The 281236-nt window shown below is 42.2% G+C and overlaps 12 protein-coding genes, 1 long non-coding RNA gene and 49 other non-coding genes across 76 annotated transcripts; 37 read left to right on the forward strand and 25 right to left on the reverse strand.

Annotated features, from left to right (window-relative positions):
- Positions 1-1165: 1165 nt before the first annotated feature.
- LOC109196979 (uncharacterized) lies at positions 1166-4720 on the reverse strand. Of its 4 annotated transcripts, XM_019351754.2 has the most exons (3): positions 2120-4720; positions 1835-1878; positions 1166-1411 (listed from the first exon to the last, which is right to left on the reverse strand). In XM_019351754.2, the coding sequence occupies exon 1, from the start codon at positions 4716-4718 to the stop codon at positions 2124-2126; it is 2595 nt and encodes an 864-aa protein (XP_019207299.2). In that variant the 5' UTR covers positions 4719-4720; the 3' UTR covers positions 1166-1411; positions 1835-1878; positions 2120-2123. The 4 variants fall into 4 exon arrangements, 2 of the variants coding, with proteins under 2 accessions (XP_019207299.2, XP_019207298.2); XR_002058315.2 differs by having other exon boundaries at positions 1166-1704; positions 1835-4720; XM_019351753.2 differs by having other exon boundaries at positions 1166-1878.
- Positions 4721-10315: 5595 nt separating this feature from the next.
- On the forward strand, positions 10316-13191 carry LOC100709281 (gamma-glutamylaminecyclotransferase B). The gene is made up of 2 exons (XM_025903243.1): positions 10316-10464; positions 11871-13191. The coding sequence occupies exon 2, from the start codon at positions 11895-11897 to the stop codon at positions 12360-12362; it is 468 nt and encodes a 155-aa protein (XP_025759028.1). The 5' UTR covers positions 10316-10464; positions 11871-11894; the 3' UTR covers positions 12363-13191.
- A 9364-nt stretch (positions 13192-22555) lies between these two features.
- Positions 22556-27218, forward strand: LOC106096423 (gamma-glutamylaminecyclotransferase B). 2 transcript variants are annotated; one of them, XM_005460760.4, is made up of 2 exons: positions 22556-22655; positions 25336-27218. In XM_005460760.4, the coding sequence occupies exon 2, from the start codon at positions 25360-25362 to the stop codon at positions 25831-25833; it is 474 nt and encodes a 157-aa protein (XP_005460817.1). In that variant the 5' UTR covers positions 22556-22655; positions 25336-25359; the 3' UTR covers positions 25834-27218. The 2 variants fall into 2 exon arrangements, with proteins under 2 accessions (XP_005460817.1, XP_005460819.1); XM_005460762.4 differs by lacking the exon at positions 22556-22655 and adding an exon at positions 24295-24417.
- Positions 27219-30427: 3209 nt separating this feature from the next.
- On the forward strand, positions 30428-33168 carry LOC100708742 (gamma-glutamylaminecyclotransferase). Of its 2 annotated transcripts, none has more exons than XM_019351757.2 (2): positions 30428-30560; positions 31304-33168. In XM_019351757.2, the coding sequence occupies exon 2, from the start codon at positions 31328-31330 to the stop codon at positions 31787-31789; it is 462 nt and encodes a 153-aa protein (XP_019207302.1). In that variant the 5' UTR covers positions 30428-30560; positions 31304-31327; the 3' UTR covers positions 31790-33168. The 2 variants fall into 2 exon arrangements, with proteins under 2 accessions (XP_019207302.1, XP_019207303.1); XM_019351758.2 differs by lacking the exon at positions 30428-30560 and adding an exon at positions 30680-30973.
- Positions 33169-43813: 10645 nt separating this feature from the next.
- On the reverse strand, positions 43814-51838 carry LOC102077687 (cell surface A33 antigen). 2 transcript variants are annotated; one of them, XM_019351762.2, is made up of 3 exons: positions 51610-51838; positions 44380-44718; positions 43814-44221 (listed from the first exon to the last, which is right to left on the reverse strand). In XM_019351762.2, exons 1-3 carry the CDS (start codon positions 51647-51649, stop codon positions 44082-44084), a joined length of 519 nt encoding a protein of 172 aa, XP_019207307.1. In that variant the 5' UTR covers positions 51650-51838; the 3' UTR covers positions 43814-44081. The 2 variants fall into 2 exon arrangements, with proteins under 2 accessions (XP_019207307.1, XP_005460821.1); XM_005460764.4 differs by lacking the exon at positions 51610-51838 and adding an exon at positions 46040-46347.
- LOC100705894 (gamma-glutamylaminecyclotransferase) lies at positions 50266-53960 on the forward strand. 3 transcript variants are annotated; one of them, XM_025903242.1, is made up of 2 exons: positions 50266-50289; positions 52140-53960. In XM_025903242.1, the coding sequence occupies exon 2, from the start codon at positions 52140-52142 to the stop codon at positions 52632-52634; it is 495 nt and encodes a 164-aa protein (XP_025759027.1). In that variant the 5' UTR covers positions 50266-50289; the 3' UTR covers positions 52635-53960. The 3 variants fall into 3 exon arrangements, with proteins under 3 accessions (XP_025759027.1, XP_005460822.1, XP_019207308.1); XM_005460765.4 differs by lacking the exon at positions 50266-50289 and adding an exon at positions 51273-51392; XM_019351763.2 differs by lacking the exon at positions 50266-50289 and adding an exon at positions 51431-51534.
- Positions 53961-54208: 248 nt separating this feature from the next.
- LOC100708472 (FERM, ARHGEF and pleckstrin domain-containing protein 1) lies at positions 54209-125709 on the reverse strand. 4 transcript variants are annotated; one of them, XM_013264576.3, is made up of 28 exons: positions 125445-125709; positions 115475-115702; positions 87392-87496; positions 84959-85001; positions 84675-84753; positions 82305-82402; positions 80630-80744; positions 78021-78168; positions 77000-77095; positions 76744-76907; positions 76574-76642; positions 76372-76447; positions 74594-74828; positions 67785-67993; positions 65473-65562; positions 63594-63727; positions 61974-62055; positions 61798-61859; positions 61534-61709; positions 61323-61453; positions 61136-61204; positions 60959-61048; positions 60238-60320; positions 59711-59823; positions 58623-58783; positions 57744-57851; positions 56243-56394; positions 54209-54886 (listed from the first exon to the last, which is right to left on the reverse strand). In XM_013264576.3, the coding sequence occupies exons 2-28, from the start codon at positions 115646-115648 to the stop codon at positions 54811-54813; spliced, it is 3138 nt and encodes a 1045-aa protein (XP_013120030.1). In that variant the 5' UTR covers positions 115649-115702; positions 125445-125709; the 3' UTR covers positions 54209-54810. The 4 variants fall into 4 exon arrangements, with proteins under 4 accessions (XP_013120030.1, XP_013120032.1, XP_013120031.1 ...); XM_013264578.3 differs by having other exon boundaries at positions 74618-74828; positions 76744-76910; XM_013264577.3 differs by having other exon boundaries at positions 65473-65559; positions 76744-76910.
- Positions 125710-126739: 1030 nt separating this feature from the next.
- LOC109196774 (uncharacterized) lies at positions 126740-128243 on the reverse strand. The gene is made up of 3 exons (XM_019351168.2): positions 128066-128243; positions 127698-127980; positions 126740-127606 (listed from the first exon to the last, which is right to left on the reverse strand). The coding sequence occupies exons 1-3, from the start codon at positions 128155-128157 to the stop codon at positions 126959-126961; spliced, it is 1023 nt and encodes a 340-aa protein (XP_019206713.1). The 5' UTR covers positions 128158-128243; the 3' UTR covers positions 126740-126958.
- Positions 128244-128839: 596 nt separating this feature from the next.
- Positions 128840-128913, reverse strand: trnai-aau (transfer RNA isoleucine (anticodon AAU)). The gene has a single exon. It is a non-coding gene; the product is annotated as a tRNA-Ile (tRNA).
- A 94-nt stretch (positions 128914-129007) lies between these two features.
- LOC100705628 (N-chimaerin) lies at positions 129008-154315 on the forward strand. 3 transcript variants are annotated; one of them, XM_003455987.5, is made up of 15 exons: positions 129008-129265; positions 129605-129696; positions 133868-133906; positions 134024-134079; positions 138411-138442; positions 138598-138711; positions 143426-143552; positions 144928-145089; positions 149808-149885; positions 150573-150657; positions 151079-151252; positions 151879-151956; positions 152040-152177; positions 153124-153229; positions 153349-154315. In XM_003455987.5, exons 2-15 carry the CDS (start codon positions 129678-129680, stop codon positions 153518-153520), a joined length of 1380 nt encoding a protein of 459 aa, XP_003456035.1. In that variant the 5' UTR covers positions 129008-129265; positions 129605-129677; the 3' UTR covers positions 153521-154315. The 3 variants fall into 3 exon arrangements, with proteins under 3 accessions (XP_003456035.1, XP_013120035.1, XP_005460816.1); XM_013264581.3 differs by lacking the exon at positions 129008-129265 and adding an exon at positions 129276-129467; XM_005460759.4 differs by lacking the exon at positions 129008-129265 and adding an exon at positions 129276-129453.
- Positions 154316-158032: 3717 nt separating this feature from the next.
- Positions 158033-158105, forward strand: trnam-cau (transfer RNA methionine (anticodon CAU)). Its single transcript has one exon. It is a non-coding gene; the product is annotated as a tRNA-Met (tRNA).
- A 225-nt stretch (positions 158106-158330) lies between these two features.
- Positions 158331-158403, forward strand: trnak-cuu (transfer RNA lysine (anticodon CUU)). Its single transcript has one exon. It is a non-coding gene; the product is annotated as a tRNA-Lys (tRNA).
- Positions 158404-158587: 184 nt separating this feature from the next.
- Positions 158588-158658, forward strand: trnag-gcc (transfer RNA glycine (anticodon GCC)). The gene has a single exon. It is a non-coding gene; the product is annotated as a tRNA-Gly (tRNA).
- A 1717-nt stretch (positions 158659-160375) lies between these two features.
- Positions 160376-160446, forward strand: trnag-gcc (transfer RNA glycine (anticodon GCC)). The gene has a single exon. It is a non-coding gene; the product is annotated as a tRNA-Gly (tRNA).
- A 260-nt stretch (positions 160447-160706) lies between these two features.
- On the reverse strand, positions 160707-160778 carry trnad-guc (transfer RNA aspartic acid (anticodon GUC)). Its single transcript has one exon. It is a non-coding gene; the product is annotated as a tRNA-Asp (tRNA).
- A 712-nt stretch (positions 160779-161490) lies between these two features.
- Positions 161491-161561, forward strand: trnag-gcc (transfer RNA glycine (anticodon GCC)). The gene has a single exon. It is a non-coding gene; the product is annotated as a tRNA-Gly (tRNA).
- Positions 161562-161821: 260 nt separating this feature from the next.
- On the reverse strand, positions 161822-161893 carry trnad-guc (transfer RNA aspartic acid (anticodon GUC)). Its single transcript has one exon. It is a non-coding gene; the product is annotated as a tRNA-Asp (tRNA).
- A 720-nt stretch (positions 161894-162613) lies between these two features.
- Positions 162614-162684, forward strand: trnag-gcc (transfer RNA glycine (anticodon GCC)). Its single transcript has one exon. It is a non-coding gene; the product is annotated as a tRNA-Gly (tRNA).
- Positions 162685-162944: 260 nt separating this feature from the next.
- Positions 162945-163016, reverse strand: trnad-guc (transfer RNA aspartic acid (anticodon GUC)). The gene has a single exon. It is a non-coding gene; the product is annotated as a tRNA-Asp (tRNA).
- Positions 163017-165109: 2093 nt separating this feature from the next.
- On the reverse strand, positions 165110-172363 carry LOC109196985 (uncharacterized). The gene is made up of 2 exons (XM_019351773.2): positions 172227-172363; positions 165110-166093 (listed from the first exon to the last, which is right to left on the reverse strand). Exons 1-2 carry the CDS (start codon positions 172345-172347, stop codon positions 165417-165419), a joined length of 798 nt encoding a protein of 265 aa, XP_019207318.1. The 5' UTR covers positions 172348-172363; the 3' UTR covers positions 165110-165416.
- On the reverse strand, positions 166088-171509 carry LOC106097707 (uncharacterized). The gene is made up of 9 exons (XM_019351772.2): positions 171435-171509; positions 170018-170693; positions 169860-169931; positions 169707-169766; positions 169120-169188; positions 168938-169015; positions 168675-168743; positions 167484-168573; positions 166088-167348 (listed from the first exon to the last, which is right to left on the reverse strand). The coding sequence occupies exons 2-9, from the start codon at positions 170691-170693 to the stop codon at positions 166259-166261; spliced, it is 3204 nt and encodes a 1067-aa protein (XP_019207317.1). The 5' UTR covers positions 171435-171509; the 3' UTR covers positions 166088-166258.
- trnad-guc (transfer RNA aspartic acid (anticodon GUC)) lies at positions 171967-172038 on the reverse strand. Its single transcript has one exon. It is a non-coding gene; the product is annotated as a tRNA-Asp (tRNA).
- Positions 172364-174589: 2226 nt separating the features above from the next.
- trnam-cau (transfer RNA methionine (anticodon CAU)) lies at positions 174590-174662 on the forward strand. Its single transcript has one exon. It is a non-coding gene; the product is annotated as a tRNA-Met (tRNA).
- Positions 174663-175856: 1194 nt separating this feature from the next.
- On the reverse strand, positions 175857-175928 carry trnae-cuc (transfer RNA glutamic acid (anticodon CUC)). Its single transcript has one exon. It is a non-coding gene; the product is annotated as a tRNA-Glu (tRNA).
- A 122-nt stretch (positions 175929-176050) lies between these two features.
- trnag-gcc (transfer RNA glycine (anticodon GCC)) lies at positions 176051-176121 on the forward strand. Its single transcript has one exon. It is a non-coding gene; the product is annotated as a tRNA-Gly (tRNA).
- Positions 176122-178080: 1959 nt separating this feature from the next.
- trnae-cuc (transfer RNA glutamic acid (anticodon CUC)) lies at positions 178081-178152 on the reverse strand. The gene has a single exon. It is a non-coding gene; the product is annotated as a tRNA-Glu (tRNA).
- Positions 178153-178274: 122 nt separating this feature from the next.
- Positions 178275-178345, forward strand: trnag-gcc (transfer RNA glycine (anticodon GCC)). Its single transcript has one exon. It is a non-coding gene; the product is annotated as a tRNA-Gly (tRNA).
- A 1959-nt stretch (positions 178346-180304) lies between these two features.
- On the reverse strand, positions 180305-180376 carry trnae-cuc (transfer RNA glutamic acid (anticodon CUC)). Its single transcript has one exon. It is a non-coding gene; the product is annotated as a tRNA-Glu (tRNA).
- Positions 180377-180498: 122 nt separating this feature from the next.
- On the forward strand, positions 180499-180569 carry trnag-gcc (transfer RNA glycine (anticodon GCC)). The gene has a single exon. It is a non-coding gene; the product is annotated as a tRNA-Gly (tRNA).
- Positions 180570-181261: 692 nt separating this feature from the next.
- On the forward strand, positions 181262-181334 carry trnam-cau (transfer RNA methionine (anticodon CAU)). The gene has a single exon. It is a non-coding gene; the product is annotated as a tRNA-Met (tRNA).
- A 1193-nt stretch (positions 181335-182527) lies between these two features.
- trnae-cuc (transfer RNA glutamic acid (anticodon CUC)) lies at positions 182528-182599 on the reverse strand. Its single transcript has one exon. It is a non-coding gene; the product is annotated as a tRNA-Glu (tRNA).
- A 122-nt stretch (positions 182600-182721) lies between these two features.
- On the forward strand, positions 182722-182792 carry trnag-gcc (transfer RNA glycine (anticodon GCC)). The gene has a single exon. It is a non-coding gene; the product is annotated as a tRNA-Gly (tRNA).
- A 692-nt stretch (positions 182793-183484) lies between these two features.
- trnam-cau (transfer RNA methionine (anticodon CAU)) lies at positions 183485-183557 on the forward strand. Its single transcript has one exon. It is a non-coding gene; the product is annotated as a tRNA-Met (tRNA).
- A 1194-nt stretch (positions 183558-184751) lies between these two features.
- On the reverse strand, positions 184752-184823 carry trnae-cuc (transfer RNA glutamic acid (anticodon CUC)). The gene has a single exon. It is a non-coding gene; the product is annotated as a tRNA-Glu (tRNA).
- A 121-nt stretch (positions 184824-184944) lies between these two features.
- On the forward strand, positions 184945-185015 carry trnag-gcc (transfer RNA glycine (anticodon GCC)). The gene has a single exon. It is a non-coding gene; the product is annotated as a tRNA-Gly (tRNA).
- Positions 185016-185707: 692 nt separating this feature from the next.
- Positions 185708-185780, forward strand: trnam-cau (transfer RNA methionine (anticodon CAU)). The gene has a single exon. It is a non-coding gene; the product is annotated as a tRNA-Met (tRNA).
- Positions 185781-186972: 1192 nt separating this feature from the next.
- trnae-cuc (transfer RNA glutamic acid (anticodon CUC)) lies at positions 186973-187044 on the reverse strand. The gene has a single exon. It is a non-coding gene; the product is annotated as a tRNA-Glu (tRNA).
- A 121-nt stretch (positions 187045-187165) lies between these two features.
- Positions 187166-187235, forward strand: trnag-gcc (transfer RNA glycine (anticodon GCC)). The gene has a single exon. It is a non-coding gene; the product is annotated as a tRNA-Gly (tRNA).
- Positions 187236-187925: 690 nt separating this feature from the next.
- trnam-cau (transfer RNA methionine (anticodon CAU)) lies at positions 187926-187998 on the forward strand. Its single transcript has one exon. It is a non-coding gene; the product is annotated as a tRNA-Met (tRNA).
- A 1193-nt stretch (positions 187999-189191) lies between these two features.
- On the reverse strand, positions 189192-189263 carry trnae-cuc (transfer RNA glutamic acid (anticodon CUC)). The gene has a single exon. It is a non-coding gene; the product is annotated as a tRNA-Glu (tRNA).
- Positions 189264-189385: 122 nt separating this feature from the next.
- trnag-gcc (transfer RNA glycine (anticodon GCC)) lies at positions 189386-189456 on the forward strand. The gene has a single exon. It is a non-coding gene; the product is annotated as a tRNA-Gly (tRNA).
- A 692-nt stretch (positions 189457-190148) lies between these two features.
- Positions 190149-190221, forward strand: trnam-cau (transfer RNA methionine (anticodon CAU)). Its single transcript has one exon. It is a non-coding gene; the product is annotated as a tRNA-Met (tRNA).
- Positions 190222-192619: 2398 nt separating this feature from the next.
- On the forward strand, positions 192620-192690 carry trnag-gcc (transfer RNA glycine (anticodon GCC)). Its single transcript has one exon. It is a non-coding gene; the product is annotated as a tRNA-Gly (tRNA).
- A 1648-nt stretch (positions 192691-194338) lies between these two features.
- trnae-cuc (transfer RNA glutamic acid (anticodon CUC)) lies at positions 194339-194410 on the reverse strand. The gene has a single exon. It is a non-coding gene; the product is annotated as a tRNA-Glu (tRNA).
- Positions 194411-194531: 121 nt separating this feature from the next.
- trnag-gcc (transfer RNA glycine (anticodon GCC)) lies at positions 194532-194602 on the forward strand. Its single transcript has one exon. It is a non-coding gene; the product is annotated as a tRNA-Gly (tRNA).
- A 692-nt stretch (positions 194603-195294) lies between these two features.
- trnam-cau (transfer RNA methionine (anticodon CAU)) lies at positions 195295-195367 on the forward strand. Its single transcript has one exon. It is a non-coding gene; the product is annotated as a tRNA-Met (tRNA).
- Positions 195368-200250: 4883 nt separating this feature from the next.
- Positions 200251-200322, reverse strand: trnae-cuc (transfer RNA glutamic acid (anticodon CUC)). Its single transcript has one exon. It is a non-coding gene; the product is annotated as a tRNA-Glu (tRNA).
- Positions 200323-200443: 121 nt separating this feature from the next.
- trnag-gcc (transfer RNA glycine (anticodon GCC)) lies at positions 200444-200514 on the forward strand. Its single transcript has one exon. It is a non-coding gene; the product is annotated as a tRNA-Gly (tRNA).
- Positions 200515-201206: 692 nt separating this feature from the next.
- trnam-cau (transfer RNA methionine (anticodon CAU)) lies at positions 201207-201279 on the forward strand. Its single transcript has one exon. It is a non-coding gene; the product is annotated as a tRNA-Met (tRNA).
- Positions 201280-202471: 1192 nt separating this feature from the next.
- On the reverse strand, positions 202472-202543 carry trnae-cuc (transfer RNA glutamic acid (anticodon CUC)). The gene has a single exon. It is a non-coding gene; the product is annotated as a tRNA-Glu (tRNA).
- Positions 202544-202665: 122 nt separating this feature from the next.
- On the forward strand, positions 202666-202736 carry trnag-gcc (transfer RNA glycine (anticodon GCC)). Its single transcript has one exon. It is a non-coding gene; the product is annotated as a tRNA-Gly (tRNA).
- Positions 202737-203425: 689 nt separating this feature from the next.
- On the forward strand, positions 203426-203498 carry trnam-cau (transfer RNA methionine (anticodon CAU)). The gene has a single exon. It is a non-coding gene; the product is annotated as a tRNA-Met (tRNA).
- Positions 203499-204691: 1193 nt separating this feature from the next.
- Positions 204692-204763, reverse strand: trnae-cuc (transfer RNA glutamic acid (anticodon CUC)). The gene has a single exon. It is a non-coding gene; the product is annotated as a tRNA-Glu (tRNA).
- A 122-nt stretch (positions 204764-204885) lies between these two features.
- On the forward strand, positions 204886-204956 carry trnag-gcc (transfer RNA glycine (anticodon GCC)). The gene has a single exon. It is a non-coding gene; the product is annotated as a tRNA-Gly (tRNA).
- Positions 204957-205648: 692 nt separating this feature from the next.
- On the forward strand, positions 205649-205721 carry trnam-cau (transfer RNA methionine (anticodon CAU)). The gene has a single exon. It is a non-coding gene; the product is annotated as a tRNA-Met (tRNA).
- Positions 205722-206913: 1192 nt separating this feature from the next.
- On the reverse strand, positions 206914-206985 carry trnae-cuc (transfer RNA glutamic acid (anticodon CUC)). Its single transcript has one exon. It is a non-coding gene; the product is annotated as a tRNA-Glu (tRNA).
- A 122-nt stretch (positions 206986-207107) lies between these two features.
- trnag-gcc (transfer RNA glycine (anticodon GCC)) lies at positions 207108-207178 on the forward strand. Its single transcript has one exon. It is a non-coding gene; the product is annotated as a tRNA-Gly (tRNA).
- Positions 207179-207867: 689 nt separating this feature from the next.
- trnam-cau (transfer RNA methionine (anticodon CAU)) lies at positions 207868-207940 on the forward strand. The gene has a single exon. It is a non-coding gene; the product is annotated as a tRNA-Met (tRNA).
- Positions 207941-212830: 4890 nt separating this feature from the next.
- Positions 212831-212902, reverse strand: trnae-cuc (transfer RNA glutamic acid (anticodon CUC)). The gene has a single exon. It is a non-coding gene; the product is annotated as a tRNA-Glu (tRNA).
- A 122-nt stretch (positions 212903-213024) lies between these two features.
- trnag-gcc (transfer RNA glycine (anticodon GCC)) lies at positions 213025-213095 on the forward strand. The gene has a single exon. It is a non-coding gene; the product is annotated as a tRNA-Gly (tRNA).
- A 3090-nt stretch (positions 213096-216185) lies between these two features.
- LOC106098338 (uncharacterized) lies at positions 216186-221674 on the reverse strand. The gene is made up of 3 exons (XR_003216326.1): positions 219542-221674; positions 217667-217754; positions 216186-217504 (listed from the first exon to the last, which is right to left on the reverse strand). It is a non-coding gene; the product is annotated as an uncharacterized LOC106098338 (long non-coding RNA).
- A 10819-nt stretch (positions 221675-232493) lies between these two features.
- On the forward strand, positions 232494-261361 carry LOC100701007 (TSC22 domain family protein 1). 2 transcript variants are annotated; one of them, XM_005452369.3, is made up of 3 exons: positions 232494-235307; positions 257527-257578; positions 259365-261361. In XM_005452369.3, exons 1-3 carry the CDS (start codon positions 233251-233253, stop codon positions 259611-259613), a joined length of 2358 nt encoding a protein of 785 aa, XP_005452426.1. In that variant the 5' UTR covers positions 232494-233250; the 3' UTR covers positions 259614-261361. The 2 variants fall into 2 exon arrangements, with proteins under 2 accessions (XP_005452426.1, XP_019207373.1); XM_019351828.2 differs by lacking the exon at positions 232494-235307 and adding an exon at positions 257013-257339.
- The last annotated feature ends 19875 nt before the right edge of the window (positions 261362-281236 follow it).

The following is a 281236-nucleotide window of genomic DNA, read 5'->3' on the forward strand; positions in this document are numbered from 1 at the left end:
AAGTATTCCCACAAAGGTCAGTGTTTTGTAGTAGTTAATACGTCATTTTTCTTAACATAATCGGTGATATAGGTTACAAGCAAGTCTGGCGCTGAACAGAAATTGTCGCGCTATGCTCCTTTATTTATTGTGCATAAATAGTGAATTGTCCTGACAGAATATTGCGTTTCGCTTCTGTTTTTACCACGGTACATTGACAAAAACATATACTTTTATTTACAGGATAAAACAGTTGTTTTGTATCACTAATTGTCCAGTGCGATTACAACATACAATATTATTGTCACTGCTACATTTCTGTAATGCGTACCAGAAATTATTTCCACTACTAATTAATTACCGTTGAGCTCAAAGGTTATATTAATAAACGGTTAACGAATGTGTATTTATGACGACGATTTGTGAGACTGGTAAACTTACCTTTGTTTGTACCATGGTCTTTCATTCTACACGGTGCATTTCAAGGTCCTGTACCCATCCGTCGGTAAACTGTACCTGGACTTGTTGCAGTGACCTGAAGTTACTAAAAACTTCATGAGTGTATGCACTCACTCCAAGAACCGTATAATTATAAATCTGAGCGTGGTGAAAGTTGGGCAGCACGCTAACGTCTTTTGTCCACTCTGTGTGCTTGTAAGGGTCTAATCCTTTCACTCCTTTGATTTTTTCCTCGTAACTTTTCTTTGCCTTTTCGTCGAGTCTGTCTTTGTACGGACCGGCATTGTTCTCCTTAGTTTTGTACATTCCTTTTTTGTGCAGCAAAGAAAAACCAAGAAGGTATTGGAACCGGAGAATGAACGTTTTGCGGTGCTGCAAATGCTTGCACTTGATGCGGTACTTAGATTGTTTTGCCAGTTCCCGGCATGCAATGCGTGAAAGTCATGTGATCTGTCAATCGCTATAGGAAAAACCATAAAGCCTTTGCATGAAAACAACTGCTTTGATGTACACTGCCTTGTTGGTATATATGTATCAATCTAATAAACCTCAACCTACACCATCCTCCCTATTCTGGATTTTAAACAGTACATAGCGGAAACAAAAAGACAAAAAGACTACAACACATAGTAGAAATCTTAAATTAAGACCAAGAACACTAGAGGTGAGACATGACCATTAATTAATAATATTATTAATTAAAATTAATAAATGACAGATTTAGTGATATTTTCATAAACTATTTATTTACCAAAACAATACAAAACAGCATGGTAGCACAATATATTTTTTAAACACAGCAACCTTTAAATATGAAAGTAGACGGAGAAAGAAAGGCGAGAAAGAAGAATAAGAATAACACTTAATTGAGTTTTTGATGGCATTTTACATACAGTACTAATACAGTACAGAACATATGGCAAAATACTGGCATCATATACAGTACTTACTTCTGAAGAAATTATATGGGACCCTGAAAAACAGGACACAAATGAAAGGACAAAGAACAGTGAATGGCAATTGATGGACTTACGTTGATGAACTTAAAAAGTTGAATGGTCTCAAGAACCTCTTAAACAAACAAACAATGTATGATTAGACCCTGACAAACAGGACAGAAAGGAATAAAGATTAGATGAATATTAAAATCTATAAAGGACAGATTATGATTGAATTGTAACTCCAAAGACTATTCACTCATCAATAAAAGGTCACCTACAACACTTCCACAGCAGCAACACTGAACATATCTTAAGGCATGGAAACCTTTAAGAAGTGAAAGGACAAACAGTGAAGGTTGAGAAAGAATTGCACTTAATAGATTTTTTCAGACGATGACAGTACTGGTATGCTTACTTTAGAAAAATGGTTGAATCATATTCCATATAGTACTTACTTAAAATGAACACACTTCAGTCCTCCTTAAATGACTGACAGCATCTGAAATGAAACAATGACAGATTAAGACTGTAAGAATATATGTTTATAAATGCCTAATACTCCAATCTCATATTTATTCTATCTATTAAGATGGACAAATTCTAAGCATTTACCAAGCACTTGACTTGTTTGAAGTGAAGGTAGATACTAAACATATTCATTTGGGCAATAACAATAAAGCTGAATTTAATATTAACAATACATAATTAGGAATGTTTTGCTCATTTTTATTTCACCTCACCAGGTTACAAAAGGAGCTTTCTCAGCAGGTCACTCTTCTCAGCTACCCTGTCAATGACCATGTCAGAGTCCAATGACATGAGAATGTCCTTTTCAGTGGCCATCAGCATAAACATCTCCAGCTTGTTTGCAGACAGGCTGCTTCGGAGTCTGCTTTTAATGAACTTGAGTGTAGAGAATGTTCTTTCACAGGCAACCTGAGTGAGGGAGAGGGTCAGCAGGTACTTGTATGCCAGCCCAAGGAGACGATAGGCATCAGACAGCATGTTGAACCGCCTGAGTATTTGATAGCAGCACAGTGGGCAATTTTTGCAAGAACCACAGCTTTTGGTCACAATTTCACTTTCTTCGTCCCATTCTTCAGATCTGTCCTTTGCTGTTCTGGTCATGTAGTCATCTACATGTGAGGTCCTAAGCCTTTCCCACTGTTCAGCAAAACGTTTCAGTTCTGACTGAAGGTTATTAACTGTAGCCCTGCTGTCAAATTTAAGTAGACGGGTGCTGAGGTTTTGAAATGCATTACTTGGTAGAGAAACTGTTCTGACCTGGCTAAACCTCCTGGGATCCAACCATGCCAAATCGGCAAGAAGAGGGCCATGTATGACAAATCGTCTGTGGATTGCTTCAATAACTGTGTCCAGGATGACATTGTGCACTTTCACCTCATATGATTTCTCAGCATTGACTTGCAACTCATCTTCAGGTATCTCTCCGGCCATGCCTTTTCTCTTTTTGGCTCTCTTTTCAGGTAGTTCAGCTTCCACTTCCATGTCTGTGTTGTTCTCCCTCTCCTCTAGTTTTTGATTTGTCTGTTTCACAAATGTGTCTGCAGCTGTCTTCACAGTTGGAAAGTCCCTGGCGATACTTTTGAGGCCATCTTGTGTGGCAGTCACCATATGATGTGCAGAGAGAATGTCCATCCCCTTTGACTGGAGGTACTTCGACAGAGGAGTTGTTTGCTCAAACACTCTAAGAAATATCTGTGCTGTTAACACAGTTTCATGCTTCAAGAGACACTCTTTAAAGCCTCGTGCTTTGGCACGAACAGCTGGCTTTTCTTTTTCCCTCTTTTCAATGGCTTCCAGCGTCAGCACTACATCAACGAAGAGGCCATCATCTGGTTTTCCAAAATGTCCAAAGATTTTTTGGAGGGCATCATGCTTGGCCCACCACCGTGTCTCACCTATTGGACTGAGGCGTCTGTGTCTTGTCTCTTGGGTTTGTTTCTCCCACAGATTAACCCTGTGATAGGACTCCTTGATGAACACAGCTATGTCATTAAGTAAATTAAAGAGTGATCCACTTTCAATGACACTTTGTGTTGTGTCAGCAATCACAAGATTAAGTATGTGTGCATAGCACCACACATGCACATGAGTTGGAGACTGGGCAGTCATAAGTGCTGAAAAGCCTTTGTACTGGCCCTGCATATTTGAAGCACCATCTGTTGCATTCCCAATGCACATGGCCTTGTCTAGATTCAGATGCTCTAAAACTCCGGAAAGCAAGTTTACAAAGTACTGCCCCGTGGATGCTTCGCACCTCACTATGGAGACAAGCCTCTCCTGCACAGCCTCAGTAACATACCTGATGATTACTGAACACTGATCATAACCTGTGATGTCTTGGGTTGTGTCTAGCTGAACAGAAAACATCCCAGCTTTCTGGACATCACTGGCAATGCTCTCTTGAAGGAGATGGCCAAGTGCATCAATCACTGAGTTGACAGTTGTTTTGGAGAGTAGGGTGATGAGAGATCCTCTACCTCTTGATCCACTGGTCTGATGCAACTTCTTGCTTTTTTCAATGCAGTCATTCAAATGTTCTCCAAGGCACATATCATACTTGCCTAATAACACAATCAGTTCCAGAAAGTTACCATGATCGATGGTGTTATCACCTAAAGTGTATGCAGCCTCATTCTCTACATGCCTATAGCTGAGTCCCCTCTTCCCAAGTACTTTGATCACATCCACTATACGCTCTAAAACTTGCCGTCTCTTTTTCACTTGTGCTCTGTGAGCTGACAACTGACTGCCACCAAACAAGCTCCTGATGTTGCCTTTTGAGCACCTTAAGAAAAAAGCTTCAGCACAGGTCTGGTGTGTAGTGCTCTTTTCATGCTCCTCTGTGCGCAGATGTATATGTCGCCAGTCACTCATGCCTGTTATAAATGTGCTGGTGTCAGTCCGCCTTGCAAATGCCAGACACACAAAGCAGAACAATAAATGGCGTTCTTTGCAATAAGTAAGCCACTTCCTGTTGGTGCCATCTTTACAGCTGAACACCCTCATCACAACTGCACTTGTACTGTTCTGCTGTGGGTGGTAATCTAAGAAGGCCTGTAATATGGCAGGTTCAGGGCGAGCAAAGTAATCGATGCCCTGGCTCTCTCTCTCCTGCTCTTTTATTTCTCTCTCTTGCTCCATCTCTCTCTCCTGCTCTTCTGTATGTCCCTGCTGCTCCGTCTCTTTCTCTTGCTCCATCTCTCTCTGCTGCTCTTCTGTATGTCCCTGCTGCTCCGTCTCTTTCTCTTGCTCCATCTCTCTCTCCTGCTCTTCTGTATGTCCCTGCTGCTCCGTCTCTTTCTCTTGCTCCATCTCTCTCTGCTGCTCTTTTATTTCTCTCTCTTGCTCCATCTCTCTCTCCTGCTCTTCCATCTCTCTCTCTTGCTCCATCTCTCTCTCCTGCTCTTCCATCTCTCTCTCTTGCTCCATCTCTCTCTCCTGCTCTTCCATCTCTCTCTCTTGCTCCATCTCTCTCTCCTGGTCTTTTATTTCTCTCTCTTGCTCCATCTCTCTCTCCTGCTCTTCTGTCTCCTCTGTCACAGACTTCTCCACTTTTGATGATAAATCAGCCTGGTGCAACATGTAACGATTGGCACAATTTGTTAAGATTTTGAGGGGTTTGACAAACTAACCTTAAGCATAAAATAAAATTTACTATCAGTAATATCACATTACCCGCCCAGCAGTATATAAACTCCGTTATGCTAGCTAGTACGCAGTACAAGTTATTCTAAGCGACTGTAAAAAGTCAGCACAACGAAAACAAACTACAACTAAACTTGGTTTATATCTGACACAGATAGACAGCAGGTCATAACTTCTTACCTGAAGTTCAGTTCCTCTGCCACTGGGACCGGCGGCCGTCTCAGGTCTCTCCTCCTCTTGCCTCCCCTTCCCTCATCCACCTGCTGGCCTCCACCACTTGCTGATGTTGCTAAATCTGTGGAAGCTCTGCCATAGCTACCACCAAACAATTCAGTTATTTTTACACATTTGGCAGCGTCTGCCTGAAGGGCTTGTTTCCTTTTGGCCCTAATTTTTTCTGCACCTCCTTTCCTTTTTTTGTTCTCCATTTTCTTTAGTTCGTCTATAAGATTGCTAAACAAGGGGGAGGGTGCATCCGACCTCCTCGGCTGTAATTGGTCCAGCCCAGAGTCAATCATGACCAATTGGCCAATCCAACACCTTTCATTATATATACCCTTCCTAAAAAAATTTAAATAAATAAATATATCCATCGGCCCATAAAAACAAAAAATCGCCAGCGGCCCACCGGGCAAATGCCCGGTATGCCCGATGGCCAGTCCAGCTATGAATAACACTACTTATTATCATTATCATCATTATTATTAGCAGCTATAAGTATGAGGACTGCAAAAGCAGTTGGTCCTGGTGGCATACCTGTGGAGGTATGGAGACGTGTAGGAGGTGGGCAGTGGACTTTTTGACCAGATTGTTTAACACACTCTTGGAGAGTGAGAGAATGCCTGAGGACTGGAGGAGAAGTGCACTGGTACTGATTTTGATATGCAGACCTGTACCACATACAGAGGGATAAAGCTGACGAGCCATACCATGAAGATATCAGAAAGAGCTGCTGAAGCTAGGTTAAGAAGAAAGGTGATGAGTGAGTGGCAGTATGACTTGATGTTGAGAAGAACCACTACAGATGTTATATTTGATGGATCTTCTAACTTGGTTTTAAGTTTAACAACCATTATAGATGCTGAGCTGTCCTAATGTCTACAACTCTAACCGTGTTAGAACAAATGTCTGGACCTGGATTCATCACAGTCCCTCCAATCAACCAGATTCTACATTTCTACATCAGCAAATATGTATTAAAAATCACGTTTCACCATAAACACACAAGCTTAAAGGTGTGAAACAGCAGAAAATTAATTAAGCAGTCTGTATCTGTCATAAAATATCAGATGTCTTCCTAATACTTCTTCTAATATCATCCTACCTCCCTCTACTGGCTCCCTTTATTAGTTTTTTGATATCATCCACCTGAGCTTTCTCCCCCCATAATATTGTTTCATAACAGCAGAATGGACTCTCTTGAGCTGAGAGAGAAAAGGAGACAAAGACAAACCGAGACACGGCGAGACGTATTTTTAAAGACAAATTATTTCCTATTGCTCCATCAGTTACCAATTCCCTTCATTCTGCCAAAGCACAAAGTTTATTAGATTTTTCCAGCTCGCCCGGGCTGAGTTGGCGGGCTGTTTTGCTGTTAGACTGAATGTCAAGTGTCTTTTAAGGCAAAGATGGATTGCACTTTATTTATTCCGGGGCTGGGTTATTTGCCCCAGTTCATCTCGGCAAGTACTCGCTGGTGACTCCGCAGTCGGAGGAGTGAGACACAATGAGGAAAGCACGTCTTTTAGAGAGCCTGTCTGAGGAAACATCACCTCCCTCCCTCCCTCCATCCCTCCCTCTCCTCCGAGACAACTTCAGCTTAATTTTTATGAGATGTGTCTGCTGCTCTCATAAAGCCACAGTAATCATTTTTATTTGTTTACTGGGATCCAGTGCAGCTCCAGACAAAGAGCTTTGAAATGGAAAAACCAGGCAGCGACTGGTGAAAATTTCAGTTCAAGTTGCATGTAAAGTGTATTTTCAATATATTAAAGCAAATAAGAAAAGCATTTTAAAAAATACATTGTATGTTATGCAGTACATCTTCCCAAAGAATTCCTAAAATAATGCTGTGTCAGTAAGAATAAGTTCAAAAGCACAGAGCATATATTTGGTGTTTATTTAGATAAAAGATGCCAAACTTATTAAGTGAGCCAAACCAGCGAAACTTCCCTTTCTGTCAGTGTAAAGATGTTTGAATACATATTTAATCCAAATTAATACAAGAAACAAAGAGTGCAATTTCAACAGCATCCCTCAGTTTTTCTATATGAGTATTCTACATTTTATATGAAATGTTGCTGTAGTAAATGAAATTAATTTGCCAGAATGAATTAATAAATGTGTAAATAGCTCATTGCCCCGACGCCCCTGTAATTAAAAAAACTGAAAGTTTTCATTAATTCACAGAAATGTTTTATTAATTCATTCATTTTTACCATTGACCCGGTGTAAAAAATATATTTCTTTAGTCAATAGTGGAAACAAATGTCATTTAAAATGATTTAGCTGTTTATCTGTTACTTAATTACTGTGGTGTAATATGAAGGGCAGTGGTAATTGGGGGGGGGGGCTATGTTGATAGGAAAAGCTGTAAAACTTGTGAAAATACAGTTAACAGTTCAAAATCTATGTCCTTCATATATTCCAAAGACATCTAGTGCGCCAGATTGGAGCCCCCCACCTCTTCTACACTTTGAATGAACCCAGTTTTTTATTCAAAGTAATATATTTGCAAAAAAAAAAGGAAGGCATAAAAATCTGGCATTTTTTTAATATAAGTTCCTTTCCCTGCCTGGTTTTAAATGTAAAAATTGTTTAATATATAAGATCTGTTTTGTTAAATGTTAAATAAGATTGTAGATTTTCTGTGTATTTATTTTTATGAATGCAAGATTGGGCTCAGATGAATCGGGTTTTAAACAATATGCTGTTCATTGCTGTAGTTTGACCAGATGTCTGGGACTGCAAAGCATTTTTATCCACCCTTCCCTCTTCCCACACACTGAGGCAATGTCCTGCAATTTGATTGGCTGCGGTTTACAATGGTGAACGCTGCCTGAGAAAAGTCTTGCTTGAAGAGATGTGCTGATCCATGCGTGCATGTTTCCTGAAATCCAAAGACAGGAGTACAACAGTTGTTGTAACAGATACTGAAGCAGAAAACATGAATTGTATACAGACTATAACACCAGCACCATAAAAACAAACTTCACCTTCCATTTATGCTTATAGTAGTTTGGTGGGTTGCAAATGTATTTCATTTATAAATGATCAAAGTTTCTTCCTTCAGCACATTATGCCCCACAGAGATATATGTTATGTTTTAAAATGAACCTGAAAATATTATTCATGTTTTATATGGACAGAGATGGAAAGAGTACCTTCGGCTCATTGCATTTGAGTTGACCTAAACCTCCACTGACTGACTGTCATTCATAAAACTTTTTAAACTTTCACCCACTTTTCTAGAATTGAGTCTTAAAAATGCTAAAACAAAATAATATAAAAATGTCAGTAAATAATTAATCTGACATGGTTTAAATAATTAAAATTAATCAATCAATTAATCATTAATTATATATAGATGTATAAATAAATCTATTAATTATGTAAATGTGTTATTAATTAATTAAAATGAAAATATATAATTAAATAATTGCATCAGAATATTTTTTTAAAAACTTAAACCGTATAAGTCTTTATACAAAACTATTTATTTCACTATTTAATTTATTATTTCCTGGTTCTTGTGCTTCAGTGCACCATGAAATAAAAAAAACAGTCATTGCAACTTGTCAACAGTTGCTAACATCTGGTTACTCTGGCAGACTGATTTCGGGTAATGGATTGATCCAGTGGACATGGGGTTGGCAGGTTTCCCAGAATGCATTTGGAATGAAATCCCATCAGCAGTTTCCTCCACCACTGCGAAAGTGCCCTCAAACTGTAAGTAAAGTTTTGGAACATGATTTTTCTCTGTCACCCAATGCATTTTTAAGTTGTTTTTCTAAGGTAAAAATGTAATGGCATAATCTGAATGAAAATGAATATCTGGTTGGTTTATTGAGAGTCTATTTGCAAAAATAATTAAATTTTTTCATAGCTGTCAGGACCTGTTAGCGCAACAGACAGCTTCCCTCACTCTCTGTCAGCTGACCGGGTGATCAGAGCTCATGATACCCCTTCCTGACCCTCACCTCTCAGTGAAGGTTAAACACAGGTGATAGGTGATATCTAACAGGTGATGTTTGATTTATTTTAGTTTTGTATTCTTTCCCAAGCAAATCAGTTAAGCTGAGATTAATATTCAACTTCATAACTGGGTAGTTTTAGTAAACCTTACAGGAATGCTCTCAGTATATATTGAATTGAATCATTTACACTTCTTTATTTCCTAATGTGCACAGGTCATACTTTTTGTTGAGAACAGCTTGTTTTCAATTAAAACTAACATTAAAAAATGTTTAATACAGGCAGGAAAGTGAGAACATTTTCACTGGGAGCAGAACCATCTGGACCAGCAGGTTGTTCATGCTGTTCATGGATATCCTGACGAGTGATGTCAAGCCTGCTCCAGAAATTATTCAGTTGTTTGTTTCTTAATATTTATTCAACTGTATTCAAAACACCAGATGTCTGCTATAAGTTTTGGAAGTCTGGAGTTTAAAAAAAAAAGAAAAGAAAGAAAGAAACATCTGAGCTGTGTGTTTTTTCTGTAGGTAGCAGTGGGAGTTACTTGTATAATGTTTTGCAGTTGAATAATCTGTAATATTTAATTTGAAATAACGATGTACAGTTGTTTAACACCTTTTTCCAAATCAGTTCAGTGTTTATCCCCTTTCAAAATAATTTTATATCCTTTTATGCCTTTCCCAACTTTGATGGGTGAGTTTGACAAACAAAATTAATTTGTGATGCACTGCAGCACAAGAACAATGAAAATAATAAACTAAATGTGAAATAATAAAATATGTATTTAAATAAAATCCACCCATAAATTATCTTCCACTAATCCAAATCAGGGTCATGGATAGGGGGGCTGAAACCCATCTCAGCTGCCCAGAAGGGGGAAAGAGGTAGGTTACAGGTTGCCAGTTTACAGCAGGGCTAATTAATGACAAAGTTTATTAATTGTGCCATTAATAAATTACTTATTTCCAAGATAATTAATGATACATTTCGTTAAATGTATAATGGTTTGTTTGTTTAATTCGGACTAAAGTATAGTATAAAAGCCTTTTCTCTGCCTCCTTTCCCATGAGGCCCTTTTTTTCTTTGGCACTTTAGCGCCCTCTGTTGTTTCCGCCATTATTTGAAGTGCTTCCTGTATGCGGCATCCTTGGCACTTCCTCAAACTGTCACGGTGGCTGATTTTTTTTAGAAAGGAATAACTACTTACTGTTCATTCAAGGTGGGTTTGTGCTTCTTTACAGTAGTTTTCTGACTCAGAGCCAAGCAGAAAAACGTGTCACTTCACAGCGTGTGTTTTAAAACTGCACTTCCGGTAACGGTATTTTGTAACAACTTGAAGTGACAGGGTGCATTGAGGTGTGATTAATTCTGTTCCACATGTGTGGACCTGACCGAAGTGGATGAATTATAGAGTCTGATAGCAGCAGGACAGCGAGGTTGAAGGAACCTGTTGCTGAAACTGCTCTTCAGATTGTCCAGTGTGTTATGGAGGGGGCGGGAGTCATGATGTCCATGATTGCCAGCAGTCTTGTCAGCATTCAGTCACTGATCACCTCCTCCAGGGTGGCGAGCTTCATGCCAACAATAGACCACAGAGCCTTCCTGATCAATTTGTTGAGTCTCTTTGCGTCCATTGCTTTGGTGGTTGCACCCCAGCACACCGCAGCAAAGGAGATGGTAAAACATACAGAGCAGCCTCCTACATACATTGAAGGATCTGAGCCGGCTCAGACCCTTTTTGTAGGCAGCGTCCGTGTTGGCAGACCACTCTAGCTTGTGATCCAGTTGGACTCCCAGATACTTACAGAATGTGACTATTTTGATCTCAGTCCCACCAATGCATAACCTTTATAACATGAGAGGTCAGTGCTACAGGCCTGTAGTCATTTACTGCCACTGGATGATTCTTCTTAGGCACTGGGACCAGGCATGATGTTTTCTATAGCACTGGGACTCTCTGGAGGTGCAGGCTCAGTTTGTATATGTGATGGAGTACTCCACACAGCTGACTAACACAAGTCTTCAACACTCTGGACTCGGGTCCCACTGCTTTCCCCTGTCTGAGTCTCTCCAGCTCTCTTCTCACCTGAGTAGGTCTGATATGCAGGTTGGTCTGGCTAATGGGGGGTTAGGTGGTCTTTGGGGCTGTAATGCATTGCCAAGGGGGATGCTGGTAATGGGCTTGGCTGGTGTGGAGTACAGGGGCTGGTGGGTGGTAGAGGGGAGTGTGGAGGTTTCACAGGAGCATAGATCAGTGAGGCAGCCGCAGGTGGGCAGTTGGGGGTGCTGATGTTTGAGAACCTCCACACCTTTCTTCTGGAGAGGTGTGGAGGTGTTGTAGGACGTATTTTATTATAGTAATGTTTAATCTGTGCATGCAATGTTAATCTGATGATTGTTTTCCTAATTAATGCGTGTAAGGAGTGCAAATTCCCCAAAAAGTGTTACATAGATTTGGCTTTCCTTTTATTTTATTTTGAAGGTCTGATAATTTTAAATTAGATCAAATATACACCTTTGCACAAGTGACTGATATAATACAGAGTAATAGTTAAAATTGGACAAACATATTTGCTAGTAATACCTGCTGCTCACAGAGGTGTTTCTCCCTTCTTTACACCACAGGTGCGTCTTTGGTCCTCTGTCCTCATGACTCGGGTCTTCGTTTACGGCACTCTGAAGAAGGGGCAGCCCAACAACTACCGCATGTTCGACAGCAACAATGGAAAGGCCGAGTACCTCGGCTCGGCATTCACCATCCAGAAATACCCGCTAATGATCACCACCGAGTACAACATCCCTTTCCTGCTCAACATCCCTGGCCAGGGTCACCGAGTGCACGGAGAGATCTACAAAGTGGATGACCAGATGCTGAAATTCTTGGACACCTTTAAAAGCGTCCCAACTATATACCAGCGGACGGTGGTCCAGCTGGAGGTGAAGGAGTGGGTGGGGAGGATGGAAGGTGAGGAGAAGCTGTCACCGGGGAGGATCACGGAGATGTTTGTGTACACCACCACAACGTACAAGCCGGACTGGCCCTTGCTGCCGTGCTACGAGAGCTATGACTCAGAGGGAGATCACGGGCTCAAATATAGTTATGAAGAATCGCTATAAAGAGTTATAACGGCACTGATCGCTGAGAAGAGTGGGACTGATCTCACCATGCTGAAGCAACTGACAAAGTTGCTTTTATTTTAATAATTTATCTTATTGCTGTGCACCTAAAACAATGCTCTGCAAACCTTTGTCAAAAAAATGAAGCTGTACTGTCAGATTTTTCAGCCGAATATATAGTCCCTGCATAGCTGTCAGAAATAGCCCATCCATGCACTCGCCTGAGTTTTTTGGGGGGGTTGGGGGGCAAGTGCCTTGAACCTGCATTCCTTTGAATGGCCAGCCTGTGCTTTCAAAAATGTGTTTGCATAGAAGTCTGTGAGGAAATGACCCAGCTGCTTACTTGATTTATGACCTCACCAAAGAGTTTCCTGATGAATGTGTGGTCTCAATGCCATTAAATAAGACTTTTATTTAATGGCATCTAGGTTAAGAAAGGCTTAGAGCAGGTGTGTCAAACATGAGGCCCAGGGACCAGATTCAGCCCGGCAAAGGCTTCCAATTTGGCCCGCTGGGTGGCTTTGGAAACTTTTACGGTTTTTCACACTGAGAAAGATCTCAGATTCCTTTTAATTCTTTTCATTTACTACAATATAAAATGGACTTGCACTGTAAATGTGCAGTTAAACGAGTTTACACTGACAGAAAGGCCAGTTTTACTGGTCCAGCCCACTTAAGATCAAAGCAGATTGTATGTGGCCCATGATGTAAAATGAGTTTGACACCTCTGTCTTAGAGCATTTATATTACACAGATATGAACTCTGATGTGTTTAGTCGTTACATTCCACTTGTCTTTGATTACCTCTGAAATAAAAATTCATTCCTGATTTCTTTTGTATGATCTGTGCTGTGTTTGTTCCCTCCAGGGGATAAACTTTTATTCTGCTTTGTCATAAGGAGAATAAATATCCTGCAAACTACTTACAGGGATTTAGACATATGTATTTATCTTCTTTATTACAAGAGTCATGTATTCGTGATACAACCTCTAATCCAGCAGGTGTCGCTAAAATACAGGCTGTGTTTTTGTATCAGCAAACCAGCAAAGCAAGAGATGCGGCCCCTGAAGTCTGCCGAGGGCCGTCAACTCACTGGCCGCACTACTGATGGCCACTACTAATGTTAGTGCACACAGATGCAGAAATAGTATGGAAGAAATTTCTTCCATAAAATAGAGATAAAGACTGACACTGATGAAGAAAATTTCTCAAAAGCTTCAGGCCTAAAACTGAACTTAGACAAATGTGAGATCTTACCTTTAAAAGACTGTACTATATCTAACATTTTCAATATCCCTGTAAAAAATCCAATGTCAAATATTTGGGTATGTATGTAACTTAAAACAGAACTGAGTTAGAAAACCTTAATATTTGGAAGAAAATGCAAAATTGTAGAACTCATTGAAATAACTGGGCACAGAGAGACTTATTGATTCTGGGTAGAATATTTCTCACCAAGATGGAAAGTATTTCCAGTCTAATATACTCTGCATATACATTAACTGTACCTAAATCAGCAATCAAATCTATTAACCAGCTAAACTTTGATTTTATATGGAAGCAAAAACACCCTCAATATTAGGCAAGGTAATTGAGTCAAATAATGTGAAGCTGGAGGATTGCAAGCTATTGAATTTGACAGTTTAAATGGCACCCTAAAAATAAACTTTGGTTTCATATTCCAAACAAAATATTTTCAGATCTAGGCGAAATTAATCTTTTACTTGGATGTGATTTTGACATAAAAAAATAAAAAACCTTTCTTCCTTTCACCAGCAAGTTTTATTATACTGGAAATTAATATACAAAAATAATTATAGCCCACACAATACTCCCCTGTGGAACTATCGTTACATAAAAGTTAGAAACAAATCAATCTTTGTGCAAAAATGGTAAGAAAAAGGCATTCATAAATGTCGATTTCTTTAATTACTTATGTCTATTTTGTTTTCATTATCTGTTTGTTCTGGTATTATGCCTGTCACTACCCGATCCGTACCGGAAACCCGATCGGTACCCCGCATGCGAGTATCTGTTAAGATGTTAAGAATAATAAGTGTCTCTTAAAATGTTTCCGATAATGAAACATTTAATATAATGTAGACAAAAACAAAAAAATAAAAAGATAGTGACGGATCGGGACTCCCCGATACTTACTGCGCATGTGCAAAGTCGGACCGTACAAATCGGGTCTACCCGATCCGTACCGCGCATGTGCAGGGGTTTTCTTCTTCTGTTCGTTTAATGGCAGTTTACTCCCCAGTGTTCGAGGATACCGCCACCTGCTGACCGAGCGAACGACCCTATTGTAAACTGAATTAGCGTCATTACAAACGTGTGTTAAATTTGATTTAGTGATAGTCGAGTGTGTTTATGATTGTCTGTGTGGAGAGGATTGATTGGAATAGTGATGATGATGTCCGCTATCACTGTCAATTGTCACTAAACACTTCATCTGGCTGATGAATCTTCACGTGACACATTACAAAGTCTGTATTATTAACTCTGTAATTTGGCACCATTCTTCTTATTTTACGGCGCTGTTGTTCAATCGGGGGACGCTCGATAAGGAGAAAAGCATGAATTTGTTTGTAAATGGATTATCCACTGTTTAAATGTCCCGGTAGTCGAAAAGGAGGCACAGCTGTTGAGAAATGCTAGGAGCTAACTGGGCGCTAACCGTATCATTCAAATATTTATTTTTTTATTTATTTTTTTTAACAGAACTTTATTTAACAAACAAAGAGTATACAACATACAAACAGATGAAGTATACAAAAGAACAGAACATGAACATACAAAACCAGGGGTAAAAAGAAAAAGGTAATAATTATATGAATACACGCAAAAATTCACAGATATATATTGTTTTGAGAGCCTTTTTGTTGGTGGAGTCTGATATTGATTTTATGTACATTTCCACATCCTTAACAAAATGACAGAAATATGGTGTTTTGTTAGTAAACTTACATTTATGGATAAAAAATTTAGCTAAAAGTACTAACAAATTAATTATAAAAAAGCATTTATCATTCTTCTTGGGGAACTTAAAGAAACAGAATAAAACATTTTCCCATCGTAAAGAAAACTCCCTTAAAATATGGACAATAACAAACCCGCTGAATTCCTTCCAGAATCTCTGTGTAAAAGAGCAGTACCAAAAAAGATGTGTCACAGTTTCTGGATGATCCCCACAGAAAGTGCAATTAGTATTTATGTCTCTTTTAAATTTTATCATGTAGTGGCTGGCTGGATAACATTTATGTAGAATTTTAAATGAGACTTCCTTCACCTTATTTACAATCAAGTATTTATGAGGGATCATCCAGACTGTCTTCCACTTGATATCTGGAACATATCGGTTCCAGTAAGATATTACATATGGGAGAGAGACGACATCTTCTTGGAATAAACTACGTATTCTCTTATTGCTATTACCAAGTTCTTGTGAAAAGCAGATTTTTCCTATTGGTGACTCAGCTGGATCAGGGAGAGTGACTGAGGTAGATATTGAGCTATCAGTGTTTTTATATAACATTAAAGTCCCTGAGGGTATGGCACCAAGCAGGGCTGGACTGGGACAAAAAATCGGCCCGGGCATTTTGACTAGAGACCGGCCCACCAGGATAGAGATTGAAAATGTGACGTCATTCAGGGGTAAAACCGCAAAGGATTCTGGGAACTTGAGGCAAGAGGTACTAGCGCACGCAGGCATTCAATTGAACTCAGTTACACAGCGATAAAAAGAAACACAAAAAATGGCAAGAAGCTGTTGTATTATTAACTGCAATAGCCGGTCGCATGACAGCCATTCGAAGCCGACGGGTAAAGAGATCGTTTTTTAGATCTTACTTTTATCGGATTACGTCGTTGAAGAGAAATTTTTTAAGCCATGTTTCCGAAGTAAGAGCCGATAGTCTGGATACACCAAATATAACGTCCCAGAACACTCCAGCTCACATGTTAGTCTGCTCCAAGTATTCCCACAAAGGTCAGTGTTTTGTAGTAGTTAATACGTCATTTTTCTTAACATAATCGGTGATATAGGTTACAAGCAAGTCTGGCGCTGAACAGAAATTGTCGCGCTATGCTCCTTTATTTATTGTGCATAAATAGTGAATTGTCCTGACAGAATATTGCGTTTCGCTTCTGTTTTTACCACGGTACATTGACAAAAACATATACTTTTATTTACAGGATAAAACAGTTGTTTTGTATCACTAATTGTCCAGTGCGATTACAACATACAATATTATTGTCACTGCTACATTTCTGTAATGCGTACCAGAAATTATTTCCACTACTAATTAATTACCGTTGAGCTCAAAGGTTATATTAATAAACGGTTAACGAATGTGTATTTATGACGACGATTTGTGAGACTGGTAAACTTACCTTTGTTTGTACCATGGTCTTTCATTCTACACGGTGCATTTCAAGGTCCTGTACCCATCCGTCGGTAAACTGTACCTGGACTTGTTGCAGTGACCTGAAGTTACTAAAAACTTCATGAGTGTATGCACTCACTCCAAGAACCGTATAATTATAAATCTGAGCGTGGTGAAAGTTGGGCAGCACGCTAACGTCTTTTGTCCACTCTGTGTGCTTGTAAGGGTCTAATCCTTTCACTCCTTTGATTTTTTCCTCGTAACTTTTCTTTGCCTTTTCGTCGAGTCTGTCTTTGTACGGACCGGCATTGTTCTCCTTAGTTTTGTACATTCCTTTTTTGTGCAGCAAAGAAAAACCAAGAAGGTATTGGAACCGGAGAATGAACGTTTTGCGGTGCTGCAAATGCTTGCACTTGATGCGGTACTTAGATTGTTTTGCCAGTTCCCGGCATGCAATGCGTGAAAGTCATGTGATCTGTCAATCGCTATAGGAAAAACCATAAAGCCTTTGCATGAAAACAACTGCTTTGATGTACACTGCCTTGTTGGTATATATGTATCAATCTAATAAACCTCAACCTACACCATCCTCCCTATTCTGGATTTTAAACAGTACATAGCGGAAACAAAAAGACAAAAAGACTACAACACATAGTAGAAATCTTAAATTAAGACCAAGAACACTAGAGGTGAGACATGACCATTAATTAATAATATTATTAATTAAAATTAATAAATGACAGATTTAGTGATATTTTCATAAACTATTTATTTACCAAAACAATACAAAACAGCATGGTAGCACAATATATTTTTTAAACACAGCAACCTTTAAATATGAAAGTAGACGGAGAAAGAAAGGCGAGAAAGAAGAATAAGAATAACACTTAATTGAGTTTTTGATGGCATTTTACATACAGTACTAATACAGTACAGAACATATGGCAAAATACTGGCATCATATACAGTACTTACTTCTGAAGAAATTATATGGGACCCTGAAAAACAGGACACAAATGAAAGGACAAAGAACAGTGAATGGCAATTGATGGACTTACGTTGATGAACTTAAAAAGTTGAATGGTCTCAAGAACCTCTTAAACAAACAAACAATGTATGATTAGACCCTGACAAACAGGACAGAAAGGAATAAAGATTAGATGAATATTAAAATCTATAAAGGACAGATTATGATTGAATTGTAACTCCAAAGACTATTCACTCATCAATAAAAGGTCACCTACAACACTTCCACAGCAGCAACACTGAACATATCTTAAGGCATGGAAACCTTTAAGAAGTGAAAGGACAAACAGTGAAGGTTGAGAAAGAATTGCACTTAATAGATTTTTTCAGACGATGACAGTACTGGTATGCTTACTTTAGAAAAATGGTTGAATCATATTCCATATAGTACTTACTTAAAATGAACACACTTCAGTCCTCCTTAAATGACTGACAGCATCTGAAATGAAACAATGACAGATTAAGACTGTAAGAATATATGTTTATAAATGCCTAATACTCCAATCTCATATTTATTCTATCTATTAAGATGGACAAATTCTAAGCATTTACCAAGCACTTGACTTGTTTGAAGTGAAGGTAGATACTAAACATATTCATTTGGGCAATAACAATAAAGCTGAATTTAATATTAACAATACATAATTAGGAATGTTTTGCTCATTTTTATTTCACCTCACCAGGTTACAAAAGGAGCTTTCTCAGCAGGTCACTCTTCTCAGCTACCCTGTCAATGACCATGTCAGAGTCCAATGACATGAGAATGTCCTTTTCAGTGGCCATCAGCATAAACATCTCCAGCTTGTTTGCAGACAGGCTGCTTCGGAGTCTGCTTTTAATGAACTTGAGTGTAGAGAATGTTCTTTCACAGGCAACCTGAGTGAGGGAGAGGGTCAGCAGGTACTTGTATGCCAGCCCAAGGAGACGATAGGCATCAGACAGCATGTTGAACCGCCTGAGTATTTGATAGCAGCACAGTGGGCAATTTTTGCAAGAACCACAGCTTTTGGTCACAATTTCACTTTCTTCGTCCCATTCTTCAGATCTGTCCTTTGCTGTTCTGGTCATGTAGTCATCTACATGTGAGGTCCTAAGCCTTTCCCACTGTTCAGCAAAACGTTTCAGTTCTGACTGAAGGTTATTAACTGTAGCCCTGCTGTCAAATTTAAGTAGACGGGTGCTGAGGTTTTGAAATGCATTACTTGGTAGAGAAACTGTTCTGACCTGGCTAAACCTCCTGGGATCCAACCATGCCAAATCGGCAAGAAGAGGGCCATGTATGACAAATCGTCTGTGGATTGCTTCAATAACTGTGTCCAGGATGACATTGTGCACTTTCACCTCATATGATTTCTCAGCATTGACTTGCAACTCATCTTCAGGTATCTCTCCGGCCATGCCTTTTCTCTTTTGGCTCTCTTTTCAGGTAGTTCAGCTTCCACTTCCATGTCTGTGTTGTTCTCCCTCTCCTCTAGTTTTTGATTTGTCTGTTTCACAAATGTGTCTGCAGCTGTCTTCACAGTTGGAAAGTCCCTGGCGATACTTTTGAGGCCATCTTGTGTGGCAGTCACCATATGATGTGCAGAGAGAATGTCCATCCCCTTTGACTGGAGGTACTTCGACAGAGGAGTTGTTTGCTCAAACACTCTAAGAAATATCTGTGCTGTTAACACAGTTTCATGCTTCAAGAGACACTCTTTAAAGCCTCGTGCTTTGGCACGAACAGCTGGCTTTTCTTTTTCCCTCTTTTCAATGGCTTCCAGCGTCAGCACTACATCAACGAAGAGGCCATCATCTGGTTTTCCAAAATGTCCAAAGATTTTTTGGAGGGCATCATGCTTGGCCCACCACCGTGTCTCACCTATTGGACTGAGGCGTCTGTGTCTTGTCTCTTGGGTTTGTTTCTCCCACAGATTAACCCTGTGATAGGACTCCTTGATGAACACAGCTATGTCATTAAGTAAATTAAAGAGTGATCCACTTTCAATGACACTTTGTGTTGTGTCAGCAATCACAAGATTAAGTATGTGTGCATAGCACCACACATGCACATGAGTTGGAGACTGGGCAGTCATAAGTGCTGAAAAGCCTTTGTACTGGCCCTGCATATTTGAAGCACCATCTGTTGCATTCCCAATGCACATGGCCTTGTCTAGATTCAGATGCTCTAAAACTCCGGAAAGCAAGTTTACAAAGTACTGCCCGTGGATGCTTCGCACCTCACTATGGAGACAAGCCTCTCCTGCACAGCCTCAGTAACATACCTGATGATTACTGAACACTGATCATAACCTGTGATGTCTTGGGTTGTGTCTAGCTGAACAGAAAACATCCCAGCTTTCTGGACATCACTGGCAATGCTCTCTTGAAGGAGATGGCCAAGTGCATCAATCACTGAGTTGACAGTTGTTTTGGAGAGTAGGGTGATGAGAGATCCTCTACCTCTTGATCCACTGGTCTGATGCAACTTCTTGCTTTTTTCAATGCAGTCATTCAAATGTTCTCCAAGGCACATATCATACTTGCCTAATAACACAATCAGTTCCAGAAAGTTACCATGATCGATGGTGTTATCACCTAAAGTGTATGCAGCCTCATTCTCTACATGCCTATAGCTGAGTCCCCTCTTCCCAAGTACTTTGATCACATCCACTATACGCTCTAAAACTTGCCGTCTCTTTTTCACTTGTGCTCTGTGAGCTGACAACTGACTGCCACCAAACAAGCTCCTGATGTTGCCTTTTGAGCACCTTAAGAAAAAAGCTTCAGCACAGGTCTGGTGTGTAGTGCTCTTTTCATGCTCCTCTGTGCGCAGATGTATATGTCGCCAGTCACTCATGCCTGTTATAAATGTGCTGGTGTCAGTCCGCCTTGCAAATGCCAGACACACAAAGCAGAACAATAAATGGCGTTCTTTGCAATAAGTAAGCCACTTCCTGTTGGTGCCATCTTTACAGCTGAACACCCTCATCACAACTGCACTTGTACTGTTCTGCTGTGGGTGGTAATCTAAGAAGGCCTGTAATATGGCAGGTTCAGGGCGAGCAAAGTAATCGATGCCCTGGCTCTCTCTCTCCTGCTCTTTTATTTCTCTCTCTTGCTCCATCTCTCTCTCCTGCTCTTCTGTATGTCCCTGCTGCTCCGTCTCTTTCTCTTGCTCCATCTCTCTCTGCTGCTCTTCTGTATGTCCCTGCTGCTCCGTCTCTTTCTCTTGCTCCATCTCTCTCTCCTGCTCTTCTGTATGTCCCTGCTGCTCCGTCTCTTTCTCTTGCTCCATCTCTCTCTGCTGCTCTTTTATTTCTCTCTCTTGCTCCATCTCTCTCTCCTGCTCTTCCATCTCTCTCTCTTGCTCCATCTCTCTCTCCTGCTCTTCCATCTCTCTCTCTTGCTCCATCTCTCTCTCCTGCTCTTCCATCTCTCTCTCTTGCTCCATCTCTCTCTCCTGGTCTTTTATTTCTCTCTCTTGCTCCATCTCTCTCTCCTGCTCTTCTGTCTCCTCTGTCACAGACTTCTCCACTTTTGATGATAAATCAGCCTGGTGCAACATGTAACGATTGGCACAATTTGTTAAGATTTTGAGGGGTTTGACAAACTAACCTTAAGCATAAAATAAAATTTACTATCAGTAATATCACATTACCCGCCCAGCAGTATATAAACTCCGTTATGCTAGCTAGTACGCAGTACAAGTTATTCTAAGCGACTGTAAAAAGTCAGCACAACGAAAACAAACTACAACTAAACTTGGTTTATATCTGACACAGATAGACAGCAGGTCATAACTTCTTACCTGAAGTTCAGTTCCTCTGCCACTGGGACCGGCGGCCGTCTCAGGTCTCTCCTCCTCTTGCCTCCCCCTTCCCTCATCCACCTGCTGGCCTCCACCACTTGCTGATGTTGCTAAATCTGTGGAAGCTCTGCCATAGCTACCACCAAACAATTCAGTTATTTTTACACATTTGGCAGCGTCTGCCTGAAGGGCTTGTTTCCTTTTGGCCCTAATTTTTTCTGCACCTCCTTTCCTTTTTTTGTTCTCCATTTTCTTTAGTTCGTCTATAAGATTGCTAAACAAGGGGGAGGGTGCATCCGACCTCCTCGGCTGTAATTGGTCCAGCCCAGAGTCAATCATGACCAATTGGCCAATCCAACACCTTTCATTATATATACCCTTCCTAAAAAAATTTAAATAAATAAATATATCCATCGGCCCATAAAAACAAAAAATCGCCAGCGGCCCACCGGGCAAATGCCCGGTATGCCCGATGGCCAGTCCAGCTATGGCACCAAGCACCATTGAGAATTCCTGAACACTGATAGGAAAATTATAGAGTGCAATAAAATCGTTGTAAGTAAGTAGTTGTCCCTCTTTATTAACCAGCTGAGCCACCAATAGGATCCCATTTTGGACCCAAGTTTCCAGGAACGTATCATTCAAATATATTGAATGTCGCAATGTTGGCAAAGAGAGGAAGTGACGTAACAGTCGCGCATGCGGGGTACCGATCGGGTTTCCGGTACGGATCGGGTAGCGACAATGCCATTATGGAAAAGGCTTTGCGAATGTTGCCATATTTGTTGTACTTGTTACATTTGTTTAATTAACAATAAAAAACGAAAAAATAAAACTTTTTTTTTCTTTGGCACTTTGGCGCCCTCTGTTGTGGTTCCGCTTTTATTTGGATTGCTTCCACGCGTGCGCAATCCTTTTCCTATGATACAGATTGTAAGCTCACTACTCCGGCACAGTAGGAGGCGCTAATGCTCCTTTAAGTTGGTTGCCAACCGCCGTTAAATAGAAAGAAGAAGAAGAAGAAGAAGCGCTTGTCATGGTGGCACGGTGGTTTTTACAGTAGAAGAGCTACTTGCTGCTTATTCAAGGTGGGTTTCTGTTCTTCTGTTCTTAAAAAAAGGAACCTCGATTATAATGATTATGCGAACTATAGGCCGATCTCCAAGCTTCCGTTCCTGCCCAGAATTCTTGAGAAGATAGTTTTGCTTCAACTCCAGGCGTACCTGGATGAGAATAACATTAATGATAAATTCCAATCGGCCTTCAAACCACATCATAGCACCGAGACAGCGCTGCTCCGAGTCTTTAATGACCTTCTACTAATGGCTGATAATGGACGCTCCGCGGTCCTAGTGCTATTGGATTTATCCTCGGCATTCGACATGGTTGATCATAACATCCTATTGGCGAGACTTGAGCATACTGTAGGCATCAAGGGTGTTGCCCTGGATTGGTTTAAATCATACTTCTCCAATCGGCTCTCCTCGGTTCACCTGGGCACTTGCTCTTCCTCCGCTGTACCTGTCTGCTGTGGTGTCCCTCAGGGATCTGTGTTAGGCCCTACTCTGTTCTCATTGTACATGCTTCCTTTAAGTGCTATCTTTGAGAAATATCACATCGCTTTTCATTGTTATCCTGATAACATTCAGATCTACTTTGAGTTAAATGATGACCTAGCTTTGTCCTTGAATTGTTTTCGAGAGTGCATGTGCGAGGTCAAGCAATGGCTCCTGGCAAATACTCTTATCCTTAATGATAAGAAAACTGAAATTGTGGTCTTTGGCAGTAACGTTCTTCGTGCCCAACTTCGTGATGCTTTTGGTTTTTTCACTAGTTCCTTTTCTGACACTGCTAGGAATCTGGGCGTGTTACTTGACAGCTCGTTTAAACTTGATAAACAAGTGTCTGCTGTTGTTAGATCCAGTTTTTACCAACTCCGCCTTATTTCTAAGGCCAGGCAGTATATCCCGCATAAAGACCTGGAAAAGCTCATTCATGCCTTTGTGACTTCGAGGCTGGATTATTGCAATTCACTCTATTTTGGTCTCCACTCTGCCCTCCTTCATAGATTACAGACAGTCCAAAATGCTGCAGCACGCATTCTAACCAAAACTAGGAAGTTTGCCCACATCACTCCCGTCCTAGCTGATTTGCACTGGCTGCCTGTGAAATACCGCATCCAATTTAAAATTCTGCTGATTACTTTTAAAATCACTAATAACACAGCACCGAGCTATCTTAAGGAACTCCTTAACTCATATGTTCCTGCTAGGGCTCTAAGATCATCTTCACAGTTACTGTTGGTGCAGCCTAGATCTCGGCTGAAGTCTAGAGGTGACCGAGCGTTTGCCCTGGCTGCACCAGAGTTGTGGAACAACCTTCCGATTGGCATCCGGGCGTCTGACTCTATTCAATCTTTTAAATCACGGCTTAAAACGTATTTGTTTAATCTTGCCTTTTCTACCGGTTAATGCTGGCCTTGTTTGCATAGATTTATCCTATTAATTTTCCTATTATGCTTTTATTTGTGCTGTGTATGTCATATCGCCATTGTGTATTGGTGGCATTTTCCTGTGAACATAATTTTACATTTTTACATTTTTATGACCCTGATTATACTTGTGTTATTTCTTTGTTTTATGTTAAGCACTTTGGCATACCGTTGGTTTTTAAATGTGCTCTATAAATAAAGATTGTTGTTGTTGTTGTTGTTGTTTGCGCTTCTTTATGGTGGTTTTATGACAGAGATAAGCAGTAAAAATGTGTGTCACTTCACAGCGTGTGTTTTAAAACTGGACTTCCGGTATCGGTATTTTTCTGACAGCTCGAGCAGGTTTGAGGAACTCTAAGGTAGCCTAGCCTATGCTCTTTCATTACACAGTGATGACGTGGTTGTTTGGTAACAGTAACTGATGTTTAACTTACCCATAAGCATAACATGGTGTAAACAGCGTTTTTCACTCATATGCTGTCATTGAATGACCTCTCCCAGCTCACAGTCACAGCATGACAGGCATGTGTGCAGATCCAGTCTGACAGTTGGTGTTGTAGGAAGTGTTTTATTATAGTAATGTGTAATCTGTGCATGTAGGGATGGGTATCGTTTAGGTTTTATCCGATACCGGTGCCAAATCGGTACTTTTGAAACGGTGCCAGTGCTTAAAGAATGGAGAACACAAACTTTGTCCAAAAACCTCTCATGTTTAGCTGTTTTCCACTTTTTCTTTGGTCATTTTAGCCTTTTTGGCCAGGGTAAAGGGAGTATCTGCCATCAAACAAGAAGACAGCCGCATGTAACTACGACGGTGTTGGCTAGTTCACCTTACATGCATTAATTTAATAACGTGGTTAGCCTACTCAACGTAAATTACACACGAACAACATTAAGCTACTCACCCAGAGAAGAACGGCTGCTGCTGCCATCATCATCCGTCATCATTTCTGCTACACTGGCAGGGCTAGGGGCCAGGACTCTCCTCTTCGGGTTCTTGACGGATGTTGCTAACTCCGGGTTCGATAACAGGCACCACACCCGCAGTAGATGTGTGTAAGGAGTACAAATTCCCAAACAGTGTTACCTAGATTTGAGTTTGATTTTCTTTTATTTTGAAGGTCTGATCATTTTAAATTAGATCAAATATGCACCTCTGCACAAGTGACTGATATGATACAGAGTAATAGTTCAAATTGGATAAATATGTTTTTGCCGGTAATACCCGCTGGGAATTTGCTGCTCACAGAGATGTTTCTCCCTTCTTTACACCGCAGGTGCGTCTTTGGCCCTCTGTCCTCATGACTCGGGTCTTCGTTTACGGTACTCTGAAGAAGGGGCAGCCCAACTACTACCGCATGATCGACAGCAACAATGGAAAGGCTGAGTACCTGGGTTCGGCGTTCACCATCCAGAAATACCCGCTAGTGATCGCCACCGAGTACAACATCCCTTTCCTGCTCAACATCCCCGGCCAGGGTCACCGAGTGCACGGGGAGATCTACAAAGTGGATGACCAGATGCTGAAATTCCTGGACGACTTTGAAAGCGTCCCAACATTGTACCAGCGGACGGTGGTCCAGCTGGAGGTGAAGGAGTGGGTGGGGAAGATGGAAGGAGAGGAGAAGCTGTCACCGGGTAGCATCACGGAGGTGTTTGTGTACATCACCACCACCACAATGTACAAGCCAGACTGGCCCTTGCTGCCATGCTACGAGAGCTACGACTCAGAGGGAGATCACGGGCTCAAGTATAATAAGGAAGAAGAGCTATAAAGGACTGATCTCACTGTGCTGACACAACTGACAAATGGACCTCTACGTGGTGTTAGCAGAATGGGTGGAGAAGCTCTCAGGAAAACAACACCTGGACATGGGTGCTGTTTCCTGTCGTGTGTGGAATTGAAAAAAATCACAAGAGAAATACATTTTAATAGCAGATAGGGAGGCGTGCAATCAAAGTAAGGATAGTGTAAAGAAGGAAAAGGGCACTCTGTGCCACTGAAAGTTACACATTAATAATGTTGTTTACAAATTTGTTTTTATTTTTATGATTTATAATCATCTGGGAAGCAATATGATCAAACTGGAAATCTTTAACGCTAAATATTTTGGTTGGATGTCTGCTATGACACTACCGGTTTAAACGCTAAACACATGCACTTTTAATAATGCAAAGATACAGCACGTACTGTAGTCTTATATGCAAATCCTTTCACATGTTGTGAAATGCTGCACTGTAAACATTGGTACTGGTCATCTAGTTTCTCACTAATGTGAAAATATTAATAGAAAAGCTGATCTGCAGTTCAGGAATTGTACATGTAAATATAAGCTGTAGGGCCCGAGTTCTCTGAACCACGTCACTCATATGTCAGCAGCTAGCTTCCTCTTACAGGGTAAAAGCATCGTTTTAGAAACAGACAAATCTCCATGTCCCTGAGAAAATCATTCCAGCCTGCTGCTGTGCACCTAGAAGAATGCTCTGCAAACTTGTCTCAGAAAAATGAAGATGCACTGTCAGATCAGCCTCAAAACACTGACTTTTTACAGTTTACTACCGTTAACTTTCAGGTGAAGCTAATGTGCAAGTGCCTTGAACCTGCATTCTTTTGTATGGCCAGCCTGTGCTTCATAAAAAAGTGATTGCATAGAAGTCTGTGAGGAAATGACCCAGCTGCTTACTTGATTTATGACCTCACCAAAGAATTTCCTGATGAGTGTGTGGTCTCAAAGAAAGTCTTATTTAATGGCATCTAGGTTAAGAAAGGCTTAGAAGAAGGTTGTCAAACATGAGGCCCAGGGACCAGATTCAGCCCGGCAAAGGCTTCCAATTTGGCCCGCTGGGTGGCTTTGGAAACTTTTACGGTTTTTCACACTGAGAAAGATCTCAGATTCCTTTTAATTCTTTTCATTTACTACAATATAAAATGGACTTGCACTGTAAATGTGCAGTTAAACGAGTTTACACTGACAGAAAGGCCAGTTTTACTGGTCCAGCCCACTTAAGATCAAAGCAGATTGTATGGGCCCATGATGTAAAATGAGTTTGACACCTCTGTCTTAGAGCATTTATATTACACAGATATGAACTCTGATGTGTTTAGTCGTTACATTCCACTTGTCTTTGATTACTTCCGAAATAAAAATTCATTCCTGATTTCTTTTGTATGATCTGTGCTGTTCGTCCCCTCCAGGGGATAAACTTTTATTCTGCTTTGTCATAAGCAGAATAAAAACCCAGCAAATAACTTACACGGATTTTTACATATGTATTTATCTTCTTTATTACAAGAGTCATTATTTAATTTCTTTCTGATTTGTGAGGCTCAACACATTTGCAGCTGTTGCAGTGACTCTCTCATCCAGCAGCTGTCGCTAAAAGAGAAGCTTAGCAAACTAGCAAAGCAAGAGATGCGGGCCCCTGAAGTCTGCTGAGGGGCCTCATCAACTCACTGGCCACACTACTGATGGCCTCTACCAATGTTAGTCCACACAGATGCAGAAATAAAGATAAAGATTGACACCAATGGATAAAGAAAAAAACAGATATGAGCAAAGAAGAAGACAACACAGTGGTAAACAAGTGCGACGCAAGCAGTTGGACTTCAAAGTCAGAGGTGTGAAGGAAAAATGGAGAATGTGGCAGGAGAAGAAAGACGAGCACAAACGCGGTAGTGGTAGCTCCGCAGCTATGCTAAAGTCCACCATGGACACAGTGGTGTAATGCCAGCAGACGTACACGGGCTGAAACCTATATCAGCTGCTCGGCTAGGGCAAGAGGCAGGTTACAGATCGCCAGTCTACAGCAGGGCTAATTAAAGACAAAGTTAATTAATCAATACATATAATTAATTTTTCATTAATAATCTTATTTCCAAGATAATTAATGAAAAACGTTGATGTTTAATGATGTATTTAATGTTTAATGATTTATTTGGGGGGTTTTTTTGCTTAATTTTGACTTCAGTATAGTATAAAACCCTTTTTCTAGGTCCTTTCCCTATGGGCAGAAATCTGTGCCATCAGAAACTGAATTTGAATAAGTTAAATTTGAATTTGAATTACTCGGATTGAATCTGAATTGTAACTTGAATGAAAGCTTTTGAAAACTGAATTTGAATTAGTCTAATTTGAAATTGAATTTATGGTTTGAAAATGAATTGATTTGCTTTGAAACTCCATTTTATCCTTTAAAAATTCAGCTCTCGAATAATTTCAGATTCACTTCTCACCATTCAGTTTCAGTTCTACAATTCAATTTCAGTTCCAAAATTCAGTTTTTTGGGACTTACATCCGGTTCCGGTTCAAGCGCAGATTAATAGAACTACAGACTGATAGCGTTACTGACGGAATCTACAGCGTCTTGAGCTGAATTAAGACTTCAGAAGTCATTCGTCATGTCGAATGACCAGCGGATAAACTCTCAGGTTGGTAATAAATGTATTACATGTATAAGAACAAGCGTCATGTTAACAAATGATAGCCGTACAGTAACCTTTATGCTTATTGTAGCTGCTAGCTAAAAACGCTAATTTAGCCTAGTTTGCCCTGGATTTAGCTTTGACAAACAAATATGATCGACTGTTTCTAGTAGAATTCCAAAGTTGTCATCTTGTACCCTGTCAGAGCCCTGTATGCTTGCAGAGACCCCTACAGTAAGGAAACATGCAAAACGCTGTCCAAACCTTTGTATTTGAGCTTTATTTATGTGTTACACAGCATCCCAACTCTTTAGCGAACTTAATAACTTTAGCTAAAGTGAATAGTTAGTCTAATTCATTAGTGCAGCATTACTGGATCACCTCTGTTTGAAGTGATATAATATGATATACAACTATCACTGAAACAGCAAACTTTGTAAACAAACAACACTTCTCATTCTCTAAACGTTTGGCCACAGCTGTAGATTACACTATCAGTGCTTGTTCACTCTTGACAATAATTACATTTCTAAATTCTCTTTGTGCATTTACAGGTAAACAATATCTAATATTTTATCTAAATGACTGCTTTGTCTTTGAAAAGGTGAAGAGCCTGAGGCCGGTGACACTCCAGTTCTACTCTAAGTACATCCTTACGGTGGCTCACAGGACAAGGCGACATTCCTGTCCTGCCAGAAGAGAAGAGAAACTTCAGAGTCTTCATGAAGTTCAACCACACCTGTCATATGGAATATGACAGGGTTCTCAAACTCCAGTCCTCGAAGGCCGGTGTCATGCAACTTTTCCATGCCCTCGAGGACTGGAGTTTGAGACCCCTGCTGTATGGTGTTCATGCAGTTTTCTACCCCACAGTTACAGCATGTCTGACTGCCTGTTCAGCATATGCAAAAATATATGAGTTTAAGCATGTGATGACTAAGGCCTTCCATTATGGTGTTTGTCATCACATGTCACAGACATCTGGATGATCATTTGGAATAAACAAAAAAACAAAAAACTTGTTACTTCATCTTTTATCTTTATTATTATTATTGTTCTTATTTTACATTTTTCATTGTTAGGCATTGGGTTTATTTGTAGTAGTCCTTTCCAGCTTCTCTCCCTCTTCCATGTTACTGTGTCAGCTTGTCAGCATCTATTTGGGGTTAGGAGTGGAACAGGAAGTAAGGAACAGAAAGTGCCATTTAAACCAGGAGAGGTTCTTATATTTCAGAAGAAGGGATTAATTCAAAAGAAATGACCTCAATGCCATATTTTATTTAGGAACCCTAGAGAGCACTTTGCAAAATAACACATTCTTATAATTTCACCCTCAGATGAGCCAAGCTACGACTGTCAGGGAAGGTGATGTAGGTACAGAGCATGTGAGAGTGGTTAAGTTGATGTCTCTTGTCTAGATGAAGGCACAGGAGGGATCAATGGCACGGCGTAGAGATTCAGTATCTTCAGTCTTCAGTGGACACTCCATTTCTGGCACAAAACACCTGTAAAAGATGGTCGATTTAGGAGGTGACCCGACAACTTCAGCCTGTCAAACATAGCAATGGAGCAGCATGTTTAAAAAAAAAAAAATCTAATTAAGCATGCACTCAGTACCCTAAGAATTATTATGATAGTTAAACACAGTGATAGTTGTATATCATATTATATTACTTCAAACAGAGGTGATCCAGTAAAGCTGCACTAATGGTGAGAAGTGAATCTGAAATTATTCGAGAGCTGAATTTTTAAAGGATAAAATGCAGTTTCAAAGCAAATCAATTCATTTTCAAACCATAAATTCAATTTCAAATTAGACTAATTCAAATTCAGTTTTCAAAAGCTTTCATTCAAGTTACAATTCAGATTCAATCCGAGTAATTCAAATTCAAATTTAACTTATTCAAATTCAGTTTCTGATGGCACAGATTTCTGCCCATACTTTCCCACGATGCCCTTTTTTCTTTATCACTTTAGCGCCCTCTGTTGTTTCCGCCTTTATTTGGATTGCTTCCACGCATGCGCCATCCAGAGACAGTGACGGCTTTTTCCAGTAGAAGAGCTACTGCTTATTCAAGGTAGGTCTGCACTTCTTTATGGTAGCTTCCTGACTGAGAGCCCAGCGGAAAAAAAAAAACGTGTGTCACTTCATAGCGTGTGTATTAAAACTACTTCCGGTATCGATATTGTTCTTACAGCTCGAGCAGGTTTGAGGAACTCTAAGGTAGCCAAGCTTATGCTTTTTCATTACACAGTGATGACGTGGTTGCCTGATAATTGTAACTGACTGTTAACATACCCATAAGCATAACATGGTGTAAACAGCGTTTTTCCCTCATATACTGTCATTGAATGACCTCTCCCAGCTCACCAAAGTATATGTCCGATTATCTCTAAGCCTGTTAATCATTGAGCACGTACTGTACTTTATATTAATAACCAATCCAAAGAGATCCAGTCAGGTCCAAGTTCACAAGTCACAGCATGACAGGTATGTGTGCAGATCCAGTCTGACAGTTGGTGTGTAGGAAGTGTTTTATTATAGTCATGTTTAATCTGTGCATGTAATGTTAATCTGCTGATTGTTTTCCTAATTAATGCGTGTAAGGAGTGCAAATTCCCAAACAGTGTTACCTAGATCTGAGTTTGACTTTGTTTTATTTTGAAGGTCAGATCGTATTAAATTAGATCAAATATGCACTTCTGCACAAGTGACTGATATAATACAGAGTAATAGTTAAAATTGTATAAATATATTTTTGCCAGTAATACTTGCTGGGAATTTGCTCACAGAGATGTTTCTCCCTTCTTTACACCACAGGTGCGTCTTTGGTCCTCTGTCCTCATGACTCGGGTCTTCGTTTACGGCACTCTGAAGAAGGGGCAGCCCAACAACTACCGCATGTTCGACAGCAACAATGGAAAGGCCGAGTACCTGGGTTCGGCATTCACCATCCAGAAATACCCGCTAGTGATCACCACCGAGTACAACATCCCTTTCCTGCTCAACATCCCCGGCCAGGGTCACCGAGTGCACGGAGAGATCTACAAAGTGGATGACCAGATGCTGAAATTCCTGGACGACTTTGAAAGCGTCCCAACTATGTACCAGCGGACGGTGGTCCAGCTGGAAGTGAAGGAGTGGGTGGGGAAGATGGAAGGAGAGGAGACGCTGTCACCGGGGAGCATCACAGAGATGTTTGTGTACACCACAATGACGTACCAGCCAGACTGGCCCTTGCTGCCGTGCTACGAGAGCTACGACTCAGAGGGAGATCACGGGCTCAAGTATAATTATAAAGAATAGCTATAAAGAGGGACTGATCTCACTGTGCTGACACAACTGACAAAATGGACCTCTGTGTGGTGTTAGCAGAATGGGTGAAGAAGCTATCAGGAAAACAACACCTGGACATGGGTGCTGTTTCCTGTCGTGTGTGGAATTGAAAGAAATCACAAGAGAAATACATTTTAATAGCAGATAGGGAGGCGTGCAATCAAAGTAAGGATAGCGTCGAGAAGGAAAAGGGGACATTGTGCCACTAAGAGTTGCAGATTATTAACGTTGCTTACAAATTTGTTTTTATTTTTATGATTTATAATCATCTGGGAAGCAATATGATCAAACTGGAAATCTTTAACGCTAAATATTTTGGTTGGATGTCTGCTATGACACTACCGGTTTAAACGCTAAACACATGCACTTTTAATAATGCAAAGATACAGCACGTACTGTAGTCTTATATGCAAATCCTTTCATATGTTGTGAATTGCTGCACTGTAAACATGGGTGCTTACCATCTAGTTTCTCACTAATGTGAAAATATTAATAGAAAAGCTGATCTGCAGTTCAGTATTTGCACATCTATAGTAAATGTAAGCTGTAGGGGCAGCGTTCTCTGAACCACGTGCACCCATTTGTCAGCAGCTAGCTTCCTCTTACAGGGTAAAAGCATCGTTTTAGAAACAGACAAACCTCCATGTCCCTGAGAAAATCACTCCAGCCTGCTGCTGTGCACCTAGAAGAATGCTCTCCAAACCTTTCTCAGAAAAATGAAGATGTACTGTCAGATCAGCCTCATAACACTGACTTTTTACAGTTTACTACCGTTAACATTCCAGGTGAAGCTAATGTGCAAGTGCCTTGAACCTGCATTCTTTTGTATGGCCAGCCTGTGGTTCATAAAAATGTGTTTGCATAGAAGTCTGGAAGGAAATGACCCAGCTGCTTACTTGATATATAACCTCACCAAAGACTTTCCTGATGAGTGTGTAGTCTCAAAGAAATTCTTATTTAATGGCATCTAGGTTAAAAAAGGTTTAGAAGAAGGTTGTCAAACATGAGGCCCAAGGGCCAGATTCAGCCCGGCTGGTGGGCTTTGGAAACTTATAGCTTTTCACACTGAGAAAGATCTCAGATTCCTTTTAATTCTTTTCATTTACTACAATATAAAAACCTACTTGCACTGTAAATGTGCAGTTAAACGAGTTTACACTGACAGAAAGGCCAGTTTTACTGGTCCAGCCCACTTAAGATCAAAGCAGATTGTATGTGGCCCATGATGTAAAATGAGTTTGACACCTCTGTCTTAGAGCATTTATATTACACAGATATGAACTCTGATGTGTTTAATCGTTACATTCCACTTGTCTTTGATTACCTCTGAAATAAAAATTCATTCCTGATTTCTTTTGTATGATCTGTGCTGTGTTCGTCCCCTCCAGGGGATAAACTTTTATTCTGCTTTGTCATAAGCAGAATAAATATCCTGCAAACTACTTACAGGGATTTTTAAATATGTATTTATCTTCTTTATTACCAAAGTCATTTATTAATTTCTTTCTGATTTGTAAGGCTCAACACATTTGCAGCTGTTGCAGAGCCTCCCTAATCCAGCAGCTGTCGCTAAAAGAGAAACTGTGCTAGTTTGCTGGTACAAAAACAAAGCAAGAGATGTGGCACCTGAAGTCTGCTGAGGGGCCTCATCAACTCAGTGGCCACACTACTGATGGCCTCTACTAATGTTAGTCCACACAGATACAGAAATAGACATAAAGATTGACACCAATGGAGAAAGATAAAAACAGATATGAGCAGAAAGAAAAGACACAAAGGATATTGGGGCAATGGTTCTTTGAGCAAAGAAGAAGACAACACAGTGGTAAACAAGTGCGACGCAAGCAGTTGGACTCCAAAGTCAGAGGTGTGAAGGAAAAATGGAGAATGTGGCAGGAGAAGAAAGACGAGCAGGAACACGGTAGTGGTACCTCCACAGCTATGCTAAAGTCCACCATGGACACAGTGGTGTTGTAATGCCAGGAGACGTGCACGGCTAGGGCAAGAGGCAGGTTACAGATCGCCAGTCTACAGCAGGGCTAATTAATGACAAAGTTAATTAATCAATACATATAATTAATTTTTCATTAATAATCTTATTTCCAAGATAGTTAATGAAAAATATTGATGTTTAATGATGTATTTAATGTTTAGTGGTTTATTTGTTGTTGTTTTTTGCTTAATTTTGACTTCAGTATAGTATAAAACCCAGGGGCGATTCTAGGATCAGAGCTTTGGGGGTGCTGAGCACCCAGAGAGCTGCCCAGCCAGGCAAGATAAACTTTACTTGTCACGATGAGACTTCTTCCCCATCTCTGTGAGTCCCTGCATCCTTAAATGTCTCCAGTTGTCCCGAGTTCCCTCTGACTGTCTCCTTGGTGCATTTAGACCCCTGTTCCTCCCTGTCCTCGTCCTCTGTTGTTTTCGTCTCCGCTATCAGTCATCATAATTTTATCCTCTCTGTGCAAGTCTGCAAATTTCTTTATTAAATCATAAGATTCTTAAATTCATCAAGTCTCTCTGTGCCTGTTCCTCGTCACAAAACATGACATCACTGTTTTGTACATTTTAACACAATTTAATCCCCACATTTGTGAAAGAAAAGCAAAACACTTTTTTAAAGTCTGTAACAAAACCATCAAATCTGATAAAGGTTATTTAAATGCTGCAAAAGAAGAATGGATTGGAATTTTTTTTAAAAATACATATCCTAACCTTAATTACTGGGGAGAATAATGAATGATGCTCATGGTGAGTAAGAAGTAAACTGAGCGCATTTTTTGCACAGAGATTCACTTTTAATGTGTATGTATAATATAATACAGATACATAGAAAATACACTCCAAAAATAGACGAGTCCTTGAAATGTACAAAATATTATTAAAAAATTAGAAAAATGGAGACACCTTGGCCTCTGGTACAATGTATACAATGTATGAAAAGATCTTTACTGCAGATACTACTGTGGCTCTGCAGATTTTTCTTTCTTTTAACCTATGTCGCCTCACCTTGAGGTTGGCAAATCTGTCTATCACATTTTGGTGGTCAAGTCTCTCAAGCATCTCTTTCTCAACTGACATCACAGCCAGGTGCTGGAGTCTGCTTTGACCCATGGTCCTTCTCAGCCAGGTATAGAGCTGACTCAAGACACTAAAAGACCTTTCACAGCTACAGCTGCTAACTGGGTTTGTTAGGGCAACCTGAACAACAGCTTTCAGTGTGGGGAAGATCTGATTATCCAGAAGATTGTACAATGTTAACATATCTGGAACGGCACCAGCCTCACTCTTGAGCTTCAAAAAGTTTTTGGCAACTGTGACTTCCTCTGACTGAAGTTCAATATGGTAATGCAGTGCCAGGGCTGACAACCCAGTTTGTTTTGCAGATTCTGTATAGCAGCTTTAATATAGGGAGGACACAACTTCCAGATTTTATGAGTAAAATTAGTTTGTTTGTTTTTTTCTTTGTCAGTTTAACAGTTTCTGTTGTGCCTGTCACTGTTCCCTGTCTGTTTTCTTACCTGGTTCTTCCTGACCTTGTACTTTCTCCTCAGGTTCTCCTCTTTCCTCTCTCCCTCTTTGGACTGACAATCATACACAAATAGATTTTTAAATCTAATTGAATACAAAATACTATAAAGATCACTAATAAAAAAGTCCTCTCTCAGTGTACTTTCAACCAAAAGGCAAATGACCAAACCACATGTACATCTAATAAAGGATATAAATATTGAAACACTGAACCAACATTATCCTTTATTAATCTTACACGTTTACCTGGATCACACACACACACACACACACACACACACACACACACACACACACACACACACACACACACACACACACACACACACACACCAGGAGTTATAAGGTTAATGGGCACATGCATAATATCGGCACATGCACATAGGACAAAATAACCAGTTTCTCTCATTGCATTTCAAACAGGACAGTGGTAACAACAGTAGCTACGGACAATGTTAAGTTTTAGATTTTAAATAGGTTATATACATTTCAATGGGAGCAACAGGACGGTCAAATGTCAATGATTTTTCTACAGAGCAGGACGGATTGTAGCAAACATAGTCGGGAAACACGTTTTCAACACTGCAGGTTACCTGGTGTAATGTTTTTCAGCCTATAAGAAACATGGTCTGACTGCTACCTAACTATATATATCTATCTATACTTTTGTTGTTAAAATGTTCCATCTCAATTAAGTACTGTATGCTTTTTATGTTTTTAGTAGTGTGTCCCACAAACAGAAAATATTACAAAATATTGTAAAAAAAAAAAAAAGAAAGAAAGAAAGAAATCTTTGGGGGTGCTTTGATTCAAAATGGGCTAAAATAGCCCCTGCTCTGAATGCTCAGTGTCACCTCTGAGAAGTTGAAACAGAGAATCAGATCAGCTGGAAAAAAAACGGAAACATTTCAAACAGACTGAAGTTCAACTGGAGCCTGATATTGAATCTGGTTACATTGTTTTAGGTAGATCAAAAAAACAACAACAGCAGCAACAACAATAACAGCAACTGAGAGACCAACTTTCAGTCCAACAGATCCATCCTTCTTGCCTTTAGCCTCCTTCCCTCCATCCTCTGTGTGTCCTCCTGTCTGACCTGCAGGTGAGAAACAGGTGTGAGGTGTCAGCTGTCAGGTAGGTGATGAGTGAAGAACAGAACAGAATCCATTTCCTCTTCAAACTGCTGTCAGACATTATCTACTGCACTCTGATCACATCACTCAGACCAGCTGCTTTCTACAAAGTCTCATCAACAACATCTTTAGAAACAAACATCAACAACCAGGAAGCAGCTTCACCTCTGATCACACACACACTCTACTCTACTCACTCACCTGGAGGATCAACTCTCAGGCTGATGATGTTGATGGAGTGAGTCTTCAGATTAGCTCTCTTCCCACGATTTGTTCCCCTCATGAAGAAACAACACTTGTACGTTCCAGTGTCATTAATCGTCACACTCTTCAGAATCAGAGACACGTCTCCATCCTTCATCTGTCTGTCCTGCAGATCCACCCGGTTCTTAAAAGATGGATGCTGGTTGTCTAACATAGACTGCTTATCCTGATATAAAAAGATATTATCTGTCCCCAGGTCAGCTCTGTTCCACTCTACAGCTATGATGTTGTTGTTTGGAGCTCGACATGGCAGAGTGACTTTCTCTCCAGACTCAGCTGTGATGTTTTTCAGGTCTGAAAAAGGAAACACAGAGCAGAGAGAATAAAATGGCCAAAGTGTTTCAGATAAAACAAACTTTAATATTAGACAGATAATAGATCACAGACACGCTGAACTCTACTGACTCACCTAGAGGATCAGCGACAATCAGGTAGATGCTGCTGATGAGCATCCATGATTGTGTTTCATCTATGAGGATGCGGCACTCGTATGTTCCAGTGTCATTAATCGTCACATTCTTCAGAATCAAAGACACGTCTCCATCCTTCATCTGTCTGTCCTGCAGATCCACCCGGTTCTTAAAAGATGGATGCTGGTCGTCTGGATCAAAATAGTCCTTCCTAAATGTAAAGATATACTCTGGCTCCAGGTCAGCTCTGCTCCACTCTCCAACTCTAATGTCCTTTTTTGGAACTCGACATATCAGAGTGACGTCCTGTCCAGTCTCAGCTGTGATGGTGTTCTGGTCTGAAAGAGGAAATACCACAGAGCAGAGAGGTTAAAGCCCGAAGTGTTTCAGATCAAACAAACTTCGAAATTAGAAAACAATAACTCAAGTAAATACAAAGTGAAGTTTTTCAGTGATCTGTCTGTGGAGGTTCTCACTAATCCAAGTCATTGCAGTCTAAGGAACTGGGAAAGAAAAGTGTCTGGACTTCTTTAAGTTTCTTGAAGACGTTTCATCCCTCATCTGAAAGTCCCAGCTCTACTGGGAGTGTCCCTAAGAGGGTCATGGACCCCCTATTGATCCTCTGCCTAATCACATGAGCCACAGTGAGAAAATGGGTGTGGATCACTGTCAGCCAAGGTTTCAGGTGAGCCCATGTGAGACCTTGCCCCACTATATCATGTGATTTACCAACCCATTCTCACTCCCGAGGCGTAACATCCTTACGATTTGTCACAAAGGTGACCATGTACGTTCTTATGCTACGCACCGAGTTATGGGTAAAATCCAGTAGAATGACAATCCCGCGGTAAAACACGTCATGCATTCCAGCCCTAACCATATCCCTAACCTTAACCAACACTTTAATGACGTTAAATAGTGTTTTCCAAAATAATTTGAGGAAAATAAACAAACATGTGTGGATTGATTACACATGGTTCTGATTTTGTCCGATCTCGTCATTTAGGAACGTGAACGTGTCCTTTGTCCTCTAGATGCAGATGGACTGCAGAGTCTTGTCCCGTGGAGGTGGCTCTTGTGCGCTTGTGAAGTGGCTGTTTGGTCTCTCCAATGTAGAGGTCTGGGCATTCCTCACTGCACTGTACAGCATACACCACATTGTTAAGTTGTTTAGGAGTTTTGTCTTTCGGGTGAACCAGTTTCTGTCTGAGTGTGTTGCTGGGTCTGAAGTACACTGGGATGTCATGCTTGGAGAAAACTCTCCTGAGTTTCTCTGATACACCGGCTACATAGGGGATGACAATGTTGTTGCGTCTGTCTTTCTTATCCGGCCTCGCTGGTGTCTGATCTTCTTTTCTGTGCATCTTTGCTGACTTTATAAACGCCCAATTAGGATAGCCGCATGTTTTAAGTGCTTCCTTTACATGTGTGTGTTCCTTCTTTTTCCCTTGAAGAGTGAAGGATCACTCTTCATTTGTTGGTTGTAGAGGACTCCCCCACTTCAGTGAAGTTGTTTCCGGCGGGACAAAGGCATCGTATCCCAAGACATCCAGGAGATTGGAGAAAAGAGCCAGCAGCCATCAGTTAGTTTTCCTTCTACAACTCGAGGTGCCAAAATCCTCTCTAAGTTATCCAGGCTGCATTTGTACCTATTGTAGTCCAGGATTGCTTTTTGCTTCCATGCGTCCTTTATTCCCCATCACTGACTGCTGGTCCATGTGTGTTGCTGTCAAAAGAAGCACATTCCTCCGTTGCTTTGGCATGTGGGATGTTGCCGTGGTAGTTCTGGTGAAGCCATAGACGGAAAACAAAATCTTCCTCTGTTGCAACTGGAGGAGCTGGGGAGGAAGCTCTGGGTTGTTTCCCCTGTGCCAGTTTTCATCTGAGGAGTTCCTCTGCCAAGGTGACCAAAGTAAAGACGTTGTCCTCAGAGCTCCTCCGTCAGTTGGAGTCTGAACCCCATGCCATTTTTTACTTCCTGAGAACTTCCAGTGTTGTCATCCAACATGCTATGTATTGGTTTATTCTGGTGTAGGCTCACATCTCCACTTCATCTATAATCCTCCAGTCCTCACACCTTCGCCTCCCGTGCAGGTTTGTAAGGGTGCACAGCAGCTAAAAGATCTCCTTTGTTATAAAAAAGTCAAAAGTAGATCTCAGGCTGCTAATGCAGGGAACTGCATACAGGGTGAGACCTGGTTTGATACCAGTGGGTACTGGATTGTAGAGCAGTCTCTCTTCAGTAGTGGGACCCACATGGTTTTCCTTTCATGAGGGATCCACTCAGTCACCGGCTCCTCTGTCTCAGAAAATGCTCCTATGTTCTTTTCCATCAGCTGCTCGGCCTCCACCTGCATGCCCCCCAACCCCAATCCTCCCCCAAAGAAGAGGATTCAGGCACTGGCTAGTACTCTTCATCAGTGGTGATGCGGTCAGCCTCTTTGGAGATTGTCCCCTCATCTTCTGGAGAGGAAGTTTCTTCATCTTGGGCAGATGTCTTTTCTTCAAGGGCAGAGGACTGCTTGCTGTCCTTGCTCTCTGACCAGATCATATAGACAGTGCTTGAAGCAGTGATGACCTTCTTGCCATATTGCCAGAATAAATGATCTGGAAGCTGTTAGGCTTACTTACAGCAGTAGCTCTGTCTGCACCTGCATAAACTCCAGGACACGTTTACAAACAGTGTTTGTTGTTGTTTGCGCTGCAGCTGCAGGTTTGAACTCTGCAAAACGTCCTGTGATTGTTTTTGTATTTTTGTTTTTGTTTTTGTTTCTAGAGTTAATATTTTGGGTATGGTCTCTTTTTATGAAAAATACAAGAGTAAAAGTGCTTTTAACATGTGCTTCAAAGCTAAGTTTGACTGGGAACCTCGAAGCTCAATAGCCTGCATCCACAGAAATTCACTGCAGCCTGTATAATGTTTGATGTAGAGATGGCACGATACCACTTTTTTATGTCCGATACCGATACCGATATCATAAATTTGGATATCTGCCGATACCGATATGAATCCGATATAGTGTGTTTTTTAATCAATAAAACTGTTTTTTTAATATCTTGCTGCATTTTGTATAAGTTCATACTCAAGTTTAAATAAACAACAACACTAAAGCTATTCTGTTATACCTGTATGTAAAAAAATACACTGCACCCAAAATATTTCATAGTTCAGGAACACTGATCAATCTAATAAACTTAATCCTCCCTATTCTGGTATTTTAAAGAGTACTTAGCAGAAATATTAAGCAACCTAACTAATAGGGTTGCAAACTCCCAGCAAAAAAAAATAGGGAACCACCCCCCACCCTCATGATGCTTAATCGATGTAATCAACTTTAATTTGATGCAGGGTGAAAAAAAAATGCACAGAAATAAATTATTTTTCAAGAATAATTAAATAGATTCAACATCTTTCTTCAACAGAATTGCAGAATTCACAGATGGTACCTTCTCAAAGAAAAAAGTACTATAGCTTACTAGGGTATATTAGACTTAACAGTTACTATACACAGTAATGGACTTCTATACATTTTAAATCAGATTAAAACTTTGGGTGTAAGATTCAGATAATTATTTATTAAAAGCTAGGCATTTTAAATGAGAATAAGAAAGAAAAGTATGTCTTTGTGCCCCCTTTTCCCTGTTCATGCCCTATCGGCCCCCCTGGCTACACTTTGCTAGATCCGCCCCTGCACAGTTACCAGCCGTCAGCTACGTAGAAAAGGATCCTGGTGTAGAAAGTAATATTAAATAAATTCTAACAACAGCTTATCAAGCTTAAACGTGCTGCTGTTGTTCAGCCGCTGGTTTCCTCTTTCTGGTGCAAAGTGGACCAAAAACAAAGAAGAGAGACGGACTCGCGACAGAAAAGCCGATCAGCTGATCGTTAAGCAGTTTCACGATTGAAGTAGCCGCAGGAAGGTGAGGGAGAGAGAGAGTCAGTCGCTCCATATATCGGTTGTTAAGCTTAACATGGGAACGCTTTACAAACATTCAGAGATGAACTTACACACTTGCTTTACTTCTCTCTGGGATAACTTCCTCGGAGATGAAATGCTGGTTTGGTAGCAAGGCTACAAATACACACAGCTGCTCTATAACGTGATGCATACTGCTCCTACGTGCTACGGTTATGAGGCGAGTTACACCGTGTCGCAAGTTTTGTGAGGTGTTTTTTTGATATTTAATGGATCGGATTACATTTTTTATTTCTCGCCGATATCCGATCCAGTAATTTAGGTCAGTATCGGACCGATACCGATACGTAATATCGGATCGGTCCATCTCTAGTTTGATGCGTCATTATTTATTCCAGTCTATCTTGCAAATACATGTTTGTGCTGCAATGTCATGCACAAACACAAACTATTAGATCCTTAAGATCAAACCTATGTCAAAATTGTTTCATTACTTTGGTCCATTGGAGTGTGGTAGGCCATCAAAGGCCGCTACTACAAACTCAGAATATTACATGAAATTGCTTGCTTGGCCAAAAATGGGTAAAAAAAAATTTGGTAAAAAAACATTAAAAACTACAATTTTCATGTGTTGAGTTTAGAATGAAAGCAATTTTAACTAAATCGCATGATATATTACTGTTAATAACAAGGAATCAAAAAAGGTGGTTATAATGGGTTTCAATTGGCCAAAAATGGCCACGATAGAGTCAAGAGGAACAATTTGGTGTATAGTGAATATTATTGATATTATTAAGGAGCTGATGTTGAAAATAAAAAATCTGAAAAAAATACACACCTTTGGGAAGTTTCATTCCATTTCCATTTCCATTAACAGAACAAAAATGGTTGAAAAAAAAACTCTTTTTTTTTTGAAAAAAAAAGTGAAGTGGCCACAAATGGCCAGGATAGAGCCCAGATTAAGGACTTTCTCCATTAGAAGCAATGCATTATCAGGGCTTGTAGCATCTAGTCCTTTTACTGAATTACCTCTGACATCAACTGCTGCTCACTGGATATTTCCTCTTTTTCACTCTCTGTGAACTCTGCCACAGATGGCTGTGTGGGAAAATCAGAGTAGATCAGCAGTTTGTGAAACACTCAGGCCAGCCTGTCTGCCAACAACAACCAATCAAAGTTTAGATGCATTTCAATCACTTCAATCACTAAGGTCTGTGTTCTTTTACTTAATGACTTCTGGGTGTGAAAATATTCATTTGGAGACATTTTAACTTTATATCTTTATGAAATGATGGTGATACAAAATTCATATCTTAATTTTTCCTCCATGGACAGATCCAAGCAGTCTTGGCTCCAGACAGGTGGAAAGTCTGTCAACTATTTGGAGTCATGATGGAGTAATGTTTTACCTACCAGGGTAGTGAGTCAGTCACGTGACTGAAAACAGTGGCTAGAGCAGGGAGCGATACCAGAGTTCACCGTGAACAGGAAAAGTTCAAATCCCAATAAATAAAACATGCACAGACAGTGACAGCAGTCACACTTTTTATTGTTTTTAATACTTCAGCTCTTTGTGTGCGAACTCTGCTCTCCTTTACCAACAACAGCTCAAGCAGTGGTGGCCCACAGGCCGGTCCTCCCCTTCTGGTAACAGAGCTCACTGCAGGCAGACGGACAGACCCTGGAGTGGAGCAGATACTCGCTGTCCTTGGTGCTGAAACATCTGAGCTTCACCAATGAACCCACAGACAAAGTAAGTAATAGTCCAGTCATCATCCTCTCAGAGTGCAGATGGCCTTGACTCTAAGTTACTCACTCACAGCTCAGTGCTCTGAGGATGAGGTCAGCATTCAGCCTACAAATATGTACAGTACACACATTTTAAATAGAAATAAGTCCTGTTTCACATCCATCAGTCATAAAATCATTGTACAATCCACACTGATGTCTATATCACAGCCGAATGTGGGCCACAAAACAAAATGCACGTGTGGATTGGATGTGTTGTTACTTACACCTGGTGACAATTTTACATAAGCAGCAGCTTGATAAATATATCTAAATAGAAATTATTTAATATTTTACCCGCTGTACGATTTTACAACACAGCAATGACGCTATCAGAACACTTTCTCACAATTGTTATAATTATTATTCTTTATACTGAGGCAATCATCATTATCCTCTCAATGATAAATTCAAAATCTATTAAAAAAAAAAAGCAGCAAGAAATACACAGGAGGAGTCAACAGCGCTGATCAGGCCAATCACAGCAGCAGGCTGTGTCAACTCCATGTGTAGATACCTCAGGAGTTGGTCACGGCATAGATTTCCCACTGAAGCATAAACTGGGAATGAGAAGTGAACCATCTTAATATTACAGTAAAACCAGGGTTAACCCTGAAGTTACCTGGATGAGACTAAATCCTGCTCCACAGTGCAGACCTCTGATCACTGATGATGGAGGAGAAGAAAAACAAATCAGGCTGAATGTAAAACATTTGCTTTGTACGACTGAGGGAACATGTGCTGATTTTCAGGCTTTGTCACCACTGGGTGATGGCACTGGTGCCTCACAGCAACAAGGTCCTGGGTTTGAATCCACCACGAATTTTACACCAAACAACATGTTTGTCATGTATATATGTTACAAGGCAAGTTTAAAAATTGTGTTTTGTGACTTTCTTGCAATGTGCTTGGTGCATAAATAAAGTATTAATCTTAGTATATCACTAAAAACTTTATTTACATAGCACTTCTCATACAGTAAGGAAGTCATTCAAAGAGCTGTACACATTAAATGCATAAAGAAAATACACACATCAACTTCATTACACCCTCTCATCACCCCTCCATTCCCACTCCCACACCTAGACATTAGACACTCACTCATCATACAGAAACACAGGAGATGAAAAAGAAACTGGTCTGTCTACTACACCTCAGGCTGATGCACTTTGGTTTGATACAGTCTGTCATCTGTCGCTTTAGTTTCTTGTTGTTGTCATCAAAGGGGATCACAATAATGGTGAAATATTTTAAAGAACACAACAATGATTACAACAAGGCACAAAACAGAAGCTATCAGTCGACCATGATGACGTCTACCAACTCCATCTCCATCCTCTGTGGCTCCTCCTGGTGGAGCTGCAGGAGAGAAACAGGTGTGAGGTGTCAGCTGATCACATCACTCAGAGCAGCTGCTTTCTACAAGGTCTCATCAACAACATCTTTAGAAACAAACATCAACAACCAGGAAGCAGCTTCACCTCTGATCACACACACACTCAACTCTACTCACTCACCTGGAGGATCAACAACACTCAGGAAGATGATGCTGATGGGATTCGATGAGTGTGTTTTGTCCAAAGGAACACGACACTTGTATGTTCCAGTGTCATTAATCGTCACATTCATGAGAACCAAAGACACATCTCCATCCTTCATCTGTCTGTCCTGCAGATCCACCCGGTTCTTAAATGATTGATGCTGGTGATCAGAAACAGACAGATCATCCCGGTAAAATAGCACATATTCATCTCCCAGGTCAGCTCTGCTCCACTCTACAAGATCATTCTTGATGTTTGGAGCTCGACATGTCAGAGTGACGTTCTGTCCAGACTCAGCTGTGATGTTTTCCTGATCTGAAACAGGAAACAACACAGAGCAGAGAGGTTAAAGGTCAAAGTACAACTATTCACTTGTACAGCAGCCAGTCATGGTTTCAGCCTGTTGTGTTGGAGATCTTCCTAGACCATGGCATGAACTCCTAGAAAACTTAAAATTCAGCCAAACAAATCTGAAATTTAAGGTTGTGAGCAACAAACAAAAAACAAAACAAAAAAAAATGACAGACAGACAGAGCCCAAAAAACAGCTGTAATCCTGTGTGGGCATCACACAGGATCATTACAGTGACAGTGTTTTCTTCTTTTCACAATAAAAGTTTTTTATATAACTGCGGTACATGAAATGGTTTAAACATATAAGTCAAGCAATTTATAACAGATTTTGATTTGGGAGCTCTGTAGTTTTTATTGACTACTAAATACAATTAATTATTTATATATTTGATAAGTTATTATTAATATTACACCTTAACATTATACAGTGTATGTCTAAAGACGTTTACTACTTATGGACATACAGCATGGCTTTAATTCAAGCCTTCTGCATGAAAACAACATACACAAACTCACACAAGAAGGAATCCGCTTCAACAGTTATTTTAAATGAGACCTGTTTGTAGAACCAAGCAGGAAGATATTAAGTTTTTTTTTATATAACACAGATAGCACGTAAACATATTTTACAGATGTTTGGTAACCGTTTTTCAGTCACTTTAGTCCAATGCAATCAAAAAAGCAAAAAAAAAAACAAAAACCCACTAATACAGGAAGTATGTGGTTTTTTTCTTTTAGACTAAGGGGGGGGCTTGCTCCCGGGAGAGTTTGGTTGTGACAGCCTTACGTTTATCCGCTTCTTCTTTTGTCGGATTCTTTCGTTTAAGAATGTTTTGTTTTATCTCAGTCATTAGACAGATGGTAGAAACACCTTCTGAACACAAACGCTGCGTTATTAGAAAGTTTAACGAGGATATCCAGGCGACGTTATAGAAGAAGAAGGATCGTGTTTGGTTTCGGAGAGAAGCATCATGAACACGGGTAGTGCAGTCTCTCCTCTGACCTTGAAATGGGATGGGAGTTTTTAAGTCCCTGACCGGGCTAACCATGTCCACCATGTACATGTCAACCATGTCCTGAAACACAGGAGGGGGGCCTGAACACGACTGGTCTTAATGCTGGAAAAAGTTCACAGTGATAGCGGGAAGCTGACTGAGTTTGCACAAAGTAGAGGATATTGGCTAATATCGTAACCGTGATGTGAAGGTGTGTTGTTATAATAAGTGTTGTTACAGAATAACGCGGTATGAAGAAAAAAAAATCAGGTTCATGCTTTAACTCACCTGCAGACATGATCGAGAAAATAAAGGAGACCAACAGAGTCCAGCAGGTTGATGTTACATCCATTATTTGTAGTTTTAGGGTCCTGATTAGATCAGAGTGATACAAAAGTTGGTGTAAAAAGTTTCCGACCGGTCGTGAATGGTTGCTGGAAAATAATCGCTAATACTCCGGTTATACAGGGCAGCAGATTTATGAGAGACCCGCTGACAAGCACCGAAAACCGTGTGTTCCCCACCGGGTGGCAAAAGCCCTGCGGTACCTCAGTGAGCATGAGTAGGGGATGGACCTCAACGTCAGTGTCGGGATTCTCGGCGTGTGTCGTAGGGGCGGGCAAGAGGGGGCGTTACCCCTGAAACAAACGTCCTGCCCCCTTAAGTCAAACATGATAGGTTTCATGTCTCGTTTGCTCTTTTCCTCCGTGCTCCGTTTGTGCGCATCCACTCTCCCCCCGGCTAAACATCCAATCGCTGTTAGTACGCAAATGACCCGGTGTCAGGTTTCTCAGTAGGCAGGGCAGAACAAAATTAAGCAGCTAATTTCAGTCGTCAAAATCATAGCGATTGTAACGAATTATTTTAATGTTCTTCATTGTATTTGTTAGGAACATTTTTGTAATTTTCCTTTAATTGCGGGACTTTGTTTTGAAACTTGCTGGAGCGGAAGTAAAGCACGGGTGTAGCGTGGGTTTTGCCGCACCCCCCCCCAACTCAAGTTTATAAAGAACCCATGGCAAAGTATTGTGGTTAAGTTAAATCCAATTTATTAACCTATCCTATCTAACTTACGGTGGCCCTGAGAGGCCAAACGGACTGCAACTTCAGAAAACACTTGCAAAAAGAAAAACACTTGCAAAAAGAAAAATGCTGCAAAAAGAAAAACGCTGCAAAAAGAAAAACACTTGCAAAAAGAAAAATGCTGCAAAAAGAAAAATGCTGCAAAAAGAAAAACACTTGCAAAAAGAAAAATGCTGCAAAAAGAAAAATGCTGCAAAAAGAAAAACGCTGCAAAAAGAAAAACACTTGCAAAAAGAAAAATGCTGCAAAAAGAAAAATGCTGCAAAAAGAAAAACACTTGCAAAAAGAAAAATGCTGCAAAAAGAAAAATGCTGCAAAAAGAAAAACGCTGCAAAAAGAAAAATGCTGCAAAAAGAAAAACGCTGCAAAAAGAAAAACACTTGCAAAAAGAAAAATGCTGCAAAAAGAAAAACGCTGCAAAAAGAAAAACGCTGCAAAAAGAAAAACACTTGCAAAAAGAAAAATGCTGCAAAAAGAAAAATGCTGCAAAAAGAAAAATGCTGCAAAAAGAAAAACGCTGCAAAAAGAAAAATGCTGCAAAAAGAAAAACGCTGCAAAAAGAAAAACACTTGCAAAAAGAAAAATGCTGCAAAAAGAAAAACGCTGCAAAAAGAAAAACGCTGCAAAAGCACACAAAGCACAACGGAAATAGGAAAAAAGACAACGGAAATGTTTCTGGGGAGACAATACCCGGACGGACCAGTTGCACGAACCAAAACATGCTAACAAGTGCACTGGGAGACACTTCAAAGAAGTGGAGCGGCCAAAGAGTAAACTTTCAAAAGTAAGTTCTGAATATTATGTCACTTATTTATGTGCAAATGTTTAATAATGAGGAACATTAAAACATTACTGTTGGCCACATGCCGGCAAAGTTATGTGACATTAGCGATGTTTGTACTTTCAGCATTTACTTTGTTTTAAAGCCTTTACTTTATACGCCGTTAGATAGTCGACCTTAATCTTACAGAGAATCTGATGATTTTATGGATAATTAAAGTCAGTCATATATCCACAAACACAACAAGCTGAAAGTCAGTGATGCTGCTCGGTTTGCAGTCCTGAATATCACGGCACAAGCAGGATTCACTGCACTGTTAATGTTAGCTATGTTATATTGCTGCCTCTGTTCGGTGGTGTCGAGCCAAACGGACTTTAACGTGTGTTTGAACGAGCTGACCGTTCACTCGTTAAGTTGAAAGAAAGATGCTTTAATCACAGGAGTCACACATGTGTCCACTGGACCATCTGGGAACTCTTCTTGTTTAGCACTCATAATAACACAAACACTAAATCCTCCTTCTCTTGTGCTGTTTTGTAGCAGTGTGTACACCTGAGACTGTCACCTGTCTGTCTGTCCTGCACTCTGTCTCTGTTTCTTTCTCTCTGATTGTGGAATAAAAGTATGAACATGTATTTATAAGTTACACTTGTGTTTGAATCCTGCAGCTTATCACACATTTGATTTCCATGTGCGACAACTGCAAGTGTCCAGAGTGAGGACAGACTGAGGGACCCACTGCTGCACATCATCTGTGAGGCTTTGCACCCCTGATGATCCACCTGGACAAACTCAGCAGTGTGTGAGGAAGAGGAGGAGGAAGAGCCAGCAGCAGCTGACAGATGGAGAGAATAGACAGACTGTTCCCTGTTTGTGAAGGACTGCTAGAAAAGTTTAAAATAACTAATTGTCTGTCCTGAATCAGTCTTATTAGGTAATGTTCAAATAATTTTATCATCCCAGTGTTTTCAGTGTGGGAGAAAGTACTCAGGGCCTTCAAGTTACACACTATGAAAGGCAGCAACAAGTTTAATATTCAGAAACCTAAAGTATGTATCAGCAGCAGAATGGAGCTAAAAATAAATGTTTGTTTCAGTTCTACGAAGCTTTGAGTATTTTGGATTAGTAGTACTGCTGTGTTTGTTGCATCATATTGCTGTAATTGTTTATATGCTTTATATATTCTGAGGTAAGTTGATCTATAGTGTTACATCATATTCTATAAGGATGTTATGTGTTTGTAGACTTTCTGCCCAGTTTGACCCATTTAGCAGAAGTCAGCCTGTTTAAGGCTCTGATATCTATTCTGTATGACTTAAAGCAGTTATGACATGGTCTGATTTTCTCACCCAATAAAGGGATATTTAATGTATCAGTCTACTCTTCATTCTATCAGACACAGTTATCACAGCTCGTACATTTGCTTCTTCCACACATATATAAGCATTGAGCCAAATTTAGTAATGCCAACATATTAAAAAAAACAATATTTGTCTCTTATATATAATACATCTATATATACACTGTCAAAGATGCTTGTCTTTGAGTGAAGATTTAAGGTGATAGGAAATATAAATAAATGCAACTTGAATCTTTACTGAAGCTCAGTGTTTGGCACAGAGTTCATGTTCACTGCTGTAATAACTAATAATGATTAATAAAATATTGGCCATATTATATTTACATTACCAAAGTGAGATGACTTTAGTCTCATGAACAACATGAGCTAATTGTTATTTACTAGCTAATCTTAAATGACTGTTCAGTACAGAAATGAAGCCCAAAAATCATCAGCCTCAGATACTTATCAAATCACACAAAGCTCATGTAGAAACAAATGTACAAAATATGTTCTCCTTCATTTCTGTCAAACAAAGCTGTATGAAACGTTTCCAGCTGTTAGTATCATGGTTGCTAGGCAACCTGGGCAGCGCGACGGAGGCTAGACCGTCCCATCTCACAAGCCTACAAGCCGGCCTCAGCGGTCTTTGAGTGCGGCCCTTAAGGACCGTTAAGGCTGCGTACTTTAAGGCTGCAGACCCTGAATTGGGAAACAGTCCCTGAATTGGGATACAGCCATACATACATGTTTTGGTTCGTGCAACTGGTCCGTCTGGTTATTGTCTCCCCAGAAACATTTCCGTTGTCTTTTTTCCTATTTCCGTTGTGCTTTGTGTGCTTTTGCAGCGTTTTTCTTTTTGCAGCATTTTTCTTTTTGCAGCGTTTTTCTTTTTGCAAGTGTTTTTCTTTTTGCAAGTGTTTTCTGAAGTTGCAGTCCGTTTGGCCTCTCAGGGCCACCGTACTAACTGGATCAAGGGCGTCGATTTGGCATGGACGGAAGGGACATGTCCCCACCAATATCCAGCGATTATTGAATTGTCCCCACCAATAATTTGATCTCTTCGAGTAAAGAAATACAAACCCGATAGAAAGAAAAAAAAAGATCTGTCAACGTCTCATTCGCCCAGCGGTGCAGAAAGAGTTAAATTACGCTCTCTACTGGAGTCCTACCTCATGTGACAAATATGGCCAATGTGATTGGCTGTGCCTTTCAGGGAGCTCTGTTTAGTTTTAGCAGCGACAAGCCTGCGCTGCGAGGACCTGCAAGGAGGAGAGGAGGATGGCAGCAAAAAGGAAGAACCTGGATATAACAAAGTATTTTTCAAAGAAACCTGTAAGTCACTTAAAGTCAAGTTCACTCATAAAATGTGTCCGTCATAATAACGTTACAGGCAATACCAGGCCATACATGCCAAGCCTCCCGATTTTTCCGGGAGAATCCCGAATTTCAGTGCCCCTCCCGAAAATCTCCCGGAGCCACCATTCTCCCCAATTTCTCCCGATTTTCCACCCGGACAACAAAATTGAAAAACCATATCCTAGATTGGCCCAGCCAATTCCAGTTTCCAACAATGGCTACTACTACTGCAGCTATAGTATTAATATTACTCTTATTACTCTTTCTGGGTCGCAAAATAAACTTTTAACATATTTTCAGGCGAGAATGTAGTTGTGTAAACTTCAAATAACTTAAACATGTTATTGTTTGGCCTTTTTCAGTGTTTTATTTGTTCGTGAGTAAATCGGTTTGGCTGAGATTAAAGTTATTAGATTAGATTAGATTAGATTAAATAAAACTTTATTAATCCCTCGGGAGGGTTCCTCTGGGGTTTTCACACAGCTGAATAAATGTCAAACAGAAAACTGATTAAAGAGAAGTGTGAGATGGTCGAGAATCTACGCAAGCGTCCGGTTATATTTTATTTTATTTAGACAGCAAGGAGCAGACAGCAGAGGTGACGTAATTATGAAGGCTAGACCCCCCAATTTCACAGTCGCTCATTTCCGGTCTACCCGGCTTTCGGAGGACCCGGCCCACTTAGACCGCGAAGGCCGGGTCCTCGGGTGGACGCAGCCTCTGAATTTGGACACCCCACATTTAACTTATTTTTTTCCGATAAGTAAACACTGTAAAAACCCCTTTGAATGTCTCCCTAATTCTGAGGTCTCAAGGTTGGCAAGTATGTGCTAGGCTTTGGCCCACATCAGTCTAAAACTGTATGTAACCATGAAAAAAGTGTTGTCATGTCCACCAGGACAGTATAGTATAGACAGTATAGTATAACCCTTTTTCTAGGTCCTTTCCCACGATGCCCTTTTTTCTTTATCACTTTAGCGCCCTCTGTTGTTTCCGCCTTTATTTGGATTGCTTCCACGCATGCGCCATCCAGAGACAGTGACGGCTTTTTTCAGTAGTAGAGCTACTGCTTATTCAAGGTAGGTTTGCGCTTCTTTGTGTTAGTTTTATGACTGGGAGATAAGCAGAAAACCGTGTGTCACTTCACAGCGTGTGTATTAAAACTGTACTTCCGGTATCGATATTGTTCTTGCAGCTCGAGCAGGTTTGAGGAACTCTAAGGTAGCCTAGCTTATGCTTTTTCATTACACAGTGATGACGTGGTTGCCTGATAATTGTAACTGACTGTTAACTTACCCATAAGCATAACATGGTGTAAACAGCGTTTTTCCCTCATATACTGTCATTGAATGACTTCTCCCAGCTCACCAAAGTATCTGTCCGATTATCTCTAAGCCTGTTAATCATTAAGCACGTACTGTACTTTATATTAATAATCAATCCAAAGAGATCCAGTCAGGTCAGGCTCCAAGTTCACAAGTCACAGCATGACAGGTATGTGTGCAGATCCAGTCTGACAGTTGGTGTGTAGGAAGTGTTTTATTATAGTCACGTTTAATCTGTAATGCATGTAATGTTAATCTGCTGATTTTTTCCTAATTAATGCGTGTAAGGAGTGCAGATTCCCAAACAGTGTTACCTAGATTTGAGTTTGACTTTGTTTTATTTTGAAGGTCTGGTCATTTTAAATTAGATCAAATATGCACCTCTGCACAAGTGACTGATATAATACAGAGTAATAGTTAAAATTGTATAAATATATTTTTGCCAGTAATACTTGCTGGGAATTTGCTCACAGAGATGTTTCTCCCTTCTTTACACCACAGATGCGTCTTTGGTCCTCTGGCCTCATGACTCGGGTCTTTGTTTACGGCACTCTGAAGAAGGGGCAGCCCAACAACTACCGCATGTTTGACAGCAACAATGGAAAGGCCGAGTACCTGGGTTCGGCGTTCACCATTCAGAAATACCCACTAGTGATCACCACCGAGTACAACATCCCTTTCCTTCTCGACATCCCTGGCCAGGGTCACCGAGTGCACGGGGAGATCTACAAAGTGGATGACCAGATGCTGAAATTCCTGGACGACTTTGAAAGCGTCCCAACTATGTACCAGCGGACGGTGGTCCAGCTGGAGGTGAAGGAGTGGGTGGGGAAGATGGAAGGAGAGGAGATGCTGTCACCGGGTAGCATCACGGAAGTGTTTGTGTACACCACCACGACGTACAAGCCAGACTGGCCCTCACTGCCGTGCTACGAGAGCTATGACGCAGAGGGAGATCACGGTCTCAAATATAAGCGTAGAGAAGAGCGGGACTGATCTCACCGTGCTGATGCAACTGACAAATGGACCTCTACCTGGTATTAGCAGAATAGGTGGAGAAGCTCTCGGGAAAACAACACCTGGACATGGGTGCTGTTTCCTGTCGTGTGTGGAATTGAAAGAAATCACAAGACAAATACATTTTAATAGCAGATAGCCAGGCGTACAATCAAAATAAGGATAGTGTAGAGAAGGAAAAGGGCACACTGTGCCACTGAAAGTTGCACATTAATAATGTTGTTTACAAATTTGTTTTTATTTTTATGATTTATAATCATCTGGGAAGCATTATGATCAAACTGGAAAGCTTTTTTTTGGCGTTTTGCTGTAACATGAATTATATCTTTAACGCTAAATATTTTGGTTGGATGTCTGCTATGACACTACCGGTTTAAACGCTAAACACATGCACTTTTAATAATGCAAAGATACAGCACGTACTGTAGTCTTATATGCAAATCCTTTCACATGTTGTGAATTGCTGCACTGTAAACATGGGTACTGGCCACCTAGTTTCTCACTAATGTGAAAATATTAATAGAAAAGCGGATCTGCAGTTCAATAATTGCACATGTATAGTAAATATAAGCTGTAGGGGCAGCGTTCTCTGAACCACGTGCACCCATTTGTCAGCTTCCTCTTTCAATGTAAAAGCATCATTTTAGAAACAGACAAACCTCCATGTCCCTGAGAAAATCACTCCAGCCTGATGCTGTGCACTACCGTTAACTTCCAGGTGAAGCTAATGTACAAGTCCCTTGAACCTGCATTCTTTTGTATGGCCAGCCTGTGTGCTTCATAAAAAAGTGATTGCATAGAAGTCTGGGAGGAAATGACTGATGAATGTGTGATGTCATTGCCATTAAACAAAACGCATTGTGGCATTTGATACCCCTGCTCTTATCAGTGCTATCAAACAGAAGGTCCAGGAGCCAGATTCAGCCTAGCAAAGGCTTCCAATTTGACCCACTGTGGGGGGGGGGGCTTTGGAAATTTTTACAGCTTTTCACACTGATAAAGATCTCAGATTTTTAAAATTTCTTTTCATTTACTACAGTAGAAAAAATGATTTGCACTATAAATGTGTAGTTAAATGTGTTTATACTGACAGAAAGGAGATTTTCACTGAGTTTGACACCCTAGGCTTGGAGCATTTATAGTAGTACACAGATATGAACTCTGATTTTACACTAATCTGCAGACAATGTGTTTAATATTTACATTCCGCACATCTTTGTTCACCTCGAAAATAAAAATTCACCCTGATATTTTTTTTATGATCTTCCATGTGCTGTGTTCATCCCCTCTAGGGGATAAACTCAAAAAGAGAGAAAAAAAAAAGAAATTTTCATTTATGTTTCATTTTGTTCCATAAGAACACAATCTATTCATCTTTATTTTAAAATAGTAAAATCCATAAAACTTGAAGAATACTGAAGAGAAGGTAATTGGCAATCAACCAGCGAAATCTCTGTTGGCTTTGGAAGAAGGTTTCAGGTGTTTTGAAACAAGACAAAGGAAAAAAAGAATTAAGGATATTTCACAGTGTCAAAAGTACTGTACAAAAAGGATGACTTAATAAAAAAAAAAACATTGCAGGATTTCTTATTGTGTCCAACCTTACATTACATTTAAGTCATCAAATTACATACAGACAGATTGTCATACAATTAAAAACACAATTCTTGTGTCAACATGCACACAGCTTTCTACATAAAGTTTATTTCAGATCTTAAGACACTTTTCATCCATTTTCAGAAATATAAAATATTATAAAGCACCAGCCAAAAATCAGTGAACCAGAGGAGCGCACGGAGAGAGTGAGGCCAAAGTGATTCAGATCCTTCGCCCGTGCTCGGGTTTGCCTTTTCTCTCGCTTTGGTGGAAGAAAAAAATAACACAATGTGGTGCTGCCAGGTTGACAAGGACAAATGGAAAAATTACACATAGAATTACATCGTGGATGACTGCAGATAGTTTTTGCTAATCAGACACTAATGGTGTGGAAAGTGTGTTAATAATAAGGTGAAGAGAGAAGACCTCTGAGTGGAGTCTGTGTAAGGAGTCAGAGGTAATAATTAGTGTCTGCGTGTGCAGCTGGAAGAGTCTTTCCTGGTGTTTGTGCAGTCGAGATCTTCACTCAAGAGAGTATGAGGTGGAGGTGGAGGAATCCTCAGTAAAGGTCTTTCCTGGTGCTCGGCAGTGATCGGCTGGTAGAGCAGGTTGCGCTCCGGATGACCTCCATCCACCTGGTGGGGAAAAAAGGATTTATATCAGTAGATTCAAACATTGATTGAAATATATCAAACATTACAGAAGTTCTGTTTGAATAATCCGCCCATCCGTTTACTCCACCTTATCTAATTTAGGGCCGTGGGAGGGGTTTAAGCATATCCCAGCTATCATAGGGCAAGAGGCGGGGTGAAACCTGGGAAGGTTGCTAGTTGGTTACAGGGCTAAGGAGACTGTTTGAATAGTGTTGCTGTTAATATTCACTTTTTAAAATACTTAACGCTTTCCTTTGTTGGGTTTAGTCACAAAAAGTTCTGTTTAAATAATTTAAATATATAATGCAATACAACTTGGTAAATTGAACTAGACAGAAATTGACTTTTTACATTTAAAATCAAACAATTTATCTGAATTTCAGAAGAGGGCCCAGACTATAAGTGATCTCTTTCCTGTAGTTTGTAATTGTTTTTTCTAAACCTGTCTATTGGACCCACACATAGCATGTAATAATAATAATAATAATAATAATAATGATAATAATAATAATAATAATAATAATAATAATAATAATAATAATAATAATAATGATAACAATAATAATAATAATGCATTGGATTTATATAGCGCTTTTCAAGGCACCCAAAGCGCTTTACAATGACATTATTCATTCACGCTCACATTCACACACTGGTGGAGGCAAGCTACGGTTGTAGCCACAGCTGCCCTGGGCAGACTGACAGAAGCGAGGCTGCCATATCGCGCCATCGGCCCCTCTGGCCGTAGGAATGTCTGTCAGCTGTTCAAGTGTCAGATTAAATTTTAAGCCTTTATTTACAAGTGCTCTTTAAATGAGTGTCACTCTCTTAACTTTTGTGCTAGAAAATCTAAACGTTTCAGAAAGAAGAGAAGACGAGCTTTATATTTATACCATGATATTCAGTGTATCACACTAGCACCAAGGTACTAGGGTGATCACAAGGTACTGCGCTCTGAACACATATAGTAAATGCGTTTCCAAATATTATTCATAATATTCCTAAAAAAAAATTTTTTTTGATTTGGATTTTCCAGGCTTTTAGATGACGCCTGAGACCACTGCATACCCATATGAGTTGCCACTCACAGCTTAGCCACATCCTAAGGCATATTTTGCTTTATTTTCTATTTTACTGTAAAAACGGTGACAATTTAAAAAGTCAGCATCAAGCTGTGGAGTCGTTCTGGACATTAAAAAGATTTAAGGAATTTATCAAACGTCGTAAAAGACAGATGTAGCTTCAGAGAGTTGGATTAAAAAAAATAAAAGGATGGTTTAAGTTGAAGCACATTGTAACTAATTGCATTTCTGCATTTGTCTATTACTGTACACCCACCTCTCAAAGGTGTACTCGCTCTCTGATCTGAAGTAGTAGACGTGAGACTTGAAGTGGAGTTTGAAGACGTAATCCTTGTGGATGTTTTCTGACTCCGATGGGACGGTGACAGAGTAGCCCAGCAGAGGGAGGCTCGCCAGAGGGTAGTCATCCTGCAGATGAGTCAGAAGAGGGAAACATCTGTTAATACAATGTCTACCATTACACTGATCAGAGTAACCAAAACTACATTCTGTGGCTGCGACTGCACAAATTCAATCTAATTCAATCAGTGTTGGGGAGTAACGGAATACATGTACCGCCGTTACGTATTTAAAATACAAAATATGAGTAACTGTATTCCGTTACAGTTACCATTTAAAAAGGTAGCATTCAGAATACAGTTACTTTGTTGAAATGAATGGATTACACGGCGGTATTTTCCTGTTTCTGTCCCCTCTCTATTTTTGGTTTCCACGCCCGTGGAAACCCAAACAAAACACGCATTATGAGGCTCTCATGTCTGTGTCTCAATCTCGCGGCCCATGTCACCTCTACTTGCAGCCCGCATAATGACGTGAAGAAATATTTTAAAAAAATTATTCACAAAAATTATTTAATATGAAGGCAATAGGCAGAATGTTACAGGCATAGCCCTAAAGAATGTAGCCTCATGGGCAGTGTAGTCCGTGCTGCAGGGAGAATGGACTACCATACCCGTTATGTGTCTGTGAGCGCAAGGGAGGGAGAAAAAAAGTCGAAAAGTACGAGTTGTCACCGAGCAGAAACGGGAGATGGAAGCATGTAAATATAATAATAACCACTGCAGCCAAAAAGAGTGTCTGATGAGCCCAGTTGTAAGTTATTAAGACTCGATTGTACACTGTGTTCGTGTTTTCCTCCGAAACAATAAGTTACGTTGGAGCAGCCTTTCAACGCCTCTCTCTGTCTCTCACTAGCAAAGTTGACCCAGACAACAAAGTAAAGCTAGTTTTCGGCTACGAGCCCGACACGGAACCCGACGTATTAGCCAGAGGTCCCTTTACGGTTTTACGCCTTTACGATTCGGAGCCGCGGACCTGTTTTATATACACGCGGAATAGTTTTCTATACGAGATCGCTGCAAAAAGTGCAGCCTTACCTAATGTCCACCCTACTGTTACTCATTTTATATTAAGATTTAAACATCTAGTTGGTATTGGTATGGCGAATAACCTTCAGTAAAAGTAATAAACACACAGTAATAGTACATTCATGTAGTTGTAAAAAGCATGATAATATAAGTAATCCAAAGTATTCAGAATACGTTACTCTTATTGAGTAATGTAATGGAATACGTTACAAAATACATTTTGGGGCATGTATTCTGTAATCTGTAGTGGAATACATTTTAAAAGTAACCTTCCCAACACTGAATTCAATACATTTTAAAGACACTATCAGCTTCCCACTTTTAATTATCAAGTCAAACCACATCTGCGTATTTGCCCTGTAACTACCAGTGTTTTCCTTCTCGTCTTACCTGGTGTGACTTGTAGAAAAACAGACTGAAGTTGGTGAAAACCACCCAGAGTTTCTGCCAGCCGTTGCTGTTCTTAAACTTCCTTAGCAGGTTACCTGAGAGCTGGTTCTGTGAGGGCGACAGAAGAAAGGAGAGAGCAAAAAGCAAATGGATAAAACATTCAATGATAACTCAATGATGCAACACAGTGTTAGTCTAACTGGATGTTAAAACGGAGGAGATTATGGGAAAGAGAAAGCCATCAGGTCCTGTCAACGTAATATACTCATGTTGAAATTTAGTGTGAGCGTCAGTAGGTAATGTGCAAAAAATGCATAAATATTTGCGAATCTTAGGAAAAAACTAATGTTTTACTCATTTGTCATAAGCAGAATAAATATCCTGCAAACTACTTACGCTGATTTAGATATGTATTTATCTTATTTATTATAATAGTCATTTATTAATTGTTTTCTGATTTGTAAAGCTGAACACATTTGCAGCTGTTGCAGTACCTCTCTAATCCAGCAGGTGTCGCTAAAAGACAGGCTGTGTTTTCTGTACCAGCAAACCAGCAAAGCAAGAGATGCGGGCCCCTGAAGTCTGCTGAGGGGCCTCATCAACTCACTGGCCGCACTACTGATGGCCTCTACCAATGTTAGTGCACACAGATGCAGAAATAGAGATAAAGACTGACACCAATGGAGAAAGACAAAAACACAGATATGAGCAGAAAGAAAAGACACAAAGGACATTGGGGCAATGGTTCTTTGAGCACAAAGAAGAAGAAGACAGAACAGCGGTAAACAAGTGGGACACAAACAGGCAGCTGGACTCCAAAGACAGAGGTGGGAAGGAAAAACAGGGAATGTGGCAGGAGAAGACGGGCATTAGTGGTACCTCCACAGCTATGCTAAAGTCCACCATGGAGACGCTGGTGTTGCGATGCCAGCAGACATGCACGGTGGTGTTACCGCGATGACCCTGGCGCTCCAGGGATGAGCGCGAGCCGCCGAGCTCGTCCTCAGACTCCTGCTCGCCTCCTCCGTCCTCTGAGAGCTCTGCAAAAAACAGGCAGGTGAAAACGAGGCCGGTTAGCGGGAGAGAACTTCAGTCTGAACAGATGCATTATGAGTTCTTCATTCATTCATGCTCCATGCAATTATAAGCCATCAAATTATGTTTACAAAGTGAAAACATCTGTTAGAGAAACCACGCCCGGATTGGACTTTACCACAAATATACTAATTTGTGTACAAGTCAGGGTCACAGAGGGGTCGGAGCGTATCCCAGCTAAGACACAGAGCCAGACAATCATTCACACTCTCGTTCTTATCTATGGATAGATTAGAATAACCTTTTAACCTAACATGCATGTCTATGGGCTTTGGTGGTGGACTCAAAAAAATGAGAACAAAGCCCTTTTATTGTGGGAATCTTTCAGGATCAAAGCAATTTCAATAAAGTTTCGTTTTTTAAAAAAAAGGAAAAGAGAAAAAGAAAGAAGCCCTCTTTTGTTGTCACTTGTAAGGCAATACTCTTTAACTGCTCGAGTTAAAAATGAGCATGGCAGGTGGACTCCAATGACAAACAATGCAGGGTGTCAAACCAAAAAGGTCAACGGGAGGAGGCCTTATTGAATAGCTTGACGACTACGACAGGATGAGAAAAGACAGGGATAGCTCGGGTCTGCACCTACATATATCAGGTAACATTAAAAATATGATGAAGTGACCACCTGGACCTGAGTATATTTATGGGGTGCTGAAAGCTGTGGAGGAGGACTGCGCTGTAGTGTCTAACAGGTGAGGGTTGATGTATTTCCATTAGAAAAAGGCCTCATAAAGAAGTGTAGACATGTGGTTAATGATTGATCTTATTGATTTTCTGGTACCCACAGTCCTGACAGATGTGATGATGATGTGGTGTTTGGGCAGGGAGAAGAATCAATTTAATGGTTAGCGTTAAACCAACAGTAGATGACTTACTGTTGTCAGAGAGGCTGGTAGAGAGCAGGTCATTGTTTAAGCCGCTACTCTGCTCTGCCAGGTCGATGGCCATCCTGATGTCCTCCACCCAGCGCTCCATCTCTGACGCACAGCTGGACACAGCAGGAAGTAGACATGTTAAAATAAACAAGTGAAAGGGCCTCTCTAACTTCAGCAGCTGAGCAGACTGGATTAGAAAAAAAAGGCAGAAAATGAGAAGCCTTCATAAAGGGAAATGCATATCATTAAGTCTGCTTCACATGATACTGCCACTTTACAGCCAGATAAAACTTTTTAATCAGTGACTGAGTAAGTGACTGGAAACTAGGTCACGCAGTCCAGTTTAATTTGAGGATAAGCAAACTTTAACGAGGCTGCCCTCTATTAATTTAATACAGACCAGCTGTTTTTCCTCTTTCATTCACAATGCACGGTTTGTATTTTTTTCCCCTTTTATTCCTGTCTGCAGTTTCTTTGCTTTATTTTCAGATATCTACAAGCATCTTTGCATGTGTGTTAATGAATACCTGGCTGCCACCACCACAGACTGCCGCTGCCCGAACAAAGTGAACGAATGAGGGACTCCCCACTCCTCCTCGCTTTCTCTGATCTGTGGGAATAACATAATGTCATCAGCTTATTAATAAACACGTTTGCTTCTTTTGTGAATAAAACTTGCTTAACTCTGTAATTTTTCTGTTTACCTAACTACTGCTTTAGTACTTTGGCATTTTCAAAGGTTTCTATGAAATATTAGTTCCTCAGTCACTTAGCAGATGTAATCAGTCACACAATAATAATGATGTATTCTCTGTAGAAAAATTCAGTGGATGCAAAATTATGTTTAAGCACATTTAATGTGACAGAGTAAAAGTGAATAAATAAAAAAGCACCAACTAAAATATTTCATATAGAAAGAAAAGGGATGAATGGCTTGTATTTATAATATGATATTCATTTATCTTTTTGACCTCAAAAACAACACACACTCTACTAATTATACTTGACTGTAGGGAGCACTTCTGTAGTTACTCATTTATAAAATTATATAATTCAGTGACAATAATTATTTCTTAAGCAGAAGGCTCAAGAAAGTGCTTTTGCTCAAATAACATGTATCTTTTTAAAGATATGAACAAATTGTAACCCTAAAATGTAACCATTTTGAGCCAGATGTAAAACAAAACAATCTGAAAAACCTTTTGTAAGGAAAAGAAACTGCTTTGTGTGTGTGTTTTGATTATGTACCGTCATGCCATAGAGAGGCAGCTGGCCATGAACCTTAAACTGGTTGGATGGGGTCATGCCTCGACTGGTGTACACCAAACAATCACTAAACTGGAAAGAAAAAAAGAGTGAAGAGCTTTGTTTAGAGGTTTTATAAATGCTTTGTTTTTTTTAGTATAAACCAGCATAAAGTCTCACCAGGAAGAACATCCTCTGCTGAAGGCCCTTTCCAGAGAGTTTGCTGAGGCAACCGAGCCTGATGAACTCCTGTAAGTGAAGCAGAATCACACCGACAATGTGACGACAGGACAGCAGAGCGAGGAAGTAAAAACTCTACAAATGTCCAGGATGAATCTAGACCAGCTGAATTATTAAAGAGTCGCACCCTTCCGGGGCTCATGAGGTCTTCGACGCCGGTCAGGTCCTTCTTCAGTTCTATAAGCTTCTGGAAGTTCTCCATCTTCATCATGATTCCCTGAAGCTGCAGCACCATCTCCGAGATGTCCGCCAGGGCAGCTGGAGGAGACAGATTTATTTTCATATATAGAAAGAAAATACACAGATGGGCGGAAAGGGTAGGTGTGGGGACAGTGTACCTCTACAGTCCCTGAAGTCATCATGTGTGGGCGGGTAGTGCTTGCAGAGCCTCTCCAGGATAAGTTTGTAGTGCAGCAGGCGGTGAAGAGGCCTGAGGAGGAAGATGTTGAGGGGCAGGTAGCAAACCCGTTGCTGCTCGAAGTCTCGACATAAAGTCTCCACCTTCCGGCTGGACCTGATAGTCACAGGGATGAAGTTTCTCTTTAGGACATCCTGTTATGATTTGAACAACTTGTCTGCATGCTCACTGTTTTGCCACCCACCGACAGGCCCGCTCCAGTTCCACCAGGCACTCTGAATGTTTCTGGAGATGAATCGTCAACTGCTGCAGATGCGGAAAGAGATGAAACCAAGATAAGAGACAGAAATTAAAAGATAAATATTAAAATGCACCTTATTTTATGAAATAAATGGTCTAGAGTCAAGTATGGAGATTTACCCTGAGACCCTGAATGTTCTTGAGTAAAACGTCACCAATTCGCTGATAGTCTCCTTTAATGTGGGCGTTAGATCGGCCCTCCCTGAAGAGAGATTAAGACGTGTGTTAATGTGCAGGAGCACAGATTCACCAGTAGGTGTCAGCTCAAAACATCTTACACAAGACTGGAAAAGTCTTCATTCAACTCCCACAGACCCATTCATCTCACCAGTGTGTGTAAGTGTGTGTGAGTGTGTGTGTGTGTGTGTCTTCCTGCCTGTCATTACAGAGATAACACAAAGCAGATTCCAACTGCAGGCAAAGTGAGGAATTTCAGGTATTTGCACGAGCACATTAGACTTTTTCATGCCACATTATGTCAAGTGAGGGAAAAAATTACCAACAAAGCCATTTAGCCATCTCAGATTAAGGAAAATGAAAATGTAATCAGTTCAATTAATTCCTTGTGTTACTAAAAAATCTAGGCTGAATATGACTATGAAACATGACTAGAACTGCTTGGAAACAAAGCAGCACACAGAGAAGAACTACAGTAGAAGGGATTCGTTTTTTCCTGATCCTAAATCAGCACCAAGACTAATCTGGTGTTAAAATGCTTCCCAGTTTTGTTGGACTTGTTTTGATTACATGCACTAATCCTGCTTAATTGCACTGTGGAAAATGTTCTATACATTTGAATTAAACATAGAAATAGGAAGGATGTAATTTGTGACCGTTTTAGTTTGTAACATTTTTCTATTTTCATCCTTTTTCCTCTGTTAAAAATGGGGCCTATTATTCTTTACCTTATATAATGTTGTATACATACTGTTGTGATGGATGAATACTCATATTAAATATTTAAGACTTTTAAATAAGGATTACTAAACCCTATGAGCCCAATGCTCTGTTTGAGACAGCTTTTTCTACTCTTGGATGTAGATGATGTCATACAGAGCCAAGACTGAAGCTGTGTTCACACCGGAGATGGTTCGCTTGTTTTGCATCATTTTGAAGCTGAAGGCCAGTTACTTGATGACATTGCAGGCTCTGGTTGCCTTCACGATAAGATTCATATGTCATTTAATAGTCTTCTTCACTCTGATTGGTAGTGGCTTCAGTCACTCACGTAGAAGTTGAGAACGTTAGTTTCGGGTCTCGCCTGCTTCCCGTCACCAGCAGTTATTAAACATGTAGTCATTTGAAATAATAGAAACTCATTCGCTTTCTGTGGTCACCACATCACTGCGAATCAGTTCCAGTGTGGATGCGCTGTCTGTTAGCACAGAAGCCCCACCCACCTCCTCTGTTCTGTCTAAGAGGGGCAGCCAATCATATGAAAGTAGGGGTAGAGGAATTAAAACACCTTCTTTCAGTCAGAGCCAGCCCCAGGTTAAGATAAATACAGATTATTTTGAACCGTGGATCATGCAAAGATACTTTGCCAGAGTAGGCTGAATAAAATTATAGAGCTGAAAATGAAAATAACAAATACAACTTTAATTCAAGCCCTTTTTTTTTGTTTAAACATAATAAACGTACAGTAAAAATAAATTATTTTAAATCTCATCTGTGAATTTCAGAAAAACAAAAACAAAAAAAACAAAACACTTTTCTGAATGGAAACAGATGGACACTGACCACTGCGCCAACCGCTGCTCTGTCTCTTTGAGGAATCCCTGATGAAACTTGTACACCGGATCGTAGTTGGCAGAGATCAGGCTCCTAACCGAGTCTGGGAAAGCCTCGTCTTTCCCCACGGCGCTCTGGAAGGACTAGAAAATTGACAAACAATGTGGACATGTGGAAAAAGAAAAAAACGCAGATCACATTTTATCTTTTATTATATATATATATATACACATTTTTTTTTAAATTGTATTTCCATATCAGATACTTCAGCACATAATGATTGCCTTTTCTGCTCCTCACAAGTGAACAAAACATTCAGAAGGAATAAAAATAATGAGAATGTAACTCCTACTCATCCACAACTCCCCCAGATTACTGGCAGAGATTGGAAGGGACACATCCAGTATGAGGTCCCACACATTACTGGTAGGATCCAGGATGAGGGATTGGACATGACAACAGAAATCCATCAGACACACACAAATGTGCTCAGAGCCTTGTGGCCCCATGTGAGCGCACCACGACCCCTGACACAGAGGTGTTATACTCCCCGCCGTAGTAAATCACACAGGATCTGAGAGCTCGAGCAGGCAGGAGGCAGTCCAGCAGTTTCACAGACGGACTGGCCCGGAGAGAGCATGAGTGACACGAGATAAAAAAGGAAAGAAAAGAAAAGAAAAGAAAAGGAGAATGGGTGGGTGTGGGATCCCAGGCGTGAGCTGTACCAGCCAAGGAAAATGTTTAAGAGGTTTTAAAAAAGCACCCGCACACGCCTTCTTTCCACATCAAAGAGGGTGGAAACTACTAATGTGAAGAAAAACAGCTGAGAAAGGAAAAAGTAGGAACAAGGCGTTTTCCACTCCACAGTGAGGTCAGAGGTCACCGTCAGTGTCTCAGTATTAAGGAGACAGGTCTTTAGCAAGCAGGTGCTGAACCTGTGTTTCTGCATTGGTGGTCTTTACTCATTCTACCCCCGCCTATCACATTTCCTTTTTTTTTTTTTAAAGCAGTTGCGACAGACAGTAAAAGTGAGTCATATAAAAGCAAAGACTGAGTCTGACCCACATTAAGCTGCACTTTCATCCCAGACGCTGTTTTTATAAATGCAGAGTGGGGTTTTTTTCTGTGTTGACTTCAGCGGTTTTACTTGTAAACCAAAAGAGCCCGAAGCTAATTAGTCTGTCCGAGCTGTGTAACAGCAAAAAGATACAAGTCTGCTCACTTAAAAGGAAGAGAGTTGTAGCACATGCACTGCACTGAATGCATTTTCATCCCTGTCCTGCAAGAGAAAAGTGCTCATAAACCACAGATGCTGAACCTCAGCCTTCGGCTGGAGGCCAAACTAAAGGCACATAAAAGCCTTCTTCTGGGATGGGAATAAAAAAAGAGAAGTAAGACTGGAACTGTGTGCTGGAACTAATGTAATATTAATGTTGCATTACTGAGAACAAACACTGGGAGATTTGTGAGTTTGGTTCAGACTTGAGCCTTTACTTTCCCTTTTGGGCCTCTTTTTCTAATATGTAACTGTAAAAAACACCAACGCTTGCATCTCAAATTCAGCACGTTGTGCGGTGCAAACCAACCCTGACTCACTGTTCCAGCACATGAGCTTTTAAAAAGATTAATTTTGGTACACTGTCCCAAAATTAGGCTTTTAAACCACCAGTTTTGAGTCATTATTCCGGTACTAAGGCTCTAAAGAAACCAACCTTGACTCACGGTATGCTTTAGGATAAAGATTAGACTCGACCACACTGGCTCTTGGTCCTGCCACTTTCAGTCTAATCCAGATGGTAATGGCCTTACAGTGTGAAGGGAAGAGATAACAGATTGGACACAAGAGACTGGACAATACACGGAGACAAAGAGGCACCACTATCTTTACCTCTGTGATAACCTGCAGGTCTTTGAGGTAGGTCCGCTCTGTGGTCAATAGTTCCTTGGCTATAAAGTAAGCCTTGTCTGTGGGAAACTTCTAGACAGAAACAAAAAGAAGCAAATCAATCAATCAAATCAAATCCATCAATCTGTTTATATATATATATGTTTATCTCATCTTCTACAGAAAGCAGTCTACACATTTTATGTTGCGAAAGACCAGCGGTTCAGTTCTTGTTATTAATTTGGATTAATTCCCCCAATTAATAATTTCTTTGTTTCACCAAATTACAGTAACGTCAGTAAAGTCTTCAGCCAACCTTATTTCTTTGCATTTTGCTCGAAAAATTGGAAATAGCTGCATTGATTAATTGAAATATGTGGAAATAAAATATAGAGGTTAAAAACAGAGTTTGTGTAAATTTGGACTGGAGGCCAATCCATGACTGATAGTGTCCATTGTTTCTTTTTCTAACAAACTGTGCTTTAACTGCATTGATGTTGTCATTGGGATCATTGTCATGATGACAAATTAATCTGTTGGTGGATTAAAGCCTGATGGTACTTTTCTGTTTTCATAATTCATCAGTTTAGACAAGATCTCCAACACCACTGACTGAAATGCAGCATCAAACCATGACAGACCTTCCACCATGTTTAGAGATTCAGGCCCCGGGGGCCACTTGCCACCCACGTCACCCCTACTTGCGGCCTGTATAGTGACATGAGGAAATATAATGCAATTTGGCCCTTGAAATTACTTTTTGTTAGGGAGGATTTGTTTGTTGTTGAGTGCAATGTTAAAATAAGTTCTTTCAAAAGCAAAAAAAAGTTTTAATATGAGGAAAGATTTAATATGAAGGAAATATGAGCAGGAAGTACAAACAGGTTGAGGGATTGGCTGTATTAGTTCAGTGAGGGAGTTATTTTTAAAGAAAACATTTTTCACTAGCAGTCAAAAACTAATGTGTACACTTATGTCTGCATTTTTTTTTTTTTTTTTTTTAAATACGAACAAAAGCATAGCAGAAGTGCTGCCACATGTCTGGTCAGAAAGAGAGGACCAATTTGTTTATTTGGTAGTTCAATGAAAGACTTCTGTTAGTTAAGAGTGAGAAAAAAAAAATTTGCGTTCACGTTTGCAGTTTTGTATTGTTATACAATATTTGAAATGTAAAACAACCCCAAACTAAACACTACATTTTTGGAAATATTAGTGGGTGTTTTCTTGTTTGTTTGGGGGGGGTTTGTATTGCTTGAACACTGAAGTGGCCCTCCAATGAGATGACAGTGCTAGCAGTGGCCCACAGCTCATTTAAGTTTGAGATCCCTGCTGTGGACACTCACTGTTGTATCTCTAATGACCTCCTCCATACATACCGACAATTATTGAATGAAAACTTTCACATCTGGATTTGTCACTCCATCGGACCTGATGTCACTGATTTTCACTCCAGTTCTTCTGTAATGTGGAATACCTCAGCACCCCTACCCCCCCAACCCTTTCTTTCCTTAAGATTGGCTTCTTGACAGCTAGTCTTTCACTGAGACCATTTCTGATGAGGTTTCAGTGAACAGTCGATGAATCAACCTTAGGGTCCAGATGCATCTCTCAGGTCCTGAGTCAGGTCTTTGCTTTAGTTTTCCTGTTTCTTAAGGACAAGACTTTCAGATATAGTTCATCTGCAACATAGGAGGGGTTTGTCTTGTTTTGTTTTTTTCAGGTATGCCACTTCCTATTTTGTCCACTACTTGTCCAGTTTCCTCATATCTCCATGTGTATATGCAAGAAATAAGAACAAGTTATGTGTTTTTGTGACAGGCTGTACCAAAAAAAACTGGTTCTTTGTTACTTTGTGGCTCTTTTGCTATCTATTTTGTGTAAACACAACACAGGTTCATAACTTGACTTGACCATATTAATGCTTCAGTGATTCATAGGTCAGTGTTATGTGGTTTAACAAACAAATCATTCCTGTGAAAATGGTCAGGTGAAAGAACTGGATTGAAATGAGTGAAAAAGTAGACAAGACTTTTGAAAGGACTTCAGAAACCCTGGAAAACTATTGCTCAAGCACACTTACAAAAATTACAAGAATCTCTGGCTGCTTGAATCAAAATATAAAGAAAAGAGGTGTGGCTAAAGGCTTCTGCACATTTGTGTAAGTCACAGCATTGTTTTTTTCCAAGAACTGAAAGAAAGACTTGGGTGTTCACAACTTCTTAGTCCAGACTAAATTCCTTTGAAGTCCTTCTGGGGGCCAATTCAGTGATTCCAAGAAATTTCCCCATCCCCCTTCTCACTCTCTGCATGCCCACCTTCCTCCTCGCCTCGTCTTCCTCATCATTGCGAACATATCCCGCTTCGGTAAGGAGCGGGCTAGTAAGTGGGGATAACGGCTGGACTTCAGGACTCTGTTCAGCACCCAGGACCCCAGTGCTTCCCATTCTCTGCCCATTCACAGAGCCGTTCCCATTAACTGCTACGTGAGGACCTCCCAGCGGAGAGTTCTCTGAACCTGGACTTCCTGAGGGGCGAGAATAAAAGAAGAATATGGAAAGGGGGGGAGAAGCGGGGGTTAGGAATAGAACAAAGAGTAAGAGAAGATGGCAAGAGAAGATAAGGGACAGTGTTAAATTTGATACAAAGAGAAATTCAGCTTCTACAATGAAATGCACTGCCAACTTGTATTTGTATTTCTTATCATTTAATAGAACATTTAATCATGAAAAAAATTATTTATTCTGCCAGACACAGCAGTGAATCAAAAGGTTTCCAGGTTCAGTGCACTGTGCACCTAAAAACATATTTAACAAGAAGAAGAATTGTTCAATAATATTGTCTCTGAATATTGTCTCCAAATAACTCAATTAAACATAAACAAGATGATTGGCAATGAATTTCAACAGTGGAAAATTCTGCACAATCAGTTGTAAAGCATGGTCTAAATGAGCACCTCTCATTTAGATCATACTTTAGGACTAAATGCAACATGACCAAATGCTACAGTCCACTCACTCTATTCTATTTGCATTCACTTATATGAATGTGAATATGATTAAAGCATAGCTAGAAGGGATGGAGAGAAGAAAAACAGACTGTTAGTAAGGAGCCAACCTTTAATAAAGGTTATATTGGCATTATATAGGTAAATTAAGGGGAAGAATGATGTTGTGCATAGTGGAGGGCTTTGAGCATTTTTGCATATTTAATAGTTCATCAGCAAGCTATCTTTTGCCTCAATTTGCCTAAATAAACACCAGAAGGACAGTACAAGACTGATCAGTGCCATTAAATTTACAACCATTTATGATTTAAAAAAAGATGACCTAAACTATGAGATGCTGGAAGCAGTAAAAGTTAGCCACTTTAACTTTTGACTAAAAATTAAAAAATTAAATAAAAAAAAAAAAGAAGGGTCAATCACTTGGTATTCAATGCCACAGAACATATGTAATGTGCAGTTTTGATGACGCCTTAAATTGAGCTGTCGTATAACAGGTCTGATTTGTAGTTCAAATCTGCTTCTGGCAGCTCTTTATGAAAATGATGGAAAGGGTAAAAAGATAAGTCTACTTCTCACTAATTAGAGAAACACTACAGATGTTAACTACATGGTAACTACACGGTACTAAGTCGTGACTCGTGACTGTATACTTGCCCAGGTGCAAAGTTTCCACAGAGTCCACTTCTATACACCAAGCTGGATCATGGATAAAACCATGGCAACCAATGAGTGCAAGTCTTTTTGTGGGGGGGGGGGATGCTATAAAAACACTTACCACCATACAGAAGACCACTAAGAAACTACCACACAAAACGAACAGAAGCTACAAAACAATAAACGGAGACAAGTGGAATCAAGTGCAACACTGAACAAGACAAACAGGATATGCTACAGACTAACTACCACAACACAAAACACTGGTGGGATCCATGTGCCGAGCAGGCAGAGGGTATATAGGTGGGTGTGTGAGGGGCACGGCAGTTCAGCACCTGTTTGCTCTAAAGAAATTCTCGAGTCCCTTTTCTTCTGACAAATGTCATCATTTTTTTGTTTATTGACACTAGTGCACACAATCAGTTACAGTGTTAAAAAGAGAGATTAAAGGGAGGGCTCAGAGAAGTCACCAAAAAAAGATTCAGAAGGTGCTTAGTGATGAAAATAAAAAAGGACAGGTGTGGAGGAATACAAAGTGTTACAGCAGAGACAGAAAAAACAGTGAGTCAATGCAGCTTTAGGCCATTCAAAATCAGCGTGTTAATTGTAAAGATGCTTATGCAGCTCTTTGACTAGAATGGATGCATGTTCAGTATTTATAATTTCAAAGCATGCTACAGTCATTAAAATGAACAAATAAATACAGAACATGCAAACCCCAACTGCCACCAAGGTCTCCACTTTAACTTTAAAAGAACAGCAAACAAGTGGTTTACACCTTTTAAAGAAATCATGTAAAAAGAATAAGATTAAAGGATCAAGTGAAACAGTAATACCCCTTGTATACCATTTTAATAATCTAAATTTAAGAAACACTTTGAAAAATATGGTTGCTTTCTTGCTCAGACTTAAATAAGAAGACTGAAACCTCTTATGTCTTTAAATATGAACTCAGTTAGCTTAATTAGCAACAAGTCAGAAAATCTCTACAGAACAGCAACCTGTCGTCTTAACAATTAACTTTTATACTTACTAAATAAATGAGATCAAAAGGAGTTATTTTCTAAACTTTACAGTTGCTAACAAGTGGATTTTGTCACTTTTAAACAGAGATACAGGGTATGTTTTTTGTTTTTTTGCTAAGCTAAGCTAACTTGCCACTGGCTGTAGCTTCATATTTTTAACATATAGAAATCTTTAGCTTTCAGAAAGACATCAAATATTTTCCAAAAGTTTCAAACTATTTCGTGATGCAACCTGATATCATCACAGTGTGTATACATATATGTATATAAATAATCGCCAAAAAAAGCTACAAGGTAGTTTACCTTTCATCTTAAATTAATCAATCAAATTAACCAAATTTGGCTGCAATTAATTCCATAAATAAACAAAATATCAATCAGTCTTTTACTGCATCTACTTTATATTAAAACTACAAAAACAAGCCTCAGTGGAAGTGACTGGCTTCAAGTGCTACTTGTTGACAGGCAGCGAGACTAAAGGCAAGTTGGACTCAACCCCAGTATTCCAGTGTATGCATGTGAATAACTTCTGACAATACTCTGACTTTCATACCTTAAAAAATAAAATGCCAATATCTCTCAAAGATATCTTTATTTTTGCACTTGCATTATGCTTTAAGCTGAACTTTACTTGTGTCTGTCTACCTTCGCCCTCTCATTCCCCGTTAAAAGAGCACTGGAGTTGAGTCAGCCTTGTTTTGTCCTCATGCTTGGTGAGGAAACCACAATGAGTACGAATGGTTTCTAAATATTTGAAAACGACACAGTGCAGTTGAGAAATCATGAGCGAGGAGTAGCAACAACAACAACAACAAAAAAAGGGCTATAAATTGCAGTAAGAAGAATCTGAGTCTAAAAACCTGCAAAGCTATAGGGTTGTTGTTAGCACCCTCACACATCTGGAACCAGTTTGAGCCCCATGACAGAAACACAGTGTGACAGAGTGAGCAAAAACAGAGTTGAGTGACAGAAAGCAGCAACATCCTTCACCTGGTTAACATGCATTTACAGTACAGAAAGTGAAATGGTGAGAAAACAGTGCTGAAAGACTTTTTTTTTCAACCCCTCGAAATAACAACAACAAAAAAAGAAGCGAGAACATGCTTAAAAACAAACATTTACAAAGAGTGAATCATGAACATTCGATTCAGGTAGAGGCAGCAGGAAACAAAAGGTCATTCAACCTCGGAAGCTGATAAAATCTTGACGACATTCAGTCCAAATTAAGCCACCTTGTAACTTGAACCCCCGATATCAGTATTTAGTTCATGAGTCAGCAAAACAGTTCAGCTTCCTGAAACTGCTACTGATCTACTGCTCATTAACAGTACTGTTTGTGTTTGTTGTGCTACAATTTAGGTGCAAAAAGACTGTAATATGCAAAAAGAACCAAACCAGAATGAGAATGAGCAAGCTAAGACGCTGATATAATACCATTTAATGCAATTTTGCTTACTCAATCCATCTGGATGACAGTGCTGACATATGACATCTAAGCAAAAGCTCCTTAAAATTACTCTTTTAAGTAATTTCACCTGATACTCAACAGGTTGGCCTATTTTTGTACTGATTTAGACATTTAAACATTTCCTGCATGTCTCAAGAGAAGGCCTCACTTTAATTCACTTGAGTTTGATCCAATTCAGCGTGCTGTAGTGGAGCAGCCAATGACAGAGATGGAGATGGGAAGCCTTCACCAGCAGAAAACAGCATCCAGAGAAGTGAAAGATAACAGGGTTACCTCTGTTTGCGGTTGCAGCGCATGCCTGGGGCCAAGCCGAGCAAAGCAGGACGAGGATGGCGGTCGGTGTGTTTGATTACCGCTGATTGTGTGCATATAAACCATGACAGAAAGAGAAAGCATAACCATAGAAAGAAATAAAGACTGAAAAAAATCCCCCAAAACCCATCACCAGCCAGCTGAAGTAGCATAAGTGTCGAAATGTAGAGACAAATGGAGCTTCAGCTAGAAAACACAGATATAAAAGATTAGGGTTTCCCTAAAATTGATGCAAACCTACTTGAATTGGTCTAAATACAAAAAGTCATGACCGCAAATATCCAGAATACCATGCAGATCACCCGCGACAGACAGACAAATGGACTGAATGCATAAAAAAGTGCTCAAAAGACAGGAACATCAGCAGTCGGCCACGTTCCTCCTCTGGCAGATCCCAGTAACTCACACAGAAAACACACTTTTCCCAAAGTGTAGCACTCCAAGTACAATTCAATCTACTAACTACACCAAATACACTGTACAGTTAAAGGGGATCAGACCAACTGTACAGCAGTCTCCCCTCCTAGCGCTCTATCAAATCCATTTATGAACTCCAGCTATTACCTCAAAGTCCATCTATTGCACCAGACAGTCTGATTTAGAGAAAAAGCTACACTATAACTACAAAATGAGTGTATAATGCCACAGAAAGGCAGAAAATCTGCTGAGCTTGATAGCTTTTAGAAAGAGCAATCAAGTATCACATTTACTACCTAAAAGAAATAAACTCTTCACACACACTTCTACACCTTAATGTCCCACAAATAAGAAAAGTATGTCTTAATTCTCAACAATGTGGTAAATGCTAACAAGTAAAGTGTGAAGTGAACAAGAATTTTTGAAAACGTCAAGGTTTTCCTCTGACTTTCTATGAAACATTTCCTTCTGCACATTCAACTACAGTGAATATAGACATTTCTGAGTTATGGCACGTTGTGAGGAAGTTTTTACCAAATGTATGCTCATTATTTTACCTTTCTTTTTATACAAAGAGCTGGCTGGCTTACAAAAGTGTCAGCTAGCAGCTTACTAAGAAATTTGCATACATAATTTAAAAAAGGGAGTTTAGAAACAACAGATGTTATTAAAGATTCAATTTGCCATTAGAAAACACACACCTTGTCCTATGTTTACGCTCCGGAAAATACGTTAGACCCTGTGCGGAAAGCGTGCTTGATTATAAAAGGTGTGAAGCATCGCAATCAACCATAGTGTATTCCTTCTATTTTGGTGCTCGTCAGTGTAGCGGGAAGACAAAGTTGTGTCTCTAAGAAGAAAAAGCCAACTTTAAAAATCTGTAACACACTAAATTAACACGTCGTGTTTTTAATTAAAGGACTGAGGTCCTTTAATTAAAGTCCTCCTTTTGCCCACTCATGCTCACTCAACAGCTAAAAACCCGACCGCCTATGTCTTCCTCATTAAAGCGGTAACACCCTCCCTCTTCCTCCTCACCGTCGCCGCCCTCCTCCAACTGCAAACTCCCAAAAGAGAACTTGCTGTGAGAGAGTGGGGATGTGCCGTTTGAATTGACCGAAATCATGGAGCGGACTGCGGCCGGGTTGCCGTACATTAAGGGCTGGCTGTACGCGCTGCTGCCCGTGTCTGACTCTGTGTCGCTGGTGTCAGTGCCGCTGCTAGTAGACCCGTCGATCATTTGGACCGGCTGGTTTAGATTGTTGTATTTGTTATTAGACGGGCTGCTGCCGGGTTTTCCCTGACGCCCGAACATCCGCTGCACCGTATTTGACCGTGGCTGACCCGCAACCAGGAGGTTCCCGTTATTGCCGTTAGTCATCATCATTCTACGCTCCAGTGGGGCAGAGCCAGGAGTTTTGGCGTGCAGCCCAGAGCGATCGCGGTGGTTGATGGGTGTCGATGTCAGCTGGCTGAGAATAAACGGGTCCGTGTCAGAGCGGTTCCTCATATTGTTGTTGTTGTAGTACGGTTTGGCCAGATTTGGCGGAGTGCGGTTTGAGGCGATCGGGGAGTAGCTGCCATAGTGGTTTTGTGGATGGGATGATGGCGGGACCGTGGGAGTCTCACCAGGGAGCACTCCGGGACGTTTACTGAAATAATGCCCGCCGTCATCCCACCGCGAAGCTGAACGTGGCTGACTGTGACCGTTTGTCATCTCGGAGTGACTGAGTGAGTTTGTGCGGTGATGGAAGCTGCTGATCACCGGGCTGGAGCACTGACTGCGTGTCCCGGTTCCTAATGGACGACCCAACACTGCACCTCGCTTGTCTCGCCCCTGAAAGATCTCATCTAACAGCGTGCTGTGGAGCGGGAGACGCCCATTTGTCAAAATGTCCTCATCTGTTAGCGCGTGACTCACATTAAACTTGTTAGACACAGGAGACTGATTTACAGTGTTCCTGTTACCCTGCATGCTTTGCTGCTGCTGCTGCTTCCCCACCATACCCTGCTGCATCAGCCCCTGGTGATTGGTGTGATAGAACCCATTAACAGCCCCAAACAGCCTCCCAGCTTGCCCCCCATTTCGACCAGGACTACCCAAGTGCCTACTATAAGCACAAGGCTCATCCTCATTGCTGTCATTTGCATTGCTGTGACCCCGGGTAGCCCTGTTGTTCTTTGTCACATCACATTCACTGTCTATGTCGCTGCAGTCTATGTAAGGAATAGAAGAGCTGCTGCCTTTGTTTGCCCTGCAGGATGGACCTGGGTTGAGGAGCTGCTGGTCCAGTACTGATCCCGCGACGTGGTGGTTCTGTCGGGGCTGAGTCGGGTCTGAGCCAGGCGCTGCCGTCAGGCCGTGAAGACCGTTGGTGGGCGGCGTGACCGCCTGTGGCTCCTCCGAACCATTAGGTACAGCCAGATGGCTCAATCTGTCTGAGTCAGGCTGGTCTGCTAACGGGATTGACGTGGCACTCTGCAAATAACAAGAAGGGAGAAAAGACAGAGCATGGGGAGAAGATGGAATGAAAGGTTAAAAGGGGGGAATAATATAGGATAAAACTCTTATTTATTTGGGCTCTATTACAGGGACAGCCTTAGAGCAAGCACTCCGTTACACATTTTCACTCCCTGGAACGACATGGGACAACATGAGCTTTGTAATCACAGCTCCAGATTTAAACAAAGATGCTGAGGAGTGATTTAAAAAAAAAAAGAAAAAAAAAAAAAGCTTGTTAATTATCGTGTGGTTGTGTTTGGGTGTTTTCTAATGCAGTTCCAAGTAAAGGTAAACATATTTCTCCCTCTGGTTTTCTACTGTACATTCCCTCACACTATTTTGGTAGTTGACATTTCTGAGTCCATACATTTACACTATGATTATTATTCTTTATACTGAGGCAATGACTGTTATTCTCTCACTGATTAATTCAAAACACTTGTGGGTTGAGTTAAACTGACATGTAGTTAGATTTCTCAGGAGGTGCCCATCAGGTTATGGCATAGACTGAAGGATAATTCAGACAAGACAAGCCTGAGCATGTCTAAGAGCGAGAGCCAATGTCAGCCCCCAAATGCTGATTTAGTACCTAAATAGGGAACTACTTCAACAACCTCTCACAAAGCACAGTACTTTGAAAAATATGCAAGAAAACTATTCCCGCTGAAAGTGGAAAAGAAACTCATATTGCTCATTGAGGCAAACACAGCAGGATATGCTAGCAGCATGAGGTGCGAACGTAATGTCAACAAATAACTCCAAGCGCCCACGGATTTTACTGCGGGGGTTATGTAGTGGAAAAGCAGGGCTTTAAGCAGCTGATTAAAAAGCTTGGCCAAAGATACAACATCCCAGGCAGAAAATAAAATATTTGTCAGTTTAATTATGTGACAGTATTGTACAGTTCCTGAAGAGTTACAAGGTTCAGTTACTTTAGTTATTGTTAAACTAAAGCGGTAAGCAGTTATTTTATACTTTTTATAACGAACTGCTACTTTCTCATCAGTAACAACCAGCTCCAAACACAACCACAACTCCAAGACCAAGCAAGCTAAAGTTAGCCCACTAGCTGCTACACTGGGAAATAGGTTTGTTACCAGGTAAAGCAATGTTAGCCACAGGAAGCATGTGTCTATTGTTCAGCTTTGTTTCCCAAAGACTTTCTGATCTTACACTAAAGTAAAAATACCAGGACTGCCAAAATTTAAAAAAAAAAACTTAATCAATCACTTCTTTGTCAAAGTCTAGAAATGGCAATAAAAATGCAAACATCTTTTTCAAGTAATGCAACACAGACTAACTGCCTCAACTACACTTGCCTAATTTTGCCCTCCCATCTCAGGCGAAACATACTCGAGATATTGTGCATGCAATAGCACAATATAACAGTGCAGTGTAGTTTTGTATGTGCTGTTTTGGCTCATGCTTATTTGCATAAACACTAACCTGCTAATGGTTGTGGGTGTCATTAATAATGGGTTTTTAGATGGTAGGCAGAAAAGTTTCAAGCTTGCATTACCTCTTTTGGCACGTGTGATCTTGTGGAGGCAGATTGAGGGGACATGCTGCTGTTGGACAGCATCTTACTGTGCTTCCTGAAAAAAAAAAAGAGCAGGGAAACAGATGAGATTATACGACTAATCAGCAATCCGAGAAATCTGATTACATTTAACTTCAGTAGCTTGGCTCAGTCTTGGTAAAACAAAGGAGGAACACTACACCTTTCAAATGGAACTTTCTTGGGCTCGGAGTCTTTAACATAATCAATGATTTGCTTCTGGGTTCGACCACTGCAGGTAGAGGACACGGAGAGAAGACCAGTTGATATGAAACGAAAATATTTTAAAAAGAGGAGTTCACTTTCAGTCTCTTTTTTCTTTCCCCCTCTTACCTGAACCGGAATGAGGATCCTCGGGTGAAGAGGATGGGCTTGGGTTTTGGTTTGGGCTCCTCAAAGAGTCTGAAGAAGGCATGGTACTCGACACAGATCTTCCAGAAAACCTTACAGCAGTCCCTGCTGGCCATGGCAAACTCCAGCGTGTCATGGTGGGCATTCTGCTGGGAGGATACAGCGACAAACATAAGCACAGAAAGCAGAAAGAGAAAAGGCGAGGCAAGAAAAGAAAGGAAACGTTGCATGAACTTACAGTGGGGTCGGCTCTAAGCTTGATTAGGAACCTTTTACGTTTGAAGCTGAGTTTACGGATCTTGGACCAGTTGAAAGAGTTAATTTTTGTGTTCCCCTGAATACAGAAAAATCAGAATCAGTTAAGACAGCACAAGCAAAAAAGAAAAACCAAAAACTACCAGGCGGTACATTCCTTCCCGGATGAGTTGGGTGGAGGCTTACCACAAAACGTCAGGAACCAATTAACCGATTTGTCATATCAGCTAAATTTTAAAAGATCTCAGCACTCTTTGAAGATGTGCAGAAAAATCAGGGCAGTGAAACAGTGCAGACTGGACTTAATTGGGGTCAGCCTGGTCAAAAGAGAGTGCATCCACTGTTCTATGGCATGTTTTGTGTGTTATGTTTGAGAGTGTCAGGTCAGAGCACCATTAAAAAAAATCAAACGCTGCCTGAACTGCAGCCGAGCAGCAGCAACCATCAGTTAATTGCTGTGCCAAATATCTCGGTGTTGTGAGTGGAGAAAACCTTCCACCTTGAGTTGAGGATACTATGATAGTCTAAGACTCGCTTCCTTCTTTCTTCTATGAAATATCTAAAGAATTTACACCTCATACCAAATTTGTCAGCCTTGTTAATGTCTGTTGAATGTCCGTTGGGGCGATTGTGGCTCTAGAGTTGGGAGTTCGCCTTGTAATCGGAAGGTTGCCGGTTTGAGCCCCGGCTTGGACAGTCTCGACCGTTGTGTCCTTGGGCAAGACACTTCACCCGTGGCCTACTGGTGGTGGTCAGAGGGCCCGGTGGCGCCAGTGTCGGGCAGCCTCGCCTCTGTCAGTGCGCCCCAGGGTGGCTGTGGCTACAATGTAGCTTGCCATCACCAGTGTGTGAATGGGTGGATGACTGGATATGTAAAGCGCTTTGGGGACTAGTAAAGCGCTATATAAATACAGGCCATTTACCATTCACCTAGAAAATATCAATTTTTAGCCAAATGCCCCCCCCAAAAACCTTTTATGGCCCCTACTTATTAAAGGTTTTACCTGGAAAACCAGCACCCCACTGTTTGCCACAGCCAGGCTGAGTTTAGTACCCTCGCGGTCCTTCGCCGGGTGTAAGCGAACACCGTACATCTCTAACCGCCGTGCGATTTCAAGCAGCTGATAGTCCGACTCTGCCGGCGTCTGCCCGCTGTGGAGGAGAGAGATGTGTCAAACTATCAGCGATCAATCAGCAGCTCATTTAAGTCATTCGTCTTAGTAAGTGTTCTAGACTTGCTGTCAGCGTGTAAGAAAATCAATTCCTCTAACCAAGAGGTAATGAGTCACTGCTTAAACTGTGCATCTCAGGGGCTAAACAAGCATCTATTCTGGGTATACTGAGAATTTTAAAACATGGGTCAGCCTTAAAATATACTGCGGCACGCACAGCGGGGAGGAAGAAATCAGCCACAAAAGACACACAAAGTTTGGTTCCTCACAAAATCTGAAAATAGCTTCCTGTTTCCTGTATAAGCGGCTGAATTGGCCATTTCCTTCCTGTGTCGGCTAAGGGGAGGGAGAAGGATTGAAGGGAGGCAAGGCAGAGAGGAGGGGAGGGTGAGGGGTGCACAGTGTGACGGTGACTGATGATCAACAAGTTTGTTTTTCAGCTCTTATCGGTGGTTAAGCGAGGGTTTTGCATGTCCAGAAAAGAAGGGAAAACATTTCTCATTTATTTATTTGCGGCCAGCGGCACGGAAATGAAATACATGATGTGTGTGTGTGTGTGTGTGTGTGTGTGTGTGTGTGTGTGTGTGTGTGTGTGTGTGTGTGTGGTCCCAGGGGCACAGTAGGAGTGCCAAGTGGTATGTTTGCAGATAGCCAGCTCTGCAGGGGAGAGATTTAGAAGTGTGTGAATGTGAGTGTGTGCTGGCTGTTGTGGTTAGAAGATAAACCTCTCTGCAGGAGGGAGACTTATGGGTTGGGTATAATTGTGAAATGGGTGTGTGTTTGGGGGGGTGTATATTTGAATAAACAGATAAATATCTTTGCATTGCAGACTGGAATTATGCGAGCCTGGTGTGTGTTTATATGTGACAAACATATCTCTCCTGACACCTCTGAGCTTGCCACCTAGAAGCTGATCTGTACCTCAGCTCAGTATTGTTTTCTAAGCAAGGATAATCTTGCTGTTTGCAGGTAAACAGTGCTGCTTTGGTACTGTTAGAATGACCTGAATTGTTAATACCCTCTTGACATTCATGCTAACATACTGTGAAACCGGTGGAGTTTATGTTTGTGATTACTAAAGGCTTCCTCCCCCCATGAATCATGTATACACAGACCTGTTTTCACTTAATCCACCAAAGCTGATCAGATTTTAAAGCCTTTATATTAATTTCAGATAATGCAACTATGTTGGAAGTCAATCATGATCCGATGGGAAAGGGAAACGTGAAGAGAGGAAGAAATATTAAGGATCATGATAACTGTTATTTTTTAGAATTTTGTAACTCAAGTAGTTTGATCTTCTAGTAAAATGATTGATTCATAAGGAGACTTGATTGTTTTTTAGATGACCTAAAGGCAAACCTGAAAATTAACCGGCTCAGAAACAGGTTATGTTCCAGATAAGAGCTCATCAGGTATGACATCACTGCCTACTGACTAATCAATTCTCTGGAAAACAGCATCACTTCCTGGAAAATCTCTCAGAGCTGTGAAAGGACAGTAGGAGGGTCTAAGGTTTTTCCATAGTGTCTGATGTGTTTGTGTTTTCCTGATGCAACTTTATTTTATTTTAACTTACAATAATTTTAGTGTCGCATGTGTGTTAATATCCGATCCTAAGACAGGCCATGTATTTGTAGTAGTGGACACTATATCAACTCAGCGTGCAGTCTATACACATATAGTTGAATTTGCTTTTTAATATTGTATTTAACTTTGGTTGCTCTCAGACACTGCCAATGCACTTTCATGTGACCGGCTTAAATGGCGAACCCCTGTGTTATCTGCTTATCCATCTGATAACCACTTCTGTGTGACTGCTTAACCTGATTGCTGATAAGTGAAGACGTATTACAGGAAGATACCCTGGGCATGCTGAACTTGCAGGGCCCCGTCTGAGCCTCATGCTCTCTCTCCTGACTTAGATACTACTCTTAGCAGTTGACTCCAATCAGCAATCAGGCAAGAGTACTTCAGATGAAGTAGAGGAGCATATTTGGGGTTCATACTCTTCTTTTTGAGTTACTCTTTAGTTGTTTTGGCCCACATTTCTTTGTTTTTGATGGTGACAGCAGGTGTTCTGCCTGCTTTAGTTTTATTGATAATAACTTTTTTTTTCTTAGTCTCCTTTTTTAACTTGGGCACTTTTATTGTTACTGCCCCACATCTCAGGTCGACAAAGTATAGAGTAAGAGAGCATGGAGGCTATGAAGTAAGTAAGACATGGTAGAGCAGCCAGGTGTGTACACGACTTCCACATGGGATTGGGGTTTGAATGCCATTCAAGTTACTGGGAGGGGCTGAAAACTATCATTGGTTGCCATTTTTTGACACTGTGGAGATTAAACCCATGCGGATTCCCACAGCATAGAGAAAACCCTGAATTCACTGAAACCCACATCCAATACGTGATCCATGTGTGGACACACGAGATAACTCACACATGCTCACGGTGGCAGTCTATGATCTCATCTCTAATGGCGTCCTGGTCGGGCAGATACTTATTGTGAAGGAGGTGCTGCCAGCTCTGGGTCTCATCGAAGTCTCCGATCTCAGCTGGTGGAGGGAAAAGAAAATGGATATTTGTTTAAAATGAGGACGAGGAGCTGAAAATAAAGATGCAGAGTGTTGAGGAAAAAAGAGTTAAAAGGTCTTTTCCTCATCCACACACCAACCTCGGCCACTCTGTTATAGATGAAGTGTGCTGATGCATGCGTCCCCATCTGTTTTATGCCAGCAGTAATAACCCCCACATACTGTACCGCCCGCAGGTACACATACAGGCTGAGCACTGACAGTTGCTATGACAACTGAGCAATATCCTTCAGTATACGGCGCTGTACCTTAGCAGCATCTGAAAGACGGAGTCAAGATCCTATATCCTCCATTTAAAGAGCTGAGTTACAATTATTGTGACGAATCCAGACAGTAAAGTGCATCCTGTACACGGCCACATGCTCACACTTCATTCAACTATAACGCTTACAATTATAAATGAGAGGTGATTGAGCTTATAATGCTATGGTGGTTCCCGTTAGTATTACTGTAAGTATTGAAGGGGGCACTTTTGTATTTATGTTCTTTGTCATTTACTTGGTATAAACCACAGTAAGTGGTGCTGAAATGACCCCCACAGGGAATATCTGTAATGAATCTGTTGATTTACAGTCAGTCATCTACATAAGCAAAGCATTTACATTATAATAGAACCTTCTCAGAGGCCAAAGATCTTTTCAGACAAGGAAAATTTAATAACTGTTAAAAGCTATCTGCATATGAATATGCAGTGTCTGCAGGCAACTGACCCATCAGATCTAAGCAAGCAAGAGGGGCCATATCTGGTGAAATGCAGTCAGCTACTGTCTGATGATGAGCAGCAAGTCTTGAATTGCGTATCCACTGACAGATGACAGCGAAAGCCCCAAAATATCAGCAGTCGTCGCGGAGGCACCAAAGGATAGATGACAACTTCAGAGACGGTGAAGAATCCAACATCCCTCAACATGACAGGCATTTACCGGGTGGCACAATCGCCTTTAGCCTGGCATTTGTCATGTGATGAACGAAAGGAAGCTGTGAGTAAAAAGAGTGCTCTTTCCTGCCTTGAAAGGCTCCATCACTTCCACCCACTTTGCTGCTGAAGCATTAATGAATAACCCAAGTAACCAGTGTGTGGCAATCCAATAATAGAGGATCATTTTTCCTCTTATATTACAGATTTCTGCCTTCTTATTCGGTCCGACAGCTCTCAGGCATAAAATTATGTTCAGGCTCAAGTTTAATTTATTCCTGTTTAATTTGCATACATGCTTTTTGCAAAGCGTGGATTTTAATTTCTTCTTTTTTTTCCCTCTACACGGATGCAAATTAAAAATTAAAGTTATACGAATCAATACAGCTGCTGTGATTATTAATGATTACCCTTAATTGTGAAGGCAAAAAGGAACCCGCTCAACAACATCTGCATATTTTAATTCATTCTTTTCCAGTCACTGACTGCTGTTATGATTTGATGACATTCACAGCATGTCAAAATCATCCAAAAAGGAACTCGTTTGTGTGCTTCAGCACCTTCCAAGCATCAGATTCTTGAATACCTTTTGTGTTAAAACTTACACTGAATAATGTGGGAGACCATGAGAGCGGCGCTCGTGTCGTTGCAGATAAGACGACCACAGGCCAGGTCGCGTTTAATCTGTAGAGCAAACAGATACCTGGAGGAAAAGCAAAAAAAAAAAAAAAAAAAAAAAAAAAAAAAAAGAAGAGATTAAGGGGATGGAGGGAAAGGAAGATGAAAAACAGAAGTTGGAATGGGAGGGGTTACAGGAGTTAATGCACACTCCATAAACACAGCAGCTTACAATGTTAGAGACAATCTCATAACCATTAAAGTGATGGCATTTAGAGAGAAACCCTGTGTATGCCCGCTGCTTTGCATCTACTGCCTTCAAACTGACCCTAATTGTGGTGCTTTGTTAATCATTATACAGGCGGCTACTTACACCACGATGAGAGCTTAATGAGAGTCACAGACACAAGCATGTGCACCCGTGCATGCACATGCTGCCGGGCTTTGACGTCACATTTTAATTAAGAAAGTCCAACGACAGTGGGTGGATTCTGATTCACTTTAAGTGACAATGACAGTCAAAGCTATCTGACATGGCTCCATCCAAGACAATTTTTTAATAAAAGGAAAAAAGCCTGTAGGCAACATCACCCTGTAAGAGCACGCCAGGATTCATTGTAAACGGCATCACCGGAAAAAGTATTCGAGATCCGCATGTTCATCCGTGAAGAGGATATCCAGAATCCAACATTTAAACCTGATTCACTGCCTTTCTATTCACTGTATGTGGGCAAACAGTTGACTGCATTCAGAGTGCATCCATGTGAGAGTGTGATCAATGATCTGCGGCACGTTTTAATGTGAAATCCAATTCAACTGTTTTGCTGCATGATTACCTTGCTAGTAATGAGGCTTTCAGTGCAGAATGTTATTACACAAGAAAGCTGCACTTATTTAGACTGAAAAACATCAGGTCAATACAGCGGCCTTGACCATACTGGAGTAGCACTGTTATTGGGGGCAGATCCCATTTATGATTTCGATTCAATTTTATTCTCCCCCCTGAAGAGAGACGGTACATAATTGGATCGCTTGTGATGGTAGGTACTAGTAACTATTCGATCAGTAAAAACTTTATACTACCCACAATTTTTCCATGGATTGTCTTCAAACTTCACAAGAATACACAAGGCTTCAGGGGTCATGATTACCCAGGTTAACTAAGCATTGGACCTTGACCTTTTTGTTAGCACCCAAGGTCAAAGCTTTTGTCTTTGTTGATACGCTCTCTCGAGTGCTCTGGTTTATACAGCACCAGAAGACAATAAATGTCACACAATCGGTTGGGGGTGAAGGTTCAGTAATCAGCAGCTAATAGGAGGTTAACAGCTTGATATACACACAAGGAAGCCTTTCTTCCATCTGTGCTTACATTACTCATCAAAGGAAACACTGACAGCGGCAACACTGTGGGAGCCAAACAAAAGGGGAAAAGAAACAACTATGTGTCTACTTCATGTTCGTCCACTGACACAATCAGAGATGATATGAGGTCAGTGGACTAATCTCTCCTATTTTTATCTACAGTGAGCTGGTCACAGGAATCAATTGTAAGATGTAGGATTTCACTACAGTGGGTATAACTTTATTTCTACAGATAACTTTAGTGCTTCCTGATTTGCCATCATCTCAAATTAAGCCCAGCTGGGTGGCTGTAGGAGTGTCAGCACCATGGGAAAAATGTGGAAGGTCAGATAATTGTCCTATTTATGTTTTAGCCAAGTGACCAAGAATTTCTGCTGTAGCGTGTGTCCTAAATCAGCTCCGACAAACAGAAACAGTCCAGAAGGGTCCCGCTAGGCTCTGTCAGACTAAACTAAACAAGAAGGCGGACTTGATGGTCTGCAGATAACGCTACACTTTCTAAACAAGTATGTTAAAAGGACAGAGGGAATAGGTGGGAATCAGGACAAAAAAAGAGATCGGTTTTCCAGATAAAATGCATCTTCCAGGGTTAAACTATGAATAAAAGGCCAGAAGTGGTCAGAGCATTCATCTTCTTTGACTTCCTTTCAGCTGGCTTGGAATACCAGAAGGTTTATTGAGCCTTGTTCCCAGATGACAAAAATATGTTTGGGTCCAGAAAAGACAAAACGGCTTATTTGATGTCAGGCATATAAATGTGTTATAAATGCTAAGGGTCTGACCAAAAATAACAACAGGCAGACAACAAGAAGAATACAAGACTTCTGCTTCATGTTTGAATGCAGCTGTAAATCGTAAATTGTCCTTAAAAATTCCTGGTGAAGGACTGAAATCACAGCGACCAGACAGGAAACCAAATGCAGAACAGCATGTCTTTTAATTTGGGAGCTTCTTCTTCAGATAGGTGTGGTTTCTGTGCAGGGAAGACCTACCGAGTCAGCTCCTCCATGAGCTGCGTGTGGTCAGGAGGGAAGAACTTCACCACAAAACGAAGGATGGTGTTTTTAGGTCCTGGAGGAGGGAAATAACGGGATGTGGTTAGAAAGAACGAGACAGAGTGGAGAGATGCAGAAAGGCTGCAGAGGAAATATCCGTTTACTACTATTAGTGGGAGTGTCTAATGTCTGAGTTAGAAAGAGTTTGGATTTGTGTTTAAGTTTGAAGCACAGAGGCTTTTGAAGGATGAAAGAAGAGATGGGATCTGAGAGTGACTTACGTCTGATCTGCTTCAGTGTCGGCTTCAAAAGATCCAGCCACACCTGCGGGCATCAGGGAACAGCTTTACTTTCATTACAGTGTCTTAAAGACGGATACCTGATTTTCATCTCTAGCTACAAAAATGATTCATTTTCAACTAACGTGCATGTTTGTTCCAGCTGTGAGAAAAGAGATCATTTCACTGGAAATATTAAAGACTCTTTTAGTAAAACCTGAGGTCCTACGTGTAGCAGACATCACCTGATAAGTTCTAGCCTTTAAACTCCTGTATCTGTTATTTTATCTCATTTATTTTCCTTCAAGCGGTTCAGTTCAGGTTTCATGGGTCCACAGTTCATAATAATTCCCAAATCTGCTGGACACTTACTAAAAAGAGAGCTATTTTCAGCTATAATTTGTTAATAGAAGGAAAAGCAGAATTTCTTTCAAAGTAAATATGTTAAAACTCTATTATGTCAATTATGTATTAAAATAACATATATTCATTCTTCTCCTGTTTAAAAAAAAAAACTGAACTGCACATTTGCTTTGGACATTTTTTAATGTGCATTTACTAAATGACTGGTCCATGCCCATGCTACAGTAGTGTTTGGTCTGTGACTTTATTGTTAGGTGGCTGCCAGGCAACATGACATGTCATCATATATCATACATAATTCAAGGTTTGTGGATATAATTGAGATGTTGCTGATATGATATGATGCTTTTGCAAGGCAAATACTCCTGAATCAGTGCTACAAATGGGCAATCTTAGCAAAACATTGTCACTGAAGCATGATGCTAGGCAACATGATTCAGTTTTTGTGGATATAAGTTACATGTCATTGTTGTGAAATTAAAATAACGTGATGCTTATACAAGGTGTTACAGGTGCCTAAATGCTACAAACGGGTCATCTTGACCTGCTCATAGGTGGTTACCAGGCAACAAGATTACGTTCTTATGTTATGATATAGATAAGAACCTTCAGGGGTCTAAGATGTACCTGTGTGCCAGTTTTGGATGCTCAACTCCCGATGGTGTAGGAGGAGCTCACAGATACTGGGTGAAACCAGTCTTTTATATTTCTATAACAAATGCCAAGAGAAAGGAAAGTGAAAATACCTAAAAAGTTCTTATTCAGGGTTTAGCAGTAGCTGAAGCTCAGAACTTCGTTGTGTCCTTGGGCAAGACACTTTACCCTAACGCCTACTGGTGTTGGCCAGAGGGGCCGATGGCGCGATATGGCAGCCTCGCCTCTGTCAGTCTGCCCCAGGGCAGCTGTGGCTACAACTGTAGCTTGCCTCCACCAGTGTGTGAATGTGAGAGTGAATGAATAGTGGCATTGTAAAGCGCTTTGGGTGCCTTGAAAAGCGCTATATGAAATCCAATCCATTATTATTATTATTCACTGTATTAGCACAAAAGATACCATTGAATATGATGGCAGTGTTGTGATGGCTGTGGATGGATGTGAGCAGATTCAGTGTGAATGTCTTTGATATATAGCGATGTTTCGATTCGGGCGATCTGCTTGACGGACAGCCTCATATGTCATGTGCATGTGGGTCTGCTTTCTGAGTATTTGTCTTGACAAAGTTGTAATCATTTCTTCAGCATTACATCATTTGTTCCACTGATCCACTTCAAAACAACAGCTCTCATGCCTGAGGCACTGGTAAGCACAGCGACTGCCTGTGTTTAAATACATTAAAGAGCTTGTGTTCATGTGTTTCAACAGAATGGATCGGTCCATCTCTGAGTTACAGACTTACTGTTGTCCTGCAGCCAAATTCTCCTTTATTACAAGTTTTTTTTTATTTAATTAATTGCATTAATAGAAAGTGAAGTAAACAAAAGAATTAAAACTATAGACAGCCCCAGTAACATACAGCAAGTCTACAAAACATTATACAGCCAGCTGCTGCTTTTTGGAGCATAGAAAACCTAAATCCAGGCTCATTTATATCTGAAACACTTCTCACACAAGAGTGGTTACAAAAAAATTTATATTTTATTTATTTGTGAAGTTTCTCTCCCTTGCTCTCTGTTTCCCATATTCCCATGTCCTCAGCCTACCCCCCCACACACTCAACAGTGTGATAAAGCTTTCCCAAGTGTTTGTTAATATAAAAATGAAGAGCATGACTTTCTTCCACATTTGTCTTTGACAAACCAAAGAGTGCCAAGAGGGAGAAACAGAATGAGAAGTTTGTTGCAGAGTTTCCCTAAGGCACCTCAAACACCTCCATTATATGTGACTGAACACAACCTCAACCACACACGCTGTGTACCCATGTGATTAAAGCTAAAGTTAGCTTGTGGCAAGTGAGAAGGGAGTTTTAATTTGAGAGATTTTCCTGGTTAGCAAAGATAAAAAATGGTTTTAAACAACAGAAATTAGTTAAAAGTACTTAAAAACACTCCGTGGTGCAATATATGTGCATCTTACTGTCATCTTCCGCTGGTCCTGGTACTCTAGTCCAAAATAGTCTCCCTCAACCAGGTTGAGATGGGCACAAACCAGGTCAAACAGCACTTTGCCCGGTGAACGTTGCTAGAAGAGAAAAAAATAGATCAAAATAAAGGAAACTGAAGAACACAGCTGGCCAGAAGAGGAAAGTAAGGTGCATACATCAGGTGAGTGCTGATAATGGAATTGATTTTTCAACTTCAAAGTGCCTTAATGTCAGAAGTCTCCACATTTGTCTTTTATCTTTCAATAGAATACCTCAAAAGATTGTGAGTGGTTTTCTAAAACTTCTCTTCTCACCAACAAACAGCTGACCTTTAACCTGATGTGAAGCCTCAGGCTGATGTCTAATGAACAGCTTGAGGTCGGAGATCAGCCAGAAGCATTGAGAAATAAGAATAATGCCTCAGGAGAAGTGTGCAAGTTAGTAGCAACACAACACCATCAGTTTTGCTCGGTTTAATGATGAACTGGCAGAGCAGGGAAAGCACGGTTCAATTGGTTTGCTTCATCAGTAGTATAAGCCTCATGAATCTGAGATTCACTGGATTCCACCAAAAAACATGAGAGCCAAACGTGGGGCTAAAATAGACACGCACGGAAACCCAAAATTAGCCCAGAGTCATTTTCTCTATGCAGTTCACTACCCTGCCATTCTGCATAGCTGTTGAAAAGTTACAGCGTACTATTATGCATTCTTAGGTTGCTCTAGTTAGGTTAATATGCAGTTAGAAAGGCACACATTCCTTACTTTGACAGGCACACACAACCAATGACACATATATATCTAAATCATGAGAGCTGCACTTTAAGTCAACACTTCATGCTTCAAATCATAGAGCGTAGATGCTCTTAAGATCGGGAGAAGGTGGTGTGTGTGTGTGTGTGGGTGTGTGTGTGTGTGTGTAATGTCCATTTCTCTCTGCAATGATGGTTTGATCATTTTCCTATCACCAGCAACAAATATTCCCAAGAAAATTAAAAGAAAAAAAAAAAAAAGGGAAGGGCAAGAAGAAAAATCCAAAAATAAAAGAGTAAAATTCAGAAATGGGCTCAAAGAAACGAACAAAAAACAAAAACAAAAATCAAATCAAAGCTGAAAATTTATATCCAACACACTTTGAAAGTTTACTTAATTTCCTTCCATTAATTCAATTCAGCTTTATTTATAGAGCAAAAAATTACAAAAACAGTCGCCTCAAGGAGCTTTCTAATGTAAGGGACAGACCCTACAATAATACAAAGAAAACCCCGACAATCAAATGACCGTCAATGAGCACTTGGAGAAAACGGGAAGGAAAAACTCCCTTTTCACAGGAAGAAACCTCCAGCAGAACCAGGCTCCAGGAGGGGCTGCCATCTGCCACGACCATTATTAAGTGCTGAGCGCCTACATCATTTTGCAGTTAAAACATCATCCTGCAGCAACAACATCACAGTTTGTGGAGGTATTTCTATTCTTCTGTTTCAAATCTTTGAGATTCTGTCTCATTAATGTGAATTAATTTGTTGCAACAGTTTGACCACTAACAGTTACTTGCTGTATTATTGCAACCAGATTGAATGTTATTTCCGACTTAACCCAATTCAAGTGCAAACTGATTTCAAACTGACTCTTTTTGCTGTTTTTCTACCAACTCGATGTACCAAAGTAGCTTTGAGGAAGGCAACTCCCTGAGCGATCGCAGTGTTACCGTAGCATAATGCATCAGACTTATTTAAATATGGTCGATATACTGTCACTTATAAGAAACCCATTAGACACAAATACAGTTTGCAGACTTGTATCCCAAAGAGTCACGCCTTTAAAATTTAAAATCTGATTCCAATTTGGCTTTGATCTCGTATTACGCCTGTGCTGCTCTCTGTAGTACCCTCAAAACACTTGTAAACTCATCTTCTACAAGGACATTTAAGCTTTTATACATGACTTCCTTCTAAATACTGAATTGAGGGCGAGTGGGGGCTGAGTAATTAATACAATTTAGTTTGTTATGATTTTTGCTTCAAGTAATAACGGAAACAAGATAATACAGCTAAAAGGATGACTCTGCTGCATTCATTCAGCGGTTATGCAATGTTTTGTTTCTTTACAGCAGTGCACTTTTGTCCCTCTCTGAAAGCTGAAACTCCCTCACAGTTTAGTTCAGACTGAGCCAAGATGTTCCGGGAAAAAAACCAAAGCCTATGACCAGCAGATTTATTTTAGGGCCCTAAAGCTCTAATCGTTGTAGGTGAACCAGTGGAAACCCTAGTCGTGCTCCCTGTGGCTCCTGTGGAGGTCATGTGAGGAAAGTGAGCCCGCTGCCACCTGGGCCTCCATCTGTGCCCTGCAGGTGCATTTGCGAGGTGAGCTTCAAGGTCAAAAACACTCCAATACCACCACCACCCATCTACATATTTGGTTTTTGGTTGGTTGGAGTTTGGTCTAAAATTAAAACTAAAGTTGACTAATGACTAATCATCTAAAAATGAGCATGACCTCAATAATAAACAAAATAATCAGGATTAACATTTTTGGCACAATCAGTTTGTTGTTGTGGTGTTTTTGACCATTTAAAGGCTTTTATTTATTTCAAGCATTTTTTTTCTTAGTGTTGTACTCTTTGGAGCTCCGTACAGATAATGTGCGCTTACACGGAGGACAAAGTATTAGAAGTAATAATCTGCCTGACACAGCAGAGGCTTTGTACTTTAAAAGTACATATAAACACATATATTATGCTGTAGGTGGAAAGGAAAATATAGAGGAGTCAGAGCTCTGAAGGTCAATATGCGAGCCAAGTCTGTCACCATCTGGCTACCGCATGTGTCCAACCGGTCTGTGGGGACACACCCACATACTGTAGTTACCACTGAACATGTCGGTTCCACACATGGACACCGTCTGCTGCTAGATATTGAGGACTCGTAGTGAATGTATGTATGTTTTCACAGAGAGAGTGACAGATGTCACAGCTCATGGATTTCTGGAGTTGGGACAGGATTCAGGCATGTTCAGTGGTAATCTTGGTTTTAAAGTGGGGGTGGGGGGTGGACAACTCTGAAGAGAAAAATCCACCCTCCTCTTTCTTTCTTCTCAACTTGTAGCCAGATATATGTTTCCGTTCTTCACTCCTATGATTGATCTTAACCACTCAGCATTGCCTGTTTGGTTTGTCTGCAGCAGCATTTGTGAAACAGCTATTTGCTTTTACTTTGACCATTTTCTCTTTCTTCTCTTGTGTTGTTTTCTCTAATGCACTCCATTAACTAAAAACTTCCATGGAATCTCCTGCACAAAATTTCAAAAATATGGGGTCCAGTTTTCTGCAGTGCAGAGCAATATTGGGTTTGGAAGAGACGCAGGAGTTTTATTATGAGATCCGAGAAACACTCAGCACAGTGAACCACATACTGGTGAGTATGGAGTTGGAGATGTAGACTTAACCAAGGGTTTTGAACCTTTTGAAACAGGGTGCAGCCTCTCCTCTTAGGGCAAAACTATCTAAGTGAAATCAAGACTAAATTCCAAGTATGTTTTGGAAAGAAGCAATTTCCTCCAATATCAGCAAACTCCTCTCCAATAACTATTGTAAGCCAGTGTACATGCACTGGGGAGACACCCCATATCTTATTCATGTAATGCAACACACTGGAATGCAGATGGGAATGTCACTGATCGAGCAGAGGTGAAATGATTTTATATCAATACCAGTTATAATAACAGGGCTCACATGTCTCTTCTTACATATCTTCAGTTTCAACAAAGCAGCGAGTTTCATTAACCAGTTTGTGTTCAGTTTTCTGTCAAAACAGTTAGCCGGCACTCAAAAGAAATCCCAAATGTAACTTAAACGGTGAAGAAAAGAGGAGCTGGAATTAAGAGGTGATAGCTAAAGTGCTGGGAATCGAGGAAAGCAGGATGCCAAACCCGATAGGCGCGGTCAGACTCAGCTCTTTTTGGGCACTGAAGCAAACCTCTAAAAACAACATGCAGTAGCTGGCAAACTTCACTAAACCTGGTCCACAGAGTACTGAAAGAAGCCGGTTTCAGACTTCAAAGTTGTGTGCAGAAGGGGGAAACGTTGAGAGCTCTGTTAAATCCAGTTTCAATATAAGGTTATCAAGAATTTCTTGTCTTGTTTACTGTAGATTTTCATGGTGTTTCACTTTCATTCACTTGTTTCAGATGTAGGAAGCAAAAGAGGGAAGTGGGATAAAGCAAAACAAAACTCTGAGGGAACCAACTGTCAGTGTGAAGCCTGACAAAAGGCACTGCTGCATTTTGATGAGATCAAATGATCAAAAGACGAATATAGCCACTGATTTGATGACTGCAGCCATCTTGGCTTTTCTGAAACTGGATGTGACCACCATATTTGTACACAAGGGGAGTTTCAAAGTTTGCAAAACTAGCCAACTTTGATAACAAGGTGCATCTGTACTTCACTGTGTTTATGTTTCTCATGTGACTCAAGAGTTTTTCGCCACATTGAACATAGCACCACCACCGGTTGCTATGGAAAAATTGTCTAAAAAGTGTATTCCCTGACTCATCGGTAGTGGCTCTTGGAGGAGGTTTCTGGCCATCGCTGGGTCAAACAGATTTCAAAGAAGGTGCTGCACCAAAATTCTTCTAATTATCACTATGGTTGCTAGTGGATTGTCACAGTTGCCTACAGTTTTTCATGTCTGTCTACAAAAGCTCACTAACTACTACCCAAGTTAAAGTAAAACATGAAAACTACAAAGGTGGACACGGTTTGCCTTCAAAGTAAAAGTTATGCCTTTTGAGACATTGGCTACAGCGTCCGTCACTAGCATTCAAATTATGACCACAGCAATACTCTAACAACCAAAGCGACCACATGGAGGTTTTTGCCAAATGGCTGGTGAATACACATTTTTCTCAAGTGATGGGTGGTTCCCAGCAGGTCTGTAGGCCTGTGTGACGGAGGCTTTAGCAATCATTTTCCTTACAGTTGCCAGCGGCCTCCAGGAACCACTCACAGCAGGTTGGAACATTAATTTTTCCCTCATTTAGGTGGTTGCCATTGACTGGAGCCTTTTACACGTAATCCTTCCCTGTCCCCATGATTGTTACATGTCCAAAATGGTGTATAGGTTATAGTCATGTGGTTAGTGGTCACATGTCTACAAAACCTCAATATTAAATTGGATGTTAATTTTGGCTAGCAAACCCAAACAGACTTAAAACAAAATAAACGCATCCACAGAGAAACCGAACTTGGATTGGGCTTTAGTACAACCAGACACTGAACGTGACAAAAAATTATGTTAGCCAGTGTGGTTACTGCGTTACTGCATACAATTTTAACAGGTAAGTTAAAAACAAAACACAAAAAACAGAATCCCAGAGGAGTCCCAAATTCTTTTGCACCAGGCTGTAAACATGTTTATTTCTGCTCTAAAGCTGAGACTTTAAAAATTTTAGTCCGTAAGGCTTGACTTTTCCAAGAGGTCTAAAAGTGCGCTGCTTTTTTCAAAGCAAATTTCTTTTTAAAAATAATAACCATAAATACAGGAAAAGGAGACACTCTAGATTAAACAGTCAAAACACCATAAAAGCCTCAGCTGGTGTTAAATGATAAATTCTAGCATTACATCCCATTTTAGTATTAAAATTTTACTCTTAGTTCTTGGAATTACTAAAATAATCCAAGTTCTTTAAAGAGGCTTCAACTCTAGAAAGTGGTACTTAAAAATTGAACAGTATAGCCAGTTCTCATGACCTCCTCTGATCTTGGCAACAGTCTCAGCAGAGGAAATGGTCATCCAGCTGAGGCCAAACATACAGCAAGAGAAGAGAAATAGGCTTTGTGTCATACAAAGCAATGGACTGAGATAGTGAGGATGATAATGACAGAGGACCTCAAGGCAAATCAAGTTCATAGTTTGTTTCTTTTATAATTTTTTTTTTTTTTTTGGTCGGGGTCTAAAAATAAGTATGTTGGAATCATCCAACTGAAGAGAGCAGACTGGCCACTGCAACGCTCAGACTGAGATCCTTTCACTTCAAATCACAATCAGTTCATTCAGCTTCTCCCATCAATGGGGCGTTCTCTGTCGGCCAGAAGCACACAAAGAAGCACATTTTTATCATACTTTATGCTGGGCTATAATTTTGCTCTGATCCATCAGATAATCAGATACAGAATGATGTAAACCCAGAAATATGTGATGCATTAATGAATATAAACATCTTCCAACTCCAGCCACCAAAAATCAACCTGTGGAGGCCAGTGTCATGTTGCTTAAGCTGTTTTTTGGGGGGGGGGTTTCTCAGCTGTCTTGTAGGGCCATACATCAACATGGCTTTTCTCATTTAAGATAATTAGAGGTCTAGCAGCGCGCTCCACCAACCTAACTGCCCATCCACCAGTAAACTGTGCTGGAATTTAGCTTCAAGTCTGAGGGGTATAATTCAACCATCCAAGCAAAAAAAAAAAAAAAAAAAATGCTTAAGTCTCAAGAAGTCATTACAATAACTCCATAATGTTTGCTACGCACCTTCTTGCTGTGTCAAAATGTAGCTAATGAGGTAAAAAAAAATAAATAAAAAAAAAATTTCTTTTTTAATTATGTGAAGCCAAAAAAAAAAAAAAAAAAAAAAAGGAAAGAAAGAAAGAAAGAAAGAAAGAAAGAAAGAAAAAGATTTTCCATCAAGTGCGTGTCACGAGAAAAGGTCAATGAAACACAGAGGCCTGTCTGCAGCTGTGTGCCGACTGCTTCCTCTTTCTGTTTACCTTTCTTTAGATGACTCAGGCTCTTTTTTGTGCAGCAAACTACACACAAATTATAGAGCCGCCCCTTAAGAAAAATAAAAAATAAAAGATGTGTGTTAGGGGGTTGCATGTCACACCCGAGCATAAAAATATCCATTATGGTCTGCTTGCAGGTTGAATGGGGTGAATCCCATTCAGTGAAGGAGTATAAACAAGGCTGGAGTCAGCAAGAAGTACCTGAAACCCAAAGCCAGGAACTTAAAACTTGCTAGTTTGAACTTTAAAAAAAGTTGCTTGGACTTGGAACTTATTTCTGTGTCTTTTGGATTTCCTCTGGAGTCGCTCCAGCGCTTGTCTAGTGTCCAGACTTCAGTCAGGCTCTCTGCCTATCAGGAACACTTGCCAATAAGATGTCAGAAGGCCTGTCTGTGCGCCTTCCAGCCAAAAAGACACCCTCACTGTTACCCAGCAAAGTCATCAGCCAGCTAAAACGCACTTCCTCTCCCACTCCCTCGCTGCATTTAAACCAAGACTCCTCTCATGCCACAAGGTCAGAGTCTGGCTAAACTGGGCTGTGGTATATCAAAGTAATTGCTCTCTTTTCTCCTATCCAGTCGTCCTTTAGCCCTTCGAGGCCAATAGCTGAGAAAACCTCTATATATTTCACCAGATTTTTTTTCTGTGCAATCTTTATTCTCCTTTTACTTTTACTGTCTCTCCTTGGTTCTTTGTGTTAGAGGTTAAAACTTAATGGGAAAGCATAAATTATTGTTCCTTGGAGCAAGTCAAAGAACAAAGAACGGATGCAGATCACTAAATTAGCCAAGCAAACAACCAACCAAACCCCAAACAACTCAGTAATTTAGTAACTCCAGCCAGTTACTAATAACCAAGGGCTTAAAACATGACTTTAGCTAACTGTCCAATGCATATCTCTCTCCCCGATCCTCTCAAATCTAAAGTTAGCCTTTCATTTACGATAAAGAAAGTCTACGAGACATTAAACCAGCTGATTTTATTATTTATCGTCCAGTTTTCCCTTCACTCTCTCTTTCAGCTTTTTTTTCCCCAAAATACCCTGCACCTCAACTGCACCTCACGGCCAAGGCAAATATTCTCACCATCTGCCATGGCGTGCTGAGGGTTTACAGAGACTCCCACAGCGCCACGAATGCAAATGACCTATGAAACCTAGAAAAAAAGAAAGAAAGAAAAAGGTATGGACACAGGCTTTGTTTGGCTGTGATAAATTGTAATGTCTGCAGAACAACTGCTTTACTTAGAAGGTTTAAATTTACACTTGCCAAGGGAATTTATACCATTTTATAACTCATCAGGCTTTCCGGAAATTAAAAATGAAGATTTCCCATTATCCAGGTCATAATTGCACATATGCACGAAACTAATGAAAAAGTCTCGAGGCAAACTGTCATAAATTACAGGAATGTTTGAAAGTTCCTCTTCTATGTAGTCTTAGTCTGGTCTAAAGCATTCTGACTAATGTTAACAGGGATGAAAACCAGATGGGTGAGAGTGATGATAAGAGCTTTGCAGGGGGAAAGACCAGGACGAAAAAAAAGAAAAGGAAAAAAAAAAAAAAAAAAAAAAACAACAAAACACACCTCAAAGCTGTTCAGTTTCTTCCTTCAGTCCCCCTCTATGAATTACCAGCAGGGATCTATCTCGCTATGTGCTTTTAAAGGTAAAAGAGAAAAACTGTGCTCGTACTCCTGTGAAATTTACTGTAAAAGCAGCTTTTTTAGGGAAAAAAAAGAAAATGATAGAGGAAAGGAAAAAAAGGACAAATCCCATAGAGAGTGCCAGAGAATTACCTGAACCTCAACTAACACTCCTTTCTGGCTCCGAGTGCAAATACCATGCAGATATTTGAGCAATGATCGGTGTATGTTTTTTATTTTTCTTCATGGTAAGTGTTATCATGAAACTCCAGAGGCTTCGTACCAGAGAGCGTGCTGCTCACTGCATGTCAGTGGACCAAAAAGAAAGAAAGAAACGACAGAGAACAGAGCTCGAGTTACAGCAACATGCAGCACAGCACATGCACAGAAATTACTCCAACGCTCAAGGGAAGTTTGAATCCAAAAGTGTTTATTTGCACACTGTTTTTCTCTACCAGTATGCATGCGAGCATTTTGTCCAACCCACCCCCGACCAGCTATTGGGACCATTACAAATGAGACTGGATTTGTTCCCCAAGGCTCCAGATAATGTAATGTTTAGTAGCCTGTGCACATTTTGGGAAGGGACAAAGAACAGGGTTCCAATAATTCTGGTTACATGAGTTGTCATACTGCCCACCACCCTTTTTGTGTCTATTTACTTTGCACAATACACCAACATATTGGGTATTCTTTACTACAACTCAAAGAATAAAAGGTGTGTGTTTATGACAAGTTGCTGTCATTGATGCAATCTGATAGTGACCAAAGCAATGACAAGGAGGCTTTGGGAGCAACCAGTTTCCACCTGTGACAGTCAGCAACTTGAACCGCTGTCATACCAGTCAGGGGATACATATTTTTGCTTAACGATCAGAGGTTGGTCACACAGGAAGTTCTGGGACCATCGGGAGACTTGAATCAAGAACCTGATGCTCTGAGGCTTGGTGCTTACCATTAAGCAGGAATAACAATTGAAGATGCAAGGGAGGAGGTGTAAAAGAAAGTGATATATGCTGTGTTTTTCTAGTCTTCCTGAGCATTTCCTTCTTGCACTGAGAAGCACAAATTGATTAGGTCATCTGTGGTATGATAAGGCTGATCCAACCTTGCAAAGTTAAACGATGTAGTTCCTTCACAAAAACCACAGTTTTTTTTTTTCTTTCGTAGAGTTTTCTCTTGTAAATTTAGCATATTCAATTTATTTTTAAGCTTAGAAATTCTGATTTTTTTCCCTCAGAATGTTCCTGGAACCATAATTACTTATTTTATCTTCAGTGACACCGATGTGTAATATAGCGCACAGGCTTGGTAGTCAATTTTTAACACAATGCACTAAAGCTCTTGCTACACTGCTATGCATAAAGTAAACCTCCCTTTTAGCTACACCTGGAAGGTAGGGCTGCCACAAACGATTATTTTGATAGTCGACTAGTCACCGATTATTTTTGCGATTAGTCGACTAATCAGATCATGCATCGATTGGACGTAAAACTTACAGCTTGAAAATATGTTAAACGTTTATTTTGTGACCCAGAAAGAATAATAAGAGTAATATTAAAAGTAACTAGCTGCCGCCATTGTTGACAACTGCGCTGGGCCGCACTATGAATTCTGGGACACAGCTTCTTCTTCTTCGGGGTTTAACGGCAGCTGGCATCCTTTACATGCACTGCTGCCATCTTCTGTTTCAGTCCGTTATTACACTTTTAAATCCTACTACTTATTCCTGCGTCTTTTGTGATCTTACAAAGCTTCAAACGACGCGTCGACTATTAAATCAGTCGTCGACGATTTTGATAGTCGACGTAATCGTGACTAGTCGACTAATCGTGGCAGCTCTACTGGAAGGTACTCAGTCTAATTTGTCTGTTGCATGGCAGGTATCAGCATTTGGTTTCCACAGATATCTTATTTCACATCCAGTTGTGCACAGTTTTTGCCCACAGCACATGATCACTACAGACAGAAAAGGTCTTTTAGCATTTCTGCTAAATGGATATCAGCCTACTACAAGGCTGAGGAATGTCAGTTTCAAGCCAGTGACAATTTCCCCTGAAGAGGGGGAAAAAAAGAGAAAACAATGAACAGCAGAACAGCTGGGAGAGGCTTCCTCCCTCCTTGACTGTCCACCAATCCCATTCTCTCATTCAGATTAGGTTAAATAGCTTAACCTACTGGAAAGATGTCACAGCCAGTTCTTCAGCATGGCCAGAAGGGAAAGGACTGTGGTTCCATGCACAGACACACACACACACAGGCTTAGCTGGCCTGCTGAATAAACAGCATGTTGCTGAATACCTGCCCGCATTGTCACTAGTAACAGTAAGGTACTGCAGGAAATCAAACTGGCACCAACCCTGATGAGGGGTTGATGAAAATGCCTACAGGGCTACTAGGAAGACATGGCTTTGTCTCTTTATGCACTATTAATGTTTATGTTTATGTGTGTGTGTGTGTGTGTGTGTGTGTGTGTGTGTGTGCGTGCGTGCGTGCGTGCGTGCGTGCGTGCGTGCGTGCGTGTGTGTGTGTGTGTGTGTGTGTGTGTGTTTTGAGGCTCACAACACACTTGAGGCAGACAATTAAATTGAACAGCAGTGGGGAATAACATGCACAATGCTGTACCATTAAAAAAAAGCAATTAGTTTCTTGTGTAGTATGGCAGTTGGTTCATTTGTGTTACACCTCGTGCAATAATGAGGTCTTTAAATCTTGCAATGGGGCTGCTTCCTAAAATCCTCCGGAGCACCATACAGAAACTTAATGATAACATAGAAACAAGCTAACTAACATTACTGTCTTTTATTCAAAGAGTCCCATAGTCATAACACAATTTAACTGGAAAGAGCAGTTATGATACAGATATTGGACTGGAAAATGATGCTATTGCAAATGTGTATTAGTCAGTCCTGATACACTCCAATTTTAGAGCAGAAGTAAGCAGGTTTACAGCCTGTGTCCCTCATACAAGAAATTTGATATAACTAGCCTGTTATATGAGTGGTTGTGGCGAGGTGAATAGACCTCTCGACCATGGTTGTGTTGTTATGCAAAGTGTTCTAACAGACAACCCAAGAAGCATAAAGTCTTATTTTTTTGGTAAGTGCAAATCATTCAATGGAAATTAGCACTTCTGTGTCTGAGGGTATTGTTCTCAGAGTGAAATGGGCAGAGTCCACTACTGGGTTGGGAACGACTTGCTGCCCCCAGTGGAGGAGTTTAAGTATGTTGCTGTCTTGTTCACATGTGAGGGGAGAGTGAAACACCTGTAGTAATGCGGACATTTTTCCCCACAACAAACCAGAACAGAGTTGAGTGTAAAAGTGAAGATGTTGATTTACTAGTTGGTCTACTTTGCCACCATCAGCTGTGGCTACCAGCTCAGTCATTTGGGAGGGGCTCAGAGTAAACCTGCTGGTCCTCTACACTGAAAGGAGCTAATGGAGACGTTATGATATTTTAGCAAAGAAACTCAGAGATATAGAGATATACAAAGGGAGATGTTGCAACTGTTGCAAAGTGAAAACTTTGTGGAAAAAAACAAAAAACAAAACAAAACAAAAAAACCACTTTTGACCTCCTACGTGAGGTGTTTCAGACTGGGAGGAGGCCCTGGGTAGACTGAAGAATAGCTGGAGAGATCAAATCTTTTGCCTGGCTTGGGAACACTTCAGTCATCCCAGAAGTGGTGGATGAGGCGGATGGGTAGAGGCAGGTCTGAACGTCTCTTCTTAGATTGTTTGCCTTATGATCTGGACCCAGATACGTGGCAAAAAAAAAAAGAAAAAAAAAAAAAGGTTGCATGGATGGAATTTTTCTCCATTTATCTGTGAGGTCTGTGGGTGTACATTGCTAACCAAGCTAGCTTATATTACCTGAGAAATTTGCATTCCACCTACCAGTCCAAAATATGGTCACCTTCTAGCTCCCAAAACCCCACGTGGAAATAACCAAAACACAAGACCTCAGAACAATAGATGATGGTGAATATGGCAATTTTGTGAAACAGAGAGTCTGAGTATGTATACAATTTTCAGTTCATCACACACATAGGAAAAAACAAAAAACAAAAAACAGACCATAATCCCGGGTAGACCTCACAGGATAAAAAAAAATTATTGCTGAAAAATCTGCCCAACCTTTCAATCTATGGATCTACTGCTAAAAGAACTAAAATAGGCATTTTTGCATACTTGTAATGGTGGCCATCTTTCAGTGTGCACATAAATTAAAGCTTGAAAACAAAAGGGTACATTTTTCTTCCTGTTAACATCAATGGTAGCTTCAAAACTCAAAGCTTGATTACCCCAGAAGACAAAGTTAAAAAGCAGAGATGGCAAAAATAAATTAATGCTATTATTTTTTTATTAAGGCAAAAGCATCATTACAACTGGGGTTGTTGAGCTCTCTGGGATCTTCACCCAGTGTGTGTGTGTGTGTGTGTGTGTGTGTGTGTGTGTGTGTGTGTGTGTGTGTGTTTGCATGCATATATAGCTAAAAAAGTTGATTTACAAGGAACAAAAGGGTGTGGAAACCCACTAGAATAATTAACGGAGGCCTGTGGTAAATACATTTGTGCAGTGGTATGAGCATCCACACTGCAAACACTATTAAAGCACAGCAATATTACAAAATGTCCACGAATATAATAAAAATCCCCAAAAAGCTCACTAAATCCATTTGAAAGCAAAGGAAAAAAAGCACTTTAATCAAACAAATCCATCACAGTCAAAGCCAATGAGATGAATCGCCCAGGGATACAAAGTTTGATATTTCCAGCTACAGGTGTAAAAAAAAAAAAAACAAGAAAGAAAGAAAGAAAGAAAGAAAGAGAGAAAAAAAGCAGTGCTTTCATAATTTTGTGTTTAAATACAACAGACGTTGCACAAAAAGTAGCACAAATGATGAGACTTCAACATGACAAAATGGCTTGGCAGAGAGCAGTGACAGAAAAGGCGAGCAAGGATGGCATGAGGTAAAAACCACAACTACGTTTTTCCTCTCTGATCCCCACATTTCAAGCCACATTCCTCTCAGAGTTTCTCAGAGAAAACAAACGTCTCGAGGCTCGGGGACCCAGCAGGGGAGACGCAATTGAATTCCTCAAAGGCTTCTGGAAAATGTCCCAACAGAGACGAGGAGGGTGCGAGGAAAGAGATTAAGCAACCCTTCACAACACTTTAAGACATCCCAGTGCAGCACACACACACACACACACACACACACACACACACACACCTTCTTAATAATGTCCAAGGACTCAGGACTGGAAGTTACAGGGTCTGGTCCAGGTCTGTGACAGAGATTGAGAGAGGCAGGTCTGTGGCCTTAGAAAGGTTTAATGAGGAGCCATGGTTAACACTTAGCAAGGGGGGAGAAGTCTCATTTAGGATATTGAAGCTGACACTGAAGAGTTTTAGCTGCAGGCCAAACTCTCGGCATGCCAGGATGTAATATTGAGGAATCACTTAGCTCCAGCACACATTTCACTCTGCAAACAGAGAAGTTATCTATAAAAAACACGAGTCGGTTTTAGCTCCCTTATTATGGACAACTGGCCACAAGATCTGCTTTCTGGGGTCTTGTTTTATTCTTTGATATACAGAACCTCCTCCCCCAACACCATGTACCTTACTGGTGACTTTTTAATGACCTACACCAAGGGGACACCTCAACTCAAGTTAACTATTCCCCTCAATCATTGAGTGATGATTTACAGCAGCATAGACGGCCAGAACAAGAAGCCCCATAGTCTAATAAGTCTACACATATAAACCTGTCTAGCTTGTTCAGTTCAGTTACATCTGACTTTTTTTTCCTCTTTTTTTTAATTTCTTTTTTTTTTTTTTGCTGTGCTTCATCATGTGAGGTTGTACTTTTCCTGTGATCGGGAGGGAGAGAGAGAGAGAGAGAGAGAGAGAGCGAGAGAGATAAAAAAGGAGTCAGGCCTCACGGTGCAGCTTTTGATTAGGAAAAACAGGACTGGTGGCTGATTAAATCGGAGCCTGAAGCAAACTCCTGTGTCCAACAACAACACGTGTCACCCATAACACCTTCTAGGATCTCATCCAGAGTCATTTTTCCATATAAAACAAAAGGTCCACAAATCAGTTTTGGCATCCCTCCAGCCAGCCAGCTGCTGGCGATAATCCTACCAGTGTTTTCTTTTTCTAGCAGCTGGTGTTACCATGCCAAACTGGAGCTATTTTTACAGCATCTTGAGCATCACAAATGCCACGACTCCCGTCAAATACAGGATATAATTCATCTCCCATTTTGCAACATAAAATGACCAGACGAACTTGTAAAAACAGCAGTGAAAACTTCACCACAAGCCCACCTCAGTGGCTATGGCAGGCTGCTCCAAACAACCCAGGAAAACTACTAAATTGGTGGTTTTGTACAGCACAGTGAAGCAGGGGGGCACAGTGATTACCCTAAATGGGGCCCAGCTCTTCCATCACTGGCTTTACTAGGTGCATCATGGGGGGGACTTCATTTACTCCAATTACCAAAAAAAAGGGGATATCGTTTGCAGCCAAGCAGTGCAGGACAGTGTTTGCTCATTCAGAGGCTGTCGGCGTAATGCGAAAGGCTTCTGTGGGAGACGGATGTGGGGCTGTATTCTTCTTTCTCTCTCCCAGCGCTGCAGTCTCTCACAGTGAGTGCAGCACCACGTCTCCTTTCCGTCCCCCAGTGGGGCCCTGTTTACTTCCCTTCTACCCCCATCCCGCTGTCTTTCAGAAACAAGCTCTCAGTGATTGTCTCTGCACCAGAAAGAGTCTATACCGCTCACACACTTGTTTCCTCCTTCATTGCTCAAGGGCAGCTTTGTCTGTGGGCCCCTCTTTGAACTCAGCAGTTTTAAATGCTTCCACGTGGCTCCACGCGCACAAGGCCACCTTAATAGCAACATAACACAATGCATGGTTCTACCAAAGCTACTGCTCAAGTCGGAAGCTGAATGTGTGGAAAGCAGAGGGAGAACTGTCGACATACAATCTTATCACCTTTTTACATCTGTAAAAAGATGAATCATCACCGATCCTCTCTCTGCATATGCTCTGCTAGCTGGTTAAACCCTGGGGACAGCTAAAGAAAGAAAGAAGAAGCTGAAAGGAAAGTCAGTCCACAGTCAGAAGTCCCTTTTTGAGATCTCTGACCACAGGAATGAGACAGTGAATGCCAGCCATTACATAATACAGCACAGTTCCTCGGTTGGAGACTCGTGCTAGCATGCTGCATCCATATTTTCCCCCAGCTTGGGTCACTTCATGCGGGTTGCAGAAAAGACTCATGCATTTGTATTAGATTCACACTTTATATGTATCCTAACCTTCTGCTAAGCCCTGCTATGCTTAGCTACTTCTCCCATAATTAAAACTACGCTTTTTGTTTGTATTTTCCAATGACACCTCGATAGATGCACAGTTTTAAATAATCAGTAACTCATTAAACTTCATATTTCTAATTTCAATCTACCAGTGTTGAACTGTTCAATATATCAATTGCAGCCAACTGCAGAGCTACTATGTTCAAGTTAAGCTCACTGATTTCCTGATACTCTATAGTATCAGCCTGAAAATTTTAGAAATGCCTATTATGATTAAGTGTAAACTATTTTCTAAATAATTTGGGTGAAGATCATATGAACCATTTTCCGCTACAATTACCCATATACCATCAGAGCACTGGATGTAGAAAAAAAAGTCACAGCATGTTAATATTTCAAGATAACAATAGTTTAACTCCTTAAAAATGAGCACTTGGTAAAATTTTTAATTAAAAATATATTACAAATTAACCTAAATTACAAAATGAATGTGAAGAAACTCTTGTTGTAGATGTCTATGTATTTGGTTGATTAATTTAGAATCACTGTCCTGGTACATGACCCAGTTTGGGCCGATTTTTAGGTGTTGGACTAATGGCCTCACATTTGCTTCTAGAATACTTTAGTATACAGAGGAGTTCATGGCCAACTCAATGGCTACAAGGTGCCCAGTGTCTGTGGTTGCCAAACAAGCCCAAATCATCACCCCTCCACCACCACCACAGATCCTGTCAAGTTCTTTGTGGAGAGAAAAGGCATTCTCTTGGTAACACTTCCAAAAAAGACATACTTTTCAGTCTATTTCTAATTGCGCTATAATGAAATTTAACATTTAACACGCTATCTGAGGCTTACACAATCTCAGAAGTTAGCATGCTATCAAGCTAACATCTGCCTTTACCCTCATATAATACTACTTGGTACCTAGAGATGGGATTGTGAGTCATGGCAGTGTCAGCTCAATATGAGAAGAAGTACTGCCCAGGGATATTTTACTTGTGTGCACTCTTTGATTCTGCCCTCTTATCAAACAAGATGAAACAAGCCTGCAGGCTACAGGTTTCTTTTTTAGCCTCAGTATAGACTCCCTCTCTTGCCACACCTTCACATTTTGATGATGGAGGCCAGACTGGCGCACCTTATCAGGCATGTTAGATTGCTAATGATATTGCAGGCAAGTACCATTTGAGACATTATTGACATAGATATGTGTACATCATGATGCAAGTTGCTTCAGTAGCTTTCACAGACACTACCATAACATTTTCATATTGCCCCGTCAAAATCTGATTGCATTTATTTCAGTTTTTGGAAACTAGACGATGCTGAGAAAGAGTGCGGTCGGTGGTCAATTTCAGGACTACACATCACACATAACGCTAATCCATATACCACTGTGGTCATGATATTATTTAATCAAATTCATTTCTTGCTCCCATCTGTGCCATAGTCATTAAAAGGAGGATATCACAACCCCAAATCTAATCAAATATTTACTGTTAATCTTAGGCGACTGAACCACAGGGTGGGTGGTTGCATGCACACGTGCGCACATGCCCGTAAAGTCAAATAGTAAGTCCATAAAACATGGTTTAGGGTGGCCGAGGGAACCAGTATCATTATAGCATTATAGATTTAATATGTTACAATGGTAGATTAGGCAAGGACTAGTAACACACACACACACACGCGCACACACTCCCATGCACACGTTTCTGCCTATAATGATGAATGAGACCTGCCAAAGGTACAGTTATTTCTGTAAGTGCTCCAAAAAAGACAGAAAGAAATAGATTATTCAGAAGAGAAGAGAAGAGAAGAGAAGAGAAGAGAAGAGCCGTCTTTAACCATTACCTTACTTTGGTTTCACCCACACATTTAAACTACTGCCAGAAGATCTCCCAACTTTAAAAGACACAAGTAGAGTTTGGCTCCAAACTCCAAAACCCATTTTCTCATCTCTTATCACTCTCTCCCTCTCTCTAAATGAATTTTAGCAGAGTTAAAATGTGCTTTGGGGTAAAACAGTGCAGAAGAGGACATACAAATGCAGACAAATAAAAAAACAAAACAAAAACATGCTGCTGGGCAACCCAGAGTTTAAAAATATCTGGCACTGCACAATATTTTAACTGTCTGGTTTTCTGAATAGTAATGTACTAATGGAAGGCTACATTAAAACTAATTTCCTCTTCTTAGGGCCAAATAGCCAAGGTCTGCATGCTGGAAGTGCAACAATGAGGCAGTCATTCCTCTGTTATTGAGGAGGGAAGAACCACAATCAATCCACAAAGATGTTCTTAGCTGAGTAGCAAGATCAGGATTTTTAAGCTTTTTGGCCACATGATACCAAAGCAGTGTCCTTAAAGTGGACCTGTTACAATAGTGGATGTCATCTGAGCTCAGGCCTCAGACTGCTCTAAACACTTGGTTACAGTTTTTTCTACTCTTGTACATGTATGATGTCAAAAAAAAAAGAAGAGGATATCCTTAATATGGTCAACTAAAGCACAGAAGCCCCACCCACATGCTGGTCAGTCCTTCTGTTACTCAGTGGCAGCCAATCAGAAGAAACTTTCTTTCAGACAGTGGATGAACTGAGGAGCTGCACCAAGGTCCAGCACAAGATGAATAAGGATCATTTAAACTGAATGATGCAAAATGACTCCACTAGAGTCCAATAATAAAATAATGGAGCTGGAAATCAGCATAATAGGCCCCCTTTAAAATGATTATGATACATGCATCCACACCAGTGACAGGGAAAACTCAACTTGCCACAGTGTCACTGTCATTTTAAGTAATTCTCTTGTTCCTTCTGCCTTTTAAGATCTGTCCTTTTATACTGGTTCCTTTCACATGACTTTTTCACTTCCAAGACAGTGGACACTGACAAAACAAAGGCCCATCCATTTGAACTGTCAGCAGCTTCACACTGGAGCTAAGGAGTCTGTGTGTGTGTGTTCCTGCATAATTTGGCGGGGGACTTGTAGCTCATTTATCACAGGCCTTGGGGGACTGCTAGTCTATCAAATGATGTGGTCTATAAAGCGCTTCCATCATCCTAATCCTCATAACCATCCCCCCCCAGAGTCCTGTATCTTTCCCCAGCTCTCTTTTTAGACAAAAAACAAACACTCACATAAGGTCAGGAGCTGATGCAGATCATAAAGCCGCAATCCAATCATGCAACAAAAACCTTTATAGACAGCTTATTGCGACAGAGCACGCTCAAAATACTCCTCCATCCTCTCATTCATGCCATCGTTAATAAAGAAATCTAAAGTCTGGTTTAATGTGGCTATACTGGAAAGACTTACAGGGATTAAGTTCAAGCAAGCATCATGCTAGACAAGACAACACAGGCAAACAGAAACCACTAATCAACAGATGAGAGGAATAATGCAAACTCCCTATTAAATCGTCTGAGATGGACTCAAATGGGATGTAAGAGTGAAAGCTCCAGGAGGCCACATGTGGCTCCATATGTGTAGGTCTTACCCACCTGAGGGATTATAAAGGCATCATCTGAGCCAATGATATTTCTTAGTGAGGGTGGGTCCACAGGGGACCCACCTGCGAATAAGCTAGACCTCATATTTACATAATGCAGAGAGCTCAAGTGTGAAAGCACTGCAGATGTCTGGCAAATAAAGGGACCAGCTGCAGGTGCCATCATGGAGGACCCCAAGGGAGTAAGATATGTCCAAACTGTAGCTAAATGTCCAAAACAATAGGCTGAAAAAAAAAGAAAAGCATACTATATACACAACTGTGATGAGCACTTTCTGCCATTTTCACAGAATACAACAGTTTTTTCTTTAGTATTTTGGGAGCCTCATCTTACTCACACATCTAATAAAAATTATATAATTTTTTCCCCACACATTTTAGTAGCTATTCTGCCTCTCAACACTCCTGAGAGGCGCCCTTCAATATAGTCAGGCTTTCTTTGTGCAAGCTGGCTAGAGAAAACATCATTTATCCATTTTTTTCAACACTTGTCCAAACAGAATCACAGGCGAGCAAACTTATTCAAGAAGTTAAAAGATGAGGTGCCGACCTACAGGGAGTGCAGAATTATTAGGCAAATGAGTATTTTGTCCACATCATCCTCTTCATGCATGTTGTCTTACTCCAAGCTGTATAGGCTCGAAAGCCTACTACCAATTAAGCATATTAGGTGATGTGCATCTCTGTAATGAGAAGGGGTGTGGTCTAATGACATCAACACCCTATATCAGGTGTGCATAATTATTAGGCAACTTCCTTTCCTTTGGCAAAATGGCTCAAAAGAAGGACTTGACAGGCTCAGAAAAGTCAAAAATAGTGAGATATCTTGCAGAGGGATGCAGCAGTCTTAAAATTGCAAAGCTTCTGAAGCGTGATCATCGAACAATCAAGCGTTTCATTCAAAATAGTCAACAGGGTCGCAAGAAGCGTGTGGAAAAACCAAGGCGCAAAATAACTGCCCATGAACTGAGAAAAGTCAAGCGTGCAGCTGCCAAGATGCCACTTGCCACCAGTTTGGCCATATTTCAGAGCTGCAACATCACTGGAGTGCCCAAAAGCACAAGGTGTGCAATACTCAGAGACATGGCCAAGGTAAGAAAGGCTGAAAGACGACCACCACTGAACAAGACACACAAGCTGAAACGTCAAGACTGGGCCAAGAAATATCTCAAGACTGATTTTTCTAAGGTTTTATGGACTGATGAAATGAGAGTGAGTCTTGATGGGCCGGATGGATGGGCCCGTGGCTGGATTGGTAAAGGGCAGAGAGCTCCAGTCCGACTCAGACACCAGCAAGGTGGAGGTGGAGTACTGGTTTGGGCTGGTATCATCAAAGATGAGCTTGTGGGGCCTTTTCGGGTTGAGGATGGAGTCAAGCTCAACTCCCAGTCCTACTGCCAGTTTCTGGAAGACACCTTCTTCAAGCAGTGGTACAGGAAGAAGTCTGCATCCTTCAAGAAAAACATGATTTTCATGCAGGACAATGCTCCATCACACGCGTCCAAGTACTCCACAGCGTGGCTGGCAAGAAAGGGTATAAAAAAAGAAAAACTAATGACATGGCCTCCTTGTTCACCTGATCTGAACCCCATTGAGAACCTGTGGTCCATCATCAAATGTGAGATTTACAAGGAGGGAAAACAGTACACCTCTCTGAACAGTGTCTGGGAGGCTGTGGTTGCTGCTGCACGCAATGTTGATGGTGAACAGATCAAAACACTGACAGAATCCATGGATGGCAGGCTTTTGAGTGTCCTTGCAAAGAAAGGTGGCTATATTGGTCGCTGATTTGTTTTTGTTTTGTTTTTGAATGTCAGAAATGTATATTTGTGAATGTGGAGATGTTATATTGGTTTCACTGGTAAAAATAAATAATTGAAATGGGTATATATTTGTTTTTTGTTAAGTTGCCTAATAATTATGCACAGTAATAGTCACCTGCACACACAGATATCCCCCTAAAATAGCTAAAACTAAAAGCAAACTAAAAACTACTTCCAAAAACATTCAGCTTTGATATTATTGTGTTTTTTGGGTTCATTGAGAACATGGTTGTTGTTCAATAATAAAATTATTCCTCAAAAATACAACTTGCCTAATAATTCTACACTCCCTGTAGAGACAGAACAAGACTGACCCACCTAACATACCAATCAGTGGTCAGCAACTTTCTTTATTAACCCAGGTTTTCTTCACATGTCTCTTTGTGAGGTCACATAAAAGTCACAAACCATCTACGTTAGAAGATCTGGTCATAAAGTGTTAGGGTTACAAATATGACAGGAAAAGGATACTAGTCTTTTAAATCTATAAGTAAATGTGCCTACTTCACCACTCTGAACATGGTTTATATCTAACGTGACAGCTGACATTAGAGCCCTTAAATGTGATTTTAAGAAAACTGGACTCAAACCGACCCCTACTAAAAGAAGATGTGGAAATCCTTTTAGCATTACTAAACAATTTTATTGATAAATACCAATAATCTGTAATCTGTGACTCAGGAGAATTTTTCAGGAAAAAAAAAAAGCACCTTTTAACAGTTGGTGTTAATCTTTAACTCTGAAAAAAACCTGTTCAGGTTAAGCCTGCTGTACCAGTTCCTACGGAATTCGAAAAGCATCAATGCAAACTTTGGCTTAAGGCTCACCATGCCTCACTTACCCCTTTAATCTTCCATTACAGTGCACACCCAAGTTTCCCTGAACCTGGCTGTTTATAGTGAACAGAGATATAAATTCAATCTATGAGGCTAAACTGGCCTTTGTGGTTTTTGGAAACTGGTACGTGAGGAAGAACAGAGAATTTGTTGGGGATTATTTTGAGCTATGGATTAATAACAGTGTTCCAGTGGTCATTTCAATCAGCAGGGTGCTGTAGGTGGGACTGAAATGTAAAGAAAAAAAAAAATGAAAAAAAAAAAATGAAAATAATGTGTTTTTCAGACAACAATAGAGTCCTGTGGTGCACAGGAATAGGACGGGCTGCAAGAAAAAGCTCATTAGTAAGATAAATGCATTGCTTCTTTCTTTTTCTTCTTTAAAATTAATTAATTTTCTCCCTCCAAAGGAAGGGAGTATGTTATCCGCTATGTTTGTTTGTGTGTTTGTTAGCAGTCTAGCATCCACATTTTTCAAGATATAATTTTTAAATTTTGTGTGATGGTAGAAACCAGTAACAGCTCGAACTGTTTTAATTTAGGTGAAAATCAGGTCACACCAAATGTGAAAAATCAGTGAAAACATCCAATTATCCACATTTTTTTTTTTTTTTTTTAATGTATTGTCTTCAGACTTTAAAACAACTTACTAACCTTTGGGGGACATGAGTACTTAGGTTGGCTAAGCATTTGACCTAGACCTTCACTGTTAGCACCCAAGGTCAAAGCTGACCTTATTTAAAAAAAAAAAAAGAAAACCACACAAAATAATGAGTAATATACAGGTCTTATTGATTATCGTTGCTATTGCAGCTTTTGGTATGTAGGTTATTTTGCTTCCCCTTAATAACGGATACTATGGCCTGTTGAGAATGTGAAACAGTTTTACTTGTGAGTCAAACGGTAAAGTCTGTTAATGCCATGCAAGAAAACAATCAGAAGAGTAGGTCAAAAGTTTAAACCTTTGTGCATGCTTGAAATTGTCTGAGTTGAAAGCTATACTGTTAGTTTATGCTCCATTCAGCATGTATGCAAACAAAAACACAGACACACACACGCACGCATATCCTGTCTACCTTTAATTATTAACCAGCTGGGCGTGACCTCTACCACTACCTCCATCTCTGCCTCTTTTACACATTAATAATGAAGACTGAGTGTGTCTGTGCCTCTGTGTGTGTGTGTGTGTGTGTAACCTCAGTGGTCACTAATGCAGTGTGTGCCTACGTCATGTCATGTCATGATGTTTTATTAATGTGATGTACGCTCAAATAATATACATTTTCAAAGATCAGCTCAAAGAAAAAGGATGATAGATATAAATAATAAAATGTTAACTATCAGTAAACAAAGTGCTGAACGTACGAGATGATCTGCCCAGTCTGTCCTGTGATTTCATGAGAAGTTTTTAATGAAATTTCGTCTCTTTGCCTCTGAAAACAACAGAGTGCAGTTAAAAACTCTGCAGGGTCTTCTTTGGATCTAATGGATTCCACGTTACCTCTCTCACGGGAAATCTGAGAGAGAGTCTGTTCATGGTCCTGACTGAAAGCCTGAGGATACAGCGGACTTCATGAACACCAGAAATATCATAGGAATCACAGACAGTTGAGCATGAAAGACGGAGAGGCTCATATTAAGAACCTGGATCTGATCTCAGAAATGTGTGTTTATAAAATAAAGATGTCACAGCAGTACATTTTCAGTGGGGTTTTTTTGTTGACCCCTGCTGTACAGACACTATAAATCTTCCCCATGACTGAAGTCCTGAATTTATTTTCCATGACAAACCAATTTAATGAGGCGCCTATTTGTCCTGGTCTGTAGAACAAAATTCTGGGGTCAGCTTCACAAAAAGATCTGGCCTGTGGGATTAAACCAGTCTTAATTTTGTTCTTATATTACTCGGGTAATGAACAGTATGCGGGTTAGACTTTAGATTAAAGCTAAAAGAATGATGCATCTTACAAAAAGGCTAACTCAAGCCTAAGACTGATGTTATGGTAAGAATCAACAAAGGAGAAAAACTCTGAATTTGTGGTTTGCCACATGGCAAAATCACTCAGAGGGGAAGTTGTCCTTGGATGCTGCATGAAATATACAGCAGTGAGGTCATCATCAGCCATTCTTTCTTGCTTGCCTTGACTGCAATAACAAGAAACGGCATCAAAACTCTGATACATATTTGCGCTTTGTTGAGATTTTATACAAACGGAACGTTTCCTACACTGCTTACAATGTCTACTATAAGTGAAACATCCTTGCAACCGGTCATGTATTCCCTCATAATTCTCTGTGCCACACAATTTGTATAGATTACAAGATAGTTAATGACTAAACTCCTTTGATGTAACTGGATGAATTAGGCATTTATCTTAGTGGAAGTGAAACCAGCTAGGGAACAAAGGGTCGACACAGCCAAATGCCTCGAGTCACCTTCATGTAACAGATCCCTGTTAAATGAATAATTTGTGCTCTACTGTTTTAACTAATGCAAAAAGCTACTGCTAATATTGATCAAAACATGTGCAAAGCTTCTCAATATGTGCAGCTTCAAACTGAAGAAAGTGGTAGGCCCATACAGTTAGCCTTGCAATTAGTAGCTAGCCAAGACTGCTAAAAATATAATCATTATTGTGGTTCTTGTAAATGCACATTTTATGATAATCTTGAGACTGCACATTAACCAAATCCATATTATCATTTCTTCAGGAAGACTGATTATAGAGTGTGACTGCAATCAGCGCAGCTGTGATGCTACTCTGCTACATGTTCTGTAGATAGTGCTTTTTATATTGTAAAAATAGTACTGGAGCAACTGATTATGCCATTTGAAGCCCAGAAAACAGAAGCACTATGTCCTCTAAACACAACCTTTTAGCTGAAACTTGTCTAAATGAAAACACTGCACAGGATCTATGTTAATTTAGTATGCAAAAATCAGATTTGCTTTGAGTGCAGGTTTGGCATTTCAGTCTGGAGAAGACTTGTTTAAACAGGCTGAATTAATGTGCACTCCTAACAAACTATCCCTTGATTTTGGAGAAATCTCTTCATTTCCTTGTAATTGGTCTCAAAAGTGGTTTAAAACAAAGAACAAATTCAAGAAATCAACCCCAAGAAGCTTTAAGAAGCTTTTTTAGTGAATTTATTGCCCCTCTCCTGCAGCAGCCTGAGGTTTGCTGATAACAAGGTGGTTAATGAGCTACCCTTCTACTTTACCTCCACTGCAGTGAGAAAATGCCCTGTCGAGTGCCAATGCTAGTGAAAGCTGCAGGCTTATCTCCTGATTCACACATTAGACTGCACCTACTGCACAAATACACTGGAGGCTATTGTAACAGGAAAAGACAGATTAGGTGAGTCAGGCTCAATACACAATGTCTCCATTATTTCACCAAATTTGTAAGAAGCACTGAAAACAACTGTCATTAATTTGGTTGGTTCACTTTCCATGTTCCATGTTTCTCTGCTCTGTTCTTCCCTCCTTCTATTTCCCCTTTTATTGCCTTCACTGTCATTTCTCCTGGTCTACATTTGGCTTTTAAAACAGCAATGAAAAATAAAAATAAATAAATACATAAAAAAATATTACTATTTTAGTTTCATGCTGCTGTTTTCATCTGATACTTCTGCTCTCCTGTGGTGTAAAGAGTGAAGCTGAAACAGGTTCCAGAGAGATAGACCAACTCATATGTGTGTGAGAGGCTGTGAAAGGAGTTGAGGACAGAAATAGATAGAGAAAAGAGCTCCCTGATATGAAGAGGGCTGCTGCTTTGTGGAGAACATCAGTTTGTGGAGACGTCAATTTAGTAGTATTCACACGCAGATGACATCGCCTCACAGACACCAGATCCCAGGCCACTGTCAAACTGTCCAATCATCCACTCAAACACATCCTGAGACACTTTCACTCCAACAACCGCATGCATTCTTGGCCATTTCACAAGGACCAATTACAGCCCCACAGACCAGCAGCTCTGAATGTTTGAGAAGCCAGCTGAGACAGTGATTCTTTCTGGATTCTCTCTTGATTATCATCACAAAGACTCCCTAAATCTGAAGCTGAAAATACAGCAGCTTTTTTTTCTAAACACATGCAAATCACCAAGGAAAGCTTGAAACCAAACTCTGTGTCAGCCTGCAGCAGACATTAATTCTGAAATTCGAGGATACGCCCACCCTGAGATGACATACCACAGTACCACAGCAGCAGCAATGTCATTAAAACTGCTGTCTGTGCCTCTCACAGGACGCCTTTCAAAAAAAGCATTAGGAAGCCAGGGAGCACCAGTAGATGCACATGACATACTCGTGCTAACAAGGAGATTCAAAACACATGCAAATATTTATGAAGCAGGGTGAATACTGGCTACAGTAATATACAGTTATGTATGTTTATGATGGAGTGAATGACAGAAGAGGGAGGGTTAAGCCTAAATAAAAGCAAAGAAGAAGAAGTAAATGAAAACGTAGGAACACGGGACAAATGCAGGACTGCCTACTACATATACACATGCCATAACAGCACTCTTTTTAGAAAAAGGGGAGCAGGCTTGGAGTTTTTAAAAACAGAAGCTGCTGGGAAGCAGTCAAAAAAATAGAATAAAGTCTGCCTCTGTCTGAAAAGCCGAATCAGGAGTCTGTAGGTGTGGTGTGCTCCGACAGGAAGCTGGCTTCTGTCCCACTTCCTGTGTATCACCAGGAAGTGGAGATTGAAGATAAGACTCAAGGTGGATGGAACAAAATGAACCATCCCCGTGGAGCAAAAACTGGTGATGAATTCCATGAGGACTGTGGAAAAATAGTTTGATATTCCACCCTCCTTTTCAGATTGCATCAGTTAATAAAGTGACAGTTTAGCAAGAGGGTGAAAATAAATGACAAACACATGCTTAGATGAAGAGAAAATGGAGAGAGGCTTAAAGAAACAAACCAATATCTTATCTGAACATTGAAGGCAATAATGTCACTCTGCAAATGCTTCCTTTGCGGGATGCCAAAAATCCATTCTGTTAGTGTCAAACAGGTTTTAGCAGAACACATAGGTGTGCTCAATAACAGCCTTCTTAAATACGAGAGGTTATTTATGCATAAACAAATATTAGGAATGCCCCAACTGCGAAATTCTCAGAGAGATAATAATAAAGATCATTTGTTTTTGTTCGCATAGAACAAAGAAAACTTAAAATCTAAAGTCTTTCATCTCCTTATATCAGTATATTTGAACACAGACAGAACAACCTTTTTTGAGCACAACAGATTATCAGCCACTGCCATCAGTAAAGTTTATCCTTGACAAGAGGTCAATGTCAGTCCAGAAGGCCGATGAAAACCAATGTCCATACATAATAATGGATATAATTATATTGTTTTAGGTTTTATTTGTACAAAAAAAAAAAAAAAAAAAAAAAAAAAAAAATCTTGAAATGCCTTTTAAAAGACTTTGAAAGTCATTGTGCACATTCTGAACAGAAGCACAGGTTTATTCTTTGAGGCTTTTGTGCTAACCGAGAGCAGCAATGGTTTTATAACAGGCTCTCAGGTAATAAATAAACTAGAGGGGCGCTTTGGAAGCACATCCTCCACCAAGTACAGAGCAGCACAGACAGTTACACAGTTATCGTGAACTGCAATTGTGAAACGCCGGCGGATCGCCAACCAATAGGACCAATACAACTGATCGTCGCCTACTCCAGTATGTCAGTGAAGTATCCCTCATTGTGATATTGAACCCAGACTTGCTCTCGATTCATCCATCCATGAGTGAATGTTGCTTGTAGTAAAAAGTGTATTGAGTGCTCAGATAAGTCCCAGTCTATTTACCAAATGAAATGAAAACATGTAAATATTTTACAAAAGCAAAACAAAAAAACAATAAACAAAAAAAACAACAAATATGGAAATTTGGTGGGTTAATGGAAAGAAACTAAACTCATGCACTGCTTATTTGCAATAACAACACACAAGGAGGTTCTACCAAGCTGAACACCTGTTTTACTCCCATCACAACCACTGCTGTGGATATTTTCATGGACACTAAGATGTGTGCAAACCTCACACATCCACTCTTCACTTCCCATATGTTTATTTTAAATCCCACTGGATCACTAAAGTATCCCTGCAATAATCCAACATTATGTTACTCACCGATATCTGGAAGACTTCCTGTGTGTCATCAAGCATCTGCACCCTTATGGAGACTTGGCGTCCTGGAGGCTGGGCAGGAGGGCGCAGACCTGGCTCTAGGGTGGACACCCCAAAGCTTTCAGGAGCGCCCAGCCTCTGCCCGGCTGTGGACGACCTGTCGGCTGGTTCGACCATGATGACAGACCTTACAGTAACAGGCTATCGAGCTGCAGGGACCTCTGTTCACGTCTAGTGGAGAAAGAAAAGAGAATTTTCTGAAAATGTGGGATTGGAGTTTGTCTCTTTGTATGCTTTGGGCCCTCACTATAAACAGCACAGTTGCATCACATCCTGTGTGTTAGTAAATCTGCATGCACAATTTCCTTAAAAGGCATTCTGATACTGCTTTTATAGGAATTCTAAATGCCTTTTGTGGGTGTCTGAAGGACTAAAAACGTCATTAGCATTTTAAGAAACACAGGCCAAACTGCATGAATGCAAACCTGAGAGATCTCTTGAATAACTGGAGGTGAAGGACAGCTTGAAACATGAAAATAAAGGCCCTGTGCACCTTATTTTAAAAAACAAAAAAACAAAAAAACAAGGGAGTAAGAGGTTCTTTTGCGGCATTTTGCTTGGAGAGAAACTCCAAAGTTTAATTACTTCAAGAAATGTGTGAAATGTCTACCCATATTTATCCAATCTTTGCTTTAAATTGGTCTTGCAGAATGTACAAACCACAAGACATTTAATCTGAGTTCTGTAGTGATGAGATTTATTTACTTATTTATTTATTGGCTATAGTGATGAAATGAGTGCATACACAGCATAAACTTCAGACAGACATGTCTCACACCTAGCTAGACACTCATGTATCCCAGCTGCAGATCATGAAGGTGGGATTTCCTATGAGCTATTCACAGAGCTCTGTTTAAGGCCAGTTCAGACTTGAATAAAGCATCACAAGTAGGGCAGATGAGATACGGTCTGAGAACGCACAAAGACACTCAATCTGTGCCCCCCACCCCCTCCCCCTTTGCTTTCATTCAATTACACAACACCCCCACCTCCATCCCACACTTGATAAACCTCAACCTCAGACAGTAAATAACCCCTCAGGACTGCTGGTGATATCACAGCCGAGGAATGTTTTAGAAGACAGTCAGGGTGGGGGGCAAAAGGACGAGGGTAACACACTGCTGCGCTGCCCTGACACACTAACACACAGGATCAATTATCCAGTGTTTCCAGCAATGCTCAGTAGACTTTGAGGTTTGTGTCTGAAGAAAAATTAAATATTAAAAAAAAAAAGAGAGAGAGAGAGCGAGCGATATCATGTACAGAGGCATTTCTTGTCAATAAATCATGACATCAATGTCTACTTCTAACCCAGTAGCAAACATCATTTAGAAAACACAGCTTCTTGTCCAAGGCCAACATAATTGATCATTATTATCACACAACAGATGTAGTGTGACTGTAAACTATGAGTCATCCGCTAAGCTGCAGTGGAAAAAAAAAAAAAAAAAAAATCTGTCGTTCCCTTTTCACCAACAACTCTGCATCCGGATAAACAGATTGTTGTAAATATTTGGGTGGTGCAGCTAGCAGGGAGACTCCACCATGGCAAACATCCACCCAGACTATGTGAGCTTCATTCACCACTTACAATGCCGGGCCCATAATTCAGGAGCAAATACAGTGTGTCATAGGGTTGATGGGAGCTGTCCTGTTCCAAAGACTCCTATAAATGTGCCTGAAAAATACAGCTTCCCTTTGCCCAAATCTGGAGAATCAAACTGATGTATAATTTGTGGTCTTACGAGGACAGGACACTGTGGTGAAGCCACTGTGACGAGTATCTAGTTTGGGGATAAAGTACAGGTTGAGTGAATTTTTTGAGCCAGATGTTAAAATATTTGGGCAAGCAAGGTATGAAGACAAAATACTTGAATGTTATTCACAAAAGCACAGTCATAGTTTTTATAATAAACCACAATAAAAATGCTACAAAAAGGCACCAGCATCACAGATGTGGTTGAGAAGTCCAGGTAAGTGAATCCAGTTAGTCTAACAACACCAGTTGCAGCTGTCTGTAATGGTATTATAACCCTTTTCCACTATTACGTACTTGGCTCGGCTTGATTAGCCTTTTAGGGTTTTCTATTAGGTGGTGGTACCTGGGACCAGGTCCGTTTTTAGCACCTACTTGGCCAGGGTTCCAAGCGATCTGAAATGCTCTAAAAATGTGACGTCAACAGCCTGCAGACTGAGTCTGACAAAAAGCCATACACTGAGCAGCAGGTATAACATCGATGTCCTACATTGTTGTGTTGTGTTTGTGTCACATACACTGACTGAAATGGACTTTCAGCCATATTCTATAATGACCCCATCCATGCACATTAGGGTGTACTCAATCATAACTGAAAACGACTGAAACCAAGTACAGTCAGTTTGAATAAGTACTAGTGGAAAAGGGCTATTATTGTTCCTGTCAGTCAAAGCAGAAAGGCCCCAAACTTTGAGCTTTAACAGCTGAGTTATAAGAAAACTTAGACATCGCACAGATGTAACAAAGGGATAAGTTGGTTGTAGAGGGCTGTATTAGTTGCTGTATGCTGTAAAGCCGGTATTTTAAAATGTGACCCTATGGGGATTGACCCACTTTTGGCAACGGCCTCAAGTGGCCACTAGAGGAACAACAGTTAGTGGCACTTCCTACTTTGGCTGCCACATCTTCACATTTTGAACTGTTGGTCAAAATAAAGCAACTTCGACATCTGTCTTATTTCTTTCATGATCATTCACAGCTTATCAAACCTTTATTTCAAAACTGACCCCAGAACAGTTGACCTGATTTTTCCCCACAGAAACAACCAGGCTAATAACACCACACTGCACTAGAAGAAAAAAAAAACAGCACCATCCTTAGTAATCCCTTCACATGCACACACAGGTTACTGCTTCTCTACACCTCAGTCACAAAACCTGAAACTGGAGACGTACCAAGGAAGTGACCTGACAATAAAAAGGGATCTGACATTCAAGTTACTCATTACACCAGTGGGAACACTCCTTTGTTTCTGTCAACCACTTCTGCAATGAAATGAAAGTGCCATGCAGTTGTTTACTGGTAGCTGTAACGGCTGGAAGAACTGAGACAGTGACCAACGCCTTCCCTTAAGCTATAGTAAAACTTACATACCACTGTCCTGCTTGACAAAACAATGTTACATATTTTAAAACCACAAACTTAAACCTCCCTGTGTTACCCAAGTCAAACACCAGTTTTATAGCTCTAATAATTCACTGACAATGACGTATCAATTGCCCAGCTCATATTCTGCAGGCAGCAGAGCTGATTTGTTGCCTGCATGTCTTCAGTCTTTCAAGAAAAGCTCACGTAACGAATCTACTGGGCACTAAAATAAAAATAATACAGCTTCTTCCATGCTGATTTCAATGACTTCACCGTCATAAAAGAAATCGGAACCTTGATAATAACACAGTACGTGTTAAACTGAGGATCAAATTCACCACCAACAAAATCTAGAAAGAGGGAATTTGGAAGCTGGGATTTCTTCATCTCCTCTTTAGAGCCTGGGAGAATTATACATGGAGTTTTGTTGTGCAAGAGAGGAATACAGAGCAAGCTGCTCATGCAGGCACAAAGGAAGCTACTGTGGGAGCTTCCAGCAGTGGGGCTTTAACTCAGGGGGACCTAGGCCTCTCAACCAGGCTTTGAACTGGCTGAAAGTTTCCCAAGAGTTTGCCAGAGGGAAGCCAAGCTGAGAGAATCGGATGTGATTGCAAGTGCATGAGAGACAGCCTTATGTCATACAGAGAGAAAGGTTACCAATTTGAATCTGATCGTTTTCATACAAAGGATTACCAACTCTGACCCTAATCTGTTAAAAAAAAAAATGAGATAATGCTTTGTCATTTTTTAAGTGAGAAGTCTGACATTACATAATCTGTGTAAGCTTGCACAATGGGAAATGTCAGTCGGCTGTGAAACAGGTCTGGCAATCAGCAGTTTGGTTAAAATTTCAACGCCAAATAAGATGCAAGAAGCTGGAAGTCTGTGCACAGACTGATGAGTGTGCTGGTTTAAAAAAAAAAAAAAAGCTAAATTATTGAGAAAATTCAATTCAATTTTATTTATATAGCGCCAAATCACAACAAAAGTCGCCTCAAGGCGCTTTATATTGTATAGTAGATTGTACAATAATAAATACAGAGAAAAACCCATCATATGACCCCCTATGAGCAAGCACTTTGGCGACAGTGGGAAGGAAAAACTCCCTTTTAACAGGAAGAAACCTCCAGCAGAACCAGGCTCAGGGAGGGGCGGGGCCATCTGCTGCGACTGGTTGGGGTGAGAGAAGGAAAACAGGATGAAAGACATGCTGTGGAAGAGAGACAGAGATTAATAACAGATATGATTCGATGCAGAGAGGTCTATTAACACATAGTGAGTGAGAAAGGTGACTGGAAAGGAAAAACTCAATGCATCATGGGAATCCCCGGCAGCCTACGTCTATTGCAGCATAACTAAGGGAGGATTCAGGGTCACCTGGTCCAGCCCTAACTATATGCTTTACCAAAAAGGAAAGTTTTAAGCCTAATCTTGAAAGTAGAGATAGTGTCTGTCTCCCGAATCCAAACTGGAAGCTAGTTCCACAGAAGAGGGGCCTGAAAACTGAAGGCTCTCCCTCCCATTCTACTTTTAAATACTGTAGGAACAGCAAGTAGGCCTGCAGAGCGAGGGCGAAGTGCTCTAATAGGGTGATATGGTACTACAAGGTCATTAAGATAAGATGGGGCCTGATTATTTAAGACCTTGTATGTGAGGAGCAAGATTTTGAATTCAATTCTGGATTTAACAGGAAGCCAATGAAGGGAAGCCAAAACAGGAGAAATATGATCTCTCTTTCTAGTCCCTGTCAGGGCTCTTGCTGCAGCATTTTGGATTAGCTGAAGACTTTTCAGCGAGTTTTTAGGACATCCTGATAATAAAGAATCACAGTAGTCCAGCCTGGAAGTAATAAATGCATGAACTAGTTTTTCAGCGTCACTCTGAGACAGGATATTTCTAATTTTAGAGATGTTGCGCAAATGGAAGAAAGCAGTCTTACATATTTGTATAATATGTGCGCTGAAGGACATGTCCTGGTCAAAAATGACTCTAAGGTTCCTCACAGCGTTACTGGAGGCCAAGGTAATGCCATCCAGAGTAAGAATCTGCTTAGATACCATATTTCTAAGATTTTCAGGGCCGAGTACAATAACCTCAGTTTTATCTGAATTAAGAAGCAGAAAGTTAGCGGCCATCCAGCTCTTTATGTCTTTAAGACATTCCTGCAGGTTAACTAATTGATGTGTGTTATCTGGCTTCATGGATAGATAGAGCTGCGTGTCATCTGCATAGCAGTGAAAATTTATGCTATGTCTTCTAATGATGCTGCCTAGGGGAAGCATGTATAATGTAAACAGAATTGGTCCTAGCACCGAACCCTGTGGAACACCATAATTGATCTTAGTGTGTGAAGAGGACTCTCCATTTACATGTACAAATTGGAGTCTATTAGATAGATATGATACAAACCACTGCAGTGCAGTACCTGTAACACCTACAGCATGTTCTAATCGCTCTAATAGGATATTATGATCAACAGTATCAAACGCAGCACTAAGGTCTAGCAGGACAAGCACAGAGATGAGTCCACTGTCAGAGGCCATAAGAAGATCATTTGTAACCTTCACTAAAGCTGTTTCTGTGCTGTGATGAGCTCTGAAACCTGACTGAAACTCTTCAAATAAGAAAAGGAGCAGCAGAAACTGTGCTGTGAAAAAGGATCAGTGGCCACAAGATGAAACTAACTTAAAGGGATGTGATGGGCATACTGTGTGACATAATGGGTTTCACAGCTGCACTGCTAGGCTAATGAAGGGAACTTTGCAGTCATATTTCCATCAGTTTCCGTAATTAAACAGCACTGTGTCAAGGCCACTGTAGAGAGAAAGTAACACGGTAGAGCTGGGGTAATATTCTCAGAAAAACTCTGAATAATACAAACATTTACAAATAGTCAGAAAAATTGTGTTTTTGTCAAGGACCCACTTGCCTCACCTCATAAGGTTGGATCAGCATAGTCATAACACAATCATTTTATCATAATGTCATTTATAAAAATTTAGAATATGCCGGAAAAAAAACTGTTACACATTCCTTGAGATGTCTGTGGAAATCGTTAAATGTCTTTGTTTGACAAACAGTCCCAAACCTGAAAATATTAATGTAAGTACTGCCCACACAAATTTAAAAGATTAAATAGCACATAATCTCTCGCCTCAGTTACTTTATCCTATCACAGATATATCAGGATATTACAGATATCCTGCTAGTGGCATATAACACATATGTCCAATACCAGAGATAGCAAGAGAGCGATATGGCCCTCAAAGATCCATAAAAAAGGATTTTTAAAACCTTAGTTGGGGGATAATGTCAGCAAACAAAACTACACAAGTAGTTTTGATGTTCTGTGGTAACTTAAATGAAAGCTCATTTAGATAGTGCTTCAAAGTAACCGCCAAAATAATGGCCCAGAGGCGTTAATAAGATGCCCACGTACCAGACTTGCTCATAGAAGGACTTTGCCAAGCCCTGCTGATATGAACTCTTTTTTTTATGATGTGGAAAAAACTACTAGGGGTAATTTTGTGTCGTCATATAGTTTGTTCACTAACAAACATGCCGCAAAATGGCTCTAACCCCACTGCCAGCACTGTCTGCAGCACACCACCTCACCAGCATTCAGCCTGCTACAGTGCAGTCCTGGGATCCCTTTCACAGGTGATTTAGCCCCACTCTAACCTTGAATCATATGACCTGAATAGCAGACATGATGGTAGGGTGGGACTAATGCTGAGTCCCAGATCAAGTCGGAAGTCAAAATTTCTGAGTTCCCAGTTTAATCTGGAATGCCCCCTTAACTTGAATTTCCTACTCAGAAAGTCAAAGCAACCCCAACAATCAAGAATGAACAATACAAGATGGCAGCAGTTAATGTACAAGCAGTAAAACTGTAAAATTTTTAATCTGGACTGCCACCGTTGTATATTCATGACTCGCTAAACAAGCCATATGCAAAGCACTGAGTAGGCTCTATCCGTGCGTGTGCCACAGCTGTGTTTTTAAGTTACAACAAACAAATATGCTGTATCGCTAGTCATACATGAATGGCTCTACAATGCTAAAAACAAAAACAAATCCTGATTTTCTTGCTTTTCTGACTTTACTATTGGAACACACTAGCTAGGGAGTGAAGTCATTCTAGACTTCCAACTTCCAAGGTTATTGGAACATAGCTAAAATCTCCAAAATTCTTATTTAGACTGTAACCCATTCCAAAGCGGTTCATTTATGGTGTGAATGTGATCAGACCGCAATCAGAATTAAATACCAGGTATACGTTGTAAGTTTGAGCTACAGAAAAATTTCCCATAGCCACGTATGCTTTGCATTCTGGGATGCAGTAAGGTACTATAGAAGTGCAAAGGTATGTATAGGCTAGCAACTAGCAGTCAAATGAAAACTTAAATTCTACAGGTTCTCCAATAGGCCACAACACAGGACCCTTTTCCTGCATTTACTTTTGTTGCTCCCCTCTCTGGACACATCTGGCCAATAACATTCTCATCTGGTTTGTAGGGATGCATTTTAGTTCACTTGGATTTTTCTCTGTGTAAAAAGAAGTCAAATCACAGGGAAAAACTACAAGTTTGCAAACTCATCAACTGATTTGAATCAGAGTAAAAGAACCATTTGATGTGAAAACTAGGGGTTACATACCAGGGACTCTCCATAGGTTGTTATAGAACTAAAGAAGCGTCTTTCTTTCAAGAGGCTTCTTTACTTTGGTATGTGAACATGAAAACATGTTCACATACCAAAAGAACTCTATTTGCCTTCTTTCCAAGTACTTGAGACTAAAGCTCTAGTGGTGAATATTTTTGAATTATGTCCTACTTAGCTGTTCTCATACCACTGTACCAGGGGTTTACTTGGATCAGAAGAGGTGAAGTAATAACCTCCAACTTCAATGTTAAAATGATCGAATTTACAGAATTACAAGCAACATAAATCTTTCACAAAAACTGTAAGGGTGATATTGTTAAAAATGAGTTATCCATCTAGGATACTAGAGTTAAGAGTGACAGGTGCCCATGAAACCAAACTGGAGTCACTGATCACTGATACTTCTCCATCATGTCTGGAGCTCTTTTTTTTTAATGACTGACAAATATTTGACAAATGACATGGCTTTTTGTGTGTTACCGCCAGTTCATGAAGTCTGCGCATCAGTGTTGGTTAGATCTGATGCTTAACAGATATCGTGTCTGTATTACATGCCCTTAAAATCTACAGATGCATCTTGATAACAAAGCTATTTAGAGCTAGCTGTTAATTCAGTTCCAAAAAGCTCCAAATAACTAGCATTGGGAACATTGTTGAGGCTTAAAAAGCAGTGCCTGATGTTATGTTGCTATGTCCATCTTTTGGTGACTACACATGCACGCAACTATCAGTCAGTAGGTCAGTCAGAGGGTGCATACCGAGCATTGCTTTGTGCAGAAAAAAATCCCTGTGTGCTCTGGTGAGGGCATCCTGAGTAGCGACATATGGTGGGAAGGTGTGGAAACAGCTAAGCAAGTGGATCTTGCTTCCAGATTATGTCCCATATATTTACACCCACCCCACCCCCAACCCCCAAAACTCACACAATAAAACTAATACAAAAGGCTCCACACCAATTGAATACAATCAAACATGCACTCAGCCAATGAACACTAAAGGGGACCCATTACCTGACAGTGTTGTTTGTTGTGTACATTTTCACTCTGTGTATTCTACATGAGTCGAGTGAAAAATGACACCCAAGCCGACAAGCATTGGCAAGGGTGAGATCAAGGCTATGTCACAGCGAGCCCGCTACACCTGCGCTCCTTGACAGATCAGTGGCTGGGCTTGACTCCACCAAGGTGACACCATCCACCTGCTGAGCCATTAAGCTGCTCTACTGCCCTCAGGGGAGCTTGTAGTGTGTGGGTGTGTGTGGGCAAGAAATGGAGTGCAACATCAACACCACGTGGCAATCAAAACCATGTCATACTGATCGCAAAACCAAATAGGCAGCATTTCCACCTGAGCACCCAACCATTGTTGATCATGGGTGCTGACCCTGTGACCTCACGCTGAAAGACGGAGGGGATCCAAGAAGAGTATGTGTCTCTCAGAAATCAATAAAGGGAGGGGATTTGTTTGCCAGCTGATTGTGACACCTCAAAGGTGCACACTGTGAAAGGGGGGGGGGGGGTGTCTCTGAGAACACCAAAGATCAAGGAGCAGCTTTGTTAGGCGCACACACACAACAGCACAGAGTACAGTTGGCAAAGAGAGAGCCCTACAATGTGGGTTAGCAGAGTAATCCTTTAGCCCAGGGCAAAGATGTCAGTAGGCCAAGGCAACCTGCTCACAGTCCAGGGACTGAGCTGGTGTGTGCATGTGTGTGTGGCATTATTAATACAAAATACTGGAATTACTAATAAAGTGGAAAATATTCAAGATTAAAGTGTCAAAACTATAATAATCTTGAAGTTTATGTAGCAGTAATCACAGGAGCATATCCTTGTCTATCTTTAAGCTTACAGTAACAGAAGCTCTGCTGGACCTCCTAAAGCTCAGCCGATTAGGAAAACGAACAGACTGGTGGCTGCAATCGAAGCGAGCTTAGACTTAAGATATCGGACTCATCGCGCTTAACGCGCTGTTGCATTTTAAAAAAAAGCCACGACTCCTATTCCTAGAAACTGGTCTACATAATGCAGTAAAGCTGTCTGAATCTGCACCTACTGTGCGAGGAATACGAGAAACACTGCGTTTAAGCTCGCTTCACAATCCGGATGGCACGGTTTCCTTACCCCCCCCTCTTCCTCCAGGATCCACTGAATGTGCGTCCGTGAGAGCTTTTTATGTCCAACGCAGATGGTAAAATCCACGCTGTAAGTTTTGAACGCGGTGGTCCTCTTGCTCGCAGCTGAACCGCTCCCTCTCAGGTGGGACGTGGTTTGTCCGCGGCAGCCATTCAGACAAATGTGGGAAGCCGCGCACTGAGCTTTCTACTGGAACAATAAAGAGCAACACACACCGCCTCCAGCGCTCCGTGCGCCCCGGCACTGGTGGTGGTGGTGTCAGGGAAAGAAAGTGCAACTTGGGCGGCTCAGCAGCGCCATCGCACGGCCTGAGGAGGGTGTTGGCCATTGGTTTGTTTCTCACAATGAGCACTTTACAGCCTATTTAACTTAGTAGAGATTCAAATTATTCAGGTATAATGCCCCAGAAAGCAGACTATATCAGAATTATGAACAATAATGGCTATTTTATAGATATAATAGGAGTAAAGTAAACGTTGCTTAGATTAAAACGTTTGAATTTAGTATCAATATTGATGATAATACAAAATTACAGTGCATTATAAAGATAAAGTAATGTAGCCCTTATACATGCATGTTTGTGATTACATTTTTATTCTTATGTTTTGCTGCTAACACGTTTGGATGTTTACCTGAAAGTGTTACTAATATTACTTATTATTTATTTACTTTATTATTATATTTTTTTTTAGATAATTATTCCTTGTAATTAAGTATTTTGTGTTTATACAACGGCATATTAGCGCCAACGAAGGTAGGAAATAAATAGGAGGGGGAAAGAAAAAAACACACACACATTAAAGTGGCAAATTTATGAGAAAAGGGTAAAATCTTCAAGATCAAAGTACAAAATTTTTAATAAAAAGAGGAAATTACAGAATTACACCACTACTAGTAAGGACTACAGCACAATGGACAACTTCGTATCAATTTTTCACTTTAATCTGAGAATTTTTTACAACTTAATGTCGAAATTTTTGAGTTTTTTCTACCATTTCACATAATAGTGATGGTTTACGTTCCTTGTCCTTTTTTTATTAGGTTGAAAAAAATTATTTGTTATAATTACAGTTTTTTCTGATTGCTTAAGCACATTTTTTGTAACTATTGGCTATTTTTGCAAAACTCTACACACAAATAAGAAAACCTGTCACCCAATTATCAAAACATTGTAGTTCTCTTGCAAAAGCGAACACAGCTAGATTAACTCTTCACACCTTCGTAAAAATGGTGTTTTCGTATCAAACAGTACACACAAGCCATCATCTACTAAGCACACAATGCGCCAACTGCACACTGATGGTATGAATACAAAACACATCTGGCTTTTGCATTCTCTGAGTACAGATGTCAATTTGAGGTCACACTTTTGTCATAGTGTCATGTAAACATACAAGGATCCAAACTTCAAGTATTGGTGTTTATTCACACTCATCAAAACCAAGACAAAGTCAGAACACAAAATAGGAATTTCACAAAAAAAAGGAAAAAAAAAAAAGACAATCAGCCTACATCATGTCGTCTTTCTGGGTCCGGCCACAAAATTTCGTCCACATCGCATGCCATATCCTCCAGTCCAAGGCACCGGGGAAAATATCTCCTTGAATGCCGTATCCAGGCCTGACATGATGCCTGGTCAATATCTCCACATGCCTCCTCCATTGCCTGTAAAAGGGCTACCTGTTGATGAGGATGACGGTCGTACACTTTCCAGCGCCAGGCAGAGAAGAACTCCTCAATGGGATTTAAGAATGGAGAGTATGGAGGGAGGTTGAGTGCCATGAAGGATGGGTGGTCTGTAAACCAGTTGCGGACCAAAGCAGCCCTATGGAAACTAACATTGTCCCATATGATGACATATCGGGTCTGCTCTGGTCTCTGAACAGTGAGCATGTCATGCAAGGTGTCCAGGAATGCAATAATGTGTGCAGTGTTGTATGGGCCTATGGTTGCATGATGGTGAACAACACCATTTTGGCTTATAGCTGCACACATGGTTATGTTACCACCACGTTGTCCTGGGACATTGATGATGGCACGGTGTCCAATAATGTTCCTGCCACGTCTCCTGGTTTTACTGAGGTTAAAACCGGCCTCATCCACAAAAAGTAGCTCATGTCCCATTGCATCTGCTTCTAGTTCCATCACTCTCTGGACAAGACAAAACAAATGCAACACATCAGGCCCATGCACAGCACTACAGTATGCACTTCCAAATTCAGAACCAATGACACTAGCTTACCTGCACATAGTCATATCGCAGTTGCTTTACACGTTCTGTGTTTCTCTCGAAAGGAACTCTGTAAATTTGCTTCATTCTTATTCTGTGGCGCGCAAGTACACGACTTAGTGCAGAAATGCTTGCACTGTGTATATTTTGAAAGATGGTGTCATTATCAATTATGCGCTGCTGTATTTCGCGCAGTCTTATTGCATTATTGGCAATCACCATGTTCACTATATGGGTCTCTTGCTCTGGAGTGAACATGCTTCCTCTGCCCCCAACATCTGGACGTCTAGCAATTCTGTAAAGTAACAATTTCAGTATTTTTGCATGTATGGTACTGTTGTGTTTCTCATTAGAGTATGGCAGTGCTACAAAGTACTTACCGATTCTCATTTCGAAATGTCCTAATGATGCCTGCCACAGTGTAGCGGCTCAGTTTAGGCTGAACCCGTTGGCCAGCTTCCCTCAGGGTCATCCCATGGTTGATGACATGGTCCACTATTGTAGCTCTGATGTCATCAGTTATTCTGTTTCTTACTCTTCTTACCCTTCCTCTTTCCCCTCCTCGTCCTCTTCTTGCTCCTCCACGTCCTCTTCCTCCAACTTCTTCACCTCCACGTCCTCTTCCTCCAACTTCTTCACCTCCACGTCCTCTCCCTCAGCCTCCTCTGATTTTCACTCTTCTCACTCTTGCTGCTCCTTCCATTGTACTCCACATAGACAGCTTACCTGTTTATAGTGCTTAGGCTGATTGCAAAGTGGACTAATTATCTAAAACAGTTTTCACATGTGAAAGTGTGCCAGACAGTTGGCAAAATAGTGTTAATGATAGCCATACATGTGTATAATTTTGCTAGGAGTGTGTTGGAAATTTGGTAATTGAGTGTAAGCAGTGAGTTGTGTTTACAGTTCTGCAAAAAGAGTGTTGTGCAGTGAATTGTGCCTACAGTTTTGCAAAGTGTGTGTTACAAAATGGCAAACTGAGTGCAAAGCAGTGTTTGTGCTTTTAGTTTTGCAAACTCAGTGAGTGGTTTTGCTATAAGTATTAATAGTTTTAGAAATTGTGCTATAAGAATCACAGTTAGGGTTTAAGCATTCAGAAAAAAACTGTAAAATCAAATGGGTTTTTTCGAAAAACAAAAACAAAAAGACTGAACTGGCCCGTACGGGGATCGAACCCGCGACCTTGGCGTTATTAGCACCACGCTCTAACCAACTGAGCTAACCGGCCACGACACTGACGGGCAGAACAAATGTTTTTATACTTGTACTATATGTACTGCTCACGAAAGCTGTATAAACTGGTTGAACAAGCTCACCGACATTCTTGTGGTCGGTTTTCTCTTTCACCTTTTGCACTTGTCGCATTCCACGACAACCGATAAAAGCAAATACTAATTCTACGAGGCGAAAAGAAAACCTCAGCCTCACGTCTTTCTTTGCTACGAAGCAGCATCAGCAAGGTCTGTTACCATAGTTACGAGAGAGCGAGAGAGCCACAGAGAGAGAGAAAGCGAGAGGGAGAGAGGGTGAGACTGATCACGTGACCCAGCAAGATGGCGTCTATAATGTAGAATGGGGATGTGAGTACCACGTCTTATTGGCTAACCTTTAGGCTACTAAAACCAGCGCATGTTCTCACATTGTTGGGAGCCGTATTTGTTGCACTTTTATTTTACTACGAAGCAAATGCTTTTTCTTCACAGTGTAACTTTAAAAGAAAAGGGTCCACCAGCGCCGCCCTATCCTCCAGGACAGCCTACCAACTAAAGTGAATCCGCTAACGTTAGCTTTCTTATATATCGTGGTTATCAGTTATTGTGGCTGATTACTCAGCTGGTTTTACTCTGACCCTGGTAGCTCACCTCCAGCTGCGGCTGCACTCTCTCACCTTGTTCCGCTTGTGTCCTCTTCTCTTTCAGGATTTAAACTGAGAGGGTGGAAATTTGGATCTGCTGCCTAATTGTTCATCATCATTATTATCTTAGAATCAAGATGGCTCTAAATGTCTTTGGTAAGCAGCATCTCACAGTACACGATTGTCACCGGAATGTCTTATGGATTTATGAGTGGTGTGTTAATTTGTTTATGATTAACTTCCAATCTATTGTTTAAAACTGTTGTTTAAAAATGAAAAGAGGCCAGTCGTCGTATTCACAGAAGTTTCAAATAGTAGACATGATTTAATGAAGAAAAATCCAGATCCTTTAAATAAGGAAAACTAGTATTGCATTATTGCTGATGTGCTCCTGGTACCGGTAATAAACAGTCTAGATGTGAAGGCTAGCTCTAAATATAGATAGTATATTAATGATATCATAGCCAAAAGTGGCTCAGTTTGTAGTTATAATTCTTTATAGCGTCTCTCATGGACTCCAGGACACTTTGTTTTTAATTATGGTTTTTTTGTTTGTTTGTTTGTTTACTTTTTTTTAACAAGCTGTACTGTCTACCAGCTTTTGCAATCAAAAGTATGATCTGAATGCATTGTTGTGCAAAATATATTTTGCTTTTCCAAGACAAGCTCTGTAAATTCTCTATAGGCTTCTCATGTTCGTCTTTCTCGTTTTCTTTTTTTCTTTTTATTTATTCATTTTTATTATGACTCACAGAATATATGCAATATAAATATGTCAAATCTGACAGGCAGCAAAAAAAAAAGAAAGGGGGAGAAAATAGGAGAAGATATAATAAAAGGACAGGACACAAGAAGAAAAGCGCAATGGGTCGCCACCTGCTGCACCTGTAAGAACAATGGTTTGTTAATACAGATCCTGTACTTAGCAAAATAGCAATGCATCAGTGTAGATATGTATTCCCATTATAAGTAAAATTTCCTTCAAAAGTAAAAGTCATTGTTCAGTGGTTTTATATATATATTTATAACTGCAATATATATATATATATTTTATCATTATTGCTGATGTGCCCCTGTTAGCTGTAATAAACAGCCAAGCTCTCAGTGTTGTAGCTAGCTCTACATATTGATAGTATTTTAATGATATGATATATAATATCATAGCCATCAGTGGTTTCACTTTATTTTATTTTATTTTTCGTTCCTTTCAGGACATCACACACTCTGCTAACAGCCCCGTATTTGAAATGTGACTTTGTTAAGAGGTCATAAGCCTTTAATCTTTAGCAACCCATTGTATTTTAAAGTTTGCTTTTTTAATGTAAATATATGAGACAATTTACTGTAACCCTTATTTTCTGAGTGTAGCAAAGGGCCAAGTGTTTCATACGTGTGTAATGAAAAAGGAAAAGTACCCATTTGTTGTTGCAGATGCTGGGAGTGTGAACAGTCTGTGTGTTTTGTCTGGGTTCTTGTTAGTTTGTGTATCTTTGAGCCTGTGTTGCCTCAAGAAATGGAGGGTGAGACGATTGCCCGGGGAGGATTTGGAGTTATTTTGAAGACAGGATACCGAGACGACAAGTGTTGAATAGATAAGGCTTGTAGAGTGGCCTCTGTACACAAGGACAGGAAGCGGACTGTTAGTTTTACCCATGCAAAGAAGACGGAATACATTTCTGAATTTGCCAGATGCTGACAAAAATATATTTTCGAGACCTGGGTTAAAGAGGACCTTTTGTGCTGATTTCCAGTTTTATATTTCTGGTCTTGGATTCACTAAAGTAGCTTTGCATGGTCTACTGTTTAAAATAAGCTTTATTTATCTTATAATTTGCCTTCACACAGGCCCTGAACAGCTATCTAAAACTCTCCACTTTCTGCTGATTGGCTTTGTTCAAAAACAGCAGGTATCTCCTCTCGCTGACATCACACATCAGCCGAAAAACTCAAACACTGTGTTCAGAGCAGTCCAAAGCCTGAGTCTTTGGCTCACAGGGATTACTGTGCACATACTGACCTCATAATTTAAACTCTGTAGCAGCTGTAACTGTATATATGTGACACAAAATAGGGGTCCACTTTAAGTATTTTAATTTAGTTTTTCAGATGTTCAGTGTAGGATTTCTTAATTATTTTCACATACTATATTTTTTATATGTTTGTTTCCACTCTTTTTGTACATAAAATCTGATTGACTGTTCAAAGCAGTATGTGGAATATTACCTGCTATACTGCAGAAGTTCTTTGATATAAGACAGTTTTGCTGAGCAAATGAGAAAACTACTTTTCTCTGAGTGCTTTGAAACAAAGCTAACTAAGTTAAGCATTACTAACTATGGAATCATCAAAAGCAAGATTTAGATAGCACTGTGAAAATGACAATTTATAAATCACATCTCACATTTCACAGCATGAGTCAGATGAGCTGTATCTTTAATGATTTGTATACAATGGCCAGTAGCTCAGTTGAAAATTACTATGCTTATTTTGTTTGTCTTGCTTTTGAGTTGTCTGTATGTTTTTGTGCTTGTGTGTAAATGTATAGTTACATTTACATGTATGCATATAGGCATTCTGCTACTGTAAATAACCTTATAAAATATTTATTTGTAGAAAGTGTAGGTTCGTAAGATTTTCTTCTTCCTGCATCTCTTTGTTCGCCTTGGTGTATGTGAGGATGTTTTTATAGGCTAACTCAAGCCAGACACAAGGACAGGACTGAAAATGAGTGAAGAAGCAGCCAGTGTCCAAAGGAAAACTTTGAAAAAGCTTCAGAAATCCTGGAGAACCAGATGAAAAGATGAGGAGTAACTCAAAACTTTTGCTCAGTGCTGTGAATACGCACAAAATGCCAAACTCAGAGCAGAATAAGATATAAACAAAGCAAATAGAAACTGCAGTATAATGAAGTATCAAAAAGCAAGACATCATTCATTGCGACTACGTGACTGATTCTTCTCTAAAAACCTGTTTTATGCTTTACGGCAGCGGTCCCCAACCTTTTTTGCGCCACGGACCGGTTTATGCCCGACAATATTTTCACGGACCGGCAATGAGGTGTCGCGGATGAATACAACAAAATAAAACTAGTGCCGGTACCGAAAAAAAGAAGATTTATTCATAACACACGTGAAAAGACCCAGGAAAACCGAGTTAACGATAAAAACGATAACAAAATAACGTTGAAAACCGATAAAAACCCTGAAAACCATACATTTCACACCTGAGCCTCAACTCTCGCGGCCCGGTACCAAACGACTCACGGACCGGTACCGGTCCGAGGCCCGGGGGTTGGGGACCGCTGCTTTACGGCACTTAAAGGAACAAACAAACAGCATGTCGTAGTGACTGATGACGCCTTTGTCATGCTTATGTAACAAGACTCACTTTGTCCCAGTACAAGTGGAAGTGTTAAATCTCATTTCTGTTGGGAATTGAGGTCATTGCAGCAACAACACATGCAATAGATGTAAAGTGCAGAATTTAAATGTGTACCTTGGGATTTTACAGGCGCCACAATGGGTGTCTTTGAGTAGAAATGCTCAGCAGCTCCTCAAGAGTTCACCCAGACTCCAAACCAGCGCCTGGGGCCAAAAGTGTTTCGGTTTTAATCACATTCGCTAATACTACTGTCAGTGTTGTTTATGGTCTGTTACAACCGAATAAAACTACAGGGGAACGCTGCCACAATGTTGATATCCATTTACAATTAATTTCACACGGGTCGGCCTGAGGAAGGGAGGGGGGCTGACAGTAAAAGCTAGTGTGAGTGTAACAAAGATAAACACTGCACAGCTCATTTAAAAGCAACCACGGCATAAATGAATCTTTCACAGCATTTTATGCTCCACGGAGTAGATTTATTCATTAAGCCACTTAGTCACCATTTATGCTCTGTGTGGTTTCTGCTGTGGAAAAAGACTTAATCCATCAATCTGATGTCCCAAGGTAATTGCATACAGACTAGAAAATAAAGCAGTCATGCTGTCAGTGTTGGAGTGTAGATTTCTGTGTTTGTTTGGCTTGTTTGCTTCAGCAGTTTCAAGGCTTAGCTTTGAAATTCATGTGAGTGCCCTAAAATCGTAATGCTCTTCCCTGATGTGATTGTAAAACATTTTATTTTTGTCTGTACGTTAGGCTTCCCCTTTCTTTATGCTGGTCTAATGTCAAAGAGATGATGAATTGATCAATATATCCGCATTCTGATGCAGTCGTATGTTTAATGGATTAAAATTAAAATTTAGACAGCTGTTGCGTCACTGTCATGTTTTCTCCACATGGGGGTGCTGCTTCAAAGGAATTAAATGAGAGCTTTCTGTGTCCTCAGATCATGATGAATACAGGCCACCAGTGTGGAAATCCTACTGTAAGTATCAATATACCTTTTGTTTTTTGTTTTTTTCAAACATTCCTAAATATTTTGTCCTCTTTGTTTTCAATGATTGTTTCATGATTTTATAACATGGCCTGTTTTCTGTCACAGTGTATCAGCTCCAGCAGGAGGCACCTCACCCACGCAGAGTCACCTGCACCTCTGAGGTGAGAGCACATGTCCTAATTATCAGCCAGCACATTCTAGCACGTCTCATATTTTGAAATCCGCTTTTTATCTGTGTGATGTTGCAGTGAAAAAACATTAATAGATCTACTAGATAGACACGAGGCTTTGCTCAAGTTCTTATCCTCATTGAACTAGTCTTCAAATGCAAAAATAGTTTCTCTTCTCTAACATGTTTTCCACGGTCAGCTCAACAAGACTGTCACACTTGGACCAAAGTTGTCAATTTTATTGCATTTTTCACTTGCAGTATTTTGTGGTGATGTTTCTCAATCCCTTTATCTGGATAAACCTTTGCTTCTTTAAAAGTTAAAGTTTATGCAAGTGAGATTTTGAATGTTAATATAGCAGCAGAAAATCTAGTCAATCTAGTCAAAGTCAGTGTATGCTACAATGTGAGTGTTGGATATAGGTTGCTCTAGTTGTAGTGGTGTTCTTCATGCAGCTGATGGGATAGCACTTAACTAAAACAGGCTTCCGATAAATGACATACTACATGGACTTAATTATGGGCCCAGCCTTTGGCTCTTAGGACACCTGGGGGGGAATTTAGCAATGAGCTGGGCTGCAGTCCACTGGAAGCAGCTGAGCTCCAACGCGACATCTAGTGGTTCTGCATGTATATAGCATGTGAAGCGGGTGATGAAGTCTACATGTGTACTTGTTGTACTTGCTCTTACTTCAGAAAACTGCTTCTTTCCATGATTTGGTAAGAATCCTCTGTTCTGTTAAAAGTTTTAGAGAGTATGGGCATGTGCCATAATGGATTTTTCAAGTGAAATCTACTGAAATCGTGCAAAGGACTTCAGCTATAAGTTTGAGACCCCTTTACCCTGAATCTCTAGCATCAGCATAGTTTCTGTTCTTGGTTTTTCATGACAGTTGAGTGTGATAATAACCAACAACAGAAACCTTATTGGTGTAGATCAAGTCTGGAGTAAGCATGTTTGTCTCCTCGATGAGACTGCTGACTCGGCTTGTACCAAGGCTGATTGTTTTTTCTGCCGCACTTCACCTCTCCGTTGTTTTCAGGGGCGACATTTGTCAAGCTGTCTTTAATCTAAAGATGTTAGCCGGCACTATATCATGCCCTTATTATGTTTAGCTTTGGTATTATTAAGGCAATCTAACAGGATTTTTCACACTCTGTCCCTGCTGTACTCAAAGCTGTTCTGCTTCGTTAGCAGAGGAACAGGCATAACAGGATAGATGGGAGAGATCAGAAATGATGTTGTGCTAAAGGTCACACGCTACACTAATCCAGAGCTACACAAAGGACGTGAAAAAACCTCTTAGCGTCATGTTCCAGCTGATCCTCATCCTCTGAAAATGCAGGCTTGGTGCTTCATTTGTTAAAGTAGTAAGGAAATATCCAGTTATTCCCACAAACGAATTCACTTGTAACAGCTTTATTTAATTATTACAGCAAACTGAAGTGTTTATGTCTTAGTTAGTGGTGGAGTAGTTTATTGAGAAGAGGTTTTGTCCTAGCCCAGGGCACGCAGGTGGTTTGGCATGATGCTGATGTCCACTAAATGCCACGCAGCAGCACATCTGCTCAGTATGGCTTGGAGAAATCCAAGGGGGATTAATAAAGATGGATTGGGGGGTTGTACATCTGGTTTTTGTGTGTAAAGACAGTCATCTTAGGGTATGATGGGAGGATGGTAGGCTGTTTGTGTGTGTGTGTGTATGCAAAATGAGCAGCTGTTGTCTTTGATGCCCTGGCCTTGGTTTGGTAGTCACTGCTGACCTAGTTGAAGCAAGCAGACTGGCAGCAAGCAGAACCCCCCCCCCCCGCCACCAGCAGCCCCACTTTGTCTCCTGGGAGTGATTTAATGATGCACCAATAAGCACTTATCTTCTGCTGGTACTTTTGGTACAATTTGTGGCGCATAAGAGTGGTGCAAAGGAGACGAGAGTGTGTGTGTCCTTTAGCTGGAGGACCGGAGGTTACGCTGTGTTACTGCTATGGCAATAACATTTTTTAAAGTAGTGCAATCAAACAATCAAATTACACAACATTAAAAAAACAAACACAGCCTGCAGTGCATTCAAGTGACTTGGTGTTGAAAAAATTTGTGGGTTTATTGATTTGACTTTGCTCCTCTCTGGAGGAAAAAGGTCATATAATAATCACAAACATTTACTAGTCACATGTTTCTGAAATATAGTATCAGAAATGTAATATGTGGATAGGCTGAACAGTTCAAAGATTTTCAATAAATCTGTGATCACGGTTTAAAATTTTCTGGCATGGTTCAGCGAATTCAGACTTTCTAGAAAGTTGGTTCACATAATAGTTTAAAATGTACTCATCTGTGCAATAACTGATATTTTTAACATTCAGTATTGATTTCATGTTAAAGCTGGTTTCCTCTTGATATTAACTGAAGGGTTGAGTTAGCAGTTATTTCAGATGATGATGACGATGATGTTTGGTCTTGCTGATCTTTTATCACTTCTTTTCCATGAAACATAGTTACTCTTGGTTTTTTGCTCTTGTATTATTGTATTGTCAGTCCCCTACACTCATATTCTGAGTGTGAGGAAGGTAATTATTTTTGCCATAAATTAAAAATATTATAAGGTGATTTGACCACATAAATTGTGAAGAGAAATGTCATATTGTGACCATAAAGTATAATTCTGCTGTAATATTTAAGCTTTTCTTTCTTAAAGGTTATCTATTGTGGTAATTTCCATCTCCATATTTTTATTGTTGGAATCTTAAATTGGGCCTTGGTGACCCTCAATTAACATTTTTCTGAAATGAGCTGTTTTAGGACCCTTCCTTCTCCCTTTGGGCCAGCTTTGTTCTGATTGGTTGCCCCTTTTAAACAGAAGGTTGGTGGGTGTGACTTCTGTGCTCACAGGCAAATATGTGTGCCTGTGCTGACCATATTAGTCCTATCCTCTTTTTAGTGATACCACACAGATATCCAAGAGAAAAGTGTATAGCAAAGTCTGAAGCCTGAACCTTTGCTCACAGAGTGGTCTACATACAATTTGCAAATACATACCTTTAGCTACAGTTAGTGACATCATTACTACCTTGGTTCAGTTTGCCTATTAGCAGAATTACTCAAAATGTTCTGGTGAGATTTGCATGAAGAGTTTTAACAGAGGGGAGCCTTAGCCCAGCTCGAAGTAGAGCCGACCAATAAATGGTTTTTAAGACTGATACTGACACCGACACCAATATTTAGTGAAAAGTCTGATATTTTGGCTGAATTTTTTTTTTTAAAGTTTCCTTTCAGGCACACACAACAAACATATTTCCCTAACATTTGTTATTTATTTTTTATTTATTTTTGCCTGACTCTGTTCACATCAGCTAGTTTTTGTGTTTGTGGTGTTCCAAAAATGTCAGTAAGTTGTAGAGTGCCCTCTGGTGGACAAACTATGCAGTATCTTTATTTAGCTTTTTTTTATTGTTCTCTGTAAATGCTGGTACCGACATATATTCAGATCCACTTTTTTTAAAATTTCATGTGTTTGCTTCCACGCTCTGTCTGACACATTGTGAAAAAAATCTTTCCATTTCACTCTGTGTCCTTTTATTTCATCATTTCATTCAAAAACTTTGAAAAGACTGAAGATAAGCTTCTTTTTGTTTCTTTTCCCCCCAAGCTTGCACTCAACAGTATGTCCATTGCATGCATGGTTTACTGACAGGCCTCAGAGCAGATTTGGACGCTGTCCATAGGTGCACGTGCATGGCAGACATCAGAGATCGCATGTCTCCTCTCTCCTCAACAGCTAGACTAATTCTGCCCCTCCCCCTCGGGATTTTACCAGCTTGGCCACTTTTGCATTAGAGTCAGTAGGCATTTAGTTTGTGCTCCAGTTTTCCAATTTCTTCTAAAAATAAAAGCTTGTTTCCATCATGACTCCATGTACAAGAGCTCGATTTCCGTTCCCTGATTGCTCCTTATCTGCATCTTATGGTGTTTGAGTTTCTTTTTCCCACACACACACACAGAGCATTTAACTTAATATTCACCATTGTTTGTTAGGCCCTTGCTGATTTATTGGCTCAACAGCAGTTTTGCTGAAAATAACACGATGTTCAGCTTTTTATCTGACTCATGCAATATTCTTGATGCCCACACACTCACGAACTCTCACTCACACACACACACACACACGCTGAGTGTTAAGTGAGGCTTACATTCAAATGCTGAAAATGTTACATGCTCTTTGAGCAAGAGCACACAACTTGTGTAATGTTAAAGCATTTTACACTCTGTATTGTGAGATTATTTTAACGTTTTGTTTATTTAACAATCACCATTTCTCTCCCCTACAGGTGGAAAACCGACCTAAATACTATGGCAGAGAGTAAGTTGGCGTTCTCTGTATTAGTAGATTGTGTTAAGCGCTTTGTGTCATTACATTACAAACAATGAGGATTCTTTTCAATTGGTATGTGGATTTTCTTCATTAGATTCTTCAGTTTATCAAATAAGCTTACATTTTGCTATTTTTGCATCCAGGTTCCATGGGATGATCTCAAGAGAAGAGGCTGACCAGTTACTGAGTCAGGCAGAGGGCAGCTACCTCATCAGAGAGAGTCAGAGGCAGCCGGGCACTTACACACTGGCTCTAAGGTATGCTAGTTTGAGGCAGTGTTGCCAACTCCTCAGTAAGGAAAATCGCTATTGGCTGTCCTAAAAGTCGCTAGAAGTCGCTAAATGACGTCATCACCTAATTTGCATAATTGGTCATGCTAATATAATTGTAACCTATGTTGTTGGAGAGAGAAATAACATTGTGGAAGAGACATAAAGTGAGTAAAAAACGTCCTAAATGCATTTAGAGTTTATTTAGAACTACAAATTAAATTTTTTTTAGCAATTATTGGTTTTTTTAATGTCACAATTCCAACCCTGCTCCTTTACCCGGGCTTGGACCGGCAAAAGTGATCCGAAATAGGCACTCTGGTGGAGTTACTTTGTGTGTTTGTGTTTATAAGTAGTTTTAAACCTTGTGATCCACAAAACAGCATAAGAGTAAAAGAGTAAAAGAAGAACTGACTGTGTTACAGCACCCGCTGCTTGTTGAGAGTAAAAGCGATACGCGCTTTCACGTCTTTTTTTAGCGACTTTTTTAAGAAAAAAAGTCGCTAGGGGGTCTGAAAACTCGCTAAATATAGCGACAAAGTCGCTAAGTTGGCAACACTGGTTTGAGGAGACAGCGAGAACAAACGTGAGCTTAGTGGCAACACTACAATTTTCCAAAAAAACAAGAAGAGCATTCTGGAGTAATTGCATTGAATTTGGTCTTTAAGTGATGACGTGATGAATCCTGCTTCCGGACCCAAACTACTCAGCGTTTATTAAGGCTGTTGTGTTTTTAACATGTTTTAATCCTTTGCATCTTGTTCTATTTAATCTACAAGCCCCTAAAAACAGTCAGTGATCACTGTCGGCCTCTTTCGGTTTTTATTACTGCTATTCATTTTAAAGCTCAGTTTTTAAAACCTTACGATGTAACTACAGCCCAGGCAATGCAGCAGTATATTAGTGACTAACCTCTCATTGTGGATGGATTATCTCACTTGTTCTCCTGACTGAAGTTTGGTCCTTTTACAACATCCTGCCAAGCAATTGCATTTGTCCCTAACCATCGGGAACCCTCACATTAACTTCTATCGAGTGGAAAAAAGTTAGTGTTCGTCCTCCAGCTTCACTGTTTATATTATGCTAACATAGGTGTGTCGGTAGCGATCACGTAGCACATCATTAGCTAGCACATACCAGCTAGCCCAATTTCAGTAACCCTGCAAAAGTCATTGCTGTTTAGTTTTCTGTCTCCATTTATGTTGGAAGTGATAGCAGAGCGGTACGTTTTAATTTTCTCTCAGTCAGAACATGCTATTTTATATTTAGATGGAAACTAGCAAGCTAACTCCCTGGTTAACGTCTAACTCCGTTAAATTTCATAAATTCTATTTTTGTGGATGCCTGGATGTTAAACTTAATTGTTACACCTGGTAGAGCAGCCACACTGATCATTTTATTACAGATGAAAGAATTTAAACAGTTTTTCAACTCTCAGTGATGCCGCAGTGATTGTTTGACTCAGGGACCTGCAACGTAGTTTGGGCCCAGACACAGCTAATGACGTCAGACTTAAAAACCGGATAGAATTGAATAGCAAGGTAACAGCTAAAAGTAGAAATCTGACAGAAACAATGACTGTATAGGAAACATGGCTGCAGCTTTTGGTTCTGAAAGGTTTAAACTAGTGCTCTCAATAGATTACAAAAAAAATTAACTAATTAATCGCTCAATTTTCTGTAATTAATCGCAATTACTTGATCAATAGCCTGGTTGCAATTACATTTTTTCAACTTTATATTTAAGCTTGTAACTGACATTTATGCAATATAATGAAGTAAGTGCTGAATAAACACAAAGAATGTATGCTTAAATTCAAAGAGAATTTGAATAGTTTTCTTCAGCATACACTAATATATAATATATATTAGTGCTGTCAAACAATTAAAATGTTTAATCTGATTCATCATAGGGTTACTGTGGATTAATTTTGTTTAATCATGATTGAATAAAAATGAATGATATTTAACATAATTGCATTTCATTTTGCATGAGCAAACAGACTCGAGAAAAAAGGGAAAATATACGCACTTAACATGTTTATTGAACATCTTAAACATTCATGTTAACAAAAAACCAAAGCTATGTAAAGTGCGTGTTCTCAACGATATTAATAGGTCTGCAGTTTGTTGCAATCCACTTGGCAACTGTGTCAGTCAACATTTCCGAGGTAGACTTACTGAGTCCCCGATGCTTCGTGAGTGGTTTGTCGCAAGCTGGGTGACGCGTTAGCCAAAGTGCTAGCAGCATCCCAGACTAACGTATGCTTCATGTCAATGTGATATTTTAAACTGGAAGTGCTTCGGTGAAAAGAAAATTCCTTCTTGCACAACGTGCATAATAATTTATGTCAGTCGACTCTTGCGTCTTGTTATTTTTTTAATACTCAAATTTCCCATCGAGAGGGCCAATGTGCATTTATCATCTTCCATATTGAGTTGATTGGTCCAGCTGCCCGTCACTACCAGATCAACTGCCCATTTGTGCATGTGCGAAGGTAACTCTACTTTGACAAACTGCCCGAAATGCATTGACAGAAACATTTCAGGGATTTTGAGTCATTCTGCACTCCAGATGCGTTAATTGCGTTAAAATTTTTAATCGCATTGACTGTGATGGCGGATTAATTTGCGTTAACGCGTTAAATTTGACAGCACGAGTTTAAACTAATGTGAAGGTGCTTTAAACCTGCAGTTTCTTTGATGATCAGCAGGATATAGTCCATGAGAAAACAACCCTACTTCTCTCTTGATCTGTGATGTCAGTAATCAACTTCCTGATAGTTTATGGGCTCCGTGATGGGTTTCATGCCTTCTTTAATTTAACATGATGGTCATGCTGAAAAATATGATCCTGCTTAGGGTACAAAACACCACATCAGAAAGTGGCTTTAAGGCATGGCTACCATATAAGCATCCCTTAGTGTCTCAACCAGATCAGCTCCTCACATCTCAGGCCCGGTTTTACAATACCAGGGAATTGTCTGATTGACAGTTGACTGTACAGCTGAAGGGGTCACAATAGCCTGTAATTGAAAGCACAAAAGTTTAAGCACATTTCTGTATACACCCAAAAGGAATGTTTTGCATTTAAAAATTAAAAAAAAATATTCTCACGATATGGGAGGGAATCCCAGCTTCCTCCCACCATTCAAGAAATGCTGGCCCTGAATTGGATAATAGAAGAGAATGGATGGATGGAGTATAAAATGAACCATAAAGGAGATATTTTATGGTTCATGGTTTAATTTTATGGACTGCATGTGAGCACAGTTGCATTGCTTGAAAAAAAACCCCTCTCTGTTGGCAAAGGGACACAATTGCAGTGCAATACATAAAGCATAGCTCTAGTACCAACCAGAATCTCTACATGATCAAATTTACTGAAAGTAAAAGCTGTAACCTCAAAACTTCCATCATTTGACTGCCTTAGCTCTATGTTTATACAAAGTTAGGCTACTAGCTATTAGCCATCTGCAGTTCTTGGGTAGCCATACACAATATTTATAGCTATAAAATATCAACGATAGAAGTAGAGTATTATGATCAAATATTTACATTTTGATATATATGTTGTGACAGTGTTTTCAAGGCCTTTCCCCCTTATCTGCCTCATTGTCTGTCTGGTCTTTAGCCGAATATGGCTCAGAACTGAACAAATCACAACAGATATCCCCTATTCCCATCTCAAAGCATAGTATCAACTATATTGATACAGTATCCAGTGCCAGAGCGAGAAGAAATACAGCCACAGAATATGATATTAACTTGAAGACTACCAAGGCTACACCTCTCTGTCTGTACAAGCACACATTTGTGTGACAGTGCATGCTGCTTTTTAAAGCTTGTCTAATTGTGTTCAGGTGCTGTAAGGTGTGAGGGTTTATCTCTGCAGTCAACCTTTAAACAGCTCAGAGGAGCTCAACTTTACATGCACATGTTTCCTCACAGCAAGGCTTGTGAAAGAGTGAGAGTAAGCCTGTTAACAGTAAGCCTTGTTTCTTGTTTTCTGTCAGTTTACCCCGCTGCCCACACTTCACTGTTGGTTTTACTTGACTGTGAGCTATCATTTTCTCAGAGTAGGTGTCACACTTTTAAATGGGTGCATGGCTTAATTTGAATTTAGTTTTGGGTCAGTTCGGTCTATTCATAGCCGTGTCATTTTTTTTCCACCTGAGCAACTGTTCTCAGTCATTTACTGTCCCTCCTTACCCCTGTGGTTATAATTACCTTCCATAAATACCATTTCATAAACTTGAGTCCCAGTCTGGGTGGTAGAAAAAGGAAAGGTTGGATTTTGGGTTAATGATTTAACAGTGCTGCTTTAATCTCATTGTGATCTGCTGAGGAAGAAATAACAGCACAAGTGTGGTGGCCCAGTTCAAAGTCTGTGTGTCGATTAGAGTTTGTGCCACTCTTTTCTGGCTCTGTTTTAGCAGAAAGCAAAGCTACAGGATTTTAAATTGGAGAGAGTGACAACATGTTTTGCAGATAACCTCAGTTTTTGACCCTTGACTTACAAAGACTGGCAGATACAATGTTATTGCTATCTTATAGGCCCTCTATTATCAAAATTTGTCAAGGTTTGAGTCAGACCCTGAGGATGCATTCATTGAAAAAGAAAATTAAAGGAAAAGATTTAACATAAATCTTGACTTTCAAAATACAGAAGGACAGAATTTGCTAATTTCTTTTCTCTGCAGGTTTGGGAACCAGACGAGAAACTTCCGTCTCTACCATGACGGGAAACACTTTGTTGGGGAGAAGAGGTTTGAGTCCATCCATGACCTCGTCACGGATGGCCTCATCACACTCTACATCGAGACAAAGGTGCATTTTTGCATTGATCTGTCCTTCCTCCTTCTTTCCTTATTTATAGCAGTACTGTTCAGCAGAGAGACACAAAAGCCTGTGATGCCTCAGTATGAATTATGGATGGGTATTTGTCAGAATGGCAACATTTCTCAAGAAAGTTTTACTGTCTTTAACAGGTGTAAATCAGTCAGTTTGAAACACATTTATTCACTTTCATGATCACGTAAACACTTAAATTCCTTAAAACGTCACAAACACAGAAGGAAAATTGAAATGCCTTGATGCATGCTCAATCATCCTGGTAAAGAAATCCCAGAAAGCTGATTCTGTGCATCTGGATGTATTGTGAGTGGGAGAAACATGTCAATATTCATTCAACTGTCGTATTCAGTCTCAACTGAACAACCTTGACCAACCCAACCTTATAAACGGTATATTTGCATAATGACCCAAATTAGCAACTAGTAAACACTGACTAACAATGGGCCGTCAGGTCAGTTTTATGATCATTGATACATTGATATGCAGATTGTAATGACCATCACATTGACAGTTAAATCAAACAACCTCTAGCTAAGCAGATGGTACAGTCCAGAAAAGCTGTCTCATTAGGCCGCGAGTCTGCAGTCTGTTTCCAACTAGAGACCAGTGGCCAGTCTTTCAGTGATGAAGTTGTACACATCCTGGACCAGGGAGAAACGTTGGTTTGAGCGGGGAGTCAAGGAGGCCGTTTCCGTGAAAAGGTAAAGGTCATCTCCGAATCGAGGAGGGGGGCTAAAAGTATATCTTTCATCATCTTAAAATGCTGTGATTGCAGCCATTCCCCAACTCTCTGTGAATGATACTCATGGTCATTGATCAGTGATCATGAAAATTTGCATATCAACGATCATGAAACTGATCTGACGGCCCATTGTTAGTTAGCGGCGCTAGTTTCCGTCATTGTGCAAATGTACTTTTTATAAGGTTGAGGAAACCTGCAGTCAGCATGAAGGAATTCTACCTCCAGATGAACAGAATTCAAATCTCTTTCAGAAGACAGAAGTCCCATTATGTATTATTTGCTTATTTCAACTATAAAAAAGTGTCTCAGGATACAAAACATTGCTGGATAATGAAGAACATTATTAGTTATAGTTGTGGGCCAGCTAAAGAAAAATTAACTGTAAAAATGTAAGGTTTTAGGGGACACAGAAACACTGAACTTGCCATAAACTACCTAAACATAAGTTCGAGGAAGTCTATAAATCTAAAAATGGGGCCAAATCTATAGGTGAGAGGCAAGACTTTATTCCCTGGAAGCCAAAAAATTGTCTGTTGCCTCCAGAGATAGAAAGACAAGGCAACAGGTTCCCAGATTGAATTTACAGGGATTTAATTATCTTCTCAGGCAGCAGAGTACATCGCTAAGATGACCATAAACCCTATCTATGAGCATGTGGGCTACACCACTCTGAACCAGGAGCCCACCCTGAAAAAACACCTGCCTCACAGCCAGGAGGAACCCGACGGACCGACTCCAGCCAAAGATGACCACAACACAGAGGAAAGGGTGAGGACAATCAGTGATCTAGATATCGTATATCCTATGAGCGGCCGAGGGTGATGTCATTTATCTGCTGTAAGATGCACTGAGTTTGACTTCATAATTATTGTTCAGACTTGTCCAAAACCTTTGAATAGATCATTCAGAGGATCTATACTTTAGAGCTTTAGAGGGTGAATAATAAGAATGATAAACCTTAGTCTGTAATCACAACAAATACAAGTCAATATTTTCCAGGCTTATCACTTCCTACAAGAAATGTGGAAATGTGGGTTTTTAAGAAGGAAACTGTGTAGACACTCTGGAAGATGCTTCTTAAAAACATGTGTTCCTGGCAACTGACCTGAAGGCCTTGGCGGGGGGATTGAATAAGAAATGTTGGCTGAAGTTTACAGTCACTGAGATGAGTCCTAGTTTTTTTCTTTTTAATCAGAGGAGTGGCAAAGGATGAGGACATTGGAGTCCACACTGTGAAGCCCAGACATGTGGGATAACTAAAAGTTGGAAAAAAAAAGGAGAAATAATGCATAATGTATACATGACTGTATGTACCCTATCTCCTTGTTAACGGGTCGTCCAATCTGAACTAAACTTTTCACAAACATGGTCATAAATGCAGTGATTATCATTTATTCACCAAAATTTATATTTGTGACAGAATTTTGTTTCACTTACCTCTAAATACTGAATTAAGACTTTTGAAAAGTATCACAGACCTGGGTTTCAGATAATACGACTTAATTAATTACTGTTAATTACACTAAAGCGCTGCATTAATGTAAATCTGTTACTTTAGGCTGGTCCAAGCAATGCAACAATCCTCTAGTACATGGATGTCAAACATAAGGCACAGTGGCCAAATTCGGCCCTGGAAAAGACTTCAGTCCGACCTGCCTGACAGCTTTGGAAAATGTCAAGGAAGGCATAAATTTTGGATGTGTAAATGTATTTTAATAAGTTGTACAGCTTTTTCCTGTTGATAAAGACCTTTTCAGATGAGAGGTAAAATGTTGCCTTCTTTCAAAGGTCCTTAGAAGCGTCTAGTGGAGAAATATTCTGTAAAAGTTTACCTTTTCTAAGAGGCATAGTTAACCCAGAAACTAGTTTTAAGCTAATCAAAAATAATCAGTTTCACCAACTCTAAAAGGAGAAAAAGTTACTGAAGTTCAAAATGTTTAAGAATTTTCAAGGTAAAAGTTGGCACTACTCAGTCTTTTTATAATGATTGTAGCTTACGTGTGTATACATGTCTATATGAATCCCATCACCTCTTTATCAGGTTCAGCCAATGTGAACTTTGATGGATAATCGTCACACAGATTGCGATTATTAACATCGATATGTGTTTAAAAAAAAGTTGTAAATCCCAATTCTTTGGCTGTGCAGTGTTACGTTATCCATTTGTGTCCGTTTAAAGTAGCATGTTCAGCGTACGTCACCTGAATGCAACATAATGGTCGCCAAAATTTGTATCTGCAACAGAATTTTGTTCAAGACTTTGAAAAAGTGCAGCACACCACCGATAGGGCGTTTTTCCTAGCTATTTAATCATTTCTGGTAACAGTGTATACAACATGGTAATAAAAATTTCTACATTTCTGTTTCAGTTTAACAAGTGAAAGTTCAGTTCATAGAGGTTATAACATTCATAATATCTAATGTGAGCATATATACCACCACAGTATCTCCATAATGTAGTAAAAAAGTGTAAAGGAATGATAAACACATGTATCTAAAAAGATTAGGTCTTTAAATGTTAAGAGACCATGTAGAGAATTCAAATGAGCAGAGGAAAGTTGGTGTAAATGCAGCAGCAGGATAGAAGGATGAGAGTTGAGGAACATGGAGAAAGAAGGTGAAGAAAAAGAAGGAGGAGGCGGAGGATGGATGCAGAGGAGAGATGGCCTCCAGCCAAGGGCTCTGCAGTAAAATTACATAACAGCGGTTTGCCTGCAGAAACCTGCTATCTCCCAAAAGCTACTAAGTATACAGGAATCAAGTTTGTTGTCGGCTCATTAATTTTCATTCAGATGTGAAGTAATTAGAGTGTTAAAGCAGGGACTGAGGGGAAACTTTTTTCCTGTAGGTGGAGTTTTTTCCTTTTTCTTTTTTTTTTTAAATAGGAAGATGCAAGGTTTCTTGGATGCTAATGACTGAGCAACTTCTAATGCAAATTTCAGTTCTGCAACTGTGAGTTTGTGCTGATGAGTACATGCAGTTGCATTCACGCTTATACTACAAAACCCCCAAGACCCCTGCATACACACACAAACACACATACACACAATAATATAGTCCAGTTTCCACACACACACACACACACTAACACCCACAGTGCAGTATGTTTATCTGCTAAACCACTGCTCTGCCTCATGAGGCCTTATGTGACCTGCAGTGCATGACCACCTGCACTGCACCTCATACATCACTGTGTGTGTGTGTGTGTGTGTGTGTGTGTGTGTGTGTGTGTGTGTGTGTGTGTGTGTGTGTGTGTGTGTGTGTGTGTGTGTGTGTGTGTGTGTGTGTGTGTGTGTGTGTGTGTGTGATGGGGGTGGTCCTGTGTACGTGTGTGCCTTCATAATTGGGTGGATTTGCAGACAAAGCAGTATGCCAGTGACATTGAGACCAGAGGCAGCTCTCTGTGGGGACAACAAACACGGGAAGGAAATTCATATTTCACATGTTCATGCAGCTGATCACCGTTAGTTACGGGGGTTAAACTCCGTTTTACTGTGCCTTTGAGGGCAATTCAGACATGCGTTTTTAAACATTAATTGTTAAAGCCTTGTTATCAGACTGAAATCACTGGACAGTGAGGTGAAATGTGGTGGAAAAATAAGATTGTACTTTTTGGTCTACCTGAGAAAATGATAGAAAAACTCAGTGATATCTGGTGATTTTTAGCTCTGCAGATTTTATCTACAGTTGTTATGCTTCTTCATTTTCTGTCTTTTTTTTTCTTTTTCTTTTTTCTTTTTTTCTTTTTTTTTTTTTAGCCCTTTTTGCATCTCACTGTGATCAAGGTGCTCTTTTGTGAGCCAACCTGCACCCCGCCGCATTTAGCACAGTGACAACAGTCATTAAATATCCATGATCAGTCATACATATTCACTGCGTTGTGTGTATAAGCCGAGGATTAATGAAGTTGGATGTGTGGCAGCTTGTTTTAATTGGATTTGTGATGAAAAAATCCACACGTTTCTTTGGTTATATCTATCAGTGGGACCATAGAAAACACACAGCTTGTAAATCTTACATATTCTTTGCCCAAAAACAAGTCAAAAAAGAGAAAACATCCCCCCTCCCAGAGGCAGTACTTAATGGGGACGTCTTCCAAAGTGCACTTTAGTCCAGACTAAACTGCTCTTACATAATGTTCCTTATGTGGCATGAGACAATGGATGCAACCCAAGAGCAACACGAGGACACGAGGTTTGTGTTTATCTGTTACCGCCGGGTGTATAAGGCAGATACAGCAGCTCCTAGTTGTCATAAATACTGGAAGCTTTAGAGGAAAAGCAGCAAGCTGCTGCAGGTGGAATGACAAAGGAAAATGGAGGGGAAACAAAGAGGAAGAAAAAGTGTGAAGGAATGAATGAAACAACATATTGTTTCTCAGCTCATTCTCCCTCCTTTTCGCTGTCTCTCCCGGGACAATCGAGGTGGCAGAATTGGTGACGAACAACAAGAAAATGCAGCATCCTGATTGGCTCCTTCCCCTCTCATTGTGACCTGTTAAATTCATCCATTGCTGCACCGTAGCTCAGCTTACTCCCCCCACCTTCCTCCTCCTCCTCCTCTTCTGGCTCTCTCCGCCTCCCTCCCTCCCAAGCGCTGTTTCTGCCTGGTGTAGAGGATGGGGAAAGCGGATTAAGACACACACACACACACACACACACACACACACATATACAGAGCCATGTGGGTTGATGCGCTCACCTACACGGGAGCGAGACACAGGAATTCTGTCGCATCAGGATTTCACAAACACCTTCCAAGGAGTGGAGATTTACTGAGTTTTATTCACTGAAGTTTTCAGGACAGATTTCTTGTTGCCTGGCTGGCTTTTTCTGTTTATTTGTTTGTTTGTTTGTTTTGTTTTTTTTAATGAACTGGAATCGCACCATTTAACCTCATCAGTATGCAGCGCTAATCTGATTGGTTGATCTTTGTGGTTCTAAGACAGCAGGATTGGTCCCATGCTGGCTCCTCGGTTTGGGTTGTTGTTGTCAGATGGAGCTGTGAGATGATTTGAGGGTAGTTGTTTTGCTATTTTTTTTACTTTATTAATTATTCTGGGATTTTTTTCTTATATTATTTATGGTTTTATTTTTTATTTTTAAAGCAACCTTTAAGAATAATTGCATTTTTTGGCAGGCTGTTTGGCTTATTGTTTTAATCAGTGGGATTTGGACTTTGTTTTCTTTTATATTATTTTTTTCCTTTTCTCTGTTGATCCCACAATGCCGAGCCAAGAGTCGTATGTTGTTAAGAGGGGTAAAAAGAAGTCACGCAGGCGAGGCGAGAAGGAAATAAGTCAGAAGGGCTCTTTGTTTACTGCTGCGCTCGCCTTGAATGCCAGCGCTGGTTCAATTCCCTCCTTGCCACTCTCCGCGGGCTCCTCGGACCCCGGTGCTGGAGCCAACCGGGCAACAGCCCCCTCCAAGCCCACCTCCCCTGCTTCCACTTTCTGGCATCCAATCCGATCTTTTGCCCTTTCACAGCTCACATCACTGGTGCGGCGGGCCACCCTGAGGGAGAGCGACTTGGCGCCCAAGTATGAGAAGGTCCACAACTTCAAGGTGAGACGCTCTTTTGCTCCCCCAATCCTATTTATGTGTGTGAGTGTGCCGCCAGGATCGCTGATTCAGCTCGTGGGGACTTATTCAAATTCACCTCAGAAAGCTCAGTGTTAAGAAACACACACGCGCGCGCACACACACACACACACACACACACACACACACACACACACATTCTTCATGTTTTCAGCCTTTGTTTACTTTTACATTCCTGTATAATGATTTTGTGTATTATTAGTGAGGGGCACAACAGAGCCACAGTATCCTGACCTCAAGAGAAATGTGGACAGACACACACACAGAAACACAAAGAGTACTGCAATGTGATGGAGGTTATTAGCATTTCATTATACAGAGCCAATTTGCGCAATAAATGAGCAGATTAAAACTCTGCTCTCACTATAATTTGTCTCTGAGCACCCTTTCAGCACTCCTATTGTGTCTCCATCAGTCTTTTGTCAGTCTCTAATAAAGGTTACTGCTGGTATTCAGGTATTACTTGACCCAGTCTGGATCATATGAATAATTTTCCCACCTTTTTCTCTCAAATATACAATTATTGGCTATTTTGACTGATGTGTTTCACTTTTTTTTTCTCTGACCCAATCTGCTGCTGTTTAATAATTATTGTAGCAAATATAACATTTAAACACATCAGTTTGTCTTTTTTTATGCCTATTTAACCAGGTTCATACATTCAGGGGTCCCCACTGGTGTGAGTACTGTGCCAACTTCATGTGGGGTCTCATTGCTCAGGGAGTGAAATGTGCAGGTAAGTCACAAACAAACAAACAAGCATTCCTTCTTGCCATAAAGTAATTTTCCTCTACCAATCATGATTCAGTTTCCGCTTCTTTCACTCGTACTTTCTGTCTTAAAGCATGACTCAAAAGTGGAAGAGCAGGCTAAAGTTAATCACTTTCACTGTTGTTGACTCATCTGCGCTGTTTCATGGATTTTAAAATGTTAAAAGACTGGTTTGGGTGCCAAAGAACAAGCTGTCAGTGTGATCACTACTGCGTGTGTGGGTGATTGAACTGGGCCTCTGCAACGCCTACATTTTAGAGCAACTTTCACCATGCAGTCTCGCAATGACTCTTAAGGATGATCACAAGTAAAATTAAAAAAAAAAATAAAACAGAGATGTCTAAAAATGGACATAAAGTGACGTAAAACAAAATTTTCTCTGTCAGATTGTGGGTTGAACGTCCATAAGCAGTGCTCCAAAGTCGTACCCAACGACTGCCAGCCGGACCTTCGGCACGTCAAGAAGGTGTACAGCTGTGACCTGACAACCCTGGTCAAAGCCCACAACACCAAGAGGCCCATGGTGGTCGACATGTGTATACAGGAAATTGAGGCCAGAGGTGAGAGAAAGAGAGCGTGTATGTGTGACTCAGAGATTATATAACAGAAAAAGGCTTTTAAGTATTGTTTGCAACAAGGTTAAGAGAAGTGGGGGGAGGAAAGGAGAACACCCACGAGGCTGGCGTTCATACGCAAGATGCGATTGCCTTTGTGTGTGTCAGCCCACCCACTCAATGCTAAAAAGATGTATGCAGGCAGCTTCATCTGTGAATGTAGGTGTGTGTGTGCATGTGTGGAGAGTGACAGTTTTCCCCTCAAGAGAGCTGCCACAGACAGCATTTTATTGACGACTTGAATGAAACTAATACGTGAAATCAATAAAGACTTGAAATGATTGAACTTGACTGGAGTGAGAGAGACAGTCGAAGTCTTCACCCCACGCTTTATTTCTTCCTTCTGCCTTCACATATGTTGTGTTTGTGTGTGTTTAATAATCATTTTTGCATCCGTTTCAGTTGTATTTGCTAATAGCAGGAAAGAAACATAAATTTTATCATTTCTTTAAGACATAAATAGAAAGCATTCTCATCTGAGAGGCTGTACACTGAATTTTTTTAGTTGGTTATGTAGAATTTAAGCTTATCGTAGTCATCAAATTAATATTAGTATGATTTAAACCTTCCAGGTCTTCAGTCAGAAGGTTTATACAGAATATCAGGCTTCAGCGAGCTGATTGAAGACGTCAAACTGGCCTTTGATAGAGGTAAGTGTCACCCCCCAGTGTTCCATAAGCAGGTTCTCTTACCAAATAAATGAAATGTCATGCGCACGATTGTTCCTCCACAGATGGAGAGAAAGCAGACATATCCTCAAATGCTTACGAGGACATCAACATCATCACCGGAGCCCTCAAACTGTACTTCAGAGAGCTGCCCATACCCCTCATCACATATGATGCCTACCCACGCTTCATAGAAGCTGCAAGTAGGTCTTAACGTTCAGCCTTTTAACCACAATTTACCTTAAAACTCAAAGATGACTTGCTCCCAACAAAATATAGGGAAATAAGCAACAAAATCATTGAATACCCCTGGTCAACATCAGTTAAAATTGTATGGTTACAATTTTAACCGATGTTAGCCAAATGAAGGCGGTTTAGACACGCCAGTATTCACTCTCATGAGACTTCTAAGCTTCCTATTGGAGAAATTTAGGTTTCTGAAATAATTGTAAAAGTTTAAACATATTCAATAAAACCTTAGTTAGAACTCCTGAAAACAGACTGTTAAATAGAAGATGGACGTAGCCACCATTGGTTGGTAAAGTTTATGGAACTATGCCATCTTGGTTTTTGGGGAGGTGACAATGTACGTAGGTATGGTTGGTTTGCTTATACTTCACCCAAAGAGTATGTATTACCCTCCTTAACAGAAGTCTATGTCTGTTCGGGCTGTTTCTTAAACAGAAATTACTTTAAAGGTACCTAAATTAAACCACACTTGTATGAAAAATGCTGGCTAAAAATACTTTCATCACAGACCTGATATTTATTATTTAATATTTTTATTTTTAAGGCCAAAATCTCTATATAGTGGGCCCCAAAATTTAAAAAAAATTGTAAATTACACAGACTCGGAAGTCATAGCTTGCTTTATTTTTTATTTTAGATCAAATGTGGTAAATTACCATAGAATTTTATTAAAACAACACTTAAAACTTGTGACAAAGGTCATAAACTCATTTGGAAAATATTGTTAAATCAAATGAGACTTGAGGTCTTTTGTTTTTTCTTTTTTTTTTTTCGAAGACTTCCACATAATTAGACTTCTTTTTGGCCCTCTAGTGGCTATTCAAAATATTGACCTGGAGGCTAAACCCCATCATTTGTATAGATGCACTATCTCAATATTTTTATGTGTGTGTGTTGCAGAAATAACAGACCCAGAGAAACGACTGGAGGCCCTCCATGAGGCCTTGAAGCTGCTGCCACCAGCTCACTGCGAGACGCTGCGATACCTCATGGGTCACCTCAAGAGGTCAGACACACACACAAGCAGTTGTTTTACTTTGATACATACTTATTTCTTTGGTATCTCCATTATTATTTGACTGTTGTTTTTAGATATTGTATAAACTGGTCTCTTTCTTCATTCAGAGTGACACAATACGAGAAGGAGAATCTCATGACTAGCGAGAATTTAGGCATCGTCTTCGGCCCGACGCTTATGAGGGCGCCCGAGCTGGACGCCATGACGGCACTCAACGATATCCGATATCAGAGACTTGTGGTGGAAAGTCTCATTACCAATGAAGATGTGTTGTTCTGAGGTGCAAGAGGAGATGAAAAGAGAGACTGGGGATGACACTTGAATGCTTTTAACGATAAAAAGGTGGCTTCTAATGAGAAAATGAAGGAGAAACATGCAAGATACTTGTGTCTCACTAGAGAGGATTAAAAAATACACTACCTGCTTTTGTGATGGTTGAATAAATGGAGAAATGAAGGAAGTCTCTGTCTTCATGGAAGCAATTTAACAAAAACTATCGTGAGACACAGCGGCTTTGAGTGCAGAAGTGGATGGAAGGACACAGCATTTCCCTACATTTTAATGAAAATAGGAGCAAAACATCAAGTCAACGAGCCCTACTTTGTCTCTGTGAGTTGGCATTAGAAACATACCCTTTATCAGAGAGAGAATTAACAATGTGTGGTAGAAACACTGCACCATCTATCTTTACGTTCTTGTAATTTCTTCCTACAAGGATGCCTTGACATTTTGGATTGTGGAAAAACATGACTGTATTGAAAATGTTAGCTTGGTTAGTGTTTATCATTGAAACTCCTGGTAAGTCTTGGTAAGTTTTCTTGTTTTCTTAGTGTCAAGGTGTCCCATTTGATCCTCTTGAAGAGAAGAAGCAGCAGCACTGGCTTCCTAACAGTAGACAGCCGGATGGATGAATGAATGAATGAGTGGAAAAAGTGTATCTCTCACGTTTGGCGCATACTCATTCCTCCAAATGGAACTAAAGTGATTTGGACCTATGGCCTTTCTTTTTTCTTTCCTCTTCTTTTGCTTTGCTTTTGCCCCGTCGCTAAATTATAACCACACAGCAACCTCAAACCGCCTTCGTCTTGTTTTTTTTGTTTTTTTTCTCATTGGTGTGATGATGTGTAATTGCACCCGGCGATGAAGCGGGCGGAGCTGCAAATTAACAATCCTTCATTCTCTCACTTCTCCACTTGCCGCACGTTGAAAACCTGACAGGAAATGGCACTTAAAATTCTGCGAGAGTCTATTTAAAGGAATCGCTTTTCCAGTTCCTGGAAGAGCATCTTTCCAAGTGAAAATGTTGCTTCTGACAGAACTTGTAAACACAGAGCAAGAAATACTGTGCCAGACCATCTGTCAGACATGAACACACAGTGTTTACCAGTAGTTGTCAGGCAGCTTTAGCCGTCATACTTCGCTGTAGTGGCAGATGCCGAGGGGAGGGGCACCCTCGTTTGACTTGAAACGCAAATACGTGAGGCCAGTACTTTCTGATGTTTTTGCTTTGGTTTGTCATTTGTTTAAAGCGGTGCTGTAATTAAGCAGTGTTTGGTTATGAAGGAAATTTTTGCAATGAAAATACTAATTGAAATTCATCATCACTCGCCCGACTGCAATTCAACAAAATGAAGCACACTGATAATTTCAAGGCCCATCTCTGTTATTGGCCTGAGTGGGATAATTGGGCAAGTTTTAATATCAAATCGAATCCCAATTGCTTCACATCGGTGCTTTGCCTCTCCTTCTGTAAACATGTTTGGAAATCATGCATCTGTCACTTGTGTTGATGGCACTTAATCTAACTGTGAAACTGGAGGAAGTGATGATAATTACAAGCCCGAAGGCCAGTCTGTATTTCATATCTTAGCGTCTGCCTTCTGCAGTGAAGATGAGATTTTTCCCTGACTAGAGCAGGTGACAGATTACAGAGGTTTTTGAGTTTGCTGTAATGTTTTGATGCCATGAAAGCAGTGTCCATGATAGAAATCATCTGTATTTGCCATGCTTTTTTATTTGTTGTTAAACTAGTGCCATTTGAAAGGGTGGAGGTGTAAAATGAAGGCTTTCTGCATGTACCCCCTCCTCCTACAACTCACCTTTACTCATTTCTACCCCCATTTTTGTCGGGGGGTTCACTGAGTAGTGAAGACCCACCCGGCTTGATGACCTTTTTGGCTTTTTTTTTTTGTTTGGTTTCCTTTTTTGTAAAGCAAGGACATTTGCTGGGTGTAAGTCAAATTGATGTAACATAAAAATAACATCAGCATTTTTCTAATGGATTATGTTTTCATGTTATCTGTTTTCTTTATTTACATTGTCTAACCATAGACTAACTCTTATCAGACTAACCTGATGAAAACTTGTGACCCTTCAGTGATCTGTGACGACTGCTTTTTTTTTTAGCATCATGATTAAAATGTGTTGGGGGGGGGGTTTGGTTTTGTTTTTTGTTTTTTTTATTGTCATTGCTGTAAAGTATTTTCTATATGGTTTATGCATGGTGAAGTTAAATTATTAAATATGACTTAAAGTTGGTGGTCTGAATTTTGTGTTTTAATCCATTTGAGTATGGATGTGTCCAAGAAGAGCTGCTGAAGTTCAAACTGAGCACCAGAATGGGGAAGAAAGGTGATTTAAGGCCAAGTTGGTCTGTGTTTCACAAACTGCTCATCTACTGTGATCTTCCCACACAACCGGTGGTTTGAAAAAGAGAAAATATCCAGGGATTAGCAGTTCTCTGGGTAATGACAGATGATAGCGGTCATAGGAGAATGGCTAGACTGGTTTGAGCTGATAGAAAGAAAATAGTCAAGTAACCACTTATTAATTTCATTTGATTTAATGGGGACAGTGCAGTTTGACATGGTAATGATACAGAGCATGAAACTGCTGCACAGAGATTTTATAGCTTTTTTTATTTTTTTCATTTTCAATCCTTATCCATAGTTCGGCTTTTACAGCCACAATGCACATTTTACAGCACTGAACTACATAAAGCTACACATGTAGTATAAGTACAAAACTACAAAAGATGTGTATAACTAAGGAAAAATATGGAAATACAAGAAGAATTAATTCATTGAAATAATTTCTAAAACTACTAATTGTGTAATTAATTAAATCAAGTGCAGCTCTGACTTACTTTTAACAAACATTTGACAACAAAGGTTGTTTGTAATAATGTAATAATTATTATACCACATTCTGTAACAATGCTGTTGAATTAATGTAACAAATCCCTTTATACAGAATTCCTGATGACTTTTTGAATTTCCCTAGAACATAACCAGTTTGCTGTATCTGTGTTCATGTATGAGCAGTGACAAGACCTGGGAACAAAACCTCCCTCTTAAGTTTAATATTTCTTTTAGTATAATTTTAATTTTCAAAAATCAATAAATGTTTATTAACATTTATTAACACTGAGACCATATTGTATATTGTGGCTAAACAACAATCTCTGTCAACCTTTCAATAAAAAGGGATTTGAAAAATTTTCTAAAATATTTTAAAGCCTTTTTTAGATTTTTTAGTTTTTGCTCCATAATTTTCTAAATTAAATTATGCATGGTGGTTTTAGACGTCAGTGTTTTAAAAAATAAATGAATCAATAAAAAAAAAATAGTAAAAAGGTGAAATAACTAAGTTTGTAAGGTAAAATAATGGACTTTGATACAGTAGTTACTTCTCTCTTTTTTTTAAGCGCCATGCAGCAAAACTTCATGTTCGGCACGCCTTGTACTTTTTCACACCACGTGCTCATGACTTAGCTCGAGCGTCCTCCATTTGCTGCTCCAACGCTGGTCGTGATGCGGGCTTTTACTCGGACACACCATAGCAAGACTACCACTCTATAACCACATGAATTTCGGTTTAAGGCTTGCCTCGAGAAGCATAAAAACTAGTTATTTTTCTATTTATATTGTTAAAGCAAACCTCAGTGGAAATAGAGTCTGGAGAGGAGTTTGCTAGCGGGTGACTGCACGGACTTCGGATATGTGGACGGAATTGTCGAGGAAAAAAGCGCAGACGATGTTAACTACACAACACAAGGTGAGCCACTGTAGGACTAGAATGAGGACGTTTGTATTGTTTTTTTGTGTGAATTTTCTCTAAGTTTAAAATAACGTGTTTTTGTGCAGATATTGTTAGGTTGAGGTGGCGACTAGCGAACAACTAGCGGTAATACTAGCCTACCCTACTACCTGCTCATTAGCATCAGCATGACGCCTAAACAACAGTTACTTGGTTATTAACACCAGTGCGAATTAGCTTCTTTTTAAGCTGCTGAATATGACCGTTTTAATAAACATATGTGAAAGAGTTTTGTTTGGTGTGCTAGCAGGTTTAACATTTTTTAAGTTTGAAGGTAGTTGCCAACTTTTTAACTGTCACTGTGGTGTGCCAGAAGCACAGTGCACAGTCAGCTGGGTATAGGGTAAATATGCACTGCATGTTCATATTTTTATAATAAAAATGCACTAAAACGTTGGTATGCAGTTTAATCAGTGGTTAATCTAAAACAAAGAAAAATATGGCAAATAATAATTTGCCATAACACCCCTTTGGAAAATAAAAAGAACTACACCTGCCAATACAATACAATACAACTTTATTTATATGAGACTTTGCACTCTGTCTTTGCACAGCATGTAGTCTGGATGAATATGCGCTGTTATTATTTTTAACTGTAAGCCTTTTCTGTTTTCTTTGTGTTTCCCACGCATGTGCCATACTATCTTTAGCTCCGCGGTGTGTAAAAAACCTTCTTGTTAACCGTAGTGGCAAGCCTCGTTGGCGCAGTAGGCAGCGCGTCAGTCTCATAATCTGAAGGTCGTGAGTTCGAGCCTCACACGGGGCAGAATATTTTGTTTTTGGTACGTCCATATGAACAGAATCGGCTTTAAGGCACTTTGAGTGCAGTTTAGAAATATGTTTTGGATAGTTATAAATGAACTGTCTGCTACAGCTACTGTTGAAAATACCAATGTTAGTTATAGTCCTTCTTTTCCTGTAAAACTAGCCTATGCTTACTAAGAAGACGTGTGATTTTTGAAAAAGTAAGGGTTGAGGCTTAGACATATAAGCCCGGCTAGCTCAGTCGGTAGAGCATGAGACTCTTAATCTCAGGGTCGTGGGTTCGAGCCCCACGTTGGGCGTTAACCTTTTCTTCCTTTGCCCTCGCTCCCTCTTTGTCTCCTTTTGTAATTTTGATGTCCAGTTCTTGGACCCTTGAAAGTTTACATTACATTTTCAGTGGGAAACCAGTGAAACATTTAAACCATGAGTGACATCGTTGATGTATGAATGTTAATTCAGCAAGTAGATGGGGTACAGCTGTGAGCATTGGTGGTTCAGTGGTAGAATTCTCGCCTGCCACGCGGGAGGCCCGGGTTCGATTCCCGGCCAATGCAGCAACAATTTTAATTTTTTTAGTCGATATATTAATTTGTGTGTTCCCTGTGTTCTTTGAGTACGCGGAAGCATTTGCTTTTATTTTTTATGTTGCTTGTATTTTGGCTTAACTGTCAATATTATTGACCTAATTATACTTGTTTGTTTGAAGTCTGTTTGAAGTCCTATGGTAGAATCGGGCATGGTGGGTGGTGTTGGGGGATGTCTTGCGTCAAATCACAACACCAATTATGTTAAGGCATCAATAAAAGAGACAAAAATACTTATCAGCCCTACATTTTCAAATCAGTAACCTTTTCAACTTACTGCTGGGTTTTAGGCTACGTTCACACTGCAGGCAAAAGCGCATCAAATCCGATTTTTTTGACCCTATGCGACCCATATCCGATCATGGTATGACAGTGTGAACGGCACAAATCCGATATTTTCAAATCCGATCTGGGTCACTTTCGTATGTGGTACTGAATCCGATACATATCCGATGTTTTAGAAAGCGACTGCTGTTTGAACGGTCATGTCGCATTAAATCCATCTTTTACGTCACTGACACAAGACAGACGCCAATTATCAGCGCCAGAGAAGCGCCCGAGAAGACATTGCAAACGCTTCCTGGCCATCCAGTGTAGATGTCAGTGAAACTGTTGGGAAGACAACGTGAACATTTTATTTGTACTGTATAATCTGCAGATTCTGACAGAAATCTGCAACTATCCTTTGAAGCACCGCTCCTCTCTAAAACAGCAATAAGGGTAATTATTAGGTTATTTACATTATTTTGTAAATAACAAAATAACTTAAAGCAAAAATTTGGAAACGTAAAGTCCGAAGTCAAACAATATTGTTTGGTCTGGGTCTAAACAGAGCGCGTTGTGTGTGACATCTTTTTTTAGCGCATGCAGGCCACTATGAGCGTTCACACTAGAGCGCATTTCCTGTCCCATTTTATTTGTAGTGTGAACAAGCAGACAAAAAAAAAAAATCGGATTTGATCAAAAAATCGGAATTGAGCATTAAGACCTGCAGTGTGAACGTAGCCTTAGATATCAACAATTTCTTCTTTCAAAGTTTTGCCTCCCATGACACTGGATACTGTACCTCCTGTGAAAGATAAGGCTTCACATCAAAAGTATTTGAATCCGTGGTATAATTCTCAAACACGTAGCCTAAAGCATCTCTTTGCTGAGTGTTGAAGGGAAGATTTTCTTTAGCATAGTCACTAAGCGACTGACAGAATATCTTCTGAAGAACTCTTACATTGATAACTCAGTCCAGAAAGGAGGGATCCCAAAGGTTCCAGGGTGCCTGGAGCACACAGACATGGTCACACAGCTCATTAGGGAAGCCAGCGGGGACCTGGCGGTACTATGGCTTGACCTCGCAAATGCCTGCGGATCTATACCCCATAAGCTCTGGTAGAACAGGCACTTGAACCGGTATTACATCCCTGAAAAATTCAGGAATCTTATCCTGGACAGGCGGGGATACTAGCCACTATACTAACGATGAGATGTCTCTGTCAGCTCTTGGGATATGGGATTTGTTTGTTTCAGAAGAGGGGCAAGTTTTAGGAGTAACAGCGGCAAGAGAGAGAGTAATGTGAGAGAATTGTGACATTTAGCGTGTTTGGAGTGTGTAGCGTTGTCGGTAGTTTTGTGTGTCAGAACAATGGGCCGACTGCTGAATGTGACAGAATGTCACAGATCACGGCATATGTGAGCATTGGTGGTTCAGTGGTAGAATTCTCGCCTGCCACGCGGGAGGCCCGGGTTCGATTCCCGGCCAATGCAGCCAATTTATTTCTTTTTTTAAAAAATTTGCCAGTTGATAAAGTGATTTGGGTGGTTGACTACTTTAGAGTGCCTACCTTTGATATCGCTTAAGTACATGGCCTGCTCAAAAAATGGTTGGTAATCTCAACTATACATGTTTGAAGTCCTGTGGTAGGATGGGGCACAGGGGAGGAGACCTGGGGGAGAATATGTTGAGAAGGCTTATATGTCGTGTGCAAGAAAGTAAATCAAAACAAATGGGGTTAAAAAGTTACAAACTCCCCGTCGGGGAATCGAACCCCGGTCTCCCGCGTGACAGGCGGGGATACTCACCACTATACTAACGAGGAGCTGATATTCAATGGTTAGTCAGGGCTTATAAACACTACTCCAACAGAGGTTGATCATCTTCTTAAAAGTTTTGCCTCCCATGACACTGGATACTGTACCTCCTGTGAAAGATAAGGCTTCACATCAAAAGTATTTGAATCCGTGGTATAATTCTCAAACACGTAGCCTAAAGCATCTCTTTGCTGAGTGTTGAAGGGAAGATTTTCTTTAGCATAGTCACTAAGCGACTGACAGAATATCTTCTGAAGAACTCTTACATTGATAACTCAGTCCAGAAAGGAGGGATCCCAAAGGTTCCAGGAGCACACAGACATGGTCACACAGCTCATTAGGGAAGCCAGCGGGGACCTGGCGGTACTATGGCTTGACCTCGCAAATGCCTGCGGATCTATACCCCATAAGCTCTGGTAGAACAGGCACTTGAACCGGTATTACATCCCTGAAAAATTCAGGAATCTTATCCTGGACAGGCGGGGATACTAGCCACTATACTAACGATGAGATGTCTCTGTCAGCTCTTGGGATATGGGATTTGTTTGTTTCAGAAGAGGGGCAAGTTTTAGGAGTAACAGCGGCAAGAGAGAGAGTAATGTGAGAGAATTGTGACATTTAGCGTGTTTGGAGTGTGTAGCGTTGTCGGTAGTTTTGTGTGTCAGAACAATGGGCCGACTGCTGAATGTGACAGAATGTCACAGATCACGGCATATGTGAGCATTGGTGGTTCAGTGGTAGAATTCTCGCCTGCCACGCGGGAGGCCCGGGTTCGATTCCCGGCCAATGCAGCCAATTTATTTCTTTTTTTAAAAAATTTGCCAGTTGATAAAGTGATTTGGGTTGTTGACTACTTTAGAGTGCCTACCTTTGATATCGCTTAAGTTCATGGCCTGCTCAAAAAATGGTTGGTAATCTCAACTATACATGTTTGAAGTCCTGTGGTAGGATGGGGGACAGGGGAGGAGACCTGGGGGAGAATATGTTGAGAAGGCTTATATGTCGTGTGCAAGAAAGTAAATCAAAACAAATGGGGTTAAAAAGTTACAAACTCCCCGTCGGGGAATCGAACCCCGGTCTCCCGCGTGACAGGCGGGGATACTCACCACTATACTAACGAGGAGCTGATATTCAATGGTTATTCAGGGCTTATAAACACTACTCCAACAGAGGTTGATCATCTTCTTAAAAGTTTTGCCTCCCATGACACTGGATACTGTACCTCCTGTGAAAGATAAGGCTTCACATCAAAAGTATTTGAATCCGTGGTATAATTCTCAAACACGTAGCCTAAAGCATCTCTTTGCTGAGTGTTGAAGGGAAGATTTTCTTTAGCATAGTCACTAAGCGACTGACAGAATATCTTCTGAAGAACTCTTACATTGATAACTCAGTCCAGAAAGGAGGGATCCCAAAGGTTCCAGGGTGCCTGGAGCACACAGACATGGTCACACAGCTCATTAGGGAAGCCAGCGGGGACCTGGCGGTACTATGGCTTGACCTCGCAAATGCCTGCGGATCTATACCCCATAAGCTCTGGTAGAACAGGCACTTGAACCGGTATTACATCCCTGAAAAATTCAGGAATCTTATCCTGGACAGGCGGGGATACTAGCCACTATACTAACGATGAGATGTCTCTGTCAGCTCTTGGGATATGGGATTTGTTTGTTTCAGAAGAGGGGCAAGTTTTAGGAGTAACAGCGGCAAGAGAGAGAGTAATGTGAGAGAATTGTGACATTTAGCGTGTTTGGAGTGTGTAGCGTTGTCGGTAGTTTTGTGTGTCAGAACAATGGGCCGACTGCTGAATGTGACAGAATGTCACAGATCACGGCATATGTGAGCATTGGTGGTTCAGTGGTAGAATTCTCGCCTGCCACGCGGGAGGCCCGGGTTCGATTCCCGGCCAATGCAGCCAATTTATTTCTTTTTTTAAAAAATTTGCCAGTTGATAAAGTGATTTGGGTGGTTGACTACTTTAGAGTGCCTACCTTTGATATCGCTTAAGTACATGGCCTGCTCAAAAAATGGTTGGTAATCTCAACTATACATGTTTGAAGTCCTGTGGTAGGATGGGGCACAGGGGAGGAGACCTGGGGGAGAATATGTTGAGAAGGCTTATATGTCGTGTGCAAGAAAGTAAATCAAAACAAATGGGGTTAAAAAGTTACAAACTCCCCGTCGGGGAATCGAACCCCGGTCTCCCGCGTGACAGGCGGGGATACTCACCACTATACTAACGAGGAGCTGATATTCAATGGTTAGTCAGGGCTTATAAACACTACTCCAACAGAGGTTGATCATCTTCTTAAAAGTTTTGCCTCCCATGACACTGGATACTGTACCTCCTGTGAAAGATAAGGCTTCACATCAAAAGTATTTGAATCCGTGGTATAATTCTCAAACACGTAGCCTAAAGCATCTCTTTGCTGAGTGTTGAAGGGAAGATTTTCTTTAGCATAGTCACTAAGCGACTGACAGAATATCTTCTGAAGAACTCTTACATTGATAACTCAGTCCAGAAAGGAGGGATCCCAAAGGTTCCAGGGTGCCTGGAGCACACAGACATGGTCACACAGCTCATTAGGGAAGCCAGCGGGGACCTGGCGGTACTATGGCTTGACCTCGCAAATGCCTGCGGATCTATACCCCATAAGCTCTGGTAGAACAGGCACTTGAACCGGTATTACATCCCTGAAAAATTCAGGAATCTTATCCTGGACAGGCGGGGATACTAGCCACTATACTAACGATGAGATGTCTCTGTCAGCTCTTGGGATATGGGATTTGTTTGTTTCAGAAGAGGGGCAAGTTTTAGGAGTAACAGCGGCAAGAGAGAGAGTAATGTGAGAGAATTGTGACATTTAGCGTGTTTGGAGTGTGTAGCGTTGTCGGTAGTTTTGTGTGTCAGAACAATGGGCCGACTGCTGAATGTGACAGAATGTCACAGATCACGGCATATGTGAGCATTGGTGGTTCAGTGGTAGAATTCTCGCCTGCCACGCGGGGGCCCATCGCGTATAGGTGTAACGGAGAAACAGCCAATCAAATCGCAGCTTTTCAGGCATTGGAAAAAAAGGATTTTTTTCACGCTGAACCATCTGAGCGCGGGTTCGAGTCCTGGTTGGGACAAAGGTTGTGTTACATTATCAAAAGTTTAACACCATTTTCAATTTACTTATTTTGGATAACATTTATTTTTCACTTTGCTTTTTCTTATTATTTGATTATCATTCTATTTATATCATAGTGTTTTGGCCTGTGGAGTATTATGTACCTATACTGTGTAAAGGAATATCTTTTATTTATATTTATGTATTATTCACATTATTTTATTGTACAATGCTTTGGTGCCACGGGATTTTAGCATGCCTCAATGTCTCACACATTCATGCTGCTAACAGAAGGTATCTCAGGAAGCTGGAAGCAGGCATTCACACGGGAAAAGTTCATCTTTTGTCTTCTCCACTGTAAGAGGAAGCAAGGGAGTGTGAACTTTTCTCTGGGGGAAGACCAAAGGTGTGAAAACAGCTGTGTACTGCCTTTTGGTTCTGTAGAAGGTGTTTATACCCAAGGCTCTGTTGGGTTTATTTAATGGAAAACTTTCACAACTGTAGTACATAAATAAGTACATAACTCAAAATAAACTGTATCATCACAAACCAGACATACTCTTCAGTTATGCAGACATCCAACTTTTAATACAAAGATTAAAGTTTAAACTATAATTCAGATACATTCTGTTGGCATAGAAAATTAAGCTTATGCATAATTTCAATAAGGAAGGTGTGTAATAAGTCATTTGTCTGCTTCCTGGTGGCTGACAGTTTGTATCTATTCCTTCTCCAGCAAACTCAGTACTTACATCATTACTTTATTCCAGTTATGCTCTTGCCTGCCTTCACCGAGCATGCCAGCCTCCACTCTGCATGCTTTAAATCTGTTGCTTTTCTGCTTCTGCCATTCTGCGTTTCAGATCCTCAGCCATGCAGCCCGCCTCCTCTCATTTCTCCTCCTCACCGTGGTCACTCAGAACCCTGTCCCAGCCTCCATCTTCATCACTACCAGCTTTTTGACTCTGGGGTGTGGCTTGTGTAAAATCCTGTCACTGCTGAGATTTCTTCTGCTATGATGGGTCATTGGAGTCTAACTGCCTAACAGTTACATTTATTTCTGTATCTCAATAAATCATGTTCTGTTTTTCCACATGATCTCTCCTTATTGAACTGCTTTTGTAGATAAGCTTCAAGCCAGAAAGCAACAATACCTAAACCAAAAATATTATCATCAGAAGTGAGAAAGTGTCTGGACTATCTCCAGCTGTGTTGCATGTATTAAAGATAACTTCAGACACTGTCTGGTTGTCATGTCTGAAACAGGCTGTACAGTCACACAGATAAAAGACAGCAGTCATGTTTCTAATATTACAAATCAACCAGAAAGATTATAAAGATAAAAGCTGTGAGACCCCACTAGAGAACGGATGGCTTGTTATCATTACATGAAGTGATTTAGAAATAATATGTAGGCAGAACACAATTTATTTACATTTTTATATTTACAATCAGTTTTTATTTATATAAACAAAATAAACATTACAAAACTAGAACTAAACTATATTATGTACAATATCAACAGTTTCTCCCCTATTTCCTTTTTTCTTCCACCCATCTTTGTCTCTCTGCCTCGTAGAAAGGAGACTCCTGAAACTCCTTCCAGGTCATCTCCTTGGCCATGCCCTTGTCCCTGTACAGAGAATGCACTTTTGAAGGGCAGTAGATATATTTCCCTGCCACTCCAGGGAAGCCTGTGTGAACATGTGGGCTATTTGGTCCCTGTTTCAGGTCCATGTGGCAGAACCTGCAGAGGCGGCCTGTTTGTTGCGTTTCTGGCCTTTTCCTCTTTTTCTCCATCCTTTCCTCTGACTTCTTCCTGGTAGCATCCAGTTCCCTTTGGAAAAAGTCTGTCTGGGCAAAATCCTCAAAGGGCATTTTAGGGTCAGTGATTCCCTCAGCAGCATAAGTTTGATGCACCTTGTTGGAACAATAGAAATAGCGCACAGGCCCTCTCTGGTAAAAATAATGGACGGTGGATCCATCTGTCTCATGTTGAGACTTGGGCTGTCCACAGGCAAGACAAGTCTTTGTCTGCCTTTTTTTCCCCTCAGGCTGCTGCTGCTGTGGCTGCTGCTGTTGCCTTTCTAAAATGCCCTCCACAATCTTCTCTATTGACACTTGTGTCAGTGGTGTAGACAGGGCAGGGGGAGGCGGGTTAAAGACGGCAGGCTCTATGGTGACTACAGGGACACTAGTGGTTTCACTGCCTTCAGTTAAAGAGTGAACAGAACAACAAAACCAAGCACCAGACCAGGGCGGGCGGACGGGGTCCAGGAAGGAGGGTCCGAAACAAAAAACAAGGAGCACAAGAGTCCAGATTAAACCAAAAACACAAGAACACAGGTCAACACAAAACAAGACTATTCATGAGTTCACAGTGAAGTCTGGGGGTCGACCCGGAAGAAGGGTCCCGCTGCTGGAACCTGAAGTTGGGCAGCCACAGGTTTTGGAACAGAGGATGGGGGCTGAAGGGCAGCCGGTTCATCTTTTCTCAGAGTTTTGTGTTTGTCCCAGTTCAGAGGGACTGGACGGCAGCCTGGCTCTCTGTATTCAAGCCCAAATCGCTCTCCAGTGTCTCTGTCAGAGAGGTGAAATGCAGGGTACTTCTCCTGACCAGTCACTCTTCTGGAGGCTGCATTCAACTCCACCACTAGAGCCGGATCAAAAACAGAAGGGAGAATGACACCTGGCTGCTTAAGGTCCACCAGTCTTTGGTAGTTCCATCGTGCCAACCCTGTCATGCCCTGGGCCTGGAATAGTTCAGTGGAAACGTGAGTCCCGGTGATCCACTGGGCCTGGTGGAAATGATAACCCTCCTGCTGTGAAGTGCCTCGGACAGGAATCCAGATGGGGACCTTGGCACCTTCACCAGGGACATGGTTAAGCTGAAGAGTCCCACCGTACCTAAACATTACACCCTCTGAGAGTTCAGGGTCACTTAGGCAGCCACGCAGAATGTGCACTCTCTGAATGCGCCACGTCTTCAGCATGGATGGCTTGAAGAGTGGGACGTTGTTGGGGTCTGTGGCCAGGTGAAAATGGTTCAGGACCTTTTCCACTCTGTTCAGCAGCTCAGTGGGTTGTGGTATTTGGATCCTGCAGTGCTCCCTTATGTGTTGCTTTGTGGGATTAGCAGGATGGATGCCACAGAACTTATAAGCATCCTGGAGCCTCTTCAGGTCCGCCTGATCAACTACTGAGAATGCAGCAGAGAGAAGCTGGCAGAAAGTGCTGAACAGAGGATGATGCTCAGAGGTACACTCCCGCGAAAATCGCCTCAGGCAGTGGAACAGATCCAGTTTTACAATAATGTTCTTATTGTAGTGGGTTTGAGAGGCACAGCTGTTTGCCACTGGTCCAGATGTGGCCGCAGCAACAACAGCAGGAGTGGTTTTCCAGGCATCCCACAATAGATTTTCCCCAGGGATGCAGTCTGGGATCTTAAATGGAGCACAGCAATCCCTAAATGTAAGAAATACAAATACATGTAAGTATATGGAATATTATGTGTGTGCATCAAATTGATCTTATAAAGAAAAACTCAGTTTTTCCAGACAGAAAAGCAGTTTGAATGACAACGATGATTATGGTTTTTACCTGTCCACCCAGTGGTAGCCGGCCTTTTCCACTCCTGCATCACTGTACCTCTTGGCCATTCCCTGGTACATGGGCTCCAAGGACCTTTCTGTCTCAGACTGAACCATGACCCACGAAACAATCAGCCAGTTTTCATTCATTATGGAATAACTGGACATGACCCCAGATGCCAGCGTGACTTTTCGTGCCACCTTCCTGGTGTGGTCAGACCTGAAAATGTGGCCAAAAGTGCCCTGGAGGAGTTTGGATATGGCTGGATGTTGACGTCGGAATTCGTCGAGCAGGCAGTCAGTCAGGTAATGGCTGGACACAGAGACGCCACACCAGGCATGTGGGTCTTCATAAGACCTGAACTCCTGTGGCTTATTTTCCTTCCTCAGAAACTGCCCAATGGTCCTCTGTCCATGAGCTCCTGCCTCAGAATCCCAGACCGATTCTGTGGCATGGAGGTACGCCAGGTGAGCTCGCTCGTACTTGAGGTGCATAAGTTCATTTATTTGGTTTGCCATGTCTGCTGGAGATTTGCCAGTCCTCCTGAGCTCATCCATAACAGACTTGCAGATGGCCTTTTTGTATGTGAGAAAAGCAGGGAGAAGGTTGGTAAACCTTTTGGGCAGTTTCTCCAGCCATCGTGGATTGTCAGCAAACCAGTTCCTGCGACAAGCCCTGCAGCAGAGTTGTGAGGACAGGATGTAATACTGACCGCTGGTGCCAACAATTACTCGTGGCCTGCCCACACCAGCAGAGACCACTTGTGAACGAAAGCAACCATGGAGACATGGCAAGATATAATTGTTTCTTAACCTGACCATGATAGCACTCTCAGGTTTCCAAATAAAGAAGGGGTGGAGCTGGAAGAAATTTGGGGATGGAAGGTCAGCCACTGTATCTATGAGCTCAGGCTGTGGAGGGAGACGCCAGAGTGAAATTGCGTTCCCTGCGTGACGCACTGGTCGAGACCCAGGCCACAGTCCAAGGTCCTGAAGCTCAGTCTTCATCCACAGCTTCTGGTGCGGAGAACAATTCCAGCTGCTGAGGTCGTGCTCATAACCAGCCACTGGAACTGGAACAGCTGGTTGAGCTGAAGGAGCTAGGATTGAAACATAAATATTTGACAAAACAGTGTTACTCTTACATTGTTTCTGTTGGAATACACAGAAAAAAAAGAAAAGACATGCTGTATACGCTCACCATCTTCACTGCTGTCTTCAAAAGTCAGCACTTTGCGCACAGATGTGGAAGGCGCATCTGTACTGGGTCCTGAAACAAATGAATGCAGTCATTCTGTAATTCATTTCTGCAAATTATGAGCAAGATGACAAAATGTAACGTGAGCGTGAATAATTTGCTATCATTAATGATCTGTGCATTAAGCAGATGTTTAACTGAACATCAACCGTAAATGAAAATAGAGAGGGACCAGGATTTGACTCAGGCCCTGCTGTTTGACTGACCTGTGGTCTCCTTTAATAGAAATGCCAGCTCCTGTGGGAGGGGCACAGGTGACTTCCTCTTCACACCTGAGGCTGCACCTACAGGTATAGTAATAGAAAAGAGTAATGGAAACATTTTTTTTACTCTAGACACAATAAACTGAACATTTAATTATATGAAAAACATTATAGTTGTTTTGTACCATCGGCTGATGATGCCTGAGGTTCAGCAGTTGTACTGGACGGTGGTATGGACAGTGCAGCAGATGGAACTACAACAGGAAAATGTGTCAGCAACTTCATAATTTACACTGTATGTGAGTGTTGTTGTTAGTAGGAACTCACACATCCATACTCTTACTTCTCCTGTTTCTCATTGCAAAACAAATGTAATTTATTCATATGCAAGAGAAATGACAAACCAAATCATTTTAGCCTCTTCACATCGAAGCAGGAGGAGCGGTATAAGTCAGTGAACAACATGCATTCGGGTGTTAGTAACTACTGCTACTTAATTTGTTTTTAAAACATTCATAGAGAACAAGAACACATACTCACCCTTTGTGGTTGGTATCAATTCATGATGGCAGGTATCAATTCATTGTCCTTAGGACAGTTAGCATAATGCCAGCATACAACTATACTATTAGAGGAACATCGCCAGAACGTGGCCAGAACACACAAAAACAAGAACAAGACAATATATAAAAGTTCAAGTTCAGGCTCAGCTTTGGAGAGCAATTCATGGAAAACTATTGTACTCCAGTTCTGAAACCTTTCATTTGAAAACCTGTGTTTGCTCCTGAAGATCCTCTGGGTGTGGACCCTTCTGCTGCTGCTGGCACAGTGACTAGTTATGCAGAGACAGAGGACAGAGGCATATGAGATGTAAACAGACTTAGCCATTATCAAGTCTGACGTTTAGTAATAACGCAGTACTTACAGCTCTGCATGTGTAGTTTTGCAGGTGAGATGCTCAGCATTGCGTCCTCCAGGTCTTTATCCTCATCCATCCCTATAATGCAGGCAACAATTAGATAAATATATACTGAACTTATTTCACATCAACAACATTATTAAAATATTATTAAAACAACTTACCCAGGGGTTTAGTTGGAGCGTTTGTGGAAGCAGATGCAGACTGCTGCTTCTTCCGCTGGTACTGCTGCAGCTCATGCATTGCTGTTCCTTGACTGCAGCTCTTCCTCATGATAAAGTCTGCATAGCCATCTCCTCTGCTGTCCCAAATCTCTTTCCATGTGCTCTTGGCTCGTGAGCCAAAGCCAACCAGCTGATCATCCTCAGAGGCTTCTGCAGCAACACTCACTCTGCTGGCCTTGTAGTCCAGAAGAGTTTTTATCTCTGTAAAGCTGAGGGCATACTGTACAAATGAATGCAAGCTCTCCTTGCCATGCCCTGCTTCCACAGAGGTCCCTGCAGCCTCTTGCTTCTGGAGATCTTTGATCAGGTACGTGGTGTACCCGACATCATTCTCCAGAAGCCACCGGAAAGATTTCCCTTTATACTTTCCAAACTGCAGGATGCACTCTCCCTGCACTTCCTTCATGTCAGACGCATCCCCTCCTCTCTGATAGACGACAGTGAGAGCATTCTGACGTACAAGGTCCTCCCTCATAGGTGCAGACTTGTCCTGCAGTTTGGGGTCATTTTTAATCCGTCGAGCTTCTTTTGACGGGTCCTGGAGAAGGTATCCAAGTGGCCCCTTGCGGAACACCACAGAGATTTTCCCTGGATATGGCGCAACTTTCTTGTGCATCTTGAAATGCAGTGAAAAAATAAACAATTATATTAAACTAAATTGATTCCAAACAGAAACAAAGACATTTCAGGCTATAATCTTGCTGCACATTGTGGCTGGGTTTAACAGCAGGATGCAGGAGAACAATAAAGAGACAAAATCTGAATCAACATTTGCGATATAAGTGTTTTTTCTCCAGGCATTACAAACTGTTCTGTCTGTAAATAAAAACCTTTCATGGTTGAATGCAAAATTTGTGCCAACTGCTGGTACATAAGAACTGCAGGCAGATTATCGACATACCTATTTAAGCTATCCTGTTCATTCTTACACTAGTGGGCATTGCTCATGTTAGTGAGATATCAAGACTGTCGTATAGATAAGAGTACTGACCATTACAACATGAAGGCAATACAAATTTTTAAAAAATGCAGCTTCAGTCATTTAGCATGTCATCTCATAACAAGCCATTTATCAATTATTTAATTATACCACATTATAGTAGTGTCAGTGTCACAGCAGTCAGAAACCTACCAAGTTTATTTAACAGTAAAACATGCCAATGGAACACGCAATTTATTTAAGGAGCAGGTTCATTCATGATTTACCGTGCCACTTTACAACAGCGGATAAACTCCCACCATCTTTAAACGAGCGATGGATGCTTCGTAAATGCAATCGCAACACGTCTATTACCTGTAATATACACCTGTAAATTTATTCTGTGGGTTTACTCTTATTTCAAACGACATTTCTTACCTTTGATCAATGAGCGAGGATCGTTGAGATGTGATGCGAGCGGTGCGTTACTTGTTTTGTCTCCCGATATTTAAAAGTGGAGATTTTTAAAAAATTGCCGCCGCATCTCAAGCTCACAACAGCGCCGGAAGACCGTAGTGGCCAAAAACATATTACATCCGTAGTGGTTTAGCACTACCATAGAGAATGAATGGGAAACGGTTTAGGCCGTTTAGCTAAACAATCCCAGGCTCCCGCGCGGGAGGCCCGGGTTCGATTCCCGGCCAATGCAGCCAATTTATTTCTTTTTTTTTAAAATTTTGCCAGTTGATAAAGTGATTTGGGTGGTTGACTACTTTAGAGTGCCTACCTTTGATATCGCTTAAGTACATGGCCTGCTCAAAAAATGGTTGGTAATCTCAACTATACATGTTTGAAGTCCTGTGGTAGGATGGGGCACAGGGGAGGAGACCTGGGGGAGAATATGTGGAGAAGGCTTATATGTCATGTGCAAGAAAGTAAATCAAAACAAATGGGGTTAAAAAGTTGCAAACTCCCCGTCGGGGAATCGAACCCCGGTCTCCCGCGTGACAGGCGGGGATACTCACCACTATACTAACGAGGAGCTGATGTTCAATGGTTAGTCAGGGCTTATAAACACTACTCCAACAGAGGTCGATCATTGCCTTTCTAAGACACAATCTTCAATCTTCTCTATTGACACTTGTGTCAGTGGTGTAGACAGGGCAGGAGGAGGCGGGTTAAAGACGGCAGGCTCTATGGTGACTACAGGGACACTAGTTGTTTCACTGCCTTCAGTTAAAGAGTGCCACAGCTGCTGAGTCTCCAGTTTTTCTGGGCTTATGTTCAAAGATGAATTGGTGTTAAGAACTTTTCCCAAGATTTCTGGGAAACAATAGTAATAGTTACTCATATATCATGTAATGAACTAATAATAATAATAATAATAACGTACATATTGATAATAATAATAATAATAATAATAATAATAGTAATTACATGGAATTATTTAACAATACCGTTATGTTAACTTACCCATGACTGTTGTAGGTTGCTGGGTGTCTTCTGATGCTAACTCCTGCTTTAAAAGTGTACCAGAGAAAGGGTGGGTGACAGGTGGTGCTGGTGCGGTGTCACGGCGAGTGAGACCGCACCAGCACCATGAGAAACATGAGAGCATGAGAGCACAAAACCTACGAACTAAACCCTAAATGAGAATAACCAAAACATAGATTCATAATCATCATCATAAGAAAAGAATCCAGAATGCCAAAACACACCAAAACATAACAACTCAAAATACTGGGTCCAACGGACCCAGAACCGTGACAGTACCCCCCCTCCAAGGGGTGGCTCCCGACAGCCCCAAACAAAAAAACAGAACAACAAAACCAAGCACCAGACCAGGGCGGGCGGACGGGGTCCAGGAAGGAGGGTCCGAAACAAAAAACAAGGAGCACAAGAGTCCAGATTAAACCAAAAACACAAGAACACAGGTCAACACAAAACAAGACTATTCATGAGTTCACAGTGAAGTCTGGGGGTCGACCCGGAAGAAGGGTCCCGCTGCTGGAACCTGAAGTTGGGCAGCCACAGGTTTTGGAACAGAGGATGGGGGCTGAAGGGCAGCCGGTTCATCTTTTCTCAGAGTTTTGTGTTTGTCCCAGTTCAGAGGGACTGGACGGCAGCCTGGCTCTCTGTATTCAAGCCCAAAGTGCTCTCCAGTGTCTCTGTCAGAGAGGTGAAGTGCAGGGTACTTCTCCTGACCAGTCACTCTTCTGGAGGCTGCATTCAACTCCACCACTAGAGCTGGATCAAAAACAGAAGGGAGAATGACATCTGGCTGCTTAAGGTCCACCAGTCTTTGGTAGTTCCATCGTGCCACCCCTGTCATGCCCTGGGCCTGGAATAGTTCAGTGGAAACGTGAGTCCCGGTGATCCACTGGGCCTGGTGGAAATGATAACCCTCCTGCTGTGAAGTGCCTCGGACAGGAATCCAGATGGGGACCTTGGCACCTTCACCAGGGACATGGTTAAGCTGAAGAGTCCCACCGTACCTAAACATTACACCCTCTGAGAGTTCAGGGTCACTTAGGCAGCCACGCAGAATGTGCACTCTCTGAATGCGCCACGTCTTCAGCATGGATGGCTTGAAGAGTGGGACGTTGTTAGGGTCTGTGGCCAGGTGAAAATGGTTCAGGACCTTTTCCACTCTGTTCAGCAGCTCAGTGGGTTGTGGTATTTGGATCCTGCAGTGCTCCCTTATGTGTTGCTTTGTGGGATTTGCAGGATGCCACAGAACTTATAAGCATCCTGGAGCCTCTTCAGGTCCGCCTGATCAACCACTGAGAATGCAGCAGAGAGAAGCTGGCAGAAAGTGCTGAACAGAGGATGATGCTCAGAGGTACACTCCCGCGAAAATCTCCTCAGGCAGTGGAACAGATCCAGTTTTACAATAATGTTCTTATTGTAGTGGGTTTGAGAGGCACAGCTGTTTGCCACTGGTCCAGATGTGGCCGCAGCAACAACAGCAGGAGTGGTTTTCCAGGCATCCCACAATACATTTTCCCCAGGGATGCAGTCTGGGATCTTAAATGGAGCACAGCAATCCCTAAATGTAAGAAATACAAATACATGTAAGTATATGGAATATTATGTGTATCCATCAAATTGATCTTAAAAAGAAAAACTCAGTTTGGTCGAGACCCAGGCCACAGTCCAAGGTCCTGAAACTCAGTCTTCATCCACAGCTTCTGGTGCGGAGAACAATTTCAGCTGCTGAGGTCGTGCTCATAACCAGCCAGTGGAACTGGAACAGCTGGCTGAGTTGAAGGAGCTAGGATTGAAACATAAATATTTGACAAAACAGTGTTACTCTTACATTGTTTCTGTTAGAATACACAGAAAAAAAATAGAAGACACGCTGTATACGCTCACCATCTTCACTGCTGTCTTCAAAAGTCAGCACTTTGCGCACAGATGTGGAAACCGCATCTGTACTGGGTCCTGAAACAAATGAATGCAGTCATTCTGTAATTCATTTTTGCAAATTATGAGCAAGATGACAAACTGTAATGTGAGTGTGAATAATTTGCTATCATTAATTTCTTTTCTGCGCGGCTTCGAGGAATCGTCCATTTTCTGGGTGACTCTCAGCCTCGTTGGCGCAGTAGGCAGCGCGTCAGTCTCATAATCTGAAGGTCGTGAGTTCGAGCCTCACACGAGGCACGTGTTTTGGTACAGAGTTGGTCCATCCATTTTCTACTGCTTCTGCCCATTTCGAGGACGCTGGAGCCTAAGAACCATCCGTTTGTAGTGGATTTTCAGCCTCCTTTGATGCAACATCTAGAACATGGATCAATCCAAATCATTCTGCCGGTGGAAAGCCTTCCCATCTTTTTGATTTCAAGACTCGCGCGTGGCAGGCGATCCTCCCCTATGGATGCGTGCCGGCCCTCTGGAACCACTTCATCCAACTTTCACCACAATTCCTCTTTCTTTTCTCAGGTCCAAATTGCGGGGCACCACACGTTGGCTCCCAAATGACTCCTACCTGTCATTTCTTCTTGGACACTTTGTCCAGGTAGGTAGGTAGGGTTAGGAATGTCTTTGCATTGGAAGCGGATGAGCAAGGGCTGATAATTGGTTATCAGCAGCTCCCGAGCTGAGTCTCTGGAGGTCGCCTGGAGTTCCTTTGCCAACACGGTCCATTGAGAGAGATCATTTGAAGTCATTCTTGCCTGACTGGTAAGTTGGAACAAGAAGTCTGCGCAAACCAAACTTGGGTTGGACATCGTATCTGCATTAAGTCAAGATGTTGTTGAGAGGAGACTTTGGAGAGTGCCGCGAATTCGGCGGGACAATCGGAAGACGTGTAAGGGTTGGTGGCTCAGCAGTAGAACTGTCGCCTGCCACCCGTGAATCTCGAAATCAGAAGGTAGTGACTCTTAGCCTCACGCAAGAGTCACAGCGATCTGCTTTGATGCACGGTACGTGACAGAGTTTGTCCATCCATTGTAAGGATCTTGAGAGGAGACTTTGGAGAGTGGCGCGAATTCGGTGGGACAATTGGTAGACGTGCAAGGGTTGTTGGCTCAGCGGTAGAATTCTCGCCTGCCATGCGTAAGTCTCGAAAACTGAAGGTGGTGAGCTCTATCCTCACGCGAGGCATGTTTTGGTGTGCAGTTCGGCCACCCAATTTAGGATCTCCTGTCACACACTTCACCTGCAAGACGGCAACCCATCCTGGGCTTGAAGAAGTGGCAACTCTGCTTCATTTGTTGACGGCTTCTAAGAACGGTCCATTTTTTGGGGAGATGGGCCTTGAGCCTCGCTTGATACACAGTACGTGGCAAAGGCAGCCCATCCGTTGTCTACCGCTTGTCCCATTTGGGTAAGCCGGAGCTGGGTCAAAAACACAGTTTCCCTGACCGGGAATCGAACCCGGGCCGCGGCGGTGAGAGCGCCGAATCCTGCCCACTAGACCACCAGGGAGCTGCGACAGAGTTTCCTTGATGAGTGATTCCTGGCTGTATTGGGCCACATTTACCGTTGGGCCTCGAGAGGAGCGTTTGGGCAATGGCGCGAATTCGGTGGGAAAAATGGCACACCTGTGAGCATTGGTGGTTCAGTGGTAGAATTCTCGCCTGCCACGCGGGAGGCCCGGGTTCGATTCCCGGCCAATGCACACTTCCTTCATGCGTGGGGCCTTGAGAGGCATTAAGTTTGTTTCTCGGTCGCTGCCAGACGGCGTCAAGATTTCCGCAAGATCACATGACGGGCTCTTGCTTGTGGGTGCATCTAGCAGCGTCCCAGAGTTTAGAGGTGGGTTAACGAGATCAGATGTCTGTGTAGGTTCTCGGTCACGGTAGTCTTGAGGTCCTGCAAAGAAGGAAGGTGACTGGATTCCTTTTGTGGTGCGTGAAGACTTTTCAATCCTCATCCAAGAGGCTTCTTCAGGCCTGCAGCGATTGATGGAGCCTGTCAGGTATTTAATCCCTGCTGGGGTTGTCCACTTGAGGGTTGTTGACCCACTGTTATTCATATTAGTCATCACTTAAGCCCAGGTGTGAAACGCAGGTCTTTACCGTCACAGGAACCAAGGCGTGACAGCAGGCAGGGTCGGACCGTTAGAAAGCTTTACCCAAACAACTGCATGGCCCTACCCTAGGAGAGCCACCTCAACAGGACAAGACTCAGCACTGCGTTTGCGCGGTATGTGACAGAATGGGTCCATCCGTTTTTAGGATCTCCTGTGGCACTCTTCACCTCCAAGACCCGTTCAGGGCTTAAATACCTGGGGACTCGCCTTTGTTTGTCCAAGGTGAATTTCTTTTCTGCGCGGCTTCGAGGAATCGTCCAGTTTCTGGGTGACTCTCAGCCTCGTTGGCGCAGTAGGCAGCGCGTCAGTCTCATAATCTGAAGGTCGTGAGTTTGAGCCTCACACGAGGCACGTGTTTTGGTACAGAGTTGGTCCATCCATTTTCTACTGCTTCTACCCATTTCGAGGACGCTGGAGCCTAAGAACCATCCGTTTGTAGTGGATTTTCAGCCTCCTTTGATGCAACATCTAGAACATGGATCAATCCAAATCATTCTGCCGGTGGAAAGCCTTCCCATCTTTTTGATTTCAAGACTCGCGCGTGGCAGGCGATCCTCCCCTATGGATGCGTGCCGGCCCTCTGGAACCACTTCATCCAACTTTCACCACAATTCCTCTTTCTTTTCTCAGGTCCAAATTGCGGGGCACCACACGTTGGCTCCCAAATGACTCCTACCTGTCATTTCTTCTTGGACACTTTGTCCAGGTAGGTAGGTAGGGTTAGGAATGTCTTTGCATTGGAAGCGGATGAGCAAGGGCTGATAATTGGTTATCAGCAGCTCCCGAGCTGAGTCTCTGGAGGTCGCCTGGAGTTCCTTTGCCAACACGGTCCATTGAGAGAGATCATTTGAAGTCATTCTTGCCTGACTGGTAAGTTGGAACAAGAAGTCTGCGCAAACCAAACTTGGGTTGGACATCGTATCTGCATTAAGTCAAGATGTTGTTGAGAGGAGACTTTGGAGAGTGCCGCGAATTCGGCGGGACAATCGGAAGACGTGTAAGGGTTGGTGGCTCAGCAGTAGAACTGTCGCCTGCCACCCGTGAATCTCGAAATCAGAAGGTAGTGACTCTTAGCCTCACGCAAGAGTCACAGCGATCTGCTTTGATGCACGGTACGTGACAGAGTTTGTCCATCCATTGTAAGGATCTTGAGAGGAGACTTTGGAGAGTGGCGCGAATTCGGTGGGACAATTGGTAGACGTGCAAGGGTTGTTGGCTCAGCGGTAGAATTCTCGCCTGCCATGCGTAAGTCTCGAAAACTGAAGGTGGTGAGCTCTATCCTCACGCGAGGCATGTTTTGGTGTGCAGTTCGGCCACCCAATTTAGGATCTCCTGTCACACACTTCACCTGCAAGACGGCAACCCATCCTGGGCTTGAAGAACTGGCAACTCTGCTTCATTTGTTGACGGCTTCTAAGAACGGTCCATTTTTTGGGGAGATGGGCCTTGAGCCTCGCTTGATACACAGTACGTGGCAAAGGCAGCCCATCCGTTGTCTACCGCTTGTCCCATTTGGGTAAGCCGGAGCTGGGTCAAAAACACAGTTTCCCTGACTGGGAATCGAACCCGGGCCGCGGCGGTGAGAGCACCGAATCCTGCCCACTAGACCACCAGGGAGCTGCGACAGAGTTGCCTTGATGAGTGATTCCTGGCTGTATTGGGCCACATTTACCGTTGGGCCTCGAGAGGAGCGTTTGGGCAATGGCGCGAATTCGGTGGGAAAAATGGCACACATGTGAGCATTGGTGGTTCAGTGGTAGAATTCTCGCCTGCCACGCGGGAGGCCCGGGTTCGATTCCCGGCCAATGCACACTTCCTTCATGCGTGGGGCCTTGAGAGGCATTAAGTTTGTTTCTCGGTCGCTGCCAGACGGCGTCAAGATTTCCGCAAGATCACATGACGGGCTCTTGCTTGTGGGTGCATCTAGCAGCGTCCCAGAGTTTAGAGGTGGGTTAACGAGATCAGATGTCTGTGTAGGTTCTCGGTCACGGTAGTCTTGAGGTCCTGCAAAGAAGGAAGGTGACTGGATTCCTTTTGTGGTGCGTGAAGACTTTTCAATCCTCATCCAAGAGGCTTCTTCAGGCCTGCAGCGATTGATGGAGCCTGTCAGGTATTTAATCCATGCTGGGGTTGTCCACTTGAGGGTTGTTGACCCACTGTTATTCATATTAGTCATCACTTAAGCCCAGGTGTGAAACGCAGGTCTTTACCGTCACAGGAACCAAGGCGTGACAGCAGGCAGGGTCGGACCGTTAGAAAGCTTTACCCAAACAACTGCATGGCCCTACCCTAGGAGAGCCACCTCAACAGGACAAGACTCAGCACTGCGTTTGCGCGGTATGTGACAGAATGGGTCCATCCGTTTTTAGGATCTCCTGTGGCACTCTTCACCTCCAAGACCCGTTCAGGGCTTAAATACCTGGGGACTCGCCTTTGTTTGTCCAAGGTGAATTTCTTTTCTGCGCGGCTTCGAGGAATCGTCCAGTTTCTGGGTGACTCTCAGCCTCGTTGGCGCAGTAGGCAGCGCGTCAGTCTCATAATCTGAAGGTCGTGAGTTTGAGCCTCACACGAGGCACGTGTTTTGGTACAGAGTTGGTCCATCCATTTTCTACTGCTTCTACCCATTTCGAGGACGCTGGAGCCTAAGAACCATCCGTTTGTAGTGGATTTTCAGCCTCCTTTGATGCAACATCTAGAACATGGATCAATCCAAATCATTCTGCCGGTGGAAAGCCTTCCCATCTTTTTGATTTCAAGACTCGCGCGTGGCAGGCGATCCTCCCCTATGGATGCGTGCCGGCCCTCTGGAACCACTTCATCCAACTTTCACCACAATTCCTCTTTCTTTTCTCAGGTCCAAATTGCGGGGCACCACACGTTGGCTCCCAAATGACTCCTACCTGTCATTTCTTCTTGGACACTTTGTCCAGGTAGGTAGGTAGGGTTAGGAATGTCTTTGCATTGGAAGCGGATGAGCAAGGGCTGATAATTGGTTATCAGCAGCTCCCGAGCTGAGTCTCTGGAGGTCGCCTGGAGTTCCTTTGCCAACACGGTCCATTGAGAGAGATCATTTGAAGTCATTCTTGCCTGACTGGTAAGTTGGAACAAGAAGTCTGCGCAAACCAAACTTGGGTTGGACATCGTATCTGCATTAAGTCAAGATGTTGTTGAGAGGAGACTTTGGAGAGTGCCGCGAATTCGGCGGGACAATCGGAAGACGTGTAAGGGTTGGTGGCTCAGCAGTAGAACTGTCGCCTGCCACCCGTGAATCTCGAAATCAGAAGGTAGTGACTCTTAGCCTCACGCAAGAGTCACAGCGATCTGCTTTGATGCACGGTACGTGACAGAGTTTGTCCATCCATTGTAAGGATCTTGAGAGGAGACTTTGGAGAGTGGCGCGAATTCGGTGGGACAATTGGTAGACGTGCAAGGGTTGTTGGCTCAGCGGTAGAATTCTCGCCTGCCATGCGTAAGTCTCGAAAACTGAAGGTGGTGAGCTCTATCCTCACGCGAGGCATGTTTTGGTGTGCAGTTCGGCCACCCAATTTAGGATCTCCTGTCACACACTTCACCTGCAAGACGGCAACCCATCCTGGGCTTGAAGAAGTGGCAACTCTGCTTCATTTGTTGACGGCTTCTAAGAACGGTCCATTTTTTGGGGAGATGGGCCTTGAGCCTCGCTTGATACACAGTACGTGGCAAAGGCAGCCCATCCGTTGTCTACCGCTTGTCCCATTCGGGTAAGCCGGAGCTGGGTCAAAAACACAGTTTCCCTGACCGGGAATCGAACCCGGGCCGCGGCGGTGAGAGCGCCGAATCCTGACCACTAGACCACCAGGGAGCTGCGACAGAGTTTCCTTGATGAGTGATTCCTGGCTGTATTGGGCCACATTTACCGTTGGGCCTCGAGAGGAGCGTTTGGGCAATGGCGCGAATTCGGTGGGAAAAATGGCACACATGTGAGCATTGGTGGTTCAGTGGTAGAATTCTCGCCTGCCACGCGGGAGGCCTGTGTTCGATTCCCGGCCAATGCACACTTCCTTTATGCGTGGGGCCTTGAGAGGCATTAAGTTTGTTTCTCGGTCGCTGCCAGACGGCGTCAAGATTTCCGCAAGATCACATGACGGGCTCTTGCTTGTGGGTGCATCTAGCAGCGTCCCAGAGTTTAGAGGTGGGTTAACGAGATCAGATGTCTGTGTAGGTTCTCGGTCACGGTAGTCTTGAGGTCCTGCAAAGAAGGAAGGTGACTGGATTCCTTTTGTGGTGCGTGAAGACTTTTCAATCCTCATCCAAGAGGCTTCTTCAGGCCTGCAGCGATTGATGGAGCCTGTCAGGTATTTAATCCCTGCTGGGGTTGTCCACTTGAGGGTTGTTGACCCACTGTTATTCATATTAGTCATCACTTAAGCCCAGGTGTGAAACGCAGGTCTTTACCGTCACAGGAACCAAGGCGTGACAGCAGGCAGGGTCGGACCGTTAGAAAGCTTTACCCAAACAACTGCATGGCCCTACCCTAGGAGAGCCACCTCAACAGGACAAGACTCAGCACTGCGTTTGCGCGGTATGTGACAGAATGGGTCCATCCGTTTTTAGGATCTCCTGTGGCACTCTTCACCTCCAAGACCCGTTCAGGGCTTAAATACCTGGGGACTCGCCTTTGTTTGTCCAAGGTGAATTTCTTTTCTGCGCGGCTTCGAGGAATCGTCCAGTTTCTGGGTGACTCTCAGCCTCGTTGGCGCAGTAGGCAGCGCGTCAGTCTCATAATCTGAAGGTCGTGAGTTCGAGCCTCACACGAGGCACGTGTTTTGGTACAGAGTTGGTCCATCCATTTTCTACTGCTTCTACCCATTTCGAGGACGCTGGAGCCTAAGAACCATCCGTTTGTAGTGGATTTTCAGCCTCCTTTGATGCAACATCTAGAACATGGATCAATCCAAATCATTCTGCCGGTGGAAAGCCTTCCCATCTTTTTGATTTCAAGACTCGCGCGTGGCAGGCGATCCTCCCCTATGGATGCGTGCCGGCCCTCTGGAACCACTTCATCCAACTTTCACCACAATTCCTCTTTCTTTTCTCAGGTCCAAATTGCGGGGCACCACACGTTGGCTCCCAAATGACTCCTACCTGTCATTTCTTCTTGGACACTTTGTCCAGGTAGGTAGGTAGGGTTAGGAATGTCTTTGCATTGGAAGCGGATGAGCAAGGGCTGATAATTGGTTATCAGCAGCTCCCGAGCTGAGTCTCTGGAGGTCGCCTGGAGTTCCTTTGCCAACACGGTCCATTGAGAGAGATCATTTGAAGTCATTCTTGCCTGACTGGTAAGTTGGAACAAGAAGTCTGCGCAAACCAAACTTGGGTTGGACATCGTATCTGCATTAAGTCAAGATGTTGTTGAGAGGAGACTTTGGAGAGTGCCGCGAATTCGGCGGGACAATCGGAAGACGTGTAAGGGTTGGTGGCTCAGCAGTAGAACTGTCGCCTGCCACCCGTGAATCTCGAAATCAGAAGGTAGTGACTCTTAGCCTCACGCAAGAGTCACAGCGATCTGCTTTGATGCACGGTACGTGACAGAGTTTGTCCATCCATTGTAAGGATCTTGAGAGGAGACTTTGGAGAGTGGCGCGAATTCGGTGGGACAATTGGTAGACGTGCAAGGGTTGTTGGCTCAGCGGTAGAATTCTCGCCTGCCATGCGTAAGTCTCGAAAACTGAAGGTGGTGAGCTCTATCCTCACGCGAGGCATGTTTTGGTGTGCAGTTCGGCCACCCAATTTAGGATCTCCTGTCACACACTTCACCTGCAAGACGGCAACCCATCCTGGGCTTGAAGAAGTGGCAACTCTGCTTCATTTGTTGACGGCTTCTAAGAACGGTCCATTTTTGGGGAGATGGGCCTTGAGCCTCGCTTGATACACAGTACGTGGCAAAGGCAGCCCATCCGTTGTCTACCGCTTGTCCCATTCGGGTAAGCCGGAGCTGGGTCAAAAACACAGTTTCCCTGACCGGGAATCGAACCCGGGCCGCGGCGGTGAGAGCGCCGAATCCTGACCACTAGACCACCAGGGAGCTGCGACAGAGTTTCCTTGATGAGTGATTCCTGGCTGTATTGGGCCACATTTACCGTTGGGCCTCGAGAGGAGCGTTTGGGCAATGGCGCGAATTCGGTGGGAAAAATGGCACACCTGTGAGCATTGGTGGTTCAGTGGTAGAATTCTCGCCTGCCACGCGGGAGGCCCGGGTTCGATTCCCGGCCAATGCACACTTCCTTTATGCGTGGGGCCTTGAGAGGCATTAAGTTTGTTTCTCGGTCGCTGCCAGACGGCGTCAAGATTTCCGCAAGATCACATGACGGGCTCTTGCTTGTGGGTGCATCTAGCAGCGTCCCAGAGTTTAGAGGTGGGTTAACGAGATCAGATCTCTGTGTAGGTTCTCGGTCACGGTAGTCTTGAGGTCCTGCAAAGAAGGAAGGTGACTGGATTCCTTTTGTGGTGCGTGAAGACTTTTCAATCCTCATCCAAGAGGCTTCTTCAGGCCTGCAGCGATTGATGGAGCCTGTCAGGTATTTAATCCCTGCTGGGGTTGTCCACTTGAGGGTTGTTGACCCACTGTTATTCATATTAGTCATCACTTAAGCCCAGGTGTGAAACGCAGGTCTTTACCGTCACAGGAACCAAGGCGTGACAGCAGGCAGGGTCGGACCGTTAGAAAGCTTTACCCAAACAACTGCATGGCCCTACCCTAGGAGAGCCACCTCAACAGGACAAGACTCAGCACTGCGTTTGCGCGGTATGTGACAGAATGGGTCCATCCGTTTTTAGGATCTCCTGTGGCACTCTTCACCTCCAAGACCCGTTCAGGGCTTAAATACCTGGGGACTCGCCTTTGTTTGTCCAAGGTGAATTTCTTTTCTGCGCGGCTTCGAGGAATCGTCCATTTTCTGGATGACTCTCAGCCTCGTTGGCGCAGTAGGCAGCGCGTCAGTCTCATAATCTGAAGGTCGTGAGTTCGAGCCTCACACGAGGCACGTGTTTTGGTACAGAGTTGGTCCATCCATTTTCTACTGCTTCTACCCATTTCGAGGACGCTGGAGCCTAAGAACCATCCGTTTGTAGTGGATTTTCAGCCTCCGTTGATGCAACATCTAGAACATGGATCAATCCAAATCATTCTGCCGGTGGAAAGCCTTCCCATCTTTTTGATTTCAAGACTCGCGCGTGGCAGGCGATCCTCCCCTATGGATGCGTGCCGGCCCTCTGGAACCACTTCATCCAACTTTCACCACAATTCCTCTTTCTTTTCTCAGGTCCAAATTGCGGGGCACCACACGTTGGCTCCCAAATGACTCCTACCTGTCATTTCTTCTTGGACACTTTGTCCAGGTAGGTAGGTAGGGTTAGGAATGTCTTTGCATTGGAAGCGGATGAGCAAGGGCTGATAATTGGTTATCAGCAGCTCCCGAGCTGAGTCTCTGGAGGTCGCCTGGAGTTCCTTTGCCAACACGGTCCATTGAGAGAGATCATTTGAAGTCATTCTTGCCTGACTGGTAAGTTGGAACAAGAAGTCTGCGCAAACCAAACTTGGGTTGGACATCGTATCTGCATTAAGTCAAGATGTTGTTGAGAGGAGACTTTGGAGAGTGCCGCGAATTCGGCGGGACAATCGGAAGACGTGTAAGGGTTGGTGGCTCAGCAGTAGAACTGTCGCCTGCCACCCGTGAATCTCGAAATCAGAAGGTAGTGACTCTTAGCCTCACGCAAGAGTCACAGCGATCTGCTTTGATGCACGGTACGTGACAGAGTTTGTCCATCCATTGTAAGGATCTTGAGAGGAGACTTTGGAGAGTGGCGCGAATTCGGTGGGACAATTGGTAGACGTGCAAGGGTTGTTGGCTCAGCGGTAGAATTCTCGCCTGCCATGCGTAAGTCTCGAAAACTGAAGGTGGTGAGCTCTATCCTCACGCGAGGCATGTTTTGGTGTGCAGTTCGGCCACCCAATTTAGGATCTCCTGTCACACACTTCACCTGCAAGACGGCAACCCATCCTGGGCTTGAAGAAGTGGCAACTCTGCTTCATTTGTTGACGGCTTCTAAGAACGGTCCATTTTTTGGGGAGATGGGCCTTGAGCCTCGCTTGATACACAGTACGTGGCAAAGGCAGCCCATCCGTTGTCTACCGCTTGTCCCATTCGGGTAAGCCGGAGCTGGGTCAAAAACACAGTTTCCCTGACCGGGAATCGAACCCGGGCCGCGGCGGTGAGAGCGCCGAATCCTGACCACTAGACCACCAGGGAGCTGCGACAGAGTTTCCTTGATGAGTGATTCCTGGCTGTATTGGGCCACATTTACCGTTGGGCCTCGAGAGGAGCGTTTGGGCAATGGCGCGAATTCGGTGGGAAAATGGCACACATGTGAGCATTGGTGGTTCAGTGGTAGAATTCTCGCCTGCCACGCGGGAGGCCCGGGTTCGATTCCCGGCCAATGCACACTTCCTTTATGCGTGGGGCCTTGAGAGGCATTAAGTTTGTTTCTCGGTCGCTGCCAGACGGCGTCAAGATTTCCGCAAGATCACATGACGGGCTCTTGCTTGTGGGTGCATCTAGCAGCGTCCCAGAGTTTAGAGGTGGGTTAACGAGATCAGATCTCTGTGTAGGTTCTCGGTCACGGTAGTCTTGAGGTCCTGCAAAGAAGGAAGGTGACTGGATTCCTTTTGTGGTGCGTGAAGACTTTTCAATCCTCATCCAAGAGGCTTCTTCAGGCCTGCAGCGATTGATGGAGCCTGTCAGGTATTTAATCCCTGCTGGGGTTGTCCACTTGAGGGTTGTTGACCCACTGTTATTCATATTAGTCATCACTTAAGCCCAGGTGTGAAACGCAGGTCTTTACCGTCACAGGAACCAAGGCGTGACAGCAGGCAGGGTCGGACCGTTAGAAAGCTTTACCCAAACAACTGCATGGCCCTACCCTAGGAGAGCCACCTCAACAGGACAAGACTCAGCACTGCGTTTGCGCGGTATGTGACAGAATGGGTCCATCCGTTTTTAGGATCTCCTGTGGCACTCTTCACCTCCAAGACCCGTTCAGGGCTTAAATACCTGGGGACTCGCCTTTGTTTGTCCAAGGTGAATTTCTTTTCTGCGCGGCTTCGAGGAATCGTCCAGTTTCTGGGTGACTCTCAGCCTCGTTGGCGCAGTAGGCAGCGCGTCAGTCTCATAATCTGAAGGTCGTGAGTTCGAGCCTCACACGAGGCACGTGTTTTGGTACAGAGTTGGTCCATCCATTTTCTACTGCTTCTACCCATTTCGAGGACGCTGGAGCCTAAGAACCATCCGTTTGTAGTGGATTTTCAGCCTCCTTGATGCAACATCTAGAACATGGATCAATCCAAATCATTCTGCCGGTGGAAAGCCTTCCCATCTTTTTGATTCAAGACTCGCGCGTGGCAGGCGATCCTCCCCTATGGATGCGTGCCGGCCCTCTGGAACCACTTCATCCAACTTTCACCACAATTCCTCTTTCTTTTCTCAGGTCCAAATTGCGGGGCACCACACGTTGGCTCCCAAATGACTCCTACCTGTCATTTCTTCTTGGACACTTTGTCCAGGTAGGTAGGTAGGGTTAGGAATGTCTTTGCATTGGAAGCGGATGAGCAAGGGCTGATAATTGGTTATCAGCAGCTCCCGAGCTGAGTCTCTGGAGGTCGCCTGGAGTTCCTTTGCCAACACGGTCCATTGAGAGAGATCATTTGAAGTCATTCTTGCCTGACTGGTAAGTTGGAACAAGAAGTCTGCGCAAACCAAACTTGGGTTGGACATCGTATCTGCATTAAGTCAAGATGTTGTTGAGAGGAGACTTTGGAGAGTGCCGCGAATTCGGCGGGACAATCGGAAGACGTGTAAGGGTTGGTGGCTCAGCAGTAGAACTGTCGCCTGCCACCCGTGAATCTCGAAATCAGAAGGTAGTGACTCTTAGCCTCACGCAAGAGTCACAGCGATCTGCTTTGATGCACGGTACGTGACAGAGTTTGTCCATCCATTGTAAGGATCTTGAGAGGAGACTTTGGAGAGTGGCGCGAATTCGGTGGGACAATTGGTAGACGTGCAAGGGTTGTTGGCTCAGCGGTAGAATTCTCGCCTGCCATGCGTAAGTCTCGAAAACTGAAGGTGGTGAGCTCTATCCTCACGCGAGGCATGTTTTGGTGTGCAGTTCGGCCACCCAATTTAGGATCTCCTGTCACACACTTCACCTGCAAGACGGCAACCCATCCTGGGCTTGAAGAAGTGGCAACTCTGCTTCATTTGTTGACGGCTTCTAAGAACGGTCCATTTTTTGGGGAGATGGGCCTTGAGCCTCGCTTGATACACAGTACGTGGCAAAGGCAGCCCATCCGTTGTCTACCGCTTGTCCCATTCGGGTAAGCCGGAGCTGGGTCAAAAACACAGTTTCCCTGACCGGGAATCGAACCCGGGCCGCGGCGGTGAGAGCGCCGAATCCTGACCACTAGACCACCAGGGAGCTGCGACAGAGTTTCCTTGATGAGTGATTCCTGGCTGTATTGGGCCACATTTACCGTTGGGCCTCGAGAGGAGCGTTTGGGCAATGGCGCGAATTCGGTGGGAAAATGGCACACATGTGAGCATTGGTGGTTCAGTGGTAGAATTCTCGCCTGCCACGCGGGAGGCCGGGTTCGATTCCCGGCCAATGCACACTTCCTTATGCGTGGGGCCTTGAGAGGCATTAAGTTTGTTTCTCGGTCGCTGCCAGACGGCGTCAAGATTTCCGCAAGATCACATGACGGGCTCTTGCTTGTGGGTGCAGCTAGCAGCGTCCCAGAGTTTAGAGGTGGGTTAACGACATCAGATGTCTGTGTAGGTTCTCGGTCACGGTAGTCTTGAGGTCCTGCAAAGAAGGAAGGTGACTGGATTCCTTTTGTGGTGCGTGAAGACTTTTCAATCCTCATCCAAGAGGCTTCTTCAGGCCTGCAGCGATTGATGGAGCCTGTCAGGTATTTAATCCCTGCTGGGGTTGTCCACTTGAGGGTTGTTGACCCACTGTTATTCATATTAGTCATCACTTAAGCCCAGGTGTGAAACGCAGGTCTTTACCGTCACAGGAACCAAGGCGTGACAGCAGGCAGGGTCGGACCGTTAGAAAGCTTTACCCAAACAACTGCATGGCCCTACCCTAGGAGAGCCACCTCAACAGGACAAGACTCAGCACTGCGTTTGCGCGGTATGTGACAGAATGGGTCCATCCGTTTTTAGGATCTCCTGTGGCACTCTTCACCTCCAAGACCCGTTCAGGGCTTAAATACCTGGGGACTCGCCTTTGTTTGTCCAAGGTGAATTTCTTTTCTGCGCGGCTTCGAGGAATCGTCCATTTCTGGGTGACTCTCAGCCTCGTTGGCGCAGTAGGCAGCGCGTCAGTCTCATAATCTGAAGGTCGTGAGTTCGAGCCTCACACGAGGCACGTGTTTTGGTACAGAGTTGGTCCATCCATTTTCTACTGCTTCTACCCATTTCGAGGACGCTGGAGCCTAAGAACCATCCGTTTGTAGTGGATTTTCAGCCTCCGTTGATGCAACATCTAGAACATGGATCAATCCAAATCATTCTGCCGGTGGAAAGCCTTCCCATCTTTTTGATTTCAAGACTCGCGCGTGGCAGGCGATCCTCCCCTATGGATGCGTGCCGGCCCTCTGGAACCACTTCATCCAACTTTCACCACAATTCCTCTTTCTTTTCTCAGGTCCAAATTGCGGGGCACCACACGTTGGCTCCCAAATGACTCCTACCTGTCATTTCTTCTTGGACACTTTGTCCAGGTAGGTAGGTAGGGTTAGGAATGTCTTTGCATTGGAAGCGGATGAGCAAGGGCTGATAATTGGTTATCAGCAGCTCCCGAGCTGAGTCTCTGGAGGTCGCCTGGAGTTCCTTTGCCAACACGGTCCATTGAGAGAGATCATTTGAAGTCATTCTTGCCTGACTGGTAAGTTGGAACAAGAAGTCTGCGCAAACCAAACTTGGGTTGGACATCGTATCTGCATTAAGTCAAGATGTTGTTGAGAGGAGACTTTGGAGAGTGCCGCGAATTCGGCGGGACAATCGGAAGACGTGTAAGGGTTGGTGGCTCAGCAGTAGAACTGTCGCCTGCCACCCGTGAATCTCGAAATCAGAAGGTAGTGACTCTTAGCCTCACGCAAGAGTCACAGCGATCTGCTTTGATGCACGGTACGTGACAGAGTTTGTCCATCCATTGTAAGGATCTTGAGAGGAGACTTTGGAGAGTGGCGCGAATTCGGTGGGACAATTGGTAGACGTGCAAGGGTTGTTGGCTCAGCGGTAGAATTCTCGCCTGCCATGCGTAAGTCTCGAAAACTGAAGGTGGTGAGCTCTATCCTCACGCGAGGCATGTTTTGGTGTGCAGTTCGGCCACCCAATTTAGGATCTCCTGTCACACACTTCACCTGCAAGACGGCAACCCATCCTGGGCTTGAAGAAGTGGCAACTCTGCTTCATTTGTTGACGGCTTCCAAGAACGGTCCATTTTGTGGGGAGATGGGCCTTGAGCCTCGCTTGATACACAGTACGTGGCAAAGGTAGCCCATCCGTTGTCTACCGCTTGTCCCATTCGGGTAAGCCGGAGCTGGGTCAAAACACAGTTTCCCTGACCGGGAATCGAACCCGGGCCGCGGCGGTGAGAGCGCCGAATCCTGACCACTAGACCACCAGGGAGCTGCGACAGAGTTTCCTTGATGAGTGATTCCTGGCTGTATTGGGCCACATTTACCGTTGGGCCTCGAGAGGAGCGTTTGGGCAATGGCGCGAATTCGGTGGGAAAAATGGCACACATGTGAGCATTGGTGGTTCAGTGGTAGAATTCTCGCCTGCCACGCGGGAGGCCCGGGTTCGATTCCTGGCCAATGCACACTTCCTTTATGCGTGGGGCCTTGAGAGGCATTAAGTTTGTTTCTCGGTCGCTGCCAGACGGCGTCAAGATTTCCGCAAGATCACATGACGGGCTCTTGCTTGTGGGTGCAGCTAGCAGCGTCCCAGAGTTTAGAGGTGGGTTAACGACATCAGATGTCTGTGTAGGTTCTCGGTCACGGTAGTCTTGAGGTCCTGCAAAGAAGGAAGGTGACTGGATTCCTTTTGTGGTACGTGAAGACTTTTCAATCCTCATCCAAGAGGCTTCTTCAGGCCTGCAGCGATTGATGGAGCCTGTCAGGTATTTAATCCCTGCTGGGGTTGTCCACTTGAGGGTTGTTCACCCACTGTTATTCATATTAGTCATCACTTAAGCCCAGGTGTGAAACGCAGGTCTTTACCGTCACAGGAACCAAGGCGTGACAGCAGGCAGGGTCGGACCGTTAGAAAGCTTTACCCAAACAACTGCATGGCCCTACCCTAGGAGAGCCACCTCAACAGGACAAGACTCAGCACTGCGTTTGCGCGGTATGTGACAGAATGGGTCCATCCGTTTTTAGGATCTCCTGTGGCACTCTTCACCTCCAAGACCCGTTCAGGGCTTAAATACCTGGGGACTCGCCTTTGTTTGTCCAAGGTGAATTTCTTTTCTGCGCGGCTTCGAGGAATCGTCCATTTTCTGCGTGACTCTCAGCCTCGTTGGCGCAGTAGGCAGCGCGTCAGTCTCATAATCTGAAGGTCGTGAGTTCGAGCCTCACACGAGGCACGTGGGCCTCGAGAGGAGCGTTTGGTACAGAGTTGGTCCATCCATTTTCTACTGCTTCTACCCATTTCGAGGACGCTGGAGCCTAAGAACCATCCGTTTGTAGTGGATTTTCAGCCTCCTTTGATGCAACATCTAGAACATGGATCAATCCAAATCATTCTGCCGGTGGAAAGCCTTCCCATCTTTTTGATTTCAAGACTCGCGCGTGGCAGGCGATCCTCCCCTATGGATGCGTGCCGGCCCTCTGGAACCACTTCATCCAACTTTCACCACAATTCCTCTTTCTTTTCTCAGGTCCAAATTGCGGGGCACCACACGTTGGCTCCCAAATGACTCCTACCTGTCATTTCTTCTTGGACACTTTGTCCAGGTAGGTAGGTAGGGTTAGGAATGTCTATGCATTGGAAGCGGATGAGCAAGGGCTGATAATTGGTTATCAGCAGCTCCCGAGCTGAGTCTCTGGAGGTCGCCTGGAGTTCCTTTGCCAACACGGTCCATTGAGAGAGATCATTTGAAGTCATTCTTGCCTGACTGGTAAGTTGGAACAAGAAGTCTGCGCAAACCAAACTTGGGTTGGACATCGTATCTGCATTAAGTCAAGATGTTGTTGAGAGGAGACTTTGGAGAGTGCCGCGAATTCGGCGGGACAATCGGAAGACGTGTAAGGGTTGGTGGCTCAGCAGTAGAACTGTCGCCTGCCACCCGTGAATCTCGAAATCAGAAGGTAGTGACTCTTACGGTGTGTTCACACCGAACGCGATAGAGGCGGCCAGAGAGTCAGGTTTACATGTAAAGTCAATGGAAAGAGCGCGATGACACGCGATTACGCGTCCGGCGAAAATTCGGAAGCAGATTTGTGTCTCGAAAACGCCAAAACGCGTGAAACGCGCGTCAGTGTGCCGCGTCTGGCGCGTTTGACTTGCGAAAAAAAACCACGCGCGTCAGTTTTTGTGTTGCATTTTGTGCATACGCGCGTTTCGCGTTCACCGCTCGAGTTGGAAAAATTGAACTCCAGCGTCAAATCGCGCCGCGACAACCAATCCGGAGCCTGGTGACGTGGCTCTGACCTAGGTCAAAGGGGCAGATCCAGCCAAAGCCCTTCATTCTTCATTCAGTATGGAGGAAAAGCTCATCAGCGCAGTGGCTAATCGTCCAGAACTATACGATGCTAGCTGCTACTTTTACCGAGACAGGAATAAAAAGGACCGAGCTTGGAGGCACAGAAGTGAGGAGATCGGGCAACCTGGTAAGTTCATTTGTTCTTCTTTTTAATTTTCAGACTGACCCGATGAAGCCGCGCTAGAGCTAGCAAGCCCGCCTACTGTCCCGCTATTTTCCCCACTGATGTACAAATACCGTTCTGCTTTTATGCATGTTGTCATATAGGAATATGGTTTATTAATAAACAGCACACAGTGGTCCCGCTCATCCGTCACTGCCTCGCTTTTTCGCTGATTTTTCATTGCACCGTACAGCTTTGCATTCTGCAGCCTGATTGACAAATCTCCTCTGTGTCGTGTCTCCTGCGCTTGCCAAATTGATCATGTTTGGTTTGATAACCATCACGTCCAATAGAAAAAACAGCACAAAAACACCCACAACTATGACCCTCATTCGGAAATAGACACCTGCACCGCGAGGGAAAAAGGCGCACGAAAGTGGCAGGCAGATGAAGACAAAACACGGCATAAAAATACTTTTACGTTTTGCAATCTTCAAAGGTTTGCACTTTGAGAATCAACTTGTGAGAACTGTGACTAATGTTCATGTGTGTGGGGAAAAAGTGTATAAAGTGCGTGGCGAGGGCCTAGTTATTCTGAGAACCCCTGCTGCAATAAAACAGGGACCACTGTATATACTTTCTCTATGATTATTGTATTCAACCCGTTAACATTTAATATTGTCTTGATAGAACCAACTGATTCTGCTGCAGAGCATACCCTGTTGCTTCTCCTGGCTCCCCAGTCCCTGAGCTCCTGCTGCTGCACCCACAGGTATGTACAGCAAGCACTGATAGCTTTTTACTCGGTGTGGGATTCCCTTGTGATCACCTTTACTAAATATCTACAACTAATCTCATTATATCCTGTTTTTTTTTTTCTTTTCAATGTTGAAATTAAAATCTAGTAGCAGCCTTCTCATTTCTTTGTGTTTTGTGCTGTGTTTTACAGGCCCACAGAGGAGGACCGCTCTGAGGCAGATGAGGGACGGGTCCCAGGACGGTCCATCGGCGGTGGAGCTGGCCATCCTGGAGTCCCTGAAGAGGCCACGCCAGTCTCCAATGGAGCATTTCCTCCTCAGCCTCGTTCCTGCTCTGGAGAGCACATTTACCGTTGGGCCTCGAGAGGAGCGTTTGGGCAATGGCGCGAATTCGGTGGGGAAAATGGCACACATGTGAGCATTGGTGGTTCAGTGGTAGAATTCTCGCCTGCCACGCGGGAGGCCCGGGTTCGATTCCCGGCCAATGCACACTTCCTTTATGCGTGGGGCCTTGAGAGGCATTAAGTTTGTTTCTCGGTCGCTGCCAGACGGCGTCAAGATTTCCGCAAGATCACATGACGGGCTCTTGCTTGTGGGTGCAGCTAGCAGCGTCCCAGAGTTTAGAGGTGGGTTAACGACATCAGATGTCTGTGTAGGTTCTCGGTCACGGTAGTCTTGAGGTCCTGCAAAGAAGGAAGGTGACTGGATTCCTTTTGTGGTGCGTGAAGACTTTTCAATCCTCATCCAAGAGGCTTCTTCAGGCCTGCAGCGATTGATGGAGCCTGTCAGGTATTTAATCCCTGCTGGGGTTGTCCACTTGAGCGTTGTTGACCCACTGTTATTCATATTAGTCATCACTTAAGCCCAGGTGTGAAACGCAGGTCTTTACCGTCACAGGAACCAAGGCGTGACAGCAGGCAGGGTCGGACCGTTAGAAAGCTTTACCCAAACAACTGCATGGCCCTACCCTAGGAGAGCCACCTCAACAGGACAAGACTCAGCACTGCGTTTGCGCGGTATGTGACAGAATGGGTCCATCCGTTTTTAGGATCTCCTGTGGCACTCTTCACCTCCAAGACCCGTTCAGGGCTTAAATACCTGGGGACTCGCCTTTGTTTGTCCAAGACTCGCGCGTGGCAGGCGATCCTCCCCTATGGATGCGTGCCGGCCCTCTGGAACCACTTCATCCAACTTTCACCACAATTCCTCTTTCTTTTCTCAGGTCCAAATTGCGGGGCACCACACGTTGGCTCCCAAATGACTCCTACCTGTCATTTCTTCTTGGACACTTTGTCCAGGTAGGTAGGTAGGGTTAGGAATGTCTTTGCATTGGAAGCGGATGAGCAAGGGCTGATAATTGGTTATCAGCAGCTCCCGAGCTGAGTCTCTGGAGGTCGCCTGGAGTTCCTTTGCCAACACGGTCCATTGAGAGAGATCATTTGAAGTCATTCTTGCCTGACTGGTAAGTTGGAACAAGAAGTCTGCGCAAACCAAACTTGGGTTGGACATCGTATCTGCATTAAGTCAAGATGTTGTTGAGAGGAGACTTTGGAGAGTGCCGCGAATTCGGCGGGACAATCGGAAGATGTGTAAGGGTTGGTGGCTCAGCAGTAGAACTGTCGCCTGCCACCCGTGAATCTCGAAATCAGAAGGTAGTGACTCTTAGCCTCACGCAAGAGTCACAGCGATCTGCTTTGATGCACGGTACGTGACAGAGTTTGTCCATCCATTGTAAGGATCTTGAGAGGAGACTTTGGAGAGTGGCGCGAATTCGGTGGGACAATTGGTAGACGTGCAAGGGTTGTTGGCTCAGCGGTAGAATTCTCGCCTGCCATGCGTAAGTCTCGAAAACTGAAGGTGGTGAGCTCTATCCTCACGCGAGGCATGTTTTGGTGTGCAGTTCGGCCACCCAATTTAGGATCTCCTGTCACACACTTCACCTGCAAGACGGCAACCCATCCTGGGCTTGAAGAAGTGGCAACTCTGCTTCATTTGTTGACGGCTTCCAAGAACGGTCCATTTTGTGGGGAGATGGGCCTTGAGCCTCGCTTGATACACAGTACGTGGCAAAGGTAGCCCATCCGTTGTCTACCGCTTGTCCCATTCGGGTAAGCCGGAGCTGGGTCAAAAACACAGTTTCCCTGATCGGGAATCGAACCCGGGCCGCGGCGGTGAGAGCGCCGAATCCTGACCACTAGACCACCAGGGAGCTGCGACAGAGTTGCCTTGATGAGTGATTCCTGGCTGTATTGGGCCACATTTACCGTTGGGCCTCGAGAGGAGCGTTTGGGCAATGGCGCGAATTCGGTGGGAAAATGGCACACATGTGAGCATTGGTGGTTCAGTGGTAGAATTCTCGCCTGCCACGCGGGAGGCCCGGGTTCGATTCCTGGCCAATGCACACTTCCTTTATGCGTGGGGCCTTGAGAGGCATTAAGTTTGTTTCTCGGTCGCTGCCAGACGGCGTCAAGATTTCCGCAAGATCACATGACGGGCTCTTGCTTGTGGGTGCAGCTAGCAGCGTCCCAGAGTTTAGAGGTGGGTTAACGACATCAGATGTCTGTGTAGGTTCTCGGTCACGGTAGTCTTGAGGTCCTGCAAAGAAGGAAGGTGACTGGATTCCTTTTGTGGTACGTGAAGACTTTTCAATCCTCATCCAAGAGGCTTCTTCAGGCCTGCAGCGATTGATGGAGCCTGTCAGGTATTTAATCCCTGCTGGGGTTGTCCACTTGAGGGTTGTTGACCCACTGTTATTCATATTAGTCATCACTTAAGCCCAGGTGTGAAACGCAGGTCTTTACCGTCACAGGAACCAAGGCGTGACAGCAGGCAGGGTCGGACCGTTAGAAAGCTTTACCCAAACAACTGCATGGCCCTACCCTAGGAGAGCCACCTCAACAGGACAAGACTCAGCACTGCGTTTGCGCGGTATGTGACAGAATGGGTCCATCCGTTTTTAGGATCTCCTGTGGCACTCTTCACCTCCAAGACCCGTTCAGGGCTTAAATACCTGGGGACTCGCCTTTGTTTGTCCAAGGTGAATTTCTTTTCTGCGCGGCTTCGAGGAATCGTCCATTTTCTGCGTGACTCTCAGCCTCGTTGGCGCAGTAGGCAGCGCGTCAGTCTCATAATCTGAAGGTCGTGAGTTCGAGCCTCACACGAGGCACGTGTTTTGGTACAGAGTTGGTCCATCCATTTTCTACTGCTTCTACCCATTTCGAGGACGCTGGAGCCTAAGAACCATCCGTTTGTAGTGGATTTTCAGCCTCCTTTGATGCAACATCTAGAACATGGATCAATCCAAATCATTCTGCCGGTGGAAAGCCTTCCCATCTTTTTGATTTCAAGACTCGCGCGTGGCAGGCGATCCTCCCCTATGGATGCGTGCCGGCCCTCTGGAACCACTTCATCCAACTTTCACCACAATTCCTCTTTCTTTTCTCAGGTCCAAATTGCGGGGCACCACACGTTGGCTCCCAAATGACTCCTACCTGTCATTTCTTCTTGGACACTTTGTCCAGGTAGGTAGGTAGGGTTAGGAATGTCTATGCATTGGAAGCGGATGAGCAAGGGCTGATAATTGGTTATCAGCAGCTCCCGAGCTGAGTCTCTGGAGGTCGCCTGGAGTTCCTTTGCCAACACGGTCCATTGAGAGAGATCATTTGAAGTCATTCTTGCCTGACTGGTAAGTTGGAACAAGAAGTCTGCGCAAACCAAACTTGGGTTGGACATCGTATCTGCATTAAGTCAAGATGTTGTTGAGAGGAGACTTTGGAGAGTGCCGCGAATTCGGCGGGACAATCGGAAGACGTGTAAGGGTTGGTGGCTCAGCAGTAGAACTGTCGCCTGCCACCCGTGAATCTCGAAATCAGAAGGTAGTGACTCTTACGGTGTGTTCACACCGAACGCGATAGAGGCGGCCAGAGAGTCAGGTTTACATGTAAAGTCAATGGAAAGAGCGCGATGACACGCGATTACGCGTCCGGCGAAAATTCGGAAGCAGATTTGTGTCTCGAAAACGCCAAAACGCGTGAAACGCGCGTCAGTGTGCCGCGTCTGGCGCGTTTGACTTGCGAAAAAAAACCACGCGCGTCAGTTTTTGTGTTGCATTTTGTGCATACGCGCGTTTCGCGTTCACCGCTCGAGTTGGAAAAATTGAACTCCAGCGTCAAATCGCGCCGCGACAACCAATCCGGAGCCTGGTGACGTGGCTCTGACCTAGGTCAAAGGGGCAGATCCAGCCAAAGCCCTTCATTCTTCATTCAGTATGGAGGAAAAGCTCATCAGCGCAGTGGCTAATCGTCCAGAACTATACGATGCTAGCTGCTACTTTTACCGAGACAGGAATAAAAAGGACCGAGCTTGGAGGCACAGAAGTGAGGAGATCGGGCAACCTGGTAAGTTCATTTGTTCTTCTTTTTAATTTTCAGACTGACCCGATGAAGCCGCGCTAGAGCTAGCAAGCCCGCCTACTGTCCCGCTATTTTCCCCACTGATGTACAAATACCGTTCTGCTTTTATGCATGTTGTCATATAGGAATATGGTTTATTAATAAACAGCACACAGTGGTCCCGCTCATCCGTCACTGCCTCGCTTTTTCGCTGATTTTTCATTGCACCGTACAGCTTTGCATTCTGCAGCCTGATTGACAAATCTCCTCTGTGTCGTGTCTCCTGCGCTTGCCAAATTGATCATGTTTGGTTTTGATAACCATCACGTCCAATAGAAAAACAGCACAAAAACACCCACAACTATGACCCTCATTCGGAAATAGACACCTGCACCGCGAGGGAAAAAGGCGCACGAAAGTGGCAGGCAGATGAAGACAAAACACGGCATAAAAATACTTTTACGTTTTGCAATCTTCAAAGGTTTGCACTTTGAGAATCAACTTGTGAGAACTGTGACTAATGTTCATGTGTGTGGGGAAAAAAGTGTATAAAGTGCGTGGCGAGGGCCTAGTTATTCTGAGAACCCCTGCTGCAATAAAACAGGGACCACTGTATATACTTTCTCTATGATTATTGTATTCAACCTGTTAACATTTAATATTGTCTTGATAGAACCAACTGATTCTGCTGCAGAGCATACCCTGTTGCTTCTCCTGGCTCCCCAGTCCCTGAGCTCCTGCTGCTGCACCCACAGGTATGTACAGCAAGCACTGATAGCTTTTTACTCGGTGTGGGATTCCCTTGTGATCACCTTTACTAAATATCTACAACTAATCTCATTATATCCTGTTTTTTTTTTTTCTTTTCAATGTTGAAATTAAAATCTAGTAGCAGCCTTCTCATTTCTTTGTGTTTTGTGCTGTGTTTTACAGGCCCACAGAGGAGGACCGCTCTGAGGCAGATGAGGGACGGGTCCCAGGACGGTCCATCGGCGGTGGAGCTGGCCATCCTGGAGTCCCTGAAGAGGCCACGCCAGTCTCCAATGGAGCATTTCCTCCTCAGCCTCGTTCCTGCTCTGGAGAGCAGCTGGGTCCTTTTTATTCCTGTCTCTCTGTAAATAGTTATATTTTATATATTTATGTTTAATGTTTTTCTCTGTGAGAATTTTAATATTATTTCAAATAAATTTTTATAATGACTAATGTCTCAGTTCTACTACACAGCAAATGTTGGCACACGACTTGACACATGTAGAATTTATTTCATATTATACTAATGACAAAATATACTAATACAGTGGGATGCAAAGGTTTGGGCAACCTTGTTAATAGCCATTATTTTCCTGTATAAATCGTTGGTTGTTACAATAAAAATGTCAGTTAAATATATCATACAGGAGACACACACAGTGATATTTGAGAAGTGAAAAGAAGTTTACTGGATTTACAAAAAGTGTGCAATAATTGTTTAAACAAAATCAAGCAGGTGCATAAATTTGGGCACCACAAAAAAAGAAATGGAATAAATATTTAGTGTATATCAATGTGTGTGTCTCCTATATGATATATGGGGGGGCCTTTGTCTGGACGTGCTCCCCATCCAGAGCTCCACAGCAGAGAGGGAAGTTCCAGCGCTCCTGGAATCCCTCTGTGATGGACCGCCAGTCTCCAGGTGAAGGCACAGCCATGAAGTCGTCCACTAGACAGTCCCAGATGGCCGTCGCTACCTGGGGGTGATCTGGCACACTGTGGACACATCTACTCTGAAACTGTACACGATGGTCCTGAAGGATCCCCGGTGGCAAGGAACCTGGACAAAATTGTTCAAAATTAGTATTATGTGTACTGCAGTTACAAATACATTATTCAAATTCCAAAATACTTTTGTAATGTCAGATTTAAATTACAAAACATAAATCTTACATAAAACATTTTCCAATAATAAGGATAATTACATAATATATATTAGATATAATATAAAACAGTCAGTGTTTTGTTTAACTTTAACATATCATAATTTGATTGGTAACAACTTTTACCACTACAGTGAGCCAATCACTCATAATTCCTAAACATGTAAATAAGGCAGGAATGAAGTAAGACATTAATAGAAATAAAGAGTTGTATGTTGACATTTAGCCCTTTCCTTGCTTAAATCATTAATATTTTTGAAAAATTAATCTGTGATAAGACAGCTTATCAAGATAGAACCATATAACTAAAGATGAACCAAACTGTTCACAGTTTATCTAACTCTCAGTTTAAAGAAAGGCTGGTGACCCCTGTTATAGAGTCTGACAGCTGCGAGGATTACATACAAATATTCATCTATACCAGAATTAAACCAGGTCTAAATAAGAAGGAGTGAGTATCACTACAAAGATTAACCCACAGTGGTTCTTGTACCAGTTTGATATCAGCAAACACCGAGAGCATACACTGATAGACACCACAGCCATGCTATCATTGCAAACACTGATAACAGCATAAATTGAATTAAATCGGGACTTGATGAGACCTTTCAAGTATCACTAGAATATTATAAACAGTCGTCTCCATACCACAGTTTGCTATCAGTAAACACCGACGGCATTCATTGATAGCATAGCACATCCATGTTAGCAGTGTATAAACGATAGTTTAGCATATTAGCACAGGTATCAATAAAGGACTACCGTATTAAACACTTTTACTAACCGCAGGCAGATGGACAGGCGCTCTGTAGGTGGGATTGAGCGCCTATAGTTGGTGTCTAGGCGGGCGATGCTTGGACCAACGCGGGACAGCAGGTCCTCAAACTGGGCGAGGGAAAGACTGTGGTATCGCTGAAATCGGCCGTCATCCAGGCGCAGCTCCTGGAGCAAGTGGTGAAACTCACCAAACTGCTCACGCCTCTGGAGGACCTGATGGACCCAGGTACGGCGAGGACGTCCTTAACGCCGCTGCTCTGCTCTCCACAGTAAATAGAAACGCTAGCTCGACAGCTGCCATCTAGCAAAGATACCGGTCTGACACAACTTCCTCCCACATCCTCCCACATTTCCGGTTCACGCGCGTCAAAACATGCAATTTTGACGCGCGATGGATTTTTCTTGGACACGCGTCGAGGTGCGAATGTGCACGCGTCAAATTAGGGGCGTTTGGGGCGTTTTCGCTCGCGTCTATCGCGTTCGGTGTGAACACACCGTTAGCCTCACGCAAGAGTCACAGCGATCTGCTTTGATGCACGGTACGTGACAGAGTTTGTCCATCCATTGTAAGGATCTTGAGAGGAGACTTTGGAGAGTGGCGCGAATTCGGTGGGACAATTGGTAGACGTGCAAGGGTTGTTGGCTCAGCGGTAGAATTCTCGCCTGCCATGCGTAAGTCTCGAAACTGAAGGTGGTGAGCTCTATCCTCACGCGAGGCATGTTTTGGTGTGCAGTTCGGCCACCCAATTTAGGATCTCCTGTCACACACTTCACCTGCAAGACGGCAACCCATCCTGGGCTTGAAGAAGTGGCACTCTGCTTCATTTGTTGACGGCTTCTAAGAACGGTCCATTTTTTGGGGAGATGGGCCTTGAGCCTCGCTTGATACACAGTACGTGGCAAAGGCAGCCCATCCGTTGTCTACCGCTTGTCCATTCGGGTAAGCCGGAGCTGGGTCAAAACACAGTTTCCCTGACCGGGAATCGAACCCGGGCCGCGGCGGTGAGAGCGCCGAATCCTGACCACTAGACCACCAGGGAGCTGCGACAGAGTTTCCTTGATGAGTGATTCCTGGCTGTATTGGGCCACATTTACCGTTGGGCCTCGAGAGGAGCGTTTGGGCAATGGCGCGAATTCGGTGGGAAAATGGCACACATGTGAGCATTGGTGGTTCAGTGGTAGAATTCTCGCCTGCCACGCGGGAGGCCCGGGTTCGATTCCCGGCCAATGCACACTTCCTTTATGCGTGGGGCCTTGAGAGGCATTAAGTTTGTTTCTCGGTCGCTGCCAGACGGCGTCAAGATTTCCGCAAGATCACATGACGGGCTCTTGCTTGTGGGTGCAGCTAGCAGCGTCCCAGAGTTTAGAGGTGGGTTAACGACATCAGATGTCTGTGTAGGTTCTCGGTCACGGTAGTCTTGAGGTCCTGCAAAGAAGGAAGGTGACTGGATTCCTTTTGTGGTGCGTGAAGACTTTTCAATCCTCATCCAAGAGGCTTCTTCAGGCCTGCAGCGATTGATGGAGCCTGTCAGGTATTTAATCCCTGCTGGGGTTGTCCACTTGAGGGTTGTTGACCCACTGTTATTCATATTAGTCATCACTTAAGCCCAGGTGTGAAACGCAGGTCTTTACCGTCACAGGAACCAAGGCGTGACAGCAGGCAGGGTCGGACCGTTAGAAAGCTTTACCCAAACAACTGCATGGCCCTACCCTAGGAGAGCCACCTCAACAGGACAAGACTCAGCACTGCGTTTGCGCGGTATGTGACAGAATGGGTCCATCCGTTTTTAGGATCTCCTGTGGCACTCTTCACCTCCAAGACCCGTTCAGGGCTTAAATACCTGGGGACTCGCCTTTGTTTGTCCAAGGTGAATTTCTTTTCTGCGCGGCTTCGAGGAATCGTCCATTTTCTGGGTGACTCTCAGCCTCGTTGGCGCAGTAGGCAGCGCGTCAGTCTCATAATCTGAAGGTCGTGAGTTCGAGCCTCACACGAGGCACGTGTTTTGGTACAGAGTTGGTCCATCCATTTTCTACTGCTTCTACCCATTTCGAGGACGCTGGAGCCTAAGAACCATCCGTTTGTAGTGGATTTCAGCCTCCGTTGATGCAACATCTAGAACATGGATCAATCCAAATCATTCTGCCGGTGGAAAGCCTTCCCATCTTTTTGATTTCAAGACTCGCGCGTGGCAGGCGATCCTCCCCTATGGATGCGTGCCGGCCCTCTGGAACCACTTCATCCAACTTTCACCACAATTCCTCTTTCTTTTCTCAGGTCCAAATTGCGGGGCACCACACGTTGGCTCCCAAATGACTCCTACCTGTCATTTCTTCTTGGACACTTTGTCCAGGTAGGTAGGTAGGGTTAGGAATGTCTTTGCATTGGAAGCGGATGAGCAAGGGCTGATAATTGGTTATCAGCAGCTCCCGAGCTGAGTCTCTGGAGGTCGCCTGGAGTTCCTTTGCCAACACGGTCCATTGAGAGAGATCATTTGAAGTCATTCTTGCCTGACTGGTAAGTTGGAACAAGAAGTCTGCGCAAACCAAACTTGGGTTGGACATCGTATCTGCATTAAGTCAAGATGTTGTTGAGAGGAGACTTTGGAGAGTGCCGCGAATTCGGCGGGACAATCGGAAGACGTGTAAGGGTTGGTGGCTCAGCAGTAGAACTGTCGCCTGCCACCCGTGAATCTCGAAATCAGAAGGTAGTGACTCTTAGCCTCACGCAAGAGTCACAGCGATCTGCTTTGATGCACGGTACGTGACAGAGTTTGTCCATCCATTGTAAGGATCTTGAGAGGAGACTTTGGAGAGTGGCGCGAATTCGGTGGGACAATTGGTAGACGTGCAAGGGTTGTTGGCTCAGCGGTAGAATTCTCGCCTGCCATGCGTAAGTCTCGAAAACTGAAGGTGGTGAGCTCTATCCTCACGCGAGGCATGTTTTGGTGTGCAGTTCGGCCACCCAATTTAGGATCTCCTGTCACACACTTCACCTGCAAGACGGCAACCCATCCTGGGCTTGAAGAAGTGGCAACTCTGCTTCATTTGTTGACGGCTTCTAAGAACGGTCCATTTTTTGGGGAGATGGGCCTTGAGCCTCGCTTGATACACAGTACGTGGCAAAGGCAGCCCATCCGTTGTCTACCGCTTGTCCCATTCGGGTAAGCCGGAGCTGGGTCAAAACACAGTTTCCCTGACCGGGAATCGAACCCGGGCCGCGGCGGTGAGAGCGCCGAATCCTGACCACTAGACCACCAGGGAGCTGCGACAGAGTTTCCTTGATGAGTGATTCCTGGCTGTATTGGGCCACATTTACCGTTGGGCCTCGAGAGGAGCGTTTGGGCAATGGCGCGAATTCGGTGGGGAAAATGGCACACATGTGAGCATTGGTGGTTCAGTGGTAGAATTCTCGCCTGCCACGCGGGAGGCCCGGGTTCGATTCCCGGCCAATGCACACTTCCTTTATGCGTGGGGCCTTGAGAGGCATTAAGTTTGTTTCTCGGTCGCTGCCAGACGGCGTCAAGATTTCCGCAAGATCACATGACGGGCTCTTGCTTGTGGGTGCAGCTAGCAGCGTCCAGAGTTTAGAGGTGGGTTAACGACATCAGATGTCTGTGTAGGTTCTCGGTCACGGTAGTCTTGAGGTCCTGCAAAGAAGGAAGGTGACTGGATTCCTTTTGTGGCACGTGAAGACTTTTCAATCCTCATCCAAGAGGCTTCTTCAGGCCTGCAGCGATTGATGGAGCCTGTCAGGTATTTAATCCCTGCTGGGGTTGTCCACTTGAGGGTTGTTGACCCACTGTTATTCATATTAGTCATCACTTAAGCCCAGGTGTGAAACGCAGGTCTTTACCGTCACAGGAACCAAGGCGTGACAGCAGGCAGGGTCGGACCGTTAGAAAGCTTTACCCAAACAACTGCATGGCCCTACCTAGGAGAGCCACCTCAACAGGACAAGACTCAGCACTGCGTTTGCGCGGTATGTGACAGAATGGGTCCATCCGTTTTTAGGATCTCCTGTGGCACTCTTCACCTCCAAGACCCGTTCAGGCTTAAATACCTGGGGACTCGCCTTTGTTTGTCCAAGGTGAATTTCTTTTCTGCGCGGCTTCGAGGAATCGTCCATTTTCTGGGTGACTCTCAGCCTCGTTGGCGCAGTAGGCAGCGCGTCAGTCTCATAATCTGAAGGTCGTGAGTTCGAGCCTCACACGAGGCACGTGTTTTGGTACAGAGTTGGTCCATCCATTTTCTACTGCTTCTACCCATTTCGAGGACGCTGGAGCCTAAGAACCATCCGTTTGTAGTGGATTTTCAGCCTCCTTTGATGCAACATCTAGAACATGGATCAATCCAAATCATTCTGCCGGTGGAAAGCCTTCCCATCTTTTTGATTTCAAGACTCGCGCGTGGCAGGCGATCCTCCCCTATGGATGCGTGCCGGCCCTCTGGAACCACTTCATCCAACTTTCACCACAATTCCTCTTTCTTTTCTCAGGTCCAAATTGCGGGGCACCACACGTTGGCTCCCAAATGACTCCTACCTGTCATTTCTTCTTGGACACTTTGTCCAGGTAGGTAGGTAGGGTTAGGAATGTCTTTGCATTGGAAGCGGATGAGCAAGGGCTGATAATTGGTTATCAGCAGCTCCCGAGCTGAGTCTCTGGAGGTCGCCTGGAGTTCCTTTGCCAACACGGTCCATTGAGAGAGATCATTTGAAGTCATTCTTGCCTGACTGGTAAGTTGGAACAAGAAGTCTGCGCAAACCAAACTTGGGTTGGACATCGTATCTGCATTAAGTCAAGATGTTGTTGAGAGGAGACTTTGGAGAGTGCCGCGAATTCGGCGGGACAATCGGAAGACGTGTAAGGGTTGGTGGCTCAGCAGTAGAACTGTCGCCTGCCACCCGTGAATCTCGAAATCAGAAGGTAGTGACTCTTAGCCTCATGCAAGAGTCACAGCGATCTGCTTTGATGCACGGTACGTGACAGAGTTTGTCCATCCATTGTAAGGATCTTGAGAGGAGACTTTGGAGAGTGGCGCGAATTCGGTGGACAATTGGTAGACGTGCAAGGGTTGTTGGCTCAGCGGTAGAATTCTCGCCTGCCATGCGTAAGTCTCGAAAACTGAAGGTGGTGAGCTCTATCCTCACGCGAGGCATGTTTTGGTGTGCAGTTCGGCCACCCAATTTAGGATCTCCTGTCACACACTTCACCTGCAAGACGGCAACCCATCCTGGGCTTGAAGAAGTGGCAACTCTGCTTCATTTGTTGACGGCTTCTAAGAACGGTCCATTTTTTGGGGAGATGGGCCTTGAGCCTCGCTTGATACACAGTACGTGGCAAAGGCAGCCCATCCGTTGTCTACCGCTTGTCCCATTCGGGTAAGCCGGAGCTGGGTCAAAAACACAGTTTCCCTGACCGGGAATCGAACCCGGGCCGCGGCGGTGAGAGCGCCGAATCCTGACCACTAGACCACCAGGGAGCTGCGACAGAGTTTCCTTGATGAGTGATTCCTGGCTGTATTGGGCCACATTTACCGTTGGGCCTCGAGAGGAGCGTTTGGGCAATGGCGCGAATTCGGTGGGGAAAATGGCACACATGTGAGCATTGGTGGTTCAGTGGTAGAATTCTCGCCTGCCACGCGGGAGGCCCGGGTTCGATTCCCGGCCAATGCACACTTCCTTTATGCGTGGGGCCTTGAGAGGCATTAAGTTTGTTTCTCGGTCGCTGCCAGACGGCGTCAAGATTTCCGCAAGATCACATGACGGGCTCTTGCTTGTGGGTGCAGCTAGCAGCGTCCCAGAGTTTAGAGGTGGGTTAACGACATCAGATGTCTGTGTAGGTTCTCGGTCACGGTAGTCTTGAGGTCCTGCAAAGAAGGAAGGTGACTGGATTCCTTTTGTGGTACGTGAAGACTTTTCAATCCTCATCCAAGAGGCTTCTTCAGGCCTGCAGCGATTGATGGAGCCTGTCAGGTATTTAATCCCTGCTGGGGTTGTCCACTTGAGGGTTGTTGACCCACTGTTATTCATATTAGTCATCACTTAAGCCCAGGTGTGAAACGCAGGTCTTTACCGTCACAGGAACCAAGGCGTGACAGCAGGCAGGGTCGGACCGTTAGAAAGCTTTACCCAAACAACTGCATGGCCCTACCCTAGGAGAGCCACCTCAACAGGACAAGACTCAGCACTGCGTTTGCGCGGTATGTGACAGAATGGGTCCATCCGTTTTTAGGATCTCCTGTGGCACTCTTCACCTCCAAGACCCGTTCAGGGCTTAAATACCTGGGGACTCGCCTTTGTTTGTCCAAGGTGAATTTCTTTTCTGCGCGGCTTCGAGGAATCGTCCAGTTTCTGGGTGACTCTCAGCCTCGTTGGCGCAGTAGGCAGCGCGTCAGTCTCATAATCTGAAGGTCGTGAGTTCGAGCCTCACACGAGGCACGTGTTTTGGTACAGAGTTGGTCCATCCATTTTCTACTGCTTCTACCCATTTCGAGGACGCTGGAGCCTAAGAACCATCCGTTTGTAGTGGATTTTCAGCCTCCTTTGATGCAACATCTAGAACATGGATCAATTCAAATCATTCTGCCGGTGGAAAGCCTTCCCATCTTTTTGATATCAAGACTCGCGCGTGGCAGGCGATCCTCCCTATGGATGCGTGCCGGCCCTCTGGAACCACTTCATCCAACTTTCACCACAATTCCTCTTTCTTTTCTCAGGTCCAAATTGCGGGGCACCACACGTTGGCTCCCAAATGACTCCTACCTGTCATTTCTTCTTGGACACTTTGTCCAGGTAGGTAGGTAGGGTTAGGAATGTCTTTGCATTGGAAGCGGATGAGCAAGGGCTGATAATTGGTTATCAGCAGCTCCCGAGCTGAGTCTCTGGAGGTCGCCTGGAGTTCCTTTGCCAACACGGTCCATTGAGAGAGATCATTTGAAGTCATTCTTGCCTGACTGGTAAGTTGGAACAAGAAGTCTGCGCAAACCAAACTTGGGTTGGACATCGTATCTGCATTAAGTCAAGATGTTGTTGAGAGGAGACTTTGGAGAGTGCCGCGAATTCGGCGGGACAATCGGAAGATGTGTAAGGGTTGGTGGCTCAGCAGTAGAACTGTCGCCTGCCACCCGTGAATCTCGAAATCAGAAGGTAGTGACTCTTAGCCTCACGCAAGAGTCACAGCGATCTGCTTTGATGCACGGTACGTGACAGAGTTTGTCCATCCATTGTAAGGATCTTGAGAGGAGACTTTGGAGAGTGGCGCGAATTCGGTGGGACAATTGGTAGACGTGCAAGGGTTGTTGGCTCAGCGGTAGAATTCTCGCCTGCCATGCGTAAGTCTCGAAAACTGAAGGTGGTGAGCTCTATCCTCACGCGAGGCATGTTTGGTGTGCAGTTCGGCCACCCAATTTAGGATCTCCTGTCACACACTTCACCTGCAAGACGGCAACCCATCCTGGGCTTGAAGAAGTGGCAACTCTGCTTCATTTGTTGACGGCTTCCAAGAACGGTCCATTTTTTGGGGAGATGGGCCTTGAGCCTCGCTTGATACACAGTACGTGGCAAAGGTAGCCCATCCGTTGTCTACCGCTTGTCCCATTCGGGTAAGCCGGAGCTGGGTCAAAAACACAGTTTCCCTGACCGGGAATCGAACCCGGGCCGCGGCGGTGAGAGCGCCGAATCCTGACCACTAGACCACCAGGGAGCTGCGACAGAGTTGCCTTGATGAGTGATTCCTGGCTGTATTGGGCCACATTTACCGTTGGGCCTCGAGAGGAGCGTTTGGGCAATGGCGCGAATTCGGTGGGAAAAATGGCACACATGTGAGCATTGGTGGTTCAGTGGTAGAATTCTCGCCTGCCACGCGGGAGGCCCGGGTTCGATTCCTGGCCAATGCACACTTCCTTTATGCGTGGGGCCTTGAGAGGCATTAAGTTTGTTTCTCGGTCGCTGCCAGACGGCGTCAAGATTTCCGCAAGATCACATGACGGGCTCTTGCTTGTGGGTGCAGCTAGCAGCGTCCCAGAGTTTAGAGGTGGGTTAACGACATCAGATGTCTGTGTAGGTTCTCGGTCACGGTAGTCTTGAGGTCCTGCAAAGAAGGAAGGTGACTGGATTCCTTTTGTGGCACGTGAAGACTTTTCAATCCTCATCCAAGAGGCTTCTTCAGGCCTGCAGCGATTGATGGAGCCTGTCAGGTATTTAATCCCTGCTGGGGTTGTCCACTTGAGGGTTGTTCACCCACTGTTATTCATATTAGTCATCACTTAAGCCCAGGTGTGAAACGCAGGTCTTTACCGTCACAGGAACCAAGGCGTGACAGCAGGCAGGGTCGGACCGTTAGAAAGCTTTACCCAACAACTGCATGGCCCTACCCTAGGAGAGCCACCTCAACAGGACAAGACTCAGCACTGCGTTTGCGCGGTATGTGACAGAATGGGTCCATCCGTTTTAGGATCTCCTGTGGCACTCTTCACCTCCAAGACCCGTTCAGGGCTTAAATACCTGGGACTCGCCTTTGTTTGTCCAAGGTGAATTTCTTTTCTGCGCGGCTTCGAGGAATCGTCCATTTTCTGCGTGACTCTCAGCCTCGTTGGCGCAGTAGGCAGCGCGTCAGTCTCATAATCTGAAGGTCGTGAGTTCGAGCCTCACACGAGGCACGTGTTTTGGTACAGAGTTGGTCCATCCATTTTCTACTGCTTCTACCCATTTCGAGGACGCTGGAGCCTAAGAACCATCCGTTTGTAGTGGATTTTCAGCCTCCTTTGATGCAACATCTAGAACATGGATCAATCCAAATCATTCTGCCGGTGGAAAGCCTTCCCATCTTTTTGATTTCAAGACTCGCGCGTGGCAGGCGATCCTCCCCTATGGATGCGTGCCGGCCCTCTGGAACCACTTCATCCAACTTTCACCACAATTCCTCTTTCTTTTCTCAGGTCCAAATTGCGGGGCACCACACGTTGGCTCCCAAATGACTCCTACCTGTCATTTCTTCTTGGACACTTTGTCCAGGTAGGTAGGTAGGGTTAGGAATGTCTATGCATTGGAAGCGGATGAGCAAGGGCTGATAATTGGTTATCAGCAGCTCCCGAGCTGAGTCTCTGGAGGTCGCCTGGAGTTCCTTTGCCAACACGGTCCATTGAGAGAGATCATTTGAAGTCATTCTTGCCTGACTGGTAAGTTGGAACAAGAAGTCTGCGCAAACCAAACTTGGGTTGGACATCGTATCTGCATTAAGTCAAGATGTTGTTGAGAGGAGACTTTGGAGAGTGCCGCGAATTCGGCGGGACAATCGGAAGACGTGTAAGGGTTGGTGGCTCAGCAGTAGAACTGTCGCCTGCCACCCGTGAATCTCGAAATCAGAAGGTAGTGACTCTTACGGTGTGTTCACACCGAACGCGATAGAGGCGGCCAGAGAGTCAGGTTTACATGTAAAGTCAATGGAAAGAGCGCGATGACACGCGATTACGCGTCCGGCGAAAATTCGGAAGCAGATTTGTGTCTCGAAAACGCCAAAACGCGTGAAACGCGCGTCAGTGTGCCGCGTCTGGCGCGTTTGACTTGCGAAAAAAAACCACGCGCGTCAGTTTTTGTGTTGCATTTTGTGCATACGCGCGTTTCGCGTTCACCGCTCGAGTTGGAAAAATTGAACTCCAGCGTCAAATCGCGCCGCGACAACCAATCCGGAGCCTGGTGACGTGGCTCTGACCTAGGTCAAAGGGCAGATCCAGCCAAAGCCCTTCATTCTTCATTCAGTATGGAGGAAAAGCTCATCAGCGCAGTGGCTAATCGTCCAGAACTATACGATGCTAGCTGCTACTTTTACCGAGACAGGAATAAAAAGGACCGAGCTTGGAGGCACAGAAGTGAGGAGATCGGGCAACCTGGTAAGTTCATTTGTTCTTCTTTTTAATTTCAGACTGACCCGATGAAGCCGCGCTAGAGCTAGCAAGCCCGCCTACTGTCCCGCTATTTTCCCCACTGATGTACAAATACCGTTCTGCTTTTATGCATGTTGTCATATAGGAATATGGTTTATTAATAAACAGCACACAGTGGTCCCGCTCATCCGTCACTGCCTCGCTTTTTCGCTGATTTTTCATTGCACCGTACAGCTTTGCATTCTGCAGCCTGATTGACAAATCTCCTCTGTGTCGTGTCTCCTGCGCTTGCCAAATTGATCATGTTTGGTTTTGATAACCATCACGTCCAATAGAAAAAACAGCACAAAAACACCCACAACTATGACCCTCATTCGGAAATAGACACCTGCACCGCGAGGGAAAAAGGCGCACGAAAGTGGCAGGCAGATGAAGACAAAACACGGCATAAAAATACTTTTACGTTTTGCAATCTTCAAAGGTTTGCACTTTGAGAATCAACTTGTGAGAACTGTGACTAATGTTCATGTGTGTGGGGAAAAAAGTGTATAAAGTGCGTGGCGAGGGCCTAGTTATTCTGAGAACCCCTGCTGCAATAAAACAGGGACCACTGTATATACTTTCTCTATGATTATTGTATTCAACCTGTTAACATTTAATATTGTCTTGATAGAACCAACTGATTCTGCTGCAGAGCATACCCTGTTGCTTCTCCTGGCTCCCCAGTCCCTGAGCTCCTGCTGCTGCACCCACAGGTATGTACAGCAAGCACTGATAGCTTTTTACTCGGTGTGGGATTCCCTTGTGATCACCTTTACTAAATATCTACAACTAATCTCATTATATCCTGTTTTTTTTTTTCTTTTCAATGTTGAAATTAAAATCTAGTAGCAGCCTTCTCATTTCTTTGTGTTTTGTGCTGTGTTTTACAGGCCCACAGAGGAGGACCGCTCTGAGGCAGATGAGGGACGGGTCCCAGGACGGTCCATCGGCGGTGGAGCTGGCCATCCTGGAGTCCCTGAAGAGGCCACGCCAGTCTCCAATGGAGCATTTCCTCCTCAGCCTCGTTCCTGCTCTGGAGAGCAGCTGGGTCCTTTTTATTCCTGTCTCTCTGTAAATAGTTATATTTTATATATTTATGTTTAATGTTTTTCTCTGTGAGAATTTTAATATTATTTCAAATAAATTTTTATAATGACTAATGTCTCAGTTCTACTACACAGCAAATGTTGGCACACGACTTGACACATGTAGAATTTATTTCATATTATACTAATGACAAAATATACTAATACAGTGGGATGCAAAGGTTTGGGCAACCTTGTTAATAGCCATTATTTTCCTGTATAAATCGTTGGTTGTTACAATAAAAATGTCAGTTAAATATATCATACAGGAGACACACACAGTGATATTTGAGAAGTGAAAAGAAGTTTACTGGATTTACAAAAAGTGTGCAATAATTGTTTAAACAAAATCAAGCAGGTGCATAAATTTGGGCACCACAAAAAAAGAAATGGAATAAATATTTAGTGTATATCAATGTGTGTGTCTCCTATATGATATATGGGGGGGCCTTTGTCTGGACGTGCTCCCCATCCAGAGCTCCACAGCAGAGAGGGAAGTTCCAGCGCTCCTGGAATCCCTCTGTGATGGACCGCCAGTCTCCAGGTGAAGGCACAGCCATGAAGTCGTCCACTAGACAGTCCCAGATGGCCGTCGCTACCTGGGGGTGATCTGGCACACTGTGGACACATCTACTCTGAAACTGTACACGATGGTCCTGAAGGAGTCCCCGGTGGCAAGGAACCTGGACAAAATTGTTCAAAATTAGTATTATGTGTACTGCAGTTACAAATACATTATTCAAATTCCAAAATACTTTTGTAATGTCAGATTTAAATTACAAAACATAAATCTTACATAAAACATTTTCCAATAATAAGGATAATTACATAATATATATTAGATATAATATAAAACAGTCAGTGTTTTGTTTTAACTTTAACATATCATAATTTGATTGGTAACAACTTTTACCACTACAGTGAGCCAATCACTCATAATTCCTAAACATGTAAATAAGGCAGGAATGAAGTAAGACATTAATAGAAATAAAGAGTTGTATGTTGACATTTAGCCCTTTCCTTGCTTAAATCATTAATATTTTTGAAAAATTAATCTGTGATAAGACAGCTTATCAAGATAGAACCATATAACTAAAGATGAACCAAACTGTTCACAGTTTTATCTAACTCTCAGTTTAAAGAAAGGCTGGTGACCCCTGTTATAGAGTCTGACAGCTGCGAGGATTACATACAAATATTCATCTATACCAGAATTAAACCAGGTCTAAATAAGAAGGAGTGAGTATCACTACAAAGATTAACCCACAGTGGTTCTTGTACCAGTTTGATATCAGCAAACACCGAGAGCATACACTGATAGACACCACAGCCATGCTATCATTGCAAACACTGATAACAGCATAAATTGAATTAAATCGGGACTTGATGAGACCTTTCAAGTATCACTAGAAATATTATAAACAGTCGTCTCCATACCACAGTTTGCTATCAGTAAACACCGACGGCATTCATTGATAGCATAGCACATCCATGTTAGCAGTGTATAAACGATAGTTTAGCATATTAGCACAGGTATCAATAAAGGACTACCGTATTAAACACTTTTACTAACCGCAGGCAGATGGACAGGCGCTCTGTAGGTGGGATTGAGCGCCTATAGTTGGTGTCTAGGCGGGCGATGCTTGGACCAACGCGGGACAGCAGGTCCTCAAACTGGGCGAGGGAAAGACTGTGGTATCGCTGAAATCGGCCGTCATCCAGGCGCAGCTCCTGGAGCAAGTGGTGAAACTCACCAAACTGCTCACGCCTCTGGAGGACCTGATGGACCCAGGTACGGCGAGGACGTCCTTAACGCCGCTGCTCTGCTCTCCACAGTAAATAGAAACGCTAGCTCGACAGCTGCCATCTAGCAAAGATACCGGTCTGACACAACTTCCTCCCACATCCCTCCCACATTTCCGGTTCACGCGCGTCAAAACATGCAATTTTGACGCGCGATGGATTTTTCTTGGACACGCGTCGAGGTGCGAATGTGCACGCGTCAAATTAGGGGCGTTTGGGGCGTTTTCGCTCGCGTCTATCGCGTTCGGTGTGAACACACCGTTAGCCTCACGCAAGAGTCACAGCGATCTGCTTTGATGCACGGTACGTGACAGAGTTTGTCCATCCATTGTAAGGATCTTGAGAGGAGACTTTGGAGAGTGGCGCGAATTCGGTGGGACAATTGGTAGACGTGCAAGGGTTGTTGGCTCAGCGGTAGAATTCTCGCCTGCCATGCGTAAGTCTTGAAAACTGAAGGTGGTGAGCTCTATCCTCACGCGAGGCATGTTTTGGTGTGCAGTTCGGCCACCCAATTTAGGATCTCCTGTCACACACTTCACCTGCAAGACGGCAACCCATCCTGGGCTTGAAGAAGTGGCAACTCTGCTTCATTTGTTGACGGCTTCTAAGAACGGTCCATTTTTTGGGGAGATGGGCCTTGAGCCTCGCTTGATACACAGTGCGTGGCAAAGGCAGCCCATCCGTTGTCTACCGCTTGTCCCATTCGGGTAAGCCGGAGCTGGGTCAAAAACACAGGTTCCCTGACCGGGAATCGAACCCGGGCCGCGGCGGTGAGAGCGCCGAATCCTGACCACTAGACCACCAGGGAGCTGCGACAGAGTTGCCTTGATGAGTGATTCCTGGCTGTATTGGGCCACATTTACCGTTGGGCCTCGAGAGGAGCGTTTGGGCAATGGCGCGAATTCGGTGGGAAAAATGGCACACACGTGAGCATTGGTGGTTCAGTGGTAGAATTCTTGCCTGCCACGCGGGAGGCCCGGGTTCGATTCCCGGCCAATGCACACTTCCTTTATGCGTGGGGCCTTGAGAGGCATTAAGTTTGTTTCTCGGTCGCTGCCAGACGGCGTCAAGATTTCCGCAAGATCACATGACGGGCTCTTGCTTGTGGGTGCAGCTAGCAGCGTCCCAGAGTTTAGAGGTGGGTTAACGAGATCAGATGTCTGTGTAGGTTCTCGGTCACGGTAGTCTTGAGGTCCTGCAAAGAAGGAAGGTGACTGGATTCCTTTTGTGGTGCGTGAAGACTTTTCAATCCTCATCCAAGAGGCTTCTTCAGGCCTGCAGCGATTGATGGAGCCTGTCAGGTATTTAATCCCTGCTGGGGTTGTCCACTTGAGGGTTGTTGACCCACTGTTATTCATATTAGTCATCACTTAAGCCCAGGTGTGAAACGCAGGTCTTTACCGTCACAGGAACCAAGGCGTGACAGCAGGCAGGGTCGGACCGTTAGAAAGCTTTACCCAAACAACTGCATGGCCCTACCCTAGGAGAGCCACCTCAACAGGACAAGACTCAGCACTGCGTTTGCGCGGTATGTGACAGAATGGGTCCATCCGTTTTTAGGATCTTGAGAGGAGACTTTGGAGAGTGGCGCGAATTCGGTGGGACAATTGGTAGACGTGCAAGGGTTGTTGGCTCAGCGGTAAGCAACAGCTTACGAAGGGGTCCTGTGGTGGGCACTGTGCAATCACACAAAAGAACAACTTAAATTTCACCATAACCCTGACTGGAGAAAAGGGCAGTTTGGAAATTTAAATGGCATGACAACTGTTGCACATTACTCTAAAATCAGTCCTGTGACTTTAAGATCACAACCTGATTTAAAACAGAATCTAACATCAACATTCTTGCCCCTGGAAATAGCTCTAAGATATCCCACATAGCAAAATTGGTATGGCCCAGATCTTGCCCACACAATGTGCTTACACATAGCCCACATACCGCAAAGACGCACTATTATGTTCTGGCACATGTTGTTATTACATGGCTTGATTAAGGTACACACTAGGCTGACATCTGGGGCCAGAGCTGAAACTGTTCTGGGCCAGCACAGGGCCAGCAGTTTGTCTGCAACTGGCCCATGGCCCACACAACTTACATATGGGCCACATACCCCAAAGAATGACGGCCCTTTGGTGGCCCAGATCTGGTTTGCCAGAGATGGCCCTCACATGGGCTAGCACAAGGCCAGTTGCAGACACACAGGTGGTCCTGTGCTGGCCCATGTGTGGATTACCTCTGGCAAACCTGATATGGGCCACCAAAGGGCCGTCATTCTTTGTGGTATGTGGCCCATATGTAAGTTGTGTGGGCCATGGGCCAGTTGCAGACAAACTGCTGGCTCTGTGCTGGCCCAGAACAGTTTCAGCTCTGGCCCCAGATGTCAGCCTAGTGTGTACCTTAATCAAGCCGTGTAATAACAACATGTGCCAGAACATAATAGTGCAAAAGTAACTTGACAAAACTCTGTTCAGACAGTGAATGGACTGATTCTTGTATAGCGCTTTTCTACTCTCCCGGATTACTCAAAGTGCTCTATACAACATGCTACCTTCACACACACTTTCTCTAAACTGAGTGCTTGCTAACTACATTCATACACATTCACACTCTTGACATGCAGACCGGAGGAGCCAGGGATCAAACCACTAACCTTCTGGTGAGTAGGTGACCTGCTCTACCGCCTAAGGTACAGCCACCCAGTGCTAAACGTGAGTAAACCCTCACTAGGTTGTGGATAAAGTGTAAACTCACAAACCTGTAGAAACCTGCATGCGAAACGTTGGTTATCATAGCAGTATAGTATAGAGATCGACAGACCATGTGACTTTCGTGTGTTGCATTGTAGGTACGAGTGGCAGGAAAATCAAAACACTGCATCAAGCGCTAGGATTTCCAGCACCAGTAACCATTCATTCTGCGGTTTTAATCCCTACTTGCATTTTATTTGCCCCAAAAACAGTTATGTACAAAACGAAGGAGAACATGGCAGGTCCGTACAAAGACAGACTTGACAAAGAGGCAAAAAAAAGGTACGAGGAAAAAATCAAAGCAGTGAAAGGGTTAGACCCATACGAGCATACAGAGTGGACTAAAGATGTTAGCGCGCTGCCCAACTTTCATTACGCCCATACTTATAATTATATGGTTCTAAGTTTGAGTGCATACACTCATTAAGTGTTTAGTAACTTCAGATCCCTGTGACAAGCCCAGGTTCAGTTTACTGACGCATGGGTACAGGACCTTGAGGTGTTCAGAGTAGAACATAAGACTGTCGTCCGTACAAAGGTAAGTTTACCAGTCACACAAATTGTCTTCATAAATACACATTAGAAAACCGTGGAATAACGTTCTGTGAAAATATGACAAAATATATCAAATTACAGATGTTATATGCCCTTCATATCATAGGATATTAAAATAATGAGAAATGGAATGAAAAGGAATGCGGGACTTTTCGTGGCTGTTTTGATCTGGGTCTCCCTCTTAACCGATCAAATCTCGCTGTGGTTGCAGCTTTAAACTCGATATGACCCAGGCTGATAGAGGGTGCCCAGTCTGGATCGCATTCCAGCATTTTGCAGGCTGGAGTGCCTACAAAACACAACAAACATTAGCCTGCAAAGCCACAGTAAACAAAGCAGCATAGCGCAATGAATTCAATTCAAATCATGCGACCGGCTATGGCAGTTAATAATACAACCGCGTCTTGCCATTCTAGCTAGCCACTTGTACCTACAGTCCTTTGCGGGTTTTACCCTTTACCCTACTCCTACTCTATTGCAACATGGCATTTGGGTCTTCTAACTAAAATAGGAAAATAAATAGTGCCATCATTGCCAGACCTGACCCACATCTAGTTGACATACACCCTGCCATGACACCAGTCAGTCAGAAGTGCCAGCTTGATGCCGGATCCAGGCCAGACCTGTTTTCTATGAGCCTGGGCCACATAAACCAAACCACAATCGGGCCAAATGTGGCATGCCATCACTTAAACAGTGCCGGATTAAGAGAATATGGCAAATGAGATGACAGGATGGCCAAAAAAAAAAACAAAAAAACACAAGTACTTTAGAATGAGATCTTGTTGTTTGATTGGAACAGTAAAGTGCCATAACAAAGAATAAGTGCACCTATGTAAGAACAAGTATCACTCCTATGAAGTTTCCATGTTTTACATATGGACTCAGGGCTGCAAGTTTCCTCTATGCATTTTCTTATCTAAACGTTGGTGACTTAGAACCTCAAAGTTAGCAGCACAACACTTGTTTCCGTTTTACCATCAAACATTTCTTTTAGTCATCTGTGTTTATCAGTGCAATGTGTCACAATTTTTTTTATTCAATAACCACAAAGTACACAAATACAAGATTAAATATTTTATTTATCAAAGATAGATAATTACACAGTCATACAATGAACAAGGTTTCTATAAAAAAAATTACACAGTGTAACATACATACAAATAAGTGTTTAGGATAATCTGACATACTTTCAAAGCGTAAGAATAAAGGTTTTAAAAAAAAAAAATCATGTTCTTTGATTATCACATATGTATCACATTTTCAAAGCATAATATAAGCAGAAAAGTGTTTACAAAAACATTTTTACAGAATGTACACACCTTTGCTTTTTCCACAGTGCCTGTATGCCTCTTCCAAAACTTTGTGTTTTTCACCATCAGACACAATAACTCACAATTATCTAAGGCCTGCCACCAAATGTCAGTGACTTCTTCACAATCACTTGTGTCCGCTGCTCTCCTCAGATCCAAATGCAGAGTCTACTGTACTGGGGGGTAAAAATGACTCTTTGGCAATTTATCAAAAAAAATATCTCTCAAAAAGTGATGTTTTAAGTGGAAAAACGCCTGAATGTGGTGATGGGACCAGAAACACGGGGTTGCAGGGCAGTTAAGGGCTTGTGTATTTCTGGAGAGTCTGCAAAGTTGTCTTGGTTGATTTCAAAAACTCTGGGCGCTTCACTCATCAAAAGGCTGTAAATTCGGCTCATTGGTCAGCTCAAAGCCTAATTACTAAATTATTATTAAATACCTAATTACTGTTTTATTCATCGATATCTGTGTTCCCCCCTCCTTGGTTGGTTCCCATCACCGAGTCATTATGAAAAGTTCTGAGAAAAGAAAGGCAGAAGCACGCAAGTCAGTGGCTAATGATAACTCCATTAGCATCCAGGCTGCTGCAGTGCACGACGAACATTCCGAAACTAGGAATCTTGCCGAAAACATGCACGACTACCTCGGCTCGGATCCTAGTGCTGGTATCTGAAATGGATGAGGATTTTCCACCCCTTCCCGCTACACCATCTAAATCTCCAGCGGTCAAACAGAGAAGGATTGCTGACGTGGAATCCACAGCAATCCTCACTGATCAACAACAGGTCGGATGCCCTAGAAAAGATGGTCAGCAAAAACTGCAGTGATCGTTGAGGTGAAAGATGCCATTAAAGAAAATGCAAAGCAGATCGAAGATATCAAACAGACCCTTGAATTTATCTGTGTTGATATTAAAGCCGTGAGGGTCAGAGTTGACCACCTTAAGGCGCAGCTTACCAAATTTCAAGAAACCCGTGGCACACAAGAGAAACGGCTTTCCTGCCTGGAGAGTTACTCGCATCGCTGGAATCTTAAGCTTTATGGCCTGGAGGAAAAAGAAAAGGAGGACATAAGAAAGGAAGCAATTCACATCTGCCAAGCTGTCCTACAAGAGGCCAAGGACAAACTACCGGACGTTGTGGACACAGTGCATTGCCTTGGTCCAAAGAAAACGAATAACACCCATCCCAGAGGCATCATTCTGCAGTTCACCTCCCAGATTTACCGCGATGCTGTCTGGCACTCAGCTAAAAGCTCATCCTTCTTGAAAAATAACAACTTGAGGCTCGCAGAGGATTTATCTACTGAAGACAGAGAGAAGAAAGATACTGTGGCCTGCTGTAGAAAAAGCACAGAAAGAAAATAAACCAGCGTACTTCATTGGTGGCCGAGCCTTTGTGAATGGAATCGAAGTATTCCCATCATAAACCATACTGACTGTTACTCAATCTTATAGGGCACAGTATGCTGTGGCACTTTTTGGTGTGCTTATTCTGTCTAATTTTGTGCACTCCCTATAACTCTGCTTGATTTGCTTAAAACTAGGTTTACCTCACCATTTATGTTCCTCTTATGCACTCCAGATGCACCTTAATATGCATACTACCTTCAGAACTATTTTATTCTGACTCTCTTTTTGACCCTTTTTACCTCTTACTGGTAAAATTTAGAGAAAATTATTTTCATTTTAATACACTGTTCTGTGCCCATCTGTTCTCAGAACTGTACTTTATTCCATCCCATGTTAAAGTTCCTAAAGTTAAGTGAAGTTAGGTTTGCGGTCCCCCCTCCCATGGTTCACAGGGTACCAAGGCCCGTAAGTTTTCTCTTTGACAGCTCTTCAGCCTTTAGGCTATCCCCTTACTTACTTAGTTTTTTGTTTATTTATTTTATTTGCCCTTATGTCCCTTTCTTTTATTTCCCTTAATGTGAGAGGTTTAAGAGACCACACAAAACAAAATGCCATATTTCTATACTTTAAACAGTATGGTACCAATTTCTGTTTTATAGAAGAATCCCATTCTACTCCACAAGATGTTATCCTCTGGAGGTCACAGTGGGGCTCCGAGTTATGGATGTCTCGTGGTTCAGAATGCTCAGCAGGCGTTTGCATTCTTAAAAATTGTTTTAATGGAAAAATCCTGTTTTCCGATTGTGACAATGATGGTCGTTAGCGCTTGAGATTGCTACTCTGACTTTCATAATTGTAAATGTCTATGGTTTCAATTCCCATACTGAAAATAATGCACTTATTGGCAGGTTAGAAGAACTCATGTTTCACTGGTTAGCTAAACTCCCTAATTCTCACATTATTTGTGGCATGGACTTTAACGCTGTACTAAATAACTGTCTTGACAGGTGGCCTCCTGAAAGTTTATATGTAAAATTGTTTATGAGCATATTTTATTTAACTGATACTCGGAGGGACACGCACCCATGTCAGAATGAATACACATGGTGTAACAAATCATTATCAAGCCAGTCTCGAATTGACTATTGGCTCATCTCTAAAGATCTGAGTAATGCAGCTGCAGACATCTTACCATCAGCTCTATCCGATCACAAATCTATTCGCATTTTTATTCCTGTAGTATCTTCTCCCCTATCTCGTAAGAAACTTAACAGCAGTATCCTTAAACACTCTACTGTATATTCAGAGATTGAAAGCATGATCAGAAAGTATTGGAACAAAGCAATAAACGAAAATACCTTTGGTCTTAACTGGGAACTGTTAAAATATGAAATTGCAACATTTCTAAGTACTGTAGTGATTTAGCCAAAATAAAAAAAAGAAGAAGAGCATGAAGTAATAAGCAAGATCTCCCTACTGACCTCAAAACTTCCAGACACTCTCAATGAGTCTGAAAAAGCAGAGCTTGTTGTGCAGCAGCATAGGCTTGATGAGATTTACAAGTGAAGAGCTGAGGGAGCCTTTGTCAGGTCGCACAGGCGATGGCTTGAAGAAGGCGAGCAAAGTTCTGCTTACTTTTTTAGGTTAGAAAGGCAGAAGTCATGAAACAATTCAATTCAGTATTTAAAAATTGATGGCTCAATCGGTCATGATCCGGCTGTGTGCAGGCAGGAATTGGACCCAAACGCAAACTCACTAGAAACAGGACTGAACTCAAAACGGCAGCTTTTATTGCTGAACAGAAAACTCTACAAAACCTAAACCGGGAAGAACCACACAGCATGAGGGAGATCACAACACTGACACAGAGAAACACAGGGCTTAAATACACTGGGAAATAACGAGGGGAATGAGACACAGAAGGGGAGCACAGCTGGGAGAAATCAGACATAACGAGACCCAAGGGAAGCGAAACTCAATACATTCACGTAGGACACAGACCTTCAAAGTAAAACAGGAAATGTAACACGGACATGGACTTGACCGGGGAAACAGAGCAACTAAGAAACACAGAGACCGACAAAAAGGAGACAGAGGGCAGCTACTAAATACTCAGAAAACTAAACAGAATACAAGAAACCCAAACTAAGACACTGGGGCAACAAAGAGAACTAAGATCATAATACGAAAACCCTGAGACACAAGAAACTCAAAGCACTGGGTCACCGACCCAGGACCGTGACACAATCACTGATGAGCCAAAGAAAATTCTACGCCAACTTCTGCGCAAAGTTTTACAGTAATCTCTACACTTCCAAATTTTGTCAGAAGTCGGTTTCTCAGTTCTTTGACTCCATCCCTAATGTGAACCAGCTGTCCAAAGAGGACAGTGATTTCTGTGACAGACCAGTCTCTTTAAAAGAAGTTTCAGATGCAGTAAGTCAGCTAAATCGAATAAATCCCCAGGTCCTGATGGTTTAACGACAGAATTTTATAAAAAAAAAAAAAAAATTCCGATATCTTGACCCCCTTCCTAAAAGTTTACATGAAAAGTATAAATAAAGGCTCACTCCCCCCGATATTATGCCAAAGTTTGATTACGCTCATCCCTAAACCCAGGAAAGACCCACTCTTACTGGACAACTGGCGACCAATATCTCTATTAAATAATGATTATAAAATCTTAGCACTCTTACTAGCCAAAAGACTGAAATTAGTACTAGACCCTCTTATTGATGAGTGGTAGTCAGGGTTTATGCCAAATCGACATATCTCTAATAATATAAGACTGATCTTAGATATCTTAGACTACTCTGAGCTTGTTAAAGATGAAAGCATCATGCTTTTTTGGACTTCTACAAAGCATTTGACTCTGTAGAACACAAGTTTATTTTATCACTGGTACCTTTTTTAGTAATTGTGTCAAGACCCTTTATACTAATGGTAATAGTTCTATTTAAACTTCCTTGTGGTACTTTCTCCAGAGCATCTGGCCTCTCCCTTAACCTCAGTAAGTGTGAACTGCTACAAGTGAACAAGTGTACTGTGTCCTGTGTTTCCGGGATCCCAGTGAAAAGTTGTGTAACATATTTGGGAATCCTTATTACCAAAGATAAGAATTCTAGGAACGCTCTAAACTTTAACCTTATCATCAATAAAACTCAAATGTCCTCAACAATTGGTTGCAAATTAGGATTTGTCCCTAAAGGGTAGAATGCTGCTCACCAAGGCTGAGGGTTTGTCTCACCTGACCTATGCTGCTCAATCTTTACATGTCGATAACTCTACATGCAAATCTGTTGATAAATTGTTATTTAATTTTCTGTGGAAAAACAAAATTCACTACATTCGCAAATCCATAGTTATGAACAATTATAACAATGGTGGCTTAAATTTTGTAGATTTCAGCTCCCTGAATTATACTTTCAAAATGAATTGGATTAAAAAACATCTCAAAAACCCTAACTCCATCTGGAACTTCATCTCTCATCATATCTTTTCACATTTGGGTGGCTTGGACTTTATTCTTCTCTGCAACTACAATATTCAGAAAATCCCAATTAAACTCTCAAACTTTCATCAACAAGCTCTTTTGGCATGGTCCTTGATCTATAAACGTAACTGTCGGGGGAAATTTCCCAAATAGAAGGCTGCCAAAGTAAAACAGAGACACAGTGAGACAATATAATCAATCACATGTACATGGGTGAACGTCTCGAGAGAGAGTCACACAGTACTCTTCTTTATTGCAGGTTATATAGGCACGTAGGTTACTCAACAGGGCGGAGGCAGTCTCCGCCTGTTCTCAGAATATAGATTGCAAATGCATATCTTGCTAAAGAATATAGATTGCTTAACAGACAAATGCATATCTTGCTAAAACGTTCTGTTCATACTATACTAAACATCTGCTTAAGTGGAACTTTCCGTTCCTCTTTACACAGGAACTTGTCTTCACAGGCATATGATAAGCATAGGCAAGGCTTCATGTTTATCAGGGTGAATCGTCATTCAGAGTTTACACAAACACAAGCAAAGCATTTTTGAATAATAAACAAAATCTTTTCACAGTAACTTTTCTCCACAAAGATATTATATTTGGAACAACTGTAACATTCTATACAAGAATAAGTCGCTGTTCTTTAAAAACTGGTTTAATAATGGTATTCTTCTGGTAAGTCAACTATTCAATAACGCAGGCTTATTATACAATTACTCAGAGTTCCTATCCAGATATAACATCCCGGTATCCCCAAAGGAGTTTTGTATTGTTTTTGATGTCATACCGCCTGGTCTGTCCATGTTGTTTAGAAATACCACTGCCTCCCCACACCTGTTCATGTCCCGCCCTATCCTGAGAGACATTCCTTTTGGTCAGATTTGTTTCTCCTCTTGTAAAGGTGTGAATGCCAAGATTAGGTCTCTTTTCCAAGAGTCACTTTTCTCTATTCCTCCTTCCATTTCTTTCTGGTCTAATTTTGTCAAGGACACTGACCAGAAAAAAGTTTGGTCTTTGCCACAAAAATTCCTCCTTACCAACAAAGTGAAGGAAATTTCATTTAAGCTAATTCATAGATTCTACCCTGTTAAATGGTTCCTTCAAAAATATAAGAGGGATATGGATACTCTTTGGTCCTTCTGTAAGATCATCCCAGAGACCTGCTTGCACCTATTCTGGTCTTGTGCCTTTACGAAGATTTTGTGGAAAGATATCGCTAGTTTTATCTCTAAGAACATATTATCAAATTTTGTGCTTTTTTACCAAAATGTGTTATTTGGTTATACTGACTTTAGTAGGAAAGACTCGAATGCTCTTTACCTCATTAATCTGATTTTACTCCTTGCCAAATACCATATCCATTAATGTAAGTTCTCAAGCAAGAAACCACACTTTTTCACCTTTAAGAAAGAAACTGAACTCTATGTGAATACAATTTGTTCCTCTCACAACAAAAAAGCTGTAAATATTTGTAATATGTTTAATGTCCTTGTTTAATTATTTAATGTCACTGTATCTTTTTTTTCTTCCCCCTTTTAATTTTGGGATGCATCTTACCTGTTTATTTTTTACATTGTTGTCTCCTCCATGCATTATATTTGTTGTTACTGCTCCTCTTGAAATAAAGATGGAGAGAGAGAAAAAAAAAGAGTTCGAGATCGCTGCCGGGGGTTACAGTAAGGGGGCTATTTTTATCTTGTTCTAGGACAGTCTTTCTCAAACGGTGGTACGCGTACCACTAGTGGTACTTGGGCTCTCTCTGGTGGTACGCTGCAAAGGCGCCATGGCGCTGCCACGCTGATAATAAAAACTGCCCTTTTAAGCGGTGCCCCAATCCCAGCCACCATTGATGAGTCGGAGGCTCCTGGGAGAATCGGTGGGGGTGCGGGAGATTGGTGAGCCGGGGACTATCGCCTGGATGCCGAAGCTCCTTGTAGCCAGGACAATGTGATCCGCTTCTTCTGCGAGAGGGCGGTAATCTTTTATGGCCAGCAGCAGGGAGTTGGCGAGACCACGTCGCACCGACAACTGTTGGAGGAAGACATGGGTGAAGAGGAACCCGCTGTCATCCATTCCTAGCAAGGACAGCATGCTCTCCATGAGCTTGAGAGCCGTACTATCACCCATGCCCGAGAGAGATAGGAGTTTCACGGCCCACTCTATGTGAGAGAGGGAGTACCGCCGCAGCAGCGGTGTATTGAGAGCGGTGTATTTCCCTTGGCTGGGGGGATCCTGGAGGCGGGTCATCACATGGCGGGTGGACAGCGGATCCAGCAAGGCCACCACATTTCGGCTCGTCGGCTAAAACGCCACGATGAGCAAACCGAGCTTCGACGTACAGTGTGAACTACGAAGGAGGGTTGTGAAGCCAAAAATCCGGCATCTTAACCACCACAGCAAAAATTAAAACGTACAGCTCTGCTATCACTGCTGACATAAATGAAGACAGAAAACTAAACAGCAGTGACATTTGTAGGGTTACTGTCTGAAGTTGGGCTAGCTGGTATATTTAATGATGTTCTGTGTGGCGGCTAGCTACACAGCTATGGTTAGCATAATATAGGGTGACCAACCGTCCTCTTTTCCCCGGACATATCCACTTTTCACGTTCTGTCCGGGGCGTCCGGGGGGATTTTCGAGATTGATGAAAATGTCCGGGTTTTCCTATAATCCGACAGAGGACCCATGTGTTTGAAGTCATCCCCGAACTGCTGCTTTACTGGTACTGGTAATTTTTCTTATGCAGATGAGGCATTATTTCTGTACCATTATTTAATTCCAGAGGCTTTTAAGTTATTTTTTTTTGCGCTCGTTGACTTGTAAAAGCCTATATGACAATTTTTGTCCACATGTAAACGGCGTTTCAAATCCCCGAAAACGGAGATTTTTTAAAACTCCTGCCAGGTTGGAGATTTTCGAAAACTCCGTTTTTGCGTTTACGTGTGGACGAGGAATACGGAGTTCATCACGCAATGTCAAAGGTATGTGCCTTTTTTCACACTGTGCGCCACGTTACTGTTTACATGAGATGAATTTCTACAATCGCGGATAGAGACAAAATACTGTTACTGTTAATCTGACTATCTTTAGGTTTTACACACTTACATATACACACGCAGTTACTGTCCCTCCATTTAGAAAGACAGAGGCGTCAGAGTGTAATTATTTTACGTGTAGTTGTTTTTTCCTGTGTAATATTATTCAACATTGCTATCAATACATTTGTCAAAAAATGCCTCTCTGTGCAAAATGGGTTCAAAAACATAAACAACTGTGGGATACTGTTTGTTGGTGATTTGGACAGGGGGAACCAATCGTGGCAGGATCAGCCTGATATTATTTGTATCCCACTTTAACTTTACTGTATAAAGAGCTAACATCTCCAAAATGTTAGGAGTAGTTAGTCATTATAAGAAGTGTTTGTGAACTAAAAATCAAGAATGTGGGATACTGTTTGGCCATGATTTGGACACCCCAGCGTGTGCTCCCGACGCAGAGGAAAGTAATAGTATTTGGCGATGCTTCATCCTCTGCTTTGCATTTGCGTGGGAGCCCCGTCGAAAACCTGTCCGTTATGCTAGAAGTGTCTAAGCGTTCTTTTTTTTTTGTATTAATCCCCCCCCCCGCAATGGCTTTGCCCCCCCCCGGGTGCCACCCAAAGTGGTATTATTGTATTATTAAAGCTCTTCATGACTGAGCCAAGTGTCTTCTTTTTTGAAAAACAAAATATGGTCACCCTAGCATAATACAAACACAGTGAAGCTGGAGGGTGAACGCTAACCTTTTTCCACTCAATAAAAGTTAATGTGAGGGTTCCCGAAGGTTAGGGACAAAGGCAATCGCATGTTGGGATGATGTAAACGGACCAAACTTCAGTGAGGAGAACAACTGCAATATAAGGTAGCCATTAATATACTGCTACATGGGCTGGCTGTAAACCAAGAGAGGCCCACAGTGATCACTGCCTTTTTTAGGGGCTTGTTCAGATTAAATAGAACAAAATACAAAACATTAAAACATGTTAAAAACACAACAGCCTTAATAAATGCAGAGTAGTTTGGACCCGGAAGCAGGGTTCATCATGTCATCACATAAAGATTGGATATCCCACCTACTGTGAATGTTTTAATGCTGTACAGTTGTTATTATTATCACTTGTCACATCTTGTTTTCATCTGCTGCGCGCGGACCGGCAGGCCTCGCTCTCTGGTAAGACCACAGGTGGAGGTGTCTGCTTTTACATTAATAGTGGCTGGTGCACAGATGTAACAGTGATTGCTCAGCACTGCTCTTCCTCTCTGGAATACCTTTTTATTCACTGCAAACCATTTTATTCTCCGCGGGAGTTTGCTTCATTCATCTTGGCCGCTGTTTACATCCCGCCAGATGCGGATGTGCAGGCAGCTCAGTGCGCACTCGCGGAGCAGATACTGCACATGGAGCGGACATTCCCAGACTCCCTCATTATTGCTCTTGGGGACTTTAATAAAGCCAATCTGAGCCAAGAGCTTCCCAAATACAAGCAGTATATTAAATGCCCGACCAGAGAGGAGAGGACATTGGACCACTGCTACAGCACGATCAGCGGGGCCTATCGCGCGGTGCCCCGCGCTTCACTCGGACTTTCTGACCACGTCATGATCCACCTGATCCCCGCGTACAGACAGAGGCTGAAGCTCTCCAAACCTGTCGTGAGGACTAAAAAACTGTGGAGCAACGAGGCTGTGGAGGAGCTTCGCACATGTTTGGAGTCTACAGACTGGGACACAATGAAGGCTGCTTCTAACAGCTTGGACGAGTTTACGGACACTGTCACCTCCTATATCCACTTCTGTGAGTACAGCATTGTGCCATCACGCACCAGGGTGAGTTATAACAATGACAAACCCTGGTTTACTCCTAAACTCAAAAAGCTGTGGCTGGAAAAGAGAAAGGCGTTCAGAAGCGGAGACAGGGACTGCTACAGAGAGGCCAAGTACAGGTTCACTAAAGAAGTGGGCATTGCTAAACATCAGCACTCTGAGAAGATGCAGCAGCAGATCTCAGAGAATGACTCGGCCTCTGTGTGGAAAAGTTTTAGGAATATTACCAACTACAAGCCTAAAACCCCCCACTCCACTGATGACTTGCTCTTGGCCAACACCCTTAACGACTTTTACTGCCGTTTTGACGAGCCATCAAGCAGCCTTCACACCTCCAACGGCCCCAACAATAGAGACACTTTGGACACTCATTCCCCCACCTCTCCCCCCTCCATAGAGCCATCACCACCATCAAACACTTCACCTACAACACCTCCCTCCACACCCCACACCAAGGAGGATTTCACACCACCTTCTCCCACCACAACTCTTCATATTCATGAAGCAGATGTGAGGAAGCAGTTTAAGAGTCTGAATGCTCGAAAAGCTCCTGGCCCAGACGGTGTGTCTCCTGCCACCCTCAGACACTGTGGAAACGAGCTGGCCCCAGTGTTTTCTGGCATTTTCAACTCCTCACTGCAGGCATGTCATGTGCCTGCCTGCTTCAAGTCCTCCACCATAATCCCTGTCCCCAAGAAACCAAGGATCACTGGACTAAATGACTACAGACCTGTGGCTCTGACATCTGTGGTCATGAAGTCATTTGAGCGCCTGGTTCTCTCCTACCTCAAGACACTCACGGCCCCCCTCCTGGACCCCCTGCAGTTTGCATACAGAGCCAACAGGTCTGTAGACGACGCTATCAACATGGCTCTACACTTCATCCTGCAGCATCTGGACTCCCCAGGAACCTACGCCAGGATCCTGTTTGTGGACTTCAGCTCTGCCTTTAACACCATCCTTCCAGACCATCTCCAAGGCAAGCTTTCCCAGATGAATGTGCCTGATCCCATCTGCCGGTGGATCACTGACTTCCTGACGGACAGGAAGCAGCATGTGAGGCTGGGAAAGAATGTCTCGGACTCCCGGACCATCAGCACCGGCTCCCCTCAGGGCTGTGTTCTTTCTCCTCTGCTCTTCTCCCTGTACACCAACTGCTGCACCTCCACCCACCAGTCTGTCAAGCTAATCAAGTTTGCAGATGACACCACTGTTATGGGACTCATCTCGGATGGGGACGAGTCTGCCTACAGGAGGGAGGTTGAACGTCTGGTGTCCTGGTGCAGCCACAACAACCTGGTGCTGAATGCCCAGAAGACAGTGGAGATTATTGTGGACTTCAGGAAGCACACAGCCCCACTTCCCCCCATCATCCTGACTGACACCCTCATCACCTCTGTGGACTCATTCCGCTTCCTGGGTACCACCATCACCCAGGACCTGAAGTGGGAGCCCACCATCACCTCCGTCATAAAGAAAGCCCAGCAGAGGATGTACTTCCTGAGGCAGCTGAAGAAATTCAACCTGCCAACACGGACGATGATGCAATTCTACACTGCAATCATCGAGTCCATCCTCACCTCCTCCATCACCGTGTGGTACGCTGGAGCCACTATCAAGGACAAGCAGAGACTGCAGCGTGTTGTGCGCTCTGCTGAGAAGGTGATTGGCTGCAGACTCCCATCTCTGCAGGACCTGTACACCTCAAGGACACTGGGGCGTGCAGCTCGGATCACAGCTGACCCTTCTCACCCTGGACACAGTCTGTTTGACCTGCTCCCCTCAGGCAGGAGGCTCCGGTCCATTCGCACCAGAACCTCTCGCCACAAGAACAGTTTCTTCCCCTCTGCTGTTGGACTCATGAACAATAACCACATGACCGTTCCCACCACTAACACGTGACCCTACACTGTGTTCACTGCATCATTCCATGTTTGGCACTGATCACCACCTGCACCCATGTATATATCTATCTACTTAGCACTTTTAATTCTTTAATTCTTATTTTTATGTCTATTTAAGCGTTATATGACAGTATGTTTGCACTAAGTACCGTAGCAATTTCCTAATGTTGTAAACCTGCTCAACATTTGGCAATAAAACCCTTTCTGATTCTGATTCTGATTCTGATCCTGTTTATGACAGTTACAATAAAGAACATTCATATAAGAAATAAAATTGTCTTGTGTAAACTGTATGTGGTGTTAAATAGGCCTATACTACTGTACTTTAATGTCAGTCATAAGGGTGGTACTTCAAAAGCCATATATTGGTGCTCATTGTGAAAAGTTTGAGAACCACTGTTCTAGGGGATCCTGTGAACGAAGACTAAGGGGTTTTTTTTAGGGAGACCCTGTTACCTTACCTAAGGGTTTTCTGGGGGAGACCCTGTGAACGTATCCTATGGGGGTTATGAGTGCTGTGACCTTATTCTAAGGGGCTTGAGAGTTTGTGACTCGGACTTTGATTTTGAATTTCCTAGTTCACATTAAACAAACACAAATTAAATGTAATAAGGTTTTCTACTGGGGCATGCAGCCTTGATCACTCGCCATGCTGACTGTTACAAAAGCACAAGTTTAACTAACACTTTACTATTGTTTAACACATTTTCATACACACACACACACACACACACGGGCCCCCAAAACAGATTAAAATGGCTTAAAATGGGAAACTCGATTATTAGAAAAATCCTATTCATGATTTAAAAAATCCATATTTTTCATGATAATATTTTTTTTAATTATTGAAAATCAACGAGTTATGAAATATCATAATTTGATGAATATTAATTTTATTGATATAATACTCTATTACTATCAACTTTTATTACTTCCTTTATTACTTCCTAAGTCATAAATCATTTTATTGGGTCATAAATCACTCAGTTTGACATAAGGGGTATAATATCCCTCGCATTTTTATGCGCGGCCCTTTGGGCTGTGTTTCTGCAGTACCTGTACTGTCACTAAGAGACCCTATTCCTCACAAAACAGGTTCCACACAACTCTCATGAATCTTAGGCAAATGTACAAAAAGTAGGACATTTAGGATGCTCTTATAGCAAAAATCAATATTTATCTTGTGTTATAACCTATTCTCTTAATTTCCTTCAAAAAATGTCCATCTTTTAGGTCTGCAGATGGTGTTATTTTGATCCTCATAGAAGATTTTGGCATGGTTATCACGTTATAAACAGAAAATTCTGTTGGTCATGGAGGCCATATCCATTCCTGTAACACTGTTTTGTGTGATGTTCAGGTGTTACATGTTGCTAAGAGGAAATGTAAATGCTGCCACAAATGAGACATGAACCACACGATTAGAGTGGATACAATAATAAATTCCATCCTGTGGAAAGTGTCTGGAGTATTTTAACATTTTTTTCTCTTTTGTTACAGCTACTTAAACATACAAAGCCAAGGACCTTAAGCCAGCGAATCTCTTTGGTCTCTTTTGCTCTTTGGGGGTTTTTTGGCCACAGAAAGACAGAAGGCCACAAAAGCCTGTGCCTCATTGTGAACAACAGTAAAGTGTATAGTTTATGTGAAAATAAAGCAAAATGAAATATATTCTTATCAGTGGATAGAAATAATATTTCTTCTGTCACTTATTGCCTGAGATTATAGCTTATCTTAGGTTAGTAGACCTTTATAGTGAGTTTCAAGCAATTTTAAGCTTTCCAGCCCTCAATCTAACTGAATGCAAATGTAATGTCAATGTTTTGGGAGGAAAAGCTCTAAAAAAAAAAAAGGAGAAGCTGAAGACCGAAATGGAGGTATCCAAATATTTTGCATTCAGTGTGAGTCCAGAAGAGCTAAACAACGAGGAGTGTAGAAGTTCCCCACAACAGGTTGCTTCCCTATTTTTTCAGGTTTAAAATCAGTTTTTCTGCCCTGATGCAATGGCATGTTCAGGTGGCCAAAGGAACAGTGAACAGTAGCATTTAGTACTATGCTGAATCTCCTCATACCCGTGTGCTGATGTGTCTGTTCTGCTATTAAGACTGAACTTGAGAAGCTCATGCTAGACTGATGTTCAAGCTAATAAATCTTGAACAGTACTTTTACTGAAACCCAATTAGGAGAGAAGATGCCAAAGTTGATGGAGGTTCTAGACATACTGTGAGAGCTATGAAGATGAGGAAAAACCATATTTGTTTACAATTAATCCAAGGGAATTTATTTTATGTTCCTTTCAGCATGGACAGCTTTGGAACACCTGTATGAATTAGTACCACCAGCTTTCAAGGCTTCATCAACCTCCAAAGCTGTTAACCCATTTTGTGAAAAGGCCTTTTTGCATAATTCTGAAGTTTACATTATTTTTTAGTTTTGGGTAACCTTACCTTTTTTTTAACGTCTGGCAATTCACCACTTACCTTTGTGCCATTTCAAGCTATTTATTGGACTTGAACGACTTGAACTGCAAAAAATAACTGGAAAAATTGGGGTGTTCTAAAACTTTTGACCGGTAGTGTAATTTTATATTTTTTCTAAATTGGAATTTGAATGATATGATATATTATTGCAGCTTTATAAATAGCACTAAAAATGAAAGCTATTTATAAAGTGCAAAAAATAATGTTGGTGGTTTTATACTGAAATCATTCCACTTCGAGTATTTTTTTTCTACTAGGGTGTGCTCTAATACTTCTGTCATAACATGCTTTAATTGCTTCATCCTCTTTAAGTTTAGAAAGCTGCAGTAGCACGTACTTTAGAGCTATTTTATTAAACGTGTTTGTCTAAAAATATAAGAAACATTAACCTGTAGTAGTTAATAAGAAGACACTCTGGCTTCACAGTCACATAATTTCTGCATGAACAAAGATTTCGAATAAACCTTAAAAACAATTTAGCATATAAATGTTCATCTAACCACCTGTGGTTTGGATAGTGCTTTTGACCTTTTTTTAACATTTGCTCATTAGATGATTGTTATTTGTCATATTATGTTGCAATATGATTTGAAGAGTTAAATCACAGCACACTGTATTTATGAGCTTGATTGTTTTGTGTAGTTTAATTAGTTTTTATTTGAAATTGCCTGTGTCAGTCCCATGTAAACACAGTGTGAACTCCTGAGGCTGTCCAGGAACGGTGTTGATGATCCAGTTGATCGTTTACAGAAAGCATGGCTTGCATCTCACTGTTTACTTTCTGCGGCATCAATATTATGCAATCTTTGGAAACGGACTTCATAGTGGAACTTTCCCAGAGCACACCCTCCCCTCCAGGTGTACATGACGTGTTTGATCTCTGTAGTACTGACATCTTGGAAAAGATTTGACAGGCCCTGCTCAGATCTTTAATTTCTCTTTTTATCTCCTTTTAATTAGATGGCACTAATTCTACCTGCAGTCCTGATTCAGTATGTTAAACATGAGAATCTATTGCTAGAAGGCATGCACAGCAGGCAGGTACAATATCTGAAAAAGGGGATCCTTGTTGGATGAATAGGTCCCAACAGGCAGAACAAGGTGATCCTATCTGATGAGGTGGTTAGTTTGTGTCAGCATTATAGTTATGGCCTGTTGTCAGCAATAAAGGGCTTGAAACCCTGCCCATAAAAAAAAGAATTCAAAAATTGCTTGCATATGTATAGAGTTGATTGTTTGAAGTAATAACTCACAATAAGGAAATAAAAACAGGGGTAAGACCCATGCTTGAAACAGGCTTAAAGACATCAGTCAGTGCTGTTTATTTTAACAGTTTAGTAGCTCTTTCAAACAGTGGCTTCCTAGAAAAAAACAAACACAACACTTAGGCTGATGCTGCCTTTCAGGTGCCTACAACAATTTGTGAAACATATTCTACCTATGTCACATATGATGTTTTTACTGTTTTTGAAATTCCAGAAGCCAAATCTGTTACACCCATGGTCCAGAAGTTGGGTCATCAAAAAAATCAATTCATTATTAAACTCAAAACCCGTTCTATGACGCGACAGTGTTCTAGTGTTTGGGAAAATCCGTTCCAACAATCGAACGTGAACGTTGCACTAGTGTGAAGAAATGGATCTGGATGCGCATGCGCAGTGGCTATGTTTGCGTTCCTCCTCCCTCCTCTGAGACTGACAGCCCGTTAGCTGCTGCTGCTGCTCACCGGCAATGAGACAGCAAACACGGACGCGATACGACAACCTGAGATGGACTTAACGAGTACTTTTTTACCACTACAAAGACGGATATTATTTAACACCGTCGTCCATTAACAGCAGAAGGCGTGTCTGATTCATGTTTCGGTCTCGGAGGTGTAAAAGGAGACTCGACGTCCGGGAGAAGGAATGGATGCGACGGCTGATTTCCTGCGACACGCACCGGCCAGCTAAGAGGCTTGCAGATTCGCGTTGAGGAGCGGTTGAGTGCAGCTGAATTTGCTCTCGGTTTGACTTATTTCTCCGTGCTTAAAGTGGCAGCAATATCCTCAAAAATACAGTAATAATCGGGAGGGGGGGTGAAAGGATACACGAAGTTCCAGAGGAGCGTATCTAATCGACCCAGCGCAGCTTTAGCTAGCCAGCGGCTAGCTGGATTTCGCATTCTGTTTATTTATTTTGTAATCGATTATAGTGTTGTTTTGATTATCCTGCAGCTTAGCTCCTGCAGAGTTAGGAAGAGGAACACCGCCTGTAAGCTTGGGTTTTAGTCTGACTGCAGCTGGGAGCGGTTGGCTTGTATGTGTGTGTGTGTGTGTGTGTGTGTGTTTGTTTTTGTTTTTTTAAGACACGTTAATCACATGACTTTTTCACTTATGGCTCGTTATTTGAGCTAGCTAGTAGGCAGCGCAGCTTTTTGGCCTCGAGAAACTCTTTCAGCATAAAAATGCACCACCAAGACTTCCCCGGAGACCAGTCCGGGACCGGGAGCCGGAAAACGGCTTACCACTACAGGAGAGGTAGCAGCGGGGCGCCCCCAGCCTCCTCCGCAGCCGGTGTCAGCGCAGTGGACGACAGTCCAACCCAGCTTGGATCCTCCTCTCCTGGACTCCACCATCAGCCTCAGTCCCAAGTGGCTGGAGCTCAGGTGAAGAAGAAAAGCGGCTTCCAGATCACAAGTGTCACTTCCGCTCAGATAAACGTGAGCGGCAACAACAGCTTGGCAGACGATACTGAGAGCTACGACGACATGGATGAGTCCCACACTGAGGACCTGTCCTCCTCTGACATACTGGATGTGTCCGTGTCAAAGGCCACTGATACGGGTGTGCCGGAGAGGAGCTCCTCTGACGAGACTTTGAACAGCCTACATGGAGTCGACACGCCTGGACTGGTGTCACCCAATGAGCCTCTCCAGCCTCATTCTATCCCACAGGGGTCTCAGCATCACCCCTCTATGGTAAATGGGACTGTGCATAATCAGTACTACCCTCAGCAGCACAGCCAGGCCCACCATCATCACTCTGACAGCTTAGGAGGAGGTGAAGCATCACTGCCAACACTTCCCATTGCTCCTTTGGCAAGCTCCAGCCCATCTATAGCTTCCAAAGTTGGTCTTAACCAGCCTCAGAGGCCACCAGCAGTGTTTAATAACACTAAAACTGCAGGGGGGGCAAGCCAGCCTGCAGCCTCTGTTGTTGGTGGGGCAGCCACTGATCCACTTGTACAAGGCAGTGTGAACATTTCTACTGTGTCTGCTGTTGCTGCTGCTCCAGGTTTTGATAACACTAACATCGGTGGGCAGGTGGCTCCTGTTGGTGGAGGAACTGGTCCATCTGCTGCTGCTGCTCCTCCTCCTCCCAGCACTCAGGCTCACCACACCCAAACTCAGACAGCCACCGGCTCTCGCTTCAGGGTGGTCAAATTAGACACGAACTCGGAGCCGTTCCGCAAAGGGAGATGGACTTGCACAGAGTATTACGAAAAGGAAGTTCCTCATCCTTCTACGGCGGAGGCAGCAAAAGGTGCAGAGGTGGTTGCAGACCCTGAAGCAGGTAATGCTGGCATCAGTCCAGGTGTAGCTACCATACAGCCGCCTCACACCGTGCAGCCCTATCAGCCACCAAGCCAGGACTTCACTAGTCCACAAGCCATGCAGAGTCCACTGCAGGGACTGGCACAAACCACACCTGTAACCTATGTTTCACCTCAGGAGGTTGTTGTAGGGAAGCCAGCAGTTCCTGTCAGTATCCCTCCAGCATCACCACAGGTGACACCACAGGTTGGTGTAAGCCAGCCTCCACTAGTAAAACCCCAGCAGGTGCCCTATTCTGTGGATCCTCACCAGCCTCAGCCACAGGGAGGGTATCCTGCACCTCAGCTCCAAACGGGGGTCAGACAGCCAGACTTTATTCAGCCCACCGCACCTTTCCAGACACAAGTCCAACCTCCATTGCCGCATGCCACGACTATAGTCTCTGTGACGCCACTGCCAGGGGTCACGGTGCAGCAGCCTGTAAGCATTACCCAGCAGCTGCCCCATCATGGTCAGGTTGCCCCATCTGCTACAGCAACCATTGCCGCAGGACAGCCCCAGACCCTCTCAGCTCCACCTCAACCCCAGCCTCATCCACAGCCACAAATCCAACCCCCTTCTGCTGGCACCATCCCCATAGCACCCACCCATGGGACCTCCTACATGCCTCTGACTGCGCTGCAAGCTGATCTTCAGCCCATCCTCACGCCAGGCACGACCTTCACCCACGTTCCTGCTGGGGGGAGTGCCATAACAGCGTCCCAGCTGGAGGATGCCCAGAAGCTTCTGCTCCAGCACCAAGGTCTGCTCGGGCTGCCCAGGCTGGGGGCTGCAGCAGGTGGAGATGGCGTCGCAGAAGCTGGCGGCGCTGCTGGAACTCTGGCCCACATGGGGATGTCAGCTGAGGCCAGTGCCTTCATGGTGGCTGCAGGCCTGAGAACTCATCATGGTGAAGGAGAGGAGGACAGGTGAGGATGAATGGCTTGTGCTACCTAAACTGTTTGATTCTAATGTAAACTGTGAAGGTCTTTAATTAAACAAAAGGCTATTCTTGGTACATTGTAGGCAAAGCTGAGGTGCAAACAAAAGAAGTCTTTCCCATTCCTGTAATTTCTTTTTTTTTTTTTTTTGCACATCAGTGGTACACACTCTGGTCTTGTTGTTTAAATCAGAACTAGAAGTTCAGTGTCACATGTGCTTGATCCTTTGTCCCTCGAGGTCCCCCTGACAGCCATCAGCACACCAGACATCAGGAAAAAAAAGCCTACTGGACACTGCTGCTGTAAAACATCAGTGGCTGCGGAGCTGCTGACTCACTGAGGGTGCTTGTGACTCAGCAGATGCCGTAGCCTGTTCATCCCCCCACCCCCCCATTTCCATCCACCACCATCTACTGGACACTTGTCCCATTTTTTTAGTCTGAGTTGCCTTTCCCTTCACTCTCCCCTTAGGTTTAATCTTTTATTAGACACCAGGTCTGTTGATATGTGCCACCTTGGGGAGAACTGTGCAGCAGTTTATTTATATGCAGACAAACCAAATGCTCATTTTCTATAGTTAGTAGTTTAAAAAAAAAAAAGAAAAAAAAGAAGCAAGCTTGGTTTAAATGAAGTTGCTTTCCAGGGGGGACTTCCCATGACCCATTTGAAGATGGTGTGGAAATGTTAGCGTCTACATTGTAAAGTTGTGTTGCATAAATCTAAACACTGTGGCGACAGAGAGAAACAGAACAGTGTCATGGAAGCGGTCTCCTGTTACCATAGTGCTGCCCTGTGAGCTGGTTAAGCAAGAGATCCATGTTGTGAGTACAGTTAAACCCCCCCCAGAGTGTAGAGGGTATTTGACTGACTGCCACCAGCCTCCACTGAACACCTCTAGGAGAAAAGCACAACATATTCTGTGGATGTTGTGGTGTTTTTGTAACCAGCTGTTGGCAACAAGTAGATAATTTTTTTTTTTTTTTTTGCTTCCAAATTGTCAGCAGCAAAAGAGAGAATATTTAAAGCTGAATTCAGTTATCACACCATGATTCCAGTCGTCTTCTTGGCATTCGAGTTTAAGAAACAGAGAAACAAATGATTGCTGGCTTAATGTTGACGTAATCTCAGTAACGCTGAGCCACAGACAGAGCAGGACAGTGTTCGCTTGTGAAGGCTTTTGTCAGCAGTTCGTGGCACTCCATTAAGGCTGTGTGCAAGTGCGTTTCCATCTATCTGTTTGTCAGTCAGCTTCTTTTCTTGCCATGAATCAGCCACTGTCCTGCAGCAGCAGACAGTCTTGCTCTGTGTGTGTGTGTCTGTGTGTGTATCATCTTTGTTTATAGTCATTGTCCTGTCATGCTGCGATCAGGCTGTGTGTTTCTGTTACTGTCACAGCTTTCTTTCCACCCCCTCTGTCACCGTCTCTTTTCTTTCTGTTTCCTTTCTTTGTGAAAGCGTCAGTGCATCATGCCAGCTGTCTGAGGTGATCTCTCTTCTCTTAGACACTAGGGCTTTTATTGTCTTTCCACTCTTAAGATGCTTCTTTCTTCTCTACAGGTTGTTACCTTAATGATGACTAACATTTAACTAACATTTGTACACATCCCGTTGTAGATGTAGCTTTTCACAAAAAATAGGGTGGAAATTGTTGTCTGTGGCTGTTTGCTTATTGTAAACATGTCAGTGGGTATCGCTGAGGAAAAATATTTTCCAAAGAGTTTCAGAGGTCTCTTTCCACTTCCACCTCTGAATTGACACTAATTCGTTATCCTGGGTGATCGGTTTCCTGTTGAGCCCAATCAGCCCTGTTCACACTCAATATCATTGCTGCTGTGTGTCAGAGTCCAGATTGGGTCTTTAAAAGCTGTCACGTTGCAGCTGTCAGGAGGTCGAAAACGCTTGATCTAGCACAGCTGCGGACACGGACGCTGCCAAGTTCTGAAACAAAGACGCAAGGGTGTGTCTGCAAAGGATCCTGCTCTCGTTTTTTATATCTGCCCCTGTGATGTTAATTAGTAATATCACAGCAAGACCAGGGTCCTCCTCCCTAGGGCAGAATGTCAGTCTGCTGTAATTGGACTTTGGGATTTCAGAGTGGAAGGAAAACACTCATGACCTTCTCACACAAACACACTTCTAGGTGACCGTGCACCTGCCGTCTGTGTCCTCCACACATGTTTCTCCATTTCTGTCAACAACACTGTGTAGAAGTGCGAATCTGCAGAGAAACTGACCTTAGGAGCAGTCTCCTTTTAAACCTCTGCAGGTAGTTTCAACTCAGAGTGCACATGGTCTCCTGTGCAAATGTATTCCTTTTACTTCCTTTATGTATGATGCCGTTATGTAAATATCTGTCATGTGCTCTTTTAGCCTTTCAGCTGACTGAATGTCAAAGTTACCTGAGCTTTCGGTTTGCTTGCACATTTTGCATGGATATTTACCCATACGACTTCATCCTCAGCTGTAAAAGCTAGAGGTGTGATCTAGTGATTTATGGCCTGTAAACTTTTACACAGCTTCTTTTTTTCAGCTTTAGATTAGCAGCATTGTGTCTCAGCTTGAAGCTTTCTTCTGTGTTTTACAACCCTTTTCAATGAAGTCCAAATCCTTGGCAGCAGTTAAAACATTTCTTCAGTGCTGGATAAATTCCACTATTGTTATTGATCATTTTTAAGAGTCTTGATCTTATCTGATTCATGAGCATCAGAGTGTAGCTCTTCCTTCGTGTTTAAATGACTCCCTTTTAGATATTTCAGCAGAAAAGGGCCATATGAACTTGAGATGTCCGGCTTCTTAAAACCTTTTCAGGTCATAGAGATAATAAGCAACCTGTCAAACTGTATTTGTAGTTATACTGGCTCGGTCTCATGATTCATGTTTGCTAATATTGGCACACCTGCTTTTAACTGACTTGTCATTCATAGCTAAGCTTTGACAAAGCAGAGGAAGTCCCCGACGGCTAAGATTAAACATGACTGTAGCTGGCATCAAAGAGAAGTTGCTCTGGGTGCCCTTTTATTTCAGGGAAATCCAGCTGAGCACTCCCACAGTTACCAGGAGAAGGTTTAACAAGTCCAACGCAAGTAATATGCTGTTTTTTGTTTTTGTTTTTTCAACTTTACCTGGAAAAAGCAAATGTTACGAAAAAAAAACCCCTAATACTGTTCTGTTAATGGCAATGGTATTAATCTTTAAAACAGTCATAGTGCAACACACATTTTTGCACCATGACTACCACAAACAAGCTGAGACAACAAATTAAAGAGTAAAATAGAAACTTAAACCTGACAGTATCAGACTCTCAGGTGTCCAGGAATGTTTTATTCTATTTTTGCATCTGGGTGTTGGATGTAAAGCTTTCAGTGATACTAGTTCCTAAATGAAACCTTTTGAGGTCTTGTCTTTTCCACCTACTGCTTCCTTCAGGCTGTTCAGTAGCATTTATGGTTTCATGCCAGTTGTACCTGTTGGAGCAGTGTGCTTCAGGTGAGTGACTTTTGCATTTTTTTTGTGGTTAAGGCAAACCGACAGACACACCTGTGGCAGATGGCCTCAATGCCAGTGGTTCTCAAACTGGGCAAACAACCAGGTGACAAATGTGATGTGAATTCAGGGCTGTGTAATTGTGTTTTGATTTTGGAAAGTTTCTCGGGGGGAGATACAAAGCTCACATTTAACCTTACTGCACACGGAGAGACTTGGAGCAGACTTCTGATCGGATTTTGTAATTGATACCATAGATTTGTCTACAAGAACGCTGAGGGGTAGTTTTTATTCAGTTTGTCTTGTTTATCACATGGGGAAAAAAAGTTAATTGTCAAAAACTGTGATGGGAATTAACACTGATTAAAATTTTTAATGTGTGGGGTGGTCCTCATTTTCTGAGGAGGGCATGCCACCCAAAAAAAAGATCTCTGCCATGTGAAATGTGCTCAGTTCCTTTTACATTCCCATCAGATGAAAGCTTTGGAGTAAGCTCCACCAGCACATAACTTTCCTCCATCACCTCATCAGACACTTCTCCTCAACTTCAACAAGCATTCAGATCCAGCTTTTTGTGAGATTGACCAGGTTTCTCTTAGAAAGGATGTTTGGCTTCCAGGTGCCTCTTCAGCTTTGTATAGCAATACGGTAGCATTTGCTAAAGTTAATTGAAGCCACAAAATGGTAGCTTTCACTATAGTTTCTGCTGATAGTGTTATATCTCTTTATTTGAGGTGGTGAGTTATCTGCACTGGTAGTTAATTGTTAGCTTATGGATGGGTACCAAAGGATGGTAGTTTTGATTCAGCGTGTGCATGCTTGCCTGTGTAAATTTATATCATTTGCACAACATGAATGCAGAAATACTTCCTTTATATACAGTGCTGATATGTAAATATCTGTCATGTACTTATTTTAGGGTTTCAGCTGACTGAATGTCAAAGTTACCTGAGCTTTCAGTTTGCTTGCAGCAAATATTATGGGGATATTTCTTTATGACTTAATTCTCAATCGAGTGATTTACTGCCTGTAAAACGTGCGCACTCGCAGCTTTATATTAGTGACATTGTTTTGTAGTTTGACTGCCAAGCATTTGGATTTCATTGAAAAAGGGTAGTAAAGCCTCAATGGCACTGAGAGCCAGTATTTAATTGGTTATGGTAGAAGTTTTGCCAATACCAAAGTACTGACCGTTAGAAAGCAGCAGCTAATTTCATAGCATTTAATGAGAATGCAGTTTAATGACAGTGCGCATGAAGAGGTGGTTTTAGTTAAGCAGGTTAACACCAGCAAGCTCCTCACAGGTTGGCCTGCTTAAAGCTTTCCTGATCATTTCAGATAATACACCCTATGATAATGAATTGCTCACAGCTGTAAATATTTTCAACAGGAGAGATGCCTCAGATGCTGGCAGCAGAGGTAAAGATGGAAAGTTTCATTGGTAACAAGGTCTGTCAAAGCTAGTATTAACTACTCTTATGTCATTGTTTTACACCCACATACACAGCAGCACTGATAATAGTATTGATAAGTGTCATTGAGTAAATCAATAAAATCAGAATGATACCCACCCCAGTAAAATGCATAAGGAAATAATCACATTTTTTGCCCCCCCCTACACACGTTTTATTGTTCTTCTTACTATCAGTCAGAACCTTTTGATGTGCGCTAATATAATTATATAAATTTCATCCATATGGTTTCCACATGGGAACCACTTTTCTTGATAAACCGAGCTTCAGTTTTTCCCACAGGAAATGTTTGCTTTGATTAGAGAAACATATGAAATCACAGATGTTTTCTGGCAAAAGATGGCTTTGTTTTGCAAGTGGAATCAAATGGTTTCAATGGTATTTGGGGTCATTTCTTTGAGAGAACACAAAGTCTTTCATGAGGTCAAACTCAATGAGTTCAAAAGCACAAGTTGTTCCCTCTATACAGATATGTCTGTGAAGTCTTGTGAAATCCTGCAGCAGAATTTGTCTGGAGTTGGCCAGCTTAAAGCCTTTCCTGCAGGCACCTCTCCAAGCACTCTCATCACAGGTGTATTATTTGAACTGTGAACTGCCGCAAGAGCTCAGCAGGTTTCCCTTTGTTTGAGTTGTCATTCCTGTTTTGTGGTTCCTCCAGAGATGGACAGTTTAGCTCTGATTCAGGTTTACTGGGCGGCATCTCCTGTCATGAGCAATAAGTCACACCTGAGGGCCGTTAAGTCGTTTCTCCGGTAATTAGTTTTTGCATCACGTCACGCTTCAGTAGAGACGTCGACTCAGCTGTTGGTCTGCTCTGTTGTGCTGCTGCTGAACCACAAGGTGGCAGTGTGGGCTCATAAATGATCACAGCTTTGAAACGTGGTTGTTTATGTAACCATAATATGCTTTTAGAGTCACTGACCTAAAATATGCCTTACAGCTAAGTAGACGCATCCCTCCTGCATGCGGTGCACAAACAAAATGAGCAGTTTTGGAGCTTCTCTGTGCTTGCTGTCAGAAATCGGCATGTAATAACTGTTTGGACGGTTGCTGCATGCAGGGGTTGTTATGAGTTATCCCTGGGAAGGGTTTGAAATGCACTGGAGGTTATTTCTGGGATGGATTTGCTCCTATAAGCATATTTGCATCAACTTGTGGCATAAATATGCATCCCTCTGCCTCAGTGTAGAAACATTTTGTATATAGTTGCATTTGAAAGTCAGTAGATGAATTTGTCATGGCACAGTGTAATTTTTTTGTGTGGCGACAAACCTTCATTCTGCACATTAACTTCAAGGTCATTGTGGATTTATATGTGGCGTAACCTGCTAGAACATGCTTTTCTTTTGCACGCAAATGTCTGCTGTCTACAAGCGCATTTGATTTTTTGTCATGTTTCAGAGATGATAGCACAGTCTCAAAGTGCATCTTTGTGTGTGCGCGCGTGTGCGTGCGCGCGCGCGCGCGTGCGTGTGTGTGCGTGTGCGCGTGTGTGTGTGTGTGTGTGCGTGTCCTGTGATCAAGATCAGAGTGTCCGCTGGCTCTGACGGGTTCTGTTTTGGGCAGCATGCGTTGGGGTTTTAGGGCAGACGAGTGTCACGTTTCTCCGCCTTGTGCCTTCATGCAGAGCTGCATGCTCCTAAAGAAAGTCCCACACCAGTGAGATCATAATGTGGGTCCATGCATGTAGAAGCGTGTTTATGGCTTGAGCTGCTGGCATGGTTTATGGTGCGTGTATGTGGGAAGTTGTAGCTGTTTACAGGAGAGGGAGTTTATTGGAATGAGTGAGCTGCTGTTTTCCTCCAGGCTTTTGTACTGAAGGGAAAAGATAAGCAGGGAGGAGGAGGTGCATTTATGATTTTAACTGGCTGTGTCACAATAAATGTGGTGTTATTTTCTTTCTTTTTTTTCTTTTTTTGTTATATCCTCTGGCTTTTCTCACACTGACCTAAGAGGTAGAAATGTGATGATATTGAACATGAATCCATGCATTTATGGTAGGTAACTGAGCATATAGTAACCTCATATCCTCAGCGTAGGTAGGAAGTGGGAGACTGCTTGTACTACTGAAAGTTTTGTTTTTCCAGGTGTAAAGAGGATCTACTTTAAAGTTTCCACATGCTCAGACTAGGGCTGCACGATTTTGCATAAAATGAGAATCACGATTTCTTTTGCTTAGAATTGAGATCACGATTCTCTCACGATTTTCTTTTCCAATATAAATATTTATTGCACTTATTAACTGCACATCAACTTTGTAACAGTTGAGACTGAACATAAAAACAATAAACATAAAAACAATAAATGTCTCACATTTTGTCGTTGCCGCAAAATGTTGTACTGCTTGAAATTCCGTCTCCACCGTTGCTCGACACTGCGTGTATAGAGCAGGTAGTGCAAGAATAGAAAAATACTTGTGGGACGGCACTGTGTAGCGTTTGTCTAGGGTGTTGATCATTTTCCTAAATCCCTCGTTTTGCACAGTGTTGATGGGAGCCATATCTTTGGTCAGGTGATAAGTAATAGCCTCCGTAATTTCTTTGTGCCTGCGGGAGTTCGACGTGTATAGGGAAGCGCTGTATAAGGTTCCCGTTGTTGATGTTTGGGTGGTTGACCGGGACGGATTTTCTCCTGTCACTTTCTCGTCATCCCTGACGTGTTCTCCGTTGTTTTTTCCTTGCCAATTTAAGCATCACACGGCACAGCTTCTGTATCACGTGGTATAAGGCTCCGCCCTTGTCATTTGTTGAGCAGGAAGAGTGAGCGCTTGTTTTCATGCAGATTACGTCCCGGATCAAAATGCGGTACAATCGTCATTGTTGTCTTTTTTTTTTTAAATCGTTGTCATTTGGAAATGAGATCGCACATAAGTATGAATTGAGATCGCGATTTTCTAACGATTAATCGTGCAGCCCTAGCTCAGACTACATTCTTTAAGTTTAATTAAAGCTGATCTCCACTAAACTCTTCTCTACTAAACCGTCCAAAATGACTTTAAACTATTCTTCTGACAACCCAAAGCACATGGCGCATTTCTGAATTCATCGTCTATAGCCCAATGCTGCATCTTGGAATTTCCTTTTAAAGATACCTGTTATGGAAAAAAAATCCTTATTAACTTAATTCCTTTTCCTTTATTCCACCCTTCTTCTGATTGGCTGACCTTCACAAACAGAATGTTTGAACAGCAGGTGCGTGGGACTGATGTGCATGAAATGACAAAGTCTCTGAGTAGTGAAAACCATCTGAAACAAAACATTTCAAAATGTGGAACTTTGAAAATCATGGCGTAGTATGGTCATAACGCCTGGCTTTTTTAATTATTTGAAAGGCTGATCCTTACAGCTTCACAAAGTAAACTCTGTAAGGAGCGTAACTAATCAGTACATGTTTACAAAGCCTCAAATATATCCCTCTAGATGTACACAGGATTTCTGACTGTCCTTAGTTATTATTTTGTGAGCCGGTCATATTGGCTTTAAAAAAATTTTTTGTAAAAGCCCCTCTATCATATAGCAAACAGTATATTAATGGGTATATAAATCCAGTGTTTGTATAGCTAATGTATGAAAATGTCTGAGACAAGAGGCCCAAGCAGGAAAACCTCTGTGGCACATGCTTGATTACTATGTTAATAACTATTTATCTATAATTAATTATTGTTTTTAATTTTTTTTAACTCATCAACACTAAATAAATGAGTATAACCACAGACATGATTCTAGATTATTGGATACTAGCACATGACCATGCTGCCTTATTGTTTGGCCTGTTTGTGCTGTTGGTAAACTGACACACTAAATCACACTGAGAGACTAAAGACATGGTGTTGGATTTGGTTTATATGCTAAAAGTGGGTCATTTTAGCCTGTTGCCAGATTGGTGTGTAACCTTTGTGGTTATACATGAGAGGTCATTGTCATTGTGAAATTGGAACATTAGTATGCTTTGATAAGGTGTTGTAGCAGCATCAAGGCTAAAATGGGGCCTTTTCAGCCTTTTGATAGCTGGTTGCCAGGTAATGTGATGGCATCATAATATTTGATATAGATAACAACCTTTAGAGAACTAAGCTGTACCTCTGTGCCAATGTTGGTTGTTCAAATACAAAAAAAACAAACCGGCAAATAGATTCTGTGTGTTATAGTGAAAAAGTAATAGTAAGAAAGTATAGAAATTAGGCTTATTTTTTATGGGGGGGGTAATCACAATCTGATCACTTGACATTGATTGGATCATTAACACAAAATAAACTCCGTTATTGTTATGCATTTCTAGTTCATTGATTACAGACTAGCATGCTTTAAGACAGCTCTACATGGGTGTTTTGGTAATAGTAATGTGGAATATAATATTGGCGATGTTTGTATTGCGGTTTCAGTTTCAGTGCTGAGGAGTTTCTGTCCCAAAATAAACTTCAGGGTGAACCCGTGGCTGTGTTTCTTCAGGGGGACTCTGTGCAATCATTACCCTACACCTGCTCTCCTGAGCTTCTCCTTTCCAGTTTCTCTGGTCTGTTTTTGAACATCTTTCACTCTCACATGACAAGAACATGAGCATTGTAGCACCCGTCCAAGAAAAGCATTTCCCCCTGAAAGTGAAGCGGTAAAATCGTAATTGTGTATGAAGCCTCTGCGGTTCTCACTGTTCAAACACATTAAGTTCACTACGTGATGCCTGCTGACCGCAGAGAGATGCAAGCAAAGTTTCTCAACTGCTGGTGAGAAGATCTTCACTGTTACTGTAGTGACAAGCAAGCTCACTGTGTTTCCACCCAGTGCTCGAACTTAAAACAAAACACTTACCCATGTGACCGAGGCTTGGCAACATAACTTCCTCTATATTGTAATTGTGTCCAAGGTTGTGCAATATTTGGATGTATAATCATTTTAACCCATGGATTATAGTGAGTAAAGTGTGCAGGGGAAGGGCCAGCATCATTCTGGGTGCTTGGAAAAGCTTTTCAGTACTACAGAAATATAGTCAGGCTCATAAATATTTAAACACTGGCATAATTTCAGGTATTTCTTGTATACTCAACCACCGCAGTGGGCTTGAAATTCAAGGTGTTTAACAAAAAGATATTGCAACACCTCCTAGAATCACAGGCGTTGTTATAGACCTCCTACCTTCACAAGCTTAAGTGGTGAACTGGTGATTGACAATCGATTATTTAATTGTTCAATTTGGGTTCCGTTTGTTGGGAACTACACTGTGTAACTAAATTTACAGACATTCTATCGACCACATGATTGCAAGAGTGATGCCTAAATTCCTTCATCGAGTCTTGTCATTCAACGTAATTTGTGAAATTTTTAAAACATTAAAGTGACATCTCCCATATTTTCCTTATTTCTATTTGTTTGATGCGGGTAAGATTTATTGCAAAAAAAAATTTTTCTTCTTAAACCTGTGTCCAGTGGTATAGAATCTGGATTGACAAGTTTATAAGATCACTTCTAAGTTTGCGCGTAGTCCCACCTCCAGTAATATGAATGGATAGTCATAGAGGCCTATCAACAAGTCAGTGATCCCCTGGCAACCGCTGGTCAATGGTCAAAAACCTTGCTATGTCCTAGTTTGCATTGAAGACACCAACTTGTGTCTGGAACTGCTTGCTAAATGCTTGCAAAGTCTTAATCATTAGTTATTAGTAATCTCTGGCTCTCTTCCACTGTGTGTCTTTTTTCCTGTCTTCCTCCCTTCACCTCTAACCGATCACACCAGATGGCCGCCCCTCCCTGAGCCTGGTCCTGCTGGAGGTTTTTTCCTGTTAAAAGGGAGTTTTTCCTTCCCACTGTTGCCAAGTGCTTGCTCATAGTGAGCCATTTGATTGTTGGTGTTTTTTGTATTATTGTAGGATTTTTACGCTATAAAGCACCTTGTGTTGTGAGTTGGCGCTACATAAATGAAACTTTATGTAACTTTATGTCGAAGAGTGCGACACAAACTGGAAACAAACTTTTACCATTAACATTAGTCATGCCATTTGAAGCATGTTAGTTACAACTTTAAGTTACGACTAGTAATCACAGGGAGGCTTTTGGTGCGGCACCCTCTTGGCAGCTGATTTTAATTAGCAAACATTTCCAACCAGTTGAAGAATACACCTTTTTTCGCCCTAGTGACTGTCAGGGGTTTTCTGACTGGTAGGCTTGTGTGACCGAGGCCACCTATTGCCCACAAACACAAAAAACGAGCTAATCGCATAATCTCATTCAAGGAGGTAAAATCTGTAGATTACAGTTATCTGTATCACATTCAGTCTTACAGTCTCCTCCCTTGGCTGTTTCTGATTGTTGTCTCCTTTTTTGGCAATTATTTATTGTTGCACTTGCTCCTCCCAGCTTTATGGGGCGATCGTGGCTCAAGAGTTGGGAGTTCGCCTTGTAATCGGAAGGTTGCCGGTTTGAGCCCCGGCTTGGACAGTCTTGGTCGTTGTGTCCTCGAGCAAGACACTTCACCCGTTGCCTACTGGTGGTGGTGGCCTACCCGGTGGCACCAGTGTCCGGCAGCCTCGCCTCTGTCAGTGCGCCCCAGGGTGGCTGTGGCTACAATGTAGCTTGCCATCACCAGTGTGTGAATGTGTGTGTGAATGGGTGGATGACTGGATGTGTAAAGTGCTTTGGGGTCCTTAGGGACTAGTAAAGCGCTATACAAATACAGGCAATTGAAATTGCCTGTATCATCATCTGCCATAAATGGCAGATGATGATAATGATATCTCTTTTTTTATGAGGAGAAGAGGCCACATCTGCACCATCACTAACTAGTCGCTCAGTCTACATCTTGCTGTCTTCCCTCCCTTTCCTGGACCATATGGCACTGAGGCTGGTTATGTAAGGCATTGCGTGCACGGCAGTGAGCGATTCTCTTTCGCTTCACTGAGCTTCAACCCTGAAGGTCTGATGCCATGAGACTTATTGGAGTTTTGTCTGTGTTTGGGCATAGATCAAGGCAAATTATCCTCTGCTGCAGACGGGTAGAACGGTGGCTTTCATCGCTACCTCTGCCCAGTCAGGTGTTCCACTCTTCAAAATACTAAAATGACTCCATTGCCATTCCAAATTCAGTTCAAACACACCTTTGTTTTTTCCACATTTGGAAAAATTATCTGATGTCATCTGTTGCTGAGTAAAGGACAGAGTTAAAGCCTCCCAAACCGGATTCTGCCAGTCTGCATACATGGCGTCAGACGCACACACAAACATGATGCACATGCCCAGGGAGACACACACGAGCTCACGCCTACCAAATACTCGAAAAGAAGTGATGTGGAAGGAGGTGGGCGACGTGCAGCATGGAGGACGGGAGAGATAAAGAGAGGCATGTAAGGAAAAAGATGGAAGCAGAGGAATCTTACTGAGGGATAAGCTGAATACCAAAGTGTGTGAATAATTCACTTTGTTGAGCTTTTCTGAATGCTGCTGTTCTCCAGCTGCTCTGTCACGTCCTCTGCTATCAAACCCTCTCATATTTTTATACATTTAGATTGGTTTTGATAAAACACACACGCACGCTATAGCTCAAGTGTTCAGGGCTCTAGTCTAACTTTTTGCCGTGGTTGCACTGGTGCGCCTAACTTTTTTTCTTAGGTGCACCAGTGCAAAAGTTAGGCGCACCCAAATTTTTCAACCACATCACTTAACACCACAGTTTTGTTTTTTGTTTTTTTAATGTATACAATATTGATTTGTAAATGATTAACCAGCAATCTTGTCAACACAAAGTTCTTTATTTGGAGCACAGTTCTACAAGAAAGACAAGTTACTGAAAAAGTGCTTTGCTTAAAGTGCTTTGACACTCTTTGGCAATATTGTAGACAATGTTAAACTTGATCATCATCTTGGACTCCTCTGACAACCTGTTTGCTGCCACTGAAAGGTAGTGGGGAAAGGGGACACTTGGGCAGTGTTTTTATTGCGGCATATAATGTGTTTTCTGGATACACTGTGCTTTTTCAGCATTCAAAGGTTGATGGCTCCATTTCAGAGCACTGGCTAGGGCTGTTCGATATAACGATATATATCGGATGACGATATAAAAACGTCTATCGTTTCATTTTACGCTATTGTTTGTTTTATGGTGTCGCAAAATAAACTGTTTACGGCAATATTTTTTCATTATTTTGATGGTCACTGTAGTGGCTATATTAATTTCCTAAAGTTCTCTCTTTCTCTTATATTTAATATAACCCCACTACAGACGGACAAGCGCTTGTTTTTATGCGTTGTCATTAGCAACAACGACGGTAAAACCACCTCATGTCCGCTTGTTTATTTTCCACATAAACCTTTCACAATAAAGCTCAAGATCCTGTTGAGACTTTTCAAAATAAACTGAATCACGTGAAAGATGCAGAGTATTTACGGATGAGAAGCAAAAAAGAGCCGTCAGGTGCTAAAAAATAAACCTTAGACTCAAACGTTAGAACAGGCTTTTCCCCGCAGCACGCTGTGTAATAAATACTCACAAAGAAAACGGCGGCCGTTACAACCTATGTCTAAAAATGTATCGTTTCATGCATCAGTTAAAACACTCGACTCCAGGTACGCGACGCCCAGCTGGAAACACTTCACGCAAGTCGAGCTGCCCGACATTCACAGAATTTACAGAAAATGTTACATTTTTGTGATTTATATCGTTATCGGACGATAGATGTCTTAATATCGGGATATGAGATTTTGGTCATATCGCACAGCCCTAGCACTGGCTATGAATTTCAGACAGATCAGGCCTTAACTAAATGAAAAAGTTATCAATCGTTCTTTACATTTTTTCTTATTACCCACAGCTACATTCACCTTTGTTCGGCCTAGGCTACTCACTAGGGCTGGGTATCGTCACTGATCTTTATAATCCATTAGATTCCGATTCACAAAGTCCTGATTCGATTCGATTAATTTTTGACTTAGACAGTCAGAAATATTATAATTCTGATCATTTATCAGTACTGACACTTGTGAGACTTCATCAGAGGTGTAAGCATCACAGCAGATGCCTTTGTGTCAAAGTAACGGAGGATAAAACGGAGAAAAATATGAAGCAGGCAGATAACCTTAAAAATATTCTGCAGTAGATCAAAAACTGAGGAAAACCATGAATCAGCATATGAACATTACCTGATGCTGCTGAAGTGAAGCAAAGCAAAGTTACAGAGATGTTATTAAAGACACAGCTAAGTGTTTTGCAATTTGGCATCATTTTAAAAAGTTTAAATTTCTTCGCTATTAAACAGAAATTAGGTCCTCTTGTTAGAGGTCATTTTTGGGGGGGAAAAAAACAAAAAAACAGCAGCACTGTACATGACTTGTGCGTAATTAGCGAATGAATAATGCAGAAAACAGAGATTTGAGACAGAAAACTGTTCTTGAAGCACATTGAGAGAAAGCGCTGTGCAGCAAGCAGCAACCTGCAGCTCAGAATATAGCGCAAAAAAAACCCCATGTAAACGCAGGGCGTGAACCCGACGCATCAGAATCTGTGAGCTGTCTGCTTTCAGCACCAATTGCGTGTTCGTGTACGTGCCGTCGGGTGAGAAAGCCGACATCTCACTAATTCTGATGCATCAGGTCCGCGCCCTGCATTTATGTCTTTTGTGTTATTCAAGCGTTATTCAAGCTACTCACCTCTCTCTATCCAGCTGCACTTTCAAACGTACACACGCGAAGGACTGCAAGAATATCTGGACCACGGCCAATCAGAGAGGTCCCGGCCCTGACTATGATTGGTTTAGACCATGATAAGGGCATAATGTGTCTGTTGTTGATAACGCGGAGACTTCAAGAGTTGCAGAGACCTTTTTTTTTTTTTGTGTGTGTGTGTCTGTGTGTGTGTGTGTGTGTAATGAACAGCTGGTCTCACCCGTGCGACCTAGGATTTTTTTTTTTTGTCACACAATTGAGAAATTAAGTCGCATATGCGACTAAATTGGTCGCACTCTAAAGCCCTGGTGTTGGTCGCCCCGCTCTGCTTCCTCTCAAACCACACAATAAAAATGAGGTGGAAGTGCTAGTTACTCTCAGCTGGATGCTTTTATGAGGCAGAACATAGATAAAGGGAAGTAAAATACACTAGAGGGCATTTACGCTGCTGTTGGCGCAATTGGTTTCTCACTTTTCTACAGCATAAAGCCACTAAAGCCTAAAGACATCCTCTGCTTCACTTGTTTTGGCATTTATCTCCATTTCTCTCTTCCTATTCCTGTACATTCTTCAGATACAGAACAGTGCTGCTCCTCTAGATTTACAGAATATTTAACGGTCCACAATTTTTATTTTTAATGGTCCCTATCCTGCAGATTAAATTGATACTGCCTGACTTTTCAGCTCCCAGTGTTGAACAGAAAAGCCCTAACACTCAATTCTGAAGCTAGGAGACACAAACTGGGTGCGATACCAATCAAACTAAAGCAAGGTGTAAAACAAAACATTTTAGTTAACTGAAATATGAATTTAAACTAGGGCTAAGAGAAAAAGGTATTAAGTAACTGAAACAATACAGAGTGTAGGCGCGAGATGGTAACATGAAAAATGTAACTATTTAAAACTAAATACTTTTTAAACTACATGTAAATTGAAATAAGCAAACCCAGTGTGGGAACTAAATGAAAATAAAAATGGGAGAAAATATATTCAAATTAATTTAACCCCCCAAAAAGAAGCAAAACATTATATTTAGACTAATATATTTAACTAGGTGAACAACATAAACTCTGCATCATCTGCTACCACACTGTGGCAGCGCATCCACTCTTATGTAAGCTCCACAGGGTGTGGCAAACGATGTAGCCTACCACTGTTTTGCCTTCTGCTCGGAGCTGTACAAAAAGGTGGACAACAGTGTTGGTCCAGTTCTGCTTGTATTGAATGAAGAGAAGGGTGAAGCTGTTGCAAAGGTGCGTTGCTAAAGCGAGGGTTAAATTGAGCACTGCTTCCTGCTTGTTGTTTTGTGCAGCGTTTGGGACGTTACCTAATTAAGTCAGTCTCATAGCTTGATGCAGTTTCACAACAAGGTATCACTGCCAAAATTAAGAGGATTTTAATTTGCTATTAAAGTCCCTGAAACATCAGGTGCTTGTCAGTGTTACTACATTAGTTCTTATAGGCTGTAGTCTTCAGGGTCCAATATCTACAGTAACATACAGGTCAGACTTTTGTACAGGCCACATAGAGAAGCTTTAGAAGGACTTGGATGCATAATGAATGAGAGCAGCCCATATGCGATGTCATGACGTCAAGGTCTGCCACGATTGGCTGAGCCAAGTCTGTTGCGGCGCCAGCGATTGGCTGAAAGTAAAACTGCCTGAACATCAGTGAAGGCTTAACTCAGACCTTTTGTTCCAAGCGAGCATGCGTACACTGACCCCAGACCTGCGAGCACACAATGTACAGATATACAGCGTGAGCAGTAACGCTGGCCGTCTTGCATCGGTGCTTCAAGTCAAAAGTAATTGCACTGATTATTTCCGATACCGGCCAACTTCCAGCTGTTACTAGGATTAGTGGCACTGGCAGTTAAGGGAAGAAAAGATGATGTGACTTCCACCTAATGGGGTTAATAATTTCACTGCGTGCATCGAGTTGAATCCCACCAACAAACTCCCGAAGTGTGCCCTTTTTCCGCCATTTTGTGGCGCCCACGGCTCCTCGCCATCTTCACTCTTCAGGGTTGCCCTTTTCCCCTCTTTGTTCTCTACTTTTCTTCAGTTCAGTAGCCGATGCTGCTCTCTGTACTGCTGATGGACGATGGTGGCAACGACCAATCAGCTGTTTGTTGTTATTGTGGCCTTTGTTCAGACACTAGTGTAGACTTTGTATGTGCTTGTGTTTGCTGAAGTGTTTCTCCATCTTTTTTTTATTTTTTATTTTTTTTTATTTTGATAGTATGGAGGTACACGTGAGGCGTGCTGTAGCTGGGACCCACATTCAGGGCACGTATTCTACCACTGAGGAGAGGTGGCAGCATGGCTAAAGATGTGCACGTTCTCCGCGAAATGAGTTGAGTCTTTGCGGTGTGCGGGGAAGTGTCTAGTGTATTCAGGGCTTACCTCTCTTGTCATCAAAGACAGACTATTACAGGAAAGATGAAAGGGAGACGAGGTGTAGGGCAAAAGGGAGTGATTTAAAGGCAGCCAGGAGAGTGCTGATGGGGGGGGGGTGTGGTCAAAAGTGGCTCATCCTATTGGATGGATCACCCTGATCTCTGCTGACAGTTTACATAACAACAGAAGAGGAGGTGACGTGACTCCTTACGCAGTGACATCACTGCCCACCCTCCTATGCTTTTGCTCCACATACCCAATCATCTCAGCCTCTACTTGTAATTCAGGCCTAGTTAGGAGGCAAATCAGGAGGACGTAACACACTAAGGTGCACTCCTGTTGTGTACGCGCACACACTCCTCTCCTAGTCTCCACTGCTGGTCAGACACCCCTATGTGGAGCTCCCACAGCTGAAGGGAGTGAGGAGGTCGGGCCCAAAGGACAGGGGTCAGGAGGACAGAGGAGGAGGTGCAGTGGTAGTGTTGGTGGCAGTGGTGTTTGTTTTTGGGGACACTTTGGTGGGGAAGCGGGTTTGCATCAATGAGAGACAAGGGGCTGGCCAGGGCAGGAGCAGCAGAGCAGGACAGGGACGGCATGGCCCTGAAGCTGCTCTTCTGGGAGCTGGAGAAGCATCTGAAGAGGTAACGATGGCTGTGGTTTTGTCACGTTGTCAGAGGACTTGTGGCAGCTAGGTGGGGTTAAATACAGGCAGATGGCAACGGGGCTGTGCGGTGAGGTGTCTGTGTGCTGTTGTTGATCTTGTGGTGCAGTTTCCAGTATAAACAAGCATCAGCGTGTGAATGCGTTTCCCACCTCTACCTGCAGCAAAGGCCGCTTAAACTCCAGCTGCCAATGTGTTCAGTGACAACGCGGTCTTGCTTCTATGTGTGCATGTTACCCTCGACTGTGAGAGCATGAGGGCGTGACTGGCTGTAGCTGCTTTGTCTTCAGTGTCATTTTTCCCTCCAGTCCAAACTGTCAGTGATAAGCACTGTGTTAAAGTCACTCTAACGAGCCACTCAACACGACCAGACCCCAATAAAATATTTGCATAACAATCTTTTTTAGTAGATAAATTACCCTACTTTTTATAGTTGGCGTGCAGCCCCCTCGCCTCCCCATTGTTTTCTTTTTATAAGCAGATATCACCGCAGCATGTGATGATACTCCTTTGGATGTGAAGTGTGCTAAAGGGGGGAAAGCAGAAGTAACTGGAGATGTCATTTTTCCACTTCTCTAAAATCACTCGATCCTATCAAAGTTCCTTCATCAGAGCCGCCAGTCAATGACGGAGCCAGAGGAAGTGAAACACAAAGATATTAGCAGGCCACAGGCCTTGTCGTCGTCCTCCCCCTCCGAGAGGTGTCTGATCTCCAACCCTCAACACTCCCTTGTTTAAACACGGCTACTTTTGTAATGAATATCCCAGCCAGGGACAGATATAACCCAACTAAGGTGCTTAAAAGGTGCAGATTGTTCCATGCTCTGATTACAGTCTCTTACATGCGTGCAGTCAGTCAATGAAAGCTCAAACCAAAAACCACAACACGAACGCCAGGACAGCAACGGCTTCTTTTTTTCGTGCTTTGTTTCCAGTAAATTTACTTCCTTTATTTTATGTCCACTCCTCCATACCGTAAAAATCACACGTTTAAATAATCTGATTGATCATTCAAGGAAAATATTGATCCTATTGGTGAGGTTTGTGCTTTTGTAGTGATCTGAAATATAATTATCACGGTAGGGTTTTTTTGTTTGTTTGTTTTTTAATTATTACTGCATAACATTTTAGTTTTCCAAGGTGGAATATTAAAAAAAGAAACTAAATATTTACATTTGAAATTGAGAAATTTCTATTTTGCTTAAAAAAAAAAAAAAAAAAAAAATCCATCATCATATATAGATGATGTATGAAGGGTTAATTTGAGAGTCATTGCCTTTTTTTTCCCCCACTAATTTTTTTCCACCAGTGCTGAAAGCAAATAATGGTTAATTAATTTATAATTTAAACAAGTAAATCTGGGGGCTGGGCAAAAATAAATAACTCCTTAATTAATGAGAGAAAAGATGTCAGCTTTGTAGTTTTCCTATGCCTCATTTAATGTTTTGTTTTACTCGTAGTAGTAGTAGTAGTAGTAGTAGTAGTGGTAGTATTACACAGTTGTAATTAACATGTTTCAGGTAGAGTTGCTTTATTAATTTAAACTGGAATAATATATATTTAATGCGATTACACATTATATTTCCCAATAATTACATAAAAAATGTGTTTAAAAAAAATCAAACCATCCAGTTGTTTAAATGAAATTAGAACGAAATTAATCAGAAAACTATGGAAGTTTATTTCCGCTACTGAAAAAAAACCTAAACAAATTAAAAAACAAAACAAAGAAATAAGTCAAATTTTTAAGACAGTGACCTGAAATCTTGACTTGGCTTTACAAAAAAAATAAAATCTGTGACAGCAACGAACTGCAAATTGCTGAATTTGGGTTAACACCCATTCGTTTCTGTTTAATGATTAACAGTTAAAGAAATTCAGTGCTGAGCTTTCCTCCAGCTGAATCGTTGTTCTGGCAAAAGAAGAGCAAGAGGGAGTTTATAAATAATCTGCAACAACGCCTCCTCGCTAACAAAGAAGAGAGGGTGGTCCAGTGTGACTGTACAGCAGAGTGCATCCACATATCAAACAGGCCTGGAGAGGAGAAAAAGCTGCTGCACTGTTTGGTATGAAACATGAAAACCACTCGGCAGACTTTCAGTGTTTGTGTTTATATTTATCTTTGACATCTGGCCAGTGCCGAGGTCGGCTTTTACCTGCTTTTAGGGTCAACTCCTGGTCAGTTTGATAACATTTGCTCAAAGCCCGTGGTAGGGCCAGTAATGCATTCAGATGTATGAGTGGCTTTAATACACAACTTACACCCAATAGGGGGCGACATTGTTTTACATAACAGCTTCTGAAGGTTTGCCATACCTGCATTACATTTTTATCCTGTGTATGATGTGAGAAAGCAAAAATAAGGCTTGTTGTGTCTGAACAGCTGCCCTATTGTGTGACCCTCTTTTAGCGGCGGCAAACATAAGGCTCCGGTGCAAGAATCTGCCCACTAGTGACTCCAATCTGGCCCACTGGTCAGTTTTGGAAAATGTGAAGGAGGAGCATAAATCTTGGATCTTTAACTGTATTTTTATCTTTTGCAGCTTTTACTACTGATAAAGACCTTCCTCATGGTCATTCATACTACACGAAAGCAAATAAAGTACATAAATAACAACTAAGTAGATAAACAAGTAGATGATGGAAATTTTTTGCTTTTTCTCTACACTTTTTTTTTCACTACATTTTTCATCTATTGTAAAAATGCATTGGTTTTTTCAGTTTTTTATTATTTTATGTATTTTATGATCACAGGACAGTCTGCACAATAAGCTAACAGAACCTTTACTGTCATTTTAAAATATGTATTTCCTTCAGTTTAAGCCAAGAGTCATGCTGACACACTTCTGCCATTAAATATAACAGTGTTTCTTTATCATGTAGAAAAACTAAGTCGAACTGGTCAAGTTACATTTCCTAAAATGATTTTGTGAACTTGGAAAACTAATGAAAATAAAAAAAAATATGGAGGAAATACTCGTTTTAGTATTTGTTAGTCTGTTTAAAAAAAACAAAGTGTTACAACTTGCCTGATTGACGAACATGATTAATGACAATTTGGATGTCTAATGCTTTACTGAGTCAACTGCTTTCAAGAAGTATGTTTTTATTGTAATATTTGTGCTGATTTTCCTAAAACTTACGTGGGACATATTTCTTCCATACAATAAGAAGTCATAATCAGTGAAATAAAGTGAAGTGAAATAAAAAAATAAAAGCTAATTAGAAAACACAACTGTAATAACTCTGAAGTGTGACAGATAAAACAGGGATGTTCTTGTTTTATTTAGTGAGCCACATACAGCCCAGTTTGATATCAATGGGAGCCGGACCAGTAAAAGTAAAAAAAAAAAAAGAACTGTCAGTGTACAAACATTCAATTACACATTTAATCTCCAAGATATCTCAATGTAAGATAAAGTAGTGCAGTTTAAACATCACGCCCCAGTTTATTAATATGATAAAGAAATTCTGCTGGAGTAAATGGGAGACATGAGTCAGCATGACTCTGGGCTTATATTGTATGATATGGGTAAAATTACAGAAAAGGTTGTGATGGACTATTTTTTTTAAATTATAAAACACAAGGTTTTTGTTTTAAAAGGACAGAAAAATGTCCCATCTACATTTCTACTGTAGATAGTGGGGGTGGGTGGGGGACAGTAATTTTCTGTCATTATGTTTTTTAATATATTAAGTAATTACTCTGTCGTAGCATGAATAGCCATGGGGGAGTTCTTTATCAGCAAGAGAAGCTGTAAAAAAACAAACAAAACAAAACAACAAACATTAAAAATCCAAATATGTATGTCCTACTTCACGTTATCCAAAACCATCCGGTAGGCCGTATTGGAGTCTTTGTCGGCCGATTCTGGGCCCCCGGGTCTCATGTTTGACACCCCCTGGGATAGCTAAAAAATATGTCGCATAAATTGTTATAAGCAGCTTCCTCTCCGCCAATCAGGCGCCAGCCAGCCGCATGTGTTATGCAAATGAGCTAACTCGTTCTCCAATCAGAGGGCTGCTGGAGCTATTTTCCCGCATGCATCAAGGAGAGAGGGAGCGGAGCTGCAGCCCGCCGCTTTCAGTCTTTGTGTGCTCTCTCCCGGCCGGTCGCCCGGAGAGCAGTGGCAGCACCCAGCTCTCAATAATGCGCTGTTTTTTCTACTTTTATACCGCCGGAGTCCCAGTTTGTACACACGATGCGTCGCCTGCGGGGCTTTTAATGGACGGGATAGCATGAGCTCCCAGTGCTACACGGTGGCGATGGACCTTGGCGTTTGTCAACTGAGGAATTTCTCGATTTCGTTTCTGTCCTCTGCGCTTGGGAAGGAGAGTGCATCAGTCAGGGTTGATAATAGGTAAATGTCAGCACTCTGTCTTTGAGGCTGTGAGCAGAAGATTAGAAGGGGGGAAGGTGCCTTTGCAGACTACTTAAAATCTCTCTCAGCGCTGTCTTTAAGGGGAGAAGGAGAAAAACAACAGCCGCAGTGGTCACAGCTAATGTTGCATCATCATCAAACAGGTTTTCCTCTCTCTGTCTTGCAGCTCCTCGGGTGCAAGTGTGGTGGCCATCGACAACAAGATCGAGCAAGCAATGGTAGGTGACACTTTGTACCCCTTTAAAAAAATGTATTTATTTTTAAACCATCTGCAGTATGCTTTCTGCAGTACTTGCAGCCCTGTGGTGTTATGTAACCCGAGCACCTACAGCGGTAAACTGTGCCCCTCCTGCCTTTTTATTTTCGCGTTTTCTTGCACTGCATGCAGTGTAGTGTGCACAGAGCACTGGAGACTGGAAAAAGCTTTTTAGAAATTAAGATGCAGATGCGTCAGAAGCTTTTTTCTTTTCTTTTTTTTTTTTTGCGCGCTAGTGCACCTGCGGGTTTGCGGGGAAGCTTTCTGCTCTGTCGCGATTTGTACCGATGACCCTCGAGCTCTCTGGTAGCTCAGTTTGAGTCAGGCTCAGGTTCACACGCCCCCCCCCAATACATCTACATACGGCCCTTCTCTCTCTCTAGTTTCCAAGTGTTGCTAGGCAAGCAGGAGCCTCCCCTCCGCGCGGTATAAATAACTCGGCCGCTGATTGGCTCCTCCCACTCCGGTGCAGGAACATTTTGTTCCCTAGTTGCTACATATCAGGGCAGGGAGGAGGAAGAAGGAGGGTCCACCAAGGAGGGGATGCTCAGATTATTAAACCCAAATCCCCCTTCAGCTCTGTTCTGCCTTCATCATCACCGTCATCGTCGTCATGGGAATAATCTGTGAAGCTGTTTCTGCAGGAGTTCATGTCGCCCTTGTTTTCCTCATGCTGCTGAGACAGCTGGCACGAGCCCCTGCAAGACTCATGCTAATTTAGCCTTTGCTGTGTCACACATTTCCTCCAGCAGCTGCTTGTTTTTATTCTGCAAGAATTACTCCGATTAAATTAAAACACGGTTAAGTGCATTGTGCAAGCATGCCGAATAATTTCCAACCCTTTTGCTGATAAAAAGTCTGAAATATTGAACAAAACATGCATAAATATTTACCTCACAGTGATGTAAAGTGGAGGAAAATGGCATTTAGTCATATTGGAAATGCCAAATCCTGCAAATGTTTTCAATGTGTTTGCTTACAGATCTGGGGGGAAAATGAAATTGTGAAGCTGCGATTCACCAAAATAGCCACCCCAAGCCACTAAATGTCTCAATGTAAACACTTGTGCATTACTTACTCTTTCATTTAGTGCAAGTAATAACCTGAAGTACAGCTGCAGACTCGTGGCAGGTGAAAAAACTTTACATTTGTAGTCCACTCATGGGCTTCTTCTTTTAGTATGTTTTATAAAATGTCAACAAAAATGCAAAACCTGACTGAACCTGAAAATCTAAATGTAACCATTTAAAGCCTGAACTGTGAAATAATTGCCAGAAAATTTATTTGTTTACTGAACCTTCTGACAGTTTATTTTAACTAATTAAATATTAATTTACATATATGGATTTTAATTTGTCATATTTGCTACATCCTTTTTTTTTTGCAATCTATTGCTTCAAACTGTATTGTGCAACTTATTCAGTTTTTTGGGGGCGTGCACCTCTGACACATCCATATCACACTGATGTAGAAGTCTCAAACTGTGTGCAACACTGATTTTGAAAGGGGTTAAGAAGCCTCAAATAGTACAGTTTGAGATTTAATTTAGCTTAAAATGACCGTATTTGTTGCTAGCTGAGCTTTCTGTTGAACAACCAGCCAGTAAACATTCAATAATTTCACTTCTGACTGGAAATATAAAGTGGAAAGAAGCACATTTGTAATTGTTGTTGTTGTTGTTGTTGTGTAAGGAGCCCAGTGCCGCTGTATTATTTACTCATTCTTTATCCCCCACCCTCTTCCTCCAGGATCTGGTGAAGAGCCACCTGATGTACGCCGTGCGCGAGGAGGTGGAGGTGTTGAAGGAGCAGATCAAAGAGCTGATCGAGCGCAACACTCAGCTGGAGCAGGAGAACAATCTGCTCAAGACCCTGGCCAGCCCCGAGCAGATGGCTCAGTTCCAGGCTCAAGTCCAGACTGGCGGCTCCCCGACCGGCACCGCCCAACCTCCGGTCCCGGCTGGCCCCTCCACGCAAAGCTCCGGCCCATCTGCATAACCCAGACATTGGAGAGCCCCCTGACGATGAGAGACCGGGGGGATGGAAGAAAGAAGATGAGGAGGAGGAGGAGGAGGAGAAAGGAGTCTCGTCATACTGTGAACAGACTCTAGCATCAAGACTCTGCCAGTGTTTGGAGGAGCACACACTTGGACTCAGCCGGAGGATGAACCACTCTCTTTTGTTGCACATTTTATTTAACTGACTTTGGAGTCACACCGATGTGTAAGTGCGCGCGCGTGTATGTGTGTGCGTCTGTGTGCGCGTCTTTGCCTCGTTTCTGACTTTTAACCACCCGCTTAAGACAATCCTCGTTGTCATGCTGGTTGTCGTTGTAATCATCATCATCATCATCATCATCATGGTGACAACAACAATGCGGGGAAAGGGCCAGAGCTAACAGGAACCGACCATGCCACCATCTTCAGGGCCGCTTAAAAAAAAAAAAAAAAAAAAAAAAAAAAAAAAAGGAGGGCGGGAGGAGTTAACCAAGGGCCCGGCCAATCAAAGAAGCAGGATCTTGTCAGTGCCGTTGAATACGTCGCGGTGTGACCCCCTCCCTGCTGAAAACGTGTGCCATCGTCCCCCGCCCCGCCTTGCCTCACCCTGACTGTCCATCAGCGCACAGTGGGGGTTTTGGGTTTTTTTTTGTTTGTTTGTTTGTTTGTTTTTTTTAATTCAACATCTTCCTGTTTTCCTGTCGCACTTTTTTTCCAAGCGGACTTTTAACGGATGACAGAAGATTCATATGACCCACCCTGAATCCGGGAAAGTCCCGGGTCTCTGAGGATCACCAGTCTTGACATTCTTGAAGGGGAGGATGGTCATAAAATCTATGAATTAAATATCAGCTGCTTCTCATTGTTCACTTTGAGAACTGAGTTTGAGGTCCACGTTGCCCACCCTTGACACCCCCTCCCTGTTCTTTCTCAGACAGCGCATTAAAGATTTATGCAGGGGATCAATGTTTTTTTTTTTTTGTTTTGTTTTTTTTGTTTTTTTTAAAGAGGCCTGGGAGAAGCTTGTTTTGTCTGTCCTATTAATTTTGTTTTGTTTTTGTTCTTGTTAATGTAATAATGTCCAAGTGATCTGTAAAAATAAATGGCAGGAAGGCAGTTCGATAGGACATGACTGTTTCTAGCTAGTGATCTTTGTATAGGTGAAAATTTTCCAGTTCAACTCTGCCAAGTGCCTGGTTTCCAACCATAGATACATATATAGAAGCCTTGTTTTTGTTGTTGTTGTTGTTGTTGTTCTACTCTTTTGTATATATATCTATGGTATGGCCAGGTTTTTCTCTGATCTACCTGTGATGTCATTACTCAGGGTGGCAACAGAAGAGGACCTTTTACCTCCACACTAAGATGCTGTCTCTCCTGTGGTGACACACGGCCTTGTACTGTATCTGCCGTCGCTTCAAACTCACTCGCTCAAATGATCTGGACTCTTTAACCATTTGGAGACGTGTGTAGTTTTTTGTTGTTTATTTTTTTTCTTTTAAATAAATCTTAGCATTATTTTTTGTTTTGTTTTTTTGTACAGCCAAGTGTTTGAGTTGCTCATAGTGCAACTGGAGCACTGAACACAATAACGAGACATCTGGCTTAAAAAAAAAAAAGAAAAGGAAAATGCCCAGCAGCAGAAGTATGTTGATGTTTTGTGCATGTTCCTCAGCCCATCACAAATGTGACGTTACAATTGCACTAGACAGTTGCACCTCAAATAAAAAAAGAAAAACATGACAAAAACTGGGAATGTTTTTTGGGGTTTTTTTGTCTGTTTGTTTTTTTTTAAGTCATAAATTTATCATATGTTTACATCTTTTCTCCTATGGAAGCTGAAAAATTATAGGTATTATAGATTTAATTAGAAAAACGGTCATTTATATTTATGGCTTCCCAGTTTACAACATGAATGGCTGGCTCTGCCAAAACTCCTTGCGCATGCGCAAATGGAGTCTACTACGTAAATATTTATATATTACACGGGTGTCTCATTGGTTCTATATGGCCGAGCCTCCCCAACAGAACCCTATGGTCGGCCCGCCCATCCGCCCGATTCACATGGACGTGCCCGCTAATTGCGAGAACGCGCAAAGGTGGAGTGAGCAGGAAAAATGTAGAACGACGGCTGAGGAGCCGAAGATGGATTTTGACACTGAAATACGTTACAACGGAGGTCCCGCCCCGTTTTTAGTGCATTATATTTAAACGGGTAAAATCAGCCGCTAGTTTCATTTTGCAGGGAAAGTTGAGACTTAAAAAAATGCTTGAACAGTATGAATGTGTAGTTTTGCGGGTAAAGATTAGCTGCTACCGTGCGTGATATATTTATGCAGAGCCAGAGATTTTAGAAGTAAGAAATCAGAAAAAGACGAACATAATTTCTCTTGTTCAATCAGGCCGTTGCATCCAAAGCCACACCCAGAATCATTAACGTGTACAGCTGTGCAGTAAAAGTGGTCATTAATATTTATGACGGCGCTTTACAATGAAAGTCAATAAAATCACCTGTATTATTTATTAAAATAGGAGCATGCTCTGTTGACTTGTACTAATGGTGAGCTGTATATTTATATTATGCAATTTAACTTATGTTAAGGTAAAGGTTTGATGGAAGGACATTAAAGTATAGGAAGTGCAAAACATAAGGTTAAAAGGAGCATCACTGAGAAGTATGTGTAACCAAATGTTGCTGTTTAAGTGGGGCTACACAGCATCTTTATTCCTTGTCTCCCTGGCCCACATCTTGAGACAATGTCCCACATTTTGACTGGGGCTCTGCAGAACATGCACGTCTCTACAGTCCATCTATGGCCATTTTCCTGAAAGGCTATAGATGGACTGTAGAGTGAAATGAAGATTATGCCCATCAATGAAAGTTACAAAGTGTGTGTCATAATTGGATAGAAATTGCTAAAATTAGTCAGATATGTCTCAAAAAAGCCAACTGAATCCCAAAAACTGTTACTAGACAGAAAAACATCTGAAATAACAGATAATACAGGAGTATATGAAGACTATCTCATGCTAACGTAAGAAGAATTTCTTTTTCTTACTACCAAACCGTACTAGCCATGCATGGGATATATGGAACATAAAAACACGTCTATACTATGATATTCAATTCTATACAATAGCATTCCATTTAGTGCTCATTTTAACCATCAAATCTACAAATATATACGATTGTGGGATTTGCATGAAACATTTGTATATGCCATATAGATGTTGGCACTCACGGTGCCCTAGACAATGTTTATGCAAAGCTTCATCAAGATTGGAAAGAAAAGAAAAGTTGCATTTAAATATAAAACATCTGGCTACCTCCCAGCATTGTTAACGTGTCACACTTTGTCCCACACAAACACTGTGTTTAGTTTGTTGGGTTCTGGTCCCCCTAACGAGAGGTTTACTGGTTGAACTGTAATATTTTAGTTTTTCCAGCACTTATATTTAAACTTTTTTTTTTTAATTATTTGGTTCACTTCACAATCTAAGCAAACACCATCCGTTCATGAAGGACATGAGTTGTGGCAGAAAGCTCGAGAATACCGATGCTTAACCACGTCGCAGTGACTGACGTTTAATTTCAAAGCCTCATTTGAATCTCACAGTGGAGCAGCTCACTGAGCCTGCATGATATTTTTAGCAGCTTTTTCTAGGCTTCACTCTGCCTCCTGTGCTGGAGCCGACTCAATTTTCTCTGACTGCAGGGAGTGTAAAAGTCAACTTTTTGGTTTTTTTTTCAGTTATGTAACTTAAAAACAACCTGCCTTGTGTGATATTCAATCAAATTAAACTGTTGGAGCTCATAATTTTATGGCCTAAGTATAAAAAACAACAACACCTGAGTACGACGGAGTACATCACTTTGGGGAGTCCTGGGTTAAAATCTAATCAGTAGTGGTCTTTGATCTAACATATACGTAACTAAAGGCTTCTGACCTGACCTCCTCAGATCAGTCTGATCTTAGATCCTGACCTCGTCATGACCATCTCTGGTGGATCAGACACAGAGTGGAGGCAGAGCTTCTGCTCCTGTGTCCAGATGGCACTTTCGCAAATCCCATTTCATTGACAAAAGGTGTTTTCTTCAGGCAGGCCAAACCCTGAGCACAGGATGTACAGCAAGCCTGAGGGATAACATGCAGATTAATCTCCTCATCTAGTCTCCCATCTATTTTTGGTGATGTTCCGAGGTAGATACGGAGGGCACTTACTCACTTTTTTGTGGTTGTTGTCATCTCTAGGCAGTATTTACTGACAGGTACATATAAGCTAAAACTAATTCTCTCTGTATTCATGGCCTACTGTTTCCAGACATGCAAAGACCATTCTGCCCCACAAACGACCCCTGAAATCCTCTTTACACCCCCACGAGTGGACCTCCCTCTGTGTTGTTGATGTATTCCTTATTGCTGAGAAAGCAGGTGTCCTGCTGGTTAAACCCTCAATGTCCAGACTGGCAGTAGGGCTCCACCTCCTCTAGACTTACCATTAAGACTCTATGTAGGGATTAGCTCATCCAGAGTCCAGAATCAGAAATACACCTTGTGTTTGTACACACAATGAGAAAACATGTTAACATGGTGACTGTGAAACCCCAAATATATAAGTTTTAAACCAGATTTTAGCTGAGCTACGATAAAAATCCAAAGTACATCATCTATCTATCTATTTATCTATCTATTTATCTATCTATCTATCTATCTATCTATCTATCTATCTATCTATCTATCTATCTATCTATCTATCTATCTATCTATCTATCTATCTATCTATCTATCTATCTATCTATCTATCTATCTTATTCATTCAGCACAGGAAGGCACTCAGGCTTTCTTGTTATTTCTTTAAGTAGTCTTCAGGAATAGTTCTCCAGGCTTCTTGAAGGACATTCAAAGCTCTTCTTTGGATGTTTACGCCTTCTGTTCTCTGTCAACATGATTCCACACTGCTTCAATAATGGTGAGGTCGGGCTCTGGGGAGGCCAATACATGACTGATAGTGCTCCACTGTGTGTTTTTCTGTCCAGGTATGATTTTACTCCATTGGCAGTGTATTTTTTTGTGTTCATAATTCATCAGTTTTGAAACGACTGGCTGAAATGTAACCTCAAACCATGACAGAGCCTCCACCATGTTTCACAGATGGCTGTAGACGCCCAATGTTGTACCTATCCTGACCTCTTACGTACATACCTACGATGTTTCGAACCAAAAATCAGTCCATCAGACCTGTTGCCACTGATTTTTAGTCCAGTTTTTGTGTAATTTTGTATACCTCAGCCTTTTCTCACTGCTTTGTTTCCTTAAGCGTGGCTTCTTGATAGTCACCCTTCCGCTGAGGCCATTTCTATTAAGGCTGTATTGCTATGAGGTTCAGCCTGTCTAAGACGTTTGGCAAGTGAACTCCTAGAATTTTACTAGTTTGTTGATTGACATTAATTAGAAGGTACGTGTCCGTCTATAGTGAAATTTACTAGTTTCAGTGGATAAATTAGCAGCCAGCTCTCTCAAAAAACACCAGCATGCCAATGACATTAAACCCCACGTCAAGACAGCAAAGCAGTGGGTGACGTCATGGTGGCAAACACAGACACAGCAGGACACATGTGCCCTCAATCAGCACTCATACTCAATCAGAGTCAGCTGCTGTCACAGGCAACCCATGAGGACATCCCTGCACAGATCTGAACATCAACTGACACACAAAGGGCGAGCCCGTTGATGCACCATGTGATGCCAATAAGAGAAACGCTCCAAACTCGTCGGTAGACGTTCCTGTGGAATGACTGTGACTCTCGCTGTAGTTTGTTAGCTGCTGCTGTATGTGGGTCATGTCAGTGTGTTTGGGTAGCAGCTGAGGGGAGGTGTGAACACGCTGCTGCTGCTGTGCCTAAATAGAGCGTGACAGACGAGGAAAAAGTCAGCTAGAAGAGAGATTACAAATTATAGGGAGTGCACCTCTGATACATACAGAATAAAGTCTGTCAGATGATGATTAGTGCTCTGGAGGAGGTGTTCTGATTGGTACGCAAATGCTGCAAAGGCATCAGTGTGGTTATCTCTGTGACCTCTGAAAAACATTCCCATGCATGCCTTCATATGGTGATCACACGTGGGCGTCTATCACTTTTTATGTGAACAATCGCGTGCAAAAAATAAGCCTCGTTCTGACTTTTTAGCTTTGTTTACTGCGTGCATGCTTTCCACATGCTGCTTATTGAATCAGTGGCTCATAAACAAGATACATCTACAAAAAGCACCGCTAGTAATACTTTGTGTGATTAAATACAAATGAAAGATTCTGCCACTAAATGCTCTCCAATGTTTAGCAAAAAAGGAGAAGAAATAAATGGAGAGAAGCTACACAAGTCAGGTATTTTAAGCCTCAAAACGCAGTTGGGGATGAGCATATCATTCTGCTTTAAGAAAAGTTATGCCCTATTGTACTCAACATGCAGCGCGCTTTGAAAAGAGGAGTCGGGTTTCCTGCTGTTGTCCAGTGGTCCAAGATTATTATTTTTACTTCATGCCTCATATTTTCCGTTGACCAAAAGCAATGTCAGTGACCTTGAAGCAGTAATAAGACAGTGAAACATTCATCTTCATCCTAAAGCACACAAAATAACACGCTTAAGTCAGCTTAAACCCAGCTGCTGCCTTAACCTGAATTATTTAGGCCCTTAAATTAACGAGGGACATTGCAGTAGATGTTCATGGTGGTCAGTACGTGTCCATGTGTCCTCATTTGTCCTCCATCCAAAGTCACATTTCTCAGAGGCACGTGCCCCCACCGCTGTGCCATGGGCCTTCTGAAATTTCAAAACAAACAGCAGACGGAAGCGTGGAGAGAGCGGCACGTAGCCTGCGCCCCCACTGGCGAGAGAAGGGTGGATTATGGGGATTATGGCTCTATGTTATCCTCCACTTTTCCTCCCCTTAGCACCTTCACCGCTCCCCGGAAGATGTCAAAACAGGAAACGTCTCCATCTTAAAAGCGTCCAGTCGCCATAACTGGGCAATTTGGTCATCTTTTCCCTTTTTTCTTTCTTCTAAATTTAAAATGAGATTTTATTCACACAGCAGACACAGATAATGATTTTTGTCTGTTGTCTGTCTGAAGTTTCTCTCAGCTATGCTGAACTGGTTCGACTGGTTCTCTGAGCATCTTTCATTTTTTCACCGTGTCACTGTGGAAAAGCATTTCTGGCATGTGCTGCTGGAAGATTTGCAATGACAATAAAAGAAACCACACAAGGGCAGGGCTGAGCTTTTAAAATTCATAAAATGTACACAGCCCTTGTGTTATTTAAATGAACACCTAAATTTATCCGCCTTTTTCCCTCTAACTCTGGGAATCTTTGTTCGCCTGCTCATATTTTCTCAAGCAGACTGAATCTAAATCAGTGTCACATGCTTTTCAAAACAAACTTTATTCTCCTGTCTATGTGCTGTAACTTCAAATGACACTTGGATTCTTCTTAAGTGCACTTCACTTTAATTATGTTTGCTTTGGCCGCTGTGCTTTTGCCTAGTGTGAGTGTGTGTGTGTGTGTTGTCTGTGCAACCAGACAGTCATTACACCACTGCTAACCTGACACAGCAGGACAGACAACAACAGGCCCAGCAGAGGTACGTTCACTTAAAGAGCTTTCCTCTTAATCAGGTTGTTTATGGCACAAACTGATCCAGTTTCTGAGAAGGATGCTTGAAAGACTTTCAGTTTATGAGCCATAAAGTGGAGTACAGAGCCGGTGTCTGGTAGGTTAGCCAAATAAAATTAATAAAATGAGAGTGGTTGAAAACTGTAACTAAATATAAGCTACCGTCACACAATAAAACACACGCACAGACGCATAGAACAAGAGAAACAGAGGCCACATATTGGCGTCACACTTACAAACACAATTCAACAACAGTTTGACCACCAGAGCCAATTTGTGTCAGTACTTTGTCTGACCTACTTAACTCCATAACTCACCAAACTAAATAAGTTCTTGGCTGTCCACTCATACTAGTACCCTTCAATATGTCTGTAGATTCCCTTGATAATAGCTAGCATTGGTAACCCACAATCCAAACAAACATAGCTTAACAAGCAAAACTACTATCGAACTGCAAGCCATTAACAATTATTATAAGTGTTAGTTACAATTATTATAATTAGCATTTAAAGTCTCTGAGAAGTAAACTTTTCAGAGAAGTATTCAGGGGTATTAAGATGTATAGAATTTTTTTTAATTCATTCTTTTCAAAGTTAAAAAAGTGTAAAGTATTGATTAAGTGGTGTTTATCTGCACTAATGGATGCAACACATATTAGCATATCCAGCTCAAGTTACTCACAGTGGTACTCACAGTGGTATTAACACAGCGTGACTTGTAATGAACACATTATTAATTAAATTAGCCTGGAAAATTACAGGTTATGTTAAAAAGCTGTGTTCATGACAAATATTAGTATAGTCTTACAGGTATTTACCAACGTCATTAAGTCTCTTGCCTATGTGAGAAGATGTTACTATAAAATATGCAGCTATAGTTTATTCTGCAAAAGTCCTAAAAGGCCTCTTTCCTCTGTATTTTACCTCCAAGCAACCTGACTTTCTTGACATTTTTAAAGTGCTTTTGAGCAATAGTTCTTCAGGCTTTCTGAAGGTTTTTCAATGTTTTTCTTTAGACACTGGCTGCTTTTTCATTTATTTTCAGTCCAGTTTTGTTTTTGTGTTAATCCCCTTAACACTGACCCATAAATTAACATAAAAAGGCACCTATCTCAAGGGATGAACCGGTGTTGTGCCCACATAACAGACAACTTGGCAAAGAACCGATTTTAAATTATAACTTTAGGCACTTTGTTACAAAAACACATCATTTGTTCCCATTTCTTTAGTTGAATCTATGAAAAAATGCCAACAATAACAAAATTTGACAGACATAAAATAGTTATTTTGCACCAACAAGGCTCTTTCCAAACAGAAGGACAGACTTCAGAGTGGACCTGCTCCCTGCTCGAGTCAAACCCTTCAAAGAAAAAGTGTTTAGAAGTTTTAGCCAAGAAAGAAAAAACTTGTATTGTTTCATTACAGAAAACTTAAAATCTGTATGTGCATTGTGCCCTTAAAAAATTTAAGGAAACTGGAAAGGTGGGCGGCCAAAGAAGTGGCAGGCCTTAAAACTATCCTTAAGAAAAAGAAAAAAATCCAGCATAGACCTGACACGGGACCTGACAGATGTATCTGGACATTTAGTTGATCAATTTATTGTTATTCCTGGAGAACTATTCCTGAAGACATAAATTACAACAAAGCTTGTCTAAGAGAATTGAGACTGTGCTGAAGAATAAAGATGGTCATACCAAATATTAACTTTCAAGCTTGTTAGAATTGTACAAACACATTTCTATAAATCACTGGCCTTATTTCCCATTTGCTAGGCAAAATATAAAGACACAAGGGGGTAGCTTAAGATATTTGCACAATAAAAGTGGGAAATCTACCACTATGAACACTAAACTGCTTAAATGCCATATAAAAACAATGATCGTGCAGGTTAGCACAAACATACTTCCTTTGCACAGTAGCATCAATAGCAACTGATTTCCAGCTAAACTCTTTTGCACATTCAAGTGCAGACAGTTCTGAGATGTCTGGCCGACAATGTGCTGAGCAGCAAAAATCAGAGGGCATGCATGGCTGTCACAATGCCACTGTGAGCATTAAATGTGTCCTTCCTCTGCTGCCACATGGAAACTAAGCACTCAGACTTCAGACCACAGGAAACAGAAGTCTTGACCTTGTGTGACTCACTAATGTGACCTAAAACCACAGCGATCTCATAAATAGCCACGACCCCCAGCTGGTGTCGCAAATGTTTCTCTTTGGCACGGAGGACCAATGTGAATGTGACCTGATTGATACAATCCAGAGTTTTTGCATGTAAATTATCGTTGTTGAGTAAGCTAGACTCTTTCCTTCATGCAAATTCCCCACTGCGGGTGTGTTTGAGCAGGTGTGCACCAAATGGTGGACAAAGCCTGAGGCCTCTCAAGAAAGATCCACTAAAAGCCATGCAAGCCTGACCCTAGATCAGCCCAGATACTGGACCCTTTTTGTAAATGGGTAAATAAGCAGCTGGTTGACATGTGCCTGTCTGGATCGTGCAAAGCTCCTTGCAGAAACTCACAAATCCTCGTTTTTGTTTGTGGAGACGCAGCCTGGGTGTGCACAGTGTGAAGATCATTTGAGAGAGCAAAGTCACTTCACCAGAAAGCATATTTATTCTGAGTTCATCCTTCAAGCGAGCATTCCTCTGCAGCTCGTATTTCTGTCACAGGACTGCAGCGAGGCATTTTGCTTACGCTCCAAACAGACAGCAATTTAACTGAGATAGATCGAGCTGATGTGGGTCAGTCTAAATATCGTTCTTGGCCTCAGAAAAAGCATTCAACCACACACACATACACACACACTGAGTTCAGCCTTTATCATTGCAGTGTTTCCTGTTTTTTTCCTGTTCCCCAGACAGAGGAAGAGAAATCAGTGCTCTTCTTTTTTCTTCCTCACGCCGTACTTCGCGTCTCACCTCACACCATTTCCACATCCATCGTCTTTTTCCATCAACAGCGGAAAGACACACAAAACCTTATCAACACATCTGTAAAGTTCCTCTCAAGCTTCCTATGCTGGACTTTTCTCTGTCTATAATCAATCTGCATCTCTGATGATGGCAGCACTTTCTCTACAGTCCCGTTTATAAATAAGACTTGGTGACTTTCACAGTCCTTTTCCTTTTTAATCCTTAAAGTGTGAGAGTGTGCTTAAAGGCCTTCATGCAAATTTAACAGAATAAACACTATATACATATTATATTTTCAAAAAGAAAGCTAAATAATTTTATACACTTAATTTAAATAGACAATGTTATAGTTTTTTTTTTTTAATTCTTCTCTCCTATGATGTGTGTGTCCTGCTCACGTTTTCAGTGTGGCTCCAGGCAGCAGCATGCGACACGTGGAGCCAGCATCAGCAGGAAGAACCTACAGACGGAGGCAAAACAAAGAGAAGAGCTCAGACACAGCCGAGTGGAGCTTAACTTGAGATGAGATTGAAAGCATACCATCTCTACTGACACACACTGTCCATCTTCTTTAATTGGACACATGAGCAGCAGGCATGTGATACCTCCACACGTCATGTCTCGATGTTCTGCAGTTATATGTAACTCAGTTAGCATTACACTGTTAATCATGCCCTGCAATCGGTGTGTTGCAAACTATAGTGCATTAATTTGAAGCCAATCAAAAAGCATGTGACCTTCAGGTGGATCCTACCAGCTGATCCTAATTTACCATCATCAGCTGATAGGAAGCAACTGGCACGAACACTTTCCATTTCGTGGTCCCGTTCAAAGACTAGTTTATTGCATGCATGGCTTTTTGGTATGCTGCCAATCACCAGTAGGCTGTGTGCACATGAAAAATACCATCAGATTCAAGTAATATAAGTGAAAAGATTTCTGAAATGCTTGAGATATTACTGCTGTCAGGGTCAAACGCCTGCTTGACGATCTACATGAGAACTCTGTGTGAAGGTGAGACACACAACGTCTTATTTTAACTTGTTGAGTTAGAGTCATATACCGGGGGGTTAATCTGTGAAATCCTGCAAGAAAGCACTGATATGCAGGGCAGTGCTGAAAGAGCATTAAGGTTATTACATATGAAAAATCAACCATTTCTGAAAAAAGCTAGCACATGTCCCCCTCACTCCCCTACTGATTATTTTTATTGTAAAATAACTTGAACATATTTAAAGAAGGAGTCCAAGATTTTACCTACACAGTCAGACCGTCAGACCGTGTAATGCATAAAAACACAAGTACTACATCTCAGACTCAACAGGCCTCAGTTAGCAGGTTAAATATTTAAGAGTACAATTAGAAAAAGACAGAATAGGTTTGGCTTGCTTAGAAGGGTTGCCAGGAGAAAACCTCTTTTCTCTAAAAAGGTTTTATCGCCACTTTGGTCTTCTAGAACAAGAAGACCAAAGTGGAGATGTCTGGCTATAATACACAGCAGCACATAAGACCTTATACCAACTGTCAAGCACGGTGGTGGAGGCGTGATGGTTTGGGTTAGTTTTATAGCCACGGGACCTGGACACTTTGCAGTTATTGAGTTGACCATGAACTCCTCAAAAGCGAGGACGTTTGTCTGACAACAAAAGCTTGGCCATAATTGGGTCAAGTGCAGCTGCAAATTTACAACAGAATGGCTGAAAAAGAAAAGAATCAAGGTGTTGCAATGGTCCAGTCAAAGTCCAGACCTCAACCTGACTGAAATGCTGTTGCAGGACCTTACGAGAGCTGTGCATGAATTCAAACTCAGTGAACCGAGGCAACACTAAGAAGAGCCGCCCCGAATTTCTCTAAAATGATGTCTGAGACTGTTGTTAGTTTTACATGGGGCTGCATAGTCCTTCACATTACTGCATATTGTTCTGTTGCATTCTAAGATCCTTTTTAAATACTGAAGTTAACACAACCGGCCAAATGTTGCTATGCAAAAAATGGGGGTATTAATAAGAGAAAAGGACAAAATATAAGACTGGGTATGTTGAGCAAGTTAAATAGTTCTGCCTTTAAAAAGAAATGAAAACATTCCTGCAGTTGCAGTTATTACTTAAAAAATGTTTAAATAAGAAAAATAAATTATAAAACACTAACAAGTTTCATAGTCTGTGGTTCCTCAGCTGTTTTCATGAAAACCAAAAAATTCGAAGAATCTTTTTAAAAAAAAACAAAACAACACACCCACAATATACACAATCCTGCTCTGTTCAGTCCTGTTCTTCTTTGGTATGATTTTATTGAGCTAATATGAACACAGCCATTATGTTCAAAGTAAACCAACCTTTGAGAGGAAGTGGGAGGAAGTGTTTGTTTTGTAGTTTGAATTTAGGCCGACCTCTGACCCACTACATGGCGTCAGAGCAGCAAGCTACAGCAAAGGTGGATTCTTCTTGATATCTGGAAGAGGAGTAAACACTATCAGGTGACTCTTAGAGATGCATTTTGGTTTAAATTAATCTGAGGGTAAAATTAACCAAGTCATCCACTGGGTTGGTTTATTTAAATATGCAGACATGGAGGGACAAGTAAATCCTGCATTTGGAAACGGATGAAATGAGCTACATGTTTGCCAGCAGTCTTCGCAGAAACTTCACAAACTCAAACTTAATGATCTTTTTTTCTTTTTAAGCCACTAAAAACTCAACTAAACTTTACACTTGGCACAATGCAGGCAGACAAGTACCGCTGTTCCGCCAACCCCTGAACCCTCACCAGTCCATTGGATTCCCAGACGGAAAAGTGTGACACCAGAAAGCACCGCTGTCTCCACTGCTCTAGAGTCCAGTGATGGCGTGCTTTGCACCTCTGCATCCAACACTTTGCATTGTGCTTGGTGAAGTAAGGCTTGGACACAGCTGCTCAGCCATGGAAACACTTTCCATGAAGCTCTCTATGCACTGTTCTTGAGTTAATCTGAAGGCCACATGGAGGTCTGTAGCAACTCTCTTCGCACTATGTTCCTCAGTATCCGATAACCCCACTCTGTGATTTTACATGACCTACTACTTCATGGGTGAGTTGCTGTCATTCCCTATTGCTTCCACTTTGTTATTACACCACTAACAATTGACTCTGAAATTATTGCACAGGTGGCATCCAATCATGCTACTACACTGGAATTCACTGAGCTCCAGAAAGCGAGCCATTCTTTCACAAATGTTTGTAGAAGCAGTCTGCATGCCTGGCTGCTTGAGTTTCTACACCTGTGGCCATGGAAGTGAGTGAATACTTTTAGCAATATAGTGTACAAAAAACAGTTTTATTTCATGAGACCTTCCTGTATTCTCTTTCTTGTGCTCTTCTTTGTGCAGCTTACTTTTGACCAATCCCTCCCTTATTTTACATCACCTACATGCATGTATCCATGGAGAAAGAGAGAAATTCAAGGCCAAGACGGAGAGACACTAATTGCCTTCTTGTGAAATAATGACACCAGAGATATAACAGATACACACACACACAGAGGTAATATTTAGGTCAATCCCACTGTGGGCGACACACTGTATAACCCCACCCCATCCCCCACCCCCATCCAGACCACCATCCCTCCTCCCTTAAGCTGAGGGGTTTTAGGCTTTCAGAAGTACAGAGTGTCCCAGCACATGAAGCATACAGTAGACTAGCACGTATTTGCACGCACACTCATAGAGAGTTTTCCCTCCCAGCTCAGACGCACATGCAGACAAACTGACATTTGCATTCTTTGTTTTAAATATTTCCATCAGCCATACAGAGCGCCACGTCGTCCTCTTACAGGGCAGGTGCAGGGCCACATTTAAATATGCAGCCATGCGAGGGACAAGCAAATCCTGCAGTTGGTTGGAAATGGAGTTTACGGGAATTCACCCTGTGTTAAATAGTAAAATAGGAGTTGAGTCCATGTTTCTGGGGAAAAAATTTAATTGATCTCCGTTCAAAAATAACATTAATTTAATTCACACAATGACGTGTATTCTTTTTTTTATTTCATAATAAATTGCAGGACTTTTCCTGGAAAAGTAATTGGCAAAATAGACAGTGAATTTGCTTATGGGTATAGATGGAATGTGTCTATTTGTTCTGTTATTATGCAGTACTTTCTGGGAAACTACCAGGGAAATGAGCTGGAAATGTCTTCAAAATAAAGTGTACCACAGAAGTTTAAAAGGTCACTAATAACAACTGTCCTCACTCCATGACCAGCACAGTAGGATTTTAAGAACTATAAAAGGTAATGATTTTATTTTCTATCAACTATAATCAAGTTTTCATTACCTATTTTAGGCATTATTGAGAGTTTCTCCTAATTATATCCCCGAACAAACAAACAGGTCAGTCCTGAGCTACATACGTACACAAACAGTTTCCACCCATTAAGACATTCCTGAATCATCTGTCATGCAACGGTGTGCACTGACATTTGTGGGCATAAATTTTAATGTCCTTTAAAAATGAAGCACAACTTCATGCTTCTAGACTTCATCATGTCTCCTGCATCTTCAAAACATTCTCAGAAATGATTTTATTTCTCTCCCTCCTCCAACTCTCACACAAACGGCATGTTTGTAACTTTAGAAATGTGGGAATCGGCGCTTGGCACAAGTCACGCAAACTCAGACTGATACTTGCGCACAAAGAGAGAGAGAGAGAGAGAGAGAAAGAGAAAGAGACAATAACTAAGCAGGGGTAGGGTCAGTGTTCCAGCTGAAGTCACGATACAGCAGAGCGTGGGCAGGATGTGTGAAAAACTCTTGGATCTCGAGCGCTTTAAACAACAAACCCACCGCCTTTTCGGGGTTTTGCACGCCAACGTTTGTCTGTTTGCTTTTGGCAGCTGTGTCTAATTTGTCATTTTTACAATAAGAAATGTCAAAGCAAACATGACATCAGATGTTGCTGAGGCTCACAAAGACATCCTGAATAACAGGACTTGACAGTTAGGCTTGTAACGGGACATGTTGTGATGGATTATTCCCAGAGAGAGACTTGCTGTACACAGTGGCTGATGTAATGCCACATGCTTACATGTTACACCTTAGTAGATTGAACTCTCATACTGATACTCTCCTTATGTAACAAAATAACAGCAGGAAAAGGGCAAATATTAGTGTCTGAACACCCCCATACACCTGCTCTATGGTACTAGGCAGTAAACAAGAGATCCTCACAAGCAGCAGATAAAAGGGCTCCTGGGTTTGTTTGCATAATGTGTTTATCTCAGTCTGGAGCCTCTTTTTGAAATGCAAACAGGACAAGTCTGTCTACAGAAGTCTGTTTTGTAGCGAGTGACCATCCTTTCGAATGTACTGAAAGAGATCCTGTGGATATTTCAGGTGTTTATCTGCCTTTTGTCAAGTATTTTAACATCAGGTACAGCTGATTTTCACCTCTAAATACTGAAGCAAGAAAACTCAGTGTTTATGTAGCATCATGTTTTGCAAATTTCTTTCTTGGTTAGCTTCATTCAGCCCTATAACAACCCCTCAGGTTACTGTTTGATATTTCTGAAAGAAAAAAAACTGCAAGGGTAAAGTCTGTAGTCTTGACCTCTATCTTAATTTGGCAAATTTGTTCTTCGTGATCACCTCCTTTTCATCACAGGACCACTTCAAGTACTTCATACATAGGTGGAAATATTTACTAGCAATGAACAGTGAACTTTTCCTTCTCTCACTCCAACCGGTCGCAGCAGATGGCCGCCCCTCCCTGAGCCTGGTTCTCTTCCTGTTAAAAGGGAGTTTTTCCTTCCCACTGTCGCCAAAGTGCTTGCTCATAGGGGGTTATATGATTGTTGGGTTTTTCTCTGTATGTATTATTGTACGATCTACTATACAATATAAAGCGCCTTGAGACGACTGTTGTTGTGATTTGGCGCTATATAAATAAAATTGAATTGAATTGAATTGAGCTACAAACTAATGGGCTACTTGTACATTATTTCATATGTAGATTTAAGCTAGAGTACATGCCAGTGTTTTATTTAAGTTTTAGTATACCAGTGTGCAAAGTGCAGGTGGGGCAGATGGGGATATTATTATTTCTTTGCAGAATTTGCCAAATATGGTGTGCATAAAATACTTAAAATGTATCCAGAGAGGAATAACTTTCTGATAAATTTCATGGTAATCCATAGAAAATCATGTTTGAACAACAGGAAAAGTGCAGGATATAAAATTCCTCTGCTGGGGACATAGTAAGAGAAGTGAAGCCAACACGGAAGCACCTTAAACCCGGATTCTTTTGAATGGCCATCAGGCAGCTAAATCAACCATTGCCTGTAGTTGAAAAAAGTCTCATCCTTCAGTCACTCATTTTTGTTCAAATGAAGTCCATTTTGTAAGTCTTGGTCATAGTATGCTTCAAAAAGGATAATCTCAAGTATGCTGATTGGCTAACAATTTGTAAATGACAAGTTATTAACCAATGAATGTGTAGTTTCATTGCGAGACCTGGCCCTCTTCTTACATCTTGTTTTAAAACACCAAAAACACTAACTGAGGCTTTGAAACGGGTCTTCAGAAACCCCAGCGGGTGACCTCATGAAAGACATGTCCATCTTTTATACTGTTTATGGCCTACAAAATTTAATGGAAATCCATCCAACGGTTAACATGAATAAGGGGTATAAAACACATCAAACCAAACACATATGTGCCAAAAACTGTAGCTCCACAAATGACCACTTGAGGCTGAATCCACAGGCTCCTTCAACTCCATAGATTTAAATGTTAGGCTCTCTCACACAAGCCTAACATGGAAATCCATTTACTCTCCAAGCTGTTGTGAAGCTTGAACAAGTGAAACACAAACTGGGAACTGAAAGTGTTGGCTTCAAAATAAAGGTTGTCCCTTAAATACTGCAACTAACACATTTCAAAAGGTGCAAGTTTCAGTTTAAAGGCAAATGTGTCATGTTTAACAAAAACTGGATCAAAACGCAAGACTCAAAAGCAAAGGGTGAAAGAAACTTAAAGCTACCATTATTTCAGGCATGGTGGTAATCCAAAAGTATTCAGTTTACAAAGGGAATTCTAAAAACACAAAGTCCACAAGAAAAATATAATACAAGTCCAGAGGGAAGTAGACCAGATCCAAATACAAAAGATGCACACAAGAGAATGAACAAGAGCAGGGAACTAAAGCAGACACCATGACAAAGGGGAATTGACGCTATCAGAGGTAATCAGGGTAATTGGAAACGCAAGGGTAACGGAACACAACTGAACAAAATTTAGATAATGAGACACAAGGAAGTAAAACTAAAAGCAAAGCACAGGTGGTAAGGACTCATCTGTTTGTAACCACTTTCCTCTAGCAACCCTGAGTAAGCACTAACAGAATCCACCACGTTTTCCTAGTAAGCAGAGACTGGCAACCTAGAGGTAACCTAAAGACTGGTTGGTGACCAGTCTCTAGGCCTGTGGGATTGGAGCGATAAGTAAGGACTCACAATTGTTCAAGAAATATACATTTGTCCCCCCACAACCTGTGATTGCCAGATGTTTGTGACAGGTTACTGAGATGTGTGACTGAGGCTTTAGTTAATTAGTCAATTTCCAGTTGATGACAAGTTAGGGTTGCCAACTGTCCCGTTTTAGCCGGGACATGCTGTATAATGAGCAAAATTGGTTTGTCCCTTATTCTACCTTAAATGTCCTGTATATTGACCGTTACCTGCAATGTCACATATAGTACATAATTACACTATGCCCAGCATGCCTTTGCATTGTGCTTCTAGTACTCCAGAGCCTCCCTTATTTGATAGTTAAAAAGTTGGCAACCCTATGACAAGTACAGTGAGGCCAGTTTTAATAACTCAACACTCAAAGACACTCAAATTGTATTAAAGAATAAGTTATGCACAATTAAAGGAATAGGTACTTTGAGTATCAGGTAGGTATCATGTCATCTTGCTTGTTATCCACTTGTCGCTAAGCAAAAGGCATTTTAAGAAGTTGGTTGTTAAGTTTTTTTCAGTATCTTGTTTCAGTCATCATACAAATGACGTGTCCAGCTTGGGAAGAGATAAACATTGTTGTTTCACATTCACCAGAGACAGTCAATCAGGATAATTGAATGAAGTGAAACATCCAGTGTTACTGAATGTAGCGCAATATTTAGTCTTAAGTCTGTCTGATGTAAATGCTTTGCAAGTCATCCACTGTTCTTGGAATCATTTCCATCTCAACCTTTCATTACATATGACGTTAACAATGAATAATTAAATTCTTCTCACATAACAGTTCTTTGTTGCAATAATGTAAGACCAGTATTACAAAATTTATCTCTTAATTCTTTCTTTCATAACATCTGCCCTCATTTCAAAAGCTGGACAAACCTAAGTTATGAATGAACCAGGCAAGGTTTGTTTGCTTTGTTTGTTGAGAACACAAAAAGCAGGTAGGTTGGTGGGAGTGCATTGTTCCTTTTTCTCATTGGCAACTTTCAATACCCTGAAAAAAAAATCAGTGCTGTGGTTTGTGTGTGATGGGGAATAAATCGGGGACAGTTTGTAGAGGAAATGGCAGAGCTTTTCTATCTCTCTATGTGAGAGAAGAAAAGAAACAGCGGAGAAGAAAGACGTCAGAGTTTTAGCTCCTTCTCCAATGCTCCCTTCTGGGTTTCATTCATAATTTACTGCCCCAATGTTCTGTCTGCAATTAGGATACAGAGAGGGAACGAGCACAGGCAAGCCTCTCTCTTCCTGCCAGCACACACACTTGTTCTTATGTGATGTGATGGATGGTCCGGGACTCCCTGTTGCCCTCCACGCCCCCCCCAGCTGTCCTACTTTTTGACAGTGGAGGAATGAAATAAGCCTCCTCATCTCTTGTGTTGCAATATCAAGACAGGCCAGAGCTTTTACAGTCAAGGCTGTCTGTGTGGTATGTAAAGCATCCAGTACCCAACAGGACACTGTTTATTTACCACAGTATGGATAGTGTGCCATAGGCATACTTCTAACTGGCAAGGACTATTTGAATTTACAAGCTGGTATCATATTCCAAACACCAGGCTGATATCATGTTCTCAAATTTTGCCCATTTAGAAAAGGTCATGCTGTTACACATCAGCGTCAGCCTGTTTCTTTTAATCTGGGTCGCCATGTACTATTTATACAGCCACATCAGATTAAAGCACAAGGAAGATTAGCAGTGTAAAATGACTTGCATTGTATGTATGTAAGAACAAAATGACGTTTTCCTTATATATATATATTCTTTCCTATATATATATATATATATATATATATATATATATATATATATATATATATATATATATATGCATATAATTTATTTTTTACAATTTTTACACAAATCACACATGTCCAAAATCCCCGTTTCAGCAGAAACAGTAGTGCTCTATAATTAATGTTATTACAAAACATACTGTGCAACACAATTGTGCCAGTACATGTTAAAACACTTTTTAAAGACATTCCCAATCAATTTATTTACTCATGTACTGGTTTCTAAGGTCTGTAGAGAAGTGGTTTTTGGCAAACTGTCATTTTAATGTCTTTCTTTTGGGAGAGAACAACAACACTTGGAGACACTTGGGTTGGCAATGCTGTTCTGTTTGTATTTATCTGTGGTTCTGTTGTTATTATCTGTTATGTTGTTACATATTGATTCTTGGTCTTGTCCAGTGATAACTGTGGTTTCTTGTCTCTCTGTCTGAATTTGGTCCTGTCCTTTTTCCTTTTGTAGTCTATTTCCTGTTTTATTGTGAAGGTTAGTTCCTGGTGTGATTTTTTTTTCCTTCCTTGTGGCCCAGCTATCTGCTTGCTACACCAGTAGAACTTAAATATTGGTCTTTGGTTCAGAGGCTGAGAGTGAGTTTGTCCCAACAAAATCTACCAAAGTGTTTTCTTGATTTTTAATTTTAATATTTTTTGTTTGTTTTTATACATTTTATTTTTAATGAAATACAGTGAAGACCCATTGAGTGTCTTGTTCTGTCTTTCTTTGCACTTTTCTCTTTGCCCTCACCCCTCCAACTCACCCCTTCCTTCCCACTGTAACCAAGTGCTTGTTCACTAAACATTACTTGATATTTACAATTTTACTCTCTAATAATGTAGAGTCTTTCAAGACAAAACACCTTGAGGCAACTGATACTGTGAATTAGCACTACAGAAATAAAATTCATTTGAAATGAAGACCCTGTTATATTACCCAAGTGTTGAACTAATGGAAGCTTATTGATTGTGTGCATTGTGTTATAAATGTGGTAGGTTAAATAAATATAAATCATACCACAAAATGTATCTTAAACCCACTCTTATAGATTTGCAGTCGAGACGATGAATAAAAATTTTTGCCCTTTGTCACCTACATCATTAAATGGCTGCTTTGATACATGTTTGATAATCCAGGTAAGGAAATCCCAGAAAGTTGATTCAGTTCGTAATGTTTTCACTGGGAGAAAGGTTTCATGACTCATCCATGCGACTTCTTCAGTCTCAGCTAACTGCAGGTTTCCCCAGCCTTACAGTTAAATAACAAGTAAAACTAGCATCATTGCCTAACAATAAACTATGAGCTCAGTTTCATGATCGTTACTATGCAAAGTGTCATGTCTTTTTGTAAATAGCGATGAGGCAATAAACGGCTGTTTTCCTGTTAGCATATATTCAATGAATAACAAAGTATCACTGACGGAAGCTTGGGAATATTTCGGTTTTCATGCTATAACAACACACTTTTACTGAAGTAAGATTTTTAATGCCATGACTTTTATGACTTTAATCCCATAGTTTTGATGTTTACATCTTTTCTATGATTGGACTGAAGGATTTCAGTTGGCTAAATGCTAAACAGGCTTTACAAAAATGACTCAGTGGTGGGCGGCTGTGAGGCACCGGCTGTACGCATCCACATGTTCATTTGGCAGCAACCCTAGCCGATACAAAAAGTAAACTGTATACATATACACATTCAGTGGACTCTTGACTCATCTGAGTATCTATTAATCATTCTATGTTACAATTCCTGTCACTA

Source organism: Oreochromis niloticus, linkage group LG23 (assembly GCF_001858045.2).
Source record: "Oreochromis niloticus isolate F11D_XX linkage group LG23, O_niloticus_UMD_NMBU, whole genome shotgun sequence".
Lineage (NCBI taxonomy): Eukaryota > Metazoa > Chordata > Actinopteri > Cichliformes > Cichlidae > Oreochromis > Oreochromis niloticus.

What these genes read in the sequence shown, in the direction of transcription:
- LOC100705894 (XM_025903242.1), top strand. Translation starts at nt 52,140, where the DNA reads ATGCGTCTTTGGTCCTCTGGCCTCATGACTCGGGTCTTTGTTTACGGC.
- LOC106097707 (XM_019351772.2), bottom strand. Translation starts at nt 170,693, where the DNA reads ATGCACAAGAAAGTTGCGCCATATCCAGGGAAAATCTCTGTGGTGTTC. An exon ending in CGCTCCAACTAAACCCCTGG is followed by an intron (nt 169,932 to 170,017) that starts GTAAGTTGTTTT and finishes CCTGCATTATAG; the next exon opens with GGATGGATGAGGATAAAGAC. An exon ending in GGCTACCACTGGGTGGACAG is followed by an intron (nt 167,349 to 167,483) that starts GTAAAAACCATA and finishes TCTTACATTTAG; the next exon opens with GGATTGCTGTGCTCCATTTA.
- LOC109196979 (XM_019351754.2), bottom strand. Translation starts at nt 4,718, where the DNA reads ATGGAGCAAGAGAAAGAGACGGAGCAGCAGGGACATACAGAAGAGCAG.
- LOC109196774 (XM_019351168.2), bottom strand. Translation starts at nt 128,157, where the DNA reads ATGACCCTGAGGGAAGCTGGCCAACGGGTTCAGCCTAAACTGAGCCGC. An exon ending in ACATTTCGAAATGAGAATCG is followed by an intron (nt 127,981 to 128,065) that starts GTAAGTACTTTG and finishes GTTACTTTACAG; the next exon opens with AATTGCTAGACGTCCAGATG. An exon ending in TGCGATATGACTATGTGCAG is followed by an intron (nt 127,607 to 127,697) that starts GTAAGCTAGTGT and finishes TGTCTTGTCCAG; the next exon opens with AGAGTGATGGAACTAGAAGC.
- LOC100701007 (XM_005452369.3), top strand. Translation starts at nt 233,251, where the DNA reads ATGCACCACCAAGACTTCCCCGGAGACCAGTCCGGGACCGGGAGCCGG. An exon ending in GGTGAAGGAGAGGAGGACAG is followed by an intron (nt 235,308 to 257,526) that starts GTGAGGATGAAT and finishes TCTGTCTTGCAG; the next exon opens with CTCCTCGGGTGCAAGTGTGG. An exon ending in ACAAGATCGAGCAAGCAATG is followed by an intron (nt 257,579 to 259,364) that starts GTAGGTGACACT and finishes CTCTTCCTCCAG; the next exon opens with GATCTGGTGAAGAGCCACCT.
- LOC100709281 (XM_025903243.1), top strand. Translation starts at nt 11,895, where the DNA reads ATGACTCGGGTCTTCGTTTACGGCACTCTGAAGAAGGGGCAGCCCAAC.
- LOC100708742 (XM_019351757.2), top strand. Translation starts at nt 31,328, where the DNA reads ATGACTCGGGTCTTCGTTTACGGCACTCTGAAGAAGGGGCAGCCCAAC.
- LOC100708472 (XM_005460766.4), bottom strand. Translation starts at nt 115,648, where the DNA reads ATGGTCGAACCAGCCGACAGGTCGTCCACAGCCGGGCAGAGGCTGGGC. An exon ending in TCTGTGGTGGTGGCAGCCAG is followed by an intron (nt 59,824 to 60,237) that starts GTATTCATTAAC and finishes TGCTGTGTCCAG; the next exon opens with CTGTGCGTCAGAGATGGAGC. An exon ending in TTTTCTACAAGTCACACCAG is followed by an intron (nt 56,395 to 57,743) that starts GTAAGACGAGAA and finishes ACTCATCTGCAG; the next exon opens with GATGACTACCCTCTGGCGAG.
- LOC109196985 (XM_019351773.2), bottom strand. Translation starts at nt 172,347, where the DNA reads ATGAGTAACTATTACTATTGTTTCCCAGAAATCTTGGGAAAAGTTCTT. An exon ending in GTGGCACTCTTTAACTGAAG is followed by an intron (nt 166,094 to 172,226) that starts GCAGTGAAACAA and finishes CTTTAACTGAAG; the next exon opens with GCAGTGAAACCACTAGTGTC.
- LOC102077687 (XM_005460764.4), bottom strand. Translation starts at nt 46,103, where the DNA reads ATGGATGTAACATCAACCTGCTGGACTCTGTTGGTCTCCTTTATTTTC. An exon ending in TTTCTCGATCATGTCTGCAG is followed by an intron (nt 44,719 to 46,039) that starts GTGAGTTAAAGC and finishes TTCCTGTTTCAG; the next exon opens with ATCAGGAAAACATCACAGCT. An exon ending in GAGTGTTGTTGATCCTCCAG is followed by an intron (nt 44,222 to 44,379) that starts GTGAGTGAGTAG and finishes TCTCTCCTGCAG; the next exon opens with CTCCACCAGGAGGAGCCACA.
- LOC100705628 (XM_003455987.5), top strand. An exon ending in TCAGGGAGTGAAATGTGCAG is followed by an intron (nt 150,658 to 151,078) that starts GTAAGTCACAAA and finishes TTTCTCTGTCAG; the next exon opens with ATTGTGGGTTGAACGTCCAT. An exon ending in ACAGGAAATTGAGGCCAGAG is followed by an intron (nt 151,253 to 151,878) that starts GTGAGAGAAAGA and finishes TAAACCTTCCAG; the next exon opens with GTCTTCAGTCAGAAGGTTTA.
- LOC106096423 (XM_005460760.4), top strand. Translation starts at nt 25,360, where the DNA reads ATGACTCGGGTCTTCGTTTACGGTACTCTGAAGAAGGGGCAGCCCAAC.